This window comes from Misgurnus anguillicaudatus, chromosome 23 (assembly GCF_027580225.2).
Source record: "Misgurnus anguillicaudatus chromosome 23, ASM2758022v2, whole genome shotgun sequence".
Classification (NCBI taxonomy): Eukaryota; Metazoa; Chordata; class Actinopteri; order Cypriniformes; family Cobitidae; genus Misgurnus; species Misgurnus anguillicaudatus.
Window position 1 is genome coordinate 34127384 of NC_073359.2, and position 288358 is coordinate 34415741.

The following is a 288358-nucleotide window of genomic DNA, read 5'->3' on the forward strand; positions in this document are numbered from 1 at the left end:
AGGAACACTATGTAGGATTGTGGCCAAAACTGGTATTGCAATCACAAAACTTGTGGCTAAAACTGGTACTGCAATCACACAACTGGTGGCCAATACACAAAATGACAACATAAACATCGGTTGAGGGCTGCAACTCCACTTTTTAAATGACAATATCCTGGTCAGACCACTGTTGTCAGTGATACAAGTATTTGAAATGAAAATGATCTCTTATTGTCTAGTGACATATCAGGGCCATTTTATGATTAATTGATATAAATTTTTTTACATATTGTTCCTTTAAGTATGCTGTCTTGATAATCCCATAAAAAATCTTGGTACTGTGCAAGCACTTGAATAAGTTTCACTAATATACATCTTATACTGTATATTATATTGTGTAATATAATATACATTGTATAAAAGCGTATACTCTTTATATTTCATAATGTTATATTAATTCCTATCTACTGTATACTACTAACATGTATTTACTGTAAATTTGCTGCTCTGCAACTAGAATTTTTTTTCAAAAGTGCTATAGAAAGACATTTGAATTAAAGTAATGCCAACAATTTTTTTGTTGTAAAGTGCTTGATCTCCGCCTCTCTGCTGCCCCCTTGTTACTCTTAACTAGGTTAAGAGACCCCTCCAGCTCTCTTAAATAATTTAGGAGCTGAGACCTAGTCTTAACACTTAGTAGGCTTTATAAATCAAATGTATTCTTAAGTCTGGGAATAAGAGTAAAATGGCGTCATTCTTAGAATTTTGACACACTTAAGACTAAAATTTTACTCTGAGCGGCTTTATACATACGGGCCCAGGCACAAATGTTTGCATTTTCATTTTATTTACTTACAAACAAACTTTACATTAGAAATGCTAAAAAACAATCACACACTCTTTGAGTTTCAGTATTTATATAAAAAAACTTTTGATAAGAAACAGATTTAACAAATACACTCACCTAAAGGATTATTAGGAACACCATACAAATACTGTGTTTGACCCCTTCGCCTTTAAAACTGCCTTTATTCTACATTAATTCAACAAGGTGCTGAAAGCATTCTTTAGAAATGTTGGCCCATAATGATAGGATAACATCTTGTAGTTGATGGAGATTTGTGGGATGCACATTCAGGGTGCAAAGTCAGATGCACATTCGAGCTTTGTGACATGGTACATTATCCTGCTGGAAGGAACCAACAGAGGAGGAGTACATGGTGGTCATAAAGGGATGGACATGGTCAGAAACAATGCTCAGGTAGGCTGTGGCATGTAAACAATGCCCAATTGGAACTAAGAGGCGTAAAGTGTGTGCCAAGAATCCCCCACACCATTACACCACCACCACCAGCCTGCACAGTAGTAACAAGGCATGATGGATTCATGTTCTCGTTCTGTTTACGCCAAATTCTGACTCTACCATCTGAATGTCTCAACAGAAATCGAGACTCATCAGACCAGACAAGATTTTTTCAGTCTTCAACTGTCCAATTTTGATGAGCTTGTGCAAATTGTAGCCTCTTTTTCCTATTTGTAGTAGAGATGAGTGGTACCCGGTGGGGTCTTCTGCTGCTAGCCCATCCACCTCAAGGTTGTGCGTGTTGTGGCTTCACAAATGCTTTGCTGCACCTCGGTTGTAACGAGTGCTTATTTCAGTCAAAGTTGCTCTTCTATCAGCTTGAATCATTCTCCTCTGACCTCTAGCATCAACAAGGCATTTTCACTTACAGGACTGCCGCATACTTGATGTTTTTCCCCTTTTCACACCATTCTTTGTAAACACTAGAAATGGTTGTGCATGAAAATCCCAGTAACTGAGCAGATTGTGAAATACTCAGACCGGCCCGTCTGGCACCAACAATCATGCCACGCTCAAAATTGCTTAAATCACCTTTCTTCCCCATTCTGACATTCAGTTTGGAGTTCAGGAGGTTGTATTGACCAGGACCACACCCCTAAATGCATTGAAGCAACTGCCATGTGATTGGTTGATTAGATAATTGCATTAATGAGAAATTGAACAGGTGTTCTCTAATAATCCTATAGGTGAGTGTATAATGTTTCCTCTATTAATCAATTCTATACAAATCATAGAACCAGACAAAGACTGGAAGTATAAAAGCAAGGGCAGATGATCATTATTCTGGATTAACTGCTCTGAAATATAATAAAAATATGTTTGTAACTAACCCATCAGACAGCAGAAACACAAAGAGAGATAAACAAACATAAGAAACATTTTCTTCATTGATGGCCTGTTCCATGAAGCAAGTTTAACAAACTCAGAGTTGTAGAGTAAGTTGAGAAATACAACCAGGTTAATTCAAGGTAATCTGTCACATGATAGGCTGACATTTTTAATGAACAGCCAATAGTGTTCAACATGAAAAAGGTATTTCCTTTAAACAAAAAGTAACATGCTAATATGGGGAGTTTATTATAAGCATATGCACACTACAGAAAGTTAAATATCTTTAAATCAAATTAAATTATATAAAATTAAAAATAATTCTAATTAAATATACTGCCTCCTATAACTTTATAAAAAATACTATAATCACATGCAAAAACAAAGGGCCAATAAAAGAAATTATTTATGACAATGTTTTGTAATTTGTGAATCATTCAGTAAAAAGCTGTAAAAACTCATTTTTTAAAACTGATGAAAAACTACTACTTAAAAATGTAACATTGAAATATGTACACTGTAAAAAATCCAATTAATGAAATGTGGGACGGGCAAAAATATATAAGTTAAACCAATTTTTTTGTTTGAGCTAGTTGAGAAGACATGTTATTTTAAGTCTAGATAAATCTGTGTTTAAAACATTAAATGAATGGTTATTTTCAAATTCAGTCAACATTCAGAATGGCTATATTGACTGAACTTATTAAGACAAATCAGGTAAATATGTGGACTTATGACAGCTATGTTTCCTGACAACAAAATGCTCATAATATTACTGTTATTTGGTCACAAAATGTAAATGTAAGAGTTGTTCAGGCGTGAATGTATGTACTTTAAGTTTAAATATGCGGTTGGTTAATAAAGATAGCGTCTATTTAAAAATATGCTCGGACACTTTCGGGTGGAGATGAGCTCCATATGAGCTCCAGAAAATCACAGACACTTAAGCGCTCACACCCCGCCCAGCGCAGCCTCGCCTCGGCAAGCGCATCAGAAATCGACTGCTGGCTCTATATCTCTATGTGGCGTTTAAATGTGATTTAATTCATTTTAATTTCTTATATTTAATAATAAAAGGTTTACCGGTATGTTTTAAATCATATTTTAGGATTGCACTTAATTGATATCGCTGTTGAGTGATGTTTCTTATCTTTTACATTTGTTATAACCGGACGGCATGCGAATTTGAACTTCAGAGCTGAAGGAGTGGGTGGAGAAATAGTCCCAATATCATAACAATCTAAAATAAAACTTCTAAATATACTCGTGTGTGTGTACCCGTGTGCGCGCGCGTGTGTGTATGTACCATAGATTGTTAAAAAAGATGGACGACGCAACGTCGCCTCCCACCATTGTAATAAATTGAAGCCAAAAATGTCCGACCACAATCGCCGCCATGTTACGTAAAAACGTCAGTTTGGAGCTGAGGCATGCGCAGAAGGAATCGTCCGTGGAGCCAGAGGCAGAGCCGCAGTATCAAACTTCCGCCCAAACGCTCGCGCGGCCAATTCAACCACTCCAATCATAACGACACGCCCCGTTTCTATAGCATTAAATTACAAGCTAAAATGAAACTTATCACAAAAATGAACACTTGAACATATATCAGCGTGATAACAACTACTTGAAAGGACCAAAACCATATTTCGAACTTTTATTGGAAGTGTAAATATTTTTTTTATTTAGAGCATAGTCCCATTCATTTGAATGGAGAGGGCGGGGTTATGACTTGTACTGCAGCCAGCCACCAGGGGGCGATCAAAGAGCCAGAGACTTCACTTTTCAAGGCTTATGAGGCACACCCGGTATGTACAGTATGTGAGTGTGAGTTTTTAATTTAAAATTACTTTAATTAACTCGGAAGGATGTGAATCACAGGTCATTTCATCTGAGATCATTCCGCATGTAACAGCCAGAATCACTCACTGTTTCCCACAACGACACAAGTCATCAGCCATTTCCTCAAGGTCACGTCAGGTAAGTGTTTGTAAATATATGTTAATTTTAGACTATATTAATTGGCAAAGACGCAAATACTCGACGTTTTTGTAAAGATATAAGTTATATAAAGGTGTGTTATGTGTCCTATTTTAATTAAGATTAACGGACAGGGTTTAGGACTGCGTCTTAATTATATTAGGGACATTTTTACAAACAAACCTTATAAAATACAATACTGGCGTGCATTTTGAGACAAAACAATAGCACTCATATGTTAAGAGATGTCAGTATTTTAGTCAGTGATAAGTCCTGTCCAAGAAAACTGCCCAATAGTGTTTATTTCAATTACGTGTGATGTCTGAGGGAAATTTGGCAAATTTTAGGGTATAAAGTCTTTCACAGTCAAGCTTTATTATATTAAACATGTATTTATGTATGTATTATATTCCTCTGTTTATCAAACCAGAGCAGAGATGATGTGAGAGGCAGACCAGAGGGATACATGGCAAAAGGTGTTCTTCTAAATGGCCCTGCAGATGTTCTGACTGACTTTGGAGTGCCTTTTGGACTGTTTTATGCCTTCTATTTAGAGAAGACTTAATTCTGTATGTTCAGTCTCTATGATAAGTGAATAAAGCTTTTGTTTTTATGTGACTGAAGTTAATTATTTGTTAACAACACCAGCATAAATTATTTGATAAATAATTTTAAAAAGTTTCTTAAAAATTCCCAAATAATAAATATTAATTGAAATAACACATACAACATTGAGTAAATACTTAAGTCTTTGCTGTAAGTTTTTAAAGATTCAACTGATTAAAACATTTTAGTTGAATGAACTATTAAGCTAGTTGAGCAAACATACCTTTTTATATTTTAGTCAAGTTTGGGCCAACTAAAAAACATCAATCCAGGGAACACTTTGGAGTCAGAAATTGAGTGAAGGTAAAATTTCTGTGGAACTAGTTACTAAAAAAATAATTCATTGAGCCAACAATTTATTTTTTACAGTGTATAATATTGAATATGTTTATGTAAATGTGATATTTCAGTTTTATTTTTTCATACATTTGCAAACGTTTCTAAAATGTTAGTTTTCACTTTGTCATGAGGTACGTAGTGTAGAGTTATGAGGAAACTTAAAATTTTAAATTTAAACAATTGCAGTATCACCAAAAGATGTGTTCAATCAACTTTAATTATATTGACCTTTATTCTACTTATAATATAATTATTTTTCTTATTAATTTCATGTATTTAAATGATTGAAATGTTTCTATGTAATGGCAAATCAAAAAGAAATGGTTCATCAGCACACACAGGTGGATTGTTTAAACTCAATTATATGAGGGTGATGTTATAAGTGACAATGATGCTGATGTGTTTGTAATGTTGATGATGTTACACTGGAGGAAGATCACTGCTGCTGACTGTTATTAGGCAACAATTGCTGCCTCTCGTCCGCTGGCCCTTCTCCTTCCACGGCCGCTGGCCCTTCTCCTCCCACGGCCGCTGGCCCTTCTATTTCCACGGCCGCTGGCCCTTCTATTTCCACGGCCGCTGGCCCTTCTCCTCCCACGTCCGCTGGCCCTTCTCCTTCCACGGCCGCTGGCCCTTCTCCTCCCACGGCCGCTGGCCCTTCTCCTCCCACGCCCGCTGGCCCTTCTCCTCCCACGGCCGCTGGCCCTTCTCCTCCCACGCCCGCTGGCCCTTCTCCTCCCACGGCCGCTGGCCCTTCTCCTTCCACGTCCGCTGGCCCTTCTCCTTCCACAGCCGCTGACCCTTCTCCTCTCTCGCCCGCTGACCCTTCTCCTGTTTTCCCCATTAGCCCTTCTTTCTTCCATGTTGAATCTTCTCCTTCTGTAAAAAACAGAGATAGTGATGAGAAAAAATAGTAATGAAAGATCAAATTAGAAGTTGTTTAGAAAGGAAGCAGCAGTGATAAACATCTTTTAATAAAGGAGTCATTGATTGTTGTTTTGGAGCATCTTGTTGGATTATAATGCTATAATGTTTGTTCAATAAAAAGCTTTCAATATCTTCTGTAATAACATTACTGATATGATCAAGTCAGGGCCGCTTGCTGGCCAAATTTTGACAGCAACACAAACTACAATTATATAAATATGCAATTATAATTAACTCAAGCAACAATAGTTTAAAAATCAGAAAAATTATAAGAAAAATAAGGAGAAACAAAATGTAGCAGAATGAAGAGTATTCGGGTTGATTATTGGCCAGTGTCATGTGAAAACCTTGAACCTATCAGCAGTCAGCTGGCAGAGTATAAAATGAGGACGCGTTTGTTACCTGGGATGCGTCGTCATTTGTACCGCCCCTTTACGGAAGTTGCAATTTATGAATGGGAGAGTTTCTGAAGTGCCGTTGTCATGAGCAATTCGGTCCCCCCGGGCAATTCGGTCTCCCCTAGGACCCCGCGTGATTCCATTGGCTGAAAAAACTCATCATGGGTAGTTTTCTTAGCGCCTTATTACAATTCCTACAAAAGTGCGTTATGATTTATGTAGTTAGAACGTTGTTAAAATTACAACTGATGTCTTTTAAATGATATGTTTCATATAGTATATAAATGAGGCTATAATTTAGGTGGGAGATCTACACATTGCTTGTGTCATTTTATTATTTAGATTATTATACTGTACCATTTCCACTTTTGACTGTCTACTTATACAATTACTTACTCATTAATTACTTATACAAAACATGATTACTACATAGTTGAATCACACATTTAAATTATAATTATAAGCCATGATTACTACACTTTAACTATTAAAAATATATTCCGTAAGGTATGTTAATAATTTAAAAAAATAAAAGTATTGTTTTTGTAAAGCAGATGATGACACAAAAGTACTGACGTGTCTGCAACATGAATATTAGTTTATTATATTATTTTTTAATTAACTTTTATTTTTAAACATTTTTATGCTTCTATTTTGTACAACATAATTAGCTTGCTAGCCGCATACGCAGACGAGATATTGCAATGACACATTTTTGAGCAGGCACACAGGAAAATCCCCAGTGTTAAACCAACTCTACCAGTGTTAAATCAACACTATTTGGTGTCTATATAATCCACACCAAGATCGGTGCCAAAAAAGACTGGTGTTAAAAATATAACTCCGAATCAGTGCCAAAGTCAACGAGACAATGAAGTGATGATTAAGACATTAATGTGAACACCCGCTGGTCATTCAAATCAATTACATTTTGGACATTTTCCTGTCTCTAAATTTCCACCTTGATGACTCGTTTTCTGGAGAAAATACCAAAATAATAAAGACAAATTATTAAATGCAAAAATGAATACTGTTGGGTGTATGCCTCCAAAAGCTTTCACGTTTGCCTCTCTATCAGCATCTCTGTTTGAAAATAAAAAGACAACTTGCTGAGTTATTTTCTAAATGGATAAGTTTAACTTCTAAACAGCTGTCAGAACAAAATACAAGTGCTCAACTATTCCAGCATCCACACGCGTGATTTAGTAGACAAATCTTCTTTCTGAGGCGATGTCTCACAAGTCAAATAGTGTCAGGATCCGTCAGAATCATGTATTTTATTATATCCAGTCTTTGTGTTCGGGGTCCTGGCAGTACCATGTTCTATGTGGGAAATGTGTGGTTTTTAGTAGTGTATTACTCTGACCACGCATTTCCCAGGTCTCGTCTCTTTTTCCCCGATCCCTTACTTGTAATGATTTCCAGGTGTATGTAATTTATTTTGTCCCTATTTAAAGTCCTTGTGTTTGATGTTCAGTACACGTGCGTTTTGCTGTTGCCCTGTTCTAGTCCTGTGTTCCTGTAAGTTATATCTAAGAGTGTTTTGTGCCTAGTGTGATCTTGTCTAGTTATATGTGTAGTTTAGTGTTATATTCATCTTGTTCTGTTTTGCCCCCTCGTGGGTTTTGTTTTTCTGTTTTCTGTTTAATAAATCTTCAGTATATTCATCCTTGGTCTGCATCTGGGTTCATCCAATTCCTAATTCCTCACATTACGCACGTGTCACTACAGAACCCAGCGGACCAGGATGATTATTTCACCAGGCAGCCAGAGGAGTCGGCAAGCTCACCAGCTTTTCAGCCTCCGACAGGAGGAGGCGGATGTACGATCCTTCGCTCTTGTGTTTCACGCGGCGGCTAGAGACTCTGGTTTCAATGAATCTGAATTAAAGACTATCTTTAACCGTTGTCTCAACGAACCTCTTACTCCCTCAGAGATGAGGATGCTCACACCCCTGGGCTTTGTGGATCAGCTCCGGTACACGATGAACCGGGAGGAGTCCAGGGGTTCCACCAGAGTCACTCAACCCGTTCCGCTGTCATCCATCCCGGAGGACCGAGCCGTTGGAGTACTAGCTTTTGGCGACCCGTGTGTTCTCCCTTCGACCCCAGAGAGCTCTCCTCCACCAGTGTCGCTTCGTGGAAAGCGTGAGAGGAGGATCTCCTGGGAGTCAGCGTCTGGGGGGTCCTCCTCAGAGTCTGTCCTGCCCGCCACAGCGCTTTCGGCACTCTCTGCTCCGCGACCTAGGAGAAAGAAGAGGAAGAAGGGAGCTTCCTGTTCTCCGTCTTCTCCTGGGCCCACACCGACTTCTCAGTTGACTGAGATCTCTGTCTCTGCACCAAAGCCACAGCTCTTGGTGCCAGCGCAGTCGCCGCAGCCGACAGAGCCACCGCTGCAGCCCCTGCCGTCTGCGCAGCCACCGCTGCAGCCCCTGCCGTCTGCGCAGCCACCGCTGCAGCCCCTGCCGTCTGCGCAGCCACCGCTGCAGCCCCTGCCGTCTGCGCAGCCACCGCTGCAGCCCCTGCCGTCTGCGCAGCCACCGCTGCAGCCCCTGCCGCCTGCGCAGCCACCGCTGCAGCCCCTGCCGTCTGCGCAGCCACCGCTGCAGCCCCTGCCGTCTGCGCAGCCACCGCTGCAGCCCCTGCCGTCTGCGCAGCCACCGCTGCAGCCCCTGCCGTCTGCGCAGCCACCTGTCATTGCCCCTGTCTCATCGTCGTTGCCGTCCGTAGCCTCCTCTGTCGTGATCCCTGTCTCGTCTCCGCTGCTGGCCGCAGCGCCCCCTGTCTTGGCTCCTGTGGCTACCCCTTTATTGTCCAGAGACCCTGCCGTGTTTCCCATTGTGTCTCCTGTCCTTCCCACCTCAATCTTTCCTCAGTCTGCCCCCTCTGGACCTACCCCACCTACCAGGACCCCCAAGCCTGCTCGGACTCCTCGTCCCAAACCCTCTAGTTCCACCCCACCTGGACTTCCTAGTGTGAACTCTTTTGTTCCCCCACCCCCCCTCCCTTGTTTGTTATTTTTATTGTCTCACCCCAATCCTGTTCTTGTTATTGCCTTGTTGCCCTTGTTAGTGTTTGTAATGTTTTCATGGTTTTTGTCTTGTATTCAGTCTATTATGTCCCGTGTTTAGTGTTCCCTCTGAGGAGCGTCTAGTAGCCGCTCTTTAAGGGGAGGGTACTGTCAGGATCCGTCAGAATCATGTATTTTATTATATCCAGTCTTTGTGTTCGGGGTCCTGGCAGTACCATGTTCTATGTGGGAAATGTGTGGTTTTTAGTAGTGTATTACTCTGACCACGCATTTCCCAGGTCTCGTCTCTTTTTCCCCGATCCCTTACTTGTAATGATTTCCAGGTGTATGTAATTTATTTTGTCACTATTTAAAGTCCTTGTGTTTGATGTTCATTACACGTGCGTTTTGCTGTTGCCCTGTTCTAGTCCTGTGTTCCTGTAAGTTATATCTAAGAGTGTTTTGTGCCTAGTGTGATCTTGTCTAGTTATATGTGTAGTTTAGTGTTATATTCATCTTGTTCTGTTTTGCCCCCTCGTGGGTTTTGTTTTTCTGTTTTCTGTTTAATAAATCTTCAGTATATTCATCCTTGGTCTGCATCTGGGTTCATCCAATTCCTAATTCCTCACAAATAGACATTTATCACAAAATGTATCACATTAAATCTTAAGTTTGTGTTTGTTATGAGTTCATTTGAAGTCACCATTATTGTGATTAGTGTTTCCTTTAGTTAGGCATTTGTCCCTTGATCTTCTGTGATCTAACTCTCCTCTTTTAGCAATAGCAACAATGTTTTAGTAAAACCACTTGTTCATTGCTTCATGTAAGGGGAAAACCTTCCAGACCTTCTCAGTTTATTTTTATTATATTCTACTCTACAAATCATTGAAACATTTGATCAAAAATTAATTATAAAGAAACAGGCATATAGAAAAGCTCTGTACAAATGACATTGCATTGAATGAGACTGCTGTAATGCTTTAGTGTTTTTTTTTTGTTGTTGTTGTTGTTGTTGTTGTTTTTTTGCTTAAGAGAGACTTCATGATTTCTGATACAAATCTCAACAATGGTGACAGTTAATGGTAAGAAAGTTGCTTAATTTTTGTCATGTTGCAATGCATGATGGGATTTATGAATGAGTTTTCTACAATCCTGGTACCCAGCATGCATTGCGGCATGAATCTTTGTTGTTGATTGTCACCATGATTGTGTTTTATAGGCTGATTGTTGATGTCTCAGTGTGTCTGACTTACACCACAGATTAGATTTGGGTAAACATTATTTAACTCTTCAGGGTATGTGGACTTTCACAGCACTGTTGGATTTCATGGGAGCCTCACAGGGTTGGCAGAACATAAATTAAACACTTATATTTAGTGATTACTTTTTTATGATATCATTGAATCCCTATACTTATACTTTCATACTAATTGACATAGTATGAGTTATAGACTTTATTTCTATCATCTGCCTCTGCTTTAACAGACGTGTTTATAAACACACTGCCACAATTAGCAGAAGAAAACTAACATCAAACTTCAAGACCCAGGTACCCAACTAAAGGAAACACTAATCGGAGCAATGGTGACTTACTTTATTTACCAGATTTACAGCAGTTGTTTAGAAGTTAAACCTATCATCCATGTAACTCTGCAAGCAAGTTGTAATTTTAGTTTTCAAACAGAGATGATGATAGTGTTCATTTAACTATGGGGATTTCATCTATTGCATTTAATGTTTTGGCTTTCTTCATGATTTAATAATTACTTTCTCCAGAAAAAGAGTCGACAAAGTGGACATTTTAAGACAGGAACAATTCCAAGGTTGAGTTGGTTTGGCACGGAATGGCCAGCGGGTGTTCACTATTGATGACTCGATCACTTCATTGTCTTATTAACTTTAACACTGATTTAGTGTTTTTTTGACACCGATCTTGGTGTGGATTATATAAACACCGAGCAGTGTTAATTTAACACTGGGGATTTTACTGTGCATTAGTGCTAGATACCAATCGGGGTCCTAGGGGAGACCGAATTGCTCGGGGGGACAGAATTGCTCACGACACCGTCTCGCTGTTCTGCTGCTGTGTGTAGGCTGCCCCTGGCTTTGAGTTTGTCAACAAACAATCCACTGCATGTAATGGTCCGGAGATTGGGCATAGTATTAGATTACTACAGAAGTTGCCATTTATGAATGGGAGCGTTTCGGAAGTGCCGTCTTTCTGTTCTGCCGCCGGCTTGAGGCTGCCCTTGGCTTTGAGCTCGTCAACAAAAATCCACTGCATGTTATGGTCCGAGACCGTGCATAGTACCGCATTATGAACATCATCTGATGGAGTGAAAGGCACAAGGGTTTCATCTTTATATTTCGGGACGAGATGCGCGTTTGCTAATGAACGCACTGCTGCCTTGCCTGTACTGAGTTTGTTGTTTCCTTATTTGAGCAAATTTAAATTTTCATTCTAGCAAACCTGAACGTGGCTGCCTCTCACTGGTTTTGCCCTGCTCTTTGAATGTGTTGTCGATTGTAGTTTGTTTTGATTTGTGTCTCATTTTGTTTCAAATCATAAATGAGATTTGTTTTCTTTTGTTTTGTGTTTACTTAGGTTTACTTTTAGGTTTACAGGTTACGAACCTGTGTGTCCCTTGTTTTGGGGTTGAGTTCCCGGTGTATATATACCGGGTGGCGTAGTCGACCACTATATAATTTTATACAGTTTCCTCAAGTATCTGACGCCACTGGCCACAAAAACATAAAATGACAAAGAAAGGGGCGCTGTATAATGGACTGGAAATTGGAATTTGGGGAATGAACTGCACAACTTTTCACAATGCATGCTATTTATACGCATTTCATAGATTGGGTTGAGCTAATGGACTTCAGCTTAATCTAATGTGACAAAGCTAATTGTATGCATTTTAATTTTCACTTAAATTTGATAAGCAATTAAACTCTTGTTAAATCAACAGCTAAACGTAAAAGTAGTCTTTTCTATCCTTTACAGTTTTTTACAATTGCTATTACACTTTTTTTCAATACTTTTAACACATTTTCTAAACTCTTAACGCACCAACACACCTAAAACACACAACTAGCAAAACAATTAATTTTATCTTCAAAATCACACATTGTAAACTAAACTCTCACACTGTTTACAAAAACACTGTAAACATGTTTCAGAATCAACTAGTTATACCAGATCAACACATGTTCTCTTCCAACAGAAACATTTAGTCAATCATAACACAATGTCATGAAAAACACAAACATAAGATGGAAAAACAAAAACTGCATAAGTTTATGTGTAAGTCCTTATACAATAGACAGTAGATTGTATTGATTATAGACTGAGTTTTGCACTGCAGTTTCTTTTGAAAACTTGGTTATATTTTTGTTTAGTTGGGTTTAGTAAATGCATGTATTATGTTTGTTTTACTGCAGCAATTCAAGACAAAAATGAATCATCCATCTTAGAGTACGGTTTATGAAAAAAGTAGACACAATTGCTGCAGAAAAGACTTTACAGTATTTACAACAGGACATTACTGCAAGATAACAAAAATATTCAATATTGCTTCCTTTTACAGTAAAAAAGTAAAAATAAAAAAAATACAAACAGAAAAAGCCACTGAAGAATGCGTTTCTATTTGGCCACATGTTCTCATTCACATCACACCTGATATCTTCTCTGGCAAGGCATCTTGGAAATTATCTTTTGCCATGTCTTACGTATCCACCCCTGACAGTGTTCAGGTATACAGTTTTTTACGATTGCTATGACAGATTTTTCAATACTTTTAACAAGTCTTCAAAACTCTTAACACAGTTAGCACTACATCCACCTGTGTAAGCTATACTATTAACACATTTCTTGTTGGTTTAACACAAAATGCATACAATTAACACAAATTTAAGATGCTTTAACTTCTTTTACAGACAAGCTCAAACAAGACCAAAACAGTAGATTTTAAATGTCAAATTTACAAATGCTTTCACACAGCATGTCAAAACAGATAACATAATGTACTAAACCTCACTTATAGTCAAAGTAAACAGCTATTTACAGTTTTTTACAATCACTTTGCAACTATTTTCAGAACCTTGATGTCATTTTTCCCAACTCTAGATACAAAACTCAAAACGGTAATCACTTGTAACACAGGCTGTCTAGTGTTCAAAACATTGCATTGTGCATTCACATCTTTAAAGACATCTTGCACTTGCACAATCATTGTTTCAAAACACAAATTTACTGTGAAATACCATGGAAACATAACTATAGATCACCCACACACAAGCAACTGATAGTTCCCTTTCAGTCGGTCACTACGACGTCACGTCGTGACCGACGAATTGGGAGCTCGCTTAGAGAGACCAATCTGCTTCGAATACTACTAAAACGCCAATGAACTTGGCATTGAGATATTTGCATAATGCTGGCGCCGCCCCGCCAGGTGCGTATATAAGGCGCACGTGCAAATAGGGAAATCAGCTTTTTATCGCTTCGAAAGCCGGCAGTATCTGCTACTGAGAAGCTACTTCACTCTGTTGGGATCGATTGCGGAAGTTGGTTGGACTGGCAGTACCACAGCGGACGCTTCGCAGTATTCCACAGGCTCTGCATCTTTTTTGTTTTGAGTTTAGTGTGTGCGTTGCCTTCCCTGTGCGCATCATCAACTGAGCATCTGAGTGAATTTCCCTAAAAGAGTGATACGAGAGAGCTTTGTGCCTTGTTAAAGGCAGCCACTCTCTCGTATATCCGGACATTAGCGTCCTTTTCAGGATGGCTTTTCGTCCGTGCGATCTTGGATGCGGGAAGTATATGGGTCCGAAGGACGGTCACGAGCGTTGTCTTTCGTGCTTGGGCATCGAGCACGCTGAGGCAGCGTTCGCTGGGGGTAAGTGTTCTCACTGCGAGAACATGTCCCTTGTGGATTTGCGGAGACGGTTGTCTTTCCTCCGGGAAAAACGCAACCCACGTCCGACGAGCTCTGATCGCCGCCACGGTGCGGCTGTGAAGCTCTCGAAGGATGATCTCCGCATCACTGTGCTGAACCGGGCAGGGGATTCGTCCTCTGCCTCTCAGCCTCCTCATCCACAGCCGGTTGATGCGCCGATGGAAACTTCAGAGTCGTGTTCTACGATGTCTGTTGGATCTGTCGTGCCTCCCTCCGGGTCCACGGAGACCGCAGCATCCGAGGGTGGGCCCTCTACCTCTGAGGATCTGGATGTCCTCCCCCCTTCCGGACGGGTCGTGACGCCGGATTTCGATCCAGAGATGGTGGCCGTGCTCTCTCGAGCGGCGGAGACCGTCGGGTTGGAGTGGGTTCACCCCCCACAGCCCGAACCGTCCCGCCTGGATGATTGGTTCTTTGGAGCTGCCCGGGTTTCACAACCCTCTCCGCCGGTACCTTTCTTCCCCGAGGTGCACGAGGAGCTGACCAGGACCTGGAGGTCGCCGTATTCTACCCGTTTACGGCCGTTTCAGCCCTCCCCCCTCACCTCCCTCACCGATGGAGCCACTAAGGGCTATACGGGAATCCCCCCCGTGGAGCGTGCGGTTGTGATGCAATTGTGTCCGGCCACCGCTTCCACCTGGAAGGATCGCCCAGCCCTCCCCTCCCGTGCTTGCAGACAGTCTTCCGGTTTAACGGGGGCTGCCTATCATGCATGTGGAGAGGCGGCTTCAGCCCTGCACGCTATGGCGTTGCTGCAGGTCCACCAGGCCAAGGCCTTGAGAGACCTGCACGAGGGAGGACACGACTCGCCTGTGCTTTCGGAGCTCCGGGCCGCTACGGATCTGGCCCTCCGTGCTACGAAGGTCACGGCACAGGCGATCGGTCGTGCGATGTCCACGATGGTGGTCCAGGAACGCCATCTGTGGCTCTGTCTGGCCGACATGACGGATGCAGAAAAGAACAAGTTCTTGGATGCGCCCGTATCCCAGGCAGGCCTGTTCGGCGAGTCGGTGGAGTCGTTTGCCCAGCAGTTCTCCGCCGCCCAGAAGCAGACGGAAGCGATCGCTCAGATCATGCCCCGGTGCAAGCGACCTGCATCTCGCCCCCCAGCGCCGGCGGCCCCGTCTGCTCCTCGCCGAGGGCGCCCTCCGGCGGCTGCCTCCGCCCCCCCCGCTAGAACGTCTTCTAGACCACGGAGAGGGAACAGCCGTCGGCAGCCCGCCCCGCCCGCACCACCCACTTCCCGTGGCAAACGGAAATCGAAGCGGCCCTGAGACGGGCGACCTGGAGTTGGATGGGATCACTCTACGGGAGACGGTGACGGCACCGCTCCTTCCACCGGTAGAGGGCCGGGTGGAAAATCTTTTGTTTCGTTTTGTTTCTGTTCCGCCGGCTTCTCAGCCGGCACCCACAAAACCACAAAAAGAGTGCATTCCTATTCCTTCTCCAGGTCTCCAGAGGATCGAGAGAGATGTGAGCGGGCAGTCAGATGCTCTTCCTCCCTCTCCTCTGTCGCCAGTGGGTGTTCTGAGGAGTTCGAGCTCTCCCCTTCGGAGACCGGACCACCAGCAACCCCTTCGGAGTCTGCGTCCTCAGCTGAGGAGACCGGACGACCGTTTACCTCAGCGGGCTCAGGTCAGTGTCACACACACACATACTGTAGATGCTTATGCTGTCACGGCAGCCGTTAATTCCTCTCGTACGGTCCCTGGGGGCTTGGCTTCAGCTTCCCAGTCCGTCTCGTTGGGTTTTACGCACGATCCGCCTCGGTTACGAAATTCAATTCAATCGGCACACTCCCAAATTTGCGGGCATACGTTTCACCACGGTGAAAGCGTCCGTTGCACATGTACTGCGTGCAGAGGTCGAAGTCCTGCTGGCGAAGGACGCGATCGAGCCGATCCCTCTTACCGAGATGAGATCGGGTTTTTACAGCCCGTATTTCATAGTACCCAAGAAAGGCGGCGGGTTACGACCGATTTTGGATTTGCGTGTCCTGAACAAATCTCTTCAGAAGAGGTCTTTCAGGATGATTACACCGAAACAAATTTTCAGTGCAATACGCCCCCAAGATTGGTTTGCAGCGATAGACCTGAAAGACGCGTACTTTCATGTGTCCATTCTCCCTCGTCACCGACCGTTTCTCCGGTTTGCGTTCGAGGGACGGGCATATCAATACAAAGTACTACCGTTCGGGCTGTCTCTCTCTCCCCGTGTGTTCACGAAAGTAGTAGAGGCGGCGCTAAAGCCCCTCAGAGAGAGCGGTGTTCGCATTCTGGCTTACCTCGACGATTGGCTTATAATAGCGCATTCTCGGCGGACGCTGTGCGAACACAGAGATCTAACACTTCAACATCTTGCCCGTTTGGGTCTTCGGGTCAACTGGGAAAAGAGCAAACTCTGCCCCACGCAGAGGATCTCTTTTCTCGGTATGGAACTGGACTCGATCGATTTATCGGCGCGTTTAACAGAAGAGCGCGTCCAATCAATTCTGACTTGCCTCGGTTCATTCCGAGGGAAGAATGCGGTCCCTCTGAAACAATTTCAGAGACTCCTGGGGCGTATGGCAGCAGCAGCGGCCGTGACACCGCTCGGGCTGCTCCATATGAGACCGCTTCAGCGTTGGCTTCACGATCGAGTCCCGAGGAGAGCGTGGCGCGCTGGCATCCATCGTGTAACCATTACACCTGCGTGTCGCCTAACATTCCCCCCGTGGTCAGACCCCGCGTTTCTCAGGGCCGGCGTGTCCATGAGACAGGTCTCCCGGCATGCTGTTGTGCATACAGATGCCTCCGACACGGGCTGGGGAGCCACGTACGACGAGCTCACGGCTTCGGGGGTGTGGACAGCACCCCAGTTGCATTGGCATATCAATTGCCGCGAGTTATGGGCAGTATATCTGGGACTCGTACGCTTCGCTCAGGAGCTGCGAGGGAAGGATGTACTAGTGCGCTCAGACAACACTGCGACCGTAGTGTATATCAACCGTCAAGGCGGTTTGCGCTCTCGTCACCTGTCGCATCTCGCTCGTCATCTCCTCCTTTGGAGTCAGAAGCATCTGAGGTCCCTTCGTGCCATTTACATACCGGGCTCGCTCAATACAGCGGCAGACGCGCTTTCCCGAGCAGCGCGCCCCGGCGAATGGCGACTCCACCCCCAGACGGTCCAGCTGATTTGGAGGAAATTCGGTCGAGCGCAGATAGACCTATTTGCGTCACCGAACAATACCCATTGTCGCCTGTTTTATTCACTAACCGAGGGCAGCCTCGGCGTGGATGCGTTGGCACACAGCTGGCCGCGGGGCCTGCGCAAATATGCGTTCCCCCCAGTGAGTTTAATAGCACAGATACTGTGCAAAGTCAGGCAGGACGAGGAGAGCCTTTTAATGATCGCCCCATATTGGACGACCAGGAATTGGTTTCCGGAACTAATGCTCCTCGCGACAGCCCCTCCCTGGCGGATTCCCCTGAGGAAGGACCTTCTTTCTCAGGGAGGGGGCACATTATGGCACCCGCGCCCCGACCTGTGGAATCTCCACGTTTGGTCGTTGAGCGCGCGCAAGGTTTAAGTGATTTGCCCCAGGCGGTATCTAACACTATTGACGCGGCACGAGCTCCGTCTACGAGACGGGCTTACGCGTTAAAATGGAACCTTTTCGTCACCTGGTGCTCTTCGCAACGCGAGGACCCCAGAGAATGCCCTATTAACATTGTGCTTTTATATCTTCAACATAGGTTAGATGGTAGGCTGTCACCGTCCACTATTAAAGTTGATATCGCCGCTATATCTGCGCATCACTCACTTATTAACGGCAGATCAGTGGGCCAGCATGATTTGGTTATTAGATTCCTGAGAGGCGCTCGCAGGCTAAACCCCTCGCGCCCTCCTTCTATTCCTCCCTGGGACCTGTCCATGGTGCTGAAAGCGCTACAGAGTCCTCCGTTCGAGCCTTTGCAGTCTGCGAGTCTGAAGCTTCTATCCATGAAGGCTTTGACCCTACTAGCATTGGCCTCGGTGAAGAGAATAGGGGATTTACATGCATTCTCTGTTGACGATTCGTGCCTTCAGTTTGGTCCTTCTGTCTCGAGCGTGACCTTGAGACCCAGACCAGGCTACGTGCCCAAAGTTCCCACTACTCCCTTCAGAGATCAAGTGGTGAGCTTGCAAGCATTGCCTTTGGAGCAGGCAAACCCAACCGAGGCTTTGTTGTGCCCCGTACGCGCACTGCGATTCTACGTGGACCGCACGCAAAGCTTCAGGACCTCAGACCAGCTCTTTGTTTGTTATGGTGGCCAGCAGAAAGGGAAAGCTGTCACTAAGCAGAGGATGTCTCATTGGATAGTTGATACTATCGCCCTGACTTACAATTTGCAGGGCATTCCTTGCCCCTTTAATTTGAGAGCGCACTCCACTCGGAGTGTTGCCTCATCTTGGGCATTAGCTCGTGGTTCCTCGCTAACAGACATTTGTAGAGCTGCTGGTTGGGCGACACCTAATACGTTCATTAGATTCTACAATGTTCGTACCGAGCCTGTATCCTCTCGTGTTCTGTCCTCACCAGGGAGGACACGGAGAGCAGACTCGCAAGTCGGCTTGCAGCCTCCGACTGAGGCTCCAAATTGAGTTTCAGTATGGAAGGCTAACAGAGCAAAAATGCGTAATGGTTTGATTTGCTCCCTCCACTGCCTTGACAGCCTTTGTTGCGGAGCATTGGCTGTCAGCCTTTCACTAGTTGTATTCTCACGAACCTACGTGTTTGGCCAGGGCCCCACATTGTGTCCCAACGGGTTCCTTTGTGAGTATTATTCCGTGGGGTTAATCCTACCAGCCCACGTTTCCCTTAGCAGAGCACTGCTTTGCTTACACAGCCACGGCTGTCATTTATACCTCAACTACGGTTGACTTTCGTCCACCATTAGCCCTTAACGGGGCGGTGGCTTCCGCAGCGTCCCTATACCGCTCAGATAGGGCGCTTCCCAGTCGCTGGCACTACTGTGGGGTTAAAGGAACATCTAGTGCCCGGCCTTCTGCCTTGAAACCTAATTCTCCTATCCTTAAGTGGAACCGGAGGGCTTTAAGCAGACACTGGAAGAGGTCAGCCCCTAGTGGCGTTTTAGTAGGGTTTCCCAATTCGTCGGTCACGACGTGACGTCGTAGTGACCGACTGAAAGGGAACGTCTCGGTTACGGATGTAACCCTCGTTCCCTGAAGGAGGGAACGGAGACGTCACGTCCCGTCGCCACAGGTGCTGCCACCTGCTGTTTAGGCCGGTCACCTTCCGGCTTTCTCAGCGAACAGAAGCTGATTTCCCTATTTGCACGTGCGCCTTATATACGCACCTGGCGGGGCGGCGCCAGCATTATGCAAATATCTCAATGCCAAGTTCATTGGCGTTTTAGTAGTATTCGAAGCAGATTGGTCTCTCTAAGCGAGCTCCCAATTCGTCGGTCACGACGTGACGTCTCCGTTCCCTCCTTCAGGGAACGAGGGTTACATCCGTAACCGAGACGTTTCACTAAGTCATTGTTTGTACAATCATTAAATATTGTAGAACAAAATTGGTGATACAGATTTCATTATGGTACATGTAGAGCAAATACATATCTGTAAAAGTACTGCAGTAGTAGAGAGAATACGACAGACACATTGGAATCATTGAACAAAGTTTGTAATGTATTGATGAAAACACTACAGTACAATCACAACATAGGTCACATCATTCCACAATCTGCACTCAATCATCAGTAACAAGTTGGCAGAATTGGACAAGCAATTACAAGGGCCTGCATCTATACAGTACAGTGATAATTGGTTCATGCTCCATGCTTATTGGTGACAATGAACCTCATTATCTTGAAACTTTCATGATTTTCAGTAAACATGGAAGATTCTTTGTCTGTTTCCATACAACTATTACGAATAATGCAACAGTTACTTATCATTTTGGGCAGTTGTATTGATTGATAGTTAGATCATTGTAAGAAAATGAATAGACACTTATTTGAAATGTGATGTGTGAATAGCCTTTTGAAACAGTAGTACTTTGATGTTAAGTTGTGTCATATTGAACATGTGATTTTGGTTGAATGAACAAATGATCCAAGTTTTATGTGTATTGTATCCAAGCAATTGAGAAAAGAGTTAAGAGTTTTGAAAAATGTGCATTTTGATCTTTGGTTGTGAGTTTTGTGTCTAGAGTTGTGAAAAATGACATCGGTGTTCTGAAAATAGTAGCAAAGTGATTGTAAAAAACTGTATATGATGAATTGAAACATAAACATATCCCCTGTATTTTATTCCATTGGGATTGAAAAACAACTTATTGTACCAATGCAAATATACAAATCACAGCCGATTCCCACCCAGGAAACACACCCAAGTTCCCCCAACTGCACGACTACACAGCACACAATAGTGCAAAGGAGGGCCTCTATAGGTTGGTCTTGTGTGGAAAAGGAACAATATGAGCAACACACAAAAAAAGAAACATGTCTGCACAAGTCAACGGAAGACCACCAGGACAGTTTTCCTCAAGTCCCACCTGGATGCAACAGACGGCGCACCCCCAGACACCACACCCGAACACCGCCAGGGATGGACAAGACATGGCAAAAGATTCCTAATAGATATCAGGTGTGATGTGAATGAGAACATGTGGCCAAATAGAAACGCAATAGATTAGAGGATGAGATTTTCTTTTTTGCTTTATTCTTCAGTGGCTTTTTAGGGCCCGAGCACACCGGGGTGTGAGGACCTATATTGTTCTTCAAGGAGTTATTATTATTATTATTATTATTTTTCTTTTTCTTCTCCGACTTCAGCGGGACTTTAGAGGGCCTAAACATACTCGAAAACTCGTGAAATTTTGCACAGATGTCAAGAGTGATGAAAATTTACATGTGGTGTAGGCTTTAGAATTAGTCGTGGGAAAATGGCTCTATAGCGCCACCTACAAATTTTCAACGAAGCAGCCCTCGGACTGTGTTTGACGTACAATTACGAAATTCGGTATGCTTCTGTAGCATGACAAGACCTACAAAAAAGTATCTTGGAGCGAAGCCGTAAACTAAACAGGAAGTCAGCTATTCGGAGTTATTTTTGTGATTTGGGCGCAGTTTTTGTCATTTCCAGGCGTCATACTTTAACTAACTCCTCCTACAGTTTTCGTCGGATCATCTTCATATTTGGTGAGTGTCATCTTAAGGCCTTTGTGATGCTTAATTGTGAAGGATTTGACTCTACGTAAAAATTTGTGTCGGTTCTGGCCCGACAAAGTTTGATGTTTCGCTATGAAACAGGTTGCTTGAACTCAGGCATACAGTGTCCGATCTGTCCCAAACTTCACATGATTGCTAAGAGTCCTGACCTTAACACATCTACATGTCAATAGTCACTTATGGTTATAGCGCCACCAGCTGGCAACAGGAAGTGACATGTTTACAATGATTATGCAATGTCTGATCTGTCCCAAACTTCACATGATTAATAAGAGTCCTAGACTGAACACATCTACATGTCAATAGTCACTTATGGTTATAGCGCCACCAGCTGGCAACAGGAAGTGACATGTTTACACTGATTATGCAATGACCGATCTTTCCCTAACTTCACATGATTAATAAGAGTCCTGGACTGAACACATCTACATGTCAATAGTCACCAGTGTTGGGCAAGTTACTGAAAATTAATAATTAGTTACAGTTACTAGTTACTTCTTTTAAAAGTAACTGAATTACTCTACCAGTTACTGTATATCAAAAGTAATTAGTTACTTAGAAAAGTAACTTTTAAGTTACTTTTATGTCTGCTTTTTAAATGTAAATATGAACAGTACTGAACAGTCAAACAGTAAAATGATATGGACGGGCTATTTTACACGTAAGACTCTAATATATCACATACTGTAGGAGCCTATTTTGCTTTAGATTCAACCTTTGAATATTTTTGTTAGAAATGATCTTAATATGTAAACTTAGTTTATTTATGTATATCATTTAGACCATTTAGACAAATATTCTGCATGTTTACAAAAATATAAAATGTGTTAAAATTGTGTAGTGTCTCTTTAAAAATTTGGAGACAATTGTGTCAACATGTCATATTTTCTAAAATAAATTATAATTTTTCAGATTTCATATTTATTTGAATAAGTTAGAAACGTCTCCGCTGTGTCCTGCTGAAGATGAGGCAAATTATGGGTCCTCCGAAGGTTAGACCATCTCATTTCAGTTCTCTTCGCGAACTTCTGAGCGCCTTGAAAGACCGCATGCTCACCTTTTATCGCGTGCTTACTAGGGTGCAGCCCTTGAATTGGAACACAGCTTGTGAAGCTTGCCGCAGGGACTGTGCTCTTTGGTCATATATTGTTTGTTTTCTGTTGGATTTAAATGATACACAGGATTAAAGGGAGATATTTAATCAGAAAACGGAGTAGGCTACGTGGATTGTTTTGTCGGACGGACACAGAGCGAGCGGATTGTTTTGTCAGACAGACACAGAGCGAGTGGATTGTTTGTTCGGATACGGAGAGACTGAAACTAAAACTAAAAGCGAGCTCACACATACTATGGAGTTTTAACACGGGTGTACAGCGCAGTGTGAATATTTTAGTGGAAACAACAATCGCGGATCGTTCTCTTCCATGAAGCCGATGTAAACATCTAAGAATATATGAACATTTCTTACATTTATTACCTTTGTGGACTACAAATGCAAGTTGATGTCATACTGCGATTGCTTGGTGAAGATAATTTACAAACATGAGACCGGATGGATCATGACTTGCGCACAATTTTTAAATAAAGGTGTGTTGTCCCGTTTAGATTTTTCATGCTCATTCTATATGCACTGTCAGCTATGATGAAGTGTAATGAATCATTGCGCCGCCAACTACGGTCCTGCGACGTCAGATATGTCTTGTCTTTTTTTTACAAAATAGAGTAACGCGAGTAACAAACTCATTTAAATTTCAGTAATTGTAATTGCGTTACTTGATTAAAAAAAATACTTCGTTACATGCTCGTTATTGCTAAAAGTAGTGGAGTTACAGTAACACGTTACTCCCATCACTGATAGTCACTTATGATGCCAATAGTCAGTTATGGTCATAGTGCCACCAGCTGGTAACAGGAAGTAACATGTTTACAATGATAATGCAATGTCGGATTTGTCCCAAACTTCACATGATTGATAAGAGTCCTGGACAGAACACATCTACGTGCCAATATTTACATGTAGTCACTCATACTCACACACACTCGCTCTCTCTCTCTCTCTCTCTCTCTCTCTCTCTCTCTCTCTCATGCTATCTTACACGATGCTACCTCGCTGTCATTTGTAATTAGCAACAGGAAATGTGGCACATTATACTACACTTTTAAATGGTTCACCTATGTTTACATGCTTAAATGCCTATTTACTACTGTTCCCTTTAATTATTATGCCACGGCGTGGCGGTGTCAGGTGTGCGAGGGCCCTTCCATCACTGCTTGCAGTTTTAATTCTGTTTGTATTTTTTTTTTTTACTTTTTACTGTAAAAGGAAGCAATATTGAATATGTTTGTTATCTTGCAGTAATGTCCTGTTGTAAATACTGTAAAGTCTTTACTGCAACAATTCTACTTTTAACATAAACTGTACTCTAAGATGGATGATTCATTTTTGTCTTGAATTGCTGCAGCAAAACAAACATAATGAATGCATTTACTAAACCCAACTAAACAAAAATATAACCAAGTTTTCAAAAGAAACTGCAGTGCAAAACTCAGTCTATAATCAATACAATCTACTGTCTATTGTATAAGGACTTACACATAAACTTATGCAGTTTTTGTTTTTCCATCTTATGTTTGTGTTTTTCACGACATTGTGTTATGATTGACTAATTGTTTCTGTTGGAAGAGAACATGTGTTGATCTGGTATAACTAGTTGATTCTGAAACATGTTTAAAGTGTTTTTGTAAACAGTGTGAGAGTTTAGTTTACAATGTGTGATTTTGAGGATAAAATTAATTGTTTTGCCAGTTGTGTGTTTTAGGTGTGTTGGTGTGTTAAGAGTTTAGAAAATTTGTTAAAAGAATTGAAAAAAGTGTCATAGCAATTGTAAAAAACTGTAATGTCTGATAATGCATCATCTATTGCAGGGGTCCAACCTTTTTATAAGCAAGGGCTACCACAATGTATAAAACAATCTGGAGGGCTACTTTTTGACATAGTTTACTTAAAACTTTTTTGTTTTACTTGTTTATTTTATTTTATTTTATTTGACTTGTTTATATGTTTTAGTATTGTTTAAAATTTTAACATACGTAAACCAAGCCAAGCTAATATAAAAAATATGTAATGAATAAATATTACAGTTGAGACTTTTAATAGAATGTGCTTTGGCGGGCACCTCACAGACTCTGTGCGGGCTACCTGGTGCCCGAGGGCACCACATTGGTGACCCCTGATCTATTGCATCCAGGTGGGATTTGAGGAAAACTGTCCTGGTGGTCTTCCATTGACTTGTGCAGACATATATCTTTTTTTTGTGTGTTGCTCATATTGTTTCTTTTCCACACAAAGTGGACCTAAAGAGGCCGTCCTTTACTCTATTGTATACTATATAGTCATGCAATTGAAAGAACTTGAGTGTGTTTCCTAGGTGGGAATCAGCTGTGATTTATATATTTGCATTGGTACAATAAGTTGTTTTTCAATCCCAATGGAATAAAATACAGGGAATACATTTATGTTTCAATTCATCATATAAACAGCTGTTTCCTTTGACTTTAAGTGAGGTTTAGCACATTATGTTATCTGTTTTGACATACTGTGTGAAAGCATTTGTAAATTTGACATTTAAAATCTATTGTTTTGGTCTTGTTTGAGCTTGTCTGTAAAAGACGTTAAAGCATTTTAAATTTGTGTTAATTGTATGCATTTTGTGTTAAAGCAACAATAAATGTGTAAATAGTATAGCTTACACAGGTGGATGTAGTGCTAACTGTGTTAAGAGTTTTGAAAACTTGTTAAAAGTATTGAAAAATCTGTCATAGCAATCGTAAAAAACTGTAAAGGGATAGTTCATGAAAATAATGTCATTAATGACTCACCCTCATGTCGTTCCAAGCTCGGAAGACCTCCGTTCATCTTCCGAATGCAGTTTAAGATGTTTTATATTTAGTCTGATATCTGACCCTCCAATGAAAATCTATGTACAGTTTACTGTCAATGTAATGTAAACATGAAGCCATAAGCCATACAAAGATAGTGCCTTACTCTAGGTTTTATATTATTATTATATCTCTCATTTTATTATTCTATATCTATGAATATATGTATAAACATGCAGTCAGACTTTATACTATTTAGTAGAAATCAGGGACCGTATGTATAAAACATCTCAGAAATGCTGTTAAGAACAGTCTAAAGCTATGACTTAAGTGTCAAAAAATTCTTAGTAAGGAGTAGGACCACTCTGAGAGTAGAAGACATTTATAAAGAAGCTGAAAGCAACTTTCAGTAAAGTGTAAGACTCATTCTTAAGTGCTGACTTAAGTGCCGCAAACTGAGAACTACAATGATTTCAACCTAAAATGGCCACCCTTAACCTCTGAATCAGCCAATAGAAAGCCAGCAATGTTATACAGTCACAGCAGCATGTGACACCATACATTTATGAATCATGAAGACATTCAAATTATATTAGTATTTAAATATTTTAATTTAAATTGCTCAAAGAAATGTTTTTACAAATAAGTACATGCATTTATTTTACACGATTTTGCACCAACTTGATTACGTTTTTAACATGTTAATGAAATAGACAAACATAAATTAAGATGATGAATCACATCACTTTGATTTCACTCACAAGCTGTTTATAAAGAAAAGAGTAAAGTTTGCAAACACAGATAAAAAAATACTTTGAAGATCAAGCCTGAACAAGATGATCAAGTTAAGTTGGATTTCTCCACTTAAAGACTATTGAAATTTTTGTTATCTTTGTCACTTTCACCTTTGGCTTGCTCAATGCTAACATTGCTAACATTATGTTTTGGTCAGGGTTGTATACTCTATTAATATCACTTTACATGTAATAGTGTCACTGCAAGCTTGTACATACTTAACTTTTTTATTGTAGATTTTATTTACATTTTATGGTATTTTATTTACCTATCATAAACTGTAAAATGTAAAAGGGGCTGTACTTAAAAAACGTACTTCAATTGGTAACAACACTAAATATTTTAACATTTTTAACTTTAATTATTTCAGTTAAACTGAGAAAATTTAAGTTGAAAAAACATTACATTTTTAGGGATTATTAATAATTTGATCCAACTTTAACTTTTTACAGTGTATATTATTCAAATGTATATACATTTAAGTATATACCATTGCTGTCTTAATAATCCCATAATAATTCTTGATACTGTGCAAGCACTTGAATATGTTTCACTAATATACATCTTATACTGTATATTATATTGTTTAATATAATACACATTGTATAAAAACCCTATACTCTTTATATTTCATGTTATATTAATTCTGATCTACTGTCTATATACTACTAACATGTTTTTTTTTTTTGTACATTTTCTGCTCTGCAACAATGTAACAATATTTTTTTTCAAAAGTGCGATAAAAATACATTTGAATTAAAGTAATTCTAACGCATTCCTTGTTGTAAAGTGCATGATCTCCGCCTCTCTGCTGTCCTCTTGTTACTCTTAACTAGGTTAAGAGACCTCTCCAGCTCTCTTATAATTTAGGACATACATGGGCAATATACGGCCCGGGGGCCGGATCCGGCCCGCATAGTGCTTCAATCCGGCCCTTGCGATGCACTCGCAATTTCGATGAAACTGTCATGGTTGCAGTGTTTCCCATATATTTCCCATATATTGATCAGTGACAGAATCAACACTGGCCGCCACATAGATTTTTCATGATTCCCATTTACACTTTTTTTACCATTTAAAACATATTAATTCATTGCAGCGAGCGCTCAGCATCCCTCCTCTCTCTCTCTCTCTCTCTCTCTCTCTCTGCCGTCAGCGCCTCAACAGCGCGGGCCCCTCCCCTCTCTGTTTTACGTGCAGCGCCAGCGTGCCTCTCTCACATAACAGTAATGTATTTTAACTCCACGTTCCTGCGTGTACTTTCTTTTTCGCGTTAACGTCAACAGTCACGGATGTTATAACAGAGAAGACGGCTGATCATATTCATCATGAGTCATGACTTAATGAAAGGTTAGCAGTAGTGTTTCCCACATATACCCGATCTGGTGTGAGTCTTTGTCCGAGCTCTCTCCCTACCTATGATGCGGTAACTTGTGCCCCTGCACGTAACAGCAACCGTGTATTCTCTCATATTTCTGAATTTGCAACAAATTGTCTGCGATATACAATACAACTACCACGATCGTATTTAAAATAAAAAAAAGCGTTCATAACACAACAACACTGATTAGAAGAGCAACATTAGTACTACAGCCTCAATGTAAATGTATGATGATTTTTTTCAGATGATGTCGCGTTTTTAGCAGCAGTTAAAGAAAGAGCTGGTTTGATTTAACAAAGAGTTACTGTAGCTGCGTTTACATGGACATTTGTAATCCATTTAAATGATCAATCTGAATAAAAATGCTCCATGTAAACACCTCAATCGGACTAAAAAGTGCCAATCTGATTAAAAATCTAATCCGCTTGTTAGGGGTGGTTTATACCGTTTGTAATCCGCTCAAAAGCACATGTATACACTTGATCGGATGGATAACTGAAACTGGGACGCTCTGCGCATGTGCAATCTTTTCTTTTTTAATGGCGGTTGGTAAACCCACTGAAAGGCGCATTTCCGCCACCTACAGGACGGGAGTGTGGAGCATATGCACACGTGCAATGACGTAGAATCGCTGTAATGACATGTGACGCAAATAACTCGAGTTTGTTTTGTTGAAGGAAGTCACAAGAAGTGATTGTCTTGTTAATCTTGTTCCTATTATCCTTCAATTCCCCATAAAGTGATACAAGACAGCGTTGTCCGGTCAGTACATGATTTATTCTCTGATCCACAAACGCGTGTGTTTGGACTCGCTCTCGCGAACGGTCTCTGCAGCACTGCATGAAGTAAAATACGCTTTTTGGGCCCACTTGAATGGGTGTTTTTGCTGCTGCTTTATAAACAGCTGAGACACAAAGCAAATCTTGAAACAGCGTGAAACTATATTTGTGCAATGTGCGCATGTCAAATGATCAAATCTGATGTAAATCTCGTGTCATATAAACACGCACATCAATCCGATCACATTATTAAGTGTTCATGTAAACGCTATGATAGGATTTATTAATCGGAAGGATATTAAACTGATGGAGGCAAAATGTGTCCATGTAAACGTAGCTTGTGTCGTGGGTTGTTACTGGGTCGTGTTTAGTCACTATTTTATAGACAACAGAAGAGATAATATGTAAAAAAAATAGCAAAGAGTAAAACACGACGCAATGATGTCACATATATGCTAATCGGTTTGTGACATCATCACCGCCACAGTCTCTCAAAATCCTGTGGGAAACACTGTGGTTGTCAATATAAAATAAAATATAAAAGAAATAATAATAATAAATCGCGTGTGTGTGTGTTGCTGTAGTATGAATGACAGTTGAACAATATGCAGGGTAGGAAATGAATCCTTGAAATTTAATCCAGTTATTGTAATGTTAGAGTAGCCTAGGTCAGACAGGCCTAGCAAAAATAAATATCAGGCCTTGAAATAGGCTGTCAAAGTAACTGTAGAGTAGCCTTAATTAATAATTTTTTACCATTTAGTCATGTAACTATGTTTAATTGCAGTTTTCCCAAGTGTGGCCCTCCGCTAACTTTGCCAAAGTAACTGTGGCCCTGTGGCCCTTACACGTAAGACTCTAATATATCACATACTGTAGGAGCCTATTTTGCTTTAGATTCAACCTTTGAATATTTTTGTTAGAAATTATCTTAATATGTAAACTTAGTTTATTTATGTATATCATTTAGACAAATATTCTGTGTATTTACAAAAATATATAATGTGTTAAAATTGTGTAGTGTCTCTTTAAAATTTTGGAGACAATTGTGTCAACATGTCATATTTTCTAAAATAAATTATAATTTTTCTGATTTCATATTTATTTTAATAAGTTAGAAACGTCTCCGCTGTGTCCTGCTGACAGGCGCGGTGCGGGTGCAGCAGGTGAGGCAAATTATGGGTCCTCCGAAGGTTAGACCGTCTCATTTCAGTTCTCTTCGCGAACTTCTGAGCGCCTTGAAAGACCGCATGCTCACCTTTTATCGCATGCTTAGTAGGGTGCAGCCCTTGAATTGGAACACAGCTTGTGAAGCTTGCGACAGGGACTGCGCTCTTTGGTCATATATTGTTTGTTTTCTGTTGGATTTAAATGATACACAGGATTAAAGGAAGATATTTAATCAGAAAACAGAGTAGGCAATGTGGATTGTTTTGTCGGACGGACACAGAGCGAGCGGATTGTTTTGTCAGACGGACACAGAGCGAGTGGATTGTTTTTTCGGATATGGAGAGACTGAAACTAAAACTAGAAGGGAGCTCACACATACTATGGAGTTTTAACACGGGTGTACAGCGCAGTGTGAATATTTTAGTGGAAACAACAATCGCGGATCGTTCTCTTCCATGAAGCCGATGTAAACATCTAAGAATATATGAACATTTCTTAGATTTATTACCTTTGTGGACTACAAATGCAAGTTGATGTCCTACTGGGATTGCTTGGCGAAGATAATTTACAAACATGAGACCGGATGGATTATGACTTGCGCACAATTTTTAACACATGACTCAAAACAGCTCAGTGCAGCCAAACACTAAACACAAGCTTCACTGAGATAACACACACTGAGTATGTTTACATGCATAGCATAAGCGGATAACTATCAAAAATCTGCTTATTACAGAAAACTGTTTTCATGCGTTTACATGCAAATCAATAAGCCGGCTATGCAGACAACTTCGTTTACATGGGACTTGCAGAGTTCGTCATCACCTATAGTACACAATAGTCGTTCAAAAAGTTGACGGCATACCTGTCTTAAGCTGTGCTGTTGTATCTCTTCTCGGGTCTGCAGAACCTGTAAATGTAACATGAGCTGCTATTTTAACAGTTTCTCTGCCAACTGCTTTAGTCGAGCGGAGACTTTTATGCGTTACTTTGCGCTTACTTCCGCGTGTGACGTTTATCTTTCATACGCGGAGGCATGCGCACATGGACAAAACCGTGAGAAAGCCGGTTAAGGTGTTTACATGCCACACGAAATTGGCGTAATGGGCAAAAAACTACCTGTGACGATCGGTTTTTGCTTACGCCGTTTATGGGCTTTCCCCGATTAAAGAAAAGAGATTTACGCGTTTACATGACCCCACATGTTATCAGTTTATTAAGCATAATCGGCGTAAGACTGTGTATGTAAACGCACTCACTGTCACTCACAACACACTGAGAGGAAAAACACTAACATCAAACACCAATACACAAAATACTAACTTTTTATCTTTACTGTTTCAACAATTTCAGTGACGTCATACAAAGTAATGTTTTCTTCAAAGAATCATTTATTTATTTATTTATCACATGATTTATTGAAATTTTTTAGAACATCATAATTCTTTAAGGTAAATGAAAATTTGCAGTTTGCTTCAGTAGTCTGGAGTAATTTACGGTAATGAGGAAAAAAGGTAGAAACTAAAAGTACATGAAAGGTAATATTTTATATATATGAAATATATATATATATGAAAGTGGAATTTATATTTATATGAAATTTTAACAAGGAGTTTAAACAGATATAAGCAGAAAGGCGCAAGGCTGAAATGAATTGTGTTTTGAATGTGTGGTTCACAGTTTTAACAGCAGTGTGTTAGCATTTGAACAAAGTGCTGTAAATCCACAGTGTTGTGCAGGTTGTGGTTAAAGTCATGAGATAAGTGTGTAGAGTTTTGAAAACTGTGTTCAAGGAATGAAAAATGAACTAGAGTTTGGTCCACATGAACTGCTGCTGTGCAGACTGTAGTTATAGTTTTTTCCAATTGCTAACACACTAAAATGACATGAACAGCACAACTATTTAAACTGACACACAGAGAGCAACACCTCTTCTCAAGTCTCCAAAAGTCTAAACACATTTTCTGCTTTACACACATTTTGCAATTCACAATGGCACTTTTTAAATGCACCGAACACGGTTCTCCGGACAAGACACAACAATCCGACACAAAGCCACATGCTTGCCTTTTCAAAACACTACCATTCAAAATGATACTACACGAGCTAAATGGCCAATATATGTGCCACCTGCCCAAACACCTGAATGGTTAATTGTTAACACTTCAATCAGGATGAAAGCACCAGAAAAGACCACAGGAACGTCATTGGCCACAGAGCCACCACAGATGTCCCTGGCCAACGTGGTGGGAACATCACAATGGCTGCGTCCGAAACTGCAAACTGTATAGTAGGTACTGAATTAGATGAAGTACCTGCTTACTTAGCGTTAAAACAGTAGGTACTGTATAGTATAAATCCTGGTAGTATGAATGAGATTCGGACATACTACATCCGCCATGTTGCTACATCACGTGACATACGTTGTCATCATGTCATGTCATTTCAGCGCGAAAACAATCACATGCGGTGCCTTGTCTTCTTCGTTGGATAACTCCTCTCCCGGGGCATCATGGGATAGTGAAGCGTCCATCGTATGCACACTGCAAAATCTAACCGGAAGTAGTAGGTCATCCGGGTACTTTTCGCATACTGTTTTTCGAATGCTATGTATTCGGACATACTACTCGCCTCGTCTACTGCTTTTCGCGTACTATATAGTATGAAGTAGGTGGTTTCGGACGCAGCAAATGTGTGCTGCCATTTCCAATATAGATGGTGTCCTCCACCGTCATGCCAAACTTGGACCATACAACACAGCCCATATTCTCACATTTCTAGAAAGACTCCACAACATTTTCATACCATCAGAGTGTATGAATGATGTAGACCAAAGAAACCGGTATGTTGTAATATGGCACAACGTGAGCTTTCATCGTGCAGCTCCAGTCCAAAACTGGTTCGCTGACTACCAAACATTTATTGTGCAATACCTCCCACCATATTCGCCATTTTTGAACCCTATAGAAGAGATATATGGAAGGTATATGACCAGCAGACCTTTGTGCGCATGCCTCTTTTGCAGGCTATGGAAGAGGCATGTGATGGGATTGATGTTGGTGTAATTTATGGATTGATAAGGCGCTCAAGGTGCTTCTTCCCTCGATGTCTGGCAAGGGAATATATTGCATGTGATGTGGACGAGGCGTTGTGACTTGTTTGGTGACAAATAAAAAATTCAACAGCCTGTGTGTGTATCTGCAAATATTTTTGTGCATGTGAACAATCTAATACATATTTTAGTATTATGGCAAAGCATACTAAAGAAAAGTGCACTTTTCATTATGCCCAACTGTGTGTAGTTGGTTAGACAAAAATCTGGTAATATGAATGAAGTGTGTTCCAATTTGTGTCAAAGTTTGATTTTGATAATGCTATAGGCCTATGTAGTTTAGGTTGGAGTCAGTGGCGGATGCAGAACGTGACATATGGGTGGGCATGGATTAAGTCCGGGTGGGCCTGAATCTATGGGTGTCACTTTTGAATAAGAAACTTTAACAAGTCTATAAAATTCGTCAAGACTTCAGAACACTAATTTAAACAGCATACACACACACCCAAACTGCACGTCACATTTTTGACATTATTGATACTTTAAATTGTAATGCAACGTGACATTTATTAAGCCTTTTTGGTAAAAAAAAATATTGGGCTCTTATAGCCTACAAAAAAGAACCTGCACACAGTGACAGGAAATATAAATGAACCCCAAAAAACCTTATACTTTTTTAAATAACCTATTAAAGTGTTTAAATAAATACGGCTACTAAATGCTTAAAATGAAGCTTCTAACATCATATTCTCTTCATGCAAATCACTAAAAATATATTTTCGTTCTCACATATTTAAGTTACTAAATAAAGAAAGAAAAAGGGAATTGCTAGAATAATGTTAGACTCTGGGGTTAAACGAAATGACAAATAAATAAACATTTAATATACTTTTTGATGAGCACAAGAGCAAGCTTACTCGTGAAGAGCGGAGCCGAGGAGCGCGCATATCAGACGTGAACGAAAGGAATAATGGATTTAATGCTTTCACTTCATGTCCTGACAGTTTCACTTGTTAGTGAGGATAGTAATGGCTAACAAGATGACGCCGAATTACATACAACATAATTACCTAACTAAATCTGAGAGAATGCAAACACATTACAATATTTTTTCCTTCGCCCGACGGCCAAGGCGCATCATTTTTTTTTTAGCCCGACAGGAATTCGCCATAGCCCGTAATGGACTTCGGGCAAGCGATTTTGCGAGGTTTGTTTTGTAGAAAGACTTTCTTTAAAGTGAATTTCGTTTTGTATAAATTGTATCTTAATATTAATCAATGTTTGATCAAACAATTGCCTCGATTTAATAAATAAGAAGCAAACCAAGAACGTCTGTGGTGTGGATTGAAGTGAACCCACTATATTTCCGCAGCCTACGTCTTTCTGCTTTACAGTTTTTTACGATTGTTTACACACTAAAATATAAATTTCCACACAATTTGCAAAATTCTACTCCAATGAGCAAAACACCTCCACAGATTTGCACAACATTACACACAATGTTTGCTTCACCCTTTTTGCAAAACATTACACACAGTGATTTGTAAAACTTTACACACATTTTCACACCTTATACACAGATAACGATTGTGAGGTTACTTCCTTGTCATTACAAAGCCCTGGATTGCCAATGACCACACTAATGAATGAATTGGATAATCACATCCACCAGGTGTGGAAGCACGCATGTGCTAATTTGAAAACACAGCACTCAGATGTGCTATAAAAGGCAACTTTAATAAAAATAGAAAGACTTAAAGAAAAAGAAGAAGAAGAGAAAGAAATGTAATTGGACAAAGGGCAATCACCAATGTGCCAGGGCAGCGAGGGGTAACATCCCCCTTTGCGCTGCTTTTACACAAAATGGGGTCCTCCACCACCATGCAAATATAGGATCCTATAATGCAATCTAGTACTTGCATTTCTTGACAGATTGCACAAGATTGTCACAGCATTAAACCAAGTGGACCAGATTCGGTACATTGTCATTTGGGACAATGTCTCATTCCATCGAGCTGCTCTGGTCCAGAATTGGTTCCATGAGCACCCTGAATTTGAAGTCTAATACCTTCCCCCATACTCCCCCTTCCTGAATCCAATAAAATAGTTTTTTTTCAGCATGGCGGCGGAAGGTATATGACCTGTGGCCCTATGACCGTGTGCCCCTCATTCAGGCCATGGAGGAGACCTGTGATCATATCGAAGCAGCTTCTGTGCAGGGGTGGATTCGTCACATGAGGCGATTCTTCCAACGGTGCCTTGCCAATGAAGACATAGCCTGTGATGTAGATGAAATCTTATGGCCTGATGCAGACAGACGGAGAGATCTAAAAACAAACAGTGCTATATAGCACCAGAAGTGGTTCTTTGCTCGTAATCATAGAAGAACCGTTTTTAGTGCCATATAGCACCGGTGAAGCACCGGTGAAGCACCTGTGTAGAACCAAATAGGGGCCATATAGCACCACATATGGTTCTACATAGCACTATTTGGTTCTACACAGGTGCTTCACTGGTGCTTCACCGGTACTATATGGCACTAAAAACGGTTCTTCTATGATTACGAGCAAAGAACCACTTTTGGTGCTATATAGCACCGTTTGTTTTTGAGTGTTTTTTTTCTTCAGAGTCAAAGTGTATGTACTTCATGCTTTTTTTTTTATTTGTCTACAGATGTTATTTGTTTCAATGATTTCATTGTTGATTACTGAAGAAATACTGTAAGTATTGAAATAAATACTTGAAATATTCAGTCTGCAGCATCAGTGTTGTGGAGTGCTTGTTAAGTTTATAGTAGGCATATTTGTGTATTCTCCCCTTACCTCAAACTAATCATGAAGATTGTTGTAGGTTTGTCACAATTTTTTTTATCTAAATTATCCCTTACATAACAATCTAGCACATGCTATTTCCTAAAATAATTTTTTTACAAATGTGTTTTTTATTTATCACGGCAGTGTGAAACTGGCTGCAATAGTGTCTGATCATTGAGGACTGTGTTGGTTAAATGAAAACTAATAGCATTTTCACAAATATGTGTATATGTTTTGACTGAAGTGTGTATGTTTTGACTTAAACGTGTCATTTTGCAAACAATCTAGGAATTATGCAAAATGAGTGTGGTGTTTGGATAACTGTGATTATATTTTGAAAAAAAGAACCCGGTTTTCAAAATTGCGTGTAAACAATTGAAAAAAACTGTAAATGCATTTCTTAAATTAATGTCTCAATTACACAGTAGGCTTATAGGTTGTTATGATAGGCTATTTGTTGCTTAAAAGCAATAGGCTATATTGTATAAAGTGTAGCAATAAACGTGGCGTGACTTATAGTGCTGCTATATCGCTATATCAAACAACATCACTATGATCAGATGTTTTCTTTCTATTTTTTACCCCGCTGTCATATTTGTTGTGTGTTTATGTTATTGAGAGGAAAGCGCGCAGCACATATTTATAACGTGTTGTTAATCAAAATACGTTTTCTACTTGCTTGCAAAAAAAGTTCTCAAAGTGATCATGGCTGAAAGCTGCTCGGGAATATTTCATTATAACGCAACATTCAACTGCTTTAATAGTTTTTAAATAGTTATCAGGCTTACTTATAATTTTACTGTTTTTAACATAACATGCAATAGATAAATTACACCACATAAAGTAGTATACATGTCTAACTATACAGAGTAGTATTTTTTACATTTCTGATTGGGCGGGCCAGCTGTCAATCTGGGCGGGCCCAGGCCCGCCCAGCCCCGCCCATAGCTCCGCGCCTGGTTGGAGTGCTTCATTTTGCAGGATATATGTGGTATTTTGCTATTTGGGTGTGTGGTTTTGTAAATTGTGGTAAGTTTTTTGATAAAACCAGACTAGTTTGAAAAATTGTGTGTTAGCAATTGGAAAAAACTGTAAGAGTTTTGCACATGTGACTCCAGTTGTGCCCATAGCAATCGGAAAAAAACTGTAAATGCTATTACAGTAAACCAGGAAACAAGCTTATAAATCAGACAGAATGATGTTTATTGAAAATGTGAAGTAACAGAAAGGTTTCTGTGATGTTTGGGGTTTGAGTTAGGGGAAGGGAATAGAACATTACGTCTATGTCCCAACAAAACATGGAAGCCAGAATGTGTGTGTGTGTGTGTGTGTGTGTGTGTGTGTGTGTGTGTGTGTGTGTGTGTGTGTGTGTGTGTGTGTGTGTGTGTGTGTGTGTGTACAGAGAAAAGTTTAACATTTTAAAGTTTTTAAAAGAAGTCGTTTTTGGCTTCTGTTTCGGCCAAGTGAATCGTACATTTTTGGTTTTCAGTTTCAGCCAAAAATGTTTTTTTCAGTGCATCACTTATTTTGACACAAGGCACAAACTTGATAATGTTTTGACAAGCTTTGCATTTGTGTCTCCTTGGAAAATAAGTAACTGGCTACGGTAGATGTTGTTGTCTGAGACAAATGTATTTTGTAAATATTTTTTAAAAATATCTGTCAAACTCAATTCAGATTGATTTATAAGTTAAAGATTGAAGGATGAACTGAATCTTACCTGAGTTCTGCGGATTCTGAATGTCTTCATGATCTTGGTCTGTTACTGTAAAACAAAAATCATCTTATCAGTTAACACAGTTACTTTATGAAGGAACAAATTCATTTCCACTGGCTGTATTTACATCTGTTTAATTAAGCAATGTAAAAATGATCATAAATAAGTATAATTTAATTGTATTCAATGTCAGAAAAGTCATGATTCAGGAAAACTGGATTCTGATTGGTCAGTGTTGATAACACCCAAACTTAAAGGAATAGTCTACTCATTTTCAATATTAAAATATGTTATTACCTTAACTAAGAACTGTTGAATCATCCCTCTGTCATCTGTGTGTGTGCACGTAAGCACTGGAGCGCGCTGCGACGCTTCGATAGCATTTAGCTTAGCCCCATTCATTCAATGGTACCATTTAGAGATAAAGTTAGAAGTGACCAAACACATCAACGTTTTTCCTATTTAAGACGAGTAGTTATACGAGCAAGTTTGGTGGTACAAAATAAAACACAGCGCTTTTCTAAGCGGATTTAAAAGAGTAACTATATTTTATAGCGTAATAGCACTTTTGGGAGTACTTCGACTCGGCGCAGTAACACCCTCCCTCTCCCATTATGAGAGTGAGAAGGGGAGCAGACTTTTCAGGCGAGTCGAAGTACTCCCAAAAGTGCTATTACGCTATAAAATATAGTTACTCTTTTAAATCCGCTTAGAAAAGCGCTGTGTTTTATTTTGTACCACCAAACTTGCTTGTATAACTACTCGTCTTAAATAGGAAAAACGTTGATGTGTTTGGTCACTTCTAACTTTATCTCTAAATGGTACCATTGAATGAATGGGGCTAAGCTAAATGCTATCGTAGCGTCGCGGCGCGCTCCGGTGCTTGCGTGCGCGCACACGGATGGTGGAGGGATGCGTCAACAGTTCTTGGTTGGGGTGATAGCATGTTTTAATGTTGAAAATGGGTAGACTATTCCTTTAACACCACAGCCTCATCCAGGTACTGTGAGTCATCTTAGGGTGTAATAAGTACAATACATTCAACATAAATCTATATTATTGATAACAAACAAATAAAAAAAACAAATGTTTGTTCATCTTGTGATAAGGTTGTGACACCCGGTGCAATGGAGCACAATATGCAAGTGTCTTTTGCTAGTTTGAACCCAGTACAATTTATCATTTTCACGTTTAACGCCACGTTGTTTAAATAGCAAATGCATTTGCGCCCATTTTTGCACCCATGGGCATTCTGGTCTGAAAACGAGGTGTGTTCAGGCACATTGCTGACGCGTTGCTATTTTGAGGCAACTTAAATAGACTACGCCATTGACCAACTAAAACCTAGTCTGGCGCAGTATTGTTTTTGTTATTTAATGAGTGCGTCCGTAATATACGCCTACAAACGGGACGACAACACAGGTTTGCTTATCACAAACATGGATGCGCAGCAGCACAATAAAGCTTTTAAATTTTTGGGGAGGGCGTTTATAAGCTTTTTGCTTCTGCCTACTCCTTTTGAGCAGAATAGCTACTGCTCAAATAAATAAAATAAATAAATAAATATGAAAAAGTAAAGCATTCAAATGTAAAAGATTATTATTGAGGACCGATTATGAGACGTTAGAAGGCGTAAAGAGCTGCTTCACCTACAGCCTGGTAAGTAAATAAATGCTTTGCTTTAAACAAATGCATCTATTTTTAAATGTTTTTTAAATGCTATCCTACGGATTTATTGTATATGATGACTCTGTACTTGTGGCTGTCCGAGTGCTGAAGGGGCTCACCGCACGTTTGTAAATTCTTTATCTCTTGTTTGTATTTTTAGAGTACAAACCTTTTCTTGCATATTTGCATATTAATTTATGAGATTACACTGATTATGTAGGATATCAATACATTTACAGCAATTCAAAGCCTGCTATTTGTACTTCGGTGACTGAAGGAAAAAGGCTGTTAAAGGTTTTAATCCAAAAAATAACAATTTTAATACAAATGAAAACAGCAAAAATGTTTGACATTAATCTTAAACTGATGATCTTCTTCCTCCGCTTAGTTTTCAGTTTACAAATTCCGCTTTCTAAATAGGGATTCAGCATGGTGCCAGCGCAACTGGCTTTTTAAGGGGATGAGAGATGAGACTCTCATTGATTTATTGCATGTTATGCCCAAAACACACCCTTTACTCATTAGGAGAATAGGAACAACCTTTTTAGCCATGCGCTTGGTGCATAAATCATTTTTCCTGCTGTTAAATGGTTAATGTGCTGTGTGCTTTAGACAATGCACTTAGATCATTAAAACAGGGCCCAAAGATGTCAACATTCAGAGACAAATTTGCACTAAAACAGTCATTTTGTAGGTCAGCTGTCAAATCGTACATATTTTACGAGGTGGCTAATTCCTATTAATTTGTATGACCACATTTGTACATTTTTAACGATTTGCCTTGACCCCTGTGATGTTGGGGTTAAGGGTGGGGTTTTGTTAGTTTTTTTTATGATAATCGTACGTTTTTGCACGATTAACTTCGTACTAATTTACACGAATTACCCAACTCATAAAATATGTACGAATTCTCAGTGAGATCAGGCGGAAATAATTCTTAAAAACCAATCAAACTTAATTCAATTTGATTTGCGAGTCATATAGTTTTAAAAATTGAGCGGTGAACTGTATCTTACCTAACTTCTGCTGATTCTGCGTGTTTTCATCAACTGTGTGTGTTGCTGTAACACAAAAATCATTCAATCAGCTCAAAGATTTACTTTATGAAGGATCATATTAATTGCACAATTTTTGATTTCCACCGGCTGTTTATATCTGTTTAATTAAGCAATGTAAAAATGAGCATAAATAAATCTAGTTTAATTGTATTCACACTCTAAAAATGGCTGGGTTATTTTTTAACCCAAAATGCTGGGTTGAGTCTGTTGGGTTGTTTTGCTGGGTTATTTTTTAACATTTTAAACACTTTTTGGGTAGTTTCAGTTTTCTGGTTGTTGGGTTAAAACTGCTGGGTTATTATGTTGGGTTGTTTGAAGAGGCTCATGTGCTTCGCGCCCTTGATGTTTGAATGTGTCGTCGTGAAAGGACAGAGTCACTGGAAGCGGTTGTTTCAAGGTAAGTTTATATGTTTTTGTGAACATTTCATGAATATAAACAAGATTATAACATTTTGCGAGACAGCAACGTGTTAATTTACAGAGACTAAGACGACGGGTGTAATTTGGAGGAATGACGACTGTTACCTCAGATCGCCATTTACACAAATTGACTCGAATAATCGTTCTAAGATGTTTGATATGGCATATTAATAAAATTAATAAAATCGATGTTACAAAATCCCCACCACATGGTTGATTGCGTTAACTCATGACAGAAGCTTTTAACAAAGCGAGTCAAAACCGGTCCGAGTCAGACCTCCGCAACCCCACTTCGGCTTCTTGTGTCACACACGCGCAGTTTTTTCCCTTTCCCAGCTTAACAAGCGATAGCGACGCTGTTAAATTAAATTTAGCGACAAACGAGTTGCTTTCTTGTCATTCGATATGTAAAGACAGACCGCGAGGCGCGAGCACATGTTAACCGGCGGCGGAGGATCACGGAGGCTCGGCTCGAGCAGGCGTCTACTCTGTCACTGAGGCAGGACAAGCAGCAAATTTACTTTACAGTCGGTACGGCAGGTAACGCGTCGATAAATGAAAACGAAACAGCGTTTCCAAGAACCGGTGTCTTATATGTATGCTTATTCCTCTCTTTTAAAATGAAACAATAATTTAAGTGTTTGTACATGAACTTGAAAACATAAACGTATTTGTCACCAAGACGGAGGCTGCGTGGAAGTGACTATCTGTTAACAAACATGTATGTGTGTTATATGAATTTAGATGTGTTATTGAGTCGTATTTAGTTACTATTTTATATTCATTTCATAATATTTTTGGGTTGTCTCCTGTGATTTCAAATTTATATTGACCAACCCTCTGATCTGTGGCTGATACTGTATCAGAGATGTTATGTTTTTAGCAGAGATCAGATGTGATGTTGTTTTCCAATTCTTTTTTTAGAGTGTGCAGAGTTTTTATGTCCATCCATTGATGAGGCTAGCAAGACCTTCAAACAACTTCAGCCAGTAAGTATAACATTTAATAATTCCTATTTAAAATGTATTGGGAATGTCGTAATTATCTGCTAAATTTTAGTTCTGCAGTACTTTATTCTTTATAGTCAGATCATCCTATTTGTCAGTCTGTGTGGTTTGCAGCCTTTGTTGTTGGCACAACAGTTAAAGGAGTGTAACACCAAAGTCTTATGCAAACTGACAACAGGCCATTGGATTTTTGGAAAAAAAATCTCACACGTGGTGGTAATGCGGCCAGGGATGCAAAAGAAAGCCTTATAATTTGGCCCACATGGTTTTCTGAATACTTAAATCTGATCATTCAGTTCAGACCACTAAAAGTTTTTTCCTCTTTTGTAGATTGCAACAAATGTGGTGGAATTTCTTCTCTGGACAGAATCCTCGAAACCCTTTCCTTTCGTCCTGGCCATGGGAATCATGTAGCAGATCTCAATCTTTTTTCTCAATCAGTCTCTCTGAATACGGAAGTGACTTAAACTGCAATTCGGCCAAGATGGCGACGGCACGCACCGCCTACTTTAAGCTTCAAAAATGCTCTTCACAAACCAATAGGTGACGTCACGGACACTACTTGCATATTTTTTACAGTCTCTGGTTTAAAGGCATTTTAAGTGCTTGAAAATAAATACCCGAGGCAATGTGCTTCTATGGGAATTCCTGTAGTCTGTCATTTTTCAAATGGATAAATCCTCTCCTGTCCGTTTCCTTTGTACATCTTTGTTCGCGACGAGTAACTTTAATAAATGAAGTATTTTAAGTCAAATACATTCCATTCTGTGAAACTTAAAACATTTGTTCTTTAAAAAAACTTCACATCTATGAATGATTTTACTTTTAATTTAACAATTACATTGTTTCTTTTCTTACACTGCTGTAGTTTTGTTTATGTACATTTCAGTATTTCATATACTGTAAAATTACAAATTCTGTCTTAAATTCAAAGGAATTGATTCAACCTGTTACATTGTTACTTCAATGTGCATAATTTATGATATTTTATAAATATATTTATACTTTGGTCAGTAAGCAGTCCTTTAAATGATTTTGCAACTTACAACTGTAAAAATGTAAGAGTTTGTAGTTATTTTGCAGTCAAATAAACATTTATTTGCGGTTAACAATGGTCTTGATTTACAATAAAGAACATGATAAAAACAACCCAGCAAGAACAACCCAAAACCCAGAACACCAATCCCACAAATGGCCAAAATGACCACATGTTGGGTCCTCTCAACAACCCAACCTGCTGGGTTAAAATGTGTTACCCAACGTGTTGGGTTACTTTAACCCAGCATGTGTTCTGTCCAATATTTACCCAGCGCTGGGTTGCCAATTGGGTTGTTTTTAACCCAACCATTTTTAGAGTGCAATGTCAAGAAAATCATGATTTGGGAAAACTTGATTCTGATTGGCCAGTGGTGATAAACCCAGAAAACACCCAAACTTAATACCATTAATATCATATTGACACATACAGATTAATACAGACAAATAAATTCAATATACAGTAAATCTATATTATAAATAACAAACAAATGACTACACCAAATGTATGTAGAAGTACGATAAAAGACACAAGACAAAGATATCAACATATATAGAGATAAATACTTTCTGAACCAAAACAGTCATTTAGTTGGTCAGCTGTCAAATCTATTTTTAAAATATATTTAAAAAATCAACCAAGATCAATTCATAGATTGAGATATTGACAGGTGAACTGAATCTTACTTGAGTTCTGCTGGATCTGAAGGATTTGTGAAGTGTTGGCTGTTAAAAACAAAATTCACAGAATCAGTTCACACAGTTAATTCAAGGATGATGTTATTTTTTGAGGGGTAATTTAAACAAAACCTTAAATATAATCACAACTCTGATTTCCTTACAAATTTATTTTAATTTCCTCACACATATAATTGTTTCATTTTCAGCAGATTTCTACAAAATTATCACTTCACAAAGAGAACATCTTTAGCATTTAGACTGTATACTGTGTTTACAGTAATACATATGAGACAACTAATGTAGACTATTAGATAATTTACTTAGTTACTACAACTAAAAGAAAAAAAATTAACAGGATTGTTTCAAGCAAAATATTCTCCTAAATGTGTTTCTAGACTATTTTAAGTCATAAAGTAAGACGAATATGTTTAAAAGTTAAGTCCACATCTCAGTTGTTTACTGTATGTAATGATGAAGCTGTGAGGAGCACCTGTGATGTCTATTACACATGACTGTCATTTAATTTAATTATGTTTAATGCACTCAGATAAATAAACTGTAAATTAACACTCTTTACATAGCAGGTTTCTTTACTGAATATATATTAAATATTTACTGTATAGCAGAATATCTAGAAAAGCCTGAAGAGTCTCTATAAACGTTTGAGATAAATGCATCAGTTCATGGAGAAGATTTATAAGTTATATCTGAATAAATGACTTGATTTACCAGCCTCATCTCCTTTCACTGATATTAACTTCACTTCACCTTTCACATTAACATCTAAAAGAGAGAAACACAGAGAGAAATATAAACATTAACACATGAACATGTCATTAACACTCTGTGATGATAATCAGATAACACTTTATAATATAATCAACTAATACATACAGATAATACCAAAACTAACTCATCATTAGTTTGTTGTTAATACATGATATATCTCATCTACAAAATCCCCTTGTTCATGTTTTAATAAAATCTTTTAATTATATTAGTTCATTATGATTCTGAACTGTTAAAATGTGTTATTGATAATGACTTCATGATGTGTTAAGTATTACACACTATAATTTTACTATAAATAATACTTGATACTTAAAGGGGACATATCATGAAAATCTGACTTCATGTTTAAGTGCAATAATTGTGTCCCCAGTGCTTCTATCAATCTGGAAAATGTGAAAAAGATCAACCCAGTAAATTAGTTTTGGTAAACCATTCTCTGCAAGCATGTTAAAAAATAGGTCAATGCAATGTGGCTCCCCTTGCGATGTCAGAAGGGGATCTTATCATAATAATACCGCCCCTTTATCTGCACTATCCAACCACAACACTGTCATTTACTGCAGAGATCAGGGCCCGGTTCCCCGATAACACTCACTCTTAGCAAGCTAAGAAGGCTCAAAAAGATATATCTTAGCAAAGTTGTTTATGTTCCTAAGTGTGTTCCCCGAAGTGTCTCTTAGGAAGCTTCTTAACACGCTGCCTCTAAGTACGACGTAACAATGTCGCTGTCCCGAGTGAAGGTGCTGAATTATTTGCGATCGATCTCTCAGGGATCGATTCTCCACTTCACGCGAAGGTGCATTACGATGTTAAGAAAGACAACACGCTTTATACAAATGGAACATTACTCAAATTATTCCAGTAACATTTATTTTAACATAGTTTAGTTATCCGTAAAATATAGACTATTAATTAAATTATCAAATTGTCAGTAATACGGGTAGACGAACCGGGTATTCCTCGCTAATCATCCACGTTAAACATGGGTTTAACGACTTTAAAAAATATATTTAATACCCTTTTATAATGGTAATGTACTACGATCAGAATTGATTGGCAAGCAGCTGCAGTTACTTCTGTTTAATGCGGTATTGCTGGCCATTGTTTAATGTTTTCAATAAAAAGCAATATCTACAATGAACAGAGAGAGAGAGAGCGAGAGAGAGAGAGAGAGAGAGAGAGAGAGAGAGAGAATTAGATACAGAATTATGGTCTGAGAAGATCCAGCTGCTCGCTCCATAATGGGTTGTCTTGGGAGGCAATTTTTTTTTGTTTAGCCACGTCAGGCAAATTGTCAAAACGTTTTAAGTGTTGCCGAATAAAAAAATTGGCATGGACTAAACGGTTACGGGGTTACCGGTGTTGTGTGAAAGTCTGTTCCCCCTGTGTTTCCCTTTAGTGTAGTGTTTTTATCGCGTTTTTATCACATTATATGTTTATTCTTTAAATACATTGAAAGTTTTAATGGCTACTGAGATGTATATGTGTGCATTTATGTAATGTATCTTGACTGTTCTTGATTGTTAGTCAATTATTTTTACAGTATGAATCATATTATATGTATAATATATATTCATTATGTATGTAAACATAACAGTTTTAAAACCAACAGTAGATAAAAAAAGAAAAGAAAAAGAGAGGCTATATATGTTAAAAGACATAAAACTGTCAAATATGAAATATTTAATAAATTGTATAATAGAATACATGATATTATTGCTTTTTAGTATAACCAATTGAATTCTAAATAAATTATAAATGTAACGTGATGAAGACGCTATAAACATAGAGGGAACAGACTTCAATGAGGAACAAACACTGGCGCCGTCTTTGATGCATTAGTTCTGATACCAAATAAAGTCAACTGCATAAATAGTCCTGTATCCATTGCAAACATATTTTATTATAAGTCTTAAAAATGTCCATAACATAAAATCATTGTCAGCATACCATAGTTTGACTTGTACTGCGCTGCACTGATTTCTAAAGACTGCGGCGTTAGCGTTTTGCGTTCAAACCACGCTAAGAGAGAGCTTACGAATGGTCCAGACCAACCTTACGAAAGTGTGACTTACAGAAGATAAACTTAGCGTACGAACGTTTTGGGAACCGTGCCATAGAGTTAAGAGAGAGGTTAAGGAATAGGTTAAGAACTACTTAGCGATAAGAACGTTTTGGGGAACCGGGCCCTGCTCATTTACATTTTAAAGGACACAAACAAAACCTGCACATTTTTGCTCACACCACAAAGTGTCAATTTTAAAATCTAAATTATCTGTATGATATTTTAAGCTAAAACTTCAAATATGTACTCTGAGAACACCAAAGATTTATTTGACATCTTTAAAAATGTCTTGTGAAATGTCCCCTTTAAAGATTGACAGATGAACTGAATCTTACCTGAGTTCTGCCACTTCTGATTGTTTTCATCAAATTTGTCTCTTACTGTAAAACAAAAATCTTCCAATCAGTAAACACAATTACTTTTTAAAGGATCCGCTGAATGTATTTCTATCTGTTTAATTAAGCAACGTACAAATCAGCATAAATATGTTTACTATAATTGTATTCAATGTCAATAAAATCATGATTCAGGAAAACTTCATTCTCATGGACCAGTGGTGATAAACACAGATAACAACCTCCCGAAATTAATACCAAAGGCGTTGCTAGAAATGAAGCTCTTCTGGGGCACAGCCCACCAAGTTTTTCTGACTTTTTTAAGCCTGTTGTGTGCAAGATGTGTGCAACACTTCTATACAATTTCCTTTGCTAAACTCACTATTCCTACAATGAAAGAAGTACTCGGAAGATAAACATGTATTTCAAAATATTCAAGTATCATCTTCATATACTTAACATTATTAACATGTTTGGAGGCATAAAATGTTTGGAAATAATGACAGCAGAGAAAATATTTTCTTGCACATTTGCATTTTACATTATATAATGATAACAATGATTAATAACTTATTTTTAACAAAAATATTTTTACAATAACAATATTTCAAGAAACCAGTAATTGTATGATTGCTATACTAAAATAATGTCAGTTATAGTCACTGCTATCTGTTTATGTAGTGTCCTGAAATATTCATTTCATATCTGAAAATACAGACCAGTTTAACACATACATGTGCTGATTTTCTCAGCAATAATGCAATAGACTTGACAAAGGTTTTCCTAAAGATTTTTCCTTTAATGTTTGAGATTTGACAGGGTGAAGATGTTTGTCTTACCTTCCTTAAACTCACCAGCTCTCCTTTCTGCTTCCTTTACTCTGCTTTGCACAAAACCTTTCTGTTCATCTACAGGAACCAATAGTGATTGAGTCAAAATAAGATTATCATTATTATTTAAAAACTTACTTTCATTTCGTCAAGTTTTCATAACTCTGAACTTTCCTATGTGACTGTGCGCGGGTGAAGTGCGACAGCCTGTGGTGCTTTTACAAGCTTGAATTGGGTAACTACAATGCATAAAGATCCATTTTTGCTGTGATTATTTTTGTAAATTAATACAAAAGTTTACTGCTAAAATTTAAACTTGAGATTTACACCGGGGCACGAAAGATTTACACTGGGACACATGCTCCAGTAAAAGGGGTCTAGCCAGGGCCGGGGCTAGCTATAGGCAGAGTAGGCAAATGCCTAGGGCCTCAAGCTTGGAGGGGGGCCTCCATAACTGCTAAATCCATGTGCGCTAGTCCGACAATCATTATTGACAGTATTAAGTAAAGTTTTAAAGTGAGTTCGACTTTATGCGGAGCCGCCGCTGCAAAAACTGCAGGCTGATGACATCAAAGTAACGCAAGAACGATTCATAAGCAGACCCCTCTATATGATTTCTCGATTTGCTCTCGCAGCTCTATGATATCATTCACATGTTGGTTCTTGCAGTGCCTCATGAAGTTAAAGATGCCTAGATGAACAGCATTCAAATCTCTGCAGCTGACCGACTTTGAGTGACGCTGAAAGCGGCTATCACATCCTTTGATTCCTGCTTAGCAAAAGCGGCATGCAAAGACCGTTCAGTGTATGATGCAGGTATTTTGAAATAAAAATTAACTTCGCTTTGTTCTGTGTGTCAACGTCATTTCAGGACAGATCAAACTTGAGAGCTGTTGACTCTGTTTAGACACTTTGAATGCATGTGTATGATAGCATCGCTTGGGAAGCTGCATATCAAAAAATAGTCAAGTTAAAAAAGTTTGTATTTAAGTCAAACAGCAAACAAAACTGGCGTTACCTAAAATAAACTGTCTGTATTTCTTGGAAGTCATCTACACTATATTTTAGTTTTCAAATCATGAAAACATGATGCATTTTAACATAAATTTAATCAATTTGTTAACTCAATAAAACAGCAAAGTTATGGGGAAAACATGTTTAATAACTGTAGTGGTCAAATGAATTCTTACAGGGTAGGAAAAAAAACACCTTCTCAGATTATTCTGAAAATTAAAGGGGTGTGAGGGGCCTCCAACATAAATTTTGCCTAGGGCCTCCAAATATCTACAATCGGCCCTGGGTCTAGTGATGCCCCTGATTAATACCACAGCCTCATCCGACAAATACATTAAATATAAATCTATATTATTAATAACAAACAAATGAATAAACCAAATGTCGCGGTAAGGTTGTGAATTGCAACCAATGGCTAAGTCTACAGCTCACCTTTCTCATTTGAAGTACATAGAGAAGCTACAGTAGCTGACACAGGACAAAGATATTAACATATATAGAGACAAATAATTTCTGCACTAAACAGCCATTTTGTGGGTCAGCTGTCAAATATTTTTTTCAAAATATTTCTTAAAAATCAAACTCAATTCAGATTGATTTGTGAGTCAGAGAGATTGAGATATTGACAGATGAACTGAATCTTACCTGAGTTCTGCTGCTTCTGAAGGTTTTCTTGAGCTTTGGCTGTTAAAAACAAAATTCACAAAATCAGTTCACACAGTTAATTCAAGAAGAATTATGTTTATATTTCTGATTTCCACCAACTGTAAGCAATGTAAAAATGAGCATAAATATGTGAATGCTGATATAAGATGAAGTGAATGATTATATGAGAAGTGTTGAGTTACTCACCAGTGACAACATTAAATATTCTGTATGTGATTTCTCCATCAGTGTTGATCAGCTTTAGTGTATAAACTCCTTCATCTGTCTGTCTGATATCTCTGATGGTGAGATCTCCAGTCTGAGCGTTCATCTTCAGTCTGTCTCTGAATCTCTCATCATCTGTATATGAAGTCTTGCTGTCGTCTCCATTCATTCCAGTTACAAGAATGCTTTTATCTTCTGAGGTCCACTCCACCTCATCACCTTCTTCTATTTTAACTTTAGTGGATATCATAACATATCCTCCCTTCGTAGGTCGCACTGTTTCAGTATTAATCAGCAAACAAAGAAAACATCATTAACAAAAAGTTAATACAACCAGGGAAAAAACTAGCAAGCCAAAGACAAGGCTCAAGAGCCCAACTAAAACGAACACTAATCACAATAATGGTGACTTAAAATGAAACAAAACATCAACATCTAAACTTATATATAATAGATATATAATATATAATAAATATATAATATATAATAAATATAATAAAATAATATAAATATAAAAAATAAATATAATAAAATGCAATGTTTCTCTATCATTTACATAACAATTAAACAAGTCAATATAATAAACAGTTGTTGTTTTAAACATTGTGTGACTGTGAACATTAAAACATGACATTGTCATAACGTTTAAAAATGGTCAAATGTAACATTCCTCTAACGTTGAGACAACACAAAAACGTTCTTAGAACGTCAAGAAAACTGGACACTTTTAACGTTGGCAGAACGTTTTTGGGAACGTAAAGAACTTTCAGGGAACGTTCTTAGAACTTGTTTCTGTTAGCTGGGTGATCACTTGATAATCTCTTACTGCAGTCATTTTTATTTCAGACACACTGAAGAAAATACAATCATCAATAATCTCATGTAAATGTTTTCTTTAAATGGATAGTTCATCCAAAAAATAAAATTCTGTCATCATTTACTCATCCATGTTGTTCTAAACCTGTATGCATTTCTTAATGATGGTAAACACACAGCATATTGTAACCATTGACTTCCATAGTAGGATGTGGAATTATAAATATGATGGAATTGAATGGACACCGTCAACTGTGTGCTTACCATCATTTATCAAAATATCTTCATCATTTAACACAATACTTCTAAATATTTTTTTCCTACTATGGAAGTCAGTGGTTACAATTAGCTGTGTGCTTACCTTTATTTGTTAAAATATCTTATTTTGTGTTCATCAAAAAAAAAAAAGAAACTCAAACAGGTTTAGAACAACAAAGCCTAAATGATGACAGAATTTTCAGTTTTGAGTGAACTATCCCTTTAATAATATTTTGTGTCAATTTGTGTTCAGAGCATCATCACTCTTTATGAACATTCACAGTTAAAATAAATAATGTTAATAACTAAACTCATCTACTCACCATACAAAGCAACACCGAATTTTCTCTCTTTGTTCTCGCTGCTGTTCTTGATCTGTACTTTATAAACTCCAGAGAGTTCAGCTCTCATGTTTTTAATGGTGAGATCTCCGGTCTGATGATTTATCTCCAGTCTGTATTTAAATCTCTCATCAGTTTTATATAATGTAGATTTATCTTTGCCTCCAGTATATTCAGCTATAGTCATATCTTCAAACATCCACAGTATCTCATCATCTCTCTGGATTTCAGTAACACAAGTGTCTAAAGTCACAGATTCCCCCAACTTTCCTGTTCTGATCATCTCTTCATTTATATCAGCAGCACATACTGGAGATGAGAGAAAAATGATTTTACTCATCAGATTAAATATAAAGACAGCTATCTGATCTCTGACACATCTGAGAGAAACTTTATATTAAAGTACTCAAGTTTTACTGACTGAAAACATAAATCCACATCAGATGCTCAGGAACTATAAATTGACAATTTAGTTTTATACATTTTCTTTATACACATTGACCCAGATTATGAACAACTCTTTAAATTATTTTAAGCTCTTGATTTTGGCAGCATCTAGCAGTAAGTTTGTGATTTGCAACCAACAGCTCAGTCCACTACGCGCTCACTCTTTCGAGGAGACAGAAATGCAAAATATGTTTCTGCTTCAGATGCTTTGAATGAGTTTATAATAAAAAAAGACACTCATGTTCCCTTTCAGTCGGTCACTACGACGTCACGTCGTGACCGACGAATTGGGAACCGCTTCGCGGGTGACCTATCTGCTTCGAGAAACCTTTAAAACGCCAATGAACTTGGCATGCAGATAATTGCATCTGCCGGCGCCGCCCCGCCGCATAGGTATTTAATGAGCGGCAGGTGCAGTTATCAAATCAGCTTTTTAGCTTCGAAAGCTGGCAGTGACACTGCTCACGAGAAGCTGCTCTAAATCTAAGGAATAGATCTCTGTGTGTCAGTTGGTTGGGCGAAGGCACCACAGCGAGGCTCGCGAGTGTTTCCACCTCTTTCTTTTTCACTCTCTTTTATTTGAGTGTGTGCGTTCTCCTCCCTGTGTGCTTCATCAACTACACAGCTAAAAGAGTGATTTCCCCTAAAAGAGCTGCAGTTGAACTTGCGTCTTTTTAAAGACAGCCGTTCACTGCTCACGGGCGTTAAAGCGTCTTTTTAAAGATGTCTTTTCGTCCGTGTTCAACTTCTGGATGCGGCAAGTACATGGGTCCTCGCGATGGACACGATCGTTGTCTCTCATGTCTGGGTCTCCAGCATGCTGAGGCGGCTTTCGTGGGAGGGACATGCTCCGCTTGCGAGAGCCTGACTCTTGCGGATCTGCGGGGTTGTGTGGCGTTTCTCCGGGAACGCCGCCCTCCGTTGCTGATCACCGCCAAGAAGGCGGCTGTGAAGCTACGGAGAGACGACCTCCGCCTCACGGTGCTGAATCGGCAAGCTGGTTCGTCCAGCGGCTCTCAGCGACCGGATCCGCACCCATCTGCGGTTCCGATGGAGACGGAGAGCGCGCGTTCTGCGTCGCTGTCGGCCTCTGTTGGACCGCCCGAGGAGTCCTTGTCTGTCGTAACATCAGAGGGGGGGCCGTCATTTTCAGACGTGGATCCGGATCCTCTCCCTCCTTCGGGAAGGGTTGCGGTTCCCGATCTGGATCCAGAGATGACGGCCATGCTCGCTCGGGCTGCGGAGACGGTCGGGTTGGAGTGGAGAGCTCCTCCCCCTCCCGTACCGTCCCGCCTAGACGATTGGTACTTTGGGGCTGCACGGGCTTCACAGTCTTCCCCACCGGTACCTTTCTTTCCCGAGGTGCATGATGAGCTGACTCGGACGTGGAAAACCCCGTTTTCCTCCCGGAACCGTCCGTATCAGCCATCACCCCTCACCTCCCTCGATGGGGGGGCCGCTAAAGGGTATGCCGGTATCCCGACAGTGGAGCGTTCGGTAGCGATGCAGTTGTGTCCTGCCGGCGTCTCCTACTGGAAGGACCGTCCTGCCCTTCCCTCACAGGCCTGCAGGCATTCGTCAGCTCTGACGGAGTCTGCATACCAGGCTTGTGGGGAGGCGGCCTCTGCCATACATGCCATGGCTTTGTTGCAGGTTCATCAGGCTAAGGCTCTGAAGGATCTGCACGAGGGAGGTCACGATTCGGCGGTCTTTAAAGACCTGCGTGCGGCTACGGATCTGGCGCTACGTGCGACCAAGACCACCGCACAAGCCGTCGGTCGTGCTATGTCCACCTTGGTGGTCCAGGAGCGCCACCTCTGGCTGTGCCTTGCGGACATGCGGGATGCCGACAAAACCCGGCTTCTAAACGCCCCGGTGTCCCAGGCCGGCCTGTTCGGCAGGGCGGTGGACGACTTCGCACAACAGGTCTCCGCCACCCAGAAGCAGACTGAGGCTCTTACCAACATCATGCCGCGTCGGAAGAGACCAGCACCTGCCCCGTCGACGTCGGCACCTCAGTCTGCCCCTCGCCGAGGGCGTCCTGCAGCGGCGGCCGCCTCCGTTCCTCATCGGGGCCGTCCAAGAAAGCGAGGAACCGGCCGTCAGCAGCCCGCCCCGCCCGCTCAGCCTGCTAAGCCTGGTGGAAAGCGAAAATCTAAGCGGCCCTGAGATGGGCGACCTGGAGGTGGAGGGGATCGCTCTTCGGGAGATGGTGAACGCACCACTCCCCCCCCCCGGAGGAGGACCGGGTGGGGAATCTTTGGTTTTCATTAATTTCCGTTCCGCCGGCTTTTCAGCCGGCACCCACAAAACCACAAAAAGAGCGAATTCCTCTTCCTCCTCCAGGTCATCAGAGGCAGTCGGGTGTGACGGATGGGGTCATAACCCTACGTCCTCCCCCTCCTCTCTCGCCAACGGATGTGTTAAGCGCACCGAGATATCTTCATCAGAGTCTTCCCTGCGCAGCCATCCATCAGCGGAGTCAGGTGAGTGCTCATTCTCACAATACACATGTCAACGCAGCCCAAGAGAGCGCGTCATCGAGCACCGCCGTTCCGCTCGCCGCGGGTACTACGATTGTGCCGTTAATTCCCCTCGCCCGGTATCTGGAAGCTTGGCAGCAACTTCCCAGTCCGTCGCGCTGGCTTTTACGCACGATCCGTCTTGGCTATGCGATACAATTCGCCCGGCGACCTCCCAAATTTACAGGCATCCGTTTCACTATAGTGAAACCCGCCGATGCGCACGTACTACGTGCAGAGATTGCTGTCTTATTGGCGAAAGACGCGATTCAGCCGGTTCCTCCAGCCGAGATGAGGTCAGGGTTTTACAGCCCTTACTTTATAGTACCCAAGAAAAGCGGCGGGTTGCGACCGATCCTGGATCTGCGCGTTCTGAATCGAGCACTTCACAAGATGCCGTTCAAAATGCTTACGCAGAAAACCATATTTCAATGCATTCGCCCACAGGATTGGTTTGCAGCCATCGACCTGAAGGACGCGTACTTTCATGTCTCAATACTTCCCCGGCACAGGCCGTTTCTCCGCTTTGCGTTCGAGGGAAGAGCATATCAGTACAAAGTCTTACCGTTCGGGCTCTCTCTCTCTCCCCGCGTCTTCACAAAAGCAGAGGGCGCTTTAAAGCCTCTCAGAGAGAGCGGTGTTCGCATCTTGGCATATCTCGACGATTGGCTCATTATAGCACAGTCGCATCAAATGCTTTGCACTCATCTAGATCGCGTGCTCAAACACCTCGCCCGTCTCGGTCTTCAGGTCAACCGAGAGAAGAGCAAACTGTGCCCGACACAGAAGATCTCTTTTCTCGGCATGGAATTGGATTCGGTCAATCTTACAGCACGCCTCACGGAGGCGCGCGTTCAGTCGATTCTGGCTTGCTTGAATACGTTTTCGGGCAAGACTGCGGTCCCTCTGAAACAGTTTCAGAAATTACTGGGGCATATGGCTGCAGCCGCGGCTGTAACACCGCTCGGTTTGCTGCATATGAGACCGCTTCAGCATTGGCTTCACGACCGAGTCCCGAGGAGAGCGTGGCTAACCGGCTTTCACCGTGTCACGATCACACCGAAATGCCGTCTCACTTTCACCCCGTGGTCAGACCCAGCGTTTCTCAGGGCGGGGGTGCCACTGAGACAGGTCTCCAGACATGCAATAGTATGCACAGATGCCTCCAACACGGGGTGGGGAGCCACGTATGGCGAGCTTGCAGCTTCAGGAGTATGGACATCACCCCAGCTGCATTGGCACATAAATTGCCGAGAACTGTGGGCTGTATATCTTGCGCTCGTCCGTTTCAGCAGCGAGTTGAGAGGCAAAGATGTATTAGTTCGCACAGACAACATTGCGACTGTTGCGTATATCAATCGCCAAAGCGGAGTGCGCTCTCGTCACATGTCGCATCTCGCCCGCCATCTCCTCTTTTGGAGTCAGAAGAATCTGAGGTCTCTTCGTGCCATTCACATCCCGGGGTCGCTCAACGCAGCGGCAGACGCGCTTTCCCGAGCAGCGCGCCCCGGCGAATGGCGACTCCACCCTCAATCGGTCCAGCTGATTTGGAGACGTTTCGGCAGAGCGCAGATAGATCTGTTTGCATCTTCAGAAACAACCCACTGTCGCCTATTCTATTCACTGAACGAGGGATCACTCGACGTGGATGCATTGGCGCACAGCTGGCCGAGAGGTCTTCGCAAATACGCATTTCCCCCAGTGCGCCTCATTGCACAGACATTGTGCAAAGTCAGGGAGGACGAGGAGAAAATTCTTTTAGTTGCTCCATATTGGGCCACCAGGAGTTGGTTTCCAGAGCTCACTCTCCTCGCGACAGCCCCTCCCTGGAGGATTCCCCTGAGGAGGGACCTTCTGTCTCAAGAAGGGGGCACATTATGGCACCCCCGTCCCGATCTGTGGAACCTCCATGTGTGGTCTCTGGATGGGGCGCGGAGGTTGTAGGTGATTTACCCCAGGCGGTATCTAACACCATCGCTGCAGCGCGAGCGCCGTCTACGAGACAGGCGTATACGCTGAAATGGAACCTGTTTGTTGTTTGGTGTACTTCTCAACGAGAGGACCCCCGAGAATGCCCGATCAGTATTGTGCTTTCATATCTCCAGCACCGTTTGGAGAAGAGGCTGTCACCATCTACTATTAAAGTAGATATCGCGGCAATATCCGCGTATCACGCACCCATAGACGGTAGATCTGTGGGTCAGCACGATCTGGTCATTAGGTTTTTAAGAGGTGCACGGAGGCTGAATCCTTCGCGTCCTCCCTCTATTCCTCCTTGGGACCTGTCCATGGTGCTGAATGCTCTCAGGGACTGCCCGTTCGAGCCTCTGCAGACGGTGAGTGTCAAGTTTCTCACTATGAAAACTTTGATGCTCCTCACACTGGCTTCTATTAAAAGGATAGGGGATCTTCATGCATTTTCGGTCAACGATTCGTGCCTTCAGTTCGGGCCGGCTGAATCCAGCGTTACACTGAGACCCCGGCCGGGCTACGTGCCTAAAGTTCCCACCACTCCCTTTAGGGATCAAGTGGTGAACTTACAAGCACTGCCTTTGGAAGAGGCAGACCCAGCTATGGCTTTGTTATGTCCTGTACGTGCACTACGTGTGTATGTGGATCGCACTCAAAGCTTTCGGACCTCAGAGCAGCTCTTTGTCTGTTACGGTGGTCAGCAGAAAGGGAGAGCTGTCACTAAACAGAGGATGTCTCACTGGATTGTAGACACAATCGCCCTGGCTTATGAGAAACAGGGCATTCCTTGCCCTTTTGGTTTGAGAGCCCATTCAACCAGAAGTGTGGCTTCATCTTGGGCTTTGGCTCGTGGTTCCTCGCTTTCAGATATTTGTAGAGCTGCTGGCTGGGCGACACCTAATACGTTCACTAGATTCTACAGTGTTCGTGTTGAGCCGGTATCCTCTCGAGTTCTCTCGTCAGATCAGTGAGAACATCGAGGAACGGCTCCTGTGTCGGCTTGGAGCCTTTCTTTTTGGCTGCGCAGAAACCGCACCATTATGGAAGGCCATTAAGGCAAAAACGTTACAAAAAATGTTTTTTGTCTTTTTCCACCGCTTGGTGGCCGATGTTGCGGAGCATCGGCTGCCAGCCTCTCACTGGATGTATTCTTGACTATCTGGGTGAGGCTAGCGCCCACATTGCGCCCCCTAGTGGTTTCTTTGTGAGTATTTCCGTGGAAAGTTTATGATTTACCACGTTTCCCTTAGCGGAGTTTGTTCCGCGCCTCTAGTGTTGCTAAGAGAGTGTATTTTTTAGAGACTTCGTGTCTTTTTTTCTATCACCTTAGTGGTAGACCCCTAGAGGGTTTTTCTTCCGCAGCGATCTTAGTCCCGCCTGACGAGTTCGCTTCCCAGTTCGCCTAGTCACTATCGTGGGTTAAGGAACAAGTAGTGACCGGCCTCTGCTTCAACCCCATTTCCGTTCCCTTAAAGAGGAGAGTCGGAGGGTTTACGCAGGCACTGGAAGGGTCAGCTTCAGTGGCGCTTTGGTAGGGATTCCCAATTCGTCGGTCACGACGTGACGTCGTAGTGACCGACTGAAAGGGAACGTCTCGGTTACATATGTAACCCTCGTTCCCTGAAGGAAGGGAACGGAGACGTCACGTCCCGTCGCCACAGTTTGCTGTTCCACTGCTGATATCGGCCGGACACTTTTCTTTCTGTCCAGCTTTCTCAGCAAAAAATAGCTGATTTGATAACTGCACCTGCCGCTCATTAAATACCTATGCGGCGGGGCGGCGCCGGCAGATGCAATTATCTGCATGCCAAGTTCATTGGCGTTTTAAAGGTTTCTCGAAGCAGATAAGTCACCCGCGAAGCGGTTCCCAATTCGTCGGTCACGACGTGACGTCTCCGTTCCCTTCCTTCAGGGAACGAGGGTTACATATGTAACCGAGACGTTCACAAGATACTGCCAAGACACTTAACACTAAACTCTGATACACATGAGATTAAGTGAATATCTGTTAAACACGAGCATCTCAAACACGAGCATCCATAAACCTCTTCGAAGTGTATTTTTGACATGATGCACATAGGTTCACATGATGCGCCAAACACATATTTTGACTAGGGGTGCACCAAAATTTCAACCACCGATTGTTTTGAACAAAGCAGGAAGTAAAGCGCGCTCTTAACCCTACTGAAAAATCCAGCTAAAACCAGCATAAGCTGGTAGCTGGTTTTAGCTGGTTTAAGGTGATTTACGCTGGTCCTCCCAGCCTGGTATTCCAGCATGACCAGCTAAGTCCAGCTAGACCAGCTTAAAATGTGACCAAAACACAGCTAGACCAGCTTGCTACACCAACAAAACCAGCTTCCTACACCAGCAAAACCAGCTAAAACCAATCTGGGGACCAGCTAAAACCAGCTCACCAGCTTATGCTGGATTTTTCAGTAGGAAACATGAAACTCATTGTTATGTTAAGTCTGTGTTTTATTCGTTTGGTGCATAATGACACACAGCCCTTTAACATGCATCATATTACTAGTTGATCTGTTGTGTGTGCAGCTCAAACATTCATGGCAGTGCACAACTGTGTTTTGCTGAAGCTGAATAGACTATGGGCTCTATCTTACACACGGCGCAATGCAGCGCAATGCAGCGCAATGCGCGACGCAAGTGTCTTTCGCTAGTTTCCACCCTAATTTTCACGTTTAGCGCCGCGTTGTTTAAATAGCAAATGCATTTGCGCCCCCTTTGCGCCCATGGGCGTTCTGGTCTGAAAAACGAGATGTGTTCAGGCGCATTGTTGGCGTGTTGCTATTTTGAGGCAACTAAAATAGACTACGCCATTGACCAACAAAAACCTGGTCTAAAGTCTAAAGTCAATGGCGCTAATATGTTTTATGTTATTTAAAGAGCGCATTAGTAATATGCGCCTATAAACGGGAGGACAACGCGGGTTTGCTTATCACAAAGTACATGAATGCGCAGCAGCACAAAAATGCTTTTAAATATGAAAGATTAAAGGATTGAATGTAAAAGATTATTATTGAGTCTCTTGGACATAAATGAGGACTAATTATGAGACGTTAAAAGGCACAAAAAGCTGCTTCACCTGTAGCCTGGTAAGAAAATAAATGCTTTGCTTTAAACAAATGCATCTGTTTTTAAATGTTTTTAAATGCTACCTCACGGATTTATTGTATATGATGTACCTGTGGATATGGTGAGATGAGAAACATTTTTAAGTAATGCTAAAAAACCTCTTTGCTAAAAAAACGCTGTCCAAAGTGCTGAAACGTGAGGAGAGTCGTTTGTAAATTCTTTATTTCCTGTTTGTTACAAATAAAGTATTGTTAGAGTACAAACCTTCTCTTACATACTTGTAAATTATTTTTTAATGATATTGGATAGGCATACATTTAAAGCAATTACAACCCTGCTTTTTTACTTCCATGACTAAAAGAAAACGGGTTTTAAAGGTTTTAATACAAAATTTACAATTTCAATACAAGTGAAAAACAACACAATTATTTAACATTAATCTTAAACTGGGGATCTTCTTCCTCCGCTTAGTTTTTCTGTTTACAAAGTCAGTCATCTAAATAGGGATTAGATATAGCGCCAGCGCAACAGCCTTTTAAAGGGGATGAGAGGTGACACTCTCATTGGTTTATTGAACATTAAGCCCAAAATACTCCCATTACAATATGACCAACCCTTTTCGACCATGCGCTCGGCGCACAAACCATTTTTCACGTCGTTAAATTAGCAAAAGTTGATTCGGACATGCCCATTTAGACGTTGCGCTGTGCGCTTTAGACAATGCGCTTAGATCGTTAAAATATTTATAACTATATCGTTCATACAGTATCCTCATTCATCATACAAGCACTGAAGGGCCGTTCACATTATAACGATAACTATAACGATAACTATATCATCGTCCACATCACCAAACAATACGTTTATGCTAATTCGCTCACGGCACTCGCGCAAATCACTTGCCTTTAATATTGCTTGTAATAAAAACTTTTGCAGATGTCCTCAACACGCTGCGTTTCACGTAACTCTAAACAGTGAATCTAATAGTTTGTGTAATCTCTTACCTTTTGGCATAACAGTTAGTTAATGTAATAGATTAAAAAGCATTACGTAGTCAATTTTCACAGCAACTGGAGGTAATCTAATGTTATAGAGCTCAGCAATGAGCTTCACTGTCATTTTAAGTGGCCGTGCACTTGAAGTTGGTTTATCCTTCATCAGGTGGGAAAAATCGCTCAGAAAGTGATCCAAATGATGTCGTTCATTGTATCTGTATCGTTATAGTTTTGGTGTGAGCTCCGCTATTCTGAATGAATGAATGAATTTTTATTCTTTTCTTTTTTTCTTCTTCAGAACATGATCATTAGTAACCAAACATATTATAACAGAAAATGGACAAATAAAAAATCTCAACATGTTCAAAAGAAATGAAAAAAAAAAAACAAGAACGGAGAAGGAAGAAGCATAGCTTATATTTACCTTCCCCTTTTACACAACTAGCTTTGAAACAGCTACTATTTACTCTTGCAAAATATCATGATTTATCCTATTGAGAAAAAGCTTAATCATTTGAAGTACATTTATCTGAAAATAACTCACACAATATAATATAAAAAATAATAATTTAAATATATACATAATGGCAAGAAACAAACTATATGATGTTCAGATCAACCACTTAAAGAGGAAATGAAATATTTGTCCCATATTCAACTTAATTTATATAATTTTCTAATACAGACATTTTAAACCTTCTTTTGAATTGCACAATATGTTTGCTTTCCTTAATTGTTGCAGGTAAATTATTCCACAGCCTCACCCCGTTGACAGATATGCACATGCTTTTGAGTGTAGTACGTGCCATTGATTGAGAGAGATTTCCTCTCCTTCTTAAATTATATCTACTATCTCTTTCCTTAAACCATTTTTGAATATTACTAGGGAGTACTTTATTTTTAGCTTTATACATAATTTGTGTAGTCTTAAGATCTACTATGTCTTTAAATTTTAATGTTTGTAATTTTAAAAATAAATCATTTGTATGTGCATAATAGCCAACATTGCAAACTATTCTCATTACCCTTTTCTGCATGGTGCATATTGTCTTTAGATTGGTTTTATAGGTATTGCCCCACACCTCTGTACAATAATACAAATAAGGAAGAAAAAGCGCGCAATATAAAGTATACATTGTTTCCTGGTTCAATATATGTCTCACTTTACACAGTATACCGGTAATCTTTGCCAGTTTAGAACTGATGTGATTAACTTGTGGTTTCCAGCTGAGCTTATGGCCGATTATTACTCCCAGAAAGGAATTTTCATAAACTCTTTCTAATCTGGTATTATCACACAGTACTTCAATAATTAAATCTTCAGGAATTCTTTGTTTCCCAAAAATCATAAATTTAGTTTCTTTATATTAAGAGATAATTTATTTAAATCAAACCACAATTTAAGCTTAACCAACTCTTGAGAAACAGTCTTCATCAGATGTTGGAGATTCTCTCCTTCACAAAATATATTTGTATCATCTGCAAAGATTATGAATTTCAACAAATCAGAAGTTTTAACAATATCATTTATGTATAATATAAATAATTTTGGTCCTAGGATTGAACCTTGTGGTACACCATATAATGTATTTTGGAGCTTTGACTTTACCTCTCCCATCTGCACAAATTGTTGTCTATGTTCTAAATAGCTTTTTATCCAATTTAATCCTATTCCCCTAATTCCATACATTTCCAATTTTTTAAGCAAAATGTAATGATCTATTGTATCAAAGGCCTTTTTTAGGTCTATGAATACACCTATAGCAAACTTCTTGTCATCAATACTAGTTGTTAATTCTTCCACCAGATCAATTAGAGCCAGAGATGTACAACGATTTGCTCTAAAGCCATATTGACTATCAGTTAAAATCCCATATTTATCAATAAAACTGTCCAATCTGGTGGAAAATATCTTCTCCAGAATTTTAGAAAATTGGGGAAGTAATGAAATTGGCCTATAGTTAGTATAAATATTCTGTTCACCAGCTTTAAATAGGAACAACTTTAGCTATTTTCATCTTTGTGGGAAAAAAACCCAATTTCAGAGAAATATTAGAAATGTATACTATGGGATCTACTATTGCTACAATTACTTGTTTTATTAAAAACATGTCAATATCATTACTGTCTCTTGATGTCTTATTTTTAAAGTTATTAACAATATCAAGTACTTCAGTTTTATCGGTGTCTCTCAAAAAAATAGTTGCTGGATTTCTTTCTTCAAAGAATTGTGAGACATCAACCTCTTGCGGTGGAATTATCTCGTCAGCCAAATTTGGGCCTACACTCACAAATAATTCATTGAAGCCCGCCACGACCTCTTCCATGTTTTTAGTTCTATTACCCTTATCCATAAATTCATTTGGAAATCCAATACTTGTTTTTTCCTTCTGATAATAGAATTTAAAATGTTCCACGTACCCTTTATATTATTTTTATTGGTTTCCAGCAATCTACTATAATAATCTTTTTTACATTTTCTTAGCTTGTTAACACGCACCGGCCCGGCGGCGGGCCCTAGGGGGCGTTTTTACGTGTTTTTGTACTTTGTTTAACATCAAATATTCAATCAACAATCATAAACTTTGCATTATTTGAAAGTTTAAACACTCCAAATTCATGTTCTGAGCTTATTTTTGCAATCAATACACTGGTGTGGAAAAGATTAAATGAAATGCAGACGGAATGCATATAAAAAATTTTGTGGGTACTCACATGGCTTGCCATATGGTTCTGACAATTTCTGACAATTCCCAAAAACTTCAACGTACATTGCAAGGTAAGGGTCCACTCTTCAAAAAGCATCCCACGTTTTAATCCAAAACAATGAAAAATAGTGAGAAATCCAGCAATATCCTCCTTTGTTTACATCCGCGCGTCCGCAAAGTAAGATCGATCATGTTTATTTTCTATCAAATATCGATTTTTATCAGTGAAAATCCATCTCTTCCTGCTTCGTTAGACTGTTCAGATAAATATCCCGCCCTATTTTTCTGTTTTGTCCAATCAGAAAAGGTTTGACAACTCAAAATCTCATGCGATCAATGATTTGCCTAGATAGATGTCTTTCAGCTTGCCATAGGCTTTTGACTGGATTACACCAAAACAAAGCCAGCCAATGCATAGTGAGCAAAGCTTTGATTGACAGAGGAAGTAACCAATCATGAAACGATTACAAGGATTCAACTTACGTCAGTAAAGTGTACTTCTGCGCAAATCTACAGAAGCGCATGGAGAGAAATGCCCACGCCCCCTCCGTGCGCGTTTGTTTGTTTGGATAGCATAGCAGCCGGCTAAGCTCTCCGGAGCCGCTGAGAAACCTCTTCAAATGTTAGATATAACATCTCCATTGTGGATCGTGGACTACAGATGACTTTTTTGTGTTGAAAGTGTTTTGGAGAAGTTGATAAAGAGCATGATCGCGGATCAACAATGCAAGACTGGATGTAAACAAAGCGCGTCGTCGAGGAGAGATGGACCGGATTATGAGCTCAGCTGCGCTCGCTTGGATAAAGTAAGTGGATTCTTTTGTTGATTTACGTTACATTTCTTGTTTCATGTTAGCTGTTTTGATTATAAAGTAACACTGGAGATGACTAATATACGAGTTTTACATGGTTTCGTTTTTGTATGACATGTTATATAAATGCATCATATTTATAGCTATATGAATCAAATGCACAGAATATACAAACTAAAAACTAGAAAATAAGATATGTGGTGGAAAATATGAGTATTACCAGCTGAGAAATATAGGTTATTTGGCAAACATAAGACATTTGTAATTATAAATAAATATATTCATGTAATGTGTGTGTGTTTGTGTATATGTATTATGTTCATGTATATTACATCATAGTTTCCCATACAAATAGTTGTATGTCTCTAACTTTTGACTCAAACTAAAATCCTCTCTTGCTTTGTGTGTGATGTGATGTGATGTAAAACAGGACTTCAGCTGACACAGGAATACTGGAACCTGGAGTGCATTTATGAGCGACCATATTCAAAATAGCAAGTATTTTGTTATAATGTGCAAATGTTTTTTTCTGAAATAGTTTTTTCTATGTTCTTTGGTGGGCAGAGAAGTTCTGAATTGATATACATAATGTAATATGTAGTCCTGACTCATTTTCTTTTTATAATCATGTCATATTGTTATCATGTGTATATTTGGAGTTTCCAAGTGCACTTTTTCTGAAAGGACGCCTGGACTTTTTTGAAATAAAAGCTCACAGAAACAACATTTTTTGGAGTATCATTCTCAAATTTGAATCACAGCATGGTCAGACATTCAGTTCACCTATATGGTGTCCCCAGGTGTCTCACATGACCATTTCATACCTTTTTTGCTAAGTGAATGTTATTTAAAGAAAAACGGAAGTCATTTAATGTATATTTTACCTTGTTTTACTCTGTTTCTTTACTACTCTGAGTTGTTATGACTATTAGGCAACAATATGTCAAGTGTCTAGTTTCAAACAAGACCAGAATTATGAATATAGACCATAGGGTTTAAGAGCTGCAGATGTTTTAGTTTGGAGTTGTCGTTTTTCAGAAAATGCTCAAAAATATAAGTGCTAGCTAACAGGTTAAGATAACTGTTAATTTATTTTTATATGTTTTATATTTAATTTCTTTCTCTTCAGTTCTGTACTTAACAAAGTCTTTATATAAAGTATTCTTTTTTTTACAGGCATTCATCAGACCCCTTGTAACCCAGGGTTTATGTGGATGTTTAGATGTTATCTCTGATTGTTGGATTGGACAATTTTTATGATATAAAGTCAAAAAGGTATTTAGAAATGAGTTATAATGAGTTCCAGTCTTGAGCTAGCAAATCATTTTTTAATTTATTTAAGGAGTGATCTGTTCTTAATCTCCTCTGTATATTTATTTTGCTGGTATTTAAATTATCATGTTTACATTCATGGAATACAAATATTGGCAGATGGTCAGTAATATCATTTATTAACAATCCACTTTCTAAATTACTACTCATATTATTTGTTAAAATATTATCTATTACTGTTGCTGAGTGGGTGGTAATTCTGCTCGGTTTAGTTATACATGGATATAGGCCTGTACTATATATTGCATCTTTATAAAACGGTTAGTTCCAATCCTTGATTCTGATTGGTCAATAGGTGTTCTTTATTCACGATAAAACACTGCTATGACCGCTTCACCCAACGGTTCTATTTAATATCACTGCGCCCTTAGCAACACCCTTAGCAACACATTAACATATAATGAGACAAAGTCTGAGAACAGTTTGTTGTTTTTATTTGAGCTTTCATGTTGTTGTTCGCAGTCAGGGACTATTTTTTCTAGCGGAAGGAATGCTTTTATTAATTTAACTTCATGAAAGTTGCACTAATATTTTTTTTACTTTAATATTGTGTGGTAACCGTTTTATAAAAGCAATAAGGTACTCGAGGCAAGTGCTGTATCGTGAATAAGTAACGGCTGAAGGGGTTCGCGTCGTGCCTAACAACGCCCTTCAGCCGTTACTTATTCACGATACAGCACAGCCTCTCGTACCTTATTGCTTACATAAACTCTTCTATTGTAGGTTCTATTCTCTTTAATATAAAACGATTTTCAAAACTATATATTTTTTAATAGTTATCAATATAATGTGAACGGCCCTTAATTCCATACCTACTATCAATGCCAGACCTGTTATTATGTTCATAGTTATTAATACTAATTTAATAACTGTCTCAATGTATGGCAGCTTATTTGAAAGAGCAGTTTCAGCCACTGCTTACAGCTAACCATATGTGATCAAATTATGGGGACAGACTTTGCTGTGATGCATCCCTAACGTTACCTGGGGTAAAATGATGGGGACAGACTTTGCTGTTGGGAGTCTCTCCTTCGCTTGTTCAACTCATCTGTCTCCTTCATTTCATGTTTTCTGACAGTCGGTATCGCATAAAAACTAATTCCGGGGTTCTTTTGCTGTTGTTAGAACATCCGTGTATTACATCACACACCATCGCGCGGTTTTAAAAAAATTACACCGATAATACCATGCATAATACCCACGCTGCCGCGCTTGTCAATTGACAGACTGACAGTTCTATGTCAACAATATGGCCGCCGCGAACATTGATGACGTAGATCGAATAACCCCTATACAGTTTGTACAGTATAAAAACCATTAAAAACGGTTAGTTCCAATCCTTGATTCTGATTGGTCAATAGGTGTGCTTTATTCACGATAAAACACGGCTATGACCACTTCACCCAACAGTTCTGTTTATCACTGTGCCCTTAGCAACCACACGTATCAGTTTGTTGTTTTTATTTGAGCTTTCATGCATATTACACATTGGAACCACTGATCTATATAAATGACTGGATTGCGCATGACGTCATAACTGTGAAGTCACCGCGCCGCCATGTTGGTATACCCAAACATTCTATTAAATCAATGAACGCGATCAGATTTTAATGATAAAACATCACTTTACTAGTCGTTTTTATATGTGAAGTTACCCTGTACATTATTACAACACAAACGTCCTAAGCATGTACATAGTTATTTGCTGAAAGTTGTACATTTTAGTTTTTAATCAGTTATTATACATTCATCTTCATTACAGTATCAGATCAGCAGACAGACCGCAGCATTTAGTATTAATGACAAACGTGCTCAATCTGAAATCTAAATAAATAATCATACTTTGTACCGTATGTGCATGCAATAATTTGCTGGTTTTATGTTATCTAAACTTACAAGTTACCTAAACTTATTTAGAGAAATAACGCTGACCGTATAGCTGAATGTCAAAAAAAACTTTATTTATACCCGTGTCATTAACAGGACGCAGCAGACACTCACCTTAATGTTTTTTTATAAATCCATTTTCCTGCCCGATTAAAGCATAAACATTGCAAATAACACCAGAAATAACAGTTAGTTTACTTACACATATCCTAAAAATAATCTTGCGTGACTGATACGCTGTAAAGCGGGTGAATTTAAAACATGATTTTGAATTGAAGTGAATGACGCCGTCTGCCGGTTGGGTATACCAAGATGGCGGCTCGAACTCTGCGCTGGCTTCACCTCACGCAGTTACGTCAAGCGTTCTATGCGCAATCCAGTCATTTATATAGATCAGTGATTGGAACACATTTTTGTTCATGGTCAGGGACTATTTTTTCTAGTGGAAGGAATGCTTTTTATTATTATTGATTTAACTTCATGAAAGTTGCACTAATATTTTTTTTACTTTTATATTGTCGTGCTTCGCGTCGTGCCTAACAACACACTTCAGTCGTTACTTATTCACAATACAGAACAGTCTCTCGTACCTTATTGCTTACTTACGTCTATGGAATGTCCATGGGTTGGCAAATAAGTGTGTGTGTGTGTGTGTGTGTGTGTGTGTGTGTGTGTGTGTGTGTGTGTGTGTGTGTGTGTGTGTGTGTGTGTGTGTGTGTGTGTGTGTGTGGGCGTGTGTGTATAAAAATATAAAGAGAAAAGTTTAAAGTTTTTAAAAGAAGTCATTTTCGGCTTCCATTTCGGGTTTCAGCCCAGAATTTTCATTTCGGTGCATCACTAATTTTGACATAAGGCACAAACTTGACACTGTTTTGACAAGCTTTGCATTTGTGTCTCCTTGGAAAAGAAGTAACCGATTGACACTGTCTATAGTAGATGTTGTGGTCTGAGACAACATATAGAGACAAATCATTTTTAAATATTTCTTAAAAGAGTCATATATAAAGATGAACTGAATCTAACCTGAGTCCTGCTGCTTCGGAGTGTTTTTATCAACTTTGGCTGTTACTGTAAAACAAAAATCATACAATCAGTTAACAGAGTTACTTTATAAAGAATCAAATTTTTAATTTTCACCGGCTGCATTTCCATCTGTTTAATTAAGCAATGTGAATATGAGCATAAATATGTCTAGTTTAATTGTAATCAATGTCAAGAAAATTATGATTCAGGAAACCTTCATTCTGATTGGCCAGTGGCGATATACGCAGATAACAACCACCTGAAATTAATACCACAGCCTCATCCAGGTACTGTGATTCATCTTAACAGGTGTAATTTAATACATACAAATAAATTCAAATCTATATTATTAATAACAAACAAATGAATAAATCAAATGTATTTTCATCTCATGGTAAGGTTGTGAATTGCAACCAATGGTTAAGTCCACAGCTCACCCCTCCTTTTAAAGTATATAGAGAAGCTACGTTAGCTGACACACGACAAAGATGTCAATATACATAGAGACAAATATTTTCTGCACTAAAACAGACATTTTATAGATCAGCTGTCAAATCTATTTATAAATATTTCTTAAAATCAATCAAACTCAATTCATATTGATTTGTGAGTCAGAAAGATTTGATAGATGAACTGAATCTTACCTGAGTTCTGTGTCTTCTGAGTGTTTTCATTAACTGTGTCTGTTACTGTAACACACAAAACAACAATCATCCAATTAGTTATAGGATTCACCAGCTGTATTTACATCAGTTTAATGTAAAATGTTTTTCAGCAAAATAATCACAACCTGTAGTACCATCTTTCACAAGTGGAGCACTTCTTATAGGTGTAATTTAAACAAAACCTTAAATATATTGACACAACTTTTTTACCAGTTTATTTTAATTCCCTCACATATGTAATTGTTTCATTCTGAACAGATTTCTACAAAATAATCCCTTTAAACAGAGACCAATCTCTATTTTAACATTTACTATACTGTGTGTTTACAATAATGAATATGAGACTTTTAGATATTTTACTTTTACACTATATAAAACATACAGTTACTACAACTAAAATAAGAAAAATGAACAGGATTGGTTCAGGTAAAATAATCTTGAAAATGTGTCTAATATTTAGGAGTTTCTAGACTATTTTAAGTCATAAAGTGAGATAAATATGTTTGAAAATTAAGTGTGGCTCGGTTACTTTATGTAATGATCGAGCTGAGAGGAGCAGAAGCACCTGTGATGTCTATTACACATGAATGTAATTTAATTCAATTATGTTTAATGCACTCAGATAAATAAACTGTAAATTAACACTCTTTACATAACAGGTTTCTGAACTGAATATATATTAAATATTTACTGTATAGCAGCATATCTAAAAAAGCCTGAAGAGTTTCTATAAGCGTTTGAGATAAATGCATCAGTTCATGAAGAAGATTTATAAGTTATATCTGAATAAATGACTTGATTTACCAGCTTGATCTCCTTCCACTGATACTGACTTCAATTCATCTATCACAGCAACATCTAGAAGGTAAAAACACAGAGAGAAATATAAACATTAACACATGAACATGTCATTAACACTCAGTGATGATAACCAGATAACACTTTATAGTATAATCAACTAATACATACAGATAATACCAAAACTAACTCATCATTAGATGCTATAACTCATTTACAAAATCCCCTTGTTCATGTTTAAATAAAATCTTTTAAATATATTAGTTCATTATGATTCATGAACTGTTAAAATGTGTCATTGATAATGATTTCATGATGTGTTAATGTAAATCAGTATTATAAACACTATAATTTTACTATAAATAATACTTGATACTTAAAATGAAAATATGACTTCATGTTTAAGTGCTATAATTGGGTCCCCATTGCTTTTATCAACCTAGAAAATGTGATAAAGATCAGTATCTTAGTTTTGGTAAACCATTTTCTGCAAACATGTGGAAAATAGGTCAATGAAATGTGGCTCCCCTTGTGATGTCAGAAGTGGATCTTAATGTAATAATACCGCCCCTTAATCTGCACTATCCAACCACAGCACTGCCATTTAGAGATCAGCTCATTTGCATTTTAATGGACACACCCAAAAACTGCACATTATTGCTCACACCTACAAAGTGTCAATTTTATAATAAATTATCTATATGAGATTTTGAGCTAAATCTTCACATATGTACTCTGGGGACACCAAAGATTTATTTTACATCTTTAAAAAGTCTTGTGAAATGTCCCCTTTAAAGATTGACGGATAAACTGAATCTTACCTGACTTCTGCGGCTTCTGAGGGTCTCCATGAGTTATGTATGTTACTGTAAAACAAAAATCATCCAATCAGTTAACACAATTACTTTATGAAGTACTGTCTGTATTTATATCTGTTAAATTAAACAATGTAAAAATGAGCATAAATATGTTTACTATAAAATTAAGATTCAGGAATACTTAATAAGCTCTTCTGGGGCACACGCAGGCCATGATTTTTTTTCTTAATTTTTAAGGCTATTGTGTGCAAGATGTGTGCAACATTTCTATTCAGTTTCCTTTGCTTAACCCACTATTCCTACACTGAAATAAGTATTGGGAAAGATAAACATGAATTTAAAAATATTTAAGTATCATTATTATATACTTAACATTATTAACATGTTTGGAGGCATAAATGACATAAAATGTTTGGAAATAATGACAGCAGAGACATTATACTATGAAAACAATGATTAATAACTATTTTTACAAGAATATTTTTTACAATAACAATTTTTCAAGAAACCAGTAATTGTATGATTGCTATTTAAGCAATATCGCTCGAGTAGGAGTGTGATATAGCTCTATATCATCACGGCTGTGATAAGGTCAGAGGCACGAGGTCGTATGCTGTAGTTACTAGGAGTCATCTTGACACCTACAGTTTAATAAGTACAAATAAACTCAATATAAATCTATATTATTAATAACAAACAAATGAATAAACTAAATTTATCTTCATCTCGCTGTTAGATTGTGAATTCCAACCAATGGCTAAGTCCACAGCTCACCTTTCTCATTTGAAGTACATAGACCCTTTTACTGTTTGTACACAATGATGACGTAGCAACATATGCACACACATTTTGCCAACAGGAGTATTGCGAGAATCAGCAGATATAAAGTGGCACCGCAGAAGCAGGTATTTTTTATTATGATAAACTATCTGAGTTGCTAACACATTAGAACCACTGGTGTTGCCAAAATGTGTGCACAACTATTGGATCACATAAGGGTCTATAAGGGTCTATAAGGTAGCTGACGCAAGATGCAGTTGTTGTTATCTGAATCAACATATATAGAGAAAAATACTTTCTGAACCAAAACAGTGATTTTGTAGGTCAGCTGTCAAATCTTTTTTTATAAATCAAACTCAATTCAGATTGATTTATGAGTCAGAGAGATTGAGATATTGACAGATGAACTGAATCTTACCTGAGTTTTGCTGGATCTGAAGGTTTTCTTGAGCTTTGACTGTTAAAAACAAAATTTACAGAATCAGATTTCCTTACCAGTTTATTTTAATTCCCTTACACATGTAATTGTTTCATTCTCAACAGATTTCTACAATAGAATCATTTCACAAGGAGACCAAGGTCTATTTTAACATTTACTATAATATACTGTGTGTTCACAGTAATGAATATGAGACTACTGATGTAGACATTTAGATATTTTACTTTTACACTAAAATATAGTTACTACAACTAAAAGAAAAAAAAGGATTGTTTCAAGTAAAATAATCTGTGCAGTCTATGAATCATAATGAACTAATAGATAGAGGGTGTGGTGTAGTGCAGGGTACACTGAAAAAAGAATATACTGGATTTACTAAAAAAAATAATATATATTGCATTATTTTTGCACCCACTTTTTAAAATTAAGTTTTACATTAAATTTTTACATTGAATTAAATAGCTTTAAATTCCATGTGAAACTTGCTTAAAAAGAAAGACGCAAAAATTATGCACTATATTTTTAGTAAATTCCGCTTATTATTTTTTTACAGTGTATAAGGATGTATACAGAGTATAGACACTTCTTTATTTTGATGGCATGGGATAAACCAACTTCAACTTAAAATCAATGGGGGCGTAATTTTGACTTCTCCAGGCACCACTACACTACGGGATACAAGTAAAAACAAACTAGTCATTAGTTTGTCATTAGTACATGCAATAACTCATTATTAGTTAATCTTTCAGTAATATTTTAAAATATATTAGTTCATTATGATTCATGAACTGTTACTAAAAAGTGATAATGATTTCATGATGCGTTAATATAAAGTTTTATTAAACATTATAATTTCACAATAAACAATACTTGATACTTAAAGGGGACATATGATGAAAATTAGCCTTTAGTGTTATAATTGGGTCACCAGTGCTTCTATCAACCTAGAAAATGTGAAAAAGATCAACCCAGTAACTTAGTTTTGGTAAACCATTCTCTGCAAGCATGTAAAAAAAGCTAATTGAAATTTGGCTCCCCTTGTGATGTCAGAAGGGGATCTTATTATAATAATACAGCCTCTTAATCTGCACTATCCAACCACGCCACTCACATTAAGTAAAGAGATCAATTAATTTGCATTTTAAAGGACACACACAAAAACAGCACAATTTTTGCTCACACATACAAAGTGACAATTTTAACAAGTATCTGTATCTATATGGTTTGAGGTAAAACTTCACATATGTACTCTAAGGACACTAAAGATTTATTTGACACTAAAAAGTCTTGTGAAATTTCAAAATGTATTTATACATATTTAGCCAAAATCCTTCACCACACATGCATTCACATTCAAAGCACGTTGTTTTGCTAAAATCATGGTCCTTTTATAATTTATATGCACAGGTGCTGTGTCTTTGAAAAGTTAAAAAGCAAATGTAGGCAACATAAGATTACTTCCTGCTGTCTCTTGTGATGTATGTCTTTTGAAGCGAAACCATGGGGTTGTGCATGAAACTAAACCTGATTTACAACATTTTAACAGTTAACAATCTATCTTAAACAAAGTCAAGGCTGTGAACATTTACAGATTTAATATACTTCTACAGCAAATCAATCAGGCAGAACCTGTTTAAAAGTTATGACTATGAAAACAAACATTACATTATAAAAATACTTTTACGCAATAAAGATACATGTTTTTTTATTGCTGTATCTAAAAACTGAAGATTAAACTTACGTTTGAGTTTAGAGATCTTGTGACGATACAAAATCAAACCAGCAGCAATAACAGCAGCAATAACCAGGAGAAAGAAAACACATAATCCTGCTATAACACCTGACAACAAACATGCTTCTGTAATGATAGAGAGAAACAATCAACATCATATTTAATATACACATAATATACGATATAAGTTGCAGAAGATTTGAAAAAAGATTTACCTGTACTTTTTAGTAAATAAATGATTTTAAATGCTCAAATGAAGAGTTAAATTATGATTTTTAATGTTATGATCTGATTTTTTACACACTTCTAATAAATCATCTTTACTATGAAAGATTTGAGATACTCACCCCTAACAATAACACTGAATGTCTTGTATAAGGTCTGTTTGTTACTTATGATCTTTAGTTGATAAACTCCAGTGTTTGAGGTTATGATGTTTGTGATGGTGAGATTTCCAGATTCATCCAGCTTTAGTCTGTCTCTGAATCTCCCATCATCATCATCATCATATACTGAAGTCTTATTGTCCTCCATATCTCCTTTAGCTATGAGAACACCTTCATATCCAAACCTCCACAGTATCAGATCATCTGTCTGTAGTTTAACATCAGTTTGTAGAGTAACAGATTCACCCTCAATCACTGACACTGACTTCACATCACTCATTCCAGTATTAATAACATGAGGAGATTCTACAAGATACACAGACAGAGAAAGAAACCTTAAATAAAAAATGAATTTCGTAAAACAAACATGCAGACAAAAAGATTTAATTCAATAAATATATGGAGTGCTTTTAACAATTGTTTATTGTTACAAAGCAGCTTTTCAGAGTGTAGCATTTTATCAAGCTTTTCTGGTCTTGTGTAATAAAAAAAACGAAAACAGCTGATAAGGGTAATTTTTTTACAGTTGGGTTAAAAGAAGTTTTGATATTAGCAGCGTTTGAAGATTTTAAAATAATTCTAAAAAAGCTCAGATTTCTAAACAAGAGACACACAGAAAATGTCATTCATGTCATTTCATAGATTGCACTCATTCACTTCACACACATAATGATTCTCATTCACTACGCGCGAATTTGTTCATGAAATGTGTGTTTGGATGTTTTACCTAACAAATCATGAATCAACAAAAACTTTCATACAAAAATTTCTTCTCAATGTTTGCAAAAACGTAAAAACAACTTAGACCACATATGCACAATAATCATGAACACAAAAATCTGTTTATATATTTTATATATTTTTTCCTTGTTCATGACTATTGCGTACATGTGGTCTAAGTTGTTCTTACATTTTTTTTGCATACATTTAAAATAAATGTTAGTACGAACGTTGTTGTTTTAAATTGATTTGTAAGTTAAAACGTCCGTTCGCACATTTTACGAACAAATTTGTACGCATGCTCAGTGAATGAGACTCATTATTCGTGCTTTAAAGGGACAGTAAGTAGGATTTACCCCCATCTAGTGGTGAAATTGTATTTTGCATTCAAACGAATAGTGCTCTCTAGCACCTCGCTTTTCCAAATGCGTGTTGCAACTACGGTAGCCGTTATGTACTCACTGATCTCCTTGTGCATTTCAGCTGGTTCACGTGTTCTGAATGAAAACACGTTGTGGAAACGCGTTGGTTGGCTAGTGCTTTTTGTCCCTCTCGTTATTATAGTTTCTCAATATGGCGGAATGACATGGAAGCCTCCTTGGACTTACACATTCAATGTAAGTAAAGAGAAGAAATTCTAAGCTTGCAAAGAAAGTCAGATCACTGGCAGAGGTCATTTGTCACCAACGAGGACATATTTATGAATAAAAACATTGATTTTGATTAATAAAACATTTAAAACCCTACTTACAGTCCCTTTAAGGGGTTTATAATTTAGCGCCGTTCCAGCAAACACGTGATTTTTTTCTGTTATTCGCATGAATTCGTTATTCGTTTTGAAGCTATTTTCCGTGCCCTTTCAAATACCATATTCGGCTTCAGGCACATCCCTAGTTATCTTAGATAGGGAATGAGACGCTGCGTCACAAATGACACTTTGGGGAACATGGTAGGCATGATCTCGTGACTATAAATATTAGACTAGTTTTCCATATTAATCAGGTGCATCACACTGCTGGTGTTTCCCAAAATGTCATGATTCAGCGTTGCGTTCCCTTGAAAAGGAAACACATGTACACTCACCATTGACAGTAATATTAAATCTCTTGGATGATGTTCCAGTGGCACTGTTGATCTCTACTTCATAGAGTCCAGAATATTTGATCTTCATGTTCGTGATGTTGAGATCTCCAGTCTTACCGTCTGTCAACAGTTTGTCTTTGAATCTCTCAGGTGTATACCAGATCTTGTTTTTACCAATTTCAGCTAAAAGATCTTTAGAATCGCCTTTTTTAAACCTCCACCAGACCAGATCACCTGTCTTTATTTCAGTAAGATCAGTGTGTAGAGTAACAGAATCTCCCTCCATCACCGACTTCACATCATCGCCAAACACACTTTCTGAAATATTAATACAGAGATACACAAATATTGAAATGAAACCTATTGGACTGCTGAAACTGCTGCAAACAAAATCTAACTTGATTGAAGTGAAAACAAAAAACAAAAAAACAATTCACATTCAACAGAGTGACGCCCGTTTGTGATATCACAACAAAAGATCAGATTGTAGCTCTCTGGTGGAATGAGTCCACTACAACCTTCAAGAAACCACCTTTTGACTACAATAATTCTCAACAATCCCGAACTTTGTTATAATTACTAAAACCCTCTTTGAGGCTTGGCTGTGACTGGCCATCTAACATCTATCAAATCTGCAAACAAGTTTTGAATTTATGTTAATACTAAAGTGCTACCGTTTGATGTTGTTTCCATTTTTGAATTATAAAGACACAATAAAGGGATTAGAATATATCCAACTTTATATTTTAATCTATGGACATTTAGTTTATTGCCAGTATATTCAAGTAAACAACATGTCAGATCTAAGATCATTAAATGGACAATCATGCACCTGCATTCCCACTGGCATAAGTAGCAAAATGGTGGTATTTGACAAGAAATACAGTTTTACACATTCATCTTGCTGTTACGTTTCTTAAATTATTTCAGCCTTCCTACAGCCTCAACCACCGTAGTGAAATTGGCTATACAAAAGTGAAAGCGTAAATGTTACAACGAAACACTCACCACACGAGAGAAATAAAATAATGATTGTGAAAGTCTTCTTCATTCTGCTTTTAATTCCAATAAGAACAAATTTAATGAAGATGTTCACGGGAGGTTATAAACAGATCTAATAAGTTATGTTCGTTCATAAGATGATCAGGTCTCACCGGGGTATTTACTTTCTTCTTGTGTTCTGCAGAAATTCATAAAAACTCAACTGAACCAGATCATCAAGATTCCTCAGTAGTGGGTGTGTTCATTCAAATGTACAGTCGTGACCGAAAGTATAGTTTTATTCTGCTTAAGCTGTTTGGTGTTTATTCACATCGTTTCTAGATCATTGTGCTGAGTTGTATTTTAAATAATTGCAAAAAGCTTCAATGGCCCCAAAATAAACAAACTTTTCCAAACAACCCAAATTTCACAGCTTTTCAGCCCAGCTAACATCATTTCACTAATCAAATCAGCAGCACATGTGAATGAGTACTAGTTAGGTGAAATCACTCTCATACTGATTGGATTGTAAGAGCAGACTGATTGCTATAAAAGAAGGGAAGAAGTGCTTCCTATGATTGTATTCTTGTTGGCAATGGTTACCTCCAAAAAAAGACAAGCAGTCATCATTGTTTTACATTATAATGGCCTCACATGCATGAAAATTGCTATAAATAATTTTGCACCTGAAAAAAACATTAACCAGACCATCAAAAATTTCAAGAAGAGAGATTGGACTGCAGTGAAGAAGACTTCAGGACGTCCCAGAGTGTCCAGCAAGCACCAGGATCATCTCATCCTGAAGGAATCGTGTAACCTCATTATAATCACCAGGGCTGCATCTCATTCCGAGTACTAGATCTTAGTGTTGCCGTTGACACTATAGACCATCCCAGCTAACAGAAAAAAGTTCTAAGAACGTTCCCTGAAAGTTCTTTACGTTCCCAAAAATGTTCTGCCAACGTTAAAAGTGTCCAGTTTTCTTGACGTTCTAAGAACGTTTTTGTGTTGTCTCAACGTTAGAGTAATGTTACATTTTACCATTTTTAAACGTTATGACAATGTCATGTTTTAATGTTCACACAATGTTTACAACAACAACTGTTTATTATATTGACTTCTTTGATTGCTATGTAAATGATAGAGAAACGTTGCATTTTATTATATTTATTTTTTATATTTATATTATTTTATTATATTTATTATATATTATATATTTATTATATATTATATATCTATTATATATAAGTTTAGATGTTGATGTTTTGTTTCATTTTAAGTCACCATTATTGTGATTAGTGTTCGTTTTAGTTGGGCTCTTGAGCCTTGTCTTTTGCTTGCTAGTTTTTTCCCTGGTTGTGTTAACTTTTTGTTAATACACCACATTTGTTATGAACATGTTAAGTTAGTAGTGTAATTCTGTGGTGTGGTGGTTGGTACATAATGGAAAAAAATCATTCCTAATTAATTTACTAATCAAAAGTTTATTTTCTGTCAATAATGTAAATGAGATCCAGCACTTTCACATCAGTTTGTCATTAAGGAGTTTAAGAAACTTTGGACAAAAAAAATCCGCTGTGTGGTTGGGATGCACAGACATCAAGAATCAGACTATGAGTCTCAACCCTGGTGACAAAGAAAATTATTTATCCATGCTGCAGTGCATGCTGGGAGTCCTGAATGAGATTTGTAATTTGTTAATACCCAGCATGCATTGCAGCATGAAGTTTTTCCTTTGATTGTCACCATGGTTGAGATTCGTGGTCTGATTCTTGATGTTTGTGCATCCCAATTAAATAGCGGATATTTTTGTCCAAAGTTTCTAAAACTCTTTAATGACAAACTGCTGTGAAAGAGCTGGATCTCATTTGCATTGTTGACGGAAAATAAACTTTTGATTGGTGGATTGGTTGGGAATGATTTTTTACCATTGTGTGCCAGCCACCACACCGCAGAGTTGCACTACTAACTTAACATGTTCATAACAAATGTGGTGTATTAACAAAAAGTTAACACAACCAGGGAAAAAACCAGCAAGCAAAAGACAAGGCCCAAGAGCCCAACCAAAACGAACACCAATCACAACAATGGCGACTCAAAATGAAACAAACACCAACATCCAAACCTACATACAATAGATATACAATATATAATAAATATAACAAAATAACATAAACACAAAAAATAAATACAATAAAATGCAATGCTTCTCCACCATTCACACAACCATCACACAAGTCAATACAATAAACAGTTGTTGTCTAAACACCGTGTGAACATCAAAACATGACATTGTCATAAGGTTTAAAAATTGTAAAATGTAACATTCCTCCAACGTTGTGACAACACAAAAACGTTCTTAGAACGTCAAGAAAACTGGACACTTTTAACGTTGGCAGAACGTTTTTGGGAACGTAAAGAACTTTCAGGGAACGTTCTTAGAACTTTTTTCTGTTAGCTGGGATACCTTACTTTTAGACAGATTGCAGAATTATACTGGTATTTAAGAAAAAAACCTATTTGACCATTATCATTCTGTTCATAAGAATCAACTAAATTAATGCCAGTAACATAAGGGTTACCACAAGGGTCTGTCTTGGGGCCTTTTCTAATTTCAGTATACATGCAATCCCTTTGGAAATTAATAGGATTAGCCTTCACTGATATGTAGACATTACTCAGTTATCTCATTGAGAGTGGATTAAAGCTCTAAACTATACAAATTGGTTGAATGTATACAAGACATAAAAACACAAAAAACAACCAAAGTTTTTCTCATACAGAAGATGTTTGTCTATGTGTTTCTGTAAGAGAAACAAAGAGCTGTATAGTTACAGTAATACAGTAAGAGGTCATGATCAAATCATTGATGATGTCGAGTTTTTAATCTTTTATAAATGAGATGTAGAAACTGTTCTGTGTTCAGATGAATCTTTAGATCTTTCACCTCATCACACTTACAGCTCTTATATGAGTCATGTGATATACAGATAAACTACATGTGTGATGTCACTTTTTTCATCTCATTCATCTTCGTGCTAAATATCTCTGTGTGTTTGTGTTTTTATGTTTTAGATCAGGTTAAAATGTGCATTTACAGTAGAAAAAGTTTATCATTTTTGGCACGTTTATGTTAATTCATATGTGCATTTATGCTAAAGATCAAAATAGTTTGATGGTTGTGTCCATTAAAGTAACATTTAAATGATCAAAAGTCTTATATATATCTTTATTTACATACACATCTGTATATTTAAAGCTATTTATTTATTAATTTTAGGCACATTTGATCAGTAATCAGTTCAGCTGTGTGTCCTAATGCAGATTACACTGGAGCGCCCTCGAGTGTTTAAACATGAAAACACACTCATCACCATTTTATTTATTTATTTCATTCATTTATACAAAAGTCAGCAAATAATAAAAAATAGTACAAAACTGAGGATAATTCTTTTATAAAAACTGATGTTTCATGTACTGAATTTGTCTGTTTGCAGTCCTGTCATCTCTCCAGATGTGAATGTGTGGTGAATAATAAAGCACAAAATATTTCAACAAAGTCTCTGTACAACTGCACACCCGAAGATCCCCATAATACATTAACTGAAAACTCACACCTCTTGTGTCTTTAATGTCCGAACACATTAATGTGCAAATAAATGTAAGTTTGTATCTCTATTTAATATAAAATTTTAATAAAGCTTCAATAACGTGAGCTTAACAGCACACAGAGGGTTAATTTCTTGTCTTAACAGAAAGCCGTAAAACAGATTTGTTACTGTAGATGTAGATGATGATGATGTTACACTGGTAATGATGAGGATTAATGTTGTAGTTCTCGAGACTGGTCTCAAAACCACTTTTTAAAGGTCTTGGTCTCGTCTTGGAATCGACCACATTTTAACTCGGTCTCGTCTCGGTCTCAGACAAAGAGGACTCGGAATTTATTTCAAGACCGGTCAAGACCACAACTGATGGCACATCACAAATTTATTTTTATCAATAATTGTATGCAGTTTATTCAGGTTTGGCATATAATGTTTGCATTGTTTAAGCATTGTTTAAGTTTCTCCCAATGACAATTTTTCTCATTTTATTACTAAAAACACCTGCATTGTGTTAAGTGGATGGCAAGCCATGGAAAGACAGTTCAGAATAAATGCTTAAGTTGATTTCAGCTCTTTAGTGTTTGTTTACTTTTACTTCCTTATAGACAAAGATAAATTCCCACATATCTGCAATGCCTTTGATGATTTTATCAACTATACTGATGACACACACACACACACACACACAGACAAGAAGTGCCGAATCATATGCATATTCCCCATTTTTATCAAGTGTTTCAATGCAGTGACTTGCACTAGTCTTGGTCTTGACTTGGTCTCGGCCTGTCCTGGTCTTGACTTGGTCTCGACCCTTTAAAGTCTTGGTCTTGTCTCGGTCTCGGCCTGTCCTGGTCTTGGTCATGACTTGGTCTCGGTTTAGGTGGTCTTGACTACAACACTAATGAGGATCTATCATCTTTGTCCAGTAAAGGTATCGTAACCGCCACTGATTCCTCTCTGACACCTGCTGAATCTGTCAGGAAACACAAATCACAGTACACAATTGTGAAATCACAATACCATTTGCAAATCTGTTTAAAGAATGAGCAGCATAAATAGGAGAGTAATTTATTTTGATATGTAAAGCTTATTAATTTAAGATGCAATTTGCAACCTCAACACTAGATGCTGCTGAAATATATCAAATCAAGGGTTCATGAAACACTTGAAACACCACTGACCACTCGGTGAGTTTCACGCAGGGCCGGTTCTAGATATTTGGAGGCCCTAGGCAAAATTTATGTTGGAGGCCCCTCACACCCCTCTCACAAACATATACAGGAGTCTTCTTATCAATCGTTCTTGCGATACTTTGATGTTATCTCCCTGTGGTTTGATCTCACCTTAAAACTTTATTTATTGCTGTCAGTAGTGATTGCCTACTCTGCCTATAGGTAGCGCCGGCCCTGGTTTCACGTCTTTGAAAACGAAAGTTTAATGCATTTTAGGAAGGATTGTTCCTGTGCACCTATACAGCCATTATAGAGGTGGGAGGTGATACAACAGAAACCTGAATATTCTCGGGGCAGCCGCATATGTCGAAATTTCAGTCAAAACCGTTCTATTTCATCATAAACAATCTGGCTTTAAGTGTAAAATACCGAACTTGTCCTTTAAGGCACTTCTGAATCCAATGTTTGGTTTACTTTCTGGCTCCTAAAATACATTCATCATTTTGTCCCACAATTCTATGTGATTGGTCGAGCCTAGTCGAGTTAGTGATGGGAGAAACAAAGCTTTTCAAAGCTTTGAATCAATTGAACCAATTGCTTCGTAAATTGCCTGACACACACGCTGGCGATACCTGCTGGTCAAAATTGTGTAAAAGCAACAAGATCTGTCAAAACATTTTACAATTTTTACAAAGTAATAGCATGATTTTTCTTAAACTTTGTTTTTTAATAAAAATACATTATTTAACTTAATTAAGACATTATTAAAAGTGTATTCTGTGTTTGTAGTTTTATTTATGGCAAACAAATCATTAAAACGAACTCCCTTTTTAATTATGCACATTTTTGTCATTAAATCTGCCTATAAACAAAAAGTAGACACAATGGTAGTGTTATTAGTGAGAAGGATGAATGTTTTATAAACTTTTACAATACTGGTCAATAGTGATCAACTCCCCCTAGTGGTGAATCGTCGGATTTTCGAAACATTTAATGAAGCCTCGTTTGCTAAAATGACGTGACTTTGGCCAGTTTGAAACACGCTCCGAACCAATGATTCAAAACAAAAGATTCGTAAATGTTTCGAAGCCACATGAAGCTTTAAAAATCGCCCATCACTATAAGTCGAGTTAAAAAATATAATAAAATGGCAACCAAGCGCAGCTGGAGCACAAATATAGCGTAAACAATGTTATATTTTCCTTATATTACATTTTGCTTTTTTAGTGAGAAACTAGCATTGTAGTTTTTAAATATAGGAATAGTTATCACAAAGGCGGGAACTTGATACTGCTTCGAAATTTTCGTTTGGTGTCGCGGCCATACCCAGCACAGGTACTGTTTTTTTTTATACTGTTTGGTATACGTATAGAAAGATTAATCTCATCTGAAGCTGTTTGCTATTATTATTATTCAGCGGGTTGTTTGCATATGCAGGTTCAAAATATCAGTAATGATGATTACATTTACAGAGTGAAAGACAGTTGGATTTGAAATGTGTATTTAATGCATATAGGCTTATTGGTTTTGTATGAACTTTTATATTCTATTTGCAAATGTTCAATTTGTCTGTTTGATTCAGTTCTTATTCTGTTTGTCTTTGTAAAAAATTCTTAATAAGCATCAGTTCCTGAGAGTCAAATGCATCTGTCCAGGCGGAAATGCTTCAACAGTAAATTAATATTCAATTATGTTTGATGCACCGAGAGAAATATAATGTAAACTAACACTGTATGAATTGAATATATGGTTTTGTTCTGTGCTTTTCTGTTTTCTGTGTATTTTTGTCATTTGAACTTGTATTTTGATTCTCTGCTCTTGTGTGGACTTATGAGAGCGAAGTTTCCCAGAATGCATTTCGCGTCAGGAGTTCGTTCTTCCGAGTCTGAACTTGCAAGTTCGAACTACGAAGGACACAAGTCCGAGTTTGGCGTACTTGGTATTGAGAAACGTCTCTAGTCTGTATCTGCCTGTTATCTGAATCTGTTTATCTGTTACTAGTGATGGCGAAGTGAAGCTTTCTTGAAGCAGTGAAGCTTTCAACCCAATTGTATCGGGAAAAGGTTCATTAATCGAAGCTTTTCAAATCAGAGCTCGATGAGGACCTCTGCTGAGGAAAGTGCTGTATCACTGAATGTTTCACAACCAAACAACATATTAATTATAGAAGCAAGAATTAATGGTTTGACAAATTAAGGATAGAATAATAAATAAATTTAACAATATATAAAATACATGACCAAAGCATGTTCCATTTCATACGAATGGTAACTTCAAACAAAATTAACAAATTAAGGATAAAGCTTGGTCTTAAAATTATGAAGTGTGAACAATAAAAAAAAATCATGGTATTGGTGCAGAAAAGACGTTTTACTACTATCCAATATATATATATATTATATTATAAACTCACTATACAGTAATCGATTTTGTGTAACGCAATACTTCAATACAACCCATGAGGGCGCGCCACGTATTGCACAATTTAAAACCTTTGAATCAGATAACGAAGCAGTCACGTGTGTGTGAGTGAAACGAAGCTTCGGACGTCATTGGTCACGTGATTTTGCCAGAACGAATCAAGCTTCGATACAAAGCTTCAATGAAAATCGGTTCATTTTTTTGACACACGCCTCGGAGCTTCGGTGTCACTGGTAACATCACTATCTGTTACCTGTTTATCTGTATCTGTTCCTGTTTTTTGACCTGTGCCTGTTATCTGGATTTTGCCTGTACTGCTGCCTGCCCTGACACATTGCCTGTATTTTGGATTACGTTTGTTGGTTTTGCCCTTACTGGATTTGTTTGCTGGCCCTTTTGGAATTTTACTTATTAAAAACCTTTTGCACATGGATTCACTTCTCACACGCTTTCTTTAAAGCACAACCCTTTTCAATATATTTGGGTTTTAGAGAATGTGAATATAAGATGAAGTGAATGATTATATCAGAAGTGTTGAGTTACTCACCACTGACATCAACATTAAATATTCTGTATGTGATTTTTCCATCACTGTTGGTCAGCTGTAGTTTATAATCTCCATCATCTGTCTCTCTGATATTTTTGATGGTGAGATCTCCAGTCTGAGCGTTCATCTTCAGTCTGCGTCTGAATCTTTCATCATCTGTATATGTAGTCTTTCTGCCATCTCCATTCATTCCAGTTACAAGAGAGGTTTTATCTTCTGAGGTCCACTCCACCTCATCACCTTTATTTATTTTAACTTCAGTGAGTAGATTAACAGATCCTCCCTTCATAGCTTGCACTATGGTTTCAATCAGAAAACACACATCAACCCAAACAGAAAACATCATTCAGGAAAACTGATTGGCCAGTGTACTGCAAGTCATCTTGACTGGTGCAGTTTAATACATACAAATAACTAATTCAATATACATCTGTACAGTTAAAGCAACACTATGTAGTTTTTTTACCTTTAAATAATGTCTCTAAAATTATTTCAGTGATAGAACAACCTGAGCAGCCTCCTAGCTGCTACAAGCACACTCTGAAAGTGGCGGTGAAGGGTAGGAAACACAGCCCCGCCCCTCCCCCTGCCTGCAGAAGAGTGTATGATACCAGGCACTGTTGCGCTTTTCAACCACATGGGCAAGCTGTAAGTCATTTTTAAATGGAAACTACATAGTGTTGCTTTAATATTATTTATTATTTAAAAATGACTAAAACAAACATATGTTCATCTAGAGGTACGGTTGTGAATTCCAACCAACGGCTAAGTCCACAGCTCACCCTTCTCTTTTGAAATACATAGAGAAGCTGGTAGCTGACACAGGACAACAACATATATAGAGACAAATACTTTTTGCATTTTTTAAAAAATCATTCCTAAATATCAATTCAATTTGATTTGTAAGTCATATAGATTTAAAGATTGACAGGTGAACTAAATCTTACCTGAGATCTGCTGGTTCTGAGCTTTGGCTGTTAAAAACAAAAATCACTCAAAATCACTTAACACAGTTACTTTATAAATGATCATATTTGCAACACACTTTCTGATTTCCACTGGCTGTTTTAATATCTGTTTAATTAAGCAATGTAAAAAGGAGCATAAATATGTCCTAGTATAAGCCTTTTAAGTCCCTTGGGGTCAATCTTACCCCCAATACACTTTTCTTTAGTTTAAAAACATGGTTCAATGTGGTTCCCATTGGCTTGATTCGGTTGTTCTAGAGATGTGTAAAAACTTTTTTACCAAAAGAGGCCCTTTGGGGATAAAAATGACCCCAATTGAAAATTAATTTTTGGGCTCTAATTAGGGCTGCACGATTAATCGAAAAATAACCGAAACCAAAATTCAGAAACGTTAACCGACCCTATTTTATCATGTCGGTTATTTCGGTTTTCAATCCTGTTAATACTTTCCCTTTAAAAAATACTACCGCATGTGAGGTTACGTGGCTCCGCCCCATCCAGTCAGTTGCATAGAGACACATGGAGGAGAACTCAAACACTGTGTTAACTGAGCAGATCATTTAGTGCCAAAGAAATACGAAGTAGTCGCGCATGTGCGGGCCACGTGACAAAACTACGGAATGCGCGATCGGGTTTTTACCGCAAATTTGCATGACGTGTAAAAGTTGTCAGCTTGCGCTCTGTTGAATCTACAGATGAGTTTAAGCAGCCCAAGAAAAGTCAACACATGCCTCAGAACCGTGAGAAGACGCGGGAGCACACGCGCATGTTTAATTAGACATGGCAGAGATGAGAGAGAGAGAGAGAGAACGGGAGAACTTCTAATCTACATTAACACCAGAAACAATATAGATGAGAGTACGGTAAAGGTCTTGTATAGCAGTGCCCAGTTAAGGAACACTGAATAGAAGACAAGAAACGTGTAAAGGATACAACGTGTATTATCCTGCCACTCATCTCATTATCTGGATATAACTTGTATATGTATCTTATGGCTAGAGTTAGTCATGTGGGTTGTATAATTCTTTGGTTCATAAGTTCCTATCAGTTGTGCATAATAACATGTGCAGCAACTGCATATGGTCAAGTTTGAAATTTCTAATTTAGTATTTTTCAGTAATGCAGTTATTTTGGGGGGAAATGTAAATAATTGCATTGCAGGCTGATTTAAGTTGTGCTATACATTTTCTGCTTGTGCTCCTTAAATTTTCAGTCAGGGGGTACAGTTCTCCTAATGACAAAAAAGTTAGTCTGAAGCCCTGAGGTACTAGACTTAAAAATTGTTAGTTATTTATTTTCTACTTTTTCTTTAGGAAACTTGCAGTATACAGTAAACTAAAATGTGACTGTTTTCATTTCAAGCAATGTGTGCTTTGATTTCAGTTGAAGTCAAAATGTTCAATAAATAACCTTCACACAAAATACTTTCCTTTTCATTTAATTCTTTTAAAATCACAAAGATAACAACAAATGCCCTTTCAATAGAAAAATATATCCCACCTTTAATATCTGAGCATATTTAAAATACAAACCATGCCAGTGAACTATGAGGCAAAAAATAATAATTAACCGCTCATTAATCCTAACCGATGTCAAATGTTAAATTAACCGAGGTTTTGATTTTAGGTCAAATCGTTCAGCCCTAGCTCTAATGCTCACACAGGTGCGTGCAGGCACACACACAGACACACACATGCACACTTACATAAATGCATGCACGAAAAAACACACACAGACACACACAAATACAGACTCACACACACAGAAAGTCGCAGTAAAACTTACACACACATAAAGACACAGACACACATGCACGCGCGCGCACACACACACACACACACACACACACATATGCGTGCACACACATAGAGACACACACACACACACACACACACACACACACACACACACACACACATGCGTGCACACACATAGAGACACACACTCATTTTGTAAAAACAGACATTTCAAAATGCATTAAAAACTACAAAAAATTCTACCATTTGAAATAATTTTTATTTTTAATGTCCTTTTTAATGTTTATATAATCAAAAATTCACACATTGTTTCACTCAAGTAGTGATGTGAGCAGTTGGCCACATCCAGTGAAATGAATGGGTCTCAATGGGCCTCTGCTGGTCAAAATGATTTATTTCCTAAACTCTAATTCTTTTGTTTTTTTAACACCAAATGGCTGAATTCAACACATAACATCTAGATCAATATCTAAAAACCATTTAAATCAAATTTAGATTATAATTTATGTGCATTTTTCATAAAAAATGATATTTTTCAGGCAAGCTAATGGTGTAGTTGGGGAATTAAGTGGTAAACGGGTATAAAAGTACTTCATATCTCCCAAAACAAAGCATTAATGTATAGATGGGAAGAAAATGAAGAAAAAGAATAATTATTATTAGTATCATTAAAAATGTATATTTTTTTGTAATTACTCTTTAACTCTTTCACCGCCAGCATTTTTCATGATTTTCACAAAAGTTTAATGCCTTCCAGAAAATGCTCCTTTTAAAATATATAAGCATACAATATATGAAATAAAAAAACAGACCCTCTGCTTTTACAGTTTTTGCCTATTGCTTACACACTTTTTGCAAAATTTGGCTCATTATGTCAAAACTCTACACACAAGGCACACAGACATAGCACTTGGAGATTAACAACTCACATCCATGCCAAAATGAAACACTGCAATCAAAACTTAGCACTCCTTTCTAAAAATGAAATTCTTGTAACAAAACCATACACACAAGCACCATTTGAATTACTCTTTCATATCACCAGCAACACACTGATCCGCTTTATATATAACACAGCAGTCTTTGTGGTTTTATTTTTATCGTAATTTTCTTAGACTCAGTCTTTAGTAAAACTCAAAAGTAGATTTGTTTAAAGATATATTTATTTGTTTAAATTTATTCAGTAATCAAACAAGAGTTTTTACCTTAAAAAAAAAAAACATTCTTAAAGGAATAAAGAAAAATAGAACCACAAGTCATCACATTTAGCCACAAAACAAAAGTAAAAAACAAAACAAATACTGGATAAACTGCTATTGTGGGGAAAAACACACTTGTTTTGTGTTTGTGTGCGCATGTATGTGTGTGGTGGGGGCCTGGGGGGTCTTATGGATCCCTCCTTCTGTTCGGATCTGGCCACAAGACCTCGTCGACATCACAGGCGACATATACTTCACAGCACTACTCATTTTTGAATAGTACTGTACAGTAATACTGTAATATGATACAGAATCATGTGACACATACAGTAGGTACAGGAGAAGAAACTTGAAGATATACCTGTTCTCCAGTCGGAATGTTCTTAGTATTGACGCTACTGTGTAGCGACTGAGGTTAGGGTGGACTCTTTGCCCAGCCTCTCTCATAGATAGGCCATGATTTATGACATGGTCCACCAGAGCAGCCTTGATGTCATCCGGTACACGTCTCCGCACTGGTCCTCGTCTTTGTCCTCTTCCATGTACACGTCCACGTCCAACTCCTCTCTCTCTTTGTCCTCCTCTTTCTCTTACTCGCATTGCCTCCATGCTTGCAAAGTTCTCAGAATGTCTTACCTGAGGCCTATTTGTAGTGCTAAGACTCAGACCGATTGGTGTTCTGTTTTCTGTACAAGTGTATTCAGGTCTGTATGTAAGTGCCTATAATTGCCAGATGACTTTTGCAATTTGAACAGAGTGTTTTCCCAATGATAATAGGTGATTTCGTTTTTGAAAAATGTGTCTAATGTAAGAAAACGTGTGTAGTGTTTCGCAATAAGTGTGCTACAGAATTGCAAACAAAGTGCAAAGTTGACAATGTGTTTAAGCTATGGTTACACTGTGTTTAAGCATATGCTACAAGAAGTTTAGGTATTGAGGCTTTGGTCTAAGCATTCGGATTTAGTGTGTAAGCAATAGGCAAAAACTGTAAACAAAAAAATCTGTTTCATCCTACCTTCATGTGTTCTGTTTTTATCACCTCTCAAATATGTGTAGGTTTCATCAAAAACACCAAATTTTGAGCTAAAGCTGAGATAATTCAATTTTTGTGAAGGACTTTTTATAGAGATCAGATGCAGAGCGATCTTTAAAACATACACGGACATACAGCTGTTTGCCCAACTTTTTATAAGTTGCGGAAGAGTTAGGGTGGATAATAGCGGTATTGCAGATTGACGAGATAACTCGTCAATGGCGGGGAAAGAGTTAATTTCTGGGGTCATTTTTACCCCCACAGAACTATAACGTATACAGGAAAATCGGGGCATATGAGGGTTAATTGTATTCATTGTAAAGAAATCAACCTTCACCTCACCCAAGACCAAATTTAAAATTCAGAGGCCCCTAAGCACAATATCCTGTTGGGACCCCTCACAGGTGCGCATGATCAAGTTTTAAATTATAGGGTATTTTGTTAGAAACACCTCTAGCTTATACAGCATTTAGACAAGGGATGTGACCATACATCGTGTTTCCCATTAAAAATACCTCTCTGAAATTTATTCTGAATCGCAAGGCTCCGATTCTGTGTTTCATGCACAGCTTGTGCAAGTACTATGGCTCTTTGATCAGTAAGAAGTCCTTATCAGTTTTTCTTCACTCACCTAAAGGATTATTAGTAACACTATCCTAATACTGTGTTTGACCCACTTTCGCCTTCAGAACTGCCTTAATTCTATGTGGCATTGATTCAACAAGGTGCTGAAAGCATTCTTTACAAGCGTTGGCCCATATTGATATAGGATAGCATCTTGCAGTTGATGAAGATTTGAGGGATGCACATCCAGGGCACGAAGCTCTAAAGATGCTCTATTGGGTTGAGATCTGGTGACTGTGGGGGCCATTTTAGTACAGTGAACTCATTGTCATGTTCAAGAAACCAATTTGAAATGATTCAAGCTTTGTGACATGGTGCATTATCCTGCTGGAAGTAGCCATCAGAGGATGGGTACATGGTGGTCATAAAGGGATGGACATGGTCAGAAACAATGCTTAGTTAGGCTGTGGCATTTAAACAATGCCCAATTGGAATTAAGGGGCCTAAAGTGTGACAAGAAAACACCCCCACACCATTACACCACCACCAGCCTGCACAGTGGTAAGCATGATGGATCCATGTTCTCATTCTGTTTACGCCAAATTCTGACTTCTGAATTTCTCAACAGAAATTAAGACTCATCAGACCAGGAAACATTTTTCCAGTCTTCAACTGTCCAATTTTGGTGAGCTTTTGCAAATTGTAGCCTCTTTTTCTTATTTGTAGTGGAGATGAGTGGTACCTGGTGGAGTCTTCTGCTGTTGTAGCCCATCCGCCTCAAGGTTGAGCGTGTTGTGGCTTCACAAATGCTTTGCTGCATACCTCGGTTGTAACGAGTGGTTATTTCAGTCAAAGTTGCTTTTCTATCAGCTTGAATCAGTCGGCTCATTCTCCTCTGACCTCTAGCATCAACAAGGCATTTTCGCCCACAGGACTGGCGCATACTGGGTGTTTTTCCCTTTTCACACCATTCTTTGTTAACCCTAAAAATGGTTGTGCATGAAAATCCCAGTAACTGAGCAGATTGTGAAATACTCAGACCGGCCCATCTGGCACCAACAACCATGCCATGCCCAAAACTGCTTAAATCACCTTTCTTTCCCATTCTGACATTCATTTTGTAGTTCAGGAGATTGTCTTGACCAGGACCACACCTCTAAATGCATTGACGCAACCCCAGCTTTGATTGAACAGCCTTGTGTTTTGGTGTTTGTTGTTATATGGAACTTTCATATGGGTTTAAGTATTTTTTTGCATACAGTGCGTTCAAATAGAAACTATATCACATTTTTACGTAATAATCAGAAGTGTTGAGTTACTCACCAAATACATCAACATAAAATATTCTGTATGTGATTTTTCCATCAGTGTTGGTCACCTGCAGTGTATAAACTCCTTCATCTGTCTGTCTGAGATCTGTGATGATGAGATCTCCAGTCCCAGGTTTCATCTTCAGTCTGCCTCTGAATCTCACATCATCTTTATATGAAGTCTTGCTGTCGTCTCCGTTCATTCCAGTTACAAGAGTGGTTTTATCTTTTGAAGTCCATTCTACCTCATCACCATTGTTTATTTTCAATTTAGTAAATAGAGTAACAGATCTTGCCTTCATAGCTCGCACTGTTTTAGTCATTGAACACACACACACACACAACACAAACAACAACAACAAAAAAATCAGGAATACTTGATTCTGATTGGCCAGTGGTGATATACCAAATTAGTTCACAGATAAAAACAGCCTGGTTTTATCACAATTAATAACATGCAATAATTCACGTGTCAGGGACTTTAATTTTGACCATGAATGAAAATTGGATGGGTCTGGGTGTACAAAACCTTCAACCTGTGTCAAATCTGAAGTCTTAAAACAACTGAATTATTGCATAGGATGTTCAGATATAAAGAAGATATGGAGCCTGGAAATGTCCTTTCAGTAGTCAACTCCTAGTAAATACAGTAGGAGTGTAATGAGAAACTTTATCATCACACTCATGTACGGTAAGCTTGGTTTATCTCTACTTCACATCTCCCTGTTAGGATTTCTTTTGTGATAACAACTGAATGGCTGTACTTGATACTCCTTTATAATAAGTGCATTCATTTTCATTCAAAAACATTTAAATTCTCACCATAGAGAGCAACACAAAATCTTCTATCTTTGGTCCCGCTGCTGTTCTTGATCTTTACTTTATAAACTCCAGTGTGGTCAGTTCTGAAGTTTCTGATGGTGAGATCTCCGGTCTGATGGTTTACCTTCAGTTTGTCTTTAAATCTCTCATCAATATAATCATATAGTGTAGATTCATCAATGTCTCCAATGTATCGAGCTATACGCATATCTCTAAACATCCACATTATCTCATCATCTCTCTGGATTTTAGCAACACAAGTGTCTAAAGTGACAGATTCCCCCAACTTTACTGTTCTGATCATCTCTTCATTTATAACAGCAGCACATAGATGAGAAAAATACAGAAGATCAACATCACATCAGAACAAGTCAAAGTGAAGGAGGATATTGGAGTTTATATTTATTTCATTCAGATCATTTTAAATCTCAGTTCACTGACTAAAAACATAAATCCATATCAGACGAGAACTATAAAATGACAAGAACAGTTTAATTTGTATTTTTTTTAATATACTGAGCCAGATTATGATCATTAAAAAAAATCAGATTCACTGTTTAGATTTTAGCAACATCTAGCGGTGAAGATGTGAGTTGCAACTGACAACTTATGCCCCATTTATAGTCGTGCATAAGCTCTAAGCCGTAGGTTATCCGTAGCCCATGCATAGCTCTACGTAGCCTGATGTGCACCTCGCTAAATTTTTTAACAGGGCGTCAGTTCTATGCGGATCGCAAGTGCTCCCGTCAGGTAAAAAAACTGTGTCATAGGTATTTCCGTTTGCGACGGAGAAAACAAAGATGGACCAAGTTGAGGAGTAATTTAACTCAAATTGTAACAAAGTAGCTGTTTATTTACTTCCATCACTGCTGGTCTTCTCAAATCATGCACAACAAGCTGCTGTTTCTTCTTCGTTTGTGGGTTGATGTCACGGGGTGATGAAAGAAGGAAAAGGAAAACGAAAGCGGAACTACTTTTGTGAAGGTGATTTCCCGCCGGACCAATTTAAATGTAATACCCAGCCAGTTCTGCCGGAGATTTGATGAGGAAACGAGCGCCAGGTGTGCAGGTTGAACATGGCGACAGTCGATTGGTACAATTCAGAGGAAGACAGGTTTTAAAACGGATGTTGAAAGAAGGAAGTGGTTGTTGTTATTGCTATTGTGGAGCTTTCAGTCCCATTCTGGTTAGAGGAAGAGGCAGCAGTTCAGCGAGTGGACACGAGAAGAGTGAGTTAAAGCCAAGAAGAAAGGACTAAACCATTCATTCGGTTGAAGAAGGACAAATGCTGGGTGTAAGGAGCTAAGAGAGAACGAAAAACAGATGTGAACGGATGCCCCCTGAATGAGCTAAGTTATATGCTTTTCAGCCACGTTGCTTTGCTGGGTTGGCACAATTGATTATTTGCTCTGTGAAGTTATGGTGTGCTGTTTTCTCGACCCTTTGTGTAGACTACTCCCTTCTGTTGTGTTTTCCCAGGCGATGCTCTCGGGTCTGTGAGAGAAGAGGGGTTAGCGTGGCCAGCGGCTGGATTTGCATGTGGAGGTGAAGCGCTGTCTATGTGGTCTCCATCTCATTATAACAACCAGACACTTAGACTCCAGGAGATGGGTCTCGGTCAAGGCGGCGGAGTATAAGCCCTACATTGCTGTGAGTACTTGGATTTCAGTTTGTGCTGAGGATAACTACATGTGTGCATTGCTCTGAATTGGTTTGACTATTGGGGTGTGTGGAGCACCTCTCCCGCTGATGCCTGTGCCTGTGACAGTAAGTACCATTCACTTGTAGAGCCAAAGTTTCCTATTAATGATCTGTGAACTAGCTATTCTAAGACCTATCTAGACGGTCTTCAAGTCTACCTGCTCACCGCTGTGTCCATATAAGGAAATTCTTTGTGCTCGTTGCTGTTGTTCACGTTGAAAAATCTATCTGCATACTTACCAGTGTTTCTTGCATAGAAACGTCTTTTCTTCTTCCATAATTGTGTCCTTACAAAGAGAGCCTCATCTGGGTATTCATTGATGCTTATAGGACAACCCTTGTATCTGCTGCTGTTGCTTATGTTGGAAAACTTATCCGAATACTCACTATTGCTGCTGTATAGCCTCTTCTGCTTCCATTATTGTGTGCTTACGAAGAAAGCCTCGTCTGGATATTCATTGATGTTTATCTAAGAAAGCCTTTGTGTCTACCACTGTTGCTCACGATGGAAAACCTGTCTGCACACTTACTATTGCTGTTGCATAGGAACGTCTCTTCTGCTTCCATTACTGTGTGCCTATGAAGAGAGTCCTGTCTGTATAAGGAAGCCCCTTGTGTCCACTGCTCGCTTATCTTGGAGAGCCTGCCAGTATACCTATTCTTACTTACCTATATAGGAACGTCTCTGCTGTCGCTATTGCTGTTTGTGGGTGAAGAAAGCCCCATCTGCATAAGAAGGCCGTTTGTGCTTACCACTGTTTGCTTACCTTGGAAGGCTTGCCTGTGTACTTACCATTGATTGGTTGTGTAGGAACGTGTCTCCTGTTTTTCTTGCTGTTGGGTTAAGAAGAATGCCTTGTCTGCATAAGAAGGTCCCGTCTGGGTTATTGCTGTCTGCTCACTTGGGAAAACCCTGTCTGCATACTTGTTTGGATTGGGAAGCCTGTGCTGTATCCATTGTTGTCTGCTTACGAAGGCCTGTTCTGTGTACTTACCGTTGTCAACCTGTAAAGGAAAGTCTCTCTTACATACTTACCAGGGGACACTTGGAACAGAAGCCTCCCGATCTGCAAAGGAAAGTTTCTTCTGCACCTTTACCAATGTATACCTACAAAGGAGGACCCGTTCTGTGTACTTACCATTGTGAACCTGTCAAGGAAAGTGTCTCTTACATACATACTACTGGACACTCCTGACCTGCAAAGGAAAGTCTCTTCTGCACCGTTACCATTGTATACCTACAGAGGAGAACCTGTTCTGTATACTCACTGTTGTTAATCTGTAAAGGAAAGCCTCATCTTGCATACTTACCACCGGAATCTTGCAAAGGAAGTCTCTCGACCTGCAACGGAAAGTCTTCTCTGCACCCTTACCATTGTATACCTATGAAGGAAGGCCTGCTCTGTGTATTTACCATTGTCACCCTGTAAAGGAAAGTTTCTCTTCTGCACTTTTACCATTGCATACCTACCAAGGAAGGCCTGCTCTGTTTACTTACTGTTGTCGCCCTGTAAAGGGAAGTCTCTCTTGCATGCCTGCCACTGAAAACCTGTAGGACAATCCCCTCTGGAGAGTACGGACAGGAGGACTGTGATCTGGTGATTTTAGTGATTTTATATCACTTGTTTGTCTGCTTTGTTGGGAACTCCGGGGTCTCCTCGAGGTGGTAATCGAGACGGGGTAGGACCTAAAGTCAGTAGCCTGCCCCGACCTGTGACATTAAATTGCCATGCTACTTCTTCATTGATGGTCATGCTGCTACTGTTGTTACACGCATGGATACTGCCTACCAGCGGTCTGCGCGTGTGTTTGCACGTCAACGTGGATTACGACGCAAAAGTGTAAATGAAAACCAAGGCAGAACGTACACTGTCGCGGCTACGTCATAGGACCTATGCACAACTATAACGAGCCCTTTAGTCCACAGTACTTTTTGCACATTTTGTAGCTTAGCTTTCAAATCATAAAAATCAATCAAACTCAGTTCACTTATAGATTTAAATATTGACAGGTGTACTGAATCTTACCCAAGTTCTGCTGCTTCAGAAAGTTTCCCTGAACTTTGGCTGTTAAAAACAAAAATCACCCAATTACTTTGTAAAGGTTCATATTCATAGCATGATTTACTCAATATTTGCTTATATTAATTGATATAAATGATTATATCAGAAGTGTTGAGTTACTCACCAGATACATTAAATATTCTGTATGTGATTTTTTTATCAGTGTTGATCAGTTTTATTGTATAAACTGCGTCTGTCTGTCTGATATCTCTGATGGTGAGATCTCCAGTCTCACGGTTCATCGTCAGTCTGCCTCTGAATCTCTCATCGTCTGTATATGAAGTCTTGCTGTCATCTCCATTCATTCCAGTTACAAGAGATGTTTTATCGTCTGAAGTCCACTCCACCTCATCACCTTCCTTTATTTCAAATTTAGTATATAGAGTAACAGATCCTCCCTTCATAGCTTCCACTAGTTTCAATCAACAAACACACATGAACGCAAACAGAAAACATAATTTAGGAAAACTGATGCATGCACACAGAAAGCACATGAGTAGTTCGTCCTTACCTAATGAGGTACCGACCACTAAGATATGGAAGGCAGATATAACTGCCACATAAACATTCAGATACTCACCATAGAAAGCAACATAAAATGTTCTATTTTTGGTCCCGTTGCTGTTCTTGATCTGTACTTTATAAACTCCAGTGTGTTCAGATTTGAAGGCTCTGATGGTGAGATCTCCGGTCTGACTGTTCATCTCCAGTCTGTCTTTAAATCTCTCATCAGTTTTATTTAATGTAGGTTTATCAGTGCCTCCAATGTATTCAGCTATAGTCGTATCTTCAAACATCCACAGTATCTCATCATCTCTCTGGATTTCAGTAACACCTGTGTCTAGAGGGACAGATTTCCCCATCTTTCCTGTTCTGACCCTCGCTGAGAAAACACAAAAGATCAACATCACATCAGATCAAGTCAATATATTGTAGAACAACACAGGTTGTATTACAACAAAGATTATTCAGAGGGTTTTAATCCTCCACAATAAAATCAAAGACAAGATCTACTGTCTACCATCTAACACAGCTGAAAGAAACTATTAAAGTACAGTTTCAGTTTGAAATTTCAAATTGCATAGCATATCTAGATAAGCCTGAATAGTCTCTTAAACAATTTGAACTACTAACCTTTGAGATAAACATTGAATTTAGAGTTGAATTTAGACTTGAATTTAGAGTTTGGTGTTCCTTTACTGCTGGTAATCTTAACTTCATAAAGTCCAATGTGTTCAACTTTGAATTCAGTGATGGTAAGAGATCCAGTCTCACGGTCCAGTTTCAGTCTGTCTTTGAATTTCCCCTCAAGAACTTCATCATCTGTAGTGCTCTGTTTGTCCTTGATTTTGGCTATGATTTTATCATTTCCATACATCCACTCCACCACAGCATCTTTCTGTAGTTCAATATAAGTGTGTAAAGTGACAGATTCTCCTTCCACTACTGACATTAACTTCACTTCATCTATCAAAGCAACACATAGAAGAGAAAAACACAGAGATATAAGCATTAACACATGAACATGTCATTAACACTCTGTGATGATACATAAACTAACTCATCATGTCTTTGTCATTAGTACATGCCATGACGTATCATTCCTTCATCTTTAAATAACTTTTAAGTATATTAGTTCATTATGATTCATGAATTGTTATTAAAAAGTGTAATCAATAATGATTTCATAATGTGTTAATGTAAATCAGTATTAAACATCTGTCAGTTAACTCTTTCCACGCCATTGGCAAGTTAACTTGTCAATTAAGAAAAAACGCTTCCCTGCCGATGACATGTTTTTACGGCAACCCGCAATACCACTATTATCCACCAGATGTCCCTCTTACCCAACTTATGCAAACAGGAAGTAACCCCTCCCTCAAACAGTTCAGTTTCAGAGCTTTGATCATCACTCTGAATAGGATTTCTATCAGAAATCTTTAACAAAAACATCATCTCAGATTTTTGCTCAAAATTTTGTATTTTTGAAAAAAAAAACTACCAATATTTTAGAGGTGATAAAAAGAGAATAAATGAAGGTAGGATGAAACTTTTTTTAAGCAGAGGGTATGATCTTTAATTTGATATATTGTATATTTCTATATTTAAAGAAGAACATTTGGTAACGTTTTAAATTACAGCCCGGAAAGTACTGCACTGTAAAAAATGTCCATAGAAATTTGCAGCTGGGTTGCCGGTAACTTACCATAGATTTAAATTTATGTTTTACTGGCAACATTTTGTTTAAAGTTAAATGAACATGAAACATCAAACAGTCTTTGTCTTTACAGAATAAAACTAGAAAAACAGCATCAAGCAAAACATTCTGGGAAACAAAATCTGAAGCAAAAAACAGAAAAAGTTTGATGATGATTTCTGGTTCCCAGAATGCTTTGCATGAGGCTGTTATTGTATAGTTGTATTCTGTAAAGATAAAGACACTTTAATATTTAACATTTATTCAACTTTGAACAAACTCTTGCCAGTAAATAACATAAATTTTAATCTACAGTAATTTACCGGCAACCCAGCTGCAATAACATTTTAATTTCTATGGATTTTTTTACAGTGTGCGTAAGTACAGCGAATGTACAGAATATGTTTCTGTAATTATAGTTTACTTATGAAGTACGTACGAGTAATTATAAGGGAACAATTTATAATATTTGGGGAATTAAAGGGGTAACAACCAGGAAAAATTCAAATAATATATGCAGTAAAGTACTGCGTAAGTACAGCGAATTTACAGCGTACGTTTCTGTAATTATAGTATACTTATAAAGTACATACGTGTAATTTTAAGAAAGTAATTTATAATATTTTGGGAACAAAGGAGTAACAAGTGTCACTTTAATTTACAGCCCTTAGGTGTTGTATTTACTCCTTTACTACGTGAAACAAGGGGTAACAAGTGCCACTTTAATTTACAGCCCGCAGATGTTGTATTTACTATGTTACTACGTGAAACAAGGGGGTAACAAGTGCCACTTTAATTTACAGCCAGCAGATGTTGTATTTACTATGTAACTATGTGAAACAAGGGGGTAACAAGTGCCACTTTAATTTACAGCCCGAAGATGCTATACATACTCTGTAACTACGTAACTACGTGAGATTTGTTAACCCAGCCAATTTGACTTAGACTGTAACAACACAAAACAATGGTATATTTACACTTACGCATTACTTTCCGGGCTGTAATCTAAAGCGTTACCACATATTTTACCAAAATCTTTCTCCACACATGCATTAACATTCACATCACATTAACAGTCTGTTTCAGTTTAACAAAATCATGGTCCTTCCTTATATGTGTGTGTGTGTGTGTGTGTGTGTGTGTGTGTGTGTGTGTGTGTGTGTGTGTGTGTGTGTGTGTGTGTGTGTGTGTGTGCGTGCGTGCGTGCGTGCGTGCGTGTGTGTGCAAGTGCTGTGTCTTTGAAAAGACAAAAAAGCAGATTACTTCCTGCTGTCTCTGGTGATATATTAATGGCTTATGAAGTGAAACCATTGGGTTGTGCAAGAAACCGAACTTGATTTACAACATTTTATCACTCTTAAAAACGTAAAAACGTTAATGTTTTGAACATCCATAGAATGTACTCAAAAAAATTCAGTAGAAATTGCAGCTGGGTTGCCGGTAATTTACCGTAGATTTACATTTATGTTATTTACTGGCAAGAGTTTGTTCAAAGTTAAATGAACATTAAACATTTACAAGTCTTTGTCTTTACAGAGTAAAACTAAAAAAACAGCATCAAGCAAAACATTCTGGGAAACAAAATCTGAAGCAAAAACAGAAAAAGGTTGATGATGATTTCTGATTCCCAGAATGCTTTGCATGAGGGTGTTATTGTATAGTTTTATTCAGTAAAGATAAAGACTTGTTAATATTTAAAATTGATTGAACTTTGAACAAACTCTTGCCAGTAAATAACATAAATGTAAATCTACGGTAAATTACCGGCAACCCAGCTGCAATAACATTAAAATTTCTACGGAATTTTTTACAGTGTACAGTAAAGCAATCAAGCAGAACCTGTTAAAAAAGTTAAAATGTTGTCTATGAAAACAAATATTCCATTATAAATCTAATTTAATACAATTAGAGCTACTTGTTTCTTATTGCTGTATCTAAAAACTGAAGATTGAACTTACATTCAAGTTTAGAGATCCTGCGGCGATACAAAATCAAACCAATAACACCAGCACCAACCAGGAGGAAGAAAACACATAATCCAATAATAACAGCTGAAGACAGACCTGATTCTATAATGACAGAGAGAAACAATCAACATCATTTTTAATATACACACATTTCTGCTATGAGTTGTAGAACAGTTTGAAAAATATTTAGTGATTTAGTTAAATTCTCTTATTTTAAACCATTAAATTAAATGTGCAGTGTGTATTTTTTAAAATGATCTTTTGACAGAAATGCAAAATAATATACAAAACTATATCAGCAGGGGTGTATAAAGACCTTCTATACCCTTATGTTTTTATTACCTTACAATGAGACATTTTTATCTACATACCGAGGGTCCCCTAACATGGAAGTCATAATTTTGTGCCGCCATGTTTCAACAGAAGCCCTTGACAGACAATCTTTTTTAAGAAGCTGTCTATGAAGATGACATGTTGGCAGTTAACTGAGCCATTAATATTTAATGCCACTAATATTTACACATTGCACCTATAAGAGTTAAATGATGATTTAATCCTTCACAATATGATTTCATTCATTTAAACATACCTGATTAATATAATTGAATATACATTTGAGATACTCACCGCTGACAGTAACACTGAATGTCTTATATAAGGTTTGTTTGTTGCTGCTGATCTTTAACTGATAAACTCCAGTGTGCTTAGGTTTGCTCTTAGTGATGGTGAGATCTCCAGTTTGATCATTCATCTTCAGTCTGTCTCTGAATCTCTCATCATCATCATCATATACTGAAGTCTTATTATCCTCTATATCACCTTTAGCTATGAGAGCACCTTCATGTCCAAACCTCCACAGTATCAGATCATCTGTCTGTAGTTTAACATCAGTTTGTAGAGTAACAGATTTACCCTCAGTCACTGACACTGACTTCACAACACTCATTTCAGTATTAATAACACGAGGAGATTCTACAAGATACACAGACAAAGAAACCTTAAATTTGTAAAGCAAACATGCAGACAAAAATATTTAATTCAATTTATTTATATATCGCTTTTCACAATAGTTTGTTGTAAAAAAGCAGCTTTACGTGGAATAGAGATAGAAAAGAACAGAAAGATCAAGACACAGTAAAAGCATGGTAACTTTAAATTGGGTTTAGCATGGACTACATGAACTGTTAAAAAGATTTGTTATTCCGGTTTCCTCCCACAGGCCAAAAACATGCAAGTTAGCTAAATTGGAGATGCCAAACTGTCTGGACCAACTGGTCTGAATAAAACCTGTTTATGGATTAACTGGTTCTCGCCATGAATATAGCCATCGATGCTGGAATGGCATAAAGAAATACAGTAAGAAGAAGAAAAAGATTTGTTGGCTAAACTGATAAAGTCAACCCAACCCAAATCATCAGCAAACACAAAGTGGTTGCCTGAGATAGGGAATGAGACGCTGCGTCACAAATGACACTTTGGGGAACATGTGACATCATCATCCCACAACTATAAACATTAGACTAGTTTTACATATTAATCAGGCGTGTCACGCTGCCGGCGTCCCCCAAAATGTCATGATGCAGCGTTGCGTTCCCTTGAAAGGGAAACACATGTACACTCACCAATGACAGTAATATCAAATCTCTTGTATGATGTTTCAGTGTCGATGTTGATCTCTACTTCATAGAGTCCAGAATATTTGATCTTCATGTTCTTGATGGTGAGATCTCCAGTTTTAGTGTCCGATATCAACAGTTTTTCTTTGAATCTCTCAGGTGTATACCAGATCTTATGTTTACCAATTTCAGCTAAAAGACTTTTAGAATCGCCTTCTATAAACATCCACCAGACCAGATCACCTGTCTGTATTTCAGTAATATTAGTGTGTAGAGTAACAGAATCTCCCTCCATCACCGACACTGACTTCACTTCATCACCAAACACACCTGCTGAAATATTAATACAGAGATGCACAAATATTGAAACAAAACCTTTTGGACTGCTGGTACTGCTGCTTACATGATTGACGTGAAAAAGATCACATTCAACAGAGTGACGCCTGGTTCTGAGGATCCAATTGTAGCATTTATTAGAACAAAAACATGAAATAAGGCAATCCGGGAATAAAACAGAACATGACCAAACCGTTACATCAACATTTAACGACTGACAAAAGACAACTGAAACACTGGGGCTATATATACTCATGGGTTAACATGATAACAAAACACACCTGGAAAACAACACAACAACACAACACAATTACCAATTAACAAAATAACTACTGTACACAAAACTACAAGCATGGACTAGAGAATACAGGACTGTAAAAAAAGAGACAGGACCAGGGAAACACAAAACCACTACTGTACACTGTTTATTGTTCTTAAGACTTAATGCTACATGCTAGGTTTGATTTCACATGATCTTACTCAGTCAATATTAAAGAGATTCATCACAGATGATGACACTCACATGTGTCATTTTACATAAATATAAAAGTAATGTGTAAGGTCAGTAAATGAAGAGTTTGGTTCCAAAAACGATAAACGCCATTTTTGAAAAAAAAATGAGTTACTGCCAAAACCAGTATTATATCAGGTCAGTATTTAAAAGTAAATAATTAATTTTAAGCAAAATCCAATATCCGCCATGTTATTCTGTCATATTATTTTCTCCCTTTTTTCCCAAAATGCGATAAACGCCACTCCTCATTTTTTACAGAATGCAATAAATCCACACCAGAAATTACAGCGCACCATTCCACGCAATGTAAACAAACAATGGTGGCACACGGAGTCCTAGTTTTCCTCATCTACTTTGTACTTCGTGATTAACAAACAAAACAAAATAATACTTTAATTGCATTGATAAACCTGTGATGGTTTTCTGTGACGGGAAAGATTGTCATCAACATCTAATAATTTACGCGAAGCACTCGGAAGACTGGTGCTTATCTTCCAACATCTCATGCTAACACATCGACCCCAGGGATCTTATGAAAAACTTTACATAATTTTACTCAAAGTCAATGAAAATCGAGCAGGACCAAAACATTTTACAGCTGATCGCTGTGAAAAATGCTATCAACGACGTCAAGTATAACCGCAGCAATGACAGTGATCTTAATATGACAAAGTAGGTGTTTTGATTAATGACATTAATGTTTATTTTTTTATCAGTGTATATCACTGTTCAACTAAATGAATATAAAATGGCAAAGATGAAAGCACATTTATATATTGATTCAATAGATTTACAGCATTTTGAAACAAAAACTGTCATGGATTTATTGCATTTTGTGGAAAAAAGAATTAGTTTTTATAATAAATCTTTGAAAATCAAGTTATGGATTTGAATTTTTTATGTTTTTATAACCTAAAGATGCTATGTGAAAGTTTGTAACTTTCTTGGTATAGAAAACACGTTTTTACCGAAATTTGTCAAAATGGATTTATTGCGTTTTGGAACCAAACTCTTCAAATAATTGTACTGATTACAAATATAATGTGAAAGTGTGAGGCTGGAAAATTTTAGGAATTTGTTTCTGTGTCGCAACACCTATTTCATTATCATGGTATCATCTGTACTCCTGAGCCCATGGGTTGCTAAGGTGGTCTTCTGATGGGGGGAGTTAAAGGTGATCTTTTGATTGAGCTGTTTGATTGTATCAAGTTTAGTCACACTGTCAAGGAAAGGATAAAAAGGCATTGTTGGATATTATCTGTATCTTCTTTTCCCTCGGGCTGCTATCCTTGAGATCTGTTCTTGGATTCTGTCCTGACTGTTCTTCCACTTTACTTAAGCTTTGGGGTTTAGGCCATCAAACTTCCAAATCTCAGTGTTGACTTTCTACTAAACTTTATTTTTTTTCTCTATCTTTTATTCTTGATGTCTCTGGTAATATCTCATACAGATTGTCAATTGTAGCCTACACATATTATTTACAATTTTATGCATTTATAGTGAAACCATTTTTGTGCAGGTGCTGCTGAACAGTTGAAGACAAATCTTTTGTAGTCAAAACAGGGGTTCTGACTTTTTTTAGCAATTCCTACGAGCAGTTCTCTCTGATATTTTTCTTATAAATTAGTCATTTCTATCGCCTGGTCTTTCTTAATGAGGACTGTGAACAAGCCCTAACAAGCTAATTGCGGTTTGATTGGTCAAAGTTATCTGAGAGCTCAAATCTCCTGGGGTACCCATTTTTTTGCAGGGTTCTGCTTTTCCCTTTTCATTATAAATTCTAAAACTAAAACAATACACTAACATTGCTTAAAATATTGCAAAAGAGTGTTTCATGTTTAACTTTATGTCTTTGGAAATCTTTTCATCTTTTACTACCTTAACTGTTGACATTTACATGCATTTTGACCAGGGGTGCCAAAACTTTTGCATGCCACTGTACATCCTCAATGGTCTAAGTAGCAGAAGGGTGGTAAATGACATGAAATACAAAGTTTTACACAATTATCTTGCTGTTCTATTTCTTTAGTCATTTCAGCATTCCTATAGCCGGAACTATCGTGGTGAATCTAATCTTACAAAAATGAAAGCATTAATGCTAAAACTACATACTTACCACACACGAGAAATAAATTAATGATTGTGAAAGTCTCCTTCATCCTGCTGTTGATTCCCATAAGAACAGATTTAATGAAGATATTCACGGGAGGTTACAAACAGATCCCATAATCTGTGTTGGTTCATAAGATTATCAGGTCTGACCTGGGGGATTTTATTTCCTCTTGAGTTCTGCAGAAAGTCAAACAAAACTCACCTGAACTTGATCATCAAGATTCCTCCAGATGAATGGGTGTGTTCATTAAGTGCAAATGATGGCCAAAAGTGTTGATTTTGTTTGGTGTTATTCACATAGTGCTGAGTGCAAAAAGCTTCAATGGCCCCAAAAATAAGCAAACGTTTCCAAACAACTCAAATTTCACAGTTTTTTTTAAGCCCAGCTTACATCATTTCAATAATCATATCAGCAGCACATGTGAATGAGTACTACCCAGATAGCATGCAACCATTGAAACAATGTTGGGAATCGTTGATTTGTCGGTGTTGATACCATTGAATCAATATCAGGTTTGCACCCTCCGTTGGTATTGGGAAAATATTGAAATTTCAGCAGGTCGCCATTATCGTGATCGGTGTTTGCTTTAGTTGGGCCCTTTACTCTTGTGTTTTAATGTCAAGTTTTCTTTGGCTGTTGAAATAGTGTTTTAAAGTACATCTGCTATTGCAAAGAAAACAAAGATCTAATGTTATCAAGTAGTTTGATTCTTGTAGACGTAACTAAATTATATTAATGAAATACTGTTAAAGTTGTGCAAAAGTTGTTATTATGGTACTAGTTGGCAAGAGTGGCAGGTCTGTTATTTTGAGGATTATAAAAACACATTTAAAAAGTTAAACTACTGAATCTATCTCTGACATCATGAATCGGTCTATGAATCTCATCAATGGTGATGATCAACAAAAGAAAGCTTCATGCTGCAATGCATGCTGGGTATCATGGTAGTACTAAACTAATTTATGGTTCCCAGCATGCATTGCAGTTGATCGTTTTATATGAATTTGTTTGATGATTGTCACCATTGTTGAGATTTGTAGGATGAGTAATGATGTCTGAATGTGTCAGCAGTTTTTCTGCTTATCTTGTCACAGTGTATTTACAAACCAGAACAATTATAATAGTCAAAAATTGATCAACATAATCACGTAAAGCAGCTTAATTTTATATCATCTTGACATCTTCAAAGAAAGCAATCAGTTTCAACCTAACTTTGAAACACATCTTTCATTTCCGATGCACATGTGTTACTACACAAACGGGTAGAAGAAAAGAAAGATTTAACTTGAATATCCAGAGTCAATGACTCAACTAAAGCAAACACTGATCACATCACAATAATGGTGATTTGTTGAAATTTCAATGTTTTTTCGGTGTTAATGGAGGGTGCAGGCCTGATGTTGATTCAATGCAATTGGCATTGACAAATCAACTGTTTTTAACATTGTTTCAATGGTTTGCATGCTATCTGGGTAGTTATGTGAAATCACTCTCATGCTGATTGGATTGTAAAAGCAGACTAATTGCTATACAACAAATAAAGAAGTGCTTGTTTGCAATGGTTACCTCTAAAGAAATACATGCTGCGGTCGCTTTACATCAAAATGGCCTCACATGCAAGAAAATTGCTTTAAAAAATATTGCACTTAAAAAAAACATTTACCAGATCATGAAAAACTATAATGAGAGAGATTGGACTTCAGTGCAAAGGACTTCAGTCCGGCAAGCACCAGGACTGTCTCCTCCTGAGGGAATCATGTCACCTCCAGTGCAGAGTTTGCTCATTTTTGGAAATTTTATGTTAAATCATAGCCTATTATATGCTACAGTTTATGCTACAGTTCAAGAGTTTGATTGTTGTGTTCATTAAAGTAACATTTAAATTATCAAAAGTATTATATATCTTCATTTTTATAATTAAAGCTGTTTCTTTATTTCTTTTCAAGCACATTTGATCCGTGAGTGGTTACGCTCTGTCTCCAAAATGTACAGGTAGATTACACTGCAGCACCCTCTAGTGTTTAAACATGAAAATACACCGAACACTATTTTATTAATTTATTTTATTCATTTATACAACAGCAAATAAAAGAATAAGTAAAAAACTAGAATTTGGCTGTTTTTGCAGTCCTGTCGTCTCTTCAAATGTGAATGTGTGGTGAATAATAAAGCACAAAATATGTCAACAAAGTCTCTGTACAACTGCACACCAGAAAACATCAATAATACATGAATTATTTTAACAGAAAGCAGTTATTAAAGGGATAGTTCACCCAAAAATAAAAATCATTCAAAGTCTTAATTTTCTCATCCTTATGTTGTTTTCAACCTGTATGAATTTCTTTTATCTGATGAACACAAAATAAGATATTTTAATAAATGATGGTAATAACAAAGCTGATTGAAACCATGACTTTACATTACATTTACATTGACCAGACCATTTTATCCAAAGCAACTTACAAAGATTAGGAAATAATATTAGCAATTTGACATATGGGAGGCAAAAAGCTAAATGAGCTAAATGACCCATTATATAAAAAAAGAAAACATACAATCATATTATTTAAACATATACTGATTGTGCTTGAGGGGTCTGTGATTGGATAAAAGATGTTGGAGATCATTCTCAAGTGTCATGATCACTGCTGGGCTACGTTTACATTAAACATAAACATGATGCATTGAACACCCTGTTCTGATGATGCAAGAGTTGCAAGTATGACAGCTGAGAAATCAATTCTTTGGGTTGTTTTTGAAGAATTTTTTGCCATCCAGAATAAAGATAACACATTTTTAAACAACTTAACTTGGACCCATAGTGCCAGTTGTCTTTTTAATATATCATGTTGTGCATAAAATGTTGCGCACCGGTTTGAGCTTGAACATGACCCTGCTGTTCCTGCTTGTGTTGCTGCAAAAATTGATAAGTGGATGACATCAAAGTACTGCAAGAGCATTTCAAAAGCAGTCTCCTCTGTATGATTCTTCAAATCGTGGGATTTTGATGTTGTCTGTGCCTCGGTTTTTGTGGCACCACATCAAACAAGCCTGTTGTATCAGTCAGTAGCTGCGCTTCAATTACCCTTTAAATTGCGCAAATTGACATTGCAAATTAAATTGCATTGTTTTTAATTAGCGATGTCAGTTTGCGCAATTTAAATGGTAAAGGAAACGCAGCTACTGTTTGATCAGTGAAGCAGTCAAAAAACAGGACCTGGGAGGTCCCGTGTGTGACAAATCAATCAGACTCAAAATCCTTTGGCATCTATACAAAGGGCCAATACCTATTAAATGTGTCCAAGGGCACCATATCAGCTTCTTGTTCCAGTAAAGGCATATAAACCTCCACTGAATCATCACTGATATCTGCTAAATCTGTCAGGAAACACAGATGAAATCACAAATATTAAAAAGAGAAAGAAAGTTGTGTATTAATGGAGATCAAAAAATGACAAAAATAATGCCAACAATTTATCAAAATACATTTACAAATCTATCTGTTTAAACAATGACCATCATTAATAGGACAATAATTTATTTTGATATGTAAAGCTTATTTTAATGTGTTTTATTGGCATGTGCTGTTGTTTGTATGTTAAATATAAATGTATGGACATGTACTAAAAAGAAATATGTTAAAGTCTCATATTCTAATGATGAGATTTGGACACCAAATTTTTTTGAGTATCAAAGTGTGATTTCACATTGTTTGGCACCCTAAACACTCTTTGGGGCGGTTTCCCAGACAGGGATTAGCTTAAGCCAGGGCTATAGCTGAGTTTAATTGGGAAATATAACTAGTTTTAACAAACATATCTTACTAAAAAAAACATAACTTATGTGCATATTGAGGCAAAGCAAAGGGCATTGATGTATTTTAAGATTTGTCAGTGCAAGTTGTTTTCAGTTTGGACAGCTCTTATATTTATTTGAGTCTAGGAATAGTCTAATCCCTGTCTGGGAAACCAACCCATATTTTTTCCTACAAATCTCCACTTTCGTAATGTAACTAAATCTATACAGCAAATGAACACTGTTTAAATAACAGTTTAAATAACTGAATACATTTTTGTGTTTACTTTAGTGAATGTTGATATAAGATGAAGTGAATGATTATATGAGAAGTGTTGAGTTACTCACCAGTGACTTCAACATTAAATATTCTGTATGTGATTTTTCCATCAGTGTTGATCAGCTGTAGTGTATAAACTCCTTCATCTGTCTGTCTGATATCTCTGATGGTGAGATCTCCAATGCAATTGTACATCTTCAGTCTTCCTCTGAATCTCCCATCATCTGTATATAAAGTCTTGCTGTCGTCTCCATTCATTCCAGTTACAAGAGTGGTTTTATCTTTTGAGGTCCACTTCACCTCATCACCTTCTTGTATTATAACTATAGGATGTAGGTGAAGAGGTCTTCCCTTCGTAACTCGCTCTGTTTCAATCAGCAAACAAAGAAAACATCAAGGTGAGAGTTCACTTTTGCGAGAACCATGTGTTTTGAGTTGTTTCAGCTACAGATAGGGATAACTCAATATTCTCGTGTCTTATATTGAAATCCTCCGCCATTTTCTTTAAGATCCTAGTTTTTAACCCAGCACGTGTTCTAGCCAATATTTACTCGTTATGGGTCAAAAATAACCAACATGATGTCACAAAGTTCTTTGGGATAGTCACAGAATTTTTTTGCTAATTTTTCCTTGGCATTCTCACAGATCTAAGCATTTTTCCTTGGCCCTGCCACAGACTTTCTTTTCCGTGGCATTCTCACGGATTGGTTACTTACTCAACTGCTTTTTCCTATTTTCAAACCATTGTTGCTTCGGTTTAAGGTTAGCTTTGGTGTTTGCGTTAGTATGTTACTTTAAGTATTGGTTTATAGAATTTTTTCTGATTTATTCTTTTATATTTTCTAAACTTTAAACAATTGTTGCCTGGCGTTGGGGTTAGAGTTGGGTTTGGGTAAGGATGTAATTTTATGTAAATCTAACCATAAACCAATGGTAAGAAAACAGGACAAAACAGTTGAGTAACCAATCAATGAGAATGCCACAGAAAAGAAAGTCTGTGGCAGGGCCACGGAAAAATGCGGGGATCCTTGAGAATGCCACGGAAAAATTAGCAAAAATAATTTGACTATCCCACAGAAATTCGTGAGATCAGGTTGAAAATAACCCAGCCATTTTCAGAGTGTTGCTCCATGCTCTGTGCCTCCGTGTTCATCACAACCCACTCCGCTAAAACTCTCTCGTGAATGCAGAGAGGATTGGTGTAGTTAATGAAAGCTAGATTATTTTTTGTTTGTAAAGTTTTAAATATAGATATATTTTTTACAAAATCACATCGATTACCCTTAGAAGGTCTTTATTAACCTACTGGAGCCATGTTGATTTCTTCTTTTAAGGATGGATGCATTATTAGGGCTTCAATCTTAAAAGTTGTTCTCTGATCCCGTATGACTACTTTTATTAAGCTTGGGATAGCAAGGACATTTTTTAATATATCTTGGATTTTGTTTGTTTAAAAGATGATGGTCATATACATGTATCTCGGATGACTTGAGGGTGAGTAAATAATGGGGAAATTATCATTTATTTTGCTGGAGCTGCATTTGGATCTGCTGTCTTGATAGCCTGCCTCCAACATTTCACAAATTTACATCCTGACTGTAAATATTGTCTTTACAAATATTTAGTGTAAATCTGTGTTTAAAGCATCACTTCTCTTTTAACATTCACAGTTGAAATAAATAACAAAAATAAGTAAAACTCATCTACTTACTATTCAAGGCAACAGTGAATGTTTTTTCTTTGGTCCCGCTGCTGCTCTTGATCTCTAGTTTATAAACTCCAGTGAGTTCAATGTTGATGTTTGTGATGGTGAGATCTCCATTCTGTTTGTTCATGTTCAGTCTGTCTTTAAATTCGGTCTGATTTACCTCTTGAAATCTCTCAAAAATAAAGTAAGCTAATTTAGATTCATTGGGGCCAATGCATCGAGCTAAACGCATATCTCCAAACATCCACAGTATCCAATTACATCTCCATATTCCAATTAGACCAGTGTCTAAAGTGACAGATTCTGACAAGTTTACTGTTTTGATCGTCTCTTCATTTATAACAGCTGCACATAGATGAGAAAAACACAAAAGATCAGAATCACATCAGCTCAAATCAATGTACTGGAGAACAACACAGTTTATATTTACAAAATAAAGATCATTGAGTGAATTTTACTCATCAGTTTAAATACGAATACCTAATCTAAAGAGAGAGGAACTTTTTGTTGCCGCATGGATGCCGTATTTTTGTAGGCCAACCTGGAAGTTAGTGGGAAACTGGTTCCCTTGAAAGAAAGCCCATTAATTTGCCCTATAGACTTTGAGATTGTCGCAAAAAAATTACTGTGTGTTAAACAAAAGGTTATCAAAATTCGCTTCTTATATTTCTACTAAACGTATTTACAATTCAAAATTGCTATAATTTGTATTCATCTGTGAAGATTAACTTGCTGGACAAACGTGTAAGTGTCTTTAACTTTTGTTAAACACACATCTTATATTTTGCGATAATCCAAAAGTCTATTGGGAAAATGAATGTGCTTTTAGTAACTTCCGGGTTAGACTACAAAATTACATCATCCCTGCGGCACTCTTTTAGGGGGTGTCTACACAAAAGCGTTCATACGCGTCTGAAAAGGCCAGGAAGACGCCAACTGTGGGCGCTTCACAGCATTTTTTTAGCTATCTGCTTTGTTTGCTATGAAACTTTGCTTAAAAGTCATTGAACCATGAGCCTGTTGGTTGTTCAGTGCCCGGTTGCATGAAAGTCCTTAAGCTAAGAAATCCCTTAAATATAAGGTTAAGGGTGCCCTTAATAAAAAATGGGTTGCAAGAAAAACCCTTAAGTGAACCTTAAGGCTGTCAATAAGTATTTACCCTTAAATGCAAAAGTATTACCTTGAGTTCTGCTATGCGTTGCAACAAAGTCCTTAAGTCCAATTTTCCCTTAAAAACTTAAGGGACTATAACAGGTCCCTTAACGTCACACGCGATGGCTGATTGTATGGTTATTTAAGAAAATGAAGTACCAACGCGCATTTCTAACGATCGAAACAATCCCTAGAGAAAAAGATGCGCATTTATTAGGAGAATAGCGGTTTGATCGTCCGTCAATCTAAAGTGTTTCCAGTTTGAATTATTTTCAGGTTTTATACATGCGGCACTTTACAGTCTGTTATTTGCGATGTTTCATTGTACACAAATCCGCCGTCTGTTGAGCTGCGTGCGTTGATTTGTTACCACTGTGAGATTTTGTAACTACAGCAACCGCGTCTCCGCTGCCGTGTTTTGGCAGAGACTGCCGTAAAATACTTAGTATAAACACTTAGGTAGGGGTGACAGTTAAGACCTTTGTTGCAACGCTCTTAAATAAATCCCTTACCTCAGGGATTTTTTCTCCCTCAGGGAAACCCTCACTTAAGGAGTTTCATGCAACCGGGCACAGATATTTGTCCTGTCCCTTCTCCACTGTGATTGGATGGTAAGCATTGGACATGGAAAAAAACAGCTGCCGTTCTTGAAAAGCGCTGTGCTTTCATTGGAAACAATGGAAAACATGCTGGCCATTGATGTAAAACCTTTGGGGTACACACGCCCTTAAGTACGATCACAAGTCTTAAATATTTTTATCTTTTAAGGGGGACTGTGTAGATTTTAGCCGCATCTAGTGAGGATGCAAATTGCAGCCAATGGGTCAGTCCACCGCTAACCCTCTCTTTCAAGTGTTAGGGTTAGATTAGTCAATTTTGCATTTGTGTTACATAAAATAACTAAAGTGATTTCTGAGATTCGTTTTTCATTTGTGTGATCTCATCTGATGTCTAACATATTAAACTAATGATAAATTTTGCTCACACAAATCTTTTTGCACAAAACCATTTGACATTATAGTCAGCTGTCAAATCCATTTATAAAATAATTCTTAAAATCTCTTATTACACGGCTCTCGGGAATGTTTGATTCTGATTGGTCAGTTGAGACATTTGCAGGTTCGTTCTTTTCAAATAATAACCACTCCAAAGTAATAACGCATAGCCGGTACTACTTGTATGTTTAAAATTCCTCCGCGCCAACAAAGATTACTGTTTGGCGCCATCTTGTGACAAACACTGGACAACCACAATTAAGAATGGAAAATTTTGACATTCATTTTAACATGTACGGAAAAAACAAAACATTTAAACAGTGGATAGAAGAACGAACAACGACAAGACACAGAGATCTTACTGAGACTGAACTTGACAAAATAGAGCATAACAGCTACGAAGCCAACACTCAAAAAAATACAGAATGGGCATTAAAACTTCTCAAAGACTGGCTAAAAGAGAAAAAATGGAGACAGACAAATATGAAGCAGAGGATCTTAATAAGGTATTACGATCATTTTATGCATCTGTGCAAAGTTTCGCGGAAGGATCAAAATGTTAATTTATGACAAATATGCCAATAAAATGTTTCAAATTCATATTCATGTCCAGATTTTTTCTTATGTGGCAAGTAGCCGTGTAATAAGCGGGATAATGTAGAGGCAGCCTGTAGTTATCGCAAAATAAGCCCCTTTAGTGTGTGTCCTGATCACACTGTCGGGGCTTATTTCCCCCGATAACTACCGGCTGCCTCTACATTATCCCTTACTTAGAATCTCAGTTCAAATTGACTGACAGGTCTTACCTGAGTTCTGCTGGTTGTGAATGTTTCCAAGACCTTTGGCTTTTAAAAAAAATAATATTTAATGTAAAGAAAATCAACAATAACTTTATTCACCTGCCCAGCTAGAAATAAAAAGTTCTAAGAACGTTCCCTGAAGGTTCCCGAATGTTCCCAAAAACATTCTGCCAACGTTAAAAGCGGCTAGTTTTTTTTAAGTTCTAGGAACGTTTCTGTTTTTAAACGTTATGACAATGTCATGTTTTAATGTTCACACAATGTTTAAAACAACAACTGTTTATTATATTGACTTGTTTGATTGTTATGTAAATGATAGAGAATGATTGCATTTTATTATTTTATAAAACATTATTTCTGAATGTTCAGTAAATATATTGCTGTAGAAAACTCAATTCACTTACTAGGTTTAGATGTTGATGTTTCATTTTAAGTCACCCTTATTGTGATTCGTGTTTGTTTTAGTTGGTCTCTTGACACTTGACTTTTTGCCTACTAGTTTTTTCCTGGTTGTGTTAACTTTGTGGTAATGCACCACATTTGTTATGAAAAGTTATTAGTGTATTTCTGTGGTTGTTGGTACATAATGGTAAAGATCATCACCTAGTTCATTTACTAATCAAAAGTTTATTTTCTGCCAATATTGTATATTAGATCCAACTCTTTCACAGCAGTTTGTCATTAAGGAGTTTTAGAAACTTTGGACAAAAAATATCCGCTGTATAGTTGGGATGCCCAAACATCAAGAATCAGACTATGAATCTCAACCATGGTGACAATTAAAATTGTTAAAAAAATCCTTATTTATCCATGCCGCAGTGCATGCTGGGAGTCCTGAATGAGGTTTGTAATTTGTTAATACCCAGCATGCATTGCAGCATGAAGTTTTCATTTAATTGTCACCATGATTGAGATTCATAGTCTGATTCTTGATGTTTGTGCATCCCAGTTATACAGCAGATATTCCTTGTCCAAAGTTTCTAAAACTCCTTAATGACAAAATGCTGTGAAAGTGCTGGATCTCATTTACATTTTTGACAGAAAATAAAGTTTTGATTAGTAAATGAATTAGGTGATGATCTTTACCATTATGTACCAACAACCACAGAATAACACTATTAACTTGGCATGTTCATAACAAATGTGGTGCATTAACACAAAGTTAACACAACCAGGAAAAAACTTGGAAGCAAAAAGTCAAGTTTCAAGAGACCAACTAAAACAAACAATAATCACAATAAGGGTGACTTAAAATGAAACAAACATCAACATCTAAACCTAGTAAGTGAATTGAGTTTTCTACAGCAATATATTTACTGCATACAGAAATAATGTTTTATAAAATAATAAAATGCAATGTTTCTCTATCATTTACATAACAATTAAACAAGTCAATATAATAAACAGCTGTTGTTTTAAACATTGTGTGAACATTAAAACATGACATTGTCATAACGTTTAAAATGGTAAAATGTAACATTACTCTAACGTTCAGACAACAGAAACGTTCCTAGAACTTAAAAAAAACTAGCCGCTTTTAACGTTGGCAGAATGTTTTTGGGAACATTCGGGAACTTTCAGGGAACGTTCTTAGAACTTTTTATTTCTAGCTGGGTGACCTAAGCTGCCCAAACTATGACCATAATTTAATTCAATTACCATTGATGCACTAAGACACATAAACTGTAAGCTAACACTGTACAATGACAGTTTTCTGAAATTAATATATATATTACTGTTTTAGTGAATGTTGATATCAGAAGTGTTGAGTTACTCACCAGTGACTTCAACATTAAATATTCTGTATGTGATTTTTCCATCAGCTTTGATCAGTTTTAGTGTATAAACTCCTTCATCTTTCTGTCTGATATCTGTGATGATGAGATCTCCAGTCTGAGCGTTCATCTTCAGTCTGTCTCTGAATCTCTCATCATCTGTATATGAAGTCTTGCTGTCGTCTCCATTCATTCCAGTTACAAGAGTGCTTTTATCTTTTGAGGTCCACTCCACCTCATCACCTTCCTCTATTTTAACTTTAGTGAGTAGAGTAACAGATCTTCCCTTTGTAGCTTCCGCTGTTTCAGTCAGAAAACACATGAAAACAAACAGAAAACATTGTTCAAGAATACTTGATTCTGATAGGCCAGTGGCGATTTCCAAATAAGTTCATAAATAACAAAATCCTGAAATTAACACAATTAATCATAGCACTCATGTACAGTCAGCAGGGTTTTTCTACTTCACATTGTCAGGATTTATTCTGTGATAACAACTCGATGACTGTACTTGATAATCTCTTACAATAACTGAAGTCATTTTTATTTCAGACACACTGAAGAAAATACAATCATCAATAATTTCATGTAAATGTTGTCTTTAATAATATTTAGTGTCAATCTGTGTTCAATGCATCAATGCTCTTTATGAACATTCACAGTTAAAATAAATAATGTTAAAGGGATAGTTCGGCCAAAAACGATATTAAACCCATGATTTACTCACCCCCAAGCTGTCCAAGTTGCATATGTCCATCGTTTTTCAGACAAACACATTTTCGGATATTTTAGAAAATATTTTAGATCTTTCTGTTGTTTAAATGTAATGTTACGGGGTCCAGCAATAGTCCACGACATTCAAGTCCAAAAAAAGTGCGTCCATCCTTCACAAATTAAATCCAAACGGCTCCAGGATATAAACAAAGGTCTTCTGTGGGTAATCCGTGCGGTGTTGTTGTAGAAATATCCATATTTAAAATGTTATTAACGTTATAAACTACCTTCCGGTAGCGCCGCCATCTTAGAGTGATGCGCATTCAGGATGAGAGCTTACGCAGCGTACAGAGGTTTCTCTGCTGCTGCTCTGTCCCCCCGCCCTCCGAATTCGTCATACGTCACTAAGAAAAGTGCGTACACTACGCTAATACTCTCTCCTGAGTCTAAGATGGCGGCGCTACCGGAAGGTAGTTTATAACGTTAATAACATTTTAAATATGGATATTTCTACAACAACACCGCACGGATTACCCACAGAAGACCTTTGTTTATCATCCTGGAGCCGTTTGGATTTAATTTGTGAAGGATGGACGCACTTTTTTTGGACTTGAATGTCGTGGACTATTGCTGGACCCCGTAACATTACATTTAATCAAAAGAAAGATCTAAAATATTTTCTAAAATATCCAAAAATGTGTTTGTCTGAAAAACGATGGACATATGCAACTCGGACAGCTTGGGGGTGAGTAAATCATGGGTTAAATATCGTTTTTGGCCGAACTATCCCTTTAATAACTGAAACTCATCTACTCACCATACAAAGCAACAATGAATTTTCTCTCTTTGTTCCCGCTGCTGTTTTTGATCTGTACTTTATAAACTCCAGTGTGTTCAGATCTCATGTTTCTGATGGTTAGATCTCCGGTCTGATAGTTCATCTTCAGTTTGGCTTTAAATCTCTCATCAGTGTAGTCATTTAATGTAAGTTTATCATTCCCCCCAATGTATTGAGCAATACACTTGTCTTCATTTCCAAACGTCCACAGTATCTCATCGTCTTTCTGTATTTCAGTAACAGCAGTGTCTAAAGTGACAGATCCTCCAACCTTTCCTGTTCTTAACCTCGCTTCATTTATAACATCAGCACATACAGATGAGAGAAAAACGTTTTTACTCATCAGTTTAAATACAAAGACAATTTTCTGATCTCTGACACATAGAGACACTTTCTATTAAAGTGCAGTCCCAGTTCATCGACAGAAAACATAAATCCACACCAGACACTCAAGAACTATAAAATAACAACATCAATTTAATTATTAGGTTTCAAATTTTCTTTATGCATAATGACCCAGATTATGAAAGTATTTTAACTTCTTAAAGGTGGACTTTGTGTAGATTCTAGTGGTGACATTGTGAATTGCAACCAACAGCTCAGTCCACCGCTCACCCTTCTCTTTCCAAGCACATAGAGAATCATCTTGTTAATGACTGTAACCATGGTTCCCTGAGATAAGAAAAAAGATTTAGGGGAACCCTATGCAGCGTAATGAGCATGAATAATAAGTCAAACTAAGTCTACATATAGACGTCGATGGAAGAAGTCGCTATGACATTGTGTCCCGACTGCAATAAATAGGAAATCAAAATTAGGTCAAACAGCTTCTGCTAGAAATAAGCAAGTGCTATAGGCAGTTATGGCAAAGACACACAGTGTCTCGTTCCCTATCTCAGGAAACCATGGTTACAGTTGTAACCGAGATGTTCACTTTCGAGGAAACTCAACGCTGTGTCATGGAATGAAATTATGGGGAACAAGATACCCACTATGCCATAAGTAATTGTGTCTGTCTAGGTGTGAAGGTGTCCATGCACAACTTAAGGCATAAGAATGTGCGATCCGGGTAAAAAAGGGAAGTCTTAACTATAATACCTCATAATAGTATGCAGGGAAGACAGCAGCATCACAAACATCTTGCATTGAGGCCTTTGTCTAAAGGGCATGATTGGAGTGTGCCCTAATTCATAAAGGTGAAGGCATGTCGTGGACCTCATACTCTAGAGATATAGCCTCTACAATGCGGGTACTAATTGTCTGCTAAGAGGCTAGACATCCTCTACTCAGAGAACCGAAAAGACCAAAAGTTGGTCGGATCTTCAAATGAAAGATCTTAAATATTATACTAATACCCTAACAAGGTGTAGAAGACGTACCCTCTGTTGATACGTTGAATTGTGTGAATAAAGATGAATAGGCCGGAAGAACCAATGTTCAAGCCACATTTCTAGAAACTTTGGGAATATAGCCAGATCTTGGGTGTAAAATAGCCTTAATTTTCTATGGAACAAATTCTAGACATGAAGGGGAAGCTGATAATGCTTGAAAATCATCAACTTTCCTCAGGAAAGTTATGGTTAATAAAAAGGCTAATGTCAATACAAAAGTTTGATTAAACAGGAATCAATAGGTTTAAAGGGAGTCAAAAAAATCCCTTCCAAGACCACTGCCGAGTCCCATTTTTGAACTCTGACCTGAGTAGGAGGCCTTATCCTCAATGTGCCTCAGGATCTAACCTACAACCTTGGTTGAGAGACCCAGATTTAGAAACGGATCCCCCAGTTGCCAAAACTCTGGGCAGGGATAATATATTGTGCCCCTTGCTTGAGTTAGATTGTCCCTCCTGATGGGGAATCTCCCATGGCCGACCTGCCAGGAGAGCTAGAAGGGCAGAGAACAATACTTCGGACGGCCAGTACGGGTCTACTACAATGAGCCTGATCCGTTCCTGGGGAACTGTCGCTAAAACTCCCGGGAGCAGAATGACCAGGGGAAAAGAGTACAGATGTTGCCTCGGCCATGTCATGCCAATAGGCCTGGATGTGTAAGAGAAAACCACAGTGATGGTTAGGAGGAGTATGATTCGTCTCCTACTTTATCAAATTCTTCAAGATCTCCTCCACCACCTATGGTTGGAGTCCCTATTGCTCAGGCCTCAGCCTCTGCCTTGACAGGACATCTGCTCCCACATTCTGGACTCTGTGGATGTACATAGTTTTGAGAGACAAAAGTTGACAGTGAGCCCAAAAGAGAACCTGATGCATCAGTCTGCACAGAGGGTGCGACCTCAGGCCTCCCTGGTAATTGTTATCAGAGACCACCAACGTTTTGTCCATCCTCACTAGTGCATGATGACCTCTGAGAGATGGGAGAAAATGTTTGCGAGCTCAAAATACTGGTTATTCCCCTGGCTGCATGGCCTTCCATCACTGCTGCCCAGCCTGTGAGGGACATATCTGTTATTACTACTCTCCTTTGGCACTGTGCCCTTCGCATCAGACCCTGAAAGAAGGCATCTGTGCGTTACACTGATAATACGGAATGGTTGCCCTTCAGGTACAAACCTTTGCTCTTTAGCCACCATTGTAACAGTCTCATGTGAAGCAGACTGAAGGAAATAACACTGGATGCTGCCACTATCAAATCAAATACTCTTTGAAAGTGCTTTAAAGTTGGCCTAACTTGATCCTGGACACGGATGGCAGGATTGACTCTGTGCGTGCAGGAGACAGATGTGACGCTACGTCACTGAGTCCCAAACCAACCTGAGAAACGATGTTCATGGTTAGGTTGCTCTTCTTGACGATGAGCCATAGCCCCAGGTGCTTCATATGGCCAAAAACGACTTCAATGTCAAACTGCCATTTCCTGAGACTGAGCTGAAACCAGCTAGTCTATGTAATTTAATATGTTGATCATTTTAAGTCTCAGAGAAGCAAGAGCTGAATCCCTACATTTTGCCAGAAGAGAAACCTGGGAGGACAGAAGGCAAACTAAATTCTGTAGACCTTTTCTATTACCCCTAGAAGCCATTTTGTCACATATAGAAGTTTTCTCCACTCAGGGAGACAGTGCACTAGAGGAGTCAACCAAAAAATTCTCTGCTCCACCATCTCTATGGGTGGAGACAGAGAACATGGGATTAAATACTGTTCTTGTAAGGGCACATGATCTGATCGCCAAAAGGGGGCAACCTCGAGTCCCTGTCTGACCTTCAGATCCTATTTGCAGCAGCATTATGGTTTGTAACAATGACCACTCTCAGATCCACCTCATCTGTCTCATCCCTCAAGCTCTCTGGGGGCGGGCAAGAGAAGCAACGTTTTGTTTCTGCTGCTGACTGTAAGTGCTTGTGGATGGCTGAGGTTGATTAATCATGCTTTTCTTTGCCGAGGCAAAAACTTTTTAAAAGCCACCACCTGACGTTTCTTTTATTGAAAATGTTCCACAACAATATTCCCCAAATAAATCTGCCTGATGTGCCTGGATAATGCCCATCATGTAATCCGGCATGACCTGGAGCCACATACGCTCTGCCCACTAGACCAGAGGTGACACGGCACGGTTTAGTGAGTAACTGGCTACCGCTTGGGTCACAACATCTAATAAATCTTCATATCCCGGGGATAGATTAGTTCCCTTTCAGTCGGTCACTACGACGTCACGTCGTGACCGACGAATTGGGAACTCGCTTAGAGAGACCAATCTGCTTCAAATACTACTAAAACGCCAATGAACTTGGCATTGAGATATTTGCGTAATGCTGGCGCCGCCCCGCCAGGTGCATATATAAGCCGCACGTGCAAATAGGGAAATCAGCTTTTTATCGCTTCGAAAGCCGGCATTATCTGCTACTGAGAAGCTACTTTCTGCTCTTCTGGGAACGGTTGCTGAAGTTGATTGACAAGCAGTACTAACACAGCGGGCGCTCGCAGTATTCCACTGCTCTGCATATTTTTTGTTTTGAGTTTAGTGTGTGCGTTGCCTTTCCCTGTGCGCATCATCAGCTGAGCACCTAAAGAGTGATTTCCCTAAAGAGTGATACGTGAGAGCTCTGTGTCTTTTTAAAGACAGCCACTCTCTCGTATATTCGGAGATCAGCGTCCTTTTCAGGATTGCTTTTCGTCCGTGTGATCTTGGATGCGAGAGGTATAAGGGTTCCAGTTACGGTCACGAGCGCTGTCTTCGTGCTTGGGCATCAAGCACTCTGAGGCTGCGTTCGTGGAGAGTTTTTGTTCTCTCTGTGAGAGCATAACCCTCTTGGATTGCGGAGACGACTGACGTTTCTACGGGAATGCTGTCCGCGCCTTTGCAGTGCTGACGCCGCCGTGGTGCGGCTGTCAAGCGCTCGCAGGACGCTCTTCGCATCACCATGCTGAGTAGGACGGAGGATGCTTCCTCCACCTACCGGCCTTTTATCCTCAGCCGGTTGAGGCTCCGGTGGAGACTGCAGAGTCGTGTTCTACGATTTCTGCCGAATCCATTGGACCTCCTTCTGGTCCCGTTCACTTCTGCAGCATCAGAGGGGTGTCCAATTTTTCCTCCGAAGTGGAGTCGTTCCGGAGATGGTGGCCGTGCCCGCTCGAGCGGCGGAAACGGTAGAGTTGGAGAGGTTAACCCCTCTCCGCCCGAACCGTACCGCCCACGTGATTGGTATTTCGGAGCTGCTCTGGCCTCTCGGTCCTCTTCTCCTGTGCCTTTCTTTCCCGACGGCACGAAGAGCTGACGTGATTTGCGGCCATACGGCCGTTCAGCGTTCAGCTTCACCTTTCACCCCTCACCTCCCTCACCAATGGAGCCGCTAAGGGCGGGGACCCCTTCAGTGGAGCGGGGGGTTGCGATGCAGCTGCGTTCCTGGAGGGACCACCCAACCCTTCCCTCCCGTGTTTGAAGACAGTCGTCCGGTTACGGGCGCTGTCCGTCAGGCATGCGGAGAGGCGGCTTCAGCCCTGCACGCAATAACGTTGTACAGGTTCACCAAGGATTTACGAGGGAGGCCGCGACCTTCAGTCGTGCGATGTCCACCACAGTGGTTCAAGATCGCCAGCTTTGGCTGTGTCTGGCTGACATGACGGACGCAGGCGAGAACAACTTCTTTAAAGCTCCTGTCTCACAGACCGACCTCTTCGGCGAGCCCGTGGAGTCGTACAGCTCCGCTGCGCAGACTGAGGCAATCTCCTAGGTCATACCCCGGCGAAGGAGAGCTGCCTTTGGTCCACCACGCCGGCTCCTCAGTCTGCCTCTCGCCGTCGGCGTCCTGCGGCGACCACCTCCGTTCCCCTCCTCGGACCCCATCTCGGCAGCGCGGGGGAACCGGTCGTCAGCAGCTCGCCCGCCCGCTTAGCCGCTTCCAGTGAAATCGGGAGTTTAAGTGGCCAGTAAACGGGCGACCCGGATTGGCAGAGGATCACTCTTCAGGAGACGTGATTCGCTCCTTCCCCCGATAGAGGGTCGGGTGGAAAATTCTTGGTTTGCATATGTTTCACCGGTTGTTTAGCCGGTACCCACTTAACCACACATAGAGTGCATTCCTCTTCCCTCTTCAGGTCTCCAGAGGATCGAGAGAGCCGTGAGCGGGCACACACCAACTCACCCTACCTCTCCTCTATCGCCAGCGGGTGTTCTGAGGAGTCCGAGCCCTCCACTGAGGAGACCGGACCACCAGCACCCTCATCGGAGTCTGTGCTCTCCGCAGAGGAGACCAGACGACCGTCACATTCAGCGGGCTCAGGTCAGTGTCACACACACATACTGTAGATGTTTATGCTGTCACAGCAGACGCACCGGCAGTCTCACCTGTCTTGCTTCGCTGCCCCACCGCGGGTACTTTGGTAGTGTTGTTAATTCTCCTCGTACGGTGCCTGGGTGCTTGGCTTCAGTTCCCATCCCGTTTCGTTGGGTTTTACGCACGATCCGCCTCGGTTACGAAATACAATTACCGGCACACCCCCAAAATTCTCGGGCTTTTGTTCACTATAGTGAAAGTGTCTGATGCACATGTACTGCGTGCATAAGTCGATGTCCTGCTGGCGAAGGATGTATTGAGCCGGTCCCTCTTACCGAGATGATGATGATAGGGTTTTTCCAGCCTTTATCTCATAGTACCCAAATTACGCGGTGGGTTACGATCGATTTGATTTACTCACCAGCTCTACAAAGGTGGTCTTTTCTTTGGATGATAACGCCGAGGCTCGTATTTCAATATTCAGATCGGTTTGCAGCCTTAGACCTGTAAGACGTGTACTTTATGTGTCCATCTCCCCTCGCCTTAGACCGTTTTTCGCTCTGCGTCGTGGGGTGGGCATATTAATATTAAGTACACCATTCGAGCTGTCTCTCCCTCTCCGTGTCTTCATGAAAGTGCTAGTCACGGCATTAAAATATCAGAGAGAGAGTGTTGTTCGCATTCTGCTTTATTTACGTCGACTTATAATAGCCCGTTCTTGGCAGACGTGCGCGAACACAGAGAGTTAATGCTTCGGCATCTCGCTCGTTTATGTCATCAGGTCGACTGGGAAAGAGCAACTTTGCCCCGTGCAGAGGATCTTTTTCTCAGTATGGAAATAGACTCGATTGGCGTGTTTTACAAGAGCGCGCAACCAGTCACTTCTGACTTGCCTCGGCTTAGTTCGAGGGAAGTACGCGGTCCCTCTGAAACATTTTCAGAAGCTCCTGGACATATGACAGCATGCTGCGGCTGTGACACTGCTCGAGCTGCGTCATATGAGACCGCTTCAGCGTTGGCTTTACGATCGAGTCTCGAGGAGAGCGTGGCACACCGGCATACACCGTGTAAACACTACACCTGCATGTCATTTAAATTTTCCCCGTGGTAGACCCAGCATTTCTGATAGCAAGATATGCCTCTGAGGGGTCTCCTGGCATTCGGTAGCATACGATGCCCTAAGCACGGGTTGATCCGCCACGTATGACAGGCTTGCAGTCTCTGGGGTGTGCATAGCACCCCAACTGCCGCGAGCGGTGCGCTGTATATCTGGGACTTGTACGCTCTGCTATGGAGATGCGAGGGAAGGATGTATTAGTCGATACAGATAACATTGCGACTGTTGCGTTATTTACCGTTAAGGCATCTCGCTCGACATCTCCTCCTTTGGAGTCAGAAGCATCTGAGGTCCCTTCGTGCCATTTACATCCCGGGATCGCTCAATACAGGGGCAGTCGCGCTTTCCCGAGCTGCGCGCCCCGGCGAATGGCAACTCCACCCCCAGACGGTCCAGCTAATTTGGAAGAAGTTCGGTTGTGCGTAGATAGATCTGTTTGCGTCGCCGGACGATACCCACTGTCGCCTGTTTTATTCACTACCGAGGGCAGCCTCGGCGTGGATGCGTTGGCACACAGTTGGCCGCGGGGGTGCGTAAATACGCATTCCTTCCAGTGAGCTTTATTGCGCAGACACTGTGCAAAGTCAGGCAGGACGAGGAGAGCTTTTTATTAATCGTCCGTACTGGATGACCAAGAATTGTTTTTCATAGTTAATGCTCCTCGCGACAGCCCTCCCTGGCGGATTCCCCTGAGGAAGGACTTTCTTTCTCAAGGAAGGGGCACATTTGGCATTCGCGCCCCGACCTGTGGATCTCCATGTATGGTCGTTGAGCGCGCGCAAGGTTTAGGTGATTTATCGCAAGCGGTATCTAACACCATCAACGCGGTTCGAGCACCGTCCACAAGACGGGCTTACGCGCTTAATGAAACCTTTTCGTCACCTGGTGCTCTTCGCAATGCGAGGACCCCAGAGAATGCCCTTTAACATTATGCTTTTATATCATTAACATAGGTTAGATGGTAGGCTGTCCCTCCGCCATTAAAGTTGATATCGCCGCTATTTCTGCTCATCACTCTCTTATCTACGCAGATCAGTTGGCCAGCATGATTTAATAATTTCATTTTAAGAGGCGCTCGCAGGCTAAACCCCTCGCGCCCTCCCTTTTTCCTCCTGAGACTGAAGCCTTCAGGTCTCCTATTCTAGCCTTTGCAGTCTGCGAGTCTAAGTTTTTTATCAATGAAAACTCTGACCCTGCTTGCATTGGCCTCCATGAAGAGAGTAGGGGATGTACATGCATTCTCTGTTGACGATTCATGCTTTTAGTTTGGCCCTGCTTGTCACAGTGAAATCCGTGTCATGTTTTGTGTCTGTTCCGATTGTCGTCACCTGGACTCTTGTTAATTAATTACCTGCCTCATCACACCTGTGTATCGTTAGTCTGTTTGTATATATACCCCTGCCTGTTGTATGTGCACTTGCCGGATGATTGTCGCTGATGTCATGTTTGTTTCCAGTGTTCCAGTCATTGTTCTTACCTGCCCATGTTGTTCCTCGTGTTTCATTTCATGTTATTTATATTAAATGTTACCCTTTCGTGCGAACCCTGCGTTTGTGTCCTTACTCGTGTTCCCGATCGTGACAGAATCATCCGGCCAGTGAAGGACGCAGCGGGTTCAAGGAGGGAACACCCAGAACTCCAGACCGGGCTCGAGTTAGCCATCACCACGCCCAAATCATTCCCCTGGGTGGTTGCTGCGAAACATGAGCGGGGTTCTCGGGATCGTATAGGTTCCAGTGATTCCCCTGCTGGTTGAGTCGTCTGGGTCGGTTCCTGGGAGGTCCACCACTATGCTCGATTTGGGGCTCGAGAACGGACGCCACGGTCGATTTTTCCCCGGGGTGGTCGCCACCGTGGAGGAGCCCCTTTCCCCGGGATGGTGGGAGTCGACTCCCAGGACGACCAGATCCCCGTCGGTTCCCAGGAGGGTGGAGTCTTCAGAATCGGTACCTGGGATGGCCACTCCGGTTCTCCCGGCCATGCCCCGGCTTCCTGCCCTGCTGGTTTCGCCCTGGTTTCCACCGGCTCCGTCGTGGCCTCCAAGCCCTCCATCCCTCCCCTGGATCCACCCTACCAGACTTCCAGTTTGTTTTGTTTTGAGTGTCTGGTAGCCACTCATTAAGGGGAGGGTAATGTCACGGTGAAATCCGTGTCATGTTTTGTGTCTGTTCCGATTGTCGTCACCTGGACTCTTGTTAATTAATTACCTGCCTCATCACACCTGTGTATCGTTAGTCTGTTTGTATATATACCCCTGCCTGTTGTATGTGCACTTGCCGGATGATTGTCGCTGATGTCATGTTTGTTTCCAGTGTTCCAGTCATTGTTCTTACCTGCCCATGTTGTTCCTCGTGTTTCATTTCATGTTATTTATATTAAATGTTACCCTTTCCTGTGAACCCTGCGTTTGTGTCCTTACTCGTGTTCCCGATCGTGACACTGCTGTCTCGAGTGTAACATTGAGACCCCGACCAGGTTACGTGCCCAAAGTTCCCACCACTCCCTTCAGAGATAAGGTGGTGAGCTTGCAAGCGCTGCCCCCGGGGGACGCAGACCCAACCATGGCTTTGTTGTGCCCCGTACGCGCACTGCGACTCTACATGGTTTGCACGCAAAGCCTCAGGACCTCAGACCAGCTCTTTGTTTGTTATGGTGGCCAGCAGAAAGGGAAGCTGTCACTAAGCAGAGGATGTCTCATTGGATAGTTGATACTATCGCCCTGGCTTATAATTTTCAGGGTATTTCTTGCCCCTTTAATTTGAGAGCGCACTCCACACAGAGTGTTGCCTCATCTTGGGCTTTAGCTTGTGGTTCCTCGCTAACAGACATCTGTAGAGCTGCTGGTTGGGCGACACCTAATACGTTCATTAGATTTTACAATGTTCGTATCGAGCCTGTATCCTCTCGTGTTCTGTCCTCACCAGAGAGGGCACGGAGAGCAGGCTCGCAAGTCAGCTTGCAGCCTCCGACTGAGGCTCCAAATTGAGTTTTCAGTATGGAAGGCTAACAGAGCAAAAATGCGTAGTGGTTTGAATTGCTCTTCCTCCGCTGCCTTGGCAGTCTTTGTTGCGGAGCATTGGCTGTCAGCCTTTCACTAGCTGTATTCTTACGAACCTACGTGTTTGGCTTGGACTCCACATTGTGTCCCAACGGGTTCCTTTGTGAGTATTATTCCGTGCGGTTAATCCTACCAGCCCACGTTTCCCTTAGCAGAGCACTGCTTTGCTTACACAGCCACGGCTGTCATTTATACCTCAACTACGGTTGACTTTCGCCCGCCAATAGCCCTTAACGGGGCGGTGGCTTCCGCAGCGTTCCTATACCGCTCAGATAGGGCGCTTCCCAGTCGCTGGCACTACTGTGGGGTTAAAGGAACATCTAGTGCCCGGCCTTTCTGCCTTATCCTATTCTCCATTCCCCGAGGGGTTTGGAGGGGTTTTTTTTGCAGACACTGGAAGAGGTCAGCCCCTAGTGGCGTTTTGGTAGGGATTCCCAATTCGTCGGTCACGACGTGATGTCGTAGTGACCGACTGAAAGGGAACGTCTCGGTTACGGATGTAACCCTCGTTCCCTGAAGGAGGGAACGGAGACGTCACGTCCCGTCGCCACAGGTGCTGCCACCTGCTGTTAAGGCCGGTCACTTTCCGGCTTTCTCAGCGAATAGAAGCTGATTTCTATATTTGCACGTGCGGCTTATATATGCACCTGGCGGGGCGGCGCCAGCATTATGCAAATATCTCAATGCCAAGTTCATTGGCGTTTTAGTAGTATTCGAAGCAGATTGGTCTCTCTAAGCGAGTTCCCAATTCGTTGGTCACGACGTGACGTCTCCGTTCCCTCCTTCAGGGAACGAGGGTTACATCCGTAACCAAGACGATTCATTGATTTCATTTATTTCCTCTTCAACACTTTCTAAATCTAACTCCTTAGAACTATAGCAGTGCATTGGACTCCCAGTTGGGGTGGGAGAAGCCAGAATCTGGGGCTCAGCAGCCGCAGGTCCCGAACTGTGAGGCTCACGGACATTGCCTGATTGATTTGTTAGTCTGAAAGATTCTGTGATTGACAGGTGTACAAAATCTTACCTGAGTTCTGCTTGTTCTTAATGTTTCCATGAACTTTGGTTATTACTGCAAAACAAAAATCCTCCAATCAGTTAACACATTTACTTTATGAAGTATCATATAATAACTAGATGAGGTTAAAGTTTGTGAACAAACTTTATGTTGGCTTGAGAAAGCCTAGTCTGAGAGTAATAGATGGAGCTGCAGTTGGGGCAGTTAAGTTAGTTGGGTCAGATGGGTTAGTTGGGACAGAATTGGGCAGTTGGGGCAGAATGGGGCAGATGGGGCATTTGTGGCAGATGGGGCATTTAGGGTAATTGGGGCATTTGGGGCAGAATTGGATATTTGGGGCAGACGGGGCACTTGGGGCAGATGGGGCATGTAGGGCAGATGGGGCATTTAGGGCAGATGGGGCATTTAGGGCAGTTGGGGCAGAATGAGGCAGTTGGGGCATTTGAGGCAGTTGGGGCATTTGAGGCATTTAGGGCAGTTGGGGCATTTAGGGCAGTTGGGGCATTTAGGGCAGTTGGGGCAGAATGGGGCAGATGAGGCATTTAGGGCAGATGGGGCATTTGGGGCAGATTGGGCATTTGGGGCAGATGGGGCATTTAGGGCATTTGGGGCAGATGAGGCATTTGGGGCAGAATTGGGTAATTGGGGCAGATGGGGCATTTAGGGCAATTGGGGCATTTAGGGCAGTTGGGGCATTTAGGGCAGTTGGGGCAGAATGGGGCAGTTGGGGAAGATGAGGCATTTGGGGCAGAATTGGGTAGTTGGGGCAGACGGGGCATTTGGGGAAGATGCAGTATTTAGGGCAGTTGGGGCAGAATTGGGTGTTTGGGGCAGATGGGGCATTTAGGGTAGTTGGGGCATTTGGGGCAGAATTGGGTAGTTGGGGCAGACGGGGCATTTAGGGCAGAATGGGGCAGATGAGGCAGTTGGGGCAGAATGGGGCAGATGAGGCATTTGGGGCAGATGAGGCATTTGGAGCAGAATTGGCCAGTTGGGGCAAATGGGGCAGTTGGGGCAAAATGGGGCTGTTGGGGCAGATGAGGCATTTGGGGCAGAATGGGGCAGATGAGGCATTTAGGGCAGAATGGGCATTTGGGGCAGATTGGGCATTTGGGGCAGATGGGGCATTTAGGGCAGTTGGGGCAGAATGGGGCAGATGAGGCATTTGGGGCAGAATTGGGTAGTTGGGGCAGATGGGGCATTTAGGGCAGTTGGGGCATTTAGGGCAGTTGGGGCAGAATGGGGCAGTTGGGGCAGATGAGGCATTTGGGGCAGAATTGGGTAGTTGGGGCAGACGGGGCATTTGGGGCAGATGGGGTATTTAGGGCAGTTGGGGCAGAATTGGGTGTTTGGGGCAGATGGGGCATTTAGGGTAGTTGGGGCATTTGGGGCAGAATTTGGTAGTTGGGGCAGACGGGGCATTTAGGGCAGAATGGGGCAGATGAGGCATTTGGGGCAGAATGGGGCAGATGAGGCATTTGGGGCAGATGAGGCATTTGGAGCAGAATTGGCCAGTTGGGGTAAATGGGGCAGTTGGGGCAAAATGGGGCGGTTGGGGCATTTGAGGCATTTGGGGCAGAATGGGGCAGATGGGGCATTTAGGGCACTTGGGACATTTATGTGTGTGTTTGTGCGAGTATGATTGGGTGTGTAATATTGTGTTTGTGTGTGTAACATTGTGTTTGTGTGTGTAATTTTGTGGTTGTGTGTCTGTGTGTGTGTAGTTATATATGTGGTTGTGTGTCTGTGTGTGTGTGTGTGTGTGTGTGTGTGTGTGTGTGTGTGTGTGCATGTCTGTGTTTTTGTGACAGTTTGTTATATATAACTTTGTGTTTGTGTGTGTAATTGTGTGTCTGTGTGTAGTTGTGTGTCTGTGTGTGGTTGTGTGTCTGTGTGTGATTGTGTGTGTGTGTCCATGTCTGTGTTTTTGTGACAGTATGTTATATATAATTTTGTATTTGTGTGTGTAATTGTGTGTCTGTGTGTAGTTGTGTGTGGTTGTGTGTCTGTGTGTGTGTGTGTGTGTGTGTGTGTGTGTGTGTGTAGTTGTGTTTGTCTGTGCTATTGAGTGAGTTTTGTGAGACAGAGATAGACTGAGAGAGGTTGAGAGATGATGTAATGTATTTGTATGAATGAGAGTTGACAGAATTTGAAAATAAACACTCAGCCTAAACATTCTATGAATGTAAGTCTATGGGACTTTTTTGGGATGTTTGATCGGACGATTTAGGAGAACCGTAAGTCCGATCCCTTAGAAAAGATATAGCAACTCAAGTCAGATCAGACTGAAGGTCTGTGCAAAGTTTGGTGGCTGTAGCTTGAAAGCTCTAGGAGGAGTTAGAGTTAGAAATTTTAGTCTCAGAAGAAAAAGAATAACTAGATGAGGTTAAAGTTTGTGAACAAACTTTATGTTGGCTTGAGAAAGCCTAGTCTGAGAGTAATAGCTGGAGCTGCAGTTGGGGCAGTTAAGTTAGTTGGGGCAGATGTGTTAGTTGGGGCAGAATTGGGCAGTTGGGGCAGAATGGGGCATTTGTGGCAGATGGGGCATTTAGGGTAGTTGGGGCATTTGGGGCAGAATTGGATAATTGTGCCAGACGGGGCATTTAGGGCAGATGGGGCATTTAGGGCAGTTGGGGCATTTAGAGCAGTTGGGGCATTTAGGGCAGTTGGGGCAGAATGGGCAGATGAGGCAGTTGGGGCATTTGAGGCATTTAGGGCAGTTGGGGCATTTAGGGCAGTTGGGGCATTTAGAGCAGTTGGGGCATTTAGGGCAGTTGGTGCAGAATGGGGCAGATGAGGCAGTTGGGGCATTTGAGGCATTTAGGGCAGTTGGGGCATTTAGGGCAGTTTGGGCAGAATGGGGCAGATGAGGCATTTAGGGCAAATGGGGCATTTAGGGCAGATGGGGCATTTAGGGCAGTTGGGGCAGAATGGGGCAGATGAGGCAGTTGGGGCATTTGAGGCATTTAGGGCAGTTGGGGCATTTAGGGCAGTTTGGGCAAAATGGGGCAGATGAGGCATTTAGGGCAGATGGGGCATTTAGGGCAGATGGGGCATTTAGGGCAGTTGGGGCATTTAGGGCAGTTGGGGCAGAAAGGGGCAGTTGGGGCAGAATGGGGCATTTGGGGCAGAATTGGGTAGTTGGGGCAGACGGGGCATTTGGGGCAGATGGGGCATTTAGGGCAGTCGGGGCAGAATTGGGTGTTTGGGGCAGACGGGGCATTTAGGGTAGTTGGGGAATTTGGGGCAGAATTGGGTAGTTGGGGCATTTAGGGCAGTTGGGGCATTTAGGGCAGTTTGGGCAGAATGGGGCAGATGAGGCATTTGGGACAGAATGGGGCAGTTGGGGCAGATGAGGCATTTGGGGCATTTATGTGTGTGTGTGTGTGTGTGTGTGTGTGTGTGTGTGTAATATTGTGTTTCTGTGTGTGTGTTTGTGTGTGTGTGTAGTTGTGTGTGTAGTTGTGTGTGTAGTTGTGTGCGGTTGTGTGTGTGTGTGTGTGTGTGTGTGTGTGTGTGTGTGTGTGTGTGCGTGTGTGAGTCTGTGTTTTTGTGACAGTATGTTATATATAATTTTGTGTTTGTGTCTGTAATTGAGTGTCTGTGTGTAGTTGTGTGTCTATGTGTATTTGTGTGTGGTTGTGTGTCTGTGTGTGTGTGTGTGCATGTCTGGGTTTTTGTGACAGTATGTTATATATAATTTTGTGTTTGTGTGTGTAATTGTGTGTGTGTCTGTGTGTAGTTGTGTGTCTGTGTGTAGTTGTGTGTGATTGTGTGTCTGTGTGGTTGTGTGTGTATGTGTGTCTGTGTGTGTGTGTGTGTGTGTGTGTGTAGTTGAGTTTGTCTGTGCTATTGAGTGAGTTTTGTGAGACAGAGATAGACTGAGAGAGGTTGAGAGATGATGTAATGTATTTGTATGAATGAGAGTTGACAGTTAGAATTTGAAAATAAACACTCAGCCTAAACATTCTATGAATGTAAGTCTATGGGACTTTTTTGGGATGTTTGATCGGACGGTTTAGGAGAACCGTAAGTCCGATCCCTTAGAAAAGATATAGCAACTCAAGTCAGATCAGACCGAAGGTCTGTGCAAAGTTTGGTGGCTGTAGCTTGAAAGCTCTAGGAGGAGTTAGAGTTAGAAATTTTTAGGTCAGAAGAAAAAGAAGAATAAAAATAACTAGATGAGGTTAAAGTTTGTGAACAAACTTTATGTTGGCTTGAGAAAGCCTAGTCTGAGAGTAATAGCTGGAGCTGCAGTTGGGGCAGTTAAGTTAGTTGGGGCAGATGGGTTAGTTGGGGCAGAATTGGGCAGTTGGGGCAGAATGGGGCATTTGGGGCAGATGGGGCATTTAGGGTAGTTGGGGCATTTGGGGCAGAATTGGATAATTGGGGCAGATGGGGCATTTAGGGCAGTTGGGGCATTTAGAGCAGTTGGGGCATTTAGGGCAGTTGGGGCAGAATGGGGCAGATGAGGCAGTTGGGGCATTTGAGGCATTTAGGGCAGTTGGGGCATTTAGGGCAGAATGGGGCAGTTGGGGCATTTAGGGCAGATGGGGCATTTAGGGCAGATGGGGCATTTAGGGCAGATGGGGCATTTAGGGCAGATGGGGCATTTAGGGCAGTTGGGGCATTTAGGGCAGTTGGGGCAGTTGGGGCAGATGGGGCATTTAGGGCAGTTGGGGCATTTAGAGCAGTTGGGGCATTTAGGGCAGTTGGGGCAGAATGGGGCAGATGAGGCAGTTGGGGCATTTGAGGCATTTAGGGCAGTTGGGGCATTTAGGGCAGAATGGGGCAGTTGGGGCATTTAGGGCAGATGGGGCATTTAGGGCAGATGGGGCATTTAGGGCAGATGGGGCATTTAGGGCAGTTGGGGCATTTAGGGCAGATGGGGCAGTTGGGGCATTTGGGGCAGAATTGAGTAGTTGGGGCAGACGGGGCATTTGGGGCAGATGGGGTATTTAGGGCAGTTGGGGCATTTAGAGCAGTTGGGGCATTTAATGCAGTTGGGGCAGATGAGGCAGTTGGGGCATTTAGGGTAGTTGGGGCATTTGGGGCAGAATTGGGTAGTTGGGGCAGATGGGGCATTTGGGGTAGATCGGGCATTTAGGGCAGAATGGGGCAGATCAGGCATTTGGGGCAGAATGGGGCAGTTGGGGCAGATGAGGCATTTGGAGCAGAATTGGCCAATTGGGGCAAATGGGGCATTTGGGGCAAAATGGGGCGGTTGGGGCAGATGAGGCATTTGGGGCAGAATGGGGCATTTAGGGCAGTTGGGACATTTATGTGTGTGTTTGTGTGAGTATGATTGGGTGTGTAATACTGTGTTTGTGTGTGTAATTTTGTGGTTGTGTGTCTGTGTGTAGTTGTGTGTCTGTGTCTGTGTGTGTTTGTGTGTGTGTGTGTGTGTGTGTGTGTGTGTGTGTGTTTGAGTCTGTGTTTTTGTGACAGTATGTTATATATAATTTTGTGTTTGTGTGTGTAATGTTGTGTCTGTGTAGTTGTGTGTAGTTGTGTGTGGTTGTGTCTGTGTGCATGTCTGTGTTTTTGTGGCAGTATGTTATATATAACTTTGTGTTTGTGTGTGTAATTGTGTGTCTGTGTGTAGTTGTGTGTCTGTGTGTGGTTGTGTGTCTGTGTGTGATTGTGTGTGTGTGTGTGTGTGTGTGTGTGTGTGTGTGTGTGCATGTTTGTGTTTTTGTGACAGTGTGTTATATATAATTTTGTGTTTGTGTGTGTAATTGTGTGTCTGTGTGAAGTTGTGTGTGGTTGTGTGTCTGTGTGTGTGTGTGTGTGTGTGTCTGTGTGTGTGTGTGTGTGTGTGTGTGTGTGTGTGTGTGTGTGTGTGTGTTTGTGTGTGTGTGTGTGTGTGTGTGTGTGTGTGTGTAGTTTTGTTTGTCTGTGCTATTGAGTGAGTTTTGTGAGACAGAGATAGACTGAGAGAGGTTGAGAGATGATGTAATGTATTTGTATGAGTGAGAGTTGACAGTTAGAATTTGAAAATAAACACTCAGCCTAAACATTCTATGAATGTAAGTCTATGGGACTTTTTTGGGATGTTTGATCGGACGGTTTAGGAGAACCGTAAGTCCGATCCCTTAGAAAAGATATAGCACACCTCCTCAGATCAGACTGAAGGTCTGTGCAAAGTTTGGTGGCTGTAGCTTGAAAGCTCTAGGAGGAGTTAGAGTTAGAAATTTTTAGGTCAGAAGAAAAAGAATAATAATAATAAGTTTAAGTGCAACAACAGTATGTTGGCTTTCTCAAGCCAACATAATAATAATAACTAGATGAGGTTAAAGTTTGTGAACAAACTTTATGTTGGCTTGAGAAAGCCTAGTCTGAGAGTAATAGATGGAGCTGCAGTTGGGGCAGTTCAGTTAGTTGGGGCAGATGGGTTAGTTGGGTCAGAATTGGGCAGTTGGGGCAGATGGGGCATTTGTGGCAGATGGGGCATTTAGGGTAGTTGGGACATTTGGGGCAGAATTGGATAATTGGGGCAGACGGGGCACTTGGGGCAGATGGGGCATTTAGGGCAGATGGGGCATTTAGAGCAGTTGGGGCATTTAGGGCAGTTGGGGCATTTAGGGCAGTTGGGGCAGAATGGGGCAGATGAGGCAGTTGGGGTATTTGAGGCATTTAGGGCAGTTGGGGCATTTAGGGCAGTTTGGGCATTTAGGGCAGTTTGGTCAGAATGGGGCAGATGAGGCATTTAGGGCAAATGGGGCATTTAGGGCAGATGGGGCATTTGGGGCAGATGGGGCATTTAGGGCAGATGGGGCATTTAGGGCAGTTGGGGCAGAATGGGGCAGTTGGGGCAGATGAGGCATTTGGGGCAGAATTGGGTAGTTGGGGCAGACGGGGCATTTGGGGCACATGGGGCATTTAGGGCAATTGGGGCAGAATTGGGTGTTTGGGGCAGACGGGGCATTTGGAGCAGAATTGGCCAGTTGGGGCAAATGGGGCAAAATGGGGCGGTTGGGGCATTTGGGGCAGATGAGGCATTTGGGGTAGAATGGGGCAGATGGGGCATTTAGGGCAGTTGGGACATTTATGTGTGTGTTTTTGTGAGTATGATTGGGTGTGTAATATTGTGTTTGTGTGTGTAATTTTGTGGTTGTGTGTCTGTGTGTGTGTAGTTGTGTGTGGTTGTGGGTTGTGTGTGTGTGTGTGTGTGTGTGTGTGTGTGTGTGTGTGTGTGTGTGTGTGTGTGTGTGTGTGTGTGGGTGTGTAATATTGTGTTTGTGTGTGTAATTTTGTGGTTGTGTGTCTGTGTGTGTGTAGTTGTGTGTAGTTGTGTGTCTGTGTGTGGTTGTGTGTGTGCATGTCTGTGTTTTTGTGACAGTATGTTATATATAATTTTGTGTTTGTGTGTGTAATTGTGTGTCTGTGTGTAGTTGTGTGTCTGTGTATTTGTGTGTGGTTGTGTGTCTGTGTGGTTGTGTGTTTGTGTGTGTGTGTGTGTGTGTGTGTGTATGTATGTAGTTGTGTTTGTCTGTGCTATTGAGTGAGTTTTGTGAGACAGAGATAGACTGAGAGAGGTTGAGAGATGATGTAATGTATTTGTATGAATGAGAGTTGACAGTTAGAATTTGAAAATAAACACTCAGCCTAAACATTCTATGAATGTAAGTCTATGGGACTTTTTTGGGATGTTTGATCGGACGGTTTAGGAGAACCGTAGGTCCGATCCCTTAGAAAAGATATAGCAACTCAAGTCAGATCAGACTGAAGGTCTGTGCAAAGTTTGGTGGCTGTAGCTTAAAAGCTCTAGGAGGAGTTAGAGTTAGAAATTTTAGTCTCAGAAGAAAAAGAATAATAATAATAAGTTTAAGTGCAACAACAGTATGTTGGCTTTCTCAAGCCAACATAACTAGATGAGGTTAAAGTTTGTGAACAAACTTTATGTTGGCTTGAGAAAGCCTAGTCTGAGAGTAATAGATGGAGCTGCAGTTGGGGCAGTTAAGTTAGTTGGGGCAGATGGGTTAGTTGGGGCAGAATTGGGCAGTTGGGGCAGAAAGGGGCATTTGTGGCAGATGGGGGATTTAGGGTAGTTGGGGCATTTGGGGTAGAATTGGATAATTGGGGCAGACGGGGCACTTGGGGCAGATGGGGCATTTAGAGCAGTTGGGGCATTTAGAGCAGTTGGGGCAGAATGGGGCAGATGAGGCAGTTGAGGCATTTGAGGCATTTAGGGCAATTTGGGCAGAATGGGGCATTTAGGGCAGATGGGGCATTTAGGGCAGATGGGGCATTTAGGGCAGATGGGGCATTTAGGGCAGAATGGGGCAGATGAGGCAGTTGGGGCATTTGAGGCATTTAGGGCAGTTTGGGCAGAATAGGGCAGATGGGGCATTTAGGGCAGTTGGGGCATTTAGGGCAGTTGGGGCATTTGGGGCAGAATGGGGCATTTAGGGCAGATGGGGCATTTAGGGCAGTTGGGGCATTTAGGGCATTTAGGGCAGTTGGGGCATTTAGGGCAGAATGGGGCAGATGAGGCAGTTGGGGCATTTGAGGCATTTAGGGCAGTTTGGGCAGAATAGGGCAGATGGGGCATTTAGGGCAGATGGGGCATTTAGGGCAGATGGGGCATTTAGGGCAGTTGGGGCAGAATGGGGCATTTAGGGCAGATGGGGCATTTAGGGCAGTTGGGGCATTTAGGGCATTTAGGGCAGTTGGGGCATTTAGGGCAGAATGGGGCAGATGGGGTATTTAGGGCAGATGGGGGATTTAGGGCAGTTGGGGCAGATGGGGCATTTGGGCAGAATTGGGTAGTTGGGGCAGACGGGGCATTTGGGGCATTTAGGGCAGTTGGGGCAGAATTGGGTGTTTGGGGCAGATGGGGCATTTAGGGTAGTTGGGGCATTTGGGGCAGAATTGGGTAGTTGGGGCAGACGGGGCATTTGGGGCAGATGGGGCATTTAGGGCAGATGAGGCATTTGGAGCAGAATTGGCCAGTTGGGGCAAATGGGGCAAAATGGGGCGGTTAGGTTATTTGAGGCATTTGGGGCAGAATGGGGCAGATGGGGCATTTAGGGCAGTTGGGACATTTATGTGTGTGTTTGTGTGAGTATGATTGGGTGTGTAATATTGTGTTTGTGTGTGTAATTTTGTGGTTGTGTGTCTGTGTGTGTGTGTAGTTGTGTGTGTGTGTGTGTCTGTGTGTGTGTGTGTGTGTGTGTGTGTGTGTGTGTGTGTGTGTGCGTGTGTGAGTCTGTGTTTTTGTGGACGTATGTTATATATAATTTTGTGTTTGTGTGTGTAATTGTGTGTCTGTGTGTAGTTGTGTGTGGTTTTGTGTCTGTGTCTGTGTGTGATTGTGATTGTGTGTGTGTGTGTGTGTGTGCATGTCTGTGTTTTTGTGACAGTATGTTATATATAATTTTGTGTTTGTGTGTGTGTAATTGTGTGTCTGTGTGTAGTTGTGTGTCTGTGTGTGGTTGTGTGTCTGTGTGTGATTGTGTGTGTGTGTGTGTGTGTGTGTGTGTGTGTGTGTGTGTGTGTGTATGTATGTGTGCATGTCTGTTTTTGTGACAGTATGTTATATATATAATTTTGTGTTTGTGTGTGTAATTGTGTGTCTGTGTGTAGTTGTGTGTCTGTGTGTAGTTGTGTGTGATTGTGTGTCTGTGTGGTTGTGTGTGTGTGTGTGTGTAGTTTTGTTTGTCTGTGCTATTGAGTGAGTTTTGTGAGACAGAGATAGACTGAGAGAGGTTGAGAGATGATGTAATGTATTTGTATGAGTGAGAGTTGACAGTTAGAATTTGAAAATAAACACTCAGCCTAAACATTCTATGAATGTAAGTCTATGGGACTTTTTTGGGATGTTTGATCGGACGGTTTAGGAGAACCGTAAGTCCGATCCCTTAGAAAAGATATAGCACACCTCCTCAGATCAGACTGAAGGTCTGTGCAAAGTTTGGTGGCTGTAGCTTAAAAGCTCTAGGAGGAGTTAGAGTTAGAAATTTTGGTCTCAGAAGAAAAAGAATAATAATAATAATAATAAGTTTAAGTGCAACAACAGTATGTTGGCTTTCTCAAGCCAACATAACTAGATAGGTACATTTCCTGAAGAAAATGTGAGTGGTGCTTGCCGTGGCAAAATTCTGGGGACCATATATGATTATACTCCAAGCCAAAAGTAAAACGATCCAACTCCCATGTCTCTACGATGTTCTGATGCGGAGATATAAGGCTGTGTTTATCCGGTTGCTAGGGTACTGTATTTGGTTGCTAGGGAAAAAAATGCCATCCACTAGTGATTACCCTCCGAGTCACGAGTCAAACGGTCCTACCCCCGTGTCTCTACGATGTTCTGATGCGGAGATATAAGGCTTTGTTTACTCTGTTGCTAGGGTACTGTATTTGGTTGCTAGGGAAAAAATTGGCATCCACTAGTGATTACCCGCAGAGTCACGAGTCAAACGGTCCAACCCCCGTGTCTCTACGATGTTCTGATGCGGAGATATAAGGCTTTGTTTACTCTGTTGCTAGGGTACTGTATTTGGTTGCTAGGGAAAAAAATGGCATCCACTAGTGATTACCCTCCGAGTCACGAGTCAAACGGTCCAACCCCCGTGTCTCTACGATGTTCTGATGCGGAGATATAAGGCTTTGTTTACTCTGTTGCTAGGGTACTGTATTTGGTTGCTAGGGAAAAAATTGGCATCCACTAGTGATTACCCTCGAGTCATGAGTCAAACGGTCCAACCCCCGTGTCTCTACGATGTTCTGATGCGGAGATATAAGGCTTTGTTTACTCTGTTGCTAGGGTACTGTATTTGGTTGCTAGGGAAAAAAATGGCATCCACTAGTGATTACCCTCCGAGTCACGAGTCAAACGGTCCAACCCCCGTGTCTCTACGATGTTCTGATGCGGAGATATAAGGCTTTGTTTACTCTGTTGCTAGGGTACTGTATTTGGTTGCTAGGGAAAAAATTGGCATCCACTAGTGATTACCCTCCGAGTCATGAGTGAAACGGTCCAACCCCCGTGTCTCTACGATGTTCTGATGCGGAGATATAAGGCTTTGTTTATTCGGTTGCTAGGGTGCTCAAATTTGGTTGCTAGGGGCGTGGCTTGGGAGTGGCCAATGATGTGCCCAATTGTTACACCCCTTATCACAAGTAAAATGGTCCAACCCCCGTGTCTCTACGATGTTCTGATGACGAGATATAACTGTTTGAATTTTATGTTGCTAGGGTGCTCAAAAGTGGTTGCTAGGGGCGTGGCTTAGTAAGTCTTTAAGGATCCTGAGAGACTGATTGGATGCCTGAGTAAAATGAGCCCACCCCCATGTCTCTATGACACTGTGGTGCAAAGATATCCATCTGGGCATTTTATAATGGCAGTCTATGGGAGATGTTGCTAGGGTGCCCAAAATTGTTGCTAGGGGCGTGGCTTAATAGATCTGAGATGATCCTGAGAGACTGATTGGATGCCTGAGTAAAATGAGCCCACCCCCTTGTCCCTACGAAGCTGCAATGCGAAGATATCCCATCAGGAAAATTTGTATTCCCTTATATGGGCGTGTTCCTTGCCCCATTGACTTTTCATTAGGGCACTTTTGGGCGCCTCTTACACCCCAGGGGTACAGCTTACACCCCAATGTGATATATGTTCTTACAGAGTCTACCACCCTCTCCAAATGTTGTAACCTACATGTTTCTACAAAATCCTCGAGCGGAGCTATGACTCGTCAAAGTTGGGCTCAATGTTAAGTCAATGGGATTTTTCGGGTGGTTTTTCGCCCCCCTTTCGAAAAGCCTGCACCCGATCGCTTATAAAAGTCATAGCAGTCGTGTCCTTAATAAGCCCGTCGATTTGAGCCCTCTTTCATGGGTCTACGACAAACCGTGCGGGACGAGTTAGGTGCCGAAAAAACGTGCAGATGTAAGAATAAAATATAATAATAACTAGATAGGTACATTTCCTGAAGAAAATGTGAGTGGTGCTTGCCGTGGCAAAATTCTCGGGACAATATATGATTATACTCCAAGCCAAAAGTAAAACGATCCAACTCCCATGTCTCTACGATGTTCTGATGCGGAGATATAAGGCTGTGTTTATCCGGTTGCTAGGGTACTGTATTTGGTTGCTAGGGAAACAATTGCCATCCACTAGTGATTACCCTCCGAGTCACGAGTCAAATGGTCCAACCCCCATGTCTCTACGATGTTCTGATGCGGAGATATAAGGCTTTGTTTACTCTGTTGCTAGGGTAGTGTATTTGGTTGCTAGGGAAAAAATGGCATCCACTAGTGATTACCCGCAGAGTCACGAGTCAAATGGTCCAACCCCCGTGTCTCTACGATGTTCTGATGCGGAGATATAAGGCTGTGTTTATCCGGTTGCTAGGGTACTGTATTTGGTTGCTAGGGAAAAAATTGCCATCCACTAGTGATTACCCTCTGAGTCATGAGTCAAACGGTACAACACCCATGTCTCTACGATGTTATGATGCGGAGATATAAGGATTTGTTTACTCTGTTGCTAGGGAGCTGTATTTGGTTGCTAGGGGAAAAATGGCATCCACTAGTGATTTCCTTCCGAGTCACAAGTCAAACGGTCCAACCCCCGTGTCTCTACGATGTTCTGATGCGGAGATATAAGGCTTTGTTTACTCTGTTGCTAGGGAGCTGTATTTGGTTGCTAGGGAAAAAAATGGCATCCACTAGTGATTACCCTTCGAGTCATGAGTCAAACGGTCCAACCCCCGTGTCTTTACGATGTTCTGATGCGGAGATATAAGGCTTTGTTTACTCTGTTGCTAGGGTACTGTATTTGGTTGCTAGGGAAAAAAATGGCATCCACTAGTGATTACCCTCAGAGTCATGAGTCAAACGGTCCAACCCCCGTGTCTCTACGATGTTCTGATGCGGAGATATAAGGCTTTGTTTACTCTGTTGCTAGGGTACTGTATTTGGTTGCTAGGGAAAAAAATGGCATCCACTAGTGATTACCCTCCGAGTCATGAGTCAAACGGTCCAATCCCCTTGTCTCTACGATGTTCTGATGCGGAGATATAAGGCTTTGTTTACTCTGTTGCTAGGGTACTGTATTTGGTTGCTAGGGAAAAAAATGGCATCCACTAGTGATTACCCTCCGAGTCACAAGTCAAACGGTCCAACCCCCGTGTCTCTACGATGTTCTGATGCGGAGATATAAGGCTTTGTTTATTCGGTTGCTAGGGTGCTCAAATTTGGTTGCTAGGGGCGTGGCTTGGGAGTGGCCAATGATGTGCCCAATTGTTACACGCCAAGTCACAAGTAAAACGGTCCAACCCCTGTGTCTCTACGATGTTCTGATGCTGAGATATAACTGTTTGAATTTTATGTTGCTAGGGTGCTCAAAAGTGGTTGCTAGGGGCGTGGCTTAGTAAGTCTTTAAGGATCCTGAGAGACTGATTGGATGCCTGAGTAAAATGAGCCAACCCCCATGTCTCTATGACACTGTGGTGCAAAGATATCCATCTGGGCATTTTATAATGGCAGTCTATGGGAGATGTTGCTAGGGTGCCCAAAATTGTTGCTAGGGGCGTGGCTTAATAGATCTGAGATGATCCTGAGAGACTGATTGGATGCCCGAGTAAAATGAGCCCACCCCCTTGATTCTACGACACTGTAATTCGAAGATATCCCATCAGGAAAATTCTTATTCCCTTATATGGGCATGTTCCCTGACCCATTATAAGTCAATGGGGCACATTTGGGCGCCTCCTACACCCCAGGGGTACAACTTTCACCCCATTGTGATGTATGTTCTTACAGAGTCTACCACCCTCTTCAAATGTTGTAACCCACAAGTTTCTACCAAATCCTCGAGCTGAGCTATGACCCGTCAAAGTTGGGCGCAATGTTAAGTCAATGGGATTTTTCGGGTGGTTTTTCGCCCCCCTTTCGAAAATCCTGCACCCGATCCCTTATAAAAGTCATAGCACACCTCTCCTCAATAAACCGGTCATTTTGAACCATCTTACATGGGTCTATGACAAACCGTGCGGGACGAGTTACGCGCCGAAAAAAGTGTCCAGAATAAGAATAATAAGAATAAGTATGAGCAATAGTAATAGTGATGCCTTGCATAAATGCAAGCACCACTAATAATATCCCTGAGGAATAGTAATAGTGATGCCTTGCATAAATGCAAGCACCACTAATAAAAATAAGTTTAAGTGCAACAACAGTATGTTGGCTTTCTCAAGCCAACATAATAATAAAAAAAAAGTTTAAGTGCAACAACAGTATGTTGGCTTTCTCAAGCCAACATAATAAACTGTAAATAAACACTGTGTATATATTTTCTTTATTGTTTTTACAGTAGTGAATGCTGATATAATATAAACTGAATTATTATTTCAGAAGTGTTGAGTTACTCACCAACTACATCAACACTGAATATTCTTTGTGTGATTTTTCCATCAGCTTTGACCAGTTTTAGTGTATAAACTCCTTCATCTGTCTGTCTGATATCTAAGATGGTGAGATCTCCAGTCTCAGGGTTCAACTCCAGTCTGTCTCTGAATCTCTCATCATCTGTATATGAAGTCTTGCTGTTGTCTCCATTCATTCCAGTTATTAGAATGGATTTATCTTTTGAAGTCCACTCCACCTCATCACCTTCCTCGATTTTAACTTTAGTGCGTAGAAGAACGGATTCTCCCTTTATAGCTCGCACTGTTGAATGAAAACATACATTCACACATAACAGCAGGAAATAAACACAATAACACTTAACAATTCAGATGTCACAAACTTTTTATTTGACCAACAATGTGGATTGCTAAATTAATGTTAGTCTGTTAGGTAAAAAATGTCTAAGTGTTTTAAAATGCAATTGTTTGTTCATTTCATATACATTCACTCACCAGAGTAAGCAACATTGAATTTTTTGTATTTGTTCCCACTGCTGTTCTTGATCTGAACTTTATAAACTCCAGTGTGTTCAGTTCTGAAGTTTCTGATGGTGAGATCTCCGGTCTGATGGTTTACCTCCAGTTTGTCTGTGAATCTCTCATCAATATAGTCATATAATGTAGATTCATTACTGCCTCCCGTGTATTGAGCTATACGCATGTCTCCAAACGTCCACAGAATTTCATCATCTTTATGTATTTTAGTAACACCAGTGTCTAAAGCGACAGATTCTCCCACCTTTCCTGTTCTGATCGTCTCTTTATTTATAACAGCAGCACATAGATGAGAAAAACACAGAAGATCAACATCACATCAGAACAAGTCAAAGTGAAGGAGGATATTGGAGTTTATATTTATTTCATTCAGATCATTTTACCCATCAGTTTAAATACAAAGACAACACAGAAAGAAACTTTCTATTAAAGGGACAGTTCACCCAAAAATTAAAATTATGGTGGTTCCAAACTCGTATGAAGATGAACTCCTCAGTTTATCTTGAGAACACAGTTTAAGATGTTTTAACGTTAGATTTAGTCCAAGAGCTTGTTGACCTATCATTGAGGATCTATGTATGGTATACTGTCCATGTCCAGAAAGTTAATAAAAACATCATCAAGGTGGTCCATGTGACATCGGTGGGTCGGTTGGAGTGTGTTGAAGTATCGAAAATACATTTTGGTCCAAAAATAACAAAAATTACGACTTTATTCAGTATTGTCTTCACTTCCATGTCTGTTGTGAAGCATATGCGAGACTAAAGTCACTTGACTGCAGTGACGCAGATGATCCTCAGACATTTTTGCAATGTTTTTTTTCAAACTTACTCCCTCAGATTGTATGCGAAGCCCGGGCGCACAAAAACAAAAAATAACAGCTGGGGTGCACCAGATAACACGTCAGCCGTGTCATAGAAAAGACAATGCTGAATAAAGTCGTATTTTTTGTTATTTTTGGACAAAAATTTATTTTCAATGCTTCAACACATTCTAACTGACCCACTGATGTCACATAGACTACTTTGATGATGTTTTTATTACCTTTCTGCACATGGACAGTATACCGTACATAGATTTTCAATGAAGGGTCAGAAAGCTCTCGGACTGAATATAAAACATCTTAAACTGTGTTCTGAAGATGAGTGGAGCTCTTACGAGTTTGGAACGACATGAGGGTGAGTCATTAATGACATTACTTTAATTTTTGGTTGAACTATCCCTTTAAGTCAGTCTCAAGTCTCAGTTCATTGACTGTAACAGTAATGGCTTATTTTCATGAAATGTTGAGTTTAGGGTTAGGTTAAAGCACATAGAAAGGCTAATGTAGCCACCACATGACAAACATGCAGTTCTCTGAGTCCACATATATAGAGACAAATACTTTTTGCACAAAAACATTATCATTTTGTAGGTCAGCTGTCAAATCTATCTTTAAAATGATTCTTTAAAATCAATCAAACTGAATTCATATTGATTTCCGAGTCAGAGAGATTTACAAGTAGCTGATAATCTTACCTGACTTCTGCTGGTTCAGAAAGTTTCCCTTTCTGGCTGTTAAAAACAAAAATCACCCAATCAGTTCACACAGTTACTTTATGAATAAGGTTTATATTTATCCAACGTGATCTCATGAGAATACGTGTGTATTTTTACGCTTCAGTGTGGTTGTACAATACGTACATTTACTTACGTTTAAAACACACTGAAACGTACAATATCAACGTTTTGACAGGACTAATACGTAAATTATTTACGTATTTACAGCTTTACAAACGTACAAATTTGTACGTAAGTTATTCCTATTCATAAATATTAAAATCACCGGCATTGCCGTTTCTCATAACAATGTTTTTAGTCATATTTTATGACTTATTTAGGACAGTTTACCCGTTTACCTAATGAAATGATTATGATATTCAGAGAATTTCACAATATTTAACATTTTAAAACTTTAAAATTAATAGCATTTCTGTATTTATATTTATTTTGTTTGCCATGACACACAAAAACGCGTTTTCTCCTCCTGTCTTCAATGCAATACGTTATTATTACTACTAAGCAATAATTACAACATAAATTCACAAAAGATGTTACTTTTATTCATTTGCTGTCATCCCCATCTTTAAAATGCATATGATTGCGAGGTACAGATCCAAATTCAACCCTTTATCCAGCGATTTTGATCCGAGTTCTCATCAGCAACCGTAAAGTCAGATCGCGCGTTCGTTATTGTGAATTCAAATATCCAGACTCAAGAAGCTTTACGACACATTGCTTTACGGCAGTGATATCAAAAGCTCATTGGCTCTTTGAGTGCCACGTGACATATTTGCGTCATTTCCATTTCCGTTGGTGTACGTTTGAAATGAAAAAAGCGCGCCGTGACAGAGGGAAGCCGGATCTTCGCTGATCAAACTCTTGGATTAATAACTTTAATACTTCTCTTTACTTTACTTCATATACTCCAGAGAGAACCTTGGCTGCAGCACATCGTCATTTTAACTACTTTTGGTACTGATTTTAATATTCGCAATAAATAAGTTGTTGTGATTACACTCTGTCTGTTATGATTTTTTAAACAGTAACGTTAAATGATTTTAATAAACTGTTTTGCGTAGGACTGTACCACCTTAAATTATCTTTGAATGCTATATTGTTACTAATATGTTCCTAAACATTATCTGTCCGTTACGTTGCATAATTTAAAAAGAATACATTACGTATTTAAACATTTTGTATAAAAAGATTTTGGGTTTAGGGTAAGGTTTGGGGTAGGTGGTAACATATCGCTAAAATGGTTAAAAAGAAATTATACAGCAATCTTTATGGAATGAAATATACGTAAATGTTTTACGTTTTTTAGCTGTCAAAACGTAATAATGCTACATTTAAATGTTGTAAATACGTCTATATTGTACGTTTTAGCATCTTTTAAACATACAAAAAATATGTTTTTGGTTGTTTAAAGTTACGTGTAAATACTACGTATTAACAGTGAGACCAGGCTGATTTATCACATGATATTCCATATTAAGAAATGTAAAAAGACCACAAATATGTTATTTGTATTCAATATAAAGGAAAATCAACAAACAATTTATGCAACTTAATGCTGAAAAAGTGAATGTTTATATCAGAAGTGTTGAGTTACTCACCAGTGACTTCAACATTAAATATTCTGTATGTGATTTTTTCATCAGATTTGGTCAGCTTAAGTGTATAAACTCCTTCATCTGTCTGTCTGATATCTGTGATGGTGAGATCTCCAGTCTGAGCGTTCATCTTCAGTCTGTCTCTGAATCTCTCATCATCTGTATATGAAGTCTTGCTGTCGTCTCCATTCATTCCAGTTAAAAGAGAGGTTTTATCTTCTGAGGTCCACTCCACCGCATCACCTTTATTTATTTTAACTTTAGTAGGTAGAGTAACAGATCCTCCCTTCATAGCTTGCACTGTTTCAGTCAGAAAACACACATGAACACAAACAGAAAACGTCATTCAGGAATATTTGATTTTGATTGGCCAGTTGTGATATTATCAGATACCAACCACTTAAAATTAATACCACACCCTCATCTCGGTACTGTGAGTGATCTTGACCGGTTCAGTTAAATACAAACAAATATATATATATATATATATTAATAATGCACATTTTATTGATAAGTTTTGTTTGAAAGCATCTTGGCTGTCAGGAAATGTTTTTTTCTTCAATAGCAGCTGCATTTCTTCAATCTAAGTGAAAGTCATCTACTCACCAGAGAAAGCAACATTAAATTTTCTCTCTTTTGTCCCGCTCCTCCTCTTGATCTGTACTTTATATTCTCCAGTGTTTTCAGGCCTGATGTTTTTAATGGTGAGATCTCCGGTCTGATTGTTCATCTCCAGTCCGTCTTTAAATATCTCATCAGTTTTATATAATGTAGGTTTATCAGTGCCTCCAGTATATTTAGCTATAGTCATATCTCCAAACATCCACAGTATCTCATCATCTTTCTGGATTTCAGCAACACAAGTGTCTAAAGTCACAGATTCCCCCACCTTTCCTTTTCTGACCCTCGCTTAATTTTTAACAGCAGCACATAGATGAGAAAAACACAACAGATCAACATCTGTCAGTTCAAGTCAATGTACTAGAGAACAACACAGATTATATTACAACATAAAGATTATTCAGAAGAATTTACTCATCAGTTTAAATACAAATACAAGATCTTAGTTTACTGAAAACATAAATCCACATCAGGAATTATACGTCATTCTCTTTTATTTACAAAAAAATTAAAATAGCAAATCATATCTAAAAAAGCAAATAAATGCATGCATTTATGGAGAAGAATTATTGGATATATTTGAGTAATACCAGTAAATCACATGTTTTACCAGCCTGATCTTACAGGAATATGTAAGTATTTTATAATTCTTATAGGTTCGAACAAAGTAAATAACAAAAAAGTATGATTATAAAAAGAATGTGAAGCACATCCCATAACCCCACCCCTAATCACCCCTAATCGCCCTGCCACCAAATAAAATATGTGAGATTGCCATTAGATTGTGTTGGATTAAGGAACATTCATTATTGTTAAATAGTTTTGAGCTACTAACCTTTGAGATAAACATTGAATTTAGAGTTTGATGTTCTTTTGCTTCTGGTGATCTTAACTTCATAAAGTCCAGCATGTTCAGCTTTGAATTTAGTGATGGTAAGAGATCCAGTCTCACGGTCCAGTTTCAGTACGCCTCTGAATCTCGCTTCAAGAACTTTATCATCTATAGTGATCTTTTTTTTTTCTTTTTTGAGCTCCTCATCTTCATACGTCCACTCTACTTCAGTATCTTTCTGTAGTTCAATATAAGTGTGTAAAGTGACAGATTCTCCTTCCACTACTGGCAATGACTTAACTTCATCTATCAAAGCAATACATTTAAGAGAGAAACACACATAGAAATATAATAATAATAATAATACATTTTATTTATAAAGTGTTATTCATAAAGAATCTCAAAGTGCTACAGAAACTATATTAAACTAATTAAAATCAGAAACAATAAAACAAATAAAACAGGTCCTGAGGACAAGTTAAAAAAGCCCAAAAACTGTTTTAAGTTCTTAAAAGTGTACTTTTTTTTAAAAATGTCCACCGACTGAGGTTTTCGCAGATGTTCAGGGAGGGAGTTCCAGATGCGAGGGGTGGCCGAGCCGAATGCTCAGTCTCCCATGGTGCACAGTCTTGAGCGTGGCTGATGAAGGAGGTTTGTGCTTTGGGACCGAAGGTTACAAGTGGAGGAGTGAGGGGTAAGGAGGTCTTTGAGGTATTGCAGAGCATTGTTATAGATGCAGAGATGGGTGATGAGGGCAATCTTATTTTGAATTCTTGAGGTTATGGGGAGAAAGTGAAGGTTTTAAAGAATGGGAGTGATGTGTTTGTATTTGCAGGTTTGCATAAGAGTTCGGGCAGCACAATTCTGAATGAATTGAAGTTTTTGAAGGTGTTTATTTGGTATACCAATAAGCAGACTGTTACAATAGTCCAGCCTGGATGAAATTAAGGCGTGGACAAATTTTTCTCCAGGGGCAGAGTTTTGAAATGATTTTGATATGATAAAAGCAAGTTTTTTATAGATGTTTGATGTGATTTGCAAATGTCAGTTGTGGGTCCGGCTTCACACCGAGGTTGGTAACAGTAGTTGATGGGGGATTTCTTGACCAGAGGAAGAGAGTGGTAATGGGTGATGACTGGACCTGATAAGAAGTGGCGATTTTGTATAGCTTCAGTTTTAGAGCTGTTCAACTGGAGGAAAATATGGCTCATCCATTCCATAATCTCCTCAAGGCAGTTAGCGAGGGCGAGAGATGATGGAGCAGGGGGAGCAGAAGATGATGAGTGAGCAGATAGTGATGAAACCTGAGGTATAGCATAGGTTTGAGTCAGTTTGCAGGTACAACTGAGTGTCATCAGCATAACAATGAAAGGAGATGCCGTGCCGGCTGATGACATAACCCAGTGGCAACATGTATATAATGAAAAGCAGGGGTCCTAGGATAGATCCTTGGGGGACACCACAAGTGACAGGGGCTGTACAGGACCTGGCAGATCCCAGGTGGCCATACTCTGTCCTGTCAGTGAGGTATGAGGTGAGCCAGTACAGTGTGGAGTGACGGAGACCCATGTCAGTATGAAGATGGCTTAGGAAGATATGGTGGTCTAGAGCATCAAAGGCCACTGAAATGTCAAGGAGTATAAGCAGAGAGGGGGATCCAGGAATCTGAAGAAATGAGAAGGTCATTGGTTACCTCAACAGTGCTGTCTCTGAGCTATGGGCAGTACAAAAACTAGATTGGGAAGCTTCAAACAGTGAATGGCGTTGTAGATGTTCCTGTTACTGAGCAGCAACAGCTTTTCAAGGACAAAAATGGAAGATGGGAAATGGGCCGATAGTTTGAAAGGCATTCTGGGTTGAGGTTGGGTTTCTTCAAGAGAGGTTTGATAACATGACCAGAGTTTAGTGAATTGTTTATTATTTGTGCGATGAGAGGACTAATGGCCAGGGGAAGGGGTCAAGGTGGAAGGCTTCATCTTTTTGATGATACCCTCGACTTCGATCTGTGAGACTCTAGTGCTAAAAAGAGGAGGTTGTTAGCTGGCAGATGGCAAAGATGGAGCTAGGGAACCGAAGAGCTGAGACAGATGGAGTCGATCTTATCTTTCAAAAATACAAGAAACCTATTGCAAAGTTTTGGTTCGGTATGGTGTTGGTTTTTGGGATTTAGGAGATGATGTATGGTGGAAAAAAGCTGTTTAGAATTTCCTTTTGTTTAAGGGCCGCTGCATAGGTCTGCTGGTGTTGTTTGTAGGCCAGCTTGTTTACCTTCAGACAAGATGATTTGACATGCGTCTCAATGGCACGTCCACCAGCCTTCATCTTGCACAGTATTTCCGTGAACCTTTATCCTCTTCATGAGTTTCCAGCTTTAAGCTGCGTTAAGGTAGCAGGTCCGCTCGCTGGAGTAAGCATCAACATTGGCTCTGGAAAGACAGGGCGGATCCATCAGCTGCATATGAACCGGGCAGGGGGAGAAAATCCTGGACGCGATTCAGCAAAGGAGGAGGCTCTCAGGTAAGCTTTAAGTCGAGCTATCATACCGGCACATTTTCTATGTCTTATAGAACGCTTTCTCAAAGGTGATGGATACAATAGCCATTGTTGGTGTTTGAAGCCGTAACATCCGTAGGATCCATTTGAGTGAGACTTTTGGTCACTGTCCCTCCGAGTAGAAACTGTAGGCATTCGGTGCAGGTGATCGGGGATATGTTAGTTGGTTGAACAAAGGACGATCAGGTGGCAACAGGGTCTCTGACCAAGCCCCATGGTTGAATAGGGTTTGGCGATCATATGCCACCAGATCAGATACAAAAAATAATAGGAGCAAAACAACAAAGAAGCGACGCAGCGGGCTTGCCAGGACGGGCGCCATCATCAAAGCATGCTATAAATCAAAGCATGCTATAAACATAACTATAAGTTCTCACCAACTGTTCAAATCAATAAACATATGTCAAAGTTAAAATTAACTCAACAATACTTGTTTTATGTTTATTTATAGATATTTAACCAAAATACTTTTCCACAAGTGCATACACAAAGTCCTTGGCAATTCATAAAATATACATGTTGACGTGTTGTGTCCTTGTAGAGGTAAGTACCAGATGTAGGCAATACAAGATTCCTGCAGGCTCTGACGATAGGTTGATGTCTTTTAAAGCGAAACCATAGGTTTGTGCAAGAAACTAAACCTGATTTACAACATTTCAACAGGTAACAAAAACTGTCACCTAAATCACTGTAGTACCTTAAAAGCTCTCACTGTAGTACCTTAAATAGACTAAAAGATAACTAAAATCAGTACTAAACATCAACAGGCATGTTTAACAGATCCGGTCAACAAAGCAGACTTGAAGGGAAGGTTTTTAATAAACGTAGTAATACGTGCCAATGGCATTTGCTCAGTAGCATTGTTGAGTAAACTGTAAGTCCTTCAATTATGTTCAGAAAAATTTTTTAGGTAGTTTTTGATGAAATTCTTGAGACTTGTGACTGTCCTGTAGACAGTGGTGGTTCAATAAGAATATTATAAAGTTACGAGAACACTTTTTTGCACGAAGATATCAAAACTAACGATCTCATTTAACAATTTGTTGTCCTCTTTACACAAGGAAATTGCATTGTCTTTTGGACATGCGCAACACATTGAATATCAGTTTATGGGACAGCCACAAGCCTCACGGTTTTCATCAAAAATATCTACAAATGTATTCTGAAGACAATCGTAAGACTTACAGGTTTGGAATGACACGGAAGTAAGTGATTTATGATAAAAATTCATTCTGTGGTGAACTATCCCTTTAAAGATTGAGTGTCTTCTCTGTAAATTTCCAACGAGGTTACAACCTGTTTTACTTCATTTCTTTAATGTTCTTGCCTTATCGGTATTTACATCACACATTTTTATCACGCAAAACCCCCACATCCTTATTGCCGTATCAACTGAAGATTGAACTTACGTTTAAGTTCAGAGATCTTGCGGCGATACAAAATCAAACCAGCAGCAATAACAGCAGCAATAACCAAGAGGAAGAAAACACATAATCCTGCTGTAACACCCGATGACAGACCTGAATCTGTATAGACAGAGGGAAACAATCAACATCATATTAATATACACAGATTCCTGCTAAGAGTTGAAAAAGTGCTTGATAAAAGACTTACTTTCAGTTATTTTAGATGCTCAAAACAAGAGTTAAATGCCGATTCTTTATGTTATGATCTTTCTTATTTAAACACAGCTAATAATTTTACTATGAGAGATTAAAGATACTCACCCCTGACAGTAACACTGAATGTCTTGTATAAAGTTTGTTTGTTGCTGCTGATCTTTAGCTGATAAACTCCAGTGTATTTAGTTTTGCTTTCAGTGATGATGAGATCTCCAGTTTGATCATTCATCTTCAGTCTGTCTCTGAAACTCCCATCAGTACCATCAAATACTGAAGTCTTATTGTCCTCCATATCACCTTCAGCTATGAGAACACTTTGATCTCCAAACCTCCACAGTATCAGATCATCTGTCTGTGTTTGAACATTACAGGGTAAAATAACAGATTCACCCTCCGTCACTGTAAAAGATGCCAATTCACTTGGTCCAGAATTAATAACAGGAGGAGACTCTACAAGAAACAGTAACACAGACAGATTAAGAAGCTTAAATCAAAATTAATTTGTAAAGGAAAAAATATTTACACTCACCCATGACAGTAACATTAAATCTCTTGTATAGTGTTCCAGTGTCAATGTTGATCTCTGCTTCATAGAGTCCAGAGTATTTGATCTTCATGTTCTTGATTGTGAGATCAGTCTGACTGCCTGATATCTGCAGTTTGTCTCTGAATCTCCCATGTGCATACCAGATCTTATGTTTAACAATTTCAGCTAAAAGATCTTTAGATTCACCTTCTCCAAACCTCCACCAGATCACATCATCCTCCTGTAGCTCAGTGAGATTAGTTTGTAGTGAGACTGAATCTCCAGCCATCACTGACACTGACTTCACATCATCACCAAACACACCTTCTGAAATATAGAGATTAAAGGGTTATTGCATCCCTAGACCGAGATGTGATATATTATCAGTGGTGTTTAAAGACCTTACATAATGAACTGGATGAAAATAATGAATGATAAAAGATAATCTACAAAATGGACCTTTAAACCTTTTGTTACACTGTCAAAAATAAAGATACAAAGCTGTCACTGGGGCAGTACCCTTAAATGTGCAGTGTGTAAATTTTAGCAGCATCTAGTGGTGAGGTTGCGAATTGCAACCAACGGCTCAGTCCACTGCTCACCCCTCGCTTTTGAAACGCATATAGAAGCTACGGTAGCCACCACCAGAAAAACATGTTATTATCTGAGACAACTTAGTAAAAATGTTTGTCTGTTAAGGGCTTCTGTAGAAACATTGCGGCACAAAATGGCGACTTCCACGTAAGGGGACCCTTGGTGTTTGTAGATAAAAATGTCTCATTCTAAGGTAATAAAACATAACGGTTCGATATAAAAAGGTCTTTATAGACCCCTCATAATATAGTTTTGTGTATTATTGTCAAGAGATCCTTCTAAAAATTATACACTGTACCTTTAAAAAAGGTCCTAATATGTTCTTATTTAGCTACAAATATGTATCTTTGAACTGCCAATATACCTTTGAAGTACTAATATACCTTTTGTACTTTTTGGGTACAAAGGTGTACCTTTCGGAAAGGGTACTGTGCCAGTGACAACTTTTGTACCTTTATTTCTGAGTTTTATTTCTGTATGCCTGTACAGATCTGACATAAGATATGTTTGAAGTGAAAAAGAACAATTTACATTGAGTAACACCCGGTTGTGCAAAAAAAGTTTACTCATTCTGTTCCTCTGGTAAAATGAGCTGCCACACGAGTCCACCACAGTCATATTGCATTATAATATTTAGTTACTTTCCAAAAAAGTAACTAATTGCGTTACTTGGTTACTTTTCATGGAAAGTAATGCTTACGTTATCTTTTAAGTTACTTTTGCGCTACTTTTTCTTACTTGGCTGAGGCTTGATCTCTTTCAAGTGTTGCAGGTGTTTTTTATGATCACAAAAATGTCAAGCTCTGGCCTGCCATCCCCGCTTCTGACTCAAACTGTTCCCGCACATGCGCACAGTGCGTAATTCTACGTTAATATGTTTAGTTTAATTCAGTACATTATTTTATTTTTAAATTGAATTAATTAAACTGAAAAGTAACTCGCATTACTTTTTTAAAAAAGTAACTCGAATAATAATGTGTACATTTATAAAGTAATGCGTTACTTTACTCGTTACTTCAGAAAAGTAATACGTAATGCGCGTTACTTGTAATGCGTTACCCCCAACACTGGTTAAAAATATGATGCTTTGTAAAAATACTGTATTGTAGCCAAGTCAGTGCTCTTTAAATGAAGTTAGTGTTACTTTTAAGACTTTTTTGCCAAACTTCTTGTTTTAAAAATGTAATGTAGAGTTTTCTCGAGTCCAAAGAAATGTACCCTAACTGAAAAGTACGACCCAAACCAGTGGCTGTTTTTTACTGGATCCGAATTTATACGCCACTGACATGTGTGTAGTCTATTGCTAGAAGTGGTACAGCCAGACCCGGAGATTGGCTGAATGGATTCCAAAACGGTAAAAATCAAATATTTAACACTCGGTGAGCTGGACAATTAGAATATTTTCATAAAAAGTGTGTCCCTTTAAGACATTTTCACAGAATGTTCTTTACATTATATAGGATGAGTTTATGTAGTAAACTGTATACCGCAAACAAATGGGTTTAAATGGGTTTTCACAGACAAGGTCACATTTGAATAAATCTCTCATCGTCTCAGTACAAAATTATCTTAGTACAATTTTTCTATAAGGAGAATAAAACTTGCAATAATGTATATTATTTTATATATGCTACATATTTAATATTTTTCCTGTTTCTTTGTTTTCTTGATTTTCTTGTAAAAGCTGCATTGAAACAATGCAATATTGTAAAACAAAAAGTGCCATTTGATTTAATTGTAAGTTGTCTTCATAAAACAAAAATCTAACATATAAGATTAGTAAATGTTTACTGTTTCTAAATTGTGAAAGTGAAAGCATTAATGTTAAAACTAAACACTCACCACACACAAGAAATAAAATAATGATTGTGAAAGTCTTCTTCATCCTGCTGTTTCAATAAGAACAGATTAAATGAAGATATCCAGTGGAGGTTATGAACAGAACTCATCAGCTGTGTCTGTTTATAAGATTTTCAGCTCTGGCTCGGGGGATTTACTTTCCTCTGGAGAAGGAAGAAATAAAAAAACGTACCTGAACCAGATCGTCAAGATTTTTCAGGAATGTGTGTGATATAGGCTACTGTAAAAGTACTACAAGAGTGATCTGACTCAAAGTTGGTTCTGTCTTCCATTGGTAACACTTAAAATATTTTATACAAGTTATTTCAACTTCATTTTCATTTAAAGTGTTTTTCATGTACCTAGATTTAGACAACTTAACTTTTTTTAGGTGCCATCAACTGAAGTAATTTTTTAAGTTGATCCAACTTTTACTTTTTTACAGTGTACATGCATACAGGGAAGAAACTAAAAAATAAAGAGGAAGCACAGGTTTAAACTTTTTAAAGTTAAAAAATTTTCTCACATTTTACTCACCCTTATTTTGTTCTTAACCTGTATGAGTTTTTTTTGTGATGAACACAAAACAAAATATTTTGATAAATGAATGTAAGCACAGAACTGCCGGTGACCATTGACTTCCATAGTAGGGACATGTAACTTCTATGTTGGAGCATTGAGGCCTAAGTATAATCCCGCTTTTACGCAAATGCGAAGGTCCGCGTACAGTGTGTGCACAATTTCGTCATAATAAGAGTGCACGTGTACTTTACGTGCATCGTCTGAGTTTTTAAACCCATCATACATTATGTGCCAAACGACTGTCTACACGTATGTATCACATAAAATATACTTTGCAGGGTTGTGCATTAGATTGTGAAAAACATACTATAGTAGCATTAAGAAATGTATGCATAAAATAACTAAAACCAACGTTGGGGGAAATTTATTTGAAGTGTACTATGTTTTCATGGAGAAGGCAGGGTTTATGACATATACTGCAGCCAGCCAGAAGGGTAAGGAAATGCTTTGACTAGGGACCCCTGGTTTTAACAATCCCTTTAATCTTAGGGTCTTGTTGTGTCTGAAAGTTTTAGACAGGTGAGTTTGTTCAGGAGTTTGAGTTCAACTCTGTAGAAAAAGTGGACATTGTAGTTTATAAAGCACTGTGGTTATCGTTATCTTTTGGCATTTACCAACCAGCATAAAATCGCATTGCTGCCACCAAGTGGGCAGACAGTGAAGCGTCGACAGATTGGAAAACCTAATTTAAATATTCATCCTATTTACATTCTTCCATGCTGTATAGTAAACAAATGAGATTTTATAACAGAATGCTTATAATTCATAATAACATATTAACTTTTTTATATTAACATAAAAAGTGACGTCACTCAAACTTTCCATCACTCAAATGTATTCCTTATCTTTTGTGCACACTTTTCTCTTCTTCACACATCTTGCAATATTTATTATCAGCTGTGCTCAGCTCTCTTTATACTTAACCACAGAATATAAACAATCTTGTTGCATGTTTCTGATTAATGACTTATAGATATCACTGCATCATAATTCCTGATGTTATTTACAATTCTTCTTTTACGGGAGTGTTGTTCTGAGTTTTGTGTTCCAGTGTTTTGTGTCTTTTATTTTGAAGGAGATGACATTTTAAGAAATTAATTATTTTTGTTATTTAGTAATTTTGCTTACCCATCAATCTCATAATCAGTCTTGTTTTTAATGTCTAGAAAAACGTGTTTTATAAAAAATATGCAGTTAAAATTTGATTGACGTCACTAAGTGGTGCTGTCGCGTCAAATTCCCTCAGATCTGCTTGTGACTGGAGAAAGTCAGGTTGGTATGTGAATCCCCCTATAACGATGAATAAATGTTGAAAACGTTAAAAATATTAGTCAGTATCAATTACAGAAGTGCTATGAAGATGGATTGAGTTCAAATATATGATTTTATGTTAAAATTAAAGCGCATTTATCAAGTTTTAGAAACAAGCGGTCTTGATGAGTTTGTGTAATGTTGCCGCCCGCGCGCCAATTTAGAGGGCGTTTTTTCCTCGTAATATTAGTTTAATATACAAAACTTTGGTGGATTAAGTTTGTACAAATGTTATGTTGCCTATTTACTGTAACGTTAATTGGATGTGTGTAGTTTGTATTTCAATCGTATATAGTGTATATTGAGCCACATTACACAGATTTTATGAACTTGCATTTATTGTGTTTATGAATGACAGGGTTAAATCAGTTTTTTTATTATATCCCTTAGTTGACAGACTGTTAATTTCGAGAATATGTCTGTGATCCTTTGTCTTGTTTAATTGCAGACGCGGTTCACAAAAGAGCCTGCAGTCTGTGTTGTGGTGCTGGGTGAAATCTGCTTCAACAGTAGGCCTAATACTCAATTTTCTTCACTTTAATTTAACAATTAACTAACCTATGAAGGCTTATAAATGGCTGTTTCAGAGACAACCTGTGTAAAAAAGACCCTTAAACTGACTTTGCTTTACTGAATGAGAAGTTTCATGCAACATTAGATCAGTGGTTTACCACTAGTTTAGTAAAAGGGGCGGATCTGAGTTTATAATTGTGTAAGGACGCTATTGTTGCTTTGTTATAAAGTCTATAAAGTATTGCGATTGTTTGGATCTGTTCTGCGAGCTGTTGAAGAAAATGAGCGATGTGACTGTCACAGGTCGGAGCGGACCACAGACTTTGTGAGTCACGCCCCTTCCTAGGTTCCACCTCAAGGAGGTCCCAAAAGCACCCCAATGACCAGACATACGAGAGAGATAAGTAAAATTAAGACAACTTTATTTAAATTATTTAAAATCAACTTGGGAAAAGGGGAAGGGAATCTAAAATATTGTCTCTCTCTCCTCCAGGGGGAGACGGGGGCCAAGAGAAGGGGGAAAGGCTGTCCAGCAAAGGTAAGTGCCCACAGGGAAAGGACGGGGCCCCTTCGTCCCTGTCGCACCTCCTGGGGTTTTTATTGTTCTCATGGTGCCCTTTTCTTCTTCCTGAAGGCAGAACAAACACACAATGAATACTGGGGAAGAGGAGTAACAACTACCTGAGTCCGACGGGTACTTAAGTTCCTCTGGCCCATCTCTAGCCGCCGCGTTCTCCAACGGGCGGCCTGATGCCTTTCCAATAGCAGGCCCTGCACAGAGATTGGTTATTTCAGCCCCGTATACTAGCCTCGTGATGTGTGATAGCGTTGCTCCTTCTCTCTAGGTCTACCGGCTGGCAAGGTAAGTACAACTTTAGCTCGAGTTTCAGGTAAGTATCAACCACCGTCTCCGGCTTCCTTACTCGGGACCTACAGGGCACACAAGAGGAGTTAATGTCACGCCCAGGGGCTGGCTGTTACTAGGCTAAAGCCACGCCCCTTCTCAACTTCCACCTCGAGGAGGTCCCCAAAGCCAACCCAATGACCAGACAACAACGAGGAGAGGTACGTATAAAACACTCTTTATTTGTTGAAATAATTAAAATGTACTGGGAAATGGGGAAGGGACAATTAAAACTAAACTCCTGCTCTGCCTTCCAGGCAGGCTATGGCCAAGAGGTTGACCGAAAAAGGGGGGGATGCACGGGGGTCCAGGGGGGACTGGAGACCAAGGGGGAGACGTAGGAAACAGGCTCCTGCCTGTCCCCGCTATCCATGGCGCCCTCCTTTTCTGTCCTGGAGGCAAAGGTAAAACAATATGAGTTGTTGAAGTCGGCTTGCTATCTGCGTACCTGTGTTTCACTCCACGGGAGCTTCCCCGCTCGGACTCGTACAATTCTTTGTCATTTGTTCACTCTCCTTTCTCCTTTTTCCACAGGCTGTGGCTAAGACACAAAGACACAGTTACTCTGATTTGGATAGCTCTCACCTCTTCGCGGTTTACAGCTCTCGGCAAGTACAGGCTTCCCACAGTTCGTTCTCTTGATGCTCACTCTCGTTCTCTTTCTCCACAGGCCACCGCTGGGACACAAAGACACAGTTACCCTGACTTGGATGGCTCTCTCACCTCTTCGCTGTTTACAGCTCTCGGTAAGTACAGGTCTCCCACAGTTCGTTCTCTTGGTGCTCACTCTCGTTCTCTTTCTCCACAGGCCGCAGCTGGGACACAAAGACACAGTTACTCTGATTTGGATGGCTCTCTCACCTCGTCGCTGTTTACAGCTCTCGTTAAGTACAGGTCTTCCCACAGTTCATTTTCTTGGTGCTCACTCTCGTTCTCTTTCTCCACAGGCCGCAGCTGGGACACAAAGACACAGTTACTCCGACTTGGATGGCTCTCTCACCTCTTCGCTGTTTACAGCTCTCGGTAAGTACACGTTTCCCACAGTTTGTTCTCTTGGTGCTCGCTCTCTTTCTCCGTCTCTGTAAATCAATGGCTTGTGAGGGTGAGTCTATAATTTTTGCGAGGTGGCGGACTTACGACAGTTGGCATCCACGATGTGTCAGATGGGCAGTAGTTCCTAGATGGCGCTGGGCACAAACCCTCTCGGCGAGCTCGTTGGTCTGCAGAGGGGCGAAACGTCACACCGTCTCACCGGGTCGAGCGCTGCCCTCTCCTCGCTACCCGTTGGGCGATCGAACACTGGACAGGGGCGCCCTTTTGTAGAGACCTCAGGGTGGCGGAACTCCTTCGCCTCTAGCTCTGCGACAATGGAAATCACACAGGTAAGATATCAATGCTAATAGCCCGTAGTTGTACTCACACACTGCCAACTCTTCGTTTCTTCACCGCCACTCTCCAAAGTCCGCCAATGTTCAGACGGGAAACCGTTTTCAGGGGCCCACACCGTCACTTTACACCTATAACACACTCATAGCGTATATTAGACAGATCTCTCTTGGACCGTTAGCCTCTTCGTCTTCCCTCGACAAAATGGGTGATACGGGGGTATGTCTGACAAGACACACACAACAATTGCACAGCAATACACAGCAATACACAGCACCACTTCAACGTGAAAGTTTTTAAACACAAAGACTCACCCACCACACTCGGTGTACACAAAAGACGCCCCTCTTCCTCCACTTCGCTTTGGTCGAATTTGGCGATGGTAATACGGCCTAGTTCTTTGTTTCGCTGCTGTGGCTGCTTCAATGAGATTCCTTCGGCTCGCCCACCACGCTATCTCAGGGGTAGGGCCGCCCTCCCTCTACTGGAGGTATTTAGTAAAATCACGGGTCAGTCTCTAAGGCGTTCAATAAAAGGATTTAGTACTCACAGCTCTCCGCTTTTATTCACGTTGTAAACAACAGTACGTTTCCTCTCCCTTTTAGTTCTCACGATGAATAACGTAATCCGATCGTTCTTCAACCTGTAAGGTTCACTATATCCTCAGCACATCCGCTTCAGTCTACAAAAGAGAGAGAGTATCCACAGCCACAATGGTGTACCGGACGAGCACAACTCAGCACTTCAACACACACTAAGCACACCCGGGGCGCTCCTTTAAAGATCCACGGCTTGCCTTTCTTTCGCCTCCTGTGGCTCCGTCTTCTTTCCGCGCGCTTCCCAGCGCAGCCCGGATCAACAGAGCCTTCGGCTCTTCAAAAGGTCAGTGTCTTTCCTCTGCCTTTGGCAAAGGAGCTTTCCCTGTGTCAGTTGCCTCCTGCTTTGTGTCCCTGCAGAGCTATTTAAGTGCTTCATCCTCCCACAGCCTCCAATCACACTTTGCTTGATTAATTCGTTGCACCTGTAGCGAATTTGGCTTCGTTTGTCTCCATGGAGAACCAGGAAGTAAACCGGTGTTTTTTTTTATTCTGTCCGGGCGGAACCTCTCCTCTCCATTTTTGGTTCCGCCCGAAGTCACCCTGTGACATCAACTCCAACTTAGGGTTCTGGTAAGTATCAGTTGACGTTGCTATCCCCCCACTTTAGGCCTTCAAGGTACACAAGGTGAGTTAGCTTTAGCTCAGGGTACAGGTAAGTAACGGTTGACGTTATAGTTCTCCACTCTATGTTTTAAGACTGCTCAAGGTAAATTAGCTTTAGCTCTGGGTACAGGTAAGTATCAAATCGACGTTATAATTCTCCACTCTAGGTCTTCAGCCTACACAAGGTGAGTTAGCTTTAGCTCTGGGTACAGGTAAGTAACGATTAAGGTTATATTTCTCCACTCTAGGGTTTCATAAAACTCTGTTTTACTCACAGTCTGTATCATTAATCTTCTCTCTCTCTCTCCACAGATAACTCACCAGATGCTCAGCAGTTTTGCTGTAACTTCACCCAGGCAACGTTCCTTCTCTGTGCCTTCGATACAACACACACATAATGGTAAGTAGAGATGTCCCGATCAGGTTTTTTTGCCCTCAAGTCCGAGTCATTTGATTTTGAGTATCTGCCGATACCGAGTCCCGATCCGATACTTCTATAATACATAAAAATGAACAAAGAAGAGCGAAAAAACAGAACCAGGATGTTCCTTATGTCATGCCGCACGCATTGCTGTTTCTGTGTGGAGTCAAAAGAGTCTAACTCTGTGCCAGCGCATACCTACAGATGTTTAAAAAAATAATGAGAATATATATAGTATTTGTACAGGGGTTAAATTGGGATTTGTTTTGTGGGGAGGCTCTGTTGGGAGGGAGGGTTCAAGGGGTAACATGTTTAAACCTGATGACAGCAAAGCCACTGGTGTGTTTCAATGACATTTTGGACCTCTGATATGATTTTATAAGTTTCAGTTTTAAAGCTGTGCCACATGTTGACCCAAACTTTAAAACCTGAACTTTAAATTATGCAAATCTATGAGTCTGACACTCTATATGCATTTGATGCACATGTCATTGCACAATTGATCAAACTTTGAAGGAAGTTATAAGACTCAACCTCCTTGACTAATAGGCATAAGATAGGCTACCCAGACTCAATTAACAAGAAAAACAACATACTAATTCAGCAATATGTCTTATAAAATAGCCATAGAGATGCCCTAAGCTGGTCAGCAGTTAGTTGTAAAATACCTATAGTTAGGTCGTAATTAATTTGTATAATCAAAATGCATTATTTTACTAAACTATACAATCAGTTGTATCCAGTTATCTAGTTAACATATTGTAATGAGATGAGTGACATGGCTATATACATACTTTAATACTTTGTTTCTAGACTAAGTTTTTTCGACATGGGCACCATTCTTACCTCTCTCTCCATCTCTCATCTCTACAGTAATGTGAAATGATCCTGCGCGAATGCGCGTTCTTGAGGTTCTGAGTGAGACACGGAGATGCGTCTGAGCACATGGTGACAAATGGTTTAAATGAGCGGTCAAAACCCGGTTTTGTCGTGGGTTCCTTGCACGCACAAGTGTGAAGCCTATGAATGAAAACATCTCAATATGCTTGTTCGACTTCATACGGCGCCTCAACAATCGACAGCCGGGTGACGTCAAACTACCGTCCGAGTCCTGATCGGGAGGTAACGTCCGATTCCGATCGAGTCTGAAACCACGTGATCGGGGCCGATTTCCGATCACGTGATCGGATCGGGACATCCCTAATGGTAAGTATATTTCCTTCTAATGTTCACGTTGCTCATCCCCCTGTTAGTCTTGTCGATTTCCCATTCCTCTGTTCGCTTCAGCAAAAATCCTCCAAAGTCTCACTTGTCCCGCCTCACTTCCAGGTTCTGACTCACCGCTTCGCCCGGGGCGCTTCTTCCCCAAAACAAAACATGCCTCCTACATCTCCACTGCTCCTTTTATACCCTTTTCATCCACGGAGACGTCCAGTCAATGATCGCTACGTCATCCTCTACACCTGTTGCGAATTCGGCTTGATTTAGGTTGCCCGGGGTTACCCGGAAGTGACAGGTGTTTGCGATATTCGATCCGGGCAGAACTTCCCCTCTCACCTTTAGTTCCGCCCTAAAAAGTCACTCTGTGACATGAATTCTTCTTTTTGCTCTTGTGGAGTCTGTCTGGTGAGTTTTATTTCATTTAAACACTTTTCATTTGATAGAAATGATAAAACAGGGAAATTATAAAATACAGACTATACGCATGGCGCATTTTATGTTTTTAATGAAGTTTTATATTATAATTAGTATTATAATTTATATCATCAGGTTTTTTTTCGGTTTCACTTAAGAATAAAACTACTAAACTAAAGATATTACTTGTGCTGTTGATTTCAGATAAATTAAGCTTGCAAATCAGAAGATAATCAAAAGTTTTATTTATATGACTGTGTTTTTTTCTGTGTGTGGATGAAATCACTCTGAGAGCAGGTGGATGGTTACTCAAGATTGCACTTTACTGAGCCAGCAGTGAGAGATCTGTAACAAACACGACCAAATGCTGTTTAACGTACAGTGCATCACGTGGCATAGATGTCAGCAGCAAGAGATGTAAACAACTGCTTATACAAAATGATTGTGAACATATAGTGGACAAAAACTCTTAACTAAAACATACATTAAAGTCACTGTCTCTGTTCTCATCATTTCACATAAATACAGAAATATTATAAACTTAAGTAACCATTATTTTAAATATCTTTTTGTATAAATGAAACACCGAAAATGAAGAACACAGACCTAAATTGGTGCAGATACACAGTTCAGCAGCACGTGTGAGCAAATCGCCCGTGTGAGCAAACCGCCCGTGTACTAAATCTAACACTCAATTCAGTTAATATATTTTTTACACAGAACACAACAAATCCAATTAAAACATACTTGTAACAAACACGACCAAATGCTGGTTAACGTACAGTGCATCAAGTGGCATAGATGTCTTAAATAAAATAAACAGAGATTCAGAGTTTACAAGCAGGTTAGCACACACACACACACACACACACACACACACACACACACACACACACACTTCATTTTATCATTGCAAATAACATATTTGACTCGACTGACAGAACTAAAAACTGACAGACAAATGATATAACATTGTGTGTAGTATAAAAGTCAAACCTTGCACTTAAAAACAATTTAAACTCAATTGTAAAGACGCAGCAATGTTTGATGTAAACAACTGCTGCTGGTGATGTAGCTCCGCCCCTGTAATATATTGTGCACGTAAATGCGGGTGACGTAACAGCCAATGTCGAGTTTTCCCAATTAATGCATGAATTTAACAACATTATTTAAACTCCATTACATATATACCCAGGTGAAAAAGTAGTACACTTCCACAGTGTACCCAAAGTGCTCCACCTTCGCACACTAATTTTGTACTTAATATACTAAAAATCCATCTCCAGTACTTCCCAAGATGTTCCCAAGATCATCCAAGTGTAGCCTACTTCACTGTGCTATTTTGAGACACTATGAATGTGAACTAAAATGTGCTAAAAATGTATTTAAAAAATGTATTTAGGTACCACTTGTAGTAAACTTGAACCCGTCTTTGTATGAAAGTTGAGTTCAAGTTTAATACAAGTGTTAACTAAATAAACCCTTTAATACAGAGATAGTATGTTAAAAATCCATTTTAGTTCATATTCATGGTGTCTCAAAATAGCACAGTGAAGTACACTTAGATGATCTTAAGAAAATCTTAAGTAGTACTGGAGATTAATTTTTAGTATATTAGGTACAGAAATAGTCTGTGAAAATGGAGCACTTTGGGTACACTATGGAAGTGTACTACTTTTTCACCTGGGTATAGCAGAATACAGGATATACAAAACATTTTTAACCACTGTCGTGGCTCCATAAAACAACGCCTTTGTTTGTTTGCCTATTTGCCAGCTAACTTCCGGGTAGGGCTGCACGATTAATCAAAAATAGAATCACGATATCGATTCATACATACACGCGATCCTCTTTGTAAATGACGGCGATTCTCTTGCATGTGCAGTATTTCCTTGTATTCAGATACTGCGTTCATGTATTTACATTACAACGATACAGATGTTATGTCAGTTAAACTTGCTTACACTCACGCAGTGTAAAACCAAACCCTATTCATTCACCAATCAGACCCGATCGTTTCTCTCCTCCCTTCTCCTCATTTGCGGCCTTTGGCTGTCACTCACGTGACGTGGAACAAAGCGGCAAACCTAAACACATCGATTTAATTGATGGATTTGGAGCGGCAATTTTCAAACAAATGAGAGGAAAAACGTGCGCCTTTGCAAAAAATCCTGGTGGTCACGGAGAGAGTGATGACACAATGCAACAATATTGGTTTCGAAAAAAAGGCAAGGAAATAAGTTACCTCTAGCCGTTTTTCAATCGGAAGGCTACAGCTTCCGTAGGTCGCATATGCAGGCTGCTTACGTCATCGAGCCTGGTATAACTTAACTGAGCATTACATTCGCAAATCATAGACGTATTACAACAATTTACGATTAACTAAGAATAATAATCAACTTTATAATTGTTACTATTCTGAAATAAGACTGTCTTGATGACATATGCATCTTAGAAATGCAACCTCTGGAAGGCTGCAGCCTTCAGATTGAGAAACGGACTCTGTATCATTGTTTAGTTCCTTAGAGGTTTCGTGTTTTTAAAGTTTAAGGTTGGCCAGTTTGATTAAAATAAATAGCACCTGTTCTTTTTTGTACAATTACTTTTATTTATTAGTGTCAATATTCTATTGTTTATGTTTAACAGCTAACAAATTTTAAGTTACTCATCTTCTAAAATAAGGAAAAGAGACTTTGAAGACAATTTATTATAAATAAAAGTCTAGTGTAGCACAATTTTGTTACTTGAGTGCAAATTTCAATAAATAGTTTTGTTGTTGTTGTTGTTGAAAATATGAGAATCGTTTGAGAAAATCGGGACCTCAATTCCCATGGAGAAAAATCGTGATCCACATTTTAGCATGAATCGTGCAGCCCTACTTCTGGGTGACATGCTTACATTTTGGAGGAGTTGGCCCTGAGTTTTGGTTTCATCAACCAGATGTATTTACCCTTGTCCAATTTCTTCTGAAATGCGACCCAGACCACCTCCTGAAGTGATTTGAGCGATCCGATTTAAATCCGTCTCGAAAAAAAAAACGTTTCAGAGGGCATTTATACCTGGTCTTTTTATGATCTCGGATAGCTATCTGGTCAGAAAAAAACGCACGAAGTGACCAGGTGTAAAAAGCCCCTTTGCCTTTGGGGGAGGGGGGTAACTGACTTAAGTAGTCTTTGCTATTTGCAGATTGTATCTTTATAAATATAACTACATTTAGCAGTGAGTGCATTTCTCAAAACAATGTGTACAAATAGCAAAACACCATGGATTACATGCAAAAGCCACTCTCTTGCTCAAAATCCTTAGTTCATCTCTCAAAAGTAAATATCTGTGTCAATGAAAATGTCAGTGCCATCAGAATGACAAATCCTTGTGTCATTGTGTACAGATAAGAGAGTAAAATTGCTTAGTAATGTTGTCAATCCCTGCTGAAAAAAACAGCATATCAGCAAGACCAGCATATGTTGTGTTTTGGTGCTGGTTTGCTAGTGAACACCAGCTAAACCAGCATCAAACCAGCATCAGCACCAGCATTAGCACCAGCTAAACCAGCAACAAACCAGCATTAGCACCAACTAAACCAGCATTAGAACCAGCATCCCATGCTGGTCATACCAGCATATGTTGTGTTTTGGTGCTGGTATGCTGTGACCACCAGCTAAACCAGCATAGACCAGCATAATTCCCATGCTGGTTTGATGCTGTTTTTTTCAGCAGGGATATAACCGTTAACTCTGGAGGAATGTTCTGATGTAAAGTTTTTATGACAATTATTGTATGTTGTTGGTGTGGGAGTTTGGTTGCAAGACCATGTCATTGCGACACAGAAAAGACAGCACTGCATAGCACAAAGACAAAAGGTAGACATTTGAACACAGGACAATGTCCGTAGGGAAATCTGAACATGCTGTGCTGTAGGAATTACAGTGCAGTCCTCCTACACTTCCTGAAGAGTTGTTCCGAAAGGTCCAGAAGTGAATTGGTAGTTTTCTAATTGTTGAAAATCCATTCTTGGTCCAAAACTCAGGTGAGTTTGGCATAAACTCATAGACAAAGGCAAGGCCATGCTTTTAGGCCTAATCGGTTTGACCCTACTGGGAACAGAGGTTGATATCAAGAGACTTTAGGAGATTAAGAGCGAAATTTAGTTATGATATCATAATGCAACCTTGAATCAGATCCAAAAGTCATGGCACCCCAGCCAGACATTACAGCTTTTTTTGATGTGCACAAGTGACACGATGTGATGATTGAACAGGTAGTTTTAAGAATTTCAATTCTTATCTGAGAAATGTACCAAAACGACTGACTGACAGAAACTCTGAATTGTTTGTTTGTGTCTGGTCTCTCTGCATGTGTGTTTGCATGTCGACGTGGACGACAATGCAAATTTATATATGAAACCCAATGTGTAGCATACGCCATCGCCACTACGCTGTAGGACGTACGCACAACTATAATGAGTCCTTTTAGTGATTAAGGTTCGAATCGCTGTAATTTTCCATGCATATCACTATCTGAAAGGCATCGTTTCTGCTTCTTTTTCATGACAATACTGCTAACAACTGTTTGTCAAAACTGTTCACAACTGTTTTTCATCCCAGATCCAAAAAATGAGAAATCCTGTCCGGTTCTAAATCAGCAACAGAGCAGCTGTGGGTAAACGTAATCAAATGCACAAAAATGTTCATTATCCTGACATTGTCATACTCAATTCTAGTCAGAATTTGAGTCTAATATTGGGCTGTGATTATAGGGCATGTTTAAACCGAACCAGGACAAAAAATGCCTCTGCACTCAATTGTATAGACCTACAACCAATCAGAGCAACTAAGTGTGCAACGTATGTTGAAATGGCGTCTTCTGCAGCCTGACCGAATTGCTAGTTATTTCGCTACAATGACACTAACATTATGATCATACTAAGTCTGAGTTAGCGAACGTTCATCGACACCAACTACCCACTAAACACAGGACGTCAAATAGACGTGCAGATCGTGTCTATATTGGGTCCGTCGGTCCATGACCAACTCTGGACATCTATTCGAGGTCCAAACTAGGTCCACTATTTGGACGTCCAACCATGACCCTACTTGGACGTCATATTTACGGGCAACTTTTGACGTTTAAACTGGGTAATTTTTTGAACTTCATTTGGACGTCATATTTACGGGCAACATTTGACGTTTGAACTGGGTAATTTTTGGGACGTCATTTGGACGTCTATGACAGGCCTATGTCTATATAACATGATTAGGCCTATAAAAATTTTTTATTTACAAATATCAGCATTATTGTATCAACATGATTAATACTTACGAATAGTCTATATTATTTTATACAGTACTGTGTTTTTTTGCTTTTATTTATATACAAATTCATCTAAATGTACAATTAAAAATCTGTAATTAAATGCGTAGTTCGTTATATTAAAATATATGACCATACTAACAATTTAACATGAAAATATTCTCACCTATTCTCATAATGTTGCGTTCGTGTTATGAATGCAATAACTGTCCCTTATGTACAAAATTAACATATGGCTGTGTGGCTGATTGGTTAGCGAGACTGGCTTGTAACCCAGAGATCGGTGGTTCAAAACCCACGGCCGGCAGGAAACGACTGAAGCGTTCGGTGTTGTGATGGGTGAAGTGCAGAGCCAATCATTTCTTTTCTCTTTTTTCCTTACACGGAGGTCCTACGAATGTAAACATTTAGACGTGCAGAAGACGTCGCAAAAAAGACGTCGCCTGGCGTTACAAAACAACGCCTTTTATGTACCGAATTCGGACGTCCAAAAATTACATGAAAAAGACGTCATTCTGACGTCATTTTGCGCAGTGGGTATGTTTACAACATTTCATATCACAACATTGTGAGTTATTTACTAAGTCATACAGTCAGACCATCTCTTACCATTTGTAAGTTAAATGAACTTCATCCACGTGCTTCCAAGCTGGCAACGACCGTTAGTTATATCCACGTTGTCGTGCACGCCAAGTTGCCCATTTTCATTGTGTCCCATCTTCTTGACGACCATCGGAGTTTAAATAAACTTTTGCCGAATCAAATGTATTGATTGCGTTTCTCTGTTCCTCTTTTAAAATTAATGCGGGCATCAGAATCTCAATTGCGGCTGGTAAGTCCTTCCTCATCACTAACTTTGTACATTTCTGCCGTTAAATTACAGTCGTATTGTTAAGTGTTGTACCTTTATTAATCGTTTAATGTTTTTAGTAAATCAAAACAGTTAAAGGTGGAGTCCATGATGTCTGAAAGCCAATGTTGATATTTGAAATCACCTAAACAAACACGCCCCTACCCCAATAGAATCTGGACCTTCTGTTGATAGACCCGCCCCACACATACGCAACCCGGCATTTGATTTGATTTTATTGGCTATAAGTGTGTTTTGGTAGTCGGCCCGTCTCCTTTTCCAACGCGTATTTCAAACATCGTGGACTCCGCCTTTAAAGATACGTGTTTAGACACGGATGTTACAATAGGACTTATCAAGCAATCTTTAACAAAGCAATAGTGAAACGCAGTAACTTAAAGAAAAATGTTTTACATGCTGTGTATACTGCTCTGTCAGATCCAATATTAGTGGTGCTTTTAATCACAGTCTCTCTGCAAATCCAGTATCGACTTCTTTACAAATGAATCTGCGGTACACAAAGTAAACAAACACTTCCCAAGCGAGCTGTAACTTCTGCAAAAACAAACTTTAACCACACATTTCTAATGTTATTATGTTCCGAGCCTCCGAGTTAACAAAAGTGGTCGTTGTATAGAGAAGGTGTTTAAATTCTAATCTGATGTCACATTTTTCAGTAAAGAGGACGTTTTTAGTTCTGAAGCTTGCAGGATGTTCATCTAACCCTCAAGAGTTCCTTTAAAAAACTTCCTTAAGTGTTCCTTAGGCCATATGACACCTTCACAAAAAACTGCTCTAAAAATATCATACGTCAATATTTTTTTTTTTTTCATTTTAAACAATGCTATCTTTTAGAACTACTTCTTCCTGAAACATACATATAAAATATTAATATAATTTGTGGAAATGTTTACCCTTTATATGACTGTTTGTTTACATATTTACAGAAAAAACAAAAAAACTAAATATTTTCCAAAAAACACATTTGAACCACCATGTGATTATTATTATTATTATACCCTGAGATGGGTCAAAGATTGGTAGCAACATTAATTTTCATGCATTGTTATTTTTTGAACAAGGTCAGATTTTATAAAAAACTTCCTTAAGTGTTCCTAAGGCCACAAAATGACACCTTCCCAAAAACTGCTCTTAAAAATATCATATGTCAATATATTTTTTTTTTCATTTTAAACGATGCAGTCTTTTAGAACTACTTCTTGAAACATACATATTAAATATTAATATAATTTGTGGAAATTTTAACCCTTTATATGCATGTTGGTTTACATTAGCCCATGTTTTTTTAACAGAAGAAACAAAAAACTAAATATTTTCCAAAAAACACATTTGAACCACCATGTGATTATTGTTATTATTATACCCTGAGATGGGTCAAAGATTGGTAGCAACATTGATTTTCATGCATTGTTATTTTTTGAACAAGGTCAGATTTTATAAAAAACTTCCTTAAGTGTTCCTAAGGCCACAAAATGACACCTTCCTAACCTTGTGACAAGTCTTCTGAAGATCCCTCTAATGAATTAGACTCCAGCTGGTCTACTTCTACCTCTGAGGCCTCCGTGTCGACCTCAGAATCCTCGGAAGAAGATGAGGTGCATGATTATTTCAGGAGCTTTATGTGTGCTGTAATGCCTTGCCATTTTCACTACTTCTGCTATACTGTTCATACTTATAGCAGTGTACTTGCATAAACAACATGAGCGAGAAACAAAATAAACATTGATTTTGTTTCGGTTCTGGCCTCTCATCGTTTTTATTACTGAATTAGTTTATAACGCAGAATGTGCCCTTCAAAGAGAGAAGAAAATGGATATGTTGAATATGCCCCCCTGCCCCACTCAACACTGACCCCACCCCGACATCACCCCACCCCCTTACCACTCAGACACACTTTTTTTACACACACACACCAATTTTCAACATTAAAGGTTTATCTTTTCAGCAGCTATGCGGTCAGCAGAAAACAGCAAAAATTGAGACATTGATGAATGCATGAAATGGTAAAAAGTAGCGCCACCTGGTGGACAAGTATAAAAATTAAAACTTCAAGGCCAGTAGTTCAAAATAATATATTGACATAAAGGTATGTATTTGTTTATGTTAAGATAAATGGGGGGTCAAAAATGGTAGTTATAATGGTTTTTCAATGGGGCATTTTTTGTCCTTAGGAACACATTAGTCAGTTTTTGCGTAGCTTAGCCATTTTAAGCTAATTTAAAAAACTGAAACCAAAATTCTGAAATGTATCAAAAATGATTAACCTTTGGCAAGTTTGGGCAATATTCAATCATCACAGTCAAGATGGTTTAAAAATCAAAATGGCACAAAATGTCCCTAGGAACTCTTAAGGGCTAAGTATGATGACCTCTTATATAACAGAATATCAAATTAAAATAGATTTTTTTGATTCACTGCCCCTTTAAACATCAGTGATCAGTTCAGCTGTGTGTCCTAATGCAGATTACACTGCAGCACCCTCTAGTGTTTAAACATGAAAACACACTCATCACTATTTTATTCATTTATACAACAGTCAGTGAATAAAAGAATGAGCCAAAAACTGGGGATAATTATTGTTTATAAGCAGAGGGTTCAGGTACTGAATTTGTCTGTTTGTAGTCCTGTCGTCTCTCTCTGTACAACTGCACACCTGAAGACCCCCATAATACATTAACTGAAAACTCCCACCTCTTATGTCTTTAATGTCCGAACACAGTAATGTGCAAATAAATTAAAGTTTGTGTCTCTGTTTATCATAAACTTAAAAAAAAAGTGATCTCAACAGCACAGAGAGGGTTAATTTCTTGTTTTAACAGAAAGCAGTAAAATAGATTTGTTATTGTAGATGTTGAAAATGTTACACTGGTGATGTTGAGGATCTATTAGCTTCGACCAGCAAAGACGCTGATTCATCTGTGACATCTGCTGAATCTTTGAGGAAACACAAATGAAATCACAGATATAAAAAAATTAAAGTTGTGATTTAAAGGCGCTCTAAGCAAATCTGTGAGACGTCCCTTTTTGTTGATGTTTAAACCGTTTTCAAACAAATGGAGTGTAGCTAACTTCTCCCCCTACCTTCCGTGCTTTCATGAACGCGCCAAACCCCCACCCCCAAATCCTTGTTGTTGTTTATTGGCTGGAACACTTTGTTTTGTTTCGTGGTCCAAGGTTTAGCCACTGTGTTTTTATTGCAGTTTGTGGAGGCTGGGCTGTCTACAGAGATTGCATTTTTTTACAGTTTGATCAGCGGACAGGCAGCAAGCAGATAGTGAGGAGATGTTTGCTGTATGTAACAAAAAAATTTTATGGTCTAAAACGTGTGAATTCCCTTAGAGCACCTTTAATGGAGAAAAGACTAACAAAAATAATGTCAACAATTTACCATCAAAATACATTTACTAATAACATTTGCAAATCTGTTTAAACAATGAGCATCATCAATAGGATAGTCGTTTATTTTAATATGTAAAGCTTATTTTGATGTGTTTTATTCACATGATGTGCTGTTGTCATGCATACTTGTTACTGTAGCCTATGTAAGAAGCATGTGGGTGTTATTTTTATTATGTACACTATATGGGGTATTGAGTTTAGGGCGATGTATAAAATGACCAAGCGTGAGGCACAAGCCCTGAAAAGTGAAGCCAAAACGTCTCGATTGCTAACTAAAAAATGTAATTACACTTTAATGATATAAAAACGGCGGTGTCACGTCATGATTGACAGCTGTGATATCGTGTGATATGCGCGTTCTGCGAGGGCGGGCCTTGATTTCGCGGATTTACTTCCTGCTCACTACTGCACAGGACTGGTCCCGAAATCGCTACTGCGCAGACTCAAGACCCAAGATGTCAGCGCCGTATTGACACTGGCGGCTTCACTTTTCACCAATGGAAGAGGGTGAACTGGCATCGTCCATCTTTTTTTACAGTCTATAAAAATGACAAACAGAAAATGCTGGACAGGTGTGCAGTGCCGGGCAGTAGCTTCACTACAAGTAGCGAAGCTAGTAGTTTAACTACATTTTTCAGTAGCTTGGCGGTAGCTTAGCTGCTTTCTAAATAAAATAGCTTTTCAGTAGCTAAGCTCTTTTTTTGACCAAGTAGTGAGGTAGCTTCCACACAAGCTACAATTTTCCAAACATTTCTGAAGTCGTCCTGAATTTGAGAATAAGCGTGTCATTTTGAATCGACACAGGTCGTTGTTTGTCCCGTATGTTCGAGTTGTGCAGCCTTCCTTCATTCATACATACAAAACATTACCACTTGCATTCTGTGAAGACTCGTGCTACCTCTGATTGGGTTATGTCATCAAGCCAAGCTAATATAAAAACATGTAATAAATATTACAATTGAAACTATTAATAGAATGTGCTTTGGCAGGCACCTCACAGACTCTGTGCAGGCTACCTACTGCCCGCGGGCACCACGTTGGAGACCCCTGTGTTAAGATATTTCAGGGCCAGGGGTTTCTTAAATTAAGGCAGCTCAAACATGCATTTTATTCTGGGAGTAGGATAAGACCTGTCCAGCAAACCGCCCCATAATGTGAAGTACCTAGGCCTATGGTATGCTTGTATAGCCTATAATTACCAAAATGCTAAATGGAAACTAAATAAATAATTACATAATAAAACTGGTTAAAAGTAGCTTGGATGTAGCAAGCTACTATTGATGTAGCTTAGCTTGCTACATTTCCCAGGGGGGTAGCTTCAGTGTAGTGAAGCTTCATTTAATGTTACTGGTAGCTTAGCTCACTACATTTTCCAAGTAGCTTGCCCAGCACTGCAGGTGTGGGATAATGAGCATACCAGTTTTGGACGTGAGGGTTGTGTCATGGCACTGGGAAATCATTGGAAATACATATGTAAAATGACTTTGTCCTTTAAGAATACTTCACCATATGTATTGGTAACACAAGTCAAACTACATTTCCTTCTACCTCAGTGAGTGACTGATTGGTACTTACCAGACTTACCACAACACTGTATGTTTCACGAGTTCGCATTAACATGTAATCGATAGGGAATGAGATAAAGCATATTTGGCGTGCTGTCCGAGGAGAGGGCTCCGAGCTCGGAATTTTAGCCCGAACCCAGAGTACTCCCCTCTCTTTACCTGTGATGAATGAATCTAGATGAGAGTGAGGTGATGGGGTGGAGGAGGGATGCTGCAAAAAATCTGTCACGGGACAGAGGTGAGGGACTGCCATTTATAGGCACCTCTTTGCACTGATTGGTTGGATCACATGACCATGCTCCTCCCGAACTTAGTTAAATAAACTTGATTAAATATAAATGTATGAATTTGTACTAAAAAGAAATATGTGACCCTGTCTGTAAAGTCTCATAATGTAATGATGAGATTTAGATCAAAATTTGATTTCACATTGATTTCAGTCTTTGACATGATCTCAATCAATATTAAAGGTATCAAAATATCTCAAATGTGCCTAAACACACAAGGTCTTCCTACAAGTCTATACTTTCATGAGATAACTAAATTTATACAGCAAAAATTAACGCTGTAGAAATATTTTTTTTTATCAAATACATTTTTGTTCTTACTTGAATGTTGATATAAGATGAAGTGAATGATTATATCAGAAGTGTTGAGTTACTCACCAGGCACTTCAACATTAAATATTCTGTATATGATTTTTCCATCAGTGTTGATCAGCTTTAGTATATAAAATCCTTCATCTGTCTGTCTGATATCTGTGATGGTGAGATCTCCAGTCTGAGCGTTCATGTTCAGTCTGCCTCTGAATGTCTTATCATTTGTATATGAAGTCTTGCTGTCGTCTCCATTCATTCCAGTTACAAGACTTCTATCTTCTGAGGTCACCTCCACCTCATCACCTTCCTTTATTTTAACTTTAGTGTGTAGAGTAACAGATCTTCCCTTCATAGCTTGCACTATTAACATCAGCAAACACACATGAAAACAGAACAGAAAACATTATTCTGGAATGCTTGATTCTGATTGGCCAGTGGTGATATTCCAAGTAAGTTCTCAGATAACAACAGCATGAAATTAACACAATTACTAACACATAACAATTAAACTGTTGCAGACTTCAAATTTGATAATGAATGAAAATGTGAAGGGTCTAAAGTACAAAACCTAAAACTTTTGTCAAAGTTGAAGTCTGCAACAACTGAATTATTACAGTACATCAACATAGTCAGGATACTTCACACTTTGTCACAATCTTGTTTTGTGTTTCTCCAGTCTAAGAGGCAGTTCAAATTTTTTGCATCTAAAATCACATGAAAATGCCACCACGTCACTTCTTTTTTTGCTGAAATATCACTTTAAGCCGCATTTGGATCTGCTGTCTTGCCTGCCTCTAACATTACCAAAGGCCTTTCCGTTGTTCTGTGAGTAGAGCCCTGCATGGGCCAAAAACTCCAGCCCTAACCCGGCCCTGGCCCGAAGTGTTCAAGCCCTACCCGACCCCAGCCCGACAATGCCTGCAATTTTTTCAGCCCGAACCCGAACCCGACCTCACCCGAGACCAATATCAATCACTTTTAAGCTTTCTCTGACGTGCGCGCTCTCTCTCTATCAGACGCGCGTTCTCAAACATAATAAGAGGTGGAGTATAGCTTTAGCCTACAGAAATGCTTATTGCTTTAATGTAGGGAGTTATAATAGATCATTGTTCACAGTTCATATTTATGATCTTATAGTCCATTTGAAAATTTTTGTACGAACTGACTGTATTCTTCAGAAAAACACTAAATAATTTATCTTCCCTTACCTGTCGCTGTTCAGTGTGCAATTATTTAAAAAAATAGTATGACGTTAATTTTTAAAAGTGTGCGAGGTCCGTGCACGTCCTCCGCTAGCAACACAGAAATAGCAAAAAATGCAATCGGCTAAATGACGTTGATTTTTTGTTTTTATTAATTTATATTCACAAAACTTATCAACAAAACATCGATTAAAATTAAGAGAGAAATTATATGAAACGAAATTCATTTTAAAGTAGCAATAAAAACTTAAATTAAACTCGAAAATGTCTGACCCATTACAATTCTCCCTTCAAATTGATCTTTACAAAGCGTTTGGCGTTTAAAATTACGGTCTATCTTTCGTAATAAGCTAACTAAATTTAAACAAAACAACAACAACATTACAACAATATTCAAACCCAACAATACTCAAACATAAATATAAAACAGACATTATCTATAAGGATACATAAAACAATCTGATATAGCGTTTATAATAGCTGGTTGGTAGATGTTTACTATTTTTGGCAAAACCTCCGTTGCAAACCTCCATTTACCTGAATAAAAATAATTTTTACTTTGAAAATGATGCGCTGTTACGTTAATATCAGCTGTTCGTTTACATAAGACTCCATCTACGTTCATTTACACTGCAGCGCAATGTCTGAGTTCTCAAACTAAAACAGGGTCTGCAGCTTTTGCAAACGAATCCGTTTATGAGGGTCGAAAACGGTGGTGTGTAAATGCAGGGGCGTCATGCACCAATTTTTTTTAAGGGGGCACAGTGTCAACAGCTCACAGAAATTTGTGCATAGGCTACACAGACATCAAACGAAATATTATAGAGCTTTCAGTCTTTTCCATGGCACTTACATTTCTAACAATCTGAAAACCCCTGCTTTCATGCAAAAACCTCCAAAATAAAAGTGATGACTAACTTTAATATCAAATACTATTCAATCGGAATAATGACACATTTGCATCATATTTACATCTGAAACGGCATGTTTTATTCATTTAAGTCTTAATGGCTTGTTTAATTGTGTCATTAATGCATTTTGCACAACAACTGCATTATCATATAAAATTTATGTAATTTTAAATCCATAAAGTATATAAACAACGAAAATGACATAAGCTATAGCCACGTGATTGATTTTAACGTTCAATAATGATATTAAAAAGTATGTTTAGATAAAATTATTAGAGGAACGGATTTTTGCATTACATTTTACCTCATATGTGAGATTCCGCGCCCGCGTGAACTCTGGCGAACTTTGGCGTTGTGCCAAGAAGATGAATCTCTACGAATCTCTACTAATATAACGTTGAGACGGTCACATTTAAAACCATACATTTCCTAGACAGAGGAGGTTAACTGCAGATTACCGTACTTGGGTTTGGAAATGTTGTGAGCGTTTCTAACACGTTTTAATTCCTCAGATAGCAAAATCCAGCAGCTAGCCAGCAACAGGGGAGAGCTCGTGAGCGCGCCCAGAAGCTGATGACGTCTGCGACTGCACTGACTGCAGCCTGCTGCCGCCAGAATAAAAGTAATGTTACATGATCAAAACACTATCAAAACGGCGAAAATCTCCGAAAAGTGACAAGGATGCAGCACTGAATGTATAATAGTGTGCATATTAAATAGATTAAAAGTCAAATAACAGATTAATGGACGCTTATTTGATTTTGAGGTTGGATGCAAAATCCATTGGCTCAAAAAAAACCAAGGGGGCACGTGCCCCCTTAGTTTGAATGGGCATGACGCCTCTGTGTAAATGAAAGGCGTAAACCTAGCAAAAGTAACGTTTTAAAGGATAAACCCATTAATGTAAACATAGCCTCAGATGCGCGCTGTCTCTGCTACACACGCAAACACACACACACACACACACACAATGAGGAGAGACGCTAAAATAAGCCAGAGCCCGACCTGAGCCCGGTCTGTAAAAAAAACACGGCCCGAGCCCGGCCCAAATGGGCTTAGTTCACACTACTTAAATATAAGTGCATAATTGCACATGACTCAAGTTCACAGTACTCAAAATGGTTAGAATGGTTTAAGGCAACTGGTTTCCTTAAATGGTTTAAGTTAACTGTTTTTAACTGGTTAACTGGTTTTACAGTGTAGAATATAGGTGCGTTTAAATCTGTTAAGTACACTCTAAAAACCGTTGGGTTATTTGTTTTACCCAACAGGTGGGTTAAACATATTGGGTTGTTGTGTTGGGTTATTCGTAGCTTTATTGGGTTATTTCTATAACAACCCAGACAGATGGGTTAAAATCGGGCTCACGTCACGCATTTTGAATTTCAATGATCGACAGGTGCCACTGCTGAGTGCGGACAGACACGAGAGGTACGTTTTAAAATATATATCTCTGTGTAATGTTTTATTTGTCTTTAAGCTCTAACACACAGTAAACTATCAGCCACGTTTTCTACAAATACTTGTACAAAACGCTGTTGTCTAGTTTTTGTCCGTTACACCTGTTCCATTAATTAACTGTTAGTGTTACCGATGCCAACACGCGTTTTTAAGCCATCATAAAGGTAGGAAAACATCGCAAATTATTTTAATACTAAACAGCACCAACAACATGATCCCATACGAAAATGAATCATGTCTTTTTAGTAGTATAACGTTAGTTTCATGGCGTATTGATTGGCATATTGCTTTAACCATGGCTTCTAACAGACAAAGTTTTTTGGTTTAAAGTGTAGTAAAAACCGTTTTTTAACTTTTGTAAGGGATGCAACCGGCTGTTTTTTGCTCCAAATATTTTTTTAGTCGGTGTGTTATAGAAACAGAGCTGTAATGTAAATGTGCTTCTGAATGGAAATGTATTAAGAAATGACTTGATGGCATTTTATTGTCGTTTTACCTCAGTATAATCCCCTGATAAAGCGCTGTTTAATCCTGCACGTCTGTTTACGGTTACCCCGGTAACGGTTGAATTTGCAATTCAGCGCCATCTACTGTCAAAGTAGAGTATTTATTCAGCGTGCCAGATGTGTTTGCTTTGAGATTTAATACATTATTATTTTCTTTAAATGTAGACATTCTTGGAGATGTTGCATTAAAAACCCTACAAAATGGCCAGCAAGATGGTTCAGCCTTCCTACAGTACCAAGAAGCAAAGCAAGCATTTATAAATTTTCAACCTGTAAGTATCATTTATGACACTTGTTTTTTTATCCTGTTTATGTGTGCATATTTACATTGTGAAAATTCTGTCTTAAGGTCAGAAAACAAACATAATTCAGTATTTGGAGGAGGAGGTAAAACGAAGACCCCATGTACTGCTATGGGATGAATTCGACTAATCACGAGTCTTTGTTATTGTGGGGAGGCATGGCCCAGGAGCAAGACCAGCAGTTGACACATGCTTTAATATTCCCAAGCCATTCACTACTGTTAGGTAGTTTCACAATACACACAATACATTTTGTACCAGGTGATGTTTCCTTAACACACTGTCACCTGCTTAAAGGGATAGTTCCCCCCAAAAGAAAAATTATGTCATAATTTTCTTCCTCTCCTGTTGTTACAAACCTGTATACATTTCTCCGTTCTGACGACCACAAAGGAATGTTTGAAACCAAGCAGATCATGAGCCACATTGACTGTCACAGTAGGAAAAAAGAATACTATGAAAGTGAATGGGGCTCATGATCAGTTTGATTTCAAACATTCTTTGAAACATCTTCCTTTGTGGTTATCAAAGTAAAGACTTATATACAGGTGAGAGAATGAAAATGATGACAAATGTGTGAACTATCCTTTTAAGCAGTTTTTAGTTGGATAAGATGGAGTATTTGTTCTGTTCTTATATGTTTTTGTATATTTATGTATGTATATATGTATGTATGTGTGTATGTATGTATTTATGCTTCTGTACATGTATGTATTTATACATTTAAGTGCAGATGCAAATGACTAAATGGAAATAAAGCATTATAAATGTATTTGTAAGTTTTGTATTATTTATTTACAAAGCAAATAATAGTAATAAATATTAAAAATAATAATAATAAAAATAATAATAATAATGGGGTTAAAACAGCATTGCAAAAAATAACCCAACAAATTGGTTATTTCATAACCCAACTAATTGGGTAAAACTTTCTACCCAATGCATTGGGTTAAAATAACCCAACAATGGGTAGGTGCTATAGTAACCCACCATTGGGTTATTTATTGGGTTATTTTTAACCCAACTGTTTTTAGTGAGTAAGGTGAATGTTGGTTTATGCAGTCTCTCTCTCTCTCTCCTCTTTTTCTCTCTTTTACCCACTATGTACCTTTTTGTGTTACAGTAAATGTTTTGTTTTGTTGATTGTTCGTCATGTCTCATATAATCCCAATTGTCAATAAACATATATATGTATATTCATCCATGTATGCTTCTGAGTTCTGATTAAATTCAAAGTCAAGTTAACTCTCATTATTGCTACCTCACACTCATTGTTTCTCAGAATTAATTTTTTTCATTGTGGATAATTCTGCTCCAAGAAACTCCTGGATTATGGGAAGAATCCTCAAAACCATAGACAGAGCACAGTTATGCAAATTTGAAAACCATGTCCACCGGGGAAACAATCCAACCGTCTCCATTGACTTTGTATTGCGAGAGGCCGTGTTTGGCTTGTTAGCTGTACGTATTGTCACACAGCAGCTTTTAGGCATTATTCTGTTTTTGTTATAAGCCAGAAATGACAAGGAGGCGGCCTCTAGCAATGCAAAGTCAATGGAGACTGATGGACCGTCTTCCCCCTGGTGGGCGTTTTCTTCAGGTTATGATGCACTGCGCTCTGTCTCTATAGCAGATGCTTCTGGTGTTGTTCAACGTGCTTATGTCAAACAAAAATGTAAATTTTTAAGAAAGAGTTAACATTCACAGTTGAAATAAATAACAAAATTAAGTGAAACTAATTTACTCACCATACAGGGCGACATAGAATATTTTATCTTTGGTCCCACTGCTGCTCTTGATCTGTACTTTATATTCTCCAGTGTTTTCAGGACTGATGTTTCTGATGGTGAGATCTCCGGTCTGATGGTTTACCTTCAGTCTCTCTTTAAATCTCTCTTCAACATAATTGTAATATAATTTAGATTCATCAGTGCCCTCAATGTATCGAGCTATGCAGATGTCTTCAAATGTCCACATTATCTCATCATCTCTCTGGATTTCAGCAACACAAGTGTCTAAAGAGACAGATTTCCCCTCCTTTCCTGTTATGACGCTCTCTTTATTTATAACTGCACACATAGATGAGAAAAACACAGATCAAAATCACATTAGATGAAGCTAATATACTGGAGAACAACACAGATTATATTTATAACATAAAGATCATTCAGAGGATTTTACTCATGGGTTTAAATATAAAGACAAGATCTACTGTCTTCCCCTTGACACAGAGACACTTTCTATTAAAGTGCAATCTAAAAGTCTTAAAGGTGCAGTGTGTAACGTTTAGAAGGATCTCTTGACAGAAAAGCAATATAATCTACATAACTATATTATCAGTTGCGTACAGTGTAGTGCCTGAACGATTTCATTGGATGGAAGTTCATGAACTCGTTCATATTTTGGGCGAACGTGAACTGAACGTACTGTATGAACGTTATTGTGTGAACTCTTTCATTCTGGGGCTTGTGAACGGCACGCTCTCTCAGTTTAATGTCGTTCAATAGGGTGCCAGATTTCTATAGAGTCTTCCAGATGAAAACCCGGCTAAAACACACTGTAAAAAGGCTTTAATGTGTAGCGGAAAAAACCCAATCTGGCAACACCTGCGTTTCATGGCTGCATGCGTCATCAAAACAAAGAGCAGCATGGAGGTGACGCACTGGACGCTGCTGAAATCCCTCTCACATAGTTTAACATTAAATAACATCATATTTGTCCTAAACGGTTAACGATTAACATAGGCTGCTAACGCATATTCTGGATTTTGAAATAGACTCTGACTAAATTCACGCTATTTAATGTGCGGTGTGCGGTACCTGCGAGTTGTCCTACACGCGCCGCCTCTCAGCGCTTCTCGCCCAGAAAACCCCCTTGAAGCACCCGGCTTGCCTTTCAAGGTATGTGCAATCAAATAGAAATTTAAAATACAGTCAATGCTAATGTAAGCCCTGGTTGGATAAGGATTTTAAGTTGGATATGAAGATGAAATATGACATTAAGCTTCAGTGTTAAAACTGATAAAATAATTGCTGTCTGTGGTTCTATATGGGCTATAATGGCAATCATTTAAAAAAATAATATGGGGAAAAAGAACTATACATTTGTTAATTTTTGGAACTGTGAAGTAGTTGGAAATATGAACTATGAACTGAACTAGTTCATTTTAAAATTTGTGAACTGAACTAGTTCATGTAGAAAGTGAACTTTCCCAACACTGGTTGTGTATATAGACCTTTCATAATGAATTGTATGGTTTCTATTACCTTAGAATGAGACGTTTTAATCTACATGCATACCCTCACATCGAAGTCACATTATGTTTCTACAGTAGCCCTAAATGCTCTATAAAATTGAGGGGTGAGCTGTTGGTTTCAATTTGCAATCTCTAAAATTCACACACATCACCTTTAAATATTTTAAAGGTCATGTTCTTTCTGATCCCATTTTTTAAACCCTAGTTAGTGTGTAATGTTGCTATAATAGCATAAATAATACCTGTGAAATGATAAAGGTCAAAGTTCACTGTCAGGCAATATATTTTCTTTAACAGAATTCCTCTTTCAAAGCCTACAGTGAACGACTGGTTTGGACTACAGCCCTCTACTTCCTGCTTTAATGATGTCACTAGAACAGTATTTTGACTAAAGTCCGCCCACAGGAATACGTCAGTCGCCAGCTAAGCTAACGGGCAAGCTAAGGTGCTATCGAATCAAAACGCACTAAACGAGCTACAAAATAAGAACTCGTTACGTATTTCTGAAGGAGGGACTTCATAGAACAATGAAGACATCAGACCGCTTTGAGGATAGTGAAAACAGTGCTATACAGATAAGTCAATTGTGTGAAAAATACCGCGTTATTACACGTGAAACATTAACACATGTTATATTGGCGCACTGTAAACACAATCAAAGCTTCAAAAACACAGAAAGAACGGGACCTTTAACATCCTAAAGGTGGACTGTGTAGATTTCAGCAGCATCTAGAGTGAGGTTGCAAATTGCAACTAACAGCTCTGTCCACCGCTCATCCATATCTTTCAAAGGGTTAGGGCTAGATGGGATACAGTTACTGCACTGCCATATAAAATATAAATAAAATTTTAATATTTAAATATTTATAAAATATTAATATTTAGGGTTTGCTGGTAGGTGTAGGATTAAAACAGCAATCAATTTTGCATTTGTATTACATAAAATGACTTAAAGTGATTTCTGAGATTCATTACTCTTTCATGTGATCTCACATGGTATCTAAAATATAAAACTAATTAGAAATTTAGCTCACACAAAAACTTTTTTCACTAAAACATTGTATTTCAGCTGTCAAATCCATTTTAAAATAATTCTTAAAAATCAATCAAACTCAATTCAGATTAATTAGTAAGTCAGAGAAATTTAAAGATTGAGAGGTGTACAGAATCTTACCCAAGTCCTGCTGGTTCTGAATGTTTCCTTTGGCTGTTAAAAAAAAAAATATTTAATGTAAAGAAAAACAAACTCTTTATTCACCTCACCTGTGCTGCCTTAACTATTGCACATGACCGTAATTCCATTTAATTACATTTGATAGGCTGAGACAAACAAACTTTGAAGCAACACTGTAGATCTGACTCCAAAAGAAAAAAAAATCTCGGCATTTATAGTTTATAATCAAATGGATTAAAGGCAGGGTAGGCAGGAATTATCTAAAAACCTTTTTTACAAATTTGTTTAAACTGTCTTTATATACAAATACATAATTAAAATGTAAGTACTCTGAAAAAGAGAGTATAAAACTCAAGTGTCTGTAGACCTCTCACCATTGTTTTAAACACAGTTAATTATTTCCATTCGGGACGAAACAAATGATTAGCTTGCGCAAATATCACTCTCTCTCGCTACCATGGCACCACCCGTTGCTATGGGATCTGCCCAGACATGCGCACACCCGATTGATTTGAACGTGCAGGAGACACTCTAGAAAGAGCACAAGCATGGCAGAGAAAGTGAATTCAGAACTCACAGAAAGTGAATTCAGAACTCACAGTACCTGCATATCCAGTCAGCGAAGGCAAACAAGGCAAAAAGGGAATTAACAAAGCAATCAAACGAGAGTAAATATCACGTGGCTTTTCCTCGAGTCGACGATGCGACGTAGCGGTATTGTCTGCGGATTGTAGTCCTCATCAGAGTCAACAATGCTTTCATCACGGAAACTCTTCCATGCAAAACACTGGCTTAATAGTGAGTACTAGAAGGCATCCTATCTGTTTATATTCATAGTGATAAAGTTAGGTGTATTATTACATGTGATTGTGACTTGATGTTATTACATGCACCGCGCTCCTTCCTCCGCTTGTCTGAGGTAAATCCTTCTCCCAGCAAAGCTGTCGGTGTCGCGCGTTCATGTGTTTTGGGGGCGTGGCTTTAGAAGAAACCCAGAAGGGAGGGGTGGAGTGAATGGAAAAATTAGCTGTGTTTAAAACAGTGGTGAGAGGTCTACAGACACTCGATTTTTATACTCTCTTTTTCAGAGTACTTACATTTTACTTATGTATTGATATATAAAGACAGTTTAAACTAATTTGTAAAGTTTTTTTAGATAATTCCTGCCTATCCTGCCTTTAATATGTCCAATAATCATGGTACCTCTTTACATAATATTGTGTTTGTTCATTCAGTAACTATTGTTGCATCGGGGCAGGACACCGAATGTAGTCCCATGTAATCGCCTATACTGTAAACAACTTGGTGCAAAGCCCAGACAATAATCATGTGTTCAGGCCATCGCCGTTTTGCTGAATATAGTTAAATTAATTTGACTATATAACAACTTAATTTAAGGCAGAGACAGTGACCAGAAGTTTTGACTACCACTCTGATAGCCCACATATAGTAATACAATTACGTAATAACTTACTTAGAGGTAGACAGTTAGCATGAACTCATGGCCGCAGCCAGGGTTTGAAAATTAGTGAGGTCCATGGTGGAGTGTTAAGAGTAAACAAATGTTAGGTGAAAACATTGCACTAAAATACACTTTAAGTACACACTCGAATGCTAATTTTAATATAGAAAAAAAGTCTTTAAGACTTCTTAAGATTAAGAAAACTTTTAAAAATCTGTAGTGCATACAATCAGTTTAGGTGCTGGTCCACCGTGTTGCTAGATATTGGTATAAAAAACTAACAAAAAATATAAGTTCAGACCTTGTATTTTAAAAATAAATCAGTTACATCGCGAACACTATCCTGCACACACTCCTTCTCACATTAATTGCTTAAATACTAAAAATACGTCTAAATATGGTTTTAATAATGGGATCTGGCAACACTGTGAATGCTGTACCTGTGCTCGCCAGCGTCAATCTCTGTAATTTTATGCTAAACTATACAGTAAACTGTCCAAGCTTAATTATATATGCAGAGAAGAAAGCATAACTCCGTTGTTGTTTTCTAGCTTCCATTTTTCAAACGTATGCCGTCGAACTGTTGTATAAAAGCAGTATTGCTCTCGGAGTCGTTTGATATTTGTTTATATCGTCACAACGATATAAACAAATATCACACTCCTACTCGAGCGATATTGCTTAATTATCATTGAATTCTGTTGTTATAGGAGTGGGACCATTGAACCAATCATACTAAGAAATTTCAAAAGAATAAAAACAAATTAGATTATCTGTGAATGTAGAATGTGATATTTCATAAACAGTTTATAGGTGAGGTTTCGGGTGCTCTGAGCGGAAAGGATGAAGAGAGGGGTAGAAGGGAACTGTTGTGGAGGATTTTTTGTAGGGTTATGCTATCTCAGATGGAGGTGAGAACTCTGTAGGAAGCACGATGTGACACCTTGGCTCCAGTCTTACAAAGATGAAGTGAATGATTATATCAGAAGTGTTGAGTTACTCACCAACTACATCAACACTGAATATTCTGTAATCTGTGTTTTTTCCATCAGCTTTGATCAGCTTTAGTGTATAAACTCCTTCATCTGTCTGTCTGATATCTCTGATGATGAGATTTCCAGTCTGAGCGTTCATCTTCAGTCTGTCTCTGAATCTCTCATCATCTGTATATGAAGTCTTGCTGTCGTCTCCATTCATTCCAGTTACAAGAGAGGTTTTATCTTTTGAGGTCCACTCCACCTCATCACCTTCTTTTATTTTAACTTTAGTGAGTAGAGTAACAAATCTTCCGTTTGTAGCTTGCACTGTTTCAGTCAAACACACATGAAAACAGACAGAAAACATAATTCAGGAATGCTTAATTCTGATTGACTAGTGGGGATATTCCAAATAAGATCACAGATACTGTAACAACAGCATGAAATGAACACAATTAATAACATGTAATAATGCAGGTGTCACAGATTTTAAATTTGACCATGAATGAAAATTGGAAGGGTCAGAGTTTACAAAACCTTCAACCTGTGTCAAATCTGAAGTCTACAACAACTGAATTATTACATAGTCAGGATATTATGGATGTTTATTGTAGTGGGGCTCAGACACACAGAAGATATGGAGTCTGGGTCAGCTATAGTCAGCTGGGTTTTCCTCTACTTCACATTGAGGTCATGATCACCCTGTCAGGATTTATTCTGTGATTAAAAAACTGAATGACTCTACTTGATAATTCCTTACAATAACTGCAGTAATTTTCTTTCCAGATACATCCATCTACTCACCATACAAAGCAACAATGTATTTTCTCTTTTTGGTTCCGCTGCTGTTCTTGATCTGTACTTTATAAACTCCAGTGAGTTCAGATCTGAAGTTTCTAATGGTGAGATTTCCGTTTTGATGGTTCATCTCCAGTCTGTCTGTAAATCTCTCATCAATATAATCATATAATGTAGATTCATTAGTGCCTCCAATCCATCGAGCTATACGCATGTCTTCAAACGTCCACTGTATCTCATCATCTCTCTGGATTTTAGTAAAACAAGTGTCTAAAGTGACAGATTCCCCCACCTTTCCTGTTCTGATCATCTCTTCATTTATATCAGCAGCACATAGATGAGAAAAACACAGAAGACAATTTAAGTTTACAACATAAAGATCATTCAGAGCATTTTACTCATCAGTTTAAATACAAAGACAAGATTTATGGTCTGATCCCTGACACAGAGACACACTTATATTAGAGTGCAGTCTCAAGTGTCAGTTAATTGACTTATACACTGAAAATATAAATCAGACACTCAAGGACTATAATACGTATACTATAAAAAAAAAACAAGATCAGTTTAATTTGTAGTTTATTATTTTCTTTATACATACTGCCCCAGATTATGAAAAAAATGTTAAAATCTGAAGCACTGTGTAGATTTTAGCATCATCTAGTGTTGACAATGTGAATTGCAACCAATGGCTCAGATTGATCTCATATAGCTTTAAAGATTGACAGGTATACTGAATCTTACCTGACTTCTGCTGCTTCAGAAAATGTCCATGAACTTTGGCTGTTAAACACAAAAATCACCCAATCAGTTTACACAGTTACTTTGTGAAGGTTCCTATTCGTTTTACGATTTTTAATTTCCACCGGCTGTATTTACATCAATTTAAGCAATGTAAAATGTGACCCTGGACAACAAAACCATTCGTAAGTCACACGGGTATATTTGTAGAAAATCCAAAATTACACTGCATGGGTAAAAATGATACATTTTTCTTTTATGCCAAAAATTATTAGGATATTATGTAAAAGATCATGTCCCATGAAGACATTTTGTAAATTTCTTTTCTTTTCTTTTATTTTTGTGAGTGGATGCAGCAAAAACGAGAACAAAATTGGTCAGAAACTCGCCTACAAACTTGCTCTTGTTTCTACCTGCTCTGGTGATTTCCCATTCAAGTTTGTTTTTTACATAAAAGACCATTCAGTCAACATTCAATAAACATTCAGTCAACAACATCATTACCAGTGATGGGAGTAACGCATTACAAAGTATTTTTAAATTAAATAACGCAGTTACAATTACTGAAATTTAAATGAGTTTGTTACTTGTGTCACTCTATTTTGTGAAAAAATTAACACTTGCCAACAAGACTTTTCTGATCTAACGTCGCAGGACCGTGGTGAGCGGTGCAGTGAATCATTAAACTTCATCATGACCGACAGTGCATATGGAATGAACATAAAAAATCAAAAAGGGACAACATACCTTCATTTAAAAATTGTGCGCGAGTCATAATCCATCCGGTCTCATGTTTGTAAATTATCTTTGACAAGCTTTACCAGTATGACATCAACTTGCATTTGTAGTTCACAAAAGTAATAATAAATCTGATAAATGTTAATAGTAATGTTAATAATTAATAGAGTGACACCCTCTGTGGCCCACAGCCTATCATTTTATTGTTCCACCGGCAGCAAATGAGAATGCAGCAATATTTTCGTAAATAACATGTAGCCAATGGTCCGACGATTCCATTGATATGCGAGTGCTTATAGGCTTGCGTGAAGTGACGAGTAGTTTATTCCCAACTTGTTAATGTCTGTATTGTTTGGTGCATTGTTATCCAGCACACCTGTCATCTGCTTTGTTTACATTCCTTCGGCTTTTTTTCTGTTTGCGTTTTTACATCTGCCTAATTAATTAACATTGTGTTTAAGTTGTAAATAGTTAATGTTTACAGACAGTTATTTCGTATTAAAAAGGGACTTACTACCTGTTGATCACAATTAATAAGTCTAAAAAAATTGTGTTTGAGTGTTCAGTACTGTTTATATTTACATATAAAAGCAGACATAAAGGTAACTTAAAAGTTACTTTCCCTAGTAACTAATTACTTTTGATATACAGTAACTCGTAGAGTAACTCAATTACTTTTAAAAGAAGTAACTAGTAACTGTAATTTCCAGTAACTTGCCCAACACTAATCATTACAGTGGTAAGCCAGTAGAGAGCACTAAAACAAACCTTTTCATTAGTAATATGCATTTCTAGAGACTTCATTTGGATTTTGACCTTTATAACCAATATTAAGATTTAAGGTTTTACTTTAGTGAATGTAAGATGACTGATATAAGATGAAGTGAATTATTATACTGGATCAGAAGTGTTGAGTTACTCACCAGTGACTTCAACATTAAATATTCTGTATGTGATTTCTCCATCAGCTTTGATCAGCTTCAATGTATAAACTCCTTCATCTGTCTGTCTGATATTTGTGATGGTGAGATCTCCAGTCTGAGCGTTCATCTTCAGTCTGTCTCTGAATCTCTCATCATCTGTATATGAAGTCTTGCTGTCGTCTCCATTCATTCCAGTTACAAGAGAGGTTTTATCTTCTGAGGTCCACTTCACTTTATCACCTTTATTTATTTTAAAATTAGTAGGTAGAGTAACAGATCCTCCCGTCATAGCTTCCACTGTTTCAATTAACAAACATGCATGAGCACAAACAGAAAACATCGTTCAGGAATTCTTAATTCTGATTGGTCAGTGACGATATTATCAGATAACAACCACCTGAAATTAATACCACACCCTTATCTGGGTACTGTGAGTCCTCTTGACAGGTGCAGTTTAATACATACAAATATATACGTATAATTAGTATAATTATAAAAAGTATAATTATTAAAGAACATTTTATTTTCAAATGCATGTTCATCCTGTTTGAAAGCATCTTGGCTGTCAGGAAATGGGTTTTTCTTCAATAAGAGCTGCATTTCTTAGAAACTAAGTGAAACTCATCTACTCACCAGAGAAAGCAACATTAAATTTTCTCTCTTTGGTCCCGCTCCTCCTCTTGATCTGTACTTTATATTCTCCGGAGTTTTCAGTTCTGATGTTTCTGATGGTGAGATCTCCGGTCTGACTGTTCATCTCCAGTTTGTCTTTAAATATCTCATCAGTGTCATATAATGTAGGTTTATCTTTGACTCCAGTGTATTCAGCTATAGTCGTATCTTCAAACATCCACATTATCTCATCATCTCTCTGGATTTCAGTAACACAAGTGTCTAAAGTCACAGATTCCCCCACCTTTCCTGTTCTGACCCTCGCATCATTTATAACAGCAGCACATAGATGAGAAAAACACAGAAGATCAGATCAAGTCAATATACTGGAGAACAACATGAGTTATATTTACAATAAAAATATTATTTAGAGGAATTTACTCATCAGTTTAAATAAAAATACAAGATCTTAGTTTACTAAAGACATAAATCCACATCAGGAGCTCAGGAATAAAAACAGATACATTTTCAAAAACATAAAAATAGCACATCATACTGTATCTAAAAAGCCTGACACGTTTCTATTACAATTGATAATAAATGAATGCTTTTAAGAGATGAATTATGATATATTTGAGTAATACCAGTAAATCACATGATTTTCCAGCCTGATCTTACAGGAATGTCTACGTATTTTATGAATAGCTAATTAATATAGATAGAAGTGAATAATAAAAAATTGATGAACCCCCCTCCCATAACCCCTCCCCTAATCACAACATCACAGGGTTAAAAGCAAATCGAACAAAAACATAAAAAATGGTTTTACAAATTAATACAGATTAGCCACCAAATAAAATACATCAGATTGCCATGAAATTGTGTCGGATTTACAAACATGAATATCGTTACGTAGATTTGAGCTACTAACCTCCAAGATAAACATTGAATTTAGAGTTGAATTTAGAGTTTGATGTTCCTTTACTGCTGGTGATCTTTACTTCATAAAGTCCAGCGTGTTCAGCTTTGAATTTAGTGATGGTGAGAGATCCAGTTTCAATGTCCAGTTTCAGTCCTTCTCTGAATCTCCCATCAAGAACTTCATCATCTATAGTGATCTTTTTGTCCTTGATTTTGGCTATGATTTTATCATTTTCATATCTCCACTCCACCACAGCATCTTTCTGTAGTTCAATAATATAAGTGTGTAAAGTGACAGATTCTCCTTCCACTACTGACATTGACTTCACTTCACCTATCAAAACAACACATACAGTAGAAGTGAAACTGAGAGAAATATAAACATAGTGATTAGTTCTCACCGACTGTTCAAATCAATAAACATCTGTCAAAGTTCAAATTAACTCAACAATGCTTGTTGAATATTAATTTATAGATGTTTAACCAAAATATCCACAGCATATTAACAGGGTCCTTGGCAATTCATAAAATATATGTGTGGAGGTGCTGTGTCTTTGAAAAGTCAAAAAAGCAGATAGCCAATACAAGTTTTCTGCAGACTCTGACTGTAGATTGATGTCTTATAAAGCGAAACGATAGGTTTCTACAACATTTCAACAGGTAACAAAAAAGTGTCACCTAAATCATCTTAGTACCTTAGTTGTTTAACAGACTAAAAAGCTTAAAATCAATACTGAACATCCAAATATTACATTTACTTCTACAGTAAATCAATTAAGCAGAACTTAAATTAAAATATTATCTATGAAAATAAACAATACACCTTAAAAGTATAAACCCAAATGCGTTTGATATGTTTTTTTTTTTAATGAGCGTTTCTGCGTTATCTCAGGCATGAAAATCCCTCACCTTTCGGCGAAATTCGCCGTTTTGAAGCCAAAAAAGGTGACCCACGTGAATCATGTAGATTCGATGAGAAAACATTTTTTGGGGGGAGGGGGGGGTGCGCGCGTTGTTTGTAGACGCGCCCTTCGCTGTCATCCAACATGTATCCCACACATTAGATTTGTTTGAGTTCATGCTGCGTTGCTAAACCCGACAGGCAGGCAGGTGACATCAAAGTTTCATTGGAATGGATTGGAACGAAGTATGGACGTACTCCTCGCTTGTAAGTCATTGGTCTACGGCTGTAAGTACTTAAATGTAAATATGGTGAAACTGCAAAATATTGCATGAAATGCTCTAATAAGAACATACTATTATTAATACTGCTAATAAGAAAGTTTACAGTAACATTTAAGCGATTTTAGCGACAAAGATGCTAAAGTGAACTGTTTTCAGTGCGCATTGTAGAGTTTATATGTGTGTATGTCACTTTAAGTTACCAGCAGCCCGGATGATGTCACTAGAATGCGACAGACGAGCTTACGCTGGGACTAAACGTGTATCTGGCGTATTACAATAAACGATTAGTTCTGAGTTACACTGGACTCGGTTGGTTAATATACATATCAAAAAGACACATGGTGTCAGAAGTGAGTTACAATGGCACAGGGACTTCGTCGCATTGATCCCTTGATTTTTGATGACAATATTGCTGACAACTGGAGAAAGTTTGAAAAGGAATGGCGTATTTACTGCTGCGCAGGATTGTCGGACAAAACGAAGAAGGTACAAGCCTACACACTGCTAAACCTAGCCGGTCCCGAAGCAGTTGATAAATCAGAGGCATTTGTCTACGCGAACGGGGAAGACCCAGAGGATCCTGATGTACTTCTAGCTAAATTCTCCAAACTGTGCTTACCCGCAAAGAACATCATCATGGACAGACACGCGTTTAATACCGCAGCTCAGAAACCTGGCGAATCCATACAAGCCTACGTCTCCACTTTAAAAATACTGGCAAAAAAATGTGACTTCGGGTCGCTGCAAGATGAGCTAATCAGAGACCGCATAGTTTGCGGCATAGAAAACGACACTGTACGCAAACAGTTACTACGTGAAAAGGATCTCACTTTGGATTTGGCTGTTACAACTTGTCTGATGCACGAACAATCAGAGAGGAGTATGAAGGAGTTACGAAAGGACACGCCAGTATGCGCACTACAAACAACTCGCTGCTTCAACTGCAATGGTCAACACTCTTCAGAGAGAAGTAAGTGCTTTGCATATAACAAACGCTGCAACAACTGTGGTAAATTAAACCACTTCGCTAGATGCTGCAGTTCTGCACCACAGTCAGCTAATGCTAAACCAGTCTACCAACATAGAGCTCAGCAGAGAGATAGGATACATGAGCTTGATGCACAGACTGTTCACAATGAACAAGATACTTTTTTCTGTGACCCCGTTGATCTCACTAATCAGAAGGGTGAAATCTTCACCACTCTCAAACTACAAAATGGAAATGGTCAACTAAAAGTAAAAGTGGATACTGGTGCTAAATGCAACGTCATATCCAAACAAACACTAAATGTTCTTGATCACGCCATACCCATCAACACTGCAGAAAAAGTTAACCTGGTTGCTTATTGAGGAGAAACAATTGACACTGTGGGTACAACAGTTTTGCACTGCATCCATGGGAAGCTTAAATTTCACATGGTTGATCGGTGTGTGAAACCCCTCCTTGGATTGCAAGACAGCATCTCAATGGGACTCATTCAGCTGGGACCAGACGTTCACATGCTGCATCAGAACTGGATCGAATGACTGAGCTGGGTGTGATAACACCTGTAAATGAGGCAACAGAGTGGGTGTCTGCTATGGTTGCAGCTAAAAAGAAAGATGGGTCCGTGAGACTTTGCATAGATCCTGTCCATCTTAACAAAGCCCTCCTAAGACCACGCCATCCCCTAAAAACAATTGAACAAATAATTGCAGACATGCCTGGTGCTAAAGTGTTTACAATTCTGGACGCCAAATGTGGGTTTTGGCAAATTCCCCTTGATGATGCATCGTCTAAACTAACCACATTCATGTCCCCCTTTGGTCGTTTCAGGTTTTTAAGGATGCCGTATGGAATCTGTACTGGCAGTGAGGTCTTTCAGAGGACAATGGAACAGTTGTTTGCCGGACAGCCCTGCGAAATTGTGGTTGATGACATTCTCATCTGGGGCCTGACACATGAAGAACATGATGAACGTCTGCGACAAGTACTGAACAAAATTCGCTCAATCAATTTAAAACTCAACCCTGATAAGTGCCAGTTTAGAGTCAGTTCGGTCCAGTATGTTGGCCATCTTCTCACTGCGGAGGGTGTTAAACCAGACCCAGAGAAAAGCAAAGCTGTGTATGACATGCCAAAACCTCAAGATAAAACGGCACTGCAGCAGTTTCTAGGTATGACCAACTATTTGTCAAAATTTATTCCTCAGCACAGCAACCTGACTGGTCCTTTAAGACAGCTGCTCCACCATGACACAGATTGGTGCTGGCATGAGACTCATTTCGAAGCATTTGCAAAGTTAAAGAATGCTTTAGCAAACCCCCCAGTACTGCAGTACTTTGACTCGTGCATTCCTGTGGTTCTGTCCGCTGATGCCTCTCAACATGGATTGGGTGCAGTGTGTCTCCAGCGAGGACGACCTGTAGCATTTGCTTCACGTGCACTTACACCTACTGAGTCACGTTATGCTCAAATTGAGAAAGAAATGCTGGCACTTGTGTTTGCAACAAACAAATTCCATGACTTCATTTATGGCCATCCAGTCACTGTCGAAACTGATCATCAGCCATTGATAACCATATTAAGAAAGACACTTCACACTGCATCACCCCGTTTACAGGGCATGATGATGAAACTGCATCGCTACCACCTAGACATGATCTTCAAACGTGGTAAGGAGCTATATGTGGCTGATGCCCTTTCCCGTGCTTATCTTTCCACATCGGAGCCATCACTCACTGATGACCTTCTAGAGGTCATGACTGTGCAGGTTCTTTCCTCCCGTCGCATAGATGAACTAAGAGCTGCTGTGCTGAAAGATGTGCTATGCCAACAACTCGCTGATGTGATTAGGAAGGGTTGGCCTGACACATCGAAGGAGCTTCCACATGCGTTGCGGCCTTTCTTCTCCATGAGAGATGAACTGACCATTCAGGATGACTTGCTGTTCCGGGGGGAGAGATTCATTATCCCATCTGCATTGCAACACACTTATGTTCACCAACTGCATCAGGGTCACCCAGGCATTGCAGCAACCAAGCGGAGGGCTAAAGAAACTATGTACTGGCCATCAATTTACACAGACATTGAGATAGAGCTGTCACGCTGTGCACCTTGCAATGCACTCAGACCACACCAGATGAAAGAACCATTGCAGCTACACGACATCCCAGATCTTCCCTGGTCCTTCACGGCTGCTGATCTTTTTGAATGGCATGGAAAAACACATCTAGTGCTCGTGGATTCCTTCTCTGGCTGGTTTGAAGTGGACTACCTCCGTGACATTAAAAGTTTAACAGTCATCGCAAAGTTGAAACGACACTTCGCAGTTCATGGGATTCCACACACTCTCATGACCGACAATGCTACTCAGTTTGTGTGCAGGGAGTTTGCAGACTTTGCACACACATGGGACTTTAAGCATATTCGCAGCAGCCCCCACTATCCCCAGTCTAATGGATTGGCTGAGCGTGCCGTCAGATCCGCAAAAGAACTTCTGGAAAAATGTTACAGAGACCATACAGACATCCATGCTGCTCTACTACATGCACGCAACCTACCCAGAGATGGTCTTCCATCGCCTGCACAACGACTGTTTTCCAGGCAAACAAGAACATTCATTCCTGTCACCAAGGCGATGCTCCAGCCTTCCATCCATAAAGATGTACACTCCGCTATCTCCAAACAAAGAATGAGGGGAAAAGTCTATTACGACAGAAATGCTCATCAGCTACTTGCACTGAAGTCAGGGCAAACAGTAAGAATGCAAACAGCACGTGGATTTGACAGACTTGCGGTTGTAAATGGCCCTGCTCCGCAACCAAATGAGGGGGCGCTGCTCGTGTGGCGACCTGTAGGCACAGAGAGTAGCGTGCTGTTTGTATACATATTTGTCTTTTCGTTTGTGTGTGTTTTGCATCCTTGCAAGTGTGATTGTTATCTACAGTTTATCACAGTTTATCACCTGTGAGGTGCGGACAATTTAAGTTTCTAGAGATATTACTAAGATACTTTAAGGTTTCACACTGTTTGCTGGGGAAGCCAGGCCACCTGTAACAGCTGATTGAGCTAACCAAGATCGGCTAGCTCTCGTCTACAACAGAGGAATGGATGGTGCAATTCTCCTGTGGTTAATGGTGTTCTTATCCTACTACCTGGATTACTTTTGCTGTTTCACATACGGAGTATGCACTCCGAATGGACAACGGATTACTTATTCAAGGCACTCTCTGCTGCAACTTATTCCTAATGAAGCTGCTTTTTCTGTGAGGCTTCCGGAGGAGATCCAGCGTAAACATCAGGACGATAGAGACACTACACACACGAGAAAGGTAACAAAGCGGGGCAAGAAGGGTGGAATTAGAGCCAGACTAAAAGGGGGAAAAAATAAACACTGTGCACTCCCCTCTATTGTGCTAGCTAACGTGCGCTCTTTGCGTAATAAAATTGATGAACTACAAGCCAATGTCAACTACATGTATGAATATCGGACCGCATCTATGCTGGCATTTACTGAGACATGGCTTAATGCGAATGATGCGGATGACGGATTGTATATTAATGGCTTTGGATCCCCCTTACGTCTTGATCGAGATCCTACGCTCACAGGCAAACAGTCGGGAGGCGGTGTTTGCCTTTACGTCAATAAGAGTTGGTGCACGACAACCGTTGTTAGGGAAGAACTATGTAATGCTGATATCGAACTGCTGGCTGTTTCCCTGCGTCCCTTTTATCTACCAAGGGAATTTCCACAAATTTTTTTAATTATAGTTTACATTCATCCCAGAGCTAAAGAATCCCTGGCTATTGACTGTATTAGAAAAACGCTAGATAAACTTGAATCTATAGCCCCAGATGCCCCTAAATTTATTTTAGGTGATTTTAATCAGTGTTCGGTGGACAGATCTCTTAAGGGTTTTTCTCAATATATTCATTGTCCCACTCGTTCAGGAAAGACTTTAGATAAATGCTATGGATCAGTGCCAGATGCCTATAAGGCCGTCCCTTTACCCCCTCTTGGCTCTGCTGACCACCTTGGAATTTTACTAGCCTCAGCTTACCTACCAGTTGTGAAGAGGTCAGAGAAAATAAGGAAGGACATTAAACAGTGGACTGCCGATAGCATTATGGAACTGCAAGGGTGCTTTGAGACCACCGACTGGTCCATATTAACATCTTCTTCTGGTGACTTAAATGAACAAGTGGATATAGTATCATCTTATATCTCTTTTTGTGTGGATAATATTATACCTGTTAAGAGGGTCATAATATTCCCTAACAACAAACCCTGGGTGACTAAGGACTTAAAGGAGATTTTAAACAAAAAAAAGAGGGTCTTCTTTACCGGCTCTGAGTTGGAAAAGAAAGAGGTCAATAGAGAGGTCAAGCGTGCCATAAAAAAAGCCAAACTGAGATATAAGAACAAGGTGGAGAGAACATTTGCTCAGGGTGATCTACATGCCGCATGGCAGGGCCTTAAAAGTATGGCAGCAGTCAACATTAGTCCTGTCAGTCGTAAGCCTATTCAGGTTATAGGCTGCAGTTCAACCTCACTACCTAATGACCTGAATATCTTTTTTACCAGATTTGAGAGGGATAATAGTTCTGATCTCAAAAGATTAATCTCCTCACTAGAACCTGATGAGTGTAACATCATTATCGACTCAGAGGAAGTGGTCAGTGCCCTCAAGAGGACCAAAGTGAACAAGGCGCCAGGTCCAGACAACATCTGCGGGCGGACCCTTAGGCACTGTGCAGAGCAATTGGGGGGTGTATTCCAACACCTATTTCAATGCTCTATCAACTACAGTACAGTCCCCCAGTCATGGAAATACTCTACGGTGATCCCCATACCCAAGAAGGGTACCATCAAAGTTCTGAACGACCTTAGGCCTGTGGCCCTAACCTCCTTGGTAATGAAGGCCATGGAAAGGGTCATAAGAGACTATATAACCAAATTGACAAATCCAATGATGGACTCACTTCAGTTTGCATATCGGGTGGGGAGGGGGGTCGATGATGCTAAAATGTTCATTATAGACAATATCCATAAACATCTGGAAATCCCAAACTCGACAGCCAGACTTCTGTTCGCTGACTTTTCGTCAGCGTTTAATACCATGCAGCCACATATCTTGGCAGAAAAGCTTGTCACCCACTTTCATTTGGGTCATCATCTCATTTTGTGGATTATAGACTTTCTGACTAACAGGACTCAAAGAGTATTGGTTAATGACATTTACTCGGATATTCTGACCACGTCAACAGGTTCACCTCAGGGGTGTGTCCTTTCTCCCCTCCTTTACATCCTCTACACAGACGATTGTAGATCGACTCAGCCTAACTGTCACATAGTTAAATTTGCTGATGACACAGTCATCTTGTCCTTGCTTTCAGGCTCCCTCCACAACCATAGTTCAGCTCTGCAGGAGTTTGTGGAGTGGTGTGAAATGTCCTGTTTAGAGCTGAATGTGGATAAAACCAAGGAGATGATAGTGACCTTTTCTTCCAAGCAGATGCAGTTGGCTGAGGCAGTTAACACCACTATTCAAGGAAAATTAGTAGAGGTTGTGGAGGAATATAAATATCTTGGGACCATTTTTGATAACATGCTGAAGTTTTCGTCCAACACAGAGGAAATTTTGAAGAAATGCCACCAGCGGCAGTACCTGCTCAGGAAATTAAGATCATTTGATGTAAACAAGGACATTCTGACCACATTCTATTATTCATTTATAGAAAGTGTGATAACCTTCTCTTTCACTTGTTGGTTCTATTCTATTAGTCTACAAAATAGGAATCGTTTACATCAAACTGTCAAAGTATGTTCCAAGATTATTGGACACCCCTTGAGAGACCTGTCTACCTTATGTGAACAGCAGACCCTGAAGACCGCCTGGAGGATTCTTCGTGATCCATCACATGTTGTGTTTCCGATGTTTGAATGGCTCCCCTCAAGACGTAGACTTCGCTGTCAGGCGTGTAAGACCCAGAGGAGGAAGGTGACCTTTGTCCCTAGAGCTGTTCAGCTCTTAAATTCTCAGCCCTCTTACCTCACAAATCTTTCTATAGACTGAAAATTGATGCATTGATCTCATATCCCTTGCCCTCTCTTATATATATTTATGTACTGGTGATGTATTGTATTGTATGTGGTGGAATGTGCTGCTCTTTGTGTCTCTTAATTGCCCCATGGGGATGAATAAAGTGATTTGAATTGAAAAACAGCTATGTGGTTACATCACAGGGAGCCAAATATGTTAGAAACAGACGCCACCTGCTGCATGTCTCTGAACCACCCCCAAGTGACCATGAGGAAGACTTTCCTTCAGTAACTCATACCAATGCACCCCGCACATCACCTGCTACTACCACAGGTCTCATGATACAACCCCAGGCTCAGGTAGTTGGTAATGATGGGGATGCAAATGGCAAGCAAGCACTGGTGACTCGTTCAGGAAGAGTCAGTCGCCCCAACCAGTATTACAGGGACTTTGTTATGACTTGACTGTGTGTGGTGATTTCTTTAAGTGCTTTGTGCAACTATATATGGGTTTTGTAATTTCGTGGTAACGTCAGCAACTTGCATGTTATATAGGTGTACCAATACACAGTACTGGACCTGGTATATGTTCTTATTGAAACATCCTTTATTATTGTTATATTTTGTGCATGTTATTTGCATTTATTGTTCCTTGCTAAAAGAAGGGGGATGTAGAGTTTATATGTGTGTATGTCACTTTAAGTTACCAGCAGCCCGGATGATGTCACTAGAATGCGACAGACGAGCTTACGCTCGAACTAAACGTGTATCTGAGGTATTACAATAAACGATTAGTTCTGAGTTACACTGGACTCGGTTGGTTGATATACATATCAAAAAGATACACGCATACGCGCACAAACTCAAAAGCCCACGCCCGACCCGCGTTTCAAAAATCACGCAAAGCAAACGCATATTTTTTGGGCTTGACAGGAGATATACTATATTGTAATACCACAGTCTCTGAAAGTATTCTCATAAAAACAGTCATTTATTATAAGTGAGCAGTTGATCATGTGTCAGTGATCGCTTCTCCGTTGTTAAAGGGACAGTTCGTCTTATAAGAAATGCATATGTTTGAGTCATTATGTTAATCAAACTACAAAAGACAAAAGGAAAATCACTTTTATAGCTTTAAAAAGATCAATTATATTTAATTTATAGAATAAAAACAGTGTTATGTTAATTTGATACTGTTTTTTCAACCTAATCAATACTGTTAGATCTTACTTTATTTGTAACTTTGTTCTTTTCTATTTTATATGCTTGTAATGTCTTGATTTGTTCTTATTTTATTTTCCCACATCACTTTTTTGCTTATCTGAAAATTATTCAACCCATGACTCAAAAACCATAATTTAATTCATTTAACCAGTATTATATTGTAAAATTAAGTCATTTTAAATTAGATGTAGGCCTTCAGGTCCATTGCAAGGCCAACTTAAAATTGTATGGCCTTGCGACTGATGGTCTGATTATGGCAAAATAAAATTATTGCAGATTTAAAATAGTAAGGGAATGCTACTTGTTACAGCTTTCCACATTTATCAACCCATTTAATTAAACATGGTTTCTGTTACTAGTTAAATGTTTACATTTTAAATTTGAAAGAATTAAATAATTAAAATAATGGTCATAATGTACATTCGCAAGTCGTGAGCATATTACAACAATTTGCGATTAACTTAATTATTAGTAAACTTTATAATTGTAAGTAGTCTCTAATAAGACAGTCTTTATGAAGTAAATGCAGTTTAAAAATGCACGAGATCTCGTCACACCCCTATAAGATATGTTTAAAAAAATGAAAATGGCCACAAAATATGCATTTCATAATGTCATAATGGACAGATGACAGAAAAGATGACAATTAAAAAAGTTGCACATTTGATCATTAATCGATCCAGTTAATTTTTAAACAAATAGGAAAAGAGGTTATAATGATATCTATCAGAAATTATATACTTTTTAAATGCTTATTTAAATATTTAATATTAAATTGTGTGCATATACTAATATGCATATTTTTTACTTGGTAGTTTGTCACTTATTTAGTCAGTAGGTTTCATCTTGTGGTGGCCACAGTTAGTCAGTAGGTCCAACAGCGTAGCAGCGACGGCGTAGGTTCCACGTCGGTTTTCATTTATACTTTTGCGTCGTCGTCCGCGTCGATGTGCAAACACACGCGCGACCGCTGGTAGGCAGTATCCACGTGTAACCACAATAGCAGCACAAACGTGAAAGAAGAAGAAGCTTAGCAAGTTAACCCAAAAACGAAGAAGAAACAGCAACTTGTTGTGTATAATTTGAGAAGGCCAGCAATGATGAAAGTAAATAAACAACGACTTTTGATGCAGTTTGAGTTAAATCACTTCTCAACTTGGCTCATCTTTGTTTTCAACGTCACAAATGGAAATACTTATGACACAGTTTTTTTTACCTGATGGGAGGGGTTCTGGTGGACCAATCACAGCACTTGCGGTCCGCGTAGATCTGACGCGCTGTTAAATTTTTTGTGAGGTGCGCGTCAGGCTACGCACAGGCTACGGATAGCCTACGCCGTAGCTACGGCGTAAAACCTACGCACGACTATAAATCGCCCTTAACTCAGTAAAAATAGTGTAGGCTAATAGTGCAAGTAAGCAAATATAACTCAGGCAAATATAACATAAAATAGTAGATTTTAGTCTGCAGGAATTTAGAGTTAGGATTCTGTGAAATTAAGTAGGTGCACATTTCCACAGAATTTCATGTAGGCTGGTTATCTAAACTAGCTGCAATTTATCCTATTTATTTCATTGTAACTCTGTGCTCTTGTACGGCTAGTTTATACCACCCAAAGCTAATCTCAGTCAATTTTTTGCTAGATTACTAGAAATATTAGTTGTTAGAACTGGTGAGTCCTGCTGGATTATTTGCAAGTGGTTTAGTGGGTTGGGTTGGGATGGAATGGAATTTTAGAATCTTATATGTTATTAATTAAATCTTGTGTTAACATTCAAAGCTCAACTGCTGAAGAGTTTTACTACTGGTTTTTTTCTGTTTCTTATTATGCAGGCCTACAGTAAAAAAAACAAAACAATTACAACACCCCCACCCAAAAAAATAAAAAATGAACGAACTGGCACCTTGACGTGGTGGATTAGCTTGCGTGTTTCTTTCCATGCCAGCTGTTTAAAAACAGTTGAACTTGTAGGTAGTCTACAAACTAGAAGGTTAGTGGTTCAATCTCCGGCTCCACCTGACCAAGTGTCAAGATGTCCTTGAGCAAGTCACCAAACCCCAGCTGCTCCCGACGAGTTGGGTGGCGCCTTGCATGGCTGACACCGCCGTCGGTGTTTGAATGTGAGGCAAAAGTTGTAAAGCTCTTTGGACGGCCATTGGTCTGTGAAAACGCTATATAAATGCAGTCCATTTACCATTGGTGACTGACTTTGGTAGAGACCAGCCATCAGCTCTTAATCACTTGTCATTGTGATGTCTAATTTACATCACATACCATGAAATTACAGGTAATTAATTAACCCATTTATAGTAATATTAGTATTACAGGAGCAAATTTTAAATTATCTTATATTTTAAAGACCTTCTAGATGAAAGTGTGCTTATATTTACATGTATTTATGGTGAAATATGTTATTGCATTTTATGTTTCCGGCAGCTTTTAATTTATTTTACCATTATGAAATCCATATTTGAGGCCAAATTTTGAGCGCCTACGGTCCTAAAATTCCTACCAAATTTGATGCTTTTATTGCAAAGTGATCGATTTTTGCGCTTAAAGGTGCTCTAAGCGAATTCACAAGTCTTAGACCATAAAACATTTTTTGTTACATACAGCAAACATCTCCTCACTATCTGCTTGCTGCCTGTCCGCTGATCTAACTGTAAAAAAACGTGATCTCTGTAGACAGCCTATAGGCTCCACAAACTGCAATAAAAACACAGTGGCCAAACCTACAAACAGAAACCATAACAAAGTGTTCCAGCCAATAAACGACAAAAAGGATTTTGGGGTGGGGCCTTTAACCACCCTACTGGTATTTCCATCAGTCTCCGAAATCGCTCACTTGCTCAATCTACTAACCTGACTCTATAGCTGTGTCCCAATTCAAAGGCTGCAACCTTCTACCCTACTGAAAAATCCAGCTAAGACCAGCATAAGGTGGTGAGCTGGTTTTAGCTGGTCCCCAGTTTGGTTTTAGCTGGTTTTGCTGGTGTAGGAAGCTGGTTTTGCTGGTGTAGCAAGTTGGTCTAGCTGTGTTTTGGTCACATTTTAAGATGGTCTAGCTGGACTTAGCTGGTCAGGTTGGAATACCAGCTGGCCCACCAGCATGACCAGCTTTGTCAGGCTGGGAGGACCAATGTAAACCACCTTAAACCAGCTAAAACTAGCTAAAAACAGGTACCAGCTTATGCTGGTTTTAGCTGGATTTTTCAGTAGGGTAAGGACGTATTTTAAGAGCGATTGCGTCACAGCAGCGCAACTTGAGGCTAGTAAGGTCGTCCCAATTCAAAGGATGCTTAGAATGAAGCCTCAAAATGCGTCCTTATTTCTCCGCGCTGTTGAGGATAGAACGAATAGATCCTTAAAGGCGGAGTGCACAATGTTTGAAAGCCAATGTTGATATTTGAAATCACCTAAACAAAGACGCCCCTACCCCAATAGAATCTGGACCTTCTTTTAAAAGACCCGCCCCACACATACGTAACCCGGCAAGGATGTCGGTTAGTAGACACGTTCCTTACTGCTGATTGGCTATATAAGTGTGTTTTGGTAGTCAGCCCGTCTCCTTTTCCAAAGCGTTTTTCAAACATTGTGCACTCCGCCTTTAACTCTTTTGCCGCCATTGATGAAGTTTGTTTTAATCCGAATATAAAGGAATGAAGTATAATCTTACTTTACCATTATGTTTTTCTATATATAACCATAGTTTACCAGTGTGTGTTTACCATTATGTTTTCTATATGAATATAACCATAGTTTACCAGTGTGTGTATGAAATTTACCAGCATGCATTGCAGTCTGTTCTTATACATGGGGAAGGTCGTTACATGCCGAAGGCCGAGACAAAAGACTTACTGTACTCTTGACAAAGTGATGCCATATGTTTTCCAGATGATACAAACCATATGTTTCTGAATATTGGACCATATATGGAGTACATGGGGTGGGGAGGCCACCTTATATATACCACTTGTAGTACAGTAAAACTTTAGTGGATCTTGCAAGATCTCCTCACGGCTTTATTTCGCTGACAATAAAGTCCATCTTTGAAATCAAAACCTAAGACTGAAGATTGTTTCATCTGAAAAGGGGAAACCACAACACCATTGACGAGATATCTCGTCAATCAAGAGAAAACGCTTCCCTGCCAATGACGAGTATTTCCGTCTTTCCGCAATACCTTCCGCAACTTTTTAAACCCGGAAGTATTGCCCTATGGCAAGCAGCTGCATGTCCGTGTCTGTTTTAAAGATCGCTCTGAATGGGAACTCTATGAAAAGTCCGTCACAAAAATGGATGTTTATATATTTGAAGAAGAACATTTTCTGGAAGGCATTAAACTTTTGTGAAAATCATGAAAAACGCTGGTGTTGGCTGGCAACTTTTTTTAAACGCTGGCGGTGAAAGAGTTAACAGCCGAGGATATCCCATTTTTTGTGGGGGGTTTAGAAATAGGATTCAGGTTAACAGGTTAGGGGAATAGTATACAGTTTGTATGGTATAAAATGCATTACGCCTATGGAATGTCCCCACAAAACATGGAAACCAGAATGTGTGTGTGTGTGTGCGCGTGCGTGCGCCTGCCTGGGTGTGTCATCATGGCCTTCAAATCCATGGCGGAAGAAAGTAGTTCCCAAACAAAAAGACTTTCAAAATAATCTGTTGTTGTTTTCTAGTTTTCTTTTTTCAAATGTGTGCTGTCGAACTGTTGTATAAAAGCAATATCGCTCTCAGCGTCGAGTGATATACTGTAGCTCTATCATTACGGCTGTGATTGCCTCTCCTACTCAACCTACGGCTTTGTGCCTCTGGCCTAATCACAGTCGTGAAGATATAGACCTCTATTACACGACGACGAGAGCGATATTGCTTTAATACAACTTAAATTGCTCATATTGCTCAAATAGTAATTTCATTTGTGTTTAACTGTGTCTTTCACTACAAAACCCTTCCCAGCTAGAAATAAAAAGTTCTAAGAACGTTCCCTGAAAGTTCCCGAATGTTCCCAAAAACATTCTGCCAACGTTAAAAGCGGCTAGTTTTTTTTAAGTTCTAGGAACGTTTCTGTTGTCTGAACGTTAGAGTAATGTTACATTTTACCATTTTAAACGTTATGACAATGTCATGTTTTAATGTTCAAACAATTTTTAAATCAACAGCTGTTTACCACATTGACTTGTTTAATTGTTATGCAAATGACAGAGAAACATTGCACTTCATCATTTTATAAAACACCATTTCCGCATGCAGCAAATACATTGCTGCAGAAAACTCAATTCACCCACCAGGTCCAGATGTTGATGTTTGTTTCATTTTAAGTCACCCTTATTGTGATTAGTGTTTGTTTTAGTTGGTCTCTTGACACTTGACTCTTTGCTTGCTATTTTTTTCCTGGCTGTGTCAACTCCGTGGTAATGCACCACATTTGCCGTGAACATGCCAAGTTAATAGTGTTACTCTGCAGTTGCTGGCACACAACGGTAAAGATCATCACCCAATTCATCCACCAATCAAAAGTTCATTCTCTGTCAAAAATGTAAACGAGATCCAGCACCTCCACAGCACTCCGTCACCAAGGAGCCCCAGAAACCCCGGACAAAAAACACCCGCCGTATAACTGGGATGCACAAACACCAAGAATCAGACCACGAATCTCAATCATGGTGACAATTAAATGAAAAACTTCATGCTGCAATGCATGCTGGGTATTAACAAATTACAAACCTCATTCAGGACTCCCAGCATGCACTGCAGCATGGATAAATAAGGATTTTTTTAACAATTTTAATTGTCACCATGGTTGAGATTCATAGTGTGATTCTTGATGTTTGGGCATCCCAACCATACAGCGGATATCCCCTGTCCAAAGCTTCCAAAACTCCCCAATGACAAACCGCCGCGAAAGAGCTGGATCCACTATACAATATTGGCAGAAAACAAACTTTTGATTAGTAAATGAACTAGGTGATGATCTTTACCATTATATACCAACAACCACATAAATACACTAATAACTTTTCATAACAAATGTGGTGCATTACCACAAAGTTAACACAACCAGGAAAAAACTAGTAGGCAAAAAGTCAAGTGTCAAGAGACCAACTAAAACAAACACGAATCACAATAAGGGTGACTTAAAATGAAACATCAACATCTAAACCTAGTAAGTGAATTGAGTTTTCTACAGCAATATATTTACTGAACATTCAGAAATAATGTTTTATAAAATAATAAAATGCAATGTTTCTCTATCATTTACATAACAATCAAACAAGTCAATATAATAAACAGCTGTTGTTTTAAACATTGTGTGAACATTAAAACATGACATTGTCATAACGTTTAAAAATGGTAAAATGTAACATTACTCTAACGTTCAGACAACAGAAACGTTCCTAGAACTTAAAAAAAACTAGCCGCTTTTAACATTGGCAGAATGTTTTTGGGAACATTCGGGAACTTTCAGGGAACGTTCTTAGAACTTTTTATTTCTAGCTGGGTTGTCTGTACTTCCTGTAAAATGACTGTGTGATAAGAATAAACAAGCTTAAAGCATCTTTCACTTATTGGCCCTCATTTATCATTCTTGCGTAGAAACGGGCGTATATGTTGGCGTAAGATTATGCTTACACTCCTCTCACCGCCTGATTTATGAAACTGTGCGTACCGTTGATATTCAGGTGTATGCAATATCTGCCGTTCATAAATGCCGCGGCTGAAAACGATCGTCATTAGAATAACAAGCCCATATAAATTCAAGTCTACGCCTCCCCCACACGCCCTCATTTTACGACATTGACACATGGAAGACGGCAAAGAAGAGAAGCCGGGGAAGTGAAAAGAAACAAAATTGTTTTATTTGGGAGTTTAAAGAGTGGGATTAAAGACACATTAATAATTGGATGACAATTTGTAATATTCTTCTTATTAGGGGTCAAGCCCAGAATGGGCGAGACCCCTATTGGGATTGTTAGTTTTCTTATTATTATTTTTTTTTATCTATTATTCTTCTTCTTCCGCCATTGCGTCTATGGCAGCCCATAGAACCGTACGTAGGAAAGTTATGAAATTTGGCACACTCATAGAGGACATTCCAAATAGTCACCACACCAAATTTGGAGTGTCTATGTCAAACCCAATAGCGCCACCAACAGTCCAAATTTTCACCTACATTTTTGGTTATAACTGCTGATACGTAAGTCATAGAAACGCAATTCTTGTTTCTTCTGATTCCTTGGCTCATGCCGATTCGATTGCACCATATGACGTCATTTCCGTTATGCTAATTATTTCGATATTTTGAATTGTTTGTAAAACCTACTTTTTCGAACTCGTCCTAGAGCTTTTGTCCAATTTGCTTAAAGAATGGGTGTGTAGCATCTATAGACACTCATGGCAAAAAGTTATGGAATTCGTGTTGATTCACCAATCCGTTACTGTATAACGCGTCAATGAATTTTACGTAGAGCGCGAAAAAACGGATTTGAGGCTGTATCTTCACCAAAGTTAAGCGTATTCATACGAAACTTGGTAGTTTTGATGGCAGTCACGACCTGAGGGTCCATGCCCAGTTTCGTCACAGCGCCACCTAGTGTTCACGAGATTTGAAAAATGGCTATTTTTGCTTATAACTACTGCACACTTGAGTCTAAAATGATAAAAGTGCTATTGTTAGATTCCTTGAGGCATGCCGAGTCAAACGATACCAAAAGGTTTTCGGTCGGCCATTTTGGGGGTCGGCCATTTTGAATTTTAGCTTTTTTTGTAGGAAAGTTATGAAATTTGGCACACTCAAAGAGGACATTCCAAATAGTCCCCACACCGAATTTGGAGTGTCTATGTCAAACCGATAGCGCCACCAACAGTCCAAATTTTCACTTACATTTTTGGTTATAACTGCTGACCTGTACGTCATAGAAACGCAATTCTTGTTTCTTCTGATTCCTTGGCTCATGCCAATTCGATTGCACCATATGACATAATTTCCGTCATGCTAATTATTTCGATATTTTGAATTGTTTGGAAAACCTACTTTTTCGAACTCGTCCTAGAGCTTTTATCCAATTTGCGTAAAGAATGGGTGTGTAGCATCTAGAGACACTCATGGCAAAAAGTTATGGAATTCGTGTCGATTCGCCAATCCGTTTCCGTACACCACGTCAACGAATTTTACGCAGATTGGGAACAAACGGATTTGAGGCAGTATCTTCGCTAAAGTTAAACATATTCACATGAGATTTGGTAGTTTTGATGGCAGTCATGACCTGAGGGTGCGTGCACAGTTTCGGTACAGCGCCACCTAGTTTGAGCATGTTGATGAGCATGCCGCAATGGATTTGCGGCTATATCTTCGCAAAAGTTCTACACATTGGCAGTGGTTCAGTGGTTCAGGGGTTAGTGGTGGTTGTCTACAAATCGGAAGGTTGGTGGTTCAAACCCCAGCTCCACCTGACCAAGTCGCAAGATGTCTATGAATTATATGTCATTGAAAAGTGATTTTTTTGCTTATAACTACTGCAAAATTGAGTCTAAATTCATGAAAGTGCTATTGTTAGATTCCTTGAGTCATGCTGAGTCAAATGATATCAAAACGTTTTCTGTCTGCCATTTTCAATAACAAAGCATACCAACTTTTTCAAAACTCCTCCTACAGCGTTTGTTTGATTGGCTTGGATTTGGTACACACAATATAGACTCTAGACAAAAAGTTATTGTCAGTTGTTGTATAGCACATCAACAAATATAATGGCGAACACAAAAATGGATTTGAGGCTATATCTTCGCAAAGGTTTTGCACATTGATGTGTGTATTGGCAGTGGTTCAGTGGTTAGTGTAGGTTGTCCACAAATCGGAAGGTTGGTGGTTCAAACCCCAGCTCCACCTGACCAAGTGATGAGGTGTCCATGAGTGAGACATCTAACCCCAAATGCTCCCGATGAGCTGGATGGCTCTTGTGTGGCTGACACTGTATGAATAGGTGAATGTTTCACAACTTGTAAATGTCATGAACTGAGGGTGTATGGAATGTTTTGTTACAGCACCACCTAGTTCATCAGTGACATTTTTTGAAAGCCCTTGTAAACTTTTCAGTGCCCCTACTGGTTAAGAGTTTTAAGGCTTTATCTCCAGATCACTTTATCGTATGTAAACCAAATTTGGATTTGTCATCACAATCATGACCTGAGGCACCATATTGTTTTGGTGCAGTGCCCCCAGTGGTCAAGTCATTTGAGGCTATATTTCAACATTGCTTAATCATATGTATATCAAATTTTGTGGGTGTCATCACAATCATGACCCAAGGCATCATCTATTGTTTCGGTGCAGTGCCACCTAGTGGTCAAGTCATTTGAGGCCATATCTCCACATTGCTTAATCATATGTACACAAAATTTGGTGGGTGTCATCACAATCATGACCTGATGCACCATCTATTGTTTCGGTGCAGTGCCTCCTAGTGGTCAAGTCATTTGAGGCTATATATCAACATTGCTTAATTGTATGTATATCAAATTTGGTGGATGTCATCACAATCATGACCTGAGGAACCATCTATTGTTGCGATGCAGTGCCCCCTAGTGGTCAAGTCATTTGAGGCTATATCTCCACATTGCTTAATCGTATGTACACCAAATTTGGTGGGTGTCTTCACAATCGTGACCTGAGGCACCATCTATTGTTTTAGTGCAGTGCCCCCTAGTGGTCAAGTCATTTGAGGCTATATCTCAACATTGCTTAATCATATGTATATTAAATTTGGTGGGTGTCATCACAAACATGACCTGAGACAAAACCCATTGTTTCTACACAGCACTCAAGATTTGAAAAATGGCTATATTTGCCTTCATCTACTGAAAACTTCTCAAATCTTAAATCATGACGGTCATCAACCAATACTTCATTCTGTGCCCTTTTTAGCTTGACCCCGGCATCGCTGCTTGCAGCTATATTTATTTTTATTATTAATTGATATTTAGAAGAATAATTATTTATTATTATTATTATTTACTGTTGCCTACATCTAAATTCTTTGTCTGCTTAATGGTTCAGTTAATTTTTTTTAAATAATATTTTAAAATGATGTAGTAACTTTTGTAGTGTGTTGCTCTGTATTTACATACAGTTGTTTGTTAGCTGTATCTTAGATCCAGTTTGATACGGAGCTCCGGATATAATTCAAATTAACAATTTGTTTCCACGACATCCACATGTTTTACTAAGCTAATTCATAATTTGAAATAATAATAATTGTAATAGTAATTACGAAATATTATAATAATTAATTCCAAGGAACAAACTGTTGAATATTGGGAACAAATTCTAAATTTATGGCCATACTTTAGACTAAATAAGAAAAAGAAGTGTCCATAATGTTGCATAAAAGATAATTCGTGGCCATGATTTTGTCCGCATGTCATCATGATCGGATTTATGGCTCCATTCAACACAAGCATTTTACCTTACCTCATCTGTATTTATTTATCATCGAATGGTATGTAACTAGCTTACCTTTTGATGCATTATTACCATGTTTTCGTAGCACATCCTTGTGCTTTCTTGCAATGTGCCGCTTCAGATTCCAGGATGAATATTTGCTTTTACAGTCTCTCCGCAGTCCCTTTTAATGTTTTCTTCCTGTCCAATCTTAACTTTGATTTTTACTTTACATGTATGTATAAGGCTTGAATTCCATAACTTATTGCTAGACGTTTTTACAGATTCTCGAACTAGCAAATTATCAAAGGGCGTTCTGGGTTCAGCGAGCGGAATTTTCGGAAAAAGGCGCTCTGATGGTATTACCGCACCGCTCAACGCTCCGATCCGCTCACGTGCTCTGCCCTGAAACGGCTCGCAACTTAAGGAATACATATGCATACAAATCAAATGCTTTGGTAAAATCACACAAATTAAACATTGAAGTTCATGTTGCAAAAAAAAAACTTAAGTTAATAAATACTATTGTTGTTGTTTTTTTTTTACAGTGGGTCATAATATATCATATACTATTTTAGTTTGTCAGTGCGTTTTGTTGTGTTAGGAATTTTTTTCTGTGCATTTCCTAACTCAAAACGTGCGTACACCACCTCATGAGCAGGCGTAGGATTTGAGCGTGCCGTACGCCAACGTCCATATTGATAAATCTCAAAGTCACCGTGGTTTTGGGTGTACGCAAGGTACGCTGGAAATTTGGTGTACGCACTTTTGATAAATGAGGGCCATTGTGTCTGTGTTTCTTATTGCTGTATCAAAATTTATTTGCCGGTTGTATTGTGGTGTGTTTGTGTGTGTGAGTTTAACTGAAATCGTGTATGTTTGTTTGTTTCTATTTTTCATTTTGTTTTGTTGTAATTATCAGATATTATCATTCAGATTGTTTATTTATTGATTTAGTCATTTCGGTTATTTTGATTTGGGGTTTGTTATATTGCTTTTTGTCTTCCCTTGTATGGATACTGCTCATTTACGGAGCAGATCAAGTGTAATCTTTTTGACCTGTGTTTATTTGTTCATTGCATTTGTTCTGTGTGTGCAAGGGAGTTAACTTGAGATTGTGTTTTCCTGTTACTGTCATTATCCGGTATTATTATTTAGATCTGTCTATTGATTTATTTTGGTTACTTTGGAAATTGGGGTTTGTGATATACACTCTAAAAAAATAATCCGTAAAAAAACGGATAAATGCCTGTAAAACATAAATACGGAAAATTCCTTCATATTTACACAGTACTTTGTCCGTTTTTTTACGGATTTTTTTTAGAGTGTATATATATATATTTTTTTTAGTAATGCTGCTCATTTACGGAGCAGATTAATTGTGGTATAATCTTTTTGGTTTGTGTTTATTCGTTGGTTGTATGTGTGTGGGTGTGAGTTGAATTGAAATTGTGTCTTTGGTTGCTTTATTTTTATTATTAGTATTAGTATACTAGTTTTTTTATTGATTTAGTATTTTGATTATTTTGTTATTTGAGTTGTATTATTTCTTTGATCTGCTGTACATTAATTAAAACTGCTCAAGAATGCTGTGTAGTTATTGTGGGTGATTTTTTTTATTTTTATTTAATTTGTCTTATTTTGGCTTATTTGGTTTGTGTTGGGTGGATTTTCATAATTGTGTTCTTTTTTGGTTTGAAGTGTTTGTGTTTATTATTTGAGCAGTAAAATGTTTTATGCAATCAGAGAAAGAAACTAACTTGATTAGTTTATTCTTTATTTTTCTCTTTTTCTTGTATTTCTGAATTTTTTGTGTTGGTCAGTGTATGGTGGACGCCCGTGTGAGCCAACCACAACAAAGCCCATTTCGTTGACCTGTTTCTATTGGTCAAAAGGGTATTTTCATTATTACTGTTGAGCTCAAAGTGGTTTTAGTAATTTAATTGATTAATAAACTTCTTGTCTGTGATTTTGTCTCTGCTCGTCCTTTTCATTTGGTTGAAAGCCTGGAGTACGGGCCTTATTGGTATGAGTTGACTGAAATTCAGTCACATGATTAAACTTACGTTTGAGTTTAGAGATCCTGCGGCGATACAAAATCAAACCAGCAGCAGCAATAATAGCAGCAATAACCAGGAGGAAAAAAACACATAATCCTGCTGTAACACCTGAAGATGAACCAGCTCCTGTAATGACAGAGAGAAACAATCAACATTATATTCAATACACACATAATATACACTTTGACACGAAGAGTTTGATAAAAGATTTACTTTTAATCTTGAGTTAAATGCTTTTATTTTAAACCCCTTAAATTGTAAACCCATCTTTCTGTTATGATCTGAATGATTTAAACACAGCTAATCATCTTTATTAGAGATTTGAGATACTTACCCCTAACAATAACACTGAATGTCTTGTATAAGGTCTGTTTGTTACTTATGATCTTTAGTTGATAAACTCCAGTGTGCTTAGTTTTGCAGTCAGTGATGGTGAGATCTCCAGTTTGATCATTTAGCTTCAGTCTGTCTCTGAATCTCTCATCATCATCATCATATACTGAAATCATATCATCCTCCATATCAACTTCAGCTATGAGAGCCCTTTCATCCCCAAATCTCCACTGTATCAGATCATCTCTTTGTGTTTGAACATTACAGGGTAAAGTAACAGATTCACCCTCCGTCACTGTAAAAGATGCTACTTCACTTGGTCCATCATTAATAACAGAAGGAGACTCTAGAAACAACAGTTACAAGTTACTAAGAAAGTTTTAATCTAAATTATTTTTTAAAACAAACATCCAGAGAAAGCATATTCACACTCACCATTGACAGTAACATTAAATCTCTCGTATACTGTTCCAGTGTTGATGTTGATCTCTGCTTCATAGAGTCCAGAGTATTTCATCTTCATGTTCTTGATTGTGAGATCAGTCTGACTGCCTGATATGTGCAGTTTGTCTCTAAATCTCCCATGTGCATACCAGATCTTATGTTTAACAATTTCAGCTAAAAGATCTTTAGATTCACCTTCTCCAAACCTCCACCAGATCACATCATCCTCATGTATGTCAGTAAGACCAGTTTTTAGAGTAACAGAATCACCAGCCATCACTGACTTCACTTCATCACCAAACACACCTGCTGAAATACAGAAAATTATACAGAGATACACAAATACTAAACTTAAACATGTGATCAAACATAATCTGAGTCCAGCACAACCTTCAAGAAACCACCTGTTCACTTAACTCGTATCAACAATCCCTAACTTTCTATTATTTAATTTAGGTTACAATCTATAAAACAAAATTATATTCTTAAAAATGTTCTTTACATTATGTAGGATGAGTTATGAAAACATAATTACAAAAAAAAATAACCTTAGCTTTTCCACAGACTGGGTCACATTTCACCTAATGTCCCATAGTCTCAGGGAAAGTATATAACATGTTAGTACAATCTTTCTATGAAAAGAATAAAATTGCTAATAATGCCATGTACATTATTCTCTACTATTATTACATTTTCTGTGATTTCTTTATTATCCTGAAAAAGCTGTGAAAAAGTGCTATACAGTAGGCCAATATACAAATTTGAATTTAATTTATAAGTTGTCTTGGATAATGTGAATGTACTGTATAAGATTAGTAAATGTTTACTGTTCATAGTGTAAAAGTGAAAGCATTAAAAGTAAAACTAAACACTCACCACACACAAGAAATAAAATAATGATTGTGAAAGTCTTCTTCATTCTGCTGTTAATTCCAATTAGAACAGATTTAATGAAGATATTCAGTGGAGGTTAAATCAAATCTCATTAGTTGTGTTTGTTCGTTAAACTATCAGCTCTTACCCGGGATTTACTTTCCTCTGGAGTTCTGAAGAAATTCACAAAACTCACCTGAACTGGATTGTCAAGATTCTTGAGGAATGGGTGTGTTCAACTTTATGGTGTAGTATTCATTGTAGTATGAGAGTGATCTAAAAGCTCTTTTCAACACCATGTCAGACTAGCTCTCAGGGTCCCCCTACAGTTGGGAACCGGTATTGTCTTGTACTACCTTTATAAAATCTGTCATGAGTACACCAAACTCTGCAGGAGTTCTCACGTCTTGGGCAGACTGCCTGTGCTGCGTGTGAAATGTCTTCATCCCAGGTACAGTGGCATATATTTCAGCATGTCATATAATTGAATATATAATATTATTATACCATATACAATATATACACAATATACAATATAATTTAATGGGTTTAATTTTTTTTCAAACGCCAAAAGATCACGTAGCTCACATTTACAAGCCAGCGTTATTATAGTAGCCTATTGTCTACTGTTTTACAGAATGGATATGCTAATTAAATTTTTGTGTTGTACACAAAACAAACAAACATGATTATCAGTCTGCTATCATCAGGCTAGTTAGCCTAAAAGATGAATTTATCTGTCTAATAATGTATTATTTACTTGCAAGAATGTAGCTCCTAGCAAACTTGTACACTCCATTTAGGCCTATAATAATAATAATAATAATAATTCGCTCATCTACTAGCATTCGTGAAGATAAATGGAGGACTAGATAACTTCCATATAGTCAGGCAGACAACAAATTACTTCAATATAGTCCAACAGCATTATGGCCAAGTCAGCATCAGTCGGGCAGCCCTCCTCCTCCTTTTGTACCAATGTTTATCCTCGTCCGGCCTTTAATTTTGGCAAATTTTGTAGTTTTTTTTTTTTTTGCTCGGGTTACTACCCGCACCCCAAAGTTTTGTAGTGCCAGTAAAAGCAATACAAACCTTGTCAGGCTATGGCATACATGTCATTCAACCTATTGTAAGTCAATGTACCATCACAAGGGTCTTGGAAATATATTATGAAGGTTAAAAAACGTTTAGGTTACTCACGTAACAATGTGTACAGATATAATTAGTGAACGTAACAGTGAGTTCCTGAACGCACCTTAAACATACACGGATAAACAAAAATAGCGTGCATGTATTACAAATAGACAACACAGCCGTGCATACATGTGAGCCTCTCCAAGCGCACCTTTAGTGCATACCGAAATCTCATAGCTTGCATAGGTGAGCTTTTCAAGGTCACAGTGAGCGCATATAAATAAACCTTATAGCGTGCATACAGGTGAGCTCGCAAGTGCACCCTAATGCATATAGAAAATCCCAGTAGCATGCAAGGCAGGGACGTCTAAGCTGTAAATCTGACAACCTGGACAGCGAGGACCAGCCGGCCATGTCACAAATGTCTAGAAACGAAAATCTGAAAGACCATACACGTAGAGTAGGCTTTAACCCCGAGTGAGCCTTGCTTGTTAAGGGAGGAGATAACTTCAATGATTCATAGATAGCCTGTTGTCAAGGCCCACCTGGCTCAAAGCAGACCTGACATAAAATGGGGTAGACCACACCGTAGCGTTAAGTATAAATATATATTTATTTACATAACTGGCCGGAGTCAGCATAACACAATATAAGGCAAACCATGTCTTAGGAATAAACCAAACCGCGGACATGGGAGCTTCCAAGAAAACTACGCGATCGGAGAGAGCTCACTCGAGACTCTCCCCATCGGGGCAAGCCACAGGAATGAGCGAGAAGCCAAGAGAGACCGTCCATGGGGAAAAACCCCGCCTTTTATAGTCCAACCCCTTCAATCCTAGGCGCCACCCCTGCCCTCAGCACCCTGCGGAAGACAGAGACAAGCAGCACATAGAATAAAGGAGAAACAAATTTTGTTTTTACGTATTTATATTTATAAAATCTTTAATAATAGGCTACCTTTCTTGTGCATATGCAGTCAGTGTTTCTATGTAATTCATAATTGTAACAATATTATTCTAAAATAGAATATCAATAAAATAATTTATTAAAGTAACTTAATAAAATATCTTAATGTCACTTATGTGTTTTTTTAGTTGGTCAAACCAAAATAATTGACTAGAAATAGAACAGATATTTTTATGTTATTATTAAGACGTAGGCTACATCTAATAAAATAGCGAACAGAGAAACGGTGCCTTTTGCGGACGAAAAACACCTCCGACATGTTGAGTTTATGAATATTTACAATTACAATATGTACTTTGTGAAATGTGTGTGTAAAATAATCAATTTTACAACACGTGGCTGTACTACAGTGCTATCGTGAAAAGAACATCTCCAGATCGGATGATCTGGGTGTGTATTATTGCTTGTTTCTATCGAAAAAAGAATCACGATCTCAATTCATACCCTGTTATTCAGATGCTGCATTCACATATTTACATTAAAACAATCCAGATGTTATGTTGTCAAACTTGCTTACACTCACACAGTGTAAAACCAAACCCTATTCATTCACCAATCAGACCCGATTGTTTCTCTCCTCTCCTCATTTGCGACGTTTGGCTGTCACTCGCGTGACGCGAAACAAAGCGGCAAACATATGAAGAGTTTGGTTCCAAAACGCAATAAATCCATTTTGACAAATTTTGGTAAAAACGTGTTTTCTATACCAAGAAAGTGACAAGATGAAAACAACTATTTTCTGTTACAAACTTTCACACAGCATCTTTAGGTTATAAAAACATAAAAAATTCAAATCCATAAGTTGATTTTCAAAGATTTATTATGAAAACGGATTATTTTTTCCACAAAATGCAATAAATCCATGACAAGTTTTTATTCAAAATGGTATAAAACTATTGAATCAATAGCCTATATAAATGTGCATTCATCTTTGCCATGTTATATTCATTTAGTTGACTAGTTGTACACACTAATTAAAAATATAAACATTAATGTTATTAATCAAAACACTTACTTTGTCATATTAAGAACCCTGTCATTGCGGTTACTTGACGTCTTCGCTTAACGTCTTTCACAGCGATCAGCTGTAAAATGTTTTTGGTCCTGCTCGATTTTCGTTGACTTTGAGTAAAATTATGTAAAGTTTTTCATAAGATCCTCTGGGGTCAATGTTTTAGCATGAGAAGCTTGATGCTGTCGGGAGAACAAGCACCCGTCTCCCGAGTGCCTCTCAGGGAAAGTATTAGATGTTGATGGCTTACGTTTCTTTCCCATCACAGAAAAACATCACAGGTTTATCAATGCACTTAAAGTATTATTTTGTTTTGTTTGTTGATCACAAAGTACAAAGTAGATGAGGAAAACTAGGACTCCGTGTACTCAGCGCGCCGCCATGTTTGTTTACATTGCGTGAAAGGTGCGCTGTGGGATTCATTGTGTTCTGTAAAAAAGGGGGAGTGGCGTTTATCGCATTTTGGGAAAAAAAGGGAGAAAAGATGACAGAATAACACGGCGGATATTGGATTTTGCGTAAAATTAAGTATTTACTTTTAACTACTGACCTGATATAATGCTGATTTTGGCAGTAACTAATTTTTTTCAAAAATGGCGTTTATCGCGTTTTGGAACCAAACTCTTCATATAGACGTCGGTTTACTTGGTGGATTTGGAGCGGCAATTTTCACAGAAATAAGAGGAAAAACGAGCGCCATTGCAAAAAATCCTGGTGGCGACGGAGAGAGTGATGATGCAACAATATTCGTTCCGAAAAAAGGCAAGGAAATAAGTTACTTCTGAACGTTTCTCAATCGGAAGGCTGCAGTCTCCGGAGGTCTCATACAGTATGCAGGCTGCATTCGTCATCGAGCCTGGTTTAACCTAACTGAGCATTACATTCGGAAGTCATAAACATATTACAACAATTTACGATTAACTAAGAATAATAGTAAACTTTATTATTGTTAATATTGTGAATCTTGATGAGTCTTGATGACGTATGCAGCTTAGAAATGTGACCCCGAAAGGCTGCAGCCTTAGGATTGAGAAACGGCCTCTGTATTAGCGTTTGTTTCAAAGGTTTCATGTTTTTAAAGTTTTAAGGTTGACCAGTTTGATTAAAATAAATAGCATCTGTACTTTTTTGTACAATTACTTTTATTTATTAGTGTCAACCTTCTATTGTTTATGTTTAACAGCTAACAAAGTTACTCATCTACAGGGGTCTAAAATTAGGAAAAGAGACCTTTAAGACACTTTATTATAACTAAAGTTCCTGTGTAGCACATTTTTACAGATATTTGTATTAAAAAAACACTGGTAAAAGTAGAAGTACTGATTTAACTTCTTTACTCAAGTAAAAGTACCAAAGTACAGGCTTGGAAATGTACTTAATACTTAAAGTATAAAAATAAAAGTAGCCATGCGAATGAGAACCATTTTTTATGCAAAGCTAACGTTATATGGAAACAAATCTTTGTAAGATTTATTTGGCCTTTATAAGCCATTGCCTACATTTTATATGGATGTCTGCAAAATAGGCCTTCTTTTGACATGAACATTTGCATGTTGCACATTTAGCTGTTAAAGTTGGGTAAAAATGTAAAACAAAAATAAGTTAAAACATATTTTTTGTCATGGTTGTTGTTATAGAGAGAGGTGGTGATGGAGCAGTGGACAAGACACTTGCTTTTGATTCCCACTGTTACACATCCACCAAATAAGTTGTTATGTGTCATACTGTACAAAAACGTAGCATGTTGCACTTCTATAAATAAATTAAAATGTGTGTTTTTTTTTTTTAAAATAAGTTGTTATGGGTCCTGCTTTACTATTCGTATAGATCCACCACCAGTTTGATTGGCGTGTGGGGGGGGGGTCTCAATATATTTTCCTGCTTTTTTGTCCTTAGCCAATCACATGTCTGAATATTTGTATATACGTACTTATACATTTTATACAAACTTTTATATTTTGGCAAAAAAAAAAAATTTTTGCTGTATGGTTTGTACAATTAAGTTTCAAGTTTTATTTATTTATATCGCACATTTTCAACTGCAACTAGGCATAAAGTGCTTCACAAAGATAAACCAAAGGGTTCATAAAATACTAAAAATAGATACAATAAGGTCAAAAAATAGAAATTTGTTTGTTGCCCCTAAAATAATTTTTTTAAATGTATGTTTATATATAAAGGTTACAACTAAATATATTTTCCAATTAAATAAACTACTCATAGAAAACAATTAAGTTGTCACTGTTATGTTCTGTTATGTTCTGAAATATTTAAACACAGCTAATTTATAATCTTTATCATGAGGAATTTGAGATACTTGCCCCTGACAATAACACTGTCTTGTATAAGGTGATCTGTTTGTTACTGATGATTTTTAGCTTATAAACTCCAGTGTGTTTAGTTTTGATGTCAGTGAAGGTGAGATGTCCATGTATAATGCCGCAATCATGCCAATAAAGTTACTTTAAATTGAAAATACATTCAATCTGACCAACCAGAAGACCACCTTTAAACCCCCACTGTACTAATTTCATTCTTAGCATCTTACATGATCAACCAACAGAGATAACAGTCGTTCTCAGAAAATATAGGTTACAGGCATAAAATGAGACGTTCCCTTTTGAGGGAACTAAACGCTCCGAAAACGCATGCATGCAGGGTGGATCACCCGACAACATCACACACATCTTACATGGAGGTCCCAAATAGAAGGGCTTGAGATGCCATACTTCTAGAAAAGTGTGCCGTAACTAGCAGATGTGAAGGCAATCTGCACACCTCATAAGATAGCGAAATAGCATGACCTGAGGAAAACCAATCTTGTAGAAATTCCAGAATTAAAGCCAGTTAACTGGATCAATATGTCTTTCACTACACCATGAAGTAAAAACTCTCCACTATAATGTATACAGGGAGAGTTAAGTATCGTTTCAACAACCTCTATCATAACAGATCACTGCGTCAAAATAAGTCTCTCAGTAAAATTTATTTAAAATTCATTTTGGTTACATTTACCAATCTTTAAAGACATGTTTACTGATTGTTGAGACACTGCATGGTTTGCTTTGCCCCTGGCCCACACGTGTCACATGAAGCTGATGTTCTAATCTGATGTCACATTTTTCAGTAAAGAGGACGTTTTCAGTTCTGAAGCTTGCAGTATGTTCATTTAAGTATGATGACCTCTTAAACAACAGAATATCAAGTTAAAATGGATTTTTTGATTTGACACTGCAGCGCCATCTAGTGTTTAAACATGAAAACACGCTCATAACTATTTTATTTATTTTATTCATTTATACAGCAGTCAGCAAATAAAAGAATGGGAATAATTATTGTATATAAGCAGAGGGTTCAGGTACTGAGACTGTGTGATGAATAATAAAGCATAAAATATGTCAACAAAATCTCTGTACAACTGCACACCTGAAGAACCCCATAATACATTAACTTAAATTTTCAACTCTTGTGTCTTTAAAGCCCAAACACATTAAGTTGCAAATAAATGAAACTTTGAATCTCTGTTTATTATAAAATTTTAATAAAGCTTCAATAACGTGAGCTCAACAACACACAGAGGGTTAATTAATTTTTAATTTGTTACTGTAGATGAGGATGATACACTGGCGATGTTGAGGATATATTAGCATTGTCCAGTAAAGGTTTCATCTCCACAGCCACTGATTCTTCAATGACACCTGCTGAATCTGTCAAGAAACACAAATGAAATTACAGTACAAAATTGTAAAATCACAATAACATTAGCAAATCTGTTTAAACAATGAGCATCATCAACAGGACAGGCATTTATTTTGATATGTAAAGCTTATAAATTTAAGATGCTATTCACAACCTCAGCACAAATGATGCTGAAATATAGCCAGTCCAATGTTGAGGCGCACCTACACTATCCAAACCAAACCGCGCTCGGGGGAGTTTGACTCCCAAAGCATGGTTCGTTTGACTAGTGTGATTGCTCTGAACCACGCTCGGGCCCGGTTTGGTTAATCGCACCCTAGCCGGGTTGCAGAGGTGGACTGGAGCGCTGGTCACTTGTGCTCACATTGCAAAAAATGACTTTCTGAGTTAGTATTTTTGTCTTGTTTTCAGTAAAAAAAATATCAAAAAATTCTTAAATTAAGATCTATTTTCTTGATGAGCAAAATGACCTAAGAAAATAAGTCTAGTTTTAGGAAAATAATTTTTTCCTTGAAATAAGTTTACTTTTTTCATAAACACTTAATTCAAGAACATTTTTCTTATTCCATTGGCAGAAGCACAAATTTGTTTAAATGTTATATTTTTTGTCTAAAAACTAGACTTATCTAGACTTTCCTACACTGTAAAAACATTCTGTAGAAATTACAGTATTAATGGGTATTACAGGCAACTAGCTGCCAGTAACTTACTGTAGATTTTATATTTATGTTATTTACTTGCAACAGTTTGTTTAAAGTTAAATGAACATTACACATTTTCAGTCTTTATCTTTTACAGTAAATTACTGGCAACCAGCTGCATAACTACAGCAAATTTTTTACAGTGTAGGTCATTTTGCTCATCAAGAAAATACATCATAATTTATTATTATTTTTTAATATATTTTTTTGAAAGTCATTTTTGGCAGTGCAGGTGCGGAAGGCGCAGTGTGATCGCTAATCGCGCCAGAGCTCGTTTCACAAGGAAAGACGTCAATTGGGGGACTGCTCACCTTCATTTGCCTTCGTTAACACCTTATGATGCGTGCAGCAGGGTTACGTGAATGTCTACGCTGCACACGCGACAGATCAACTTAGCAAAATGCATGTGAGAGGGCTGTGTGTCATCGACTCTAAATAAAAAACACAGACTTAACATTAGGATGGGTTCCAGTGTTAAGAGAGTGATTTACTGCATGCTTTTTTCAAAACAATCACATCCTAATGATGAAAGCGCACCCGGACTCAGATCAATAAAAGTACAGTTTGCGTGCGTGCTTCTGGGGGAGTAGGGAGGGGATTTGGTTTGGATAGTGTGAGTACGCCTTAAAGGTGAACTGTTTAGATTTCAGCGACATCTAGTGGTGAGGTTGCAAATTGTAACCAACGGCTCACTCAGTCCACCGCTCACCCCATCCTTTCAAAGGTTATGTCAGATGTCAAATCTATTTTTAAAATAATTCTTGATTCGTGAGTCATATAGATTTATAGACGGACAGGTGAACTGAATCTTACCTGAGTTTTGTTGCTTCTGAGTGTTTCCAAAACCTTTGGTTGTTAAAAACAAATATCAATAATACTCAACGTAAAGAAAATTAACAAACACTTTATTCACCTCACCTAAGCTGCCTAAATATTGCACATGACAGTAATTAATTCAATCACATTTGATGCACTGAGACAAATAAACTGTAAACTAACACTGTATAATGAACAATTTTCTGAATTGAACTATTGTTGGTTTTTAATACTCATATAAGATGAAGTGAATGATTATATGAGAAGTGTTGAGTTACTCACCAGTGACATCAAGATTAAATATTCTGTATGTGATTTTTCCATCAGCTTTGATCAGCTTTAGTGTATAAACTCCTTCATCTGTCTCTCTGATATCTTTGATGATGAGATCTCCAGTCTGAGCATTCATCTTCAGCAGTGTTGGGTGTAACGCGTTACAAAGTAACGCGTTACTGTAATAATATAACTTTTTTCAGTAACTAGTAGTGTAACGCATTACCCGTCTGAAAATGGTAATATTATTACAGTTTTCCCGAGCTAGTTACTTGCGTTACATGCGCCAGTAGCACCTTCATCATACAAAGGCACACAACACAGAGAACAAAAGGGAAGTGGAGGAGGGCGTGAATGGAACAGTGATTGGTCTAAGTTTGGCACGAGGTATCATTTACCATCACCGATTGGTCGACACCCGGCAGCCAGCAGCAGAGCGGCACACTCAAAGACAGATCGGGAAAATGGAAGCGTCAACAACGGCAAGCTTTTTTTCAGAGGAAGGTTCCCAGCAACAGAAAGCTACTTTCGACGCGTGGAGATTCAGTCATTATTTTATTATGTTCAACGGAAGGAAAATAACATGACGGTGAAGTGCACACTCTTTAATGTTTCTCCGAACGCTTTGCCCCACGTCCGGTAGCGGGTAAGGAAGCCAGCAGTAATTTTTATGTTGTATTAAAATGTGGTGTATTTACGGTGGGTTTTCTCGCCGTGTAAACCTTGATGAATGTAAGGTTATGCCACGGTCCCCCGGCGCTCATTTCATTGTTTGTTTGTATGTAAACGGGTTGCGTGCAGGTTGTTTATCCCATCAATTTTGTATATCAATTTTACCCTAATTGACGATGGCTGTGTCTTTAGCTTGAGTGATATTAATGATATTTATTGAATTGATTGTGTATTTATTACTTTGCGGTGTTAAATTGATATATTTATATGTTTGGGTGTTGGATGAATTTGCTGTGCATTGCTGTGTATAGTGGGTGGGTAAATAATGTGCACTAACATCATGGTATCCCCCTGCTAAGAATACAGAACTCTTGGAAGTCTTAATCAGGAAATAATTTATTGTGAACCGTCATTATTTCATCAGCTGTCCATTTAAAGGTGTCCATCTAAACTGAATTGCAACCTGTTGTCATTCCTGTATTTTGAATGAGTAAATTGTTGTCAAATTTAATCTAATAAAATTCTAAGTTTTTATTGATTTGGGGGTTTTGTGTTTGGATGTTTTCTTGGCCGTGGCTTGCCAAAATAAACATTCTTGTCCAGAAAAAAAATGTAACTAGTAATATAACTAGTAATATAACTAGTTACTTGCTCCAGGGAGTAATAAAGTAAAGTAAGGCATTACTATTTTTGAGAGTAATATGTAATAAGTAATATATTACTTTTTTGAGTAACTAGCCCCAACACTGATCTTCAGTCTGTCTCTGAATCTCTCAACATCTTTATATGAAGTCTTGCTGTCATCTCCATTCATTCCAGTTACAAGAGAGGTTTGATCTTTTGAGGTCCACTCCACCACATCACCTTCATTTATTTTAACTTTAGTGCATAGAGTAACAGATCTTCCCTTTGAAGGTCGCACTGTTTCAATCAGCAAACAAAGAAAACATCATTCAGGAATGCTTGATTCTGATTGGCCATAAGTTTGCAGATAACATTGGGTTCCTCATCACCCTGTCAAGATTTATTCTGTGATAACAACTGGATGACTCTACTTCATAATCCCTTACAGTAACTGCAGTCAATTTCATTTTAGACACACTGAAGAAGATCAAATCATCAATAATCTCATGTAAATGTTGTCTTTAATAAATAAATATTGTCAAAAGCATCTCTATAAGCATCTCAGCTCTTTATTAACATTCACAGTTAAAGGTGTAGCGGAAGATTTTCTCGAATTTTAGAAAAGAACCGCCTTCTCCACTTTTTTAAAAATGCAATTCGGCAACACTCCTGATTGACAACTAGGAGGACCAATAGTCTTGATGATCCACCCGGAAAAAGAAAATCCTCCGCAATACCTTTAAGGTAAATAATATTAATAACTGAAACTCATCTTCTCACCATAGTAAGCGACAATTAATTTTCTCTCTCTGGTCCCGCTGCTGTTCTTGATCTGTACTTTATATTCTCCAGTGTGTTCAGTTCTCATGTTTTCGATGGTGAGATCTCCGGTCTGAGGGTTCATCTCCAGGCTGTCTTTAAATCTCTCATCAGTATTATTTGATGTAGGTTTATCAGTGCCTCCAGTGTATTCAGCTATAGTCTTATCTCCAAACACCCACATTATCTCATCATCTCTCTGGATTTTAGTAACACTAGTGTCTAATGTCACAGATTCCCCAACCTTTCCTGTTCTGATCATCTCTTTATTAATAACAGCAGCGCGTACTGTAGATGACAGAAACATGATTTTACTTTTAGTTAAAGTAACTAGTGGTAATGTTGTATATTGCAACCAAGAGCTCAGCCCTCCACAAGCTCACTCTTTCGAAGGGGCAGGAATGCAAAATATATTTTCAGTATGTCATGTGAACTTATGTACATCACAAATCATGTCAAAATATTTGCCAGATGCAGACGCTTTGAATGTGTTATGATAAAACAGACGCTTATTGTTTTGCTAATCTTTGTAAGTCGCTTTAGATAAAAGCGTGTGCTAAGTGCCTAACTGTAATGTACATGTAAGATAGTCACAAGACACTCAATTAAACTAAACTCTATTTACACATTAGATTAAGCGAGTTTTTGGCAAACGCGAGCATCACTTTGATAAAAAACCCATTTGAAGCATCTGCAGCAGGCACTGTACGCATAAATGTATGCATTTATGGAGAAAAAAATGATATATTTGAGTAATAGCAGTAAATCACTTGCTTTACCAGCCTGATTTTACAGGAATGTGTACATATTTTGTGAGTTAGCTAATTCTTATAGATTTGAACACAGTGAATAACAAAAAAAGTATAATTATAAAAAGAATGAAGAAGTCCCTCCCCTAACCCCACCCGTAATCACACATCACAGGCTGAAAAGCAAACTGAACAAAAACATACAAAAATGGTTGTACAAATTAATATGGATTAGCCACCAAATAAAATATGTAAGATTGCAATGAGATTGTGTTGGATTAACAAATATGAATTATTGTTATATAGATATGAGCTACTAACCTTTGAGATTAACATAGAATTTAGAGTTGAATTTAGAGTTTGATGTTCCTGTGCTTCTGGTGATCTTAACTTCATAAAGTCCAGTGTGTTCAACTTTGAATTCAGTGATGGTGAGAGATCCAGTTTCACTGTCCAGTTTCAGTCTGCCTCTGAATCTCCCATCAAGAACCTCATCATCTATAGTGATCTTTTTGCCTTCTTTTCTGAGCTCATCATCTTCATACATCCACTCCACCACAGCATCATTCTGTAGTTCAATATAAGTGTGTAAAGTGACAGATTCTCCTTCCACTACTGACATTAACTTCACTTCATCTATCAAAGCCACACCTAGAAGAGAGAAACACACAGAGAAATATAAATATTAAAACATGAACATGTCATTAACACACTGTGATGATAATCAGATAACACTTTATAATAACTGTTGATGAATCATAATTAACTAACTCATCATTAGTTTGTCATTAGTTCATGCCATAACTCATCATTAGTTTATGTTTAAATATTTTTTTAAGTGTATTAGTTCATTATGATTCATAAAATCGCATTTAAAAGTGTGATCGAAAATGAGTTAATGATGCGGTAATGTAAATCTGTCAGTTAAAATTAACTATAAACAATTCATTATTAATATTTATGTATATACAGTATTTAACCAAAATAGTTTTCTACACATGCATTAACCTTCAAAGCACATTAACAGTCTATTACAGTTAAACAGTAAAGAAGTTTTGCTAAATTGTGGTCCATATGTGTGCAGGTGCCGATGTAGACAACACCAGATAAACCCCTGCTGTCTCTTGCAATATATTAATGTCTTATGAAGCGAAACCATACGGTTGTGCAAAAACCGAACCTGATTTACAACATTTTAATAACAAAAAAAAAGGTACACAGCTGTCACTGGAGCAGTATGGGCTGTAAACATAACTTATGTTCATTTTCTGCTTGCCTCAGCAATCACAGTTGGACAGCCCGCTTTATTTTATACAATTTAAGTACTTTTGCTCCAGAAAGATGCAAGTGGGTTTCTGTATTTATTCTTTGATAACAAAACCAAAGGTTCAAATTCAGAACAATGAGCATACACACAACTGTCCATTTTTCTGGTTATTTTTGACCCATAATGAGTAAATATTGGACATGAAGTAAGTGAAGTGAGTATTTGCCAATGTATGGTAACCCATACTTGGAATGTGACCTCTGCATTTAACCCATCCAGTGAATAGTGAACACACGCACTGCAAGTCGTGAACACACAAACACCCGGAGCAGTGGGCAGCTATCCCTGCAGCGCCCGGGGAGCAATTAGGGTTAAGGTGCCTTGCTCAAGGGCACCACAGTCGCAACCCGCTGGTCGTGAGCCTTGAACTGGCAACGCACGGGTTACAAGCCGACAACTGGGCTACAACTGCCCTCTGACATATTTATAAGAGGGAGGGGGGAGCAATCAACCCCAATTTGAAACCACCTTTAAAAAGTAAAGGATTTGAACATGCAGATTTAATTTATTCTACAGTAAATCCATCAAGCAGAACTTGTTAAAAATTCAAAATATTGACTATGAAAGCAAACATTACATTTATAAAACTACTTTTGTACAATAAAGATACTTCTTATTGCTGTATCTTAAAACTGAAGATTAAACTTACGTTTAGAGATCTTGTGACGATACAAAATCAAACCAGCAGCAATAACAGCAGCAATAACCAGCAGGATTAAAACACACAATCCTGCTATAACACCTGATGACAAACCAGCTCCTGTAATGACAGAGAGAAAAAAAATCAACATCATATTTAATATACATATAATATACGCTATACGTTTGAAAATATTTAGTGTTTTAGTAAAATGCTCTTATTTTAAACCATCATATTAAAGGCTCTCTAAGCAAATCTGCGAGACGTTAGTTATTGTTGACGTTTGAAACTGTTTTCAAACAGACGGAGCTAACTCCTCCCCCTCCCCCTCCCTTCCGTGCTTTCATGAACGCGCCCAACCCCCACCCCCAAATCCTTTTTGTCGTTTATTGGCTGGAATACTTTGTTTTGTTTTGTGATGCTAGGTTTGGACACTATTTTGATATTGCCATTTGTGAAGCCTGGGCTGTCTACAGAGATCGCGTTTTTTTACAGTTTGATCAGCAGACAGGCAGCAAGCAGATAGTGAGGAGATGTTTCCGGTATGTAACAAAAAATGTTTTATGGTCTAAAACGCTTCAATTCGCTTAGAGCGCCTTTAAGAGTTTAAAGGGACACTTCGCCCATTTGCATTAAGCTTTGTATCGTTAGAACCCCAGTCATGTTTTTGAATGATTGTGCATCATTTCCTTAGTTTCCACTGAGACAGGAGAAATACAGATTTCAGTGTTGCACTTCCTTCTTTCAATGATGTAAAAATCAACATTTTGCATCATTGAAAGCAGGAAGTCCAATATCTTTGTTGAGGGGGTGAGAGACTATAAACACCCCTTTTCTCGGTCAAATAGGCACCAAATTCGAAATGTTTGTTACATTTTGACTACAAATATGACGCACTTTCAATAAAGATTAATGTTTCTACCAGTGAAATGCTCCTTTAATGATGATTTAATTCTTCACAATATGATATGATTTAATTTATTTAAACACATCTGATTAATAGTATTTACTGTAAACAAATCAAGATACTTACCCCTGACAGTAACACTGAATGTCTTGTATAAGGTTTGTTTGTTTCTGATGATCTTGTAACAGTTCCCTGTTACTTGTGTACCAAGGAGTGCTCTCAATGCAGTTATGTAATTATTTACCTGAGCAGTAGGGGGCGATCTGTCCAGGTGAACCCTATTTAAGGTAACAAAGAAGTCAGGCAGGAAGTCTCTAGCCGTTTCCCAATGTCAAGGAAGGATCCTCGGAAGCTAGAATTTCGAGGATGCTACGTCATATACAGGAAAGGATGCAAATTTGTATCCTTCGCGCTCTTCACGCGCTGAAATCACCCACAATCCTATGCGCGCAGCACCGAAAGCACACCTTTCAATCACGCAATGACGTAATGACGTGCACTTGCTAGCCTGTTCCATTTAACGTGTTCTCCGAATGCTTAAAAGGAGCCTCGCCTAGCCTCTGAAGGAAGTGACTTGTAAGGACTAGTCCTGCCAAGGAAGTATCCTTGACATTGAGAAACGGCTACAATCTCCTTTGGAGCAGCTTACCTCATGGTAGTTTGGGCCTTTGTACCCTGGTTGAGGAACTTAATAGTTCTAAACTCAATTGTAAGTAGCTGACCATGGTGTTTAATATGTAAATATTGAGTGTTTGTAGCACATGGTTATTGTTTATGTATGTAAATGTTTTGTTTGCAGAGGGTTTGTGTTCTAAGCATGGTGGATTTAATGCTAGCGTAAACATCTGAGAAGTGTGGAGTTGACTTACAGCATCCTCTAAAGGACCACAACATTGGACTTTAATGTTTGACACAAAACTCTTTATGATGGAATGTTTGTCATGAACATCAAGAAAACAAGTACGGTTTTTATTCTACATTTGACAAACATGGATGGTTGATTGCTTTACCAAGACTATGCAAAGAAGAACTTTATAGATAAGGCAAACCAAAGACTGTACATTGGGGGGGGGGGAAATATTGCTTTACTGTAAACTGTGGGATTGTTGGTGTTGTGATTGTTGGTTTAGGATAGGATTTGCATTTGCTGTTTAACTTTTTAATACACTTGGCTCATGAGTAAAATTGGTCTGCTGAGTCCTTCCTTCATTGTAATACTTAAACTAATTTTAATGGAATAGGTGTTACATCATTTTGCGCCCGAACAGGGACCCTGACGAAAAATCTAAAACCAAATAATAGAATTTGAATGAATTTGTAATGGTTTTGGATGGGTCAATTTTGCTTATGAGTCATTATTTTGAATGTGTAGAAGTTTAAATGAATTTTATGGTTGAGCAAGAATACTGATGCTGAACTACTACTACAAAAACCTGTGTTGTAAATTTATATATAATGGCTAGCCCAGGTGATGAGACAGAGGGTGAGAATCCTATAGAGCCAGATTATTCCACTTCACCTTTCAGAAACCGACGAGAGCCGATGCGAGAACTTATCCAATCTCTCAGACATTTGTATTTGGAGAGTGAGGTAGATGTGGAAGAGCATGAAGAGAGTTCTCAGTACTTACCCTTGCCGCCTCCACCTCCTCCTCAAGAGGAAGATATAACCCCTACCAGTTTTGAGTTAAGGGTGAGTAAGTTGGAACATAGAATGGAAGAGTTGGAACAATCATTTGGAATATTCTCTATGGATTTACAGCATAGTGTGACTAAGCAAGATCAGCGTTTGAGTGGGTTGGAAGAGCAGGTGCAGAACCTTTTAACTCAGCAACGGCATCACCATCAAATGATACAGCAGTTGGAGAAAACCCTACCCACTGAGCTTAAAGCTGAATGTCAACAGGTAAAAGAAACCTTAGAAAGGAGCCTACATCAAGTAGGACAAGCAACAATGGATTGTATGGCAAGGAGGGATAGTCAGCTGAAGTCATTAATTCAATCTTACCATACTGCAACGTCTACTCCACATTTTAATCCACCTATTCTACCAGAGAGTCCAACTCACCCCATACATTTTAAACCTCCAATTAAGTTGGAATTTCCCAAGTTTGGTAGTTTAGAGGGAGAAGACCCTCTTTCCTATATTGAAAAATGTGATGAATACCTTGCAGTTCAACCGCTAGGTGATACTGAGATATTGTCAATGTTGCCTTCTGTTCTAACTCATACAGCCAAAGATTGGTGGATTGCAGAGAGAAAGAGAGTACGAACTTGGAGTCAATTCAAGAAGGTCTTTATGCAATCTTTCCTACCTGATGACCATGAGGTTGAGGTTGAGAGAAGAATTCGGGAACGAAAACAGGCTGTTGATGAAGATATCAGGACCTTTGCTTACCAGTATCGTGCTTTATGCCTACGATTGAAGCCATCTATGTCAGAACGTGAAATGCTCCAAGCCATACTCAGGAACTGTAATCCTCGTGTTGCCAGCATACTTAGAGGTACTGTCTCTACAGTTGATGAGTTAGTCCGTGTTGGTACTTTAGTTGAAAGGGATATTAGTGAGGAAAGAGCATATTGGAGACAGAGACAAGCAGAGCATCAGGCAAAGTCAAATGCTAATAATAAAGGAGCAAAAGGCAGACAGTTAAACCATCACATAGCTGTAATGTCAGGAGATATGGGTAAACCACTTGACCCACTAACATTGTTGATTACAGTCAATAACTATAGATGTCAAGCAATTTTAGATTCAGGAAGTACTTACTCTTTATTACAAGAGTCGTGCTGGAAAAGATTGAAGACAAGCTCTGAGATGTTGCAGTCCAGTAAGGGACAGACCTTTTCATTAGCAAATGGTCATGTGCAGACAGCCCTAGGAAAGGTAGTGTGGAAGTGTACACTTAATGGACATCAATACCCATTCAAAGCCTTTGTGATGAAAGATCAGGATTTGACTTTACCCATTATACTTGGATTGGAGTTTATGATGGACTCAGGGATCCAGATTGATTTTAAGGACAAGACTTACATTCTACCTGAAGAGACTGAAGTAAAGCATTCATTCATGCCATTTACATCCTCTGCAGCAATTAGTCTACATCTGGCATTACCTTTAATACAAGTGTCTCCTACCACCTTAGCAACTATTAAAGATTTGACCAGTCGAGCTGATGTTTCCAATACTCAGAAAAAGCAGCTCGAAGCACTTATGCTTGGTCGGCCAACAGTCTGCACTGACTCTTTGGGACGAACTGCCGTGATCTGCCATCAGGTTAACACCATTGATGAGATTCCAGTACGTAAACGGGCCTACCCAGTTTCTGTGTCCAAACAGCAATTCATTGATCAGGAAGTTTCCAGCATGTTGGAAAGAGGCATAATCAGACCATCAACTTCTCCATGGGCAGCTCCAATAGTTCTTGTTCCTAAGAAAGATGGTACCTTGCGGTTCTGCATTGATTATAGGGCTTTAAATGCCAAGACGCCTTTAGATGGATTTCCCATGCCACAAATCCAAGACATCCTAGAATCAATGTATGGTGCATCAATTTTCAGCACATTGGATCTTAAGAGTGGCTATTGGCAGGTGCTTATGGATGAGGCTAGTATTCCAAAGACTGCTTTTGTGACCAAAAATGCACAATATGAATTTCTGTGTTTACCATTCGGCCTAAGGAACTCCGCTGCAACTTTTCAGCGCCTGATGAATACAGTGTTAAGAGACTACCTTGGAAAATTCTGTTTTGTCTATATAGACGATATTGTGATTTATTCCAAAAACATCCAAGAACATCTTGAACATCTCAGACTGCTCTTTGACGTGTTGGAAGCAGCTGGTTTGACCCTGAACCTGGCAAAATGTAACATGCTTCAAAGGTCTATTACTTTCTTAGGACATGTTGTATCTGCTGAGGGAGTGAGTACCGAAATGGCCAGAGTGGAAGCTGTCCAAAATTTTCCTGTCCCAACAACTCTTAAAGAGGTACAACGTTTTTTAGGTCTTGCAGGGTGGTACCATAGGTTTATTTCACATTTTTCAGAGATTGCTGCACCATTACATGCACTGAAAAGCACAAATGTAACCTGGAACTGGACAGTAAAATGCCAGCAGGCTTTTGATGAACTGAAAAATGCACTACAAAAAGCACCTGTGTTGATACCCCCAGACTTTACAAAAAGTTTTAAAGTCCAAACAGATGCCAGTGATGTAGGCCTAGGGGCCGTATTGACACAAGACCAAGATGGAGCTGAACATGTTATAGCCTATGCATCAAGACTTCTTCGTGGAGCTGAAAAATCCTATTCCACAGCTGAGAAGGAGTGTCTGGCAGTGATTTGGGCCGTTGAGAAGTGGAAACAGTATCTGGAAGGGAGGCATTTTGAGGTGCTAACAGATCATGCTGCTCTCACATGGGTTTTCAATCATCCCCGCCCAACTTCTCGACTAACCAGGTGGGCTTTGAGATTGCAGAGCTTTGACTTCACAGTTAAATATAGGAAGGGACAATGTAATGTGGTTCCTGACACACTATCAAGGGGTGTGCCATTTCATGAGATAAAAGGTCAGATTGCTGTGTGTCAGGCGGTTGTCAGTGGATCTGACTTACCTGTTAGTTTGGATGAGATTAGGGTTACCCAGAAACAAGATCCAGCACTCCAGCCTCTATGGGAAGCAGCTAAGGTACCTGTAACAGACCCTACCCGAATTCACTATGTCATTCAGAATGACTATCTATTTCGTTGTGTGCCGGATAAATCTCAATGTGAGACTATGCAAGTAATTATACCAATGTTATTGAGGGAGAAATTCTTGCAGTTTGCCCACTCTAATCCTTTGAGTGGACACCTGGGCCGGATGAAAACTTTGAGGCGTTTACTTAATGTGGTTTATTGGCCAGAGATACGCAAGGATGTTTGGAGCTTTTGTACAGCATGTCAAACCTGTCGAATTTATAAACCAAGAATCTCCAAACTGTCTGGACACCTACAATCAACACCAGTAGTAGAACCTGGCCACATGTTAGGTGTTGATCTCATGGGTCCCTTCCCAAAGAGTACACAGGCCAACGAATACCTGATGGTGGTGGTGGATTACTGTAGTAAGTGGGTGGAGTTGTTTCCTCTGAGATCTGCCAAGACCCCCCTGATTGTTAACATCCTGGTAAAAGAGATATTTACTCGTTGGGGAACACCTACTTACTTGGTATCAGACCGGGGACCACAGTTTACAGCCCAACTTCTGAATGAAACATGCAAGCGTTGGGGAGTTGTTCAGAAGTTAACCACTGCATATCATCCTCAAACTAATATCACAGAAAGGACCAACCGAACTCTGAAGGCTATGATATCTTCATTTGTTAGGGACAATCACAGGCACTGGGATAGATGGATGGCTGAATTCCGGTATGCCATTAACACAGCATGGCAAGAAAGCACTGGACTAACTCCTGCAGAGATTGCGTTAGGCCGCAAGCTAAAAGGACCTTTGGAAGGGCTCATACGAAATCCACCTAATCCTGATCAGATGGCCTATAGTACTGTGGAGAGGCAGAAGGAACTGTTTGAACGGGTTAAAGAAAAGACTAGTCAAGCTCAACAACGGCAAGCAAGGTACTATAACAGAAGGAGGAAACTTGAGTCGTTTGAAGAGGGAGATTTAGTCTGGTTACGTACTCACCCTCTGTCTCGGGCTTCAGACTCCTATATGGCCAAACTGGCACCAAAGTGGAAAGGTCCAGCTAAGGTTTTGAAAAAGTTAAACAATGTTAATTATCAGATTTTAATGTTGGATGAGTCAAAACAGGTTGAGACTTTTTATGTAGAGAAAATGAAGAGGTTCTATGGAGCTGCTTAAACAATTTTCTTAAGGGGAGGGGTATGTAACAGTTCCCTGTTACTTGTGTACCAAGGAGTGCTCTCAATGCAGTTATGTAATTATTTACCTGAGCAGTAGGGGGCGATCTGTCCAGGTGAACCCTATTTAAGGTAACAAAGAAGTCAGGCAGGAAGTCTCTATCTCCTTTGGAGCAGCTTACCTCATGGTAGTTTGGGCCTTTGTACCCTGGTTGAGGTAGTGATGGGAGAAACGAAGCTTTTCGAAGCTTCGAATCAACTGAACCAATTGCTTCGAAAATTGATTCAGTTTTTCGAAGCAGTTCGAAACCCACACACGCTGGCGACCCCTGCTGGTCAAAATAGTGTAAAAGCAGATGTGTCCAAACATTTTACCCTTTTTTTTTTACAAAATAATAGCAAGATTTTTATTAAAATATTTGAAAAAAATGATTTAACTTAATTAAGACATAGATAAAAGTGTATTATGTGTTTTTAGTTTTATTAAGGGCAAACAAATGAATAAAACTAACTACCCTTTTAATTATGCACATTTTTGTCATTAAATATGTCTATAAACAAAAAGTAGACAAAATGGCAGTGTTATTAGTAAGAAGGATAAATGTTTTATGAACTTTTATAATAAAACTGACCCGAGTTCACCGAAACACATTAAACACTGGTCATGTGATCAACTCCCCCTAGTGGTGAACCATCGGATTTTCGAAACGTTTCGAAACAGTTATGACGTAATGAAGCCTCGTTTGCTAAAATCACGTGACTTGGGCCAGTTTGAAACAAGCTCCGAACCACTGATTCGAAACAAAAGATTCGTAAATGTTTCGAAGCCTCATGAAGCAGTGCTTCGAAAGCGACCATCACTAGGTTGAGGAACTTAATAGTTCTAAACTCAATTGTAAGTAGCTGACCATGGTGTTTAATATGTAAATATTGAGTGTTTGTAGCACATGGTTATTGTTTATGTATGTAAATGTTTTGTTTGCAGAGGGTTTGTGTTCTAAGCATGGTGGATTTAATGCTAGCGTAAACATCTGAGAAGTGTGGAGTTGACTTACAGCATCCTCTAAAGGACCACAACATTGGACTTTAATGTTTGACACAAAACTCTTTATGATGGAATGTTTGTCATGAACATCAAGAAAACAAGTACTGTTTTTATTCTACATTTGACAAACATGGATGGTTGATTGCTTTACCAAGACTATGCAAAGAAGAACTTTATAGATAAGGGCAAACCAAAGACTGTACATTGGGGGGGAAATATTGCTTTACTGTAAACTGTGGGATTGTTGGTGTTGTGATTGTTGGTTTAGGATAGGATTTGCATTTGCTGTTTAACTTTTTAATACACTTGGCTCATGAGTAAAATTGGTCTGCTGAGTCCTTCCTTCATTGTAATACTTAAACTAATTTTAATGGAATAGGTGTTACAATCTTTAGCTGATAAAGTCCAGTGTGTTCAGTTTGGCTGTCAGTGATGATGAGATCTCCAGTCTGATCATTCAGCTGCAGTCTGCCTTTAAATCTCTCATCAGGATATTCTGGAGTCTTATTGTCCTCCACATCATCTTTAGCTATGAGAGCACTTTGATGTCCAAACCTCCACAGTATGAGAGCATCTTTCTGTAGATTAACATCAGTGTTTAGAGTAACAGATTTACCCTCAGTCTCTGACTTCACAACACTTATTCCAGCATTACTAACACCGGGAGATTCTAGAACATACACAGACAGAAAAAAAAACGTAACCAAAAATTTAATTTCTATATGTAAAGCAAACATGCAGACAAAAAATGTAATTCAATTTATTTATGTATCACTTTCCTAATTGTTTTTGTTGTTGTTGTTGTTGTTGTTGTTACAAAGCAGCTTTACATGGAATAGAACAACAGAAAAAATCAATTGACACACCAAAAGCATGGTAACTTTGAATAAGGTTTTGCATGGACTACATGAACTTTTAAAAAGATTTGTTGGTTGAATCTGATGAAGTCAACCCAACCCAAATCACCAGCAAACACAAAGTTATCACAATGTAAGATAATGCAAAATAAATGCAGCATGGAGTTAAAACATCTTGGTTTTGCAACTCTACTGAAAAATCCAACTAAGACCAGCATAAGCTGGTAGCTGGTTTTAGCTGGTTTAGGGTGGCAGTAGCTGGTTCTTCCAGTCTGGCAAAGCTGGTCAATCTGGTGGGTGAGCTGGTCTTCCAGCCTGACCAGCTAGACCAACTTAAAAAGTGACTAAAACACAGCTAGACCATAAAAAAGACCAGCTTGCTACGCTAACAGTACCAGCTAAAACCAAGCTGGGAGTCCAGCTAAAACCAGCTTACCAGCTTATGCTGGTCTTAGCTGGATTTTTTTAGTAGGGAAGTCACTACTTTGACCTGTGATAAGTTGACGTAACATATGAAACAAGGTTAAATGGTTTAACTTATAATTTTATGTTACTTTAACCCAGTGCTTCTCAATTATTTTCTGTCACGCCCCCCCTAGGAAGAAGTAAACATTTGCCCCCCCAACTCTCCGCCGCGACTGTAAATAGTATAATTTGTCTATAAAATTACACAACTTTGTATTTTGTATTGTTATTAACATTGAGAAAACACCAAAAGAAAACACAAAAAAAGAAATATCAATCAACTTACAACAAAGAAAAACTTTATTAACATTGTTTTTTAGTCTGTAACAGAAAAGACTTAAAATGCATCAATTTGCCTGAAATAAAAAAAATAAATCCTTATTTAAAGCTCACGTAACACACGCTGTTTCTGCATTTCTGATGTTAATCTGGAGTACCTATAGAGTAGTATGACATCCTTTATATCTCTGAAGAGTCTTTAGTTTAATCAGATTTATAAAAGAAAGATTAGCTTTACCGAATCTTTCCGATAACGTACGAAAAAATAAAGGAGGAGGAGTTATACTGCGGGAGGAGCGAGTACGAGTCATGCAACACTATACAACACTGTTTTAACTTATGATTCACTACATGTTCGTGTCATTTATATAATATACACGCGCCTATTTCCAACATAAGACAGAAGTCTTACTTAACGCGTGCAACTCGTCATGACCCGGTTCTGAAAATCCACCACATCAAACACACACGCAAAACTCCGCTGCTAATCCGGATAATAAACTATATCCATTGTTTCCATAAGGCTGGATGTCTTCTCCTTACATCCAAAAACACACTTCTTGTTGTGCCATTGTTGACTTTTGAAATTAAACAAAGCTGAGTGGCGTGATAAGCTGTTAGCAAGCTCTAGCGTCTCCCGCTGACTGACGGCAGGGCGGGGTTTTCCTGGGGAAGTTTTCCGGCGGAAGCCCATATAAAGAAGTGATACGTATCGAAAACCCCTGAAACGTCAGTTAGAACTGTAATCGAAAAAAACTAGCCGAAACTTGTAGGAACCCTGGCGAAGTGCATTCGGCACAGAAATACTCTGTAACACGTCCAACTGCGGTTTTGACACTTTGCCTTCGTTTAGCACGAGGAAACAACTCTATAACTGTGTTAATAAGTCAGAATGCTTGAAATACCATTAAACACCCCCTTTAAAGTATAATATTTTTTGACCATTTGATACTGAAAAATTTTACTAAATATAATCAATAAATAATAATAAAAAACTCAACCGACTTATCAGCGTGATTGGGGTGTAATGTCTTTAAGTGAAGGTGCAAAAAAATCACTTCCTGTAAAAGTATTTTCTCCGGGGTCTCATGCGCCCCCCTGGTGTCGCTTCGAGCCCCCCCTGGTGGTCCCGCCCCACTATTTGAGAAGCACTGGTTTAACCTAACAAATTATGATTTGGCAAAATTGCTGCATTTTTACAGTGCATAACTCCCTGAGATATAAAATGGGATGCTAAGTCATGAATTGCACTTTGGGGACTTTGTGACATTATCATCCCATGACTACAAATATTGGACTATTTTCACACATTAATCAGGTGCATCACGCTGCTGGTGTTCCCCAAAGTGTCATGACGCAGCGTTGAGTTCCCTTAAAAAGGAAACACATTTACACTCACCATTGACAGTAAGATTAAATCTCTTGTATGATGTTCCAGTGGCACTGTTGATCTCTACTTCATAGTCCAGAATATTTGATCTTCATGTTTGTGATGTTGAGATCTCCAGTCTTACCATCTGTCAACAGTTTGTCTTTGAATCTCCCAGGTGCATACCAGATCTTGTTTTTACCAATTTCAGCTAAAAGATCTTTAGAATCGCCTTTTTTAAACCTCCACCAGACCAGATCACCTGTCTTTATTTCAGTAAGATCAGTGTGTAGAGTAACAGAATCTCCCTCCATCACCGACACCAACTTCACATCATCGCCAAACACACCTGCAGAAATATTCATACAGAGATACACAAATATTGGGGCGGTTTCCTGGACAGGGATTAGATTAGTCCTAGACTAAAATAAATGTAAGAGGTGTCCAAACTGAAAACAATGTCACGGGGTGACGACTTTTCAGGGCGGAACCAAAAGTTGAGGAAGTTTGGTTCCGCCCGGATGTTTCCGCCCCGACCGGAAAAATAGAAACACCGGACATCCGGCGGCTCCGCGAAGGTTGTAATCAGCCGATTGGGCACAGCTGTGACTAGTTAAAGAGATCGCCGGGTAATTGGATGACTGGAGTGTAAAGAGAAGTATAAAAAGCACAGTTAGATGACAGTTGGGAGTTCTAGTGTGTGCTGAGGAACGGAGCTGTGCTCATTGTTAGACGTGGTGACTGGCTATACTTCTCTCTCTTCCCCCCTCTCTTGTTGCAGTTACGGTGGACCGGCTGGATTTAATGAATAACCCTACGGGTAGAAAAGGAACTCTGGTCCAACTAGTATTTTGGAAGGAGTAAAGCGAGAAGGGATTTGACCTCGTTGCACAACGTAAACAAAGGCTATCCGCTGTGAGTATGTCCGTTGGTGTAGCATAACTGGCAGAAACTTACATTGTGTGATCGTTGGAGTCCTCCAGGATTAGGAAGGCGGCCCTACCCCTACAATTAGCGTGGTGGGCGAGCCGCTGGAAGCATACGTCCATACAGCCACAGCAACGCGACTTTGGTCTGGTCGGTTTGCCATCGCCTCTACGTTAGCCCCAAGCACAGTGGAGGACATCGGGTGCTTCCCTTGTGGTGTTGCACTTACAGTGTGGTGAGTGAGACTTTACAAATCATAAGCTTTTTCACGTTAGAGTGGTGCTGTGTATGTGCTGTGGGTTGCTGTGTGTCTTGTCAGAGAAGCCCCGCACCATCCATTTTCTTCCCTGGGCGGAGGACGGAGGGGCCAACGACCTCAGACCTCATTGCCATCATACGCTGTGTGCTGTTTTAAGAGTACGAAGAGACGCAGACCAAGAGCTGTGAAGGACTGTGAGTAAAATACTAGAAGCATTTGTGGTGCAAGCTTACCTGTGTTTGTATTGTCGCAGAGTCGGAGGCGAAAGGGTCCGCCGCCCCCGTGGTCTCTACGAAAGGGCGCCCCTATCCGGGATTCGATCGGCCTACGGACAGTGGGGATAGGGCAGCGCTCGACCCGGCGAGGTGGTGTGTGACCTTCGCCCCCCTGCTGACCTACAGAAGAACCGACTGTGAACGCGATACTTACCCAGAAAGCTGTAAGTAGCGGAGCCGGTGAGAAACATTCAAAATTCAGTAACAGTGCTTCTGTGTCCTAGCGATCACCTGTGGAGAGAGAGAGGAAGCGAGAGTGAACCATTGAAGAGTCGACTGTGGACGTGATACGTACCCAGAACGCTGTAAGCAGCGGAGCCGGTGAGAAACATATAAAGTTCAGTAACAGTGTTTCTGTGCCCTAGCGATCACCTGTGGAAAGAGAGAGGAAGACGAGAGTGAATCAGTAAAGAGCCAACGGTGAACGCGATACTTACCCAGAAAGCTGTAAGCAGCGGAGCCGGTGAGAAACATTCAAAGTCCAGTAACAGTGTTTCTGTGTCCTAGCGATCACCTGTGGAGAGGGAGAGGAAAACGAGAGTGAATCAGTAAAGAGCCAACTGTGAACGTGATACTTACCCAGAAAGCTGTAAGCAGCGGAGCCGGTGAGAAACATTCAAAGTCCAGTAACAGTGTTTCTGTGTCCTAGCGATCACCTGTGGAGAGAGAGAGGAAAACGAGAGTGAATCAGTAAAGAGCCAACTGTGAACGTGATACTTACCCAGAAAGCTGTAAGCAGCGGAGCCGGTGAGAAACATTCAAAGTCCAGTAACAGTGTTTCTGTGTCCTAGCGATCACCCGTGGAGAGAGAGAGGAAAACGAGAGTGAATCAGTAAAGAGCCAACTGTGAACGTGATACTTACCCACACAGCTGTAAGCAGCGGAGCCGGTGAGAAACATTCAAAATTCAGTAACAGTGTTTCTGTGCCCTAGATATCACCTGTTGAGAGAGAGAATAACGAGAGTGAATAATTGAAGAACAGACTGTGAACGTGATACTTACCCAGAAAGCTGTAAGCAGCGGAGCCGGTGAGAAACATACAAAGTTCAGTGACAGTGTTTCTGTGTCCTAGCGATCACCTGTGGAGAGAGAGAGGAAAACGAGAGTGAATCATTGAGGAACCGACGGCGAACGTGATACTTACCCCGAAAGCTGTAAGCAGGGAGCCGGTGAGAAACATTCCAAGTCCAGTAACAGTGTCTTTGTTGTCCTAGTGGCCGCCTGTGGAGAGAGAGAAGGCGAGAGTGAACCATTGGGCACGGACAGTGGGAAAGACCTCTATCAGTCACACCAAAAAATTGTCTGCCTCCAGGAGAGAAGAAGGAGGGCGCCACGGCTAGCAGGGTCCAGGCGGGAGCCTGACGTTTCCCTCTTTCCCCGTTGACGGTGGTTGGCACCCCTGTTGTTCTGTCCCTGTTTGCCCGTGGCTGTAGTCTCCCTGGAGGGAGGAGAAGAAGCCTATTAGTTTTAAATTTCCCTTTCCCCATTTTTCCCAGTTCTTTTAAGTATTTAAATTCAATAAAACTTGTTTTAAATTTTACTCACCTGTTTCCGTGTTTGTCTGGTCATTGGGTCGGCTTTGGGGACCTCCTCGAGGTGGGAGTTAAAAAGGGGCGTGGCTTAGTCAAACACAGCCAGCCCCTAGTGGTGACAACAACTTGCACTGACATATCTTAAAATTAGGGCCGGGACTTGATTAAAAAATTTAATCTAATTAATTAGAAGCTTTGTAATTAATTAATCTAAATTAATCGCATTTTAATCGCATATAAATATTTGACCTGAGAACATTAAGAAGTAATTTTTTACATGGATTTTAGTATACACTCTTAGAAAGGATGTGTTAATTTTTTACACATCATTGTGCGGTAAGCTTTTAACACATTATGTATAATTTTAACACATTATGTGTCATTTTGTCTTGATTTTGTGTTCAAGTATAACACATGTTGTGTTAAAAGTAACACAAAATGTGTTGTTTCAATAATAACACAGAGATGGGTGGATTCCAGATGTAGATGGCGTAATGTAATTTTACCACAAGACGTCGGTAATATTAATGGTCAATTCGGACAGGATTAGAAATCTCTGTAAAACATTCAGAAGTGGGAGGGGTAACTCGTTGGTGCAGCGCGTCACCTCTCGTCTTCACGTGCACGTTACCTTGCTTCCAGATATCAGATGTGCAAACAACACGACACAGACAAGGAAACGCGAAACACTGTGTTTAATTTCAGTTTGGGGAGAACGTCAGTTTCATAAACAGTTCCATGCCTCTGAGAAGTAAATTTGACTTTTTTTTTTTAAGTTTGTGTCGTGTTTTATTCAGAAACTGACTTGTAACTGGCTTGTTTCTCCGTCTAGAACGCAAGTAAATGCTTCTTTAAGCGCTTTTGTATTTAAAAGAAACCCGCAAATTAAAAGGAAATGACGCGATTTAAGTGTATATTTACAGCTGGTCTATTCGCACTGGATTAGTATTACCTGAGGTAATTTCTCCGGACCTTTTTACAGAAGGTAAAAGTCGCCGCAATCTTTACTGACATTGTCCGTAATGATAACTGACATGGAGCATTCGGACTGGACTAAAATCACAGAGAAGCTCTGATAAAAACTTGCTTTACCCCACATCCCTATGTAAAACTAATCCCGTCCGAATAAGTCGTTGTACCCGGAGTCGGGCTAATGTCCACGCTAGCTGCTGTATGTTTTGCATTGAGATGCTCGATGTGCTGCAGTGATATGTGAATTCCTTGTTGCATAGCTTACACACAACCATGCTCTTATCGACGCTTACGTTCGTTTTTTATAAAAAAATTCCCATCCACGGGGCGAACCAAAGCGATCTCATCAACCTCTTCGTTCATGTTCACTGTGGTTTGTTGTGGTCTGAAGTCATGAACGCTAGTTGGTGCTCCAGTATAAATAAGTGCGATTAAAATGCGTTAAAAATGTTTAACGCGTTATTTTTGTGTAATTAATTAATCTTAATTAACGCGTTAAAGTCCCGGCCCTACTTAAAATACATCAGTGGCCTTTGTTTTGTAAGACATGTTTATTAAAACAAGTTAATATTTTCTAATTAAACTAAGGCATTGTCCTGGCTTAAACTAATTCCTGTCCGGGAAACCACCCCATAGAAATTAAGTCTTTCTATGAGGAGACTAAAGTTTGCAATAATGTCATGTAAATTATTGTATACGTATACAACTTGTTTCATATGTTTTCTGTGATTTTTAAATTTTCTTGTAAAAGAAATTCCACTTTCATCACTCACCCCCATGTCATCCAAGATATTTATGGTTTTTTTTCTTCGAGAAGAAATTAGTTTTTTTGAGGAAAACGTTTCAGGATTTTTCTCCATTTATTGGACCTTAACACTGTACAGTTTCAATGCAGTTTTAAATTGCAGCTTCAAAGAGCTCTAAACTATACCAGTCGAGGGGTCTTATCTAGCAAAACAATCGTCATATTCACCAAAGTATGTACTTTTAAACCACAACTTCTCGTCTTGCCCTATAGAGATATGTTGCGCCGATGTGACCTTACGTATTATGTTATCATGTAGAAAGGTCACGCATGATGTATGTGAAACTACCGCTCCAGTGTTTACAAGTGTGGAGACAGAGGACCATTCCGATGTTGTTGTTTGTGGAATGATACTGGTTTAAAAGAATAAAATGGTTTGCAGGTGTGCATTTCACATATTGTCACATATTCATTTTTTTTGTCATAATTCATTATTATTGGTCACTCTTTATGTTTTTCAGTGGGTTTTGCAAATATTCCATCAAGAAAAAGTATTAAAAGTGCTTGCCATAGACAACACAGTGTTTAATCATTAAAAAATAAAGTGTTTATTCTGTTTCTTGAAAAAAAGTGTTTTTTTTTTACTTACAAGCTTTCGGAATGACAGCGATAATATGTAACGCATGGCCTTTGCATGTGAAAATATGTAAGGTCATGCTGACGCGTCACATGGCTAGTACAAGACGACTTGTTGTTAAAAATTGGAAAAAAAATTTTTTTTTTTTTTTTTTGCAAAAATTATGATCATTTTGCAAGTATGACCCTTATGCCTCGGTTGTGATTGTTTAGAGCCATTTGAAGCTGCTGTAAACTGTTGAGGTCCACTAAAGTCAACTATATGGAGAAAAATCCTGAAATGTTTTCCTCAAAACATTTTTGTTGTTGTTATGCAATCATGGGGTATAATAACACAGCAGTTGGGTTAAAATAACCCAGCAGTTGGGTTAAAATAACCCAGCACGTGTTCTGTCCAATATTTACCCATTATGGGTCAAAAATAACCCAGCCATTTTTTAGAGTGTAGTTTGCTTTCATATAATGTATTTCTGTTGATAAATGGACACAGTATGTGCGCGTGAGGGAGGTCAAACAAACTTTTTTATAATGAAAAATGTTCTTTTATAAAATAAATACAATAAATGGTTTGTTGCCAATCAAGTAGGCCTATAAACAACACGTCAGAACTCAGATTGTTAAATAGACAATCATGCACCTACATCCTCACTGGCAGAAGTACCTGTAGCAGAATGGTGGTAACTGACATGAAATACACAGTTTTACACATTTATCTTGCTGTTATGTTTCTTAAGTCATTTCAGCATTACGACAGCCTGAACCACTGAAGCCAGTCTTACAAAAGTGAAAGCATTAATGTTACAACAAAACACTCACCACACACGAGAAATAAAACACTGATTGTAAAAATCTTCATCCTGCTGTTGATTCCATTAAAAACAGATTTAATAAAGATATTCACGAGAGGTTACAAACAGATCTTATCAGCTGTGTCTGTTCATAAGATGATCAGGTCTGACCTGGGGAATTTACTTTCATCTGGAGTTCTGCAGAAGCTCACAAAAACTTGCCTGAACTTGAGCATCTAGATTCCTCAGGATGAATAAGTGTGTTCATTAAGATGAATGGGTGTGTACATTAAGTGCAAATGTACAGTCATTACCAAAAGTACTGTTTTGTGTTTGGTGTTCATTCACATTGTTTCTAGATTATTGTGCTGAGTGGTATTTTAAATCATTACAAAAAGCTTCAACAACCCCAAAATAAATATACTTTTCCAAACAACCCAAATTTCACAGTTTATCAGCCCAGGTAACATCATATTAATGACTGTTATCATTAGAGTTAGGTCAGAGTCCACCTTTGTCGAGTACAGGTCAAGACCAAGTCCTTAAACATCAAGTCAGAGTACAAAAGGGTCCGAGTTGGACTCAAGTCCGAGTTCTTAAAGGCCGAGTCCAAGTTGAGTCCGCCCGAGTCCAGAAAGTAATTAAATTGAAAAAAAAATATTTTGTAAATTGTTACTTTCTATTAATACTTTAACCTTTCAACCCATTAAACCAATGGCAATATAAAAATGTAATAAAAATACCTCTATTGCATCTTGTCATTGCCATTGAACATTTTTATGTCAACTAGTTTCCTATCAAAAATGATTTCAAAGAAAAGAAAGGGATATAGAGGTATCTTCTTTTTACCAGATGTCTTGCAAATAAATTCTTTATGATTTTCTAAGCAAAACTAATTATTGCTGACTTTGAGAACATCGTGCTGGCCACGCATTGAGGTGTGTGAGGTGTGTGTTTGTCTGCACATATGATGCGACTGGCTGCTGCCTGCAAGTGTGTTGCAGTACAATAACAGAAGAGGGAAACAGTGAGACATTAATTAATTTCTTATCTCAAGTTTATGCTGGTTTTATTGTTACAAATGACGCGGACTCGACTGTACTCAGGATATTTTCCGAGTCCAAAATGTCCAAGTCCGTGTCAAGTCCAGGTACAAATTCACCCGAGTGCGTGGCAAGTCCGAGTTCATTCGAAATTGGACTTGAGTCCGGACCCGAGTCCAAGTTCGAGTACCCCAACTCTAGTTATCATTTTGTTCATAATGGGGAATCATCAAAACTAATGCCAGTAAAATATGGATTACCCAACATGATCTCACAGAAAGTTGTGTTATAGTCACAACATTTTTTTATTAGTTTATTTGTGTCCATGGCACAAATTTAAGTTTTTTTGTGCATGGAGCACCAATGTCTTTTTGTGTCAATTAGTACAAATTTCTATAAATAGATTTAGTGTCCATGGCACGACTTTCGTTTTCGTGTCATTTTACCATAAAACTTCAAATAATGGCCCGGGCTTTTATTTTCCCAAACCTATCGTCACACCAGGCGTCTAAAAGAGACAGGCGTTTAATTTAATTGTTCCAGCATGACAGCAGGAGGTTACCACATATTACGTTTTATTTATAATTTGAATGTGTTTAACAAATTAGTTCGTGTAAGAACAACAGTCTTAAGTTATTGGCAGTATAAATAAAGCAAACAAGGATATGTTTTTTAATTGGTTGTTGCGTGAAATCTTACCCAGATACAACAGTGCTATTTTCTGATTGGCTATTGTGTAGCCTCTTTCTTTTTTTTGTATTGGCTCGCTCGACTAGAACTCTAGGGAAGACGGGCTTGATAGAGAGAGAGAGCAGTGCGGCCAGATACATTTTGGGCGCTGCAGCATATTAAATATGATAAATAGTGTTTCCGCGTGAGAAATACAATGTGTGGCGGGAGTGCATGCATGACAAAAGACTGAAAGCCCGTCTATTATCATCATAGTTTCACATTAACATCCACATTGCATGCTTTTCCTCGCATGAGGGTTTGTGGGCTTCACTTTACGCGGAGAGCTTGTAAATAGAGAATTCCTTCTTGCACGTACCTGTACTTAATGCGCGCGTATTGGACTCCTTCTAGCACTAAATCCAGCACGCCGTGTCATGAGCAGCTGCGCTTCGCTCTGTCTCACGTGCTCAGATCCAGCACTTTCAGAGCAGTTTGTCATTAAAGAGTTTAAGAAACTTTGGACAAAAAATATCTGCTGTATAATTGGGACGCACAAACATCAAGAATGAGACTATGAATCTCAACCATGGTGACAAAGAAAATTGAAAAAAAAATCATTATTTATCCATGCTGGAGTCCTGAATGAGATTTGTAATTTGTTAATACCCAGCATGCATTGCAGCATGAAGTTTTTCATTTGGTTGTCGCCGTGGTTGGGATTCGTGGTCTGGTTCTTGGTGTTTGTGCGTCCCAATTGAGTGGCGGATGTTTTTTGTCCAAAGTTTCTAAAACTCCTTAATGATAAACTGCTGTGAAAGTGCTGGATCTCGTTTGCATTATTGACAGAAAATAAACTTTTGATTAGTAAATTAGTTGGGAGTGATTTTTTGCCATTGTGTGCCAACCACCACACCACAGAATTACACTATTAACTTAACATGTTCATAACAAGTGTGGTGTATTAACAAAGAGTTAACACAACCAGGGAAAAAACTAGCAAGCAAAAGACAAGGCTCAAGAGCCCAACTAAAACGAACACTAATCACAATAATGGTGACTTAAAATGAAACAAAACATCAACATCTAAACTTATATATAATAGATATATAATATATAATAAATATATAATAAATATAATAAAATAATATAAATATAAAAAATAAATATAATAAAATGCAATGTTTCTCTATCATTTACATAACAATTAAACAAGTCAATATAATAAACAGTTGTCGTTTTAAACATTGTGTGAACATTAAAACATGACATTGTCATAACGTTTAAAAATGGTAAAATGTAACATTCCTCTAACGTTGAGACAACACAAAAACGTTCTTAGAACGTCAAGAAAACTGGACACTTTTAACGTTGGCAGAACGTTTTTGGGAACGTAAAGAACTTTCAGGGAACGTTCTTAGAACTTTTTTCTGTTAGCTGGGTTAGCGCCTCTCTCTCACTCTCGCGTACATGCAGAGAGCTGCGCTCTGTCTGAAGTCAGATCACTAGGTATTAATCCTGTTCATGATATGCATTTCAATTAGTTGTAGCAACACGTCCCTCGTGTTTAAAATATGATTGTTTTTAAAATATGATCGCGTTTCGCTGGACCTGTGTGTTTAAAAAGGCACCTCTGAGAGCACCACTGCTTGACACGTGTACACTGCAAAATCCCGGGAGTTAAATTAACACTGCTCAGTGTTTATATAGGTCCACTCCCCAGAGTGTTAAAAAAGTAACACCGGAGAGAGTTAAAGGCAGCAATCTGTGACTTTATCCTCTCTATCACCATCTCTGTTTGAAACCTAAAATTGCATTTTACATCTTACTTGTAGAGTTATATTCTTATCTTAGTATTAGATGTTGGCTGTTTCATTTAAAGTCACCCTTATTGTGATCAGTGGTTGTTTTAATTGGATTCTTGAGTCTTAGTCTTAACTTTTCAGCTCTTTCTGGCTGTTATAATTACATGTGTTAAAACATGTTTTTTGTGGCCAAAGAGCAGACACTAGTGCATATGATTATAATGGTTATTAGGATATGCTTTTAAATAACACTCTTAAAAAATTATTTATTTAGTGATTTCTTACACTGTAAAAAATGTCTGTAATTTGAACAGTAAAATACTGTATAAATGATACAGTATAAAACCGTATTTCACAAAACATGTGATAACCGTAGGATTCACTGTGAAAAACTTTAATTAGTTTTACAGACTAAGACCTTACATTTAACAGTAAAAAACATATAAAAATATGGTTTATTGCAGTAAAATTAACAAGATACTGTATTACCATAAAAATGAAAAAAAAATTATTGAGCAATATCAGCGTAATATGGCATTATGCGTTATTGATGTAACATTAAAACTTTTAGAGAATATATTTGTTACCAATATACTGAACCATCAGTTTATATTTTACTAAATCCTTGTTGATAGAGTTTAAAAATTAGAATAATATCAGTCTGCACTATAGTGGTCATCATGCAGGCATTTGTCATCAAGTTCCTAATTTTATCACACTAAAATTACTTTTAAACATAAAATTACAATTATTTTCTAAACATGGACGATAAGTTTACAACTGCTGTCAAAACAAGATACAAGTGCTCAACTAGTCCAGCATCCACACCCGTGATTTAGTAGACAAATCTTCTTTTGACGTGATGTAATCACAAGTCAAATGGATATTTTCCACCAAATTTATCCCATTAAATCTCCAGTTTGTGTTTGTTTAAAGGGGTCATATTATGAGATTTTTTTTAAGATGTAAGTTAAATCTTTGGTGTCCCAAGAGTGTGAAGGTGAGGATTTAACTGAAAATACCCCACAGATAATTAATTACAGCATGTTAAAATTGCAAATTTGTAGGTCTGAGCAAAAGTGAGCCGTTTTGTGGTGTTTCCTTTAAAATGCAAATGAGCGGATGAAGTGCAAACACTGATCACAATGATGGTGGTTTGTTGTAGTTGAAACTCAATTGTGCTGTCAGGTTCTTCTTTTCTCCCTCTTGCTCTCTGAAATGGGTGGCGGTGCTGTGGTTGGGTGGTGCAGATAAAGGGGGCGGTATTATTATAATTCGCCATGCTACCTACCTCACAAAACAGGCGAAATCTGAACGACCTAATTTTTCACGTGCTTGCGGTAGGTGGCTTGCCCGGACGGGGTTACTGGGTTGATCTTTGTCACGTTTTCTGGGTTGGTGGAGGCACTGGGGACCCAATTATAGCACTTAAATATGAAAAAAGTCTGATTTTCATCCTATGACCCCTTTAAGATTCATTTGAAGTCACCATTATTGTGATTAGTGTTTCCTTTAATTAGGCATTTGTCCTTGTGACCTTCACTGACCTAACTCTCCTCTTTTAGCAATTGCAACAGTGCTTTATCAAGACCACTTGTTTATTGCTAGAGGGTGTAGGAAAAACTATCATGTGATCTATTAATTGCTTGTATGTCATGCATATAATTTTATATGCATAAAATTTTATAAATATTTTATGAACATAAAGTGATAAAAGAACAATAAAGATATAAAGCACAAAAAAGTGATGCTCAGTTGAAAAAATGACACTGCTTTGAACAAGACTGCTGAAATGCTTTAGTTAGTTTCTTTTTTTGCTTCAGAGAGACATCAACACTTTGGATACAAATCTCAACGATGGTGACAGTAAATGGTAAGAAAGTTGCACAATTTTGTCATGTCACAATGCATGATGGGAGTTATGAATGAGTTTTCTACAATCCTGGTACCCAGCATGCATTGCAGCATGAAGCTTTGTTGTTGAATGTCACCATTGTTGCGTTTCATAGGCGGATTAAAGTGTCTGTAAAGACTACGGAGAATGTACTGTAAATTTACAGTATTTTAAAGGAATTAAAGGAAATGTCTATAAACATAATGGAAATAGCACTGGTAATCTATTTTAAAGATTTTTTTACAGTTTAGCATTTAAATTAGACAGTTCTGAGCTGTAAAATAGATGGTACCGAACCGTCATTTGTACAACATAAACCTTTACAATAAATAGTTTTGAGCTGTAAAAATGGTAATGAACCATAAATATTACAATGTTAACCCTTGAATTTGACAGATATAAACTGTTTTAGCAACATAAACATGTTAAATAGACAGTTATAAACTGTAAAAAAACATTTAAAATTTGTAAAATATACAGTACAATGGGTGCAATCCCGTAAAACCAATAACATTGCTACCGTATTTTTGACGGTAAAGATCTGGCAACCACAGCTGCCGGTTTTCTACCGTAAAATGTACGGTTTATTTTTAACAGTGTACTAGAAGTATTTATTTCTGTCAATAATATGATACTGTAGTATGAGATCCAGCCATCTCATAGCAGTTTTTCATTCTGAACCATTTTTAAACACTGACACTTAAAGATTAACTGCAATATAATGTAGACACTTAAACATCAAGAATCAGAGTATGAATCACAATGATGGTGACAATAAAATGAAAAGCTTCATGCTGCAATGCATGCTGGGTATTAACACATTACAAATCTCATCCAGAACTCCCAGAATGCACTGCGGCATGAATAAATAATGAACTTTTTTACCATATTCTTTGTCACCATTGTTGAGATGCATACTCCAATTCTTGATGTCTTTGTATCTACATTGTTCAGCGGTTAATGTTTATGTGCAAACTATCAAAATCCTTCAGAATGACAAACTGCTATGAGAGTTCTGGACCTTGAACTGTAGTAATTTATAATTAATAGAAAATGATGCTTCTGATGAGGGAGGAAAAACTATATTAATAAAGCTGTTCATTAAATGATTATGTTCAACATTTTATTTTAGTCATCAATACTCAATCACACTAGAACATTTTCTTTGCTATCAAAATGTGTTTTAAACACACTAAGATACAGCAGTTAGAAAAAACTAACAAGCTAACTGTCAAGAGTCAAGTCCAACTAAAACAACCACTGAGCACAATAATGGTGACTTTAAATGAAACTGCCAACATCTAATCCTAAGTTAAGAAAATAACTCTATAAGTAAGATGTAAAATGCAATTTTAGGTTTCAAACAGAGATGGTGATAGAGAGGATAAAGTCACAGATTGCTGCTTTTAACTCTCTCCGGTGTTACTTTTTTAACTCTCTGGAGAGTGGACCTATATAAACACTGAGCAGTGTTAATTTAACTCCCGGGATTTTGCAGTGTAGCCTTCTGCAACAGCACTAAACAAATGGATTGAATTGTTTGTATGTGTGCACGCAGATGCATGTTTTTACAGTTATTAAGTAATCATGGTTAGGGTTTTAATGACGCGCTTGCATTAATGGCATCAGTTTTAAGAAGGTTGCGGTCATGACGGTCTTGCTCTTGTTCTTTTTTAACCACCAATCAAGTGACTTGTCATAATGACTAAAAAATAAATAAATGAGTAAACTACTGCCCCGCCCCCGACACTATCGTGTATTGCCGATCTCACAGGCTAACGATAGGACGATCTCAAAATGGGGCATATCACCCAACACTAACCGGTAATCAAAAAAACTTTAGCATGTTCAATCTGCACCATAGAACTGGCTTAAACAGATGATCTGACGGTTTTAGAAGATTAAATACAACCGGAAACTAAAAAACAGACCAGGCCTTTATTTGTGACAGGCGTTTATTTACCCAAACCTGTCGTCACACCAGGCGTCTAAAAGAGACAGGCGTCTATTTGGGACTAGGCTATTATTTGAAGTTTTACGGTATGTCTTGTTTTCAAATTTTTTCCCTATTTTTAAACCATTGTCACTTAGGGTTAGATTTGGGGTTTGGGTTAGGATGTACCCAGCAAGCAATTTTGCGGCTAATAGACGTCTAGTAGCCGTCTAAACACCCCCCTGACGTCTAGGCTAAAACAAGGCTAATTTTGGGCTGTCAGTGAAAATCTAGTAGACGTCTATCACAGCCCAAGAATAGACTAGTCATCAAATAGACGGCTACTAAACGTCTACATATATACGTCTAATAGACGGTGAATGTGGGTCTAGGCTAATAAAAGGCTAATTTTGGGCTGTCAGTGAAAATCTAGTAGACGTCTATCATAGCCCAAGAATAGACTAGCTGTTAAATAGACGGCTATTAAATGACTACACGTGTGTGTCTAATAAACAACAAAAGAATGGCTAAAGAATTATTTTTAATACATTAAAAAAGGTTCTCATAAACATGTAATCATGCAATTTATTACAAGAAATATTGTTAATACAATAGAAATTCAGATAAGACAAAATGAAAAACTACTTTTAACAAAAAGAATAAAAACAGTAACAAAATAAAAGCATAAATAACAAAATAAAATTTTAAAAATTAAATAACATCTAAACATTAACAAACTATCTTCAGTTCACTTCAACTTATTAATTGTACTAATTTATATACCCCCCCCGCGTCCTCCCTGGTGCCTGTTTGAAATGCCCCCATTGCATCCTTCCCTTCCAGTTCTGTTGCTGCTGGGAAGTTGTTCAACACAGCATCTGCCAAATATGAAAAGAATGCATGAGACAAGTATTTTTGCTTTATGTTAAATGTGATCGTCATTCTCTTTGGAAAAAGTCATATATAAATATTGACAGGTCAACAACAGTAATCATATCGTTCTCATTACTACAAACACAAGTGCATGTTTCTCTGCTTGTGTTTAATGACATTCTGGAACTAGCAAAAGAGGCTTAAAGGCAGGGTATCTGATTTTGATCCAGAAACATTTTAGTTATGCTTGTTGAAAGTCTCCTCAAGTCTTGATAGCAATCACTATGTTAAGTTGTCTGAATGTGTATTTTTATATATTTGTGTCATCTGTAAAAGGCGTAGGACCAAAAAACATTCAACAAATCATTGAACCCCGACCGAATGCAATATTTGGACATGGGCCAGTTACCGGTTTAAAGGTATACCGAGATTTTCAGAGTCAAGGTTTTAAAAACCACATACCGTTTTCAATGTATGAACTGTGTCTGTTTACACAAAGTGAATTAAATCATGTAATTGAATTCATGTTTACATTTACAACTGAAAGAATATTATCATTTAAAGGCTTTATTTTAAACTGGCATAAATGTTGTTTGTTGTTTAAAAATAAAATGTATTGTGTCCAGTTGAAAAGTTGATGTTTTAATACGCAGACATTTGAAAATAACACATTTTAGTGTCACAATGGCAATACCACAACACCGTGGTATTTTTGCTTATGGTTATCATCCAGAATCTCATTCCGGCTCATGCCTAATTGGAAGCATTAAATTTTTGCCCCTCTTCTGTGAACGTGTTTTGCATGCCACTTCACACCCTGTTCACGCTCTGTAAAAATAGGGAGAATCAAATAAACTTTCCTGCTGAATTGACACAGGAGCTACAAAACGAAAAACATTTTGAAACAACAAAAAAAAAACATCTGCATGAGCAAAGAGCAAAAACCCAAATTAACATTGGTAACTTCACTGCTTTTCCGCAAGATGGAAACAGCTACAGGTCTGAAAGGGTCGTTGCAGTGTTTCTTTTGGAAAGGTAGGTATGCAGTGTGATTCTATTTTGATGGATTCAGATTGTATTTTAATGAAACATGTTGCTTATGTAGTTTGTGTTCCTTTACGAATTAGTGCAATGATATTTATCTTTTCAAATTTCTAAACATGCTGCATTTAATTCGGATAAAAAACAGTTGTTTATGTTGGTTATTTTGGTAATGTTATTCACTTTGTCAGTCTTACTGGTTAATGAGATAGGAGTGTGCTTCTGGTTGGTGCGTGTAGGCTAAAGTTAGTATTTTTCAAAATCAAATACCCTGCCCTTTGGGGGAATGGTCTACCCTTTTGCCATATTGAACTGTGTTGTTGCCTCAACTTGGACGAGTTGATGCATATCTGTCTTTTTTCAATGCGTGCACTGTATAGCGCGTCGTGAATGTGTTAGCATTTAGCCTAGACCCATTCATTCCTATGGTACCAAACAGGGAAGCCACCAAACACTTCCGTGTTTTCCCTATTTAAAGAATGTTACATGAGGAGTTATACCAGTAAGTATGGTGCCACAAAATAAAACTTTTTTTGGTACCATATGAATGAATGGGGCTAGGCTAAATGCGAACACATTAACAACACACTGTGCAGTGCACGCATTGAAAAAAGATAGGTATGTATTAATTTGTCTAGGTTGAGGTAATAACATAGTTTAATATGGCAAAAGGGTAGACTATTCCTTTAAGATGCCAAGCATAAAATATTCACAATACAATCTTATGGACATAAAACATCTAAACAATATTGTATGGGTGAGTTAACTGTTGTATCGGCAAAGAGTAATTTAATCTGGGGCTTTTGATATTTAGAAAATATTAAGGCAGTACCGGACTGTCGTCAATTACACCTCACATAGCCTAATGTCATATTAAAATTATTATTTTGTGAAACACCATTCAGCCTAAAACTACATACAAACACACTTACCTTTAATAACTGAGAACTGATGTTTTTTCAAATGCTTGCTTCTGCAGTGGACCACCACCATTCATGTTGAACTTTGAAGTTAATGAATTTTATGGAACTCTAAAATACAAAAGATAATGTCATTAACATTTGCAGACTTACATATATTTTTGATTTTTTTGTGACCACATGAAAGACTGCGTTGGCACCACAATGTCTTATTAATATTGCATGTTTATAGAATTTACCTGTCCAGCATTCTTCCGGCACGGTCTCTCAAGTTTCTCCCTCCAGTTTCGCACAGCTTTGACGCCTGAATAGCACATGCCTATGTCAGTATTTGTACAGTATTGTATGCTTCAGTGTACAAGTGTTTACCAACCTTTAAGGCTAATGCCCACTGACCTGCAAGTTTTCCCTCACTAACACAATAAAAATCTTTTTTCCAACAAACTGAAGGCCTGTGAGTTAAATCCATATGGAAAAATAGCTTTCCCCCACAATCTCTCTCTGTATGCATAATTGTAAAGCATAACTGCCTACATTACTGTAAGCAACACAGTGATAACTTAGCTAAGTTACTGCTGTTACTAAAAAGCAGCCTACAAATCACTTATGTAAATCTTCAGTGTAACGTTACATAGACTCATTTACCTCCACCACTATTTTATTACATTGCAGGTTGTACTGTTTAGGTTTTATAAAACATGGGTTACTTACTTTAACGTAAAGTTACCCGCAAGAATGTCGCGATTCCAACAACAAATAAAGTAAATACATTTTAAACACATGTAAAATAAAATAATAAAAACACTTACAAGACCGAACGAGTGTGGAAGATTGCTTTCCCCTTGGCTGCTCGCTGGTTGGTGTTGTTGATTTTCAAACACCGGAAATCTTTCTCGCGAGATTTGGCCTCGTGTTTGTGTACTGCAGCTGCCATCTAGCGGTTCGGAGTTGTAACTGGATTTTGTATATCAATAATGAATGTTATGCGTGACAGCAGATATTCAGATAAGATAAATAAAACCAAACATCTTGAATTCACTGGTGTCTTTGCATGCCTGATGAAATATCATACATCTTGCAAGTTATTTTGGCAAAAACAACATTTTATTAAATTCAAGGTTATTCTGGGCTAAACATGGTTTGTTCGTAGTCGGTCTATTTATGAGCTAAATAGTGGCTATGTACGACGGTGCATAAAACACTTTAAAGAAATTAAACAAACATTGTAATCGCTGTTAACTTTGCTTACACAATGAAATACCATACATCTCACAAGTTATTTGGCAAAAACCACATGTAATTAAATTAATGGTTATTTCTGGGCTAAACGTGGGTTATTCGTAGTCGGTCTATTTGTAAGCTAAATAGTGGCTAAGTACAGACGGTGCATATAACACCTTAAAGAAATGAAACAAAATACCTTAATCGCTTTGAACTTTGTTAACATGATTAAATATCATACATCTCACAAATCATTTTGGAAAAACAACATGTAATTAAATTAATGGTTATTTCTGGGCTAAACCTGGTTTATTCGTAGTCGGTCTATTTATGAGCTAAATTGTGACTACGTACAGACGATGCATAAAACACTTTATAGAAATGAAACGAAATACCTTGTAATCGCTGTTAACTTTGCTTACATGATGAAATAGCATACATCTCACAAATTATTTTGTAAAAAACCACATGTAACCAAATTAAAGTTTATTTGGGCTAGATATGGGCAAGGCACAGCCCGGCTATATCGGGTCTATACTGAAACGAGACGTTGAAATGACGGCTATTGCTTGCTGGGTACTTTTATGTATTACATTGGTTTATGTATTGGTTTCTACGTGTTTTTATTCCGCCTGGAGTTGGGGTTAGAGTTGGGGTTTAGGTTAGGATGTCTATCAATGTAACAGAAAGTGATTCTAACCCCAAACCCAAAAAAAACAATGGTAAGAAAATAGGGGGGGGGGGGGGGGTGAGATAACAATACATAAAATGACATGAAAAAGAAAGTTGTGCCACGGACATGAAAAACTATTTATAGAAATGTGTGTGAGTGACACGATAAAGATATTCGTGCTCAAGGCAAAAGCTCAATTTTTGTGACTATAACATGACTTTCCGTGAGATCAGTCTTGGATTACCACAAAGATCTGTTTTAGGGCCTTTGCTAATTCCAATATACATACTACCCCTTAGAAATATTATTTTCTGGATTAAATCTCTAAACCAGGGGTGCCCAACCCTGTTCCTTGAGGGCTACTGTATAGTTACAGTAATACAGTAAGAGGTCATGATGAGGTCATTGATGATTTTGAGTTTTTACTCTTTTATAAATGAGATGTAGAAACCTTTGTGTGTTCAGATAAATCTTTAGATCTTTCACCACATCACTTACAGCTCTTATATGAGAGTTATGTGATATATAGATAAACTACATGTGTGATGTCACTGCCTTCATCTCATTCATCGTCATGCTCAACATCTCTGTGTGATTGTGTTTTTATGTTTTAAACTATTTTAAAATGTGTAAACAGCATTTACAGTAGACAAAGTTTGGCATTTTTGGCACCTTTATGTTAATTCATAGCCTACCATATGTGTTTAAGCTACAGTTCAAAAGAGTTTTATGGTTGTGTTCATTAAAGTTATATTTAAATGATCAATATATCTTTTGTATCTCTTTATTTACATACACATATTCATCTTTATAATCAAAGCTGTTTTTTTATTTATTTTTAAGCACATTTGATCAGTGATAAAAAATATGTCAACAAAGTCCCTGTACAACTGCACACCAGAAGACATCAATAATACATAAATTGTTTTAATAGAAAGCAATTATTAAAGGGATAGTTCACCCAAAAATGAAAATCATTAATCATTCAAAATCATAACTTTCTCATCCTTATGTTGTTTTTAACCTGTATGAATTTTTTTATCTGATGAACACAAAAGAAAATATTTTGATGAATGATTGTAATAACAAAGCTGATTGTATCCATGACTTTACATTACATTTACATTTACCAGACCATTTTATCCAAAGCAACTTACAAAGATTAGGAAATAATATAAGCGATTTGACGAGCCGCTGGGCTGCGTTCATCCCCAACAAAATGTTGCACAACATTTTATAAACATATGTGACAGGTGGGAAAGTGATGAATTGTGATGCACCGGGCTTTAGTGCGAACAGTTTTAGCGAGTCATGTGATCATGTTTAGTGAGTCACATGACGTTCTCTCAGCTGACTGGATGTAATGCGAGTAGTATATTAGGCCACCCCGCATTTACTATTTGAAATCTGATGGTGTGACTAATTTATCACGTTGAACTTGGCCGGCGGTGATCCGATACGAAGCAGGGTCCGTTGTCTGCCGCTTGATCGGCGTCCCAGCTAGAAATAAAAAGTTCTAAGAACGTTCCCTGAAAGTTCCCGAATGTTCCCAAAAACATTCTGCCAACGTTAAAAGCGGCTAGTTTTTTTTAAGTTCTAGGAACGTTTCTGTTGTCTGAACGTTAGAGTAATGTTACATTTTACCATTTTTAAACGTTATGACAATGTCATGTTTTAATGTTCACACAATGTTTAAAACAACAACTGTTTATTATATTGACTTGTTTGATTGTTATGTAAATGATAGAGAATGATTGCATTTTATTATTTTATAAAACATTATTTCTGAATGTTCAGTAAATATATTGCTGTAGAAAACTCAATTCACTTACTAGGTTTAGATGTTGATGTTTCATTTTAAGTCACCCTTATTGTGATTCGTGTTTGTTTTAGTTGGTCTCTTGACACTTGACCTTTTGCTTGCTAGTTTTTTCCTGGTTGTGTTAACTTTGTATTACTGCACCACATTTGTTATGAAAAGTTATTAGTGTATTTCTGTGGTTGTTGGTACATAATGGTAAAGATCATCACCTAATTCATTTACTAATCAAAAGTTTATTTTCTGCCAATATTGTATATTAGATCCAACTCTTTCACAGCAGTTTGTCATTAAGGAGTTTTAGAAACTTTGGACAAAAAATATTCGCTGTATAGTTGGGATGCCCAAACATCAAGAATCAGACTATGAATCTCAATCATGGTGACAATTAAAATTGTTAAAAAAATCCTTATTTATCCATGCTGCAGTGCATGCTGGGAGTCCTGAATGAGATTTGTAATTTGTTAATACCCAGCATGCATTCCAAAGTTTCTAAAACTCCTTAATGACAAACTGCTGTGAAAGTGCTGGATCTCATTTACATTTTTGACAGAAAAAAAGTTTTGATTAGTAAATGAATTAGGTGATGATCTTTACCATTATGTACCAACAACCACAGAATAACACTATTAACTTGGCATGTTCATAACAAATGTGGTCCATTAACACAAAGTTAACACAACCAGGAAGAAACTGGAGAGCAAAAAGTCAAGTGTCAAGAGACCAACTGGAACGAACACTAATCACAATAAGGGTGACTTAAAATGAAACATCAACATCTAAACCTAGTAAGTGAATTGAGTTTTCTACAGCAATATTTTTACTGCATTCAGAAATAATGTTTTATAAAATAATAAAATGCAATGTTTCTCTATCATTTACATAACAATTAAACAAGTCAATATAATAAACGGCTGTTGTTTTGAACATTGTTTGAACATTAAAACATGACATTGTCATAACGTTTAAAATGGTAAAATGCAACATTACTCCAATGTCCAGACAACAGAAACGTTCCTAGAACCCAAAGAAAACTAGCCGCTTTTAACGTTCGCAGAATGTTTTTGGGAACATTCGGGAACTTTCAGGGAACGTTCTTAGAACTTTTTATTTCTAGCTGGGGTCTTCGGCTGTATATACATGGTGCGTTGAGATTCAGGTATTTAAAGCTATTTTGTCCATCTGTTTGGTGCAGCGGTTTCATGATGTGTTTAATATTGTAGTTTCCTTGTTTGCGCTGTGTCCAGACAAGATGGATGGATAGCTTCATGAGTTTTGTTGAAGATCGTGTTAAAAGTAAGTGTTATATTTACTAAAGTGTAAATCATTGATTTTAAGATAAATAAGGGATATGCTGATTGTGTGTTTAAGATGCATTCATTGTTTTTATAGTTGCTTACAAATATTAAAGTGTAAACCATTAATTTTAAGATAAATAAGGTACATGCTGATGATGTATTGAATATGCATTTGTTGTATTTATAGTTGTCTATGTGGAAACGTTGATTTCCGTCTTTATGGTATGAGATCAGTACAGACGTGATCAGGTATTAATTAATATTCTTAACCAGATATTATGTATTTCAAGTAATTGAATGGGTATGGGATTAATGTGATGGTTTGTTATTTTTAGGAGTAAATTGTAACCACTTTTTTCCCTATGTGTAAAACATCGATAAGTTAAGTGTGCTGCATTCAGGTTGTGTGAAACCATTTGCCTTGTATGTAAAACCACCTCCCAAATTAGTGTTATTGATTTATTGTTTGCTGTATACGGCGAGGCCTGTTCTTTTCTTTTGTTTCTTTGTCAGCTGGGGCTGGGAGAACACAGAGAGTAAAATATTCTGCTCGAATACCTAGTCCGTGCTGTCGCCGTGAGGCTTGTACTAAGTGTGTGCGTGTATCGTGACATTACTAATAGTTTTGCAGTTTGTAGTGGGTTTATGGTTGATGTGCGGTGTAACTTTGAACTAATTACAGCACTTCTCATTATAGTATACGGCTTACTGCTGTGTGTATGTGGCTAGGCCTGTTATATCTGCTTGGGGTAGGTTATGCTATACCATCGCTAAGTCCTCTGTGTGATCCCGTTCTCAGTTGGCACCTTTTCACCCCTCGCCTTTAATGAGGTGATATTGATTTGGGGTTTTTTGGTTTGTTGTTAAGACCTAACATAGCAGCCTGCCTGACGTGTGTGCACATTTATTTGATGTCGATGTATATTGCCTCTGGAAAAAGTTAAGAACCTGTGTGATTTGATCACTCCTATGTCAAACGAAAGTATTTATACATAAACTCTATATTTCTACGACAACTAATTAAGGCATCAAAGTGTATTTCCTTTCTTTGAACACTGTGTCTACTCCCTCATTCATTCAGTTGAATACCTGATAGTGGGAATCCTTGGTTTATACATTGGTTCATTAATTGTGGCCCCCCCCTCTAGTGGTGATACCAGTTAGGTTGGGTTACACATAAACAGTAATGCATTTAACACCCTGTTCTGAAGACAGCTAAGAAGGTCATTCTTTGTATTGTTTTGGAAGAATTTTTAGAATCTGATGAAATATGTACAAATACATGTTTAATGCTGTAAAATACTCTTGATGTTACCGTCACTCCCTTGTCATCCAGAATTAAAGATAACACATTTTTAAACAACTTAACTTGGACTCATAGTGCTAGATGTCTCTTTAATGCCTCGTGGTTTATATCATGTTGCACATAAAATGTTGCACACCGTTGTGAGCTTGAATATGTCCCTGCTGTTCTTGCTTGTAAAGCTGCAAGAATTGATAAGTGGGTGACATCAAAGTACCACAAAAGCATTTCAGAAGCAGTACTCTGTTTAAGTCTTCAAATCACTCTTGCGGGCAACATCAAACAAGCCTGTTGTATCAGTCTGTAGCTGCATTTTCATTACCCTTCGAATTGGCCAATTGACTTTGCGAATCAAAAATATGTATTTTTAATTTGCAATTTCAATTTCCAAATTCAAAGGGTAATGGAAATGCAGCTACTGTTAGATCAGCTTAGCAGTAAAAAAAATCAGGACCCGGGAGGTCCCGTGCGTGACAAATCAATTAGACTCAAAATCCTTTGGCATCTATACAAAGAGCCTCCTCGACCAATGGACTGGCACTTGGGCCGGCTTATCAGCTCCTTGTTCCAGTAAAGGCATATTAACCTCCACTGAATCATCACTGACACCTGCTGAATCTGTCAGGAAACACAGATTAAATCACAAATATTAAAAAGAGAAAAAAAGTTGTGTATTAAAGGCGGAGTCCACGATGTTTGAAAAACGCTTTGGAAAAGAAGACGGGCCGACTACCAAAACACACTTATAGCCAATCAAATCAAATCAAATGCCGGGTTGCGTATGTGTGGGGCGGGTCTATCAACAGAAGGTCCAGATTCTATTGGGGTAGGGGCGTGTTTGTTTAGGTGATTTCAAATATCAACATTGGCTTTCAAACATCATGGACTCCGCCTTTAATGGAGAACAAGACTGACAAAAATAATGTCAACAATTTACCATCAAAATACATTCACAAATCTGTTTAAACAATGAGCATCATTAACAGGACAATAATTTATTTTTATATGTAAAGCTTATTTTGATGTGTTTTGATGATTTTGTGTGCTGTTGTCATGCATACTGTGAAATATAAATGTATGGACGTGTACTAAAAAGAAATATGTGACCCTGTCTGTAAAGTCTCATAATCTAATGATGAGCTTTGGACACCAAATTTTTTAGAGTATCAAAGTTTGATTTTACATTGATTGGCATGCTAAACACTTACATTTTTCCTGATGTAACTAAATTTATACAGCAAATGAAAACTTTTTTCTTAATTAAATACATTTTTTGGTTTACTTTAGTGAATGTTGATATAAGATGAAGTGAATGATTATATCAGAAGTGTTGAGTTACTCACCAGTGACTTCAACATAAAATATTCTGTATGTGATTTTTCCATCAGCTTTGAACAGCTTTAGTTTATAAACTCCTTCATCTGTCTGTCTGATATCATTGATGGTGAGATTTCCAGTCTGAGCGTTCATCTTCAGTCTGTCTCTGAATCTCTCATCATCTGTATATGAAGTCTTGCTGTTGTCTCCATTCATTCCAGTTACAAGAGTGCTTTTATCTTTTGAAGTCCACTTCACCTCATCACCTTCTTGTATTATAACTAAAGGAAGTAGGAGAAGAGGTCTTCCCTTCGTAACTCGCTCTGTTTCAATTAGCAAACAAAGAAAACATCATTCAAGGTGAGAGTTCACTTTTGCGAGAACCATGTGTTGTGAGTTGTTTCAGCTACAGATAGGTATAACTCAATATTATCTTGTCTTATATTGAAATCCTCCGCCATTTTCATTAAGATCCTAGTTTTTAACCCAGCACGTATTCTAGCCAATATTTACTCGTTATGGGTCAAAAATAACCAACATGATGTCACAAAGTTCTTTGGGATAGTCACAGAATTTTTTTGCTAATTTTTCCGTGGCATTCTCACAGATCTAAGCATTTTTCCTTGGCCCTGCCACAGACTTTCTTTTCCATAGCATTCTCACGGATTGGTTACTCAACTGCTTTTTCCTATTTTCAAACCATTGTTGCTTTGGTTTAAGGTTAGATTTGGTGTTTGCGTTAGTATGTCACTTTAAGTATTGGTTTATTCTGTTTTGTCTGATTTATTCTTTTATATTTTCTAAACTTTAAACAATTGTCGCCTGGCGTTGGGGTTAGAGTTGGGTTTGGGTAAGGATGTCATTTTATGTAAATCTAACCCTAAACCAATGGTAAGAAAACAGGACAAAACAGTTGAGTAACGAATCTGTGAGAATGCCACACACTCTAAAAAAAATCCGTAAAAAAACGGACAAAGTACTGTGTAAATATGAAGGAATTTTCCGTATTTATGTTTTACAGGCATTTATCCGTTTTTTTAATAACATGTTGCATTATGGGTACAATAACTCCTGCTGCAATCTTTCACTTTTGCCTCTCTATCACCATCTCTGTTTGAAACCTAAAATTACAACTTGCTTGCAGAGTTATTTTCTAACATGGATGATGTTTAACTTCTAAACAAATGCTGTCAGAACAAGATACAAGTGTTAAACTATTCCAGCATCGACACATGTGATTTAGTAGACAAATCTTCTTTCTGACGTGACGTGTAAGTCAAATGGATATTTACCACAACATTTATCACATTAAATCTACAGTTTGAGTTTGTTTTAGATTCATTTGAAGTCACCACTATGGTGATTAGTGTTCCCTTTAGTTAGGCTTTTGTCCCTTGACCTTCCAGAACTGACTCTGCTCCTTTAGCATTGCAACAAAATTTTGATTGTAGCAATTACAACTTGCTTGTTGCTTGAGGAAGGAGAATAGTCTATGTTGTCATATAAGCTTTGTTGATGTTATGTTATGCTGCCTAACATTTAAATATGAAATGATAAAATAAGAATAATGAACTGAAATGTATAAGTGTGAGACTGTATGCTGATCTTAAAAACACAATGTATTGAATAAGATGGCTGAAAATGTGTCAGCTGTGATTTTTGCTTCAGAGACATCAATACTTTGGATACAAATCTCAACAATGGTGAGAGTAAATGTTAAGAAGTTTTCCACAATCCTGGTACCCAGCATGCATTGCGGCATGAAGCTTTGTTGTTGATTGTCACCATTGTTGCGTTTCATAGGCAGATTGAAGTGTCCCTAAAGGTTACGGAAAATGTTCTGTAAATCTACGGACAGTGTTCTATAAATCTACAGAATGTTCAGTTTTTGAATAAACGGAAGTGTCTGTAAACATAACGGAGAAAGTGCCGGTAATTTTCTGCCAGGACATTATCCGTTTTTTTACGGATTCTTTTTTTAGAGTGCAGAACAGAAAGTCTGTGGCAGGGCCACGGAAAAAATGCGGAGATGCGTGAGAATGCCACGGAAAAATTAGCAAAAAATTCCTTGACTATCTCATGGAAATTCATGAGATCAGGTTGAAAATAACCCAGCCATTTTAGAGTGTTGCTCCATGCTCTGGGCCTCCGTGTTCATCACAACCCACTCACTCCGCTAAAACTCTCCCGTGAATGCAGAAAGGATTGGCGTAGTTCCCAGCTAACAGAAAAAAGTTCTAAGAATGTTCCCTGAAAGTTCTTTACGTTCCCAAAAACGTTCTGCCAACGTTAAAAGTGTCCAGTTTTCTTGACGTTCTAAGAACGTTTTTGTGTTGTCTCAACGTTAGAGGAATGTTACATTTTACCATTTTTAAACGTTATGACAATGTCATGTTTTAATGTTCACACAATGTTTAAAACAACAGCTGTTTATTATATTGACTTGTTTAATTGTTATGTAAATGATAGAGAAACATTGCATTTTATTATATTTATTTTTTATATTATTTTATTATATTTATTATATATTTATTATATATTATATATCTATTATATATAAGTTTAGATGTTGATGTTTTGTTTCAATTTAAGTCACCATTATTGTGATTAGTGTTCGTTTTAGTTGGGCTCTTGAGCCTTGCCTTTTGCTTGCTAGTTTTTTCCCTGGTTGTGTTAACTTTTTGTTAATACACCACATTTGTTATGAACATGTTAAGTTAGTAGTGTAATTATGTGATGTGGTGGTTGGTACATAATGGTAAAAAATCATTCCTAATTAATTTACTAATTGAAAGTTTATTTTCTGTCAATAATGTAAATGAGATCCAGCTCTTTCACAGCAGTTTGTCATTAAAGAGTTTAAGAAACTTTTGTCAAAAAATATCTGCTATATAATTGGGATGCATAAACATCAAGAATCAGAGTATGAATCTCAACCATGGTGACAAAGAAAATTGGAAAAAAAATCATTATTTATCCATGCTGCAGTGCATGCTGGGAGTCCTGAATGAGATTTGTAATTTGTTAATACCCAGCATGCATTGCAGCATGAAGTTTTTCATTTAATTGTCACCATGGTTGAGATTCATAGTCTGATTCTTGATGTTTGTGCATCCCAATTAAATAGCGGATATTTTATTGTCCAAAGTTTCTAAAACTCTTTAATGACAAAATGCTGTGAAAGAGCTGGATCTCATTTACATTATTGACAGAAAATAAACTTTTGATTAGTAAATTAATTAGGAATGATTTTTTACCATTATGTACCAACCACCACACCACAGAATTACACTACTGACTTAACACGTTCATAACAAATGTGGTGTATTAACAAAAAGTTAACCACAACCAGGGAAAAAACTAGCAAGCAAAAGACAAGGCTCAAGAGCCCAACTAAAACGAACACTAATCACAATAATGGTGACTTAAAATGAAACAAAACATCAACATCTAAACTTATATATAATATATATATAATATATAATAAATATATAATATATAATAAATATAATAAAATAATATAAATATAAAAAATAAATATAATAAAATGCAATGTTTCTCTATCATTTACATAACAATCAAAGAAGTCAATATAATAAACAGTTGTTGTTTTAAACATTGTGTGAACATTAAAACATGACATTGTCATAACGTTTAAAAATGGTAAAATGTAACATTACTCTAACGTTGAGACAACACAAAAACGTTCTTAGAACGTCAAGAAAACTGGACACTTTTAACGTTGGCAGAACGTTTTTGGGAACGTAAAGAACTTTCAGGGAACGTTCTTAAAACTTTTTTCTGTTAGCTGGGTTACAGTTTTTTTCAGTCGCTAACAAGCATTTGTCCAATCAGTTGTCACATTTTCAAAACTCTAAACACAATTAGCACAGCATCGGTCTTTTGTGGCCATACAATTCATTCATTTCATGTTGTTTTCACACAATATGCAGTCAGTAAACACATTTCCACAATGCTTACATTTTCTTAACAGACAAGCTATACCTTTCAACAAAATTATGGATTGTTTTTGTAGTATATACAAATGCTTACACACAACATCACACAATAGCAAAAACAATATTCCAAACCTTAGATACAGTATAAAAACCTTTATATTGGGTAAATTGGGCCAACCACAACTGATTCCAGTCTTGCTTACTGTAGGTTATTTTTTCTTTTACATTGATACTTATACAGTAAAAGGTGGACTTTGAGGAGTGATGTTTTTGAAAACAGAAACAGACAAACACTGTAATGTCTGGACGAGGAAGCATAAAAGCAAGGGGCACATGGAGAAGAGCAGGCCCAGTGAGAGGTGCAGTGAGAGATACAGTGAGAGATGCAGTGAGAGGTACAGTGAGAGGTGCAGGGTCAGTAAGAGGAGCAGAGCAAGGGAGAAGAGCAGGCCCAAGGAGAGGGCAATGTAAAGAATGCATGGTGGTGGCATTCCAAGGGCTGCAAGAACAGTAGTCAGTGATGAAATTCACTGATTTCACTAAGAGAGGCTGGTGAAAGAGTGCAGCTCAATTTTAGGAGGTTGCCTCCATTATCCGCATCTTTCAACAAACCAACAGGTAAGTATTGCATTTTACATGGATTGTTTCTATTCTCACTTGGTCAATAAGGTCATACAGTAATGCATATGTAAAAAATTTTGTCCCCCTAAAGAATGCAACGTCTTCCACCCTCTGGGGGAAGAGGAAAGCTCCTCAAAAATGACAAGATCAATACTGTAAAACTGAAACATAAAAGTCTATGCAGTTTTTGTAATGTCAACCATAGCCAGTATTTTGAAACCTGGTGTACTTTACAGTTTTTTACAATCACTTTGCTACTATTTTCAGAACATTGATGTCATTTTTCACAACTCTAGGCACAAAACTCACAACCAAAGATCAAAATGCACATTTTTCAAAACTCTTAACTCTTTTCTCAATTGGATACAATACACATAAAACTTGGATCATTTGTTCATTCAACCAAAATCACATGTTCAATATGACACAACTTAACATCAAAGTACTACTGTTTTAAAAGGCAATTCACACATCACATTTCAAATAAGTGTCTATTCATTTTCTTACAATGATCTAACTATCAATCGATACAACTGCTCAAAATGATAAGTAACTGTTGCATTATTCGTAATAGTTGTAAGGAAACAGACAAAGAATCTTCCATGTTTACTGAAAATCATGAAAGTTTCAAGATAATGAGGTTCATTGTAACCAATAAGCATGGAGCATGAACCAATTATCACTGTACTGTATAGATGCAGGCCCTTGTAATTGCTTGTCCAATTCTGCCAACTTGTTACTGATGATTGAGTGCAGATTGTGAAATGATGTGACCTACACTGCAAAATCCCGGGAGTTAAATTAACACTGCTCAGTGTTTATATAGGTCCACTCTCCAGAGTGTTAAAAAAGTAACACCGGAGAGAGTTAAAAGCAGCAATCTGTAACTTTATCCTCTCTATCACCATCTCTGTTTGAAACCTAAAATTGCATTTGACATCTTACTTGTAGAGTTATTTTCTTAACTTAGGATTAGATGTTGGCTGTTTCATTTAAAGTCACCATTATTGTGATAAGTGGTTGTTTTAGTTGGACTTGACTCTTGACTATTAGCTTGTTAGTTTTTTGTAACTGCTATATCTTAGTGTGTTTAAACCACATTGTTATAGCAGAGAAAAGATTACTGTGTGATTGAATAAAACAAAATGTCAAACATAAACATTTAAATGAACAGATTTATTAATATAGTTTTTCCTCCCTCATCAAAAGCATCATTTTCTATTAATAATAAATTACTACAGTTTAAGGTCCAGAACTCTCATAGCAGTTTGACATTCTGAAGGATTTTGATAGTGTGCACAAAAACATTAACCGCTGAACAATGTAGATACAAAAACATCAAGAATCGGAGTATGAATCTCAACAATGGTGAGAAAGAATATGGTAAAAAAGTTCATTATTTATTCATGCCGCAGTGCATTATGGGAGTTCTGGATGATATTTGTAATGTGTTAATACCCAGCATGCATTGCAGCATGAAGCTTTTCACTTTATTGTCACCATCATTGTGATTCATACTCTGATTCTTGATGTTTAAGTGTCTACATTTTACTGCAGTTACTCTGTAAGTGTCAGTGTTTAAAAATGGTTCAGAATGAAAAACTGCTATGAGATGGATGGATTTCATACTACAATATCATATTATTGACAGAAATAAACACTTCTAGTAAGAAGTTACTTTTTAAGAATGTTATTTGAAAGTATATCCTAACAACCACTATAATCATGGAAATGCACTAGTGTCTTCTCTTTGGCCACAAAACACATGTTTTTAACACATGCAATTACAACAGCCAAAAAAGAGCTGAAAAGCTAAGACTAAGCCTCAAGAGTCCAATTGGAGCAGCCACTGATCACAATGATGGTGACTCCAAACGAAACAGACAACATCTAATCCTAAGTTAAGGAAATAACTCTACAAGTAAGATCTAAAATGCAATTTAAGTTTTCAAACAGAGATGGTGATAGAGAGAATAAAGTCACAGATTGCTGCTTTTAACTCTCTCCGGTGTTGCTTTTTTGGCACTCTGGAGAGTGGACCTATATAAACACTGAGCAGTGTTAATTTAACTCCCGGGATTTTGCAGTGTATGTTGTGATTGTACTGTAGTGTTTTCATCAATACATTACAAACTTTGTTCAATGATTCCAATGTGTCTGTCGTATTCTCTCTACTACTGCAGTACTTTTACAGATATGTATTTGCTCTACATGTACCATAATGAAATCTGTATCACCAATTTTGTTCTACAATATTTAATGATTGTACAAACCATGACTTAGTGAAACTATCAGTTGCTTGTGTGTGGGTGATCTATAGTTATGTTTCCATGGTATTTCACAGTAAATTTGTGTTTTGAAACAATGATTGTGCAAGTGCAAGATGTCTTTAAAGATGTGAATGCACAATGCAATGTTTTGAACACTAGACAGCCTGTGTTACAAGTGATTACCGTTTTGAGTTTTGTATCTAGAGTTGTGAAAAATGACATCAAGGTTCTGAAAATAGTAGCAAAGTGATTGTAAAAAACTGTAAGTATTGTAGAACAAAATTGGTGATACAGATTTCATTATGGTACATGTAGAGCAAATACATATCTGTAAAAGTTCTGCAGTAGTAGAGAGAATACGACAGACACATTGGAATCATTGAACAAAGTTTGTAATGTATTGATGAAAACACTACAGTACAATCACAACATAGGTCACATCATTTCACAATCTGCACTCAATCATCAGTAACAAGTTGGCAGAATTGGACAAGCAATTACAAGGGCCTGCATCTATACAGTAAAGTGATAATTGGTTCATGCTCCATGCTTATTGGTTACAATGAACCTTATTATCTTGAAACTTTCATGATTTTCAGTAAACATGGAAGATTCTTTGTCTGTTTCCATACAACTATTACGAATAATGCAACAGTTACTTATCATTTTGAGCAGTTGTATCGATTGATAGTTAGATCATTGTAAGAAAATGAATAGACACTTATTTGAAATGTGATGTGTGAATTGCCTTTTGAAATAGTAGTACTTTGATGTTAAGTTGTGTCATATTGAACAGGTGATTTTGGTTGAATGAACAAATGATCCAAGTTTTATGTGTATTGTATCCAAGCAATTGAGTTAAGAGTTTCGAAAAATGTGCATTTTGATCATTGGTTGTGAGTTTTGTGTCTAGAGTTGTGAAAAATGACATCAAGGTTCTGAAAATAGTAGCAAAGTGATTGTAAAAAAACTGTAATTGATTGCATGTACTTTGTGAAGTGAAAATAAGTGTTATTCTTTGAAAGAATAATTTCATTTTGAGTCAGATTTCCAGTGTTTTGGTAAAGTTATTATGTGCAGAGAAAGATGTGTTCTGTTTTGAAATGAAGAGTTAGTATTTATTTAACAAAATGTGTTTTTGAGAAGAAAATTATGCATTTGGCCAATTGTGTTTTGTAGGTGTGAGTCTGTGTTAAGTGTTTAGAAAAAGTATCTGAAGTATGGGTAAGCGCTTGTTAGCGATTGAAAAAAACTGTAAAAAGAGGACGCTTGCTCTGACCTTGTTTGAGGATAAGAGGAGCACAAACACGCAGGAGAGAGTGAGCGAGTGGAGTCCGGTTCTTCAAAGCAACTGTAAACTTCCCTCACCACAACGTAAGGTCCGCCTCTCCCCTCATTCGATTGGACAATGGAAGACGCGAATGACGTCAGGCGCTCCTCCGCTCTCAGCGCTCCTTCAAAAACGCGTGCGCGGCAGGCGGCAGAAAACCGCAAGGCGCTCGGCGCGCATAAACAGCGCGCAAACGCGCCCTGCCCATAGAATATCATTCAAAAAAGGCGCCTGCAACTGCCATAAACGCTTTTGGTGTGACTGAGCCCTAAGCCAGACTGGAATCAGCTGTGGTTGGCCCAATTTACCCAACATAAATCAGTTGTGTGTCAATTATACAGTTTTCTTTTTATTATCAGCTGAGATATATTGTTTCTGAACTGATCTCATTGCAGAAGCAGAGGTTTTTATACTGTATCTAAGGTTTGGAATATTGTTTTTGCTATTGTGGGATGTTGTGTGTTAACATTTGTAAATACTACAAAAACAATCCATAGTTTTGTTGGGAGGTATAGCTTGTCTGTTAAGAAAATTTTAGCATTGTGGAAATGTGTTCACGGACTGCATATTGTGTGAAAACGACATGAAATGAATTTTTTTGGCCACAAAAAAACGATGCTGTGCTAATTGTGTTTAGAGTTTTGAAAATGTGACAACTGTTTGGACAAATGCTTGTTAGCGACTGAAAAAAACTGTAACAATCACACATGAAAACAAACAGAAAACATTGTTCAGGAATGCTTGATTCTGATTGGCCAGTGGCGATTTCCAAATAAGTTCATAGATAATAACAGCCTGAAATTAACACAATAAATTATAAAACTCATATAAAGTCAGCAGGGTTTTTCTACTTCACATTGTCATGATTTATTCTGTGATAACATCTGGATGGCTGTACTTGATGATCCCTTAAAATAACTGCAGTCATTTTGTATTTCAGACACACTGAAGAAAATACAATCAACAATAATCTCATGTAAATGTTGTCTTTAATAATATTTAGTGTCAATCTGTGTTCAGAGCATCACCGCTCTTTATGAACATTCACAGTTAAAATAAATAATGTTAATAACTGAAATTCAACTACTCACCATACAAAGCAACATTAAATTTTCTCTCTTTGGTGCTGTTGCTGTTCTTGATCTTTACTTTATAAACTCCAGTGAGTTTAGATTTCATGTTTCTGATGGTGAGATCTCCGGTCTGAAGGTTCATCTCCAGATTCTCTTTAAATCTCTCATCAGTTTCATATATTGTAGATTTATTAGTGCCTCCAGTGTATTGAGCAATACACTTGTCTTCAGCTCCAAACATCCACATTATTTTATCATTTCTCTGGATTTCAGTAACACGAGTGTCTAAAGTGACAGATCCCCCAACCTTTCCTGTTCTTAACCTCGCTTCATTTATAACAGCAGCACATAGAGTAGATGAGACAAAAAATATTTTACTCATCAGTTTAAAACAAAGACAATCTAATCTCTGACACAGAGAGAAACTTTCTATTAAAACACAGTCTCAGTTCACTCACTGAACATATAAATCCACATCAGACACTCAAGAACTATAAAATAACAACATAAATTTAATTATTAGTTTTAAAATTTTCTTTGGATACTGACCCAGATTATGAAAATATTTTAACATCTTAAAGGTAGATATAGTGGTGAATTAACATTGTGAATTGCAACCAACAGCTCAGTCCACTGCTCACGGCACAAGAAGTTATGGCAAAGAGACATTGCGTATCGTTCCCAATCACAGGAAACCATGGTTACAGTTGTAACCGAAATGTTCCCTTTCAAAAGAACTCAACGCTGTGGCATGGAAATGACATGATGGGGAACAAGATACCCACTATGCCATAAGTAATTGTGTCTGTCTAGTGTGAGGGTGTCCACACATAACTTAAAGGGGACATATTATGAGATTTTTTTTAAGATGAAAACTAAGTCTAAAATAGGTCTGAGCAAAAGTGTGCCGTTTTGGGTGTGTCATTTAAAATGCAAATGAGCGGATGAAGTGCAACCACTGATCACAATGATGGTGGTTTGTTGCAGTTGAGGCTCAATTGTGCTGTGGAATATTTTATCTCTCTCTTTCTCTCCCTACTAAATGGATGTGCTGTGGTTGGATAGTGCAGATAAAGGGGGCGGTATTACCTTATTCTGACATCACAATAAGGGCCAAATTACAATGACCTATTTTTCACATGCTTGCAGAAAATGGTTTACCAAAACTAAGTTATTGGGTTGATCTTTTTAACATTTTCTAGGTTGATAGAAGCACTGGGGACACAATTATAGCACTTAAACATGGAAAAAGTCAGATTTTCATAATATGTCCCCTTTAAGGCATAAAAACGTGCAATCCAGGTAGAGAAGGGAAGTCTAAACTATAATACCTCATAATGGTATGCGGGAAAGACCAACCCGCAGCATCAAAACATCTGGCATTGAGGCCCCTGTCAAAAGGGCATGAGTCAAACATAAAGGTAAAACCATAATTATTTATTAATTTGGAGCAAACTCCAGACATGAAGGGGAAGCTGACAATGCTTGAAGATCACCAAGTTTCCCAGAAGGTTATGGTTAATAAAAAGGTTAATTTCAAAGACAAATGTTTGATTGAACAGGAATCAAAAGGTTTAAAGGGAGCCAAAGAAATCCCTTCCAAGACCACTGCCAAGTCCCTTTATAGGACTCTTACTCAGTCCTGCATGGGTTCATTTTTGGAAATTAAATTCGCACCTGCCAAGACCCAATAATATTTGGCCTGTTACCCGACCCGTACCCGCACACGCATAAATCGCACACGCTAAAATCATTCCAATTAAAGTGCTTTATTTTTTATCTCGTACCTCTCTCAACATCACAACAGTGTCATGAATGGGCTAATGAAACAGGCTAAAGTGCGCTTTGTTTTGCGCCATTCAAGTAGCATACCATCGGCACCTAAATAGGCTATGGAACTATTAACTATACACAAATAGACCTATTAATGAACACAGAACAAGAAAAAATACAACCTACCTACACAACCACTGTTGTGCTCCTACAAGTCTCGTCTCGAAATGCTTTCAAAAAGAAGACGTTCCCAACTTCTGGCTATCAACGGCAAAACTTTATGCAACTTCTGCAATGCACACTCCAACTAGGCTACAAGAAGCATCAACAAAGGTCGCGCACTGTCGCATTGGTGGTGACGTGATGGGTCAAATGTCATATGTTGCATGGTTAATGGTAATTTAGACATACAAATATTACACATATTTTCATTTGCGTTACTACCCGCCCGCACAGAGTTAATTATCCGGAATGTTTAGGAATGTCACAATCCACCCGTTTTAGACACTTTATGTGGGTGCCCTGACCCGTTGCAGGATTCTGCTCTGACTTGAGTGGGAGGCCTTATCCTTAGTGTGCCACACAGGAAACCAATTACTAAGGGATGTTTCCCAACAGACCCCTAAGGAAGAGGAGCGTGAAAAGCAGAGATAGCCACAGCATATACTCTGATAGTGGATGGAAAGACACTGTAAGAAAAACATTCTTGTAAATACTCCAGAACTGAAGCCACCAGGCAGTTAACTGGATCTAGATATTGTGCCCCCTGCTTGAGTTAGAAGGTCTCTCCTGAGGGAAATCTCCCATGGCTGACCTGCCAGGAGAGCTGGAAGGTCAGAGAACCAGGCTCGGGCTGACCAGTATGGGGCAATTAAAATGAGCCTGATCCCTTCCTGGTAAACTGTCGCTAGAACTCCCAGGAGCAGAGTGCCCGGGAAAAAGGGAACAGATTTTGACTCGGCCATGTCTGTACCATAGCATGTAAGAGAAAACCACAGTGGACAATGAGTCGTCTCCTACTCGATCAAATTTTTCAAGATCTCCTCCACCACCTCTGGGTGGACTCCCTATTGCTCAGGCCTCAGCTCCTGCCTTGACAGGACATCTGCTCCCACATTCTGGTCTCTGTGGATGTACATAGTTTTTAGAGTCAAAAGTTTCCAGTGAGCACAAAGGGGAACCTGATGCATCAGTCTGCACAGAGGGTGTGACCTCAGGCCTCCCTGGTAATTGTTATAAGGGACCCCCTGCAAGTAAGCTTACGATGGGCCTGTATGGGCATAGCCTGGGGGCCCCGCGCGGGTTTGCTCACTGGCGAAGCGTTGGCCCCTTGGCGCTGGCCCTGCATGGGCAGCCCTCACTTGACCCCCGGGAGGCCCTCGCGTAGGGAAATCCCCAGAGTTAAATGAACACTGCTGGATGTATATATTGTCCCATCTTACACAGAGTGTTTAAAAGTAACAATGAAGCAGAATTAAAACCGCTGTTATCCTCTCTCTCACCATCTCTGTCTGAAATCTAAAATTGCATTTTACATCTTACTTGTAGAGTCATTTTCTTACTTTAGGTTAAGATTTTGTTTCATTTAAAGTCACCACTATTGTGATCAGTGTTTGATTTAGTTAAACTTGACTCTTGTCTCTTGCCTTGTTCAGTCTTTTGATTGCTATAACTTTGTGTGTTTAAAACATGTTTGTTATGGCAGCATGCGATCCTTTGGTGGTGGTCAATTCAGTAAATAAAGTCTGAGCATCATCATATAAAAACTTATGTATTAATTTATTGTTTGCACACTTAACAGAAGGATCTTTCTCTGACAATGTGATACTATAGTGTGAGATCGAGCTCTCTCTTAGCAGTTTGTCTTTCTGAAGAATTTTGATATACTGCACTTAAAATTAACTGCTTTACAATGTAGACACACAAATATCAAGAATCAGAGTATGAATCACAATGATGGTGACAATAAAATGAAAAGCTTCATGCTGCAATGCATGCTGGGTATCAACAAATTACAAATCTCATCCAGAACTCCCAGAATGCACTGCGACATGAATAAATAATGACCTTTTTTTACCATTTTCTTTGTCACCATTGTTGAGATTCATACTCAGATTCTTGATGTCTGTGCATCTACATTGTGCAGTGGTTAATGTTTATGTGCAAACTATCAAAATCATTCAGAATGATAAACTGCTATGAGAGTTCTGGACCTTACACTGAGTATTTCATTATTAACAGAAAATGATGCTTCTGATGAGGGGGGAAAACTATATTAATAAATCTGTTCATTAAATGATTATGTTTATGTATCAACCATCAATATTCAACTACAATTGCCTTTTCTTTGCTATAACATGTGTTTTAAACACACTTAGATATAGCAGTTAGAAAACACTAACAAGCCAATGATCAAGAGTCAAAGTCCAATTAAAACAACCACTGATCACAATAATGGTGACTTTAAATGAAACAGCCAACATCTTAACATAAGTTAAGAAAATGACTCTACAAGATGTGAAATGCAATTTTAGATATCAGACAGAGATGTTGAGAAAGAGGATAACAAAGCTTTTAATTCTGCTTCATTGTTACTTTTTAACACTCTGTAAGATGGGACAGTATATACATCCAGCAGTGTTTATTTAACTCTGGGGATTTTTCTGTATGAGGGCTTCCTGGGGGCTAAGTGAGGGCCGCCTGCGCAGGGCCAGCGCTAAAGGGCCAACATTTTGCCAATGAGCAAACCTGCGCGGGGCCCTTAGACTAGCCCTAAGTGGGCCCATAAAGGGCCATTGTAGGCTTACTTGCAGGGCCACCAACGTTTTGTCCATCCTCACTAGTACATGATGACCTCTGAGAGCTGGGAGAAAATGTTTGCGAGCTCAAAATGCTGCTTATTCCCCTGGCTGCGTGGCCTTCCATCACCACTCTTCTGTGACACTGCGCCCTTAGCATCAGACCCTGAATGAAGGCATCTGTGCATTACCTTGACCCAATCTGATCTCACGAATTTCCGTGGCATGGTCACAGAATTTTATGCTCATTTTTCGGTGGCATTCTCACAGACCTCCGCACACTTCCGTGGCCCTGCCACAGACCTTTTTTTCTGTGGCATTCTCACGGATTGGTTACTTAACTGTTTTGTCCTATTTTCTAACCATTGTCACTTCGGTTTAGGGTTAGATTTACATAAAATGACATCCCTACCCAAACCCCAACGCCAGGTGACAATTGATTAAAGTTTAGAAAATATAAAAGAATACATCAGAAAAAAATTTATAAACCAATACTTAAAGTGACATACTAACCGCAAACACCAAATCTAACCCTAAGCGAAAATGGTTTGAAAATAGGAAAAAGCAGTTGAGTAACCAATCCGTGAGAATGCCACGGAAAAGAAAGTCTGTGGCAGGGCCACGGAAATATGCGGAGATCCGTGAGAATGCCACGGAAAAATTGATAAAAAATTCTGTGACTTGGGTCACAACATCTAATAAATCTTCATATCCCGGGGGTAGATTCGTTTCATTGATTTAATTTATTTTTCCTTCAACACTCACTACATCTAACTTCTTAGGGCTAGAGCTGTGCATTGGACTCCCGGTTGGGGTGGGAGAAGGTCCCGAACCGTGATCGAGGCTCACGGACATTGCCTGATTGATTTGTAAGTCTGAAAGATTCTGTGATTGACAGGTGTACAAAATCTTACCTGAGTTTTGCTGCTTCTGAATGTTTCCATGAACTTTGGTTATTACTGTAAAACAAAAATCCTCCAATCAGTTAACACATTTACTTTATGAAGTATCATATAATAATAAACTGTAAATAAACACAGTGTATATATTGTTTTTTACTGTATTGAATGTTGATATAAGATGAACTGAATTATTATTTCAGAAGTGTTGAGTTACTCACCAACTACATCAACACTGAATATTCTATATGCAATTTTTCCATCAGTGTTGGTCAGCTTTAGTTTATAAACTCCTTCATCTTTCTGTCTGATATCTCTGATGGTGAGATCTCCAGTCTGAGCGTTCATCTTCAGTCTGTCTCTGAATCTCTCATCATCTTTATATGAAGTCTTGCTGTCGTCTCCATTCATTCCAGTTATTAGAATGGATTTATCTTCTGAGGTCCACTCCACCTCATCACCTTTTTGTATTTTAACTTTAGTGCGTAGAAGAACAGATCTTCCCTTCATAGCTCGGTCTGTTGAATGAAAACATACATTCATAACATTCATAACAGCAGGAAATTAACACAATAACACTTAACAATTCAGATGTCACAAACTTTTTATTTGACCAACAATGTGGATTGCTAAATTAATGTTAGTCTGTTAGGTAAAAAATGTCTAAATGTTTTATTTCATATACATTCACTCACCAGAGTAAGCAACATTGAATTTTTTCTCTTTGTTCCCACTGCTGTTCTTGATCTGTACTTTATATTCTCCAGTGTGTTCAGTTCTGAAGTTTCTGATGGTGAGATCTCCGGTCTGATAATTTACCTCCAGTTTGTCTGTGAATCTCTCATCAATATAGTCATATAATGTAGATTCATTACTGCCTCCCGTGTATTGAGCTATACGCATGTCTCCAAACGTCCACAAAATCTCATCATCTCTCTGTATTTTAGTAACACCAGTGTCTAAAGAGACAGATTCACCCACCTTTCCTGTTCTGATCATCTCTTCATTTATAAAAGCAACATATAGATGAGAGAAAAACAGAAGATCAACATCACATCAGAGTCAATGTACTGAAGACCAACACAGATTATATTTACAACATAAAGATCATTCAGTGGATTAAACTCATCAGTTTAAATACAAAGACAAGATCTACTGTCTGCCCTCAGAAACAGAGAGAAACTTTCTATTAAATACAGGCTCAGTTCATTGACTGAAAACATAAATCCACTCTCAATTTCCCTCAAAAAAAAAAAAACTTTAAAAGCGATTTTCTCAGGTTTTCAGTTGGAAAAAGAGGGCAGACGACCATAATTCAAATGTCTAAATCTTTAAAAACCATGACTTTGCCTAGGGTATCATTTGAAAGCATATGATCTTCGCTTTCCATTGATACCAAATCTAACTTTTGAAATTTGGGTCACTGTGGCTCATTTTGCTGGATCAGGTCACATACAGACAAATACTTTTTGCACAAAACATTACCATTTTGTAGGTCAGCTGTTAAATCTGTTTTTAAAGGTCATGTTCTTTCTGATCCCATTGTTAAACCCTTGTTAGTTTCTAATGTTGCTATAATAGCATAAATAATACCTGTAAAATTATAAAGCTCAAAGTTCACTGACAGGCGATATATTTTCTTCAATTGAATTCACCTTTCAAAGCCTACAGCCCTTTGTGAAAAATTAGCGTACTTAAGTGTATTGAAAGCATACTTTTTGTGTGCTTAAAATAATAAAAGTATACTTTTTGAGAAGTGCACTGGCTGATAATATAATATAATATAAATTAAAGACCACTTAAGCATACTTAAATGGAATACACTTTAATGACACTATTTATTAACACACTTAAGTGCACTTTTTACAACTGCACTTTGTAATAATATGTATTTAATTTTAACTTATAGTAAGTACACTTTCATCACAATATTTCACTAACACACTTAAGGACACTTTTTAAAAATGCACTTTGTAATAATATCTAATTAATTTTAACTTATAGTAACTACACTTTCATCATAATATTTATAAACACACTTAAGGAGACTTTTTAAAAATGCACTTTGTATAAATATCTAATTAATTTTAACTTATAGTAAGTACACTTTCATCATAATATTTATAAACACACTTAAGTGCACTTTTAAAAATGCACTTTGTAATAATATCTAATTAATTTGAACTTATAGAAAGTACATTTTTATTATAATATTTATAAACACACTTAAGTGCACTTTTAAAAATGCACTTTGTAATAATATCTAATTAATTTGAACTTATAGTAAGTACACTTTCATCATAATATTTCACTAACACACTTAAGGACACTTTTTAAAAATGCACTTTGTATAAATATCTAATTAATTTTAACTTATAGTTACTACACTTTCATTATAATATTTATAAACACACTTAAGTGCACTTTTAAAAATGCACTTTGTAATAATATCAAATTAATTTGAACTTATAGTAAGTACACTTTCATCACAATATTTCACTAACACACTTAAGGACACTTTTTAAAAATGCACTTTGTAATAATATCTAAATAATTTTAAATTATAGTAAGTACACTTTCATCATAATATTTATAAACACACTTAAGTGCACTTTTAAAAATGCACTTTTTAATACTGTCTAATTAAGCTTAACTTATAGTAAGTACACTTTCATCACAATATTTATAAACACACTTAAGTGCACTTTTAAAAATGCACTTTTTAATACCGTCTAATTAAGCTTAACTTATAGTAAGTACACTTTCATCACAATATTTCTTAACATACTTAAGTACACTTTTTAAAAATGCACTTTGTCTAATTTAGTTTTACTTAAATGTAACCCTGGTTAAATAATTAAATATTATTATTTTAAAAGTGTGCTTAAATATAATAGAGACTATTCATACATCTACATTTATTTTATAAATGAGGAAATACATGTGAATAATTCAATCTGAATTATAAATCTGAAATGAGTAAACCAATCGGAGTGTTTAATTGTAAGCTCCGCCCCTTTTTTGCTTTCGGATCGCGTCTCAGTTCAGAGGAGAGATGCAGAGCGACAGAGACACTCTATCTAACGCGAGAGTGTTTAATTTGATTAAATATGACTCATAAGTTCATATAAACTGAAGAAATCAGAATTTAACTTGCATATATTCAATGATACAGCGTGGTTGTGTGGATTGAGCACTTTTTGAGCTTTCATTTTGACCTGAGTTATTTATAATTACCAGTGTTATAATTACCCATAAAAACGAATGTCAACACTTTAAATGTCATATCATTTTATTTGTTTAATCCATACGAGACAAAATGGTGTTATATTGTGATGTTATAGGGGTTGGATTGTTCATTGCAGTGTGATTATGTAAAACCACATGGTGTGTTGTGTTCGCTGACGCCATTTTGGTTGCACGTGCCTGTGAAAGACAAAAAGAGAGAGAAACACGCTAATGGACAGGTATTTGTCTAAATTGTCATTTATTATGACAACTGTATGTATTTTATTTGTTTCCTGTATTATGTACAATTGTTCATCATTATTGATACACTATTGAATGTTTTTTCCTTTCGTATGAACATTCCTTGAGCTGGATTTTCCTAATTGATGGCGAGCCTCCCATTTCGCCCTGATTGGATCACGAATCTAGAGGAAAGGACAAATTTCTATTTGAAATATTTTTCTTCAGACAAGTAAGAGGATACATTTCAGAAACTGTTTCCTTATTTTGTTTGTTTACTTTATTGAACTGAAACATTTCAGAAGCACAATTCTGATAATTTAAGACTGATCAATACTCCAATTGATAAGAACTTTGAACTTGAATACTGATTTCAGTGTGTTACATATATAATTTGTACCATCCTTGTACATTGATTGTGACTGTGAAAGGTTTCTCAATACTCAAAGTAAAATAATTTATTAATCAACTTACCTTCTGTCTCTGCTTGTTGCTCACTATCACTGCTCCTCCTTCGTACCGTGCACCCTTCTGATCTTATTATTATGCCTGGGGCCGTATTCACAAAGAATTTTATCTTACCACTAAGAGTACTCTTAAATCGCACTAAAAGATTTTAGGAGTTTTCTCTTAAAAGTTATTCACAACGCCTTTCAGACCTACTTTTAGTAAGGAAAAATGATAACTCCTAAACTAAGAGTGAGTCTCCGTTGCTACGGATGACGTCAATTCTCATGCACGAGCTGCCTCGCAATGACCACGGTGATTGGTTGTTAGATGACAGGCTGTCATGCGGAACATAACACAGACGCACCAAATCATGGAATTACAACATCAAGATATGTCTGTGTCCTACACAAAATAATAATAGTAATGCCATCGCAATGCATATATAAAAGAAAAGTCGTGAATGAAATTAAATTAAATCAAGGTAGCTAATACCCAAATGAAAACCGCCAATTGCCTAATAATAAAAAATGGCATTGCATTAACACTTGCTTGATTAATTTACATCCTATTATTACATATTAGCCTAAAAAAACTACTTAAAGCAAGGAAATGTTGCCCATATTGAAGAAGCCTAATGTAATAAATAAATGACGGTGGATTATGAACTCGCCAAAAGCCCAACTAGACGCTGGATCATACATATATATGACATATACCCGACCCGCTCCGTGGCCCTCATTTTTTTTAAAGTAGTAATTGTTTAAAATAGTTTACTGGCATTTTTATTTCAAACGACCCGACCGACCGCGACCCGAATATCATAAAAAATATTTTTGGATGGCTCGTAACCGCAGGCACACGCTCATTTCGGATCAACCCGCGCATGGGGAGAGGATTTGTTTGCAGATCAATGCAGCATTCCCGCTTATGTCGCGGACTCGGACGACTGCGAGAGGCGGTGGTATGCATTACAATCGCAGTCAAGGGTTGAGGTTGCAGCCTTTAAACGGGCAAGCATGGCGTTGGTGTACATGTACAATATTAAATATATAATATCATTATTGTTTCATGTAATTAAAAACTTCCTGCTTGTCATGAATGTAATGAATTGTAAAAAACAAATGTCATAAACAATATGCTTACATTAAAGTGTGCTTTTAAGTCTAGGCAAAGCTTTTGAGTTGGTGAAACTGTCAGTGTTAAGGAGGATCAGACAGCACCTAAGCCTTTAGGATTCTTTGTGAATAGGTCTTAGTGAGTTAGGAGTCCTCTCGACTTCTTTTAAGCTGTCCCAGACTTAGGTGCTACTTTTAGGGCTAAAATGCATAGTGAATTACTCTTAGTGAAAAAAATTAGGAGTCCTAAAGTTAGGAGTGACACGCCCATTATTTTTAGGAGTTGCTCCTAAACTTGCCAGTTAGGAGCTACTTTTAGCCTTAAAATTCTTTGTGAATACGGCCCCTGGTCCATAAGTAAGTGAGTTAATACCCGCTACACTCTAAAAAAAATCCGTAAAAAAACGGACAAAGTACTGTGTAAATATGAAGGAATTTTCCGTATTTATGTTTTACAGGCATTTATCTGTTTTTTTAATAACATGTTGCATTATGGGTGTAATAACTCCTGCTGCAATCTTTCACTTTTGCCTCTCTATCACCATCTCTGTTTGAAACCTAAAATTACAACTTGCAGAGTTATTTTCTAACATGGATGATGTTTAACTTCTAAACAAATGCTGTCAAAACAAGATACAAGTGTTAAACTATTCCAGCATTGACACATGTGATTTAGTAGACAAATCTTCTTTCTGATGTGACGTGTAAGTCAAATGGATATTTACCACAACATTTATCACATTTAATCTCCAGTTTGTGTTAGATTGATTCATTTGAAGTCACCACTATGGTGATTAGTGTTCCCTTTAGTTAGGCTTTTCTCCCTTGAACCTCACAGAACTGACTCTGCTCTTTTAGCATTGCAACAGTGTTTTGGCTTGTAGCAATTGCAACTTGCAACTTGCTTGTTGCTTGAGGAAGGAGAATTGTCTATGATGTCATATAAGCTTGGTTGTTTTTTATGTTATGCTGCCTAACATTTAAATATGAAATGATAAAATAAAAATGATGAGCTGAAATGTATAAGAGTGACAGTCTATGCTGATCTAAAAACACACTGTATTGAATAAGATTGCTGCGAATGTGTCAGCTGTGGTTTTTGCTTCAGAGATATCAACACTTTGGATACAAATCTCAACAATGGTGAGAGTAAATGTTAGGAAAGAGTGTTCTACAATCCTGGTACCCAGCATGCATTGCGGCATGAAGCTTCGTTGTTGATTGTCACCATCGTTGCGTTTCATAGGCGGATTGAAGTGTCCCTAAAGACTACGGAAAATGTTCTATAAATCTACGGACAATGTTCTATAAATCTACAGAATGTTCAGTTTTTGAATAAACGGAAATGTCTGTAAACATAACGGAAAAGATACCGGTAATTTTCTGCCAGGACATTATCCGTTTTTTTACGGATTATTTTTTTAGAGTGTACATAAAGAAAGTACACTTTCATGGCAATATTTCTAAACACATTTAATAAATGATCATTAGACTGATGTGACCTACCAAAGACTTGTTAATTTAAAGTTCATGCAGTTCTTTTTTAGTTGTCTGTTAAAATGTTAAAAAATAATTTGAGTTTATTTTTTTCTAAGGGATGTAATTATTCAATATTGATAGTGGTTTGATTCCAATTTAACAATATTAAAATGATTTTTTGTTTTTTGTTTGGACATATACAACTCATAATTAATTTATTAAATGTACTTTTGCAAAACAAAAAATCAGATTCATAATTTGACTACCAAACTGTTTTATTGTCAGTGTAAGCATTGTGGTTTTTGTTTGTTTGCAATGCATTAAACTGAAATGAATACATATTTAATTAACTAGATTTTTTCAGTATTTTGAGAAGTACATAACCATATTTCACATACAATAGAAGTAGTTAAAGTACATACTGTAGAAAGATGCATTGAAATCACTTCACTGCACTGAAATCACAGTTCAACTGATTGAATTTAATTTTATATATTTGGCAAACTTGTATTTGAAACATTACATTTAATGAGTAATTAAATGTACTGTTAATATACATCAACTTATTTTTAATTTCACATTAATTGCTTGACAGTAGATTGAACAGTGCACTTTAAGTATATTGTAAAAACACTAGAAGCAATTATGAAAGTAGATATAAAGTTGTAATAAAGTACCAATTAAGTTGTTCCAAAAAATCACTCTTAATGGCAACTTATTAAATTTTATTTCAACTTAATATATCATGTATTTGAAATTAATTGCATTTAATGCGCATTCGGTGCGCTGAAACCATTGCATTCAATTCACACTTAAGAGTATTGTTAACAGACATTAAAGTGCATTTTAAATCACATTAATTGCATGTTATTATATTGTGTAGTGCACTTTAAGTATATTGTAAAAACACTAGAAGCAATTATGAAAGTAGATATAAAGTTGTAATAAAGTACCAATTAAATTGTTCCAAAAAATCACTCTTAATGGCAACTTATTACATTTTATTTCAACTTAATATATGATATATTTGAAATTAATTGCATTTAATGTGCATTCAGTGCGCTGAAACCATTGCATTCAATTCACACTTAAGAGTATTGTTAACAGACATTAAATTGCATTTTAAATCACATTAATTTCATGTCATTATATTGTATAGTGCACTTTAAGTATATTTTAAAAACACTAGAAGCAATTATGAAAGTGGACATAAAGTTGTAATAAAGTACCAATTAAGTTGTTCCAAAAAATCACTCTTAATGGCAACTTATTACATTTTATTTCAACTTAATATATGATATATGTGAAATTAATTATACTTAATGTGCATTCAGTGCGCCGAAAAGATGGCATTTAATTCACACTTAAGTGTATATACTTAAAGTGTATTATTTATGTAATAAGTACACTTTATAAAAGTACACTTAAGCACACTTTTTTTTCACAAGGGGCGAACTGCTGTTTTGCACTACAGCCCTCTACTTCCTGTTTTAATGACATCACTAGAACCGTTTTTTGACTCCGCCCACAGGAATACGTTAGTCACCAGCTAAGCAAACGCAAGCTAAGCTGCTATCGAATCACAACATACTAGAATTCGTTACGTATTTCTGAAGGAGGGACTTCATAGAACAAGGAAGACCCTGGTGAAAAACAAATATACTTTATTGTATTTCAAGTATATTTAACTTTGCAATAGTACATTACAAATATACTTACAAAGGAATGTACTTTCTTTAAACATATTTAAAGTATGCTTACAACGTATTTGCGCGTATTTTTTACAATTAAACTTTTAACATACTTCAAAATAATTATACTTTAGTATATTTTCTAAAAGTATACTTTAGAAAAATATACTTAAAGTTAAAGTTTTGTGCAATTTTTAAAGTATACTAAATTTAAACTTATTTTAAAATGTATTATTGGTATACTTTATCGGTATGCTTAAAGTTATCATTATAATAATGCACTGACAGTATATTTCTAAAATACATTATTTAGTATTCTTTAGAAACAGTATATTTTAAGTACATTTTGAAAGTATATGGGGTGTACAAATGTATATTATTTTATGGAGAAATAACGTGGGCTTAAAATTACGAGAGAGCAGTATGTTCAGTTACATTTTATATTGTAGATGTATACATTTGTAATATACTATTAACATAATAAGGTACACTTTAACTTCACTATAGTCAAGCATTGGATAAACCAATTAACTGTGTTTTACCACAAAATAACCATGGTTTTGCTAATAATAGTCAATACACCAAAAAAAAACATGGTTACTAAACTTTTACCGCCCCAAAAAACATTCATTTTCGTAAGGGGAATATGAGTGTTTGTTTTTTTGTAGTTTTTGAGTCAATTGCATACCGCTTATAGCTGTACACACATTAATTAACTTAAACAGTTTTCGTAAATGCATTTCAGAGAAAAGTGAATTCTGAGATTTGAATAATGCATCTGACGTGTGTGATGACGTCACGACGCACGTATTTTGATTTTTACCAGTCGTTCAAGACGGACGGATTCAATCCCAAGGTACGTTAAAATATCTTAAAATTAATTATATTTGATTATCGTTTGACCATTTTGAAGTTTATCAGTAGACTGTCATATTTCGAATGCGAAATGTTGTCAATAACGCGGTGTCTAACTCGCTATTAGTGATAAGCTGCTGTGTAGCTTAGCTTAGCTTATAGCTAATTAAAGGTTTGAAAGATAGCACTGTTAGCCTGTTATATCGAATTAGTACACCCGATTGTTTTGTTAAATATATGTATTGGTGTGTATGTATATGTTAATGAAAAAAGGTAGCGTCAGAAAATCTGTTTTTTTTTAATGTAGCGTGAAAGTTAACCATTTATTGACTGTTTAGAGGTTGTAAGGCTTTTACCTTACTTAACTGTATTTAGTATTAATGATGCTGCATTCTTTCCTCAGAAGCTAAAGTTTTTCAAAGACATTTGTGGACTTTGCAGCTAATGGTAAGTCATTTTAAACTCTTAAGATATAATAATTAATTCGTAGTAGTAAATCAAGCTTCAGTTTAGATAACGTTATATACATATTGAGGCGGTTTCCCGGACAGGGATTAGACTAGTCCTAGACTAAAATAAATGTAAGAGCTGTCCAACCTGAAAACAACTTGCACTGACATATCTTAAAATACACCAGTGTCCTTTGTTTTGCCTCAAAATGCACACAGGTAATGTTTTTATTAAGGCATGTTTTTTGAAACTAGTTATATTTCTTAATTAAACTAAAGCCTAGTCCTGTTTTAAGCTAATCCCTTTACAGGAAACCACCCAATTGTCTGCTTGTTGCATTTTCTTTCTGACAAGTTTTACATTTAAATTTAATACAATAAAATCTTTCTTTAGGAGCTGAAGTATTTTATGTAACGAGGATTTTGCAGCCCATATAGGCAAGTCATTATAATGAAAACTTTTACGGGTGGTTTCCCGGACAGGGACCAGCTCTATCCAGGACTAGACCTTAGTTTAATTAGGATAGTTTCAACAAACATGCCTTACCAAAAACCCTACCTATGTGCATAACGATGCAAAACAAAGGGCACTGATGCATTTCAAGACACGTCAGAGCAAGTTGTTTTCAGTTTGGACAGCTCTTACATTTATTTTAGTCTAGGACTAGTCTAATTCGTGTCTGGGAAACCGCCCCTTAATATATATGATGACATTTTAGTCAAGCTCTAGTTTAGGTAAAAATATATCTGCTATACAATCTCTGCCAGTAAACTATAGATTTAATACAGTAAGTCTTAAATAAATGTAATGTTTTAATATTAAACACTTTTTAATTGAGCTTATTGTCTATCTTTTTCAGATTTCCTAAGGCTGAACCAAAACCTGCCAGACTAAAGTTGATTTGGGAGAGAAAGACGTTGTAAACTTAATCATCTTGACATTCTTCAATGAGTAATTGTTCAATTTTTAGGCAAATACTGTACACTTTGAATGTTGTAAATAAAACTATATTTTAAATATATTTAAAATGAATTGTTTTTGACTGTTTTAGTCAGCTTTTATTTATTTGGAAAAAATTATTTTGGTTATGTTACCAGCAAGTAATCTATTCCCAAAATAGCACTCTTTAAGTTAACTAATTATTAACGCACTTGAAGTATACTCATTACTAATCTAGCTGCAGGTATGTAAAAGTATACAAAATGTAATGTACTTGGCATATTCATTTTTCACCAGGGCAGTTTTTAGAATTTTGGATTGGCCAAAAATATATAGAATGTATGCAAACAGTCTATTTAAGGTATACTGATTGTATGTTTGCAAGACACTCATAATACATTTGTAATGTACTCCTAACATAAATAAAACACACTCTAAATACACTTATCAAGCATGAATTTAGCACAAAAACAGTCATGTACTTAAATTGTACTAAATACACTTAAAGTTGTTCCACTTTAGCACACAAAAGTACACTAAATACACTTAAAGTTGTACTTTGTTACAATTAATATACAACTAAAATATATTAAGTACAAAATTAATTGTTCCAAAATAGCACTCTTTAAATAAACTAATCAATAGCACACTTTAAGTATACTGGTCATTAGTGTGACTGCAAGTATACTTAAGTATATCAAAATTAAATATATTTAGCATACTATTTTTTCACCAGGGGACATCAGCCCGTTTTTAGGACAGTGAAAACAGCGCTATAGAGATAAGTAAATTGTGTGAAAAATACTGCGTTTTTTACACGTGAAACATGAACACATGTTATATTGCGCACTGTAAACACAATCAAAGCTTCAAAAACACAGAAAGAACGGGACCAATAAAATAATTCTTTACAGGTACATAATCTTACCTGACTTCTGCTGGTTCAGAAAGTTTCCCTGAACTTTGGCTGTTAAAACAAAAACTACTCAATCAGTTCACACAGTTACTTTGTGAATAAAGATTATATTTATCACATGATATTTACATCTGTTTAATTAAGAAGGGTAAAAATGAGTACAAATATGTTTATTTTTATTCAGTATAAAGGAAAATCAACAAACAATTTATTCAACTAATCTAAGTGTAATGGTTTTGTCTTGTGTTCTGTTGTTAAGTCTTTTATTTTAAAATCATGTTCTAGTTTCTGATCTTTTATTTTGAATTCTTGTCATGTCATACTTCACCATTCACTTCCTGTTTTGTCCCTATAAAACCATGCCATCTACTCATTCACATTGCAAAGTATTGGTAACACTGCATTACCAAGCGTTCTACTTCATTGTTTCCTGTTACCTTGTATTCATGTTCATGGTTTTGACCCCTTGACTAGTATTTGGATTACGTTTTTGGATTACCCTGTTTGGATGTGTTTGCCTGCCTTTTTGGGATTTTCCTGAATAAATCTTCTGCATTTGGATTTGTCTCTTGCTCTCTCACTTTGTGTAAGTAGCCCCTTGTTACACTGAGCTGCCTAAACTACTGCACATGACATTAATTCAATATAAAATGTAACTGTAGTGAATGCTGATAAGATAAAGTGAATGATTATATTAGAAGTGTTGAATTGCTCACCAATGACATCAACATTAAATATTATGTATGCGATTTTTCCATCAGCTTTGGTCAGCTGTAATGTATAATCTCCTTTATCTGTCTGACTGATATATGTAATGGTAAGATCTCCAGTCTCAGGGTTCATCTTCAGTCTGTCTTTGAATCTCTCAACATCTTCAAATGTAGTCTCGCTGTCGTCTCCATTCATTCCAGTTACAAGTGTGGTTTTATCTTCTGAGGTCCACTCCACCTCATCACCTTCTTCTATTTTAACTTCAGTGCGTAGAGTAACAGATCTTCCCTTCATAGCTCGCACTGTTTCAATCAGCAAACAAAGAAAACATCATTCGGGTCTCGGGTCTTCCGTGTAGACCTCTATATTAAAGCACACTTTATATATAAGTTTTGTTTGAAAGCATCTTCTGCATGGCTGCAGGGCTGCATTTCTTCAAACTAAGTGAAAGTCATCTACTCACCAGAGAAAGCGACATTGAATTTTCTCTCTTTGGTTCCACTCGTCCTCTTGATCTGTACTTTATATTCTCCAGAGTTTTCAGTTCTGATGTTTCTGATGGTGAGATCTCCGGTCTGATGGTTCATCTCCAGTCTGTTTTTAAATCTCTCATCAGTTTTATTTAATGTAGGTTTATTAGTGCCTCCAGTGTATTTAGCTATAGTCGTATCTCCAAACATCCACAGTATCTCATCATCTCTCTGGATTTCAGCAACACAAGTGTCTAAAGTCACAGATTCTCCTGTCTTTCCTTTTCTGACCCTTGCTTCATTTATATCAGCAGCACATAGATGAGAAAAACAAAAGATCAACATCACATCAGATCAAGTCAATGTACTAGAGAACAACACAGATTATATTACAACATAAAGATTATTCAGAAGAATTTACTCATCAGTTTAAATAAAAATACAAGATCTTAGTTTACTGAAAACATAAATCCACATCAGGAGTTATATGTCATTCTCTTTTATTTTCAAAAAAATTAAAATAGCAAATCATATCTAAAAAAGGGAATAAATGCATGCATTTAT

The 288358-nt window shown here is 38.4% G+C and overlaps 2 protein-coding genes and 5 long non-coding RNA genes across 7 annotated transcripts; 2 read left to right on the forward strand and 5 right to left on the reverse strand.

Annotated features, from left to right (window-relative positions):
- Positions 1-39874: 39874 nt before the first annotated feature.
- Positions 39875-43843, reverse strand: LOC141359317 (uncharacterized). The gene is made up of 3 exons (XR_012365736.1): positions 43789-43843; positions 43066-43104; positions 39875-39919 (listed from the first exon to the last, which is right to left on the reverse strand). It is a non-coding gene; the product is annotated as an uncharacterized lncRNA (long non-coding RNA).
- A 6702-nt stretch (positions 43844-50545) lies between these two features.
- On the reverse strand, positions 50546-67860 carry LOC141359523 (uncharacterized). Its single transcript, XR_012366019.1, has 3 exons — positions 67815-67860; positions 67171-67215; positions 50546-50689 (listed from the first exon to the last, which is right to left on the reverse strand). It is a non-coding gene; the product is annotated as an uncharacterized lncRNA (long non-coding RNA).
- On the forward strand, positions 62693-63654 carry LOC129431199 (uncharacterized). The gene is made up of 2 exons (XR_012365948.1): positions 62693-62922; positions 63359-63654. It is a non-coding gene; the product is annotated as an uncharacterized lncRNA (long non-coding RNA).
- Positions 67861-68365: 505 nt separating the features above from the next.
- On the reverse strand, positions 68366-103607 carry LOC129453014 (uncharacterized). Its single transcript, XM_073861806.1, has 18 exons — positions 103484-103607; positions 100524-100847; positions 99529-99873; positions 98893-99003; positions 95872-96204; positions 95318-95620; positions 94862-95149; positions 94702-94740; positions 90974-91279; positions 90165-90461; positions 84268-84294; positions 83321-83617; positions 74592-74909; positions 72750-73094; positions 70650-70688; positions 69455-69499; positions 68640-68693; positions 68366-68409 (listed from the first exon to the last, which is right to left on the reverse strand). The coding sequence occupies exons 1-18, from the start codon at positions 103542-103544 to the stop codon at positions 68366-68368; spliced, it is 3576 nt and encodes a 1191-aa protein (XP_073717907.1). The 5' UTR covers positions 103545-103607.
- Positions 103608-106748: 3141 nt separating this feature from the next.
- LOC129454079 (uncharacterized) lies at positions 106749-144814 on the reverse strand. Its single transcript, XM_073861807.1, has 8 exons — positions 144523-144814; positions 126468-126512; positions 115517-115828; positions 113989-114285; positions 112217-112255; positions 109267-109608; positions 107624-107920; positions 106749-106858 (listed from the first exon to the last, which is right to left on the reverse strand). The coding sequence occupies exons 1-8, from the start codon at positions 144809-144811 to the stop codon at positions 106749-106751; spliced, it is 1731 nt and encodes a 576-aa protein (XP_073717908.1). The 5' UTR covers positions 144812-144814.
- An 87740-nt stretch (positions 144815-232554) lies between these two features.
- On the forward strand, positions 232555-233887 carry LOC141359532 (uncharacterized). Its single transcript, XR_012366024.1, has 3 exons — positions 232555-232779; positions 233433-233463; positions 233554-233887. It is a non-coding gene; the product is annotated as an uncharacterized lncRNA (long non-coding RNA).
- A 16742-nt stretch (positions 233888-250629) lies between these two features.
- LOC141359533 (uncharacterized) lies at positions 250630-254689 on the reverse strand. Its single transcript, XR_012366025.1, has 4 exons — positions 253706-254689; positions 253136-253200; positions 252909-253007; positions 250630-250940 (listed from the first exon to the last, which is right to left on the reverse strand). It is a non-coding gene; the product is annotated as an uncharacterized lncRNA (long non-coding RNA).
- Positions 254690-288358: the final 33669 nt, after the last annotated feature.

Bases quoted from the DNA above. Each gene is read 5' to 3' on its own strand.
- LOC129453014 (XM_073861806.1), bottom strand. From the start codon at position 103,544: ATGGGAATCAACAGCAGGATGAAGGAGACTTTCACAATCATTAATTTA. The intron at 90,462-90,973 runs GTGAGAATTTAA...TGACTAAAACAG, and splicing joins ATTTTGTGTTGCTCTCTATG to TGCGAGCTATGAAGGCAAGA. The intron at 69,500-70,649 runs GTAAGATTCAGT...TTTGTTTTACAG, and splicing joins TCAGATCCAGCAAAACTCAG to TAACATACATAACTCATGGA.
- LOC129454079 (XM_073861807.1), bottom strand. From the start codon at position 144,811: ATGAAGGGAGGATCTGTTACTCTACCTACTAAAGTTAAAATAAATAAA. The intron at 114,286-115,516 runs GTGAGTAGATGA...TGACTGAAACAG, and splicing joins ATTCATTGTTGCTTTGTATG to CGGAAGCTACAAAGGGAAGA. The intron at 106,859-107,623 runs GTGAGTAACTCA...GTTTCCTGACAG, and splicing joins ATTTAATGTTGAAGTCACTG to ATTTAGCAGATATCAGTGAT.